Raw genomic sequence first — 266,219 nt, 5'->3', positions numbered from 1 at the left:
ATAGGCCTCTGCTGCTGTAGCCTTGCATGCACAGTAGATTGTAAGCTCTATGGCCTAGCGGTTTCGCCAGTCTTCCTTTGAGCTGCAGATTTAAATTGTCAGTGCTGATTGTTAATTTATTGGAAAGAAACTGTGCAGAACAAAAACATTTTAAACCAGATGTGCAAGAATTTTCCACTGACCAACTATATCCGTACAAATCCACATCATTCCCAAAATTAAAAAGATCTCTGTAGTTAAAATCTTTTTATAAATATCCCAATACCCCCAAAACTCTGTGCTAATTCTATATAATTCTCCTGATTTCAGACTGCCCTTCCCCACCCTATGTATTCTCCCTCTGCTAAACATATATTGTTATGTGTAATTGCTGCCTTCAGAAATCAAATGACATATTTCATATATCACTTCAGTTCCTTCAACGTGGCTTTCTTTAAAGCGAAACAAATGTGAAATTTTGCCAAAAAATACATTTGTGGATAGAGGGGGAGGCATTTCTACTGTCTGTTTTAAAGTTTGATTTATTTATTAGTTTTTACGCTATTTGTTTAAATTAAACTTTTAGTTTATACTTTAGCAACCATAACAATAAAATAAATAATTATTCGATTTATAATATATATTTAGACATCTGTCTTTCTATATATTAGGGGAATCACAAAATCACTTTTATCTGCAATTAAGTATTTTATTATTTATGTAAAAACTTTACAGAGAATAAGGTCCCTAAACATATTTGCACTGGCCATAAATCTTTAATTATTCAATACAAACATCAATTATATCATGCATGTGTACACTTCATCTTTTTTTTCTAATATATATATATAAATATATATATATATATATATATATATATATAACATATATATATATATATATATATATATATATATATATATATATATATAATTAGTAATAATATATATGTAACTTGTATGGTATAAAACATCCATATAAGACAAAATAAAATGAAAACTTATCAAAAGTATTTTTTTAATTATGCATTATTATGAACATATTAACTACTCATCAATGCAGAGAATCCAAAAATCTCTAGTGCTCCTTTTTTTGTTCTGTGGAGTTCAGTTACAATAAAGAATGTCTTTTCTCTGAGGCTTCTAAAGCTGTTCTAAGTGCAAAGTGCTTCTATGCACAGGGAGGGGTTGGCTTTGTTAAAAGTTTTTTTTCTTGTGTTAGGCTGTGTATGACTTTTGGTATTGGTTAAAGGGCTGGACCAGTGTTTTTTTTTCAAGCTAAAAAAAAAGGGGGAGAGAAAGATCAGAGGACCCCACCTCTCTGGAGTAGTGGATGAATATAAAAGGGGATCCCATCCAGCTGAGAAACAGTAGGAAGTTTCTGCTGGGGTCTGCACTGGAACTATACCACTAAAAAACCCAGCCCTGTATGATTGGCATCTGAGAAGACAGAAAGGACCACAGAGAGTCTACATGTCTAATATTTAGACATGTTCAGCTTTGTGGATACACGGACACTGCTCCTTATAGCAGCAACAATCGTATTAGCAAGATGTCAAGGAGAGGAAGATGGTAAGTAGACCACTTTATACATTGCTATTGTCATCGTTGTTTTAATCAGTTTCTAACCACCTGTATTACCCTTTTAAATGGGCTGTAATTAGCAACACTAACTTCACACTTAAGTCTCTAACATAGTATGTATAATCCTAAGTAGTAAAGTCATGTTTAGCCTATTCTGTAGGATAGCACAGTATATGTAGTTGCAATATATCTTGCACACTGTACATTACAATGGTTTTTTTCTTGGTACTAACTGCCATGTAGATATTGCAAATTATTGTTTTTAAAGCAATGGTGTGATAGGATTGCACAAACTATTGGGTATTTGAGCAATATGTAGGTCAGTATTTTTAAGAGGTGATGGGAGCAGGTTGGGGTAAAGGTACTAAATTAAAAGGGGGTGGGAATATTCTACCCCCCCCATCTCCCTTTCCTGTATGATTTCATGTGGGTGTTTTTATTGAAAACATATTATCTCACGATTGTGTTTATTTCATGCGGTTGTAGCCATATGGATTTCATTACAATCTGTTAAAGCCATCAGGTGGGGGATTGGATAATAAAAAATGTTAAGCTGATGATTCATAGGGGAAATGTTTAACAGATTCCAGAATAAAAAAAAAAAGTCTACAAGTCTAGCCATAGCTTCAAGCACTGAAGTCTTGGGATGCTCACTTAGCATACTGGTCCAGACTGGCTACACTGCTGCCTCCCTCTGGTCAAAAGTGTGCTTGCACTTCCAGTGCAAATGGTTTTTTTTAATATGCACATTTCACTTTGTGTGACTGTGCCTGTGTATGTATGCATGTGTGTGCGTGTGTATATATATATATATATATATATATATATATATGTATATATATATATATATATATGTATATATGTATACATACACACACGCACACACACACACACACATGCATACATATACGCGCACACGCACACACACATATATATATATTAGATAATATATATGTGTGTCTCTGTGTATGTATATATATTTTTCTAACAATAAATTGAGCTACCTTATATTGAAAAGTGACATTGCTTAGATCTGAGGTGTGGAACACAAAAACAATAGCTATCTGATTGTATTTTGATGTACGTGTAGGGGAAAAAGAAAAAGCAACAACCCTCCCCTCTGGGTTCCTGTTTCTAATAATTAAGTCTACAAGTTTAGGCTTTGGGTAGGATCAGTGATTTTGCTTGGGGCTATATTCTGTGGCTTGTAGCATTAAAAGTAGTTGTCAGTTATCCTGGAAAAAGCCCTCCTGAGCATTCCATTAGTACCTGAGCGTGTCCCATCCTGCAGACCATAAGCAGCATAGGCAATGAACCCCTCCTTTGCAAGTTTACACCACCAGGCTCTGCTCCCACCCATAACATTCTCACCTTCTCAGATTCCTCCTCCTCCTGCCTAGTCTCTGACCTCAACCCTGCATTATTTCCCCCTTTTGTCCCTCATGTAGCTACAATAATGATGCACTTGGACTTGGAAGAGATTGTAGCCTGGAAAAGTTTGGACACTTCCAAAATATTTAGTTCTTTTTCCCTCCTCCTCCTTCCCTCAGGATTTTGGCAGCTTCAGCCCTTGTCACCGATCCCAGCTGATGGGAACCAGATGATATTTTTTTTTCTTTTGCCTTCATTCTCCCTTAAAAGCAGATGTTGCTGCAAAAGTTTAAAAAAGACCCAGCTGGGGTATGACATCTCTGCTGTGATTTCTTACCCCGTTCCTTTATAGCCTTGCAGATAGCCGATTCATTCACAGTGGGATATTAGCTTTTATGCTATAAAAAGGATTTTTAGAAAATATGTTTTCTTTGGCTGCACATAATATCCTTCAACAATAAACACATTCAGCACTCAAAAAATGTACTTTGATAATATAAATGCATGTGTGTATATGTGAAGCTAAATTCTCTCAAATATGTATTTGCTCATAAATAATTAGAAATCTTTAAGCATATTAATTAAAACAGCTGTGATTGCTATTTTTATTGGGTTTTAAGTGCAAGGCCTCATTAACACTTTTTCCCTTTTTTCCCCCCTTTCTCATACAGTACTTTCTACCCAGTGCGTACAGGGTGGTGTTAAGTATAATGACCGAGATGTTTGGAAACCAGAGCCCTGCCAGATCTGCGTCTGCGACAGCGGAAGCATTCTGTGCGATGATGTGATCTGCGAGGATACAGACTGCCCCAATCCAGAAATCCCATTCAATGAATGCTGCCCAGTGTGCCCAGACTATGGTAAATATAAAAAATAGGCAACCCCTTAAAAGTACTATCAATATTATTAGTGAGTACACTGCTGCCACCATCTGGGGGAAATAATTTCTTTACTTTAATGCAATTATATGCAAACCTAGTAATATATAACATAATGCAATTATATGCAAACCTAGTAATATATAACATAATGCAATCATATGCAAACATAGTAATATATAACATAATGCAATTATATGCAAACCTAGTAATATATAACATAATGCAATTATATGCAAACCTAGTAATATATAACATAATGCAATTATATGCAAACCTAGTAATATATAACATAATGCAATTATATGCAAACCTAGTAATATATAACATAATGCAATTATATGCAAATCTAGTAATATATAACATTATGCAATCATATGCAAACCTAGTAATATATAACAATGCAATCATATGCAAACCTAGTAATATATAACATAATGCAATTATATGCAAAACTAATAATATATAACATAATGCAATCATATGCAAACCTAGTAATATATAAAATAATGCAATCATATGCAAACCTAGTAATATATAACATAATGCAATTATATGCAAACCTAGTAATATATAAAATAATGCAATTATATGCAAAACTAATAATATATAACATAATTCAATTATATGCAAACCTAGTAATATATAACATAATGCAATTATATGCAAAACTAGTAACACATAATATATCATGATATGGTCGCATTTATGTACACGCCAAGTACACATTGATTGTAACCATTGTCTCATTGTCTCCCTGCAGCACCTCAAGAAGTGACTGGAGTTGAGGTAAGCACCATCATAAACATTTCATATGCATAGCAGACATTGTGGCCTGCATTACTACATGTCAATACATGTACTAGGTTCTTAGATTTCATTTTTGTTTACAGGGACCCAAGGGAGATACTGGTCCAAGGGGTGACAGGGTAAGTCTGCCTGATTTGTTCTATCTCACTACAAAAAAGTTGTGTGAAGCAGGAATTGTTCCATCATTTATATCTGACTTGAAGCTTTAGTTAATACCATTTAGTTAAGATGTATGAATTAGGTTTATTGCATATATTAGGTGACATAAGTTAGATTTATCTCTGTAATTTATGAGATATTTATCCAAGTCATCTTGTAGATGGCTTATTTTCCATTTAAAGGGACATGAACTGCAAACATTGTCTTTCATGATTTAGATAGAGAATAGTTTTTAAAAAAGTTTCCAATTTACTTCTATGATCAAATGTGCTTTGTTCTCTTGTTATTCTTTGTTGAAGAGATATCTAGATAGGTAGCGTGCACATGTCTGGAGAACTACATAACAGGAAATAGTGCTGCCATCTAGTGCTCTGGCTAATATATAACATTTTGCATAAATGCTGCCATATAGTGCTTTAGACACATGCACATTCCTAAACTTACTTTCCTGCTTTTCACCAAAGGATAACAAGAAAATGATGACAATTTTATAATAGAAGTAAATATGAAAATTGTTTAAAATTGTAGGTTCTATCTGAATCATGAAATAATTTTTTTTGGTTTTCTGTCACTTTAACTTAGTTATAGAAAACAAATAAAATAGCTACTCATCTGGCAAGTTATACAAACATGGTGCTTTTATAAATCAGAATGTCAGATATGCCATACAATGTATATAGATATGTTCCATACCTTTTGTTTTATGTTACTGTAGTTACTGTATGTGCATTTCCTTTAGAGTTAGTTTGACCTCTAACCTTTTCAACAAACATTTCATGTGTTGTTTACCTTGCTTCAGGGAAGGGTCAGCCTGCCCTTAGACTTGCTTAGATTACATTCTAAAATTTCTAATATATTTATATATACATTCAATTTGGATGTAACCTTAACATTTTTGCTCCTCAGGGACTTACTGGCCCACCTGGCAGAGATGGCATTCCCGGACAGCCTGGTCTTCCTGGCCCCCCTGGCCCCCCTGGCCCACCTGGTCTTGGCGGAGTAAGTGTCCTCTTGTGCCATTTGCTTCTAACGAGGCTTTCTCACTTGTGCGGCATAATGGAAGGCCTAATCCTCACCCAACTAATACTTTCTCTCTTGTGCAGAACTTTGCTCCTCAAATGTCTTATGGTTATGATGAGAAGTCTGCTGGTGTCTCCATGCCCGGCCCTATGGTAAGAACATGAGCTAAAGGTCCTTCATTGTAAACAATAGAACTTGTATTGGTAGTCTATAAACTCAGGGCTGAGTAAAAGTTATATCTAGTTAATTTGCTACATTATCTACTGTTTCTATAAGCTTGTATACTGTGCAATGAATTGTGGATAAGAGAATAGTCTACAAAAATGTGCTCCTATGCTAAAATGTCCATAAAAATACAAATATCTCAACTAATATTAAGAATTGCAGTAAGTGGCATTTAAGAATAATTTTAGGTAGGTTCTGATCACTGATTTTTATTTACTGACTAGCAAATTAAAGAAGAAGAGCATTTCTGGGTAAACTGAATAATCTAAATTTCATCTAATCTGATTCTTCTTTCTTGTTATAGGGCCCAATGGGTCCCCGTGGTCCACCTGGCCCTTCTGGATCATCTGTAAGTTCCTTCTTTCTTATTTCTCAAGATAAGATTAAAAAAAACAATATTGCTTTCCTTTTCTATTCATGTCTCCAACTGTAATGTGATAGGGTATTATGCAGATGTAGTAATGTAGTAAAACATCATGCAGGTGAGGTAAACTGATAACCTACTGATAAAATGTAGAATCCATTTGTTGTATTGTATTAAAGTCACATGAAGTGTGATAATGTATACCAAGTGTGGCAATATTGTAAGTGTGGTGATGTTTTATGTGTATATGGTCATACGACTGGCGTGGCAATTATGCAGATGTGGTTATTTGAGTATGCAGGTTTAGTAATGTGCTAGTGTAACATGCAGGTGTGATAATATGGTAGTTTATTATGCAGGTATGGTAATATGGTAGTGTAATATATAGGTGTTAAAATATGGTTGTGTATTATGCAAGTATAATAACATGGTAAAGTAATATACAAGTGTGATAATATGGTAATGTGTGGTAATATGGTAGTGTATTATGCAGGTGTGGTAATATTGTTGTGTAATATACAGGTGTGGTAATATGGTAGTGTATTATGCAGGTGTGGTAATATTGTAGTGTAATACATAGATGTGATAATATTATAATGTATTATGCAGGTGTGGCAATATTGTAGCGCAGTATGCAGGTGCGGTAATACAGAAGAACTGAACTTCCTTTTCTCTTTGCTACTTTAGGGACCTCAAGGCTTCCAAGGACCCCCTGGTGAACCTGGTGAACCCGGTGCTGCTGTAAGTAGAAATATTGTGTTCAGTTCTACATAGTGCTAAAAGAAAGCCTTGGACCACAGAGCAACATTTGACAAACATGCACACAAGATGAGTCAAACTCATGATGATACAATACACACAATTTGAGTAAAGATCAAGATGACATCAGGCTGTTGCCTCAGCTTCAAATATTAGTCCTATTTGCAATTTCTTTTCTGGCACATCTGTAACCTGGCAACGGTTACTAAGTTATATAAAATCAGGATAACAAATGTGCTGTATTGTCTCACAGACTGACAATATTTAATTTTAATTGGTAGCACCACATTTAAGTTCATAAGCTTCGTCTATGACTTATGCTCCAATCTGTTAGGTCTTGTTTAGAGTGTGTATTTACTTATATCACCCCCATTATTAGTAGTAAAATGGACATGTTATTTAGGCCTTCTGTATTACACCTCAGTATAATATCATGTTTTCTTGTTAATCTATTTAACTGAGTAGGGGTCTACTTAAACTTTTATGAAATTCCTTCTATATAGGAGTATTGAGTTTTGTCCTTTTTTTTCAGGGTGCTATGGGACCCCGTGGCCCTCCAGGACCCTCAGGAAAGAACGGTGATGATGTAAGTAGGAGCCAATCATGTTCAGTGGTTTACCTCCAAATATTAGCTAAGCTAGATATTCATGGTAAACTACTACATATTCCAACTCACTTCCACAATTCAGAATGTATAGCTCAATAAACCATTTAAAAAAAAAAAAAACGATAATGTGATGTTAGCTTGGAATACAATCCTATATTTTTCCATTTTAACATTATTTATCTCTCCATCCTTTTCCAAATTTTATCTAAATCTACTGTATACATTTTTGTAATATTTGTATATAAATGACTTGATTGTCTACTATTTTTTTCAGTTCTCTTAAATTTTCCAAGTAACCTCCATTTCCTTTATTTGCCCTTATATTTAATTTAACAAACATTAACATGCTGAGTCATAGCTCGCTGCATGATGCGTCTTTCTCCATTCCCTGTCTTTTAAAATAATTAAATTAATTTCTTCTATTTAATAAATGTTGGTCCTGGTAACATAGAGGATTCTGGGAGTAGTGAAAGTTGATGATGTTTACTTGCTCTATTAATCAGATCTATATTCTGAATTATTTATTTTTTCTTTCAAAAGGGTGAAGCTGGCAAACCAGGCCGCCCCGGTGAGCGTGGACCCCCTGGACCTCAGGTAAGACTATTAAACTAAGGTATATTGCAAGATATATACATTCTGTATTAAGTTGGCTGTACATAATGGAGTTATGAATAGACTCATTATTATGTGAACTGTGCTACATACTTAGAAAGCAAAATGTTGCTGATAACCACAGCTTTAGCATTACATTTACATTAGCCATTTAGGTCACTGATGCATTAGGCTCTGTACAATAATTAAAGTTTATTTGATTACCCAGCATAGTGATCTTAATTGAATATTTGTTGTTCCTTATTTTATTGAATACCTTTCTTATATTTTTAGGGTGCCCGTGGTCTTCCAGGAACTGCTGGTCTTCCAGGCATGAAGGGACACAGAGTGAGTTCCACAGCAGTAATCTCAGCCTTATTGGTGGTCAGACTTCCAATATAATTGCACAGTGAACTCACCTTCTACTGCTCTTTCCTCCCCCTAGGGTTTCAACGGTTTGGATGGTGCTAAGGGTGACACTGGCCCTGCTGGCCCTAAGGTAAGTCCTAACTATAGAAGAAGTGGAGTTAACCTTGTATTCTTTGGGACCTTAGACATGTTGTTGACCTTCTTTAATTTCTCCCTCTTATAGGGTGAACCTGGTGCTCCTGGTGAGAATGGCGCTCCTGGACAAGTGGTGAGTTTAGTGTATAAATTACTTTAATTGCTTAAAAGGCTAGTGGATACAGATGTGCAGGTGAACAGTGGCAAACTTTGGTGCATATAATGGGTGATACTAACTGCAGTTGTTTATATGCATTGAAATTGTGCGGTTTAATGTAATTACCAGAGTGACAATAGATACAGTAAGCTGTGTGCCTAATAAGGAATCAGTTTAAGTAAGGGTGTGCATGGTTGGAAGTTAAAATATACTATACTAGTATACACTAGTATAAAACAGAGAACCAATAAAACGATAATAGTGTGATCCATATACCATATGTAATCATAGCAAGCAAGGGATAAAAGCTAGTGAGTGATATGTACATATGGAAAACTATCATATATCAAGTGTTCAATTTTTATTTTCATTTTATTTTCTTAGGGTCCACGTGGTCTTTCTGGTGAGAGAGGTCGTCCTGGCCCCCCTGGCCCTGCTGTAAGTAGACCCCTAAAGTTATACTTAGAGACATCTGATCCAGCTCTAAGGACATTTTGTCTTAGCAGATATCCACCATTTGTTAATTAATAATTTTCTTCCCTCTCTTCTTTAGGGTGCTCGTGGTAATGATGGTTCTCCTGGCGCTGCTGGTCCCCCTGTAAGTATACATCATTTTTAATCACATTGGTATATAGGGGGTAATTTAATCAATTGTTAGATTAAATACATATATGTTAGCCTTCTACGAAGTAAAAAAAGTTCTCATTCATAGTTAATACTCCATATTTGTTGACTTTATTTAATATATTCTTGATATTTATGGACTTCTCTTTTTCCCCTCTTTCTATAGGGTTCCACTGGTCCCACTGGCCCCCCTGGCTTCCCTGGTGGTGTTGGCCCCAAGGTGAGACACTTAAACAATTTTAGATACCTCCTTCTAGTGTAGGAAGCCAACAAGATAACAGATGACAATGGACCAGGGTCTGTGGCTCTCTATTAATGATGCAGACACATATGTCAATCTGCTTAATTAACTGGGAAGTAATAATCCAGTGCTACAATAATGCTACACATTGTTTGTTACTAAAAATGTCATCCTCATCTGTGTGACACATCAAGGTGTCCCAGCATTCTGAATAAAAATCACTTTTCTATTTTGAGCAAGTTGGAGCCACTGAAAATCTGGGAGCCACTACCTCTAAGAAAGATTTATTTAAAAATAGTGAACTACAACTTTTGCAAAGCAGTCTAAAGTAGCATACATCAGTTATTACAAATCTGTCTTGCTTATCATTTCACAATATCAGTGATTAAATATTGTATCATTTTATGAAATATAGTATTTTTCATTATTAGATGGTAGAACCAATGAGTCCTCCATTTTCTTTTAACCATGGCACTTCTGTTCTACTATAGGGTGATGCTGGTCCCCAAGGATCTCGCGGTTCTGATGGTCCCCAAGGTGCTCGTGGTGAACCTGGTGCTCCTGGACAAGCTGGCCCTGCTGGTCCTTCTGTAAGTGTCATTGATAACCACATTCTTGTCTCTTGCATATGTATCATCATATGCTAGACATCATTATTGAATTCTTCTTTTGCATTACAGGGAAATCCTGGTACTGATGGTCAACCTGGTGGCAAGGGTGCAACTGTAAGTATCTCTCAGATTAGAATTTATTTTTATAATAAAATGTAAACTAGCACTTTTTTCCTTTTTATTTTCCACACTGTAGTTGTTTCCACCTTTAGCTGGTACTATCATTTTGCTATCCCAACCTCCTCCACTAGATGTCCCATTTAGCTTTTCTGTATTTAAAATGTCCTACCCTACTCTTCAAAGTAAATCCTTCTTGCCTACACAGCTTTCTACTTTATCTCTTGTAGGGTTCTCCTGGTATTGCTGGCGCTCCTGGATTCCCTGGTGCCCGTGGCGCTCCCGGACCTCAAGGTGCTGGTGGTCCTCCTGGTCCCAAGGGTAACAATGTGAGTGTTTTAGTGAAATCATTTACAGTTCAAAATAGTAACCAATACTGTGCATAAGTTTCCACCATTATGATGATTGTAGAAGATAATTCATCTTGTAAAGTTTGAAGTGGATGAATACTTAAACTTGCATGAACACACCTAAATATAGTTGTGTTTAATGTGGTAGTACACAAATGTGTACCATTAGTAGACATATAGCCACTATTGAAGTTGAAGTAGTATGAGTGTCACAAAAGTTGACATTATGTTTTGCCTTCCTGTTTAGGGTGAACCCGGTGCTCAAGGAAACAAGGGTGAGCCTGGTGCCAAGGGAGAACCTGTAAGTATGCAATATATATTCCTGTTTAGTTGTACAAACTCTCTACTTTCTCCTTATTTCTTACAATATTTTTCATCTTTAGGGCCCAGGTGGTGTTCAAGGCCCCCCAGGCCCCCCTGGTGAAGAAGGCAAGAGAGGATCTCGTGGAGAACCTGGCCCATCTGGACCACCTGGACCCGCTGGTGAACGTGTAAGTGACCTAAAAACTTCCTTTAAAAAATTATATATATGGCCTACTGTATTTGGTCATCTTTCATGTTTTTAAAAGAAACTCAAGTCCTGGCCATTTTTAGCACTTATGTCTAATTAGCTAAACATCACATTCTACCATGTTCTGCTATCACAACCTTTTTATCTAGAAACAAATTTTCCACCTGAAGGCCTTAATATTTTAATTATATTATATGGATATTTGCATCTCTATACTTCTATATAAACCACCATAGTTTTCAATTCCCTATTAAAGATTTAGGCCATGCATTAGGCACTGTGAGATAGAAAGTTCTGGTCAGACATACACCCTAGTGGCTTCATCAAACTATTTTTTTGGTCTGTCTTACTCCAGTATGACATGGAATTCCATTGTTTTGTCAAAACCCTCTAGCAACTAGTCATTTTAGATGTTAATATTTCTCTGTTTAACCTTATAGCTAAATTTTGACCAATGTGCTTTTAATGTATGTAGACAAAATAAATAATTATAAAACATTTAAGGATTGATCACAATTGTATCAAATTATCTTCTACAAATATCCCCATAGACTTTAATTGTGATTTGTTGATAATCATTAGATAAGTTTATCTAATAGATTTTAATTGACTCCTTAATAATTTAAAAGGATGCAATTTTAGAAGCATTACAGCCTACATGCACGGATATTCCACCTAAAAGAATAAAAACTAAGCTTTTATCAATATATCAGAAGTACCTTAAATAACTATAAACTCCAAACAGAAAGCAGTGAGTCATATTGTTTGCTGGGTTTCTCTGCCCTAAAATGTTCTCGACATACACTTAACAGCTGATAAAATGCTTGCCCCTTTCTTTCACCATCACCCTTAAAGGACCAATAAATACAGTAGATTTGAATAACTGACAAATACACAATAAAAAAGACAATGCAATAGAACTTTCTTTGGATTTGAAATGAGCCTTAAAATATTTTCTGGCAAATTTCAAAGTTAATCTATTCCCTCTTCTGCATCATGTGACAGCTATCAGCCAATCAAAAATGGATGTATATTTGAAAGTTTGTTTTTTGTTGTTGTTTTTTTAAATTGCATGCTTTATCAGAATCATGAAACTTTAATTTTGAATTTAGTGGCCCTTTAAATATTCTCACACTTTATAACACCTTGCTTGATCTTTTTTTGTATAGGGATCTCCTGGCAGCCGTGGTTTCCCTGGCTCTGATGGTGCATCTGGACCCAAGGTAAGAATTATGCCCTCCAATATAATAGAAGGGCATGACTGACTGAGGTGAACTGATATAAAACTAGATTTGTTTCTGCCCCAAACAAGGGTCCCCCTGGAGAACGCGGTCCCGTTGGCCCTGCTGGTCCCAAAGGATCTGCTGGTGAATCTGGCCGCCCTGGTGAGCCTGGACTTCCTGGTGCTAAGGTAAGAGGTAGCTTTTTATTGGGAAAAAAGTTACAAGGGGTTTGGATCATAACAGAAGTATTGAGTAACAAAAAATGGTAAATGCTAGACAAGTAAATAATTAATGGCAGTAAATATCATTAGAAGTGATTAAAAGATGTAATGGTGGAAATTCCTATATTTCTTTAGATACCCTGATCATCTTCAATTAAATATTAACTTGGCATCTAAGTAAACAAAATAGGATGACTTTTAGTCCATTTCTGTTGCCATAAATTGACAACTATATTGTAATGCTTGGAGATTATCTCATTTATCTTGCTTTTTAATCTATTTTGCTGGGATGCTGACTGACTGCATAGTCCTCTTTGCTGGACTGATGTCTTCTTAGCTTTTACTTCTTGCCAGGTTGCTGACCAGATATCAAGTGTTTTCTGCTTAGATGTTATCTAGTCCTGCATATTATTATGTAATCCACCCTAGTGAGTTGATGAATGGCTTGTTAGTTAACTTTCCAGAAAGGTAACTGATTGTCTAGCTTAACTTACTGATATGGCGACTAGCTCTCTAGTCTGCATTATTGGAATGCTGACTGTTTATCTAGTCCACCTTGCTGGGATGCTAACTGATTATCTAGTCCACCATGCTAGGATGCTAAGTGGTTATCTAGCACACCAGAATGCAGTTATATCTAGTTATATAGTCAACCCTATTAGGATTTGGACTGATTATCTAGTTCACCATTCTGGGATGCTTATTGGTTATATAGTCAATCTTATTAGGATTTGAATTGATTACCTAGCAAACCTTGTTTAGAAGCTGACCGGAAATCTAGCCCACAATAATTATCTAGATTTTCTTGCTGATTGTTTCTCTAGGAGATTAATTATTATGTGTCTTGTTTATTTTTATGGAATGGTGGCAAGTCTGCATAGTAAACTTTGCTTATTCTATTCTCTTTTTTTCTAGGGTCTGACTGGTAGCCCAGGTAGCCCTGGTTCCGATGGCAAGACTGGCCCTGCTGTAAGTTGCCTTCAATATGCTTTACTTACACTTGTCTTTCCATCTATGTGGTTTAATAAATGGTCTGACAATTTTTTTCACCACATAGGGTGCTCCTGGTCAAGATGGTCGCCCTGGACCCCCTGGCCCACCTGGTGCCAGAGGCCAATCTGGTGTCATGGGATTCCCTGGTCCTAAAGGAGCTGCTGTAAGTACCAACAATTTGTAGATTTATTTATAGGAAGTTAATATTAAACCAGCTAATGCTTTGATTAGTTTTCTGCTGTATATAAAGTTATTAATTAATTGTGTTAATACAAGTATATTCCTAAATTAGAATACTGCTACCTCTCTTCTAATTACCATTGGCCACTCTATGGCATGGCTTACCTTTGTATCACATCTCCCTGTTCCTTCCACAGGGTGAACCCGGAAAGCCTGGTGAGAGAGGAGTTGCTGGTCCCCCTGGTGCTACTGTGAGTATTATGAACAATAGGCTATTCTCTATCATCCTAGCAACTAGGGGATGTCAGACAAGTTTATCTGGAGCTTATACATGGTCGAGTGTAATACTGTACTATAGTATAGCACTATACTACCAATATGTATTTACTAATAAATAGGACGAGTTAAAAGAGAAACTGCTATGAGGGTAAGGTGTAATATACATTTTTGGTGGGTAAGTGGTGTTAAAATTTAGGTAACTATTTTTGTGTAATATTACATACAGGCCCATCAAATGTCTGGAGTGAGTCTTACTCATTTCAAGATACAAACTCACTGGAAAATAGTCATATTCATTAGAAGGAAATCTCAATTATTGTAAAAGCTCACTTTTTGCATCTTGATTCACTCAATGAAAAAGAAACTTATTTTTTTTAAAAGGAAATCTCCCCCTTTTTATTATACTGAAATGCAATTGCCACTTATGGGTAGGCAGTTTAAACCATTTAACAAGAAAACCATATTCAGATTTCCCAGAGTTGCCATATCCTGTACATCCCTTTAACGCCTTCTGTCTTTCTTTTACCTATCAGGGACTTCCTGGTAAAGATGGTGAAGCTGGTGCTCAAGGTCCTCCTGGCCCCGCTGTAAGTATTAATATCCTAATTTAGTGACAATTACTTGATTTTTATGTATGGATTAGTTTGGTGACTGATCCCCTTGTTGTCCGTTAGGGTCCTGCTGGTGAGAGAGGTGAACAAGGTCCCGGTGGTCCCCCTGGATTCCAGGTTAGTAGATGCTGACTGATGGATCATATGTTGCCATATAGCAATGCACCTGTATCTGACTACAATGTATAAATCATATAACATCAACTGTTCTTTTACAGGGTCTTCCCGGTCCCCCAGGTCCCGCTGGTGAGAGTGGAAAGCCCGGTGAACAGGTAAGAGGAATAGCAATGACAGCAGAAAGAATAGGGCAAAAATCTTTTATTGGTGGTTGGGATTAAATAGTAATATTAAGCATATATCTTTAGACACATATAAAAGAATAATCATCACAGCATGGTCCTTTCCAGTTTGCACTATTGAAGCCTACTCTGACTGCTTGCTATCAAAGCTAGCACTTGTTCGTTCAGTTGTGTTGATGCTGACAGTGACTTTTCTTGTTACAGGGTGTTCCTGGTGATGTTGGACCCCCTGGCCCATCTGGTGGAAGAGTAAGTAACTGATACCACATATATATATATAGCATAATATATATATATTCTAAACAAACAAGTAGCCATGTGCAATTTGTGCTGTTTAGCTTATAATATGTATGGATAGTATGCGAGGATGCCATGGTATCATCTTTCAGTCTAATGGCCTCATCTAAGTAAAATATTGCCCATACACTATAGATGCTCTTTTTAAAGGACCTCATGTACCTTTAATATAAAATTCTTAAAAGGTATATTTAAAACCTGCATAAACTTTCTAACTTATCCTCTAATATAGGGCATCTGCTTTATACTCACCTCTTTCTAGTCCTTTGACCTAGTTTTCCTTATTATTATGTCTTATCCATTATACCTTTTTTCTCCACTTATAGGGTGAGAGAGGTTTCCCTGGTGAACGCGGTGCCCAAGGTCCTCCTGGCCCACAGGGACCTCGCGGTTCTAATGGTGCTCCTGGTAACGATGGTGCTAAGGTGAGTTCAAGATGAGAATCAGGTACTTCAATAGGTTAAATATAATTGGGGTGTCATAAAACTGTATTATTGTTTGGTGCCCAGTTAAATCTGTTCATTTTACAGACCTTAATCTGTACAGAGGCCTAAATCTAAATCAAACCATTTATACTCTTTAAGATGTAATGGTTACAAAGCTGTTTAAAGCATTTTATAGTTAGCTCCTATGCACAGATTTATAAAAAGATGCTACAAATGATAATCTGTAATTTATCTCATATTCATACGAACAGTTATAAATATGAATTAGGCCTTAGCATCTATGATTTGTATTAACATTTATAGTCACATAATAAACTGTCATATAAGGCTTTGTAGCATACGAAAACTATGATTCATTAAAACAGATTGTCCTAGATTTTATCACCATTTAAAGGACCAATAAATACACCAGAGTTACATAATCAGCCAGTGCACAATAAAAAGACAATGCCATAGCACTTAGTCTAACTTTTAATTGAGTAGCAGATTTTCTTTCCGACAAATTTCACATTTCCAAAATGTATAGGCTGTGAACTCTTGCGCATGCTCAATATTACCTGGTGCTTCAGAAAGTGTGAATATCAAAAGACTGAACATGATTTGATAATAAAAGTACATTGGAAAGTCTCTTAAAACTGCATGATTTGTCTGAATAATGAAAGCTTAATTTTGCCTTTGGTATCACTTTATGCAGAATTTTATATTCATAGCGTCTAGAGAACCAATTGAATCTGAGACCTCCTATTAGTAATGCAACTTTACAATCTACTTTTATAATTAAATTTGCTTTGTTTTCTTGGTATTCTTTGTTGAAAGCTAAACCTAGGTAGGCTCATATGCTTATTCCTAAGCCCTTGAAGGCCGCCTCTTATCTCAGTGCATATGACAGTTTTTCACAGCTAGACAGTGCTAGTTCATGTGTTCCATATAGATAACATTGTGCTTACTCCCGTGGAGTTACTTATGAGACAGCACTGATTGGCTAACATGCAAGTCTGTCAAAGAACTGAAATAAGGGGGCAGTCTGCAGAGGCTTAGATACAAGGTAATCACAGAGTTAAAAAGTATATTAATTTAACAGTGTTGTTTATGCAAAATGGGAATGGGTAATAAAGGGATTATCTATCTTTTTAAACAATAAAAACTCTGGGGTAGACTAGGAAAATTTGCAGTCTGTCTAATTTTACTTTTATTTCCCTATTTTAGGGTGAAGCTGGTGCTCCCGGGTCTCCTGGTGGCCAAGGACCTCCCGGCCTGCAGGGAATGCCAGGTGAACGTGGCGCTGCTGGTCTTCCTGGTGCAAAGGGTGACAGAGTAAGTGCCAATTTGTGCTCCTTGCAGAGTCAGTGCCAAGGTATATTCCATATCTGTACTTTACATGTCATACCTATGACACTATCAGCCATTAGCTTACTCTAGTGTTACGTTTTTCATCATTCATTTTTATTTTATATTGAGGTCATTTCCTTTTTTTCTTTCTTTGTTTTGGGATCACATCTGAGTAACCCATGTCTCAACTTTTCTTTTACCAAGGGTGACCAAGGACCTAAGGGAAGTGATGGTGCTCCTGGCAAAGATGGTGTAAGAGGTCTGACTGGCCCTATTGGTCCTCCTGGCCCATCTGGCTCTCCTGGTGACAAGGTAAGAACTAGGACTAATGCTCTTCCAACTTAGATCTTACGCATTAACAAACAACTTTTTGAGAGAATAGGCCATACAGTACCTGCATTATTCAGTTCAGATCACAAGCTTGCAGTACCTCAGCATCACTAGCTCCAACTTCAAAGACCAGGCTCTAGACTGTTCAGTAATTTTACCTCATAACCATACTTTTAGCCTTTAGCATTATAATCACAAATACTTTTCATAATCAAAAAAGGCACTTCAGTCCAAAAATATTGCAGCATTAGAACATATTCTAAGCAGTAGCAGACCTACTCAACAGAGGTAACCCAGTAGTATGCAATAATATACATGCTACAGTTTATTAAATTACTATAATTCCTTTACATGGGTCTCATATTAATTAAATAATTGTATTCACTTGTGCTTCAGAGGTCAGACTTTGGCCTCATTTGGTGTACAGCCTAACAAATCTGCCATCTCAAAAACAGCTACTGAACTAATTTTCACTTATAGTCCAATCTCACAAACTCTAACCTCCTGACTGGCTTTGTTTCAGCCTTAACTTACATAATGCATATACTATGCTCTCTTTCTTTACAGGGTGAAGCTGGCCCCTCCGGCCCTGCTGGTCCAACTGGCGCTCGTGGTGCTCCCGTAAGTGATCAGAATACATTTACCCTCTTCAAATTTTCTGTCCCTATCAAAAGCTGATAATTTAAAATCATTTTTATTTTTTCTCTCATAGGGCGAGCGTGGTGAACCTGGTCCCCCTGGTCCTGCTGGATTTGCTGGTCCCCCTGTAAGTATTCATATATATGTTGTTATCTCTTAGACCTTAATTGTTATTCACAGAAATTTAGAATAATTTTAAAAGCATAACATAACTATAATCATTATCCCATCTGAAGAGTTTAACTTACTTTGCATCCACCTTAAAGTTCTAGTACTTTGTTAAAATATTTTAGAATTTATGCTTAATAAATAGATATCATGCTGTGTCTTAGCAAGTAAGATACACATTTGTAATGCCCTCTTCTATAGAACAACTTTTAAAGCAGATGGACAAAGCCAAGGCAAATATTAACACCACTAGAGGGATCTGTTGCACTACTAGAGGGATCTGGTGCACTACTAGAGGAATCTGGTGCACTAGAGGGATCTGGTGCACTACTAGAGGGATCTGAACATTATCAAATGAACAGTGTAAATCTGGTTATTCTTGAGCTCACATGCCCTTCAATCTCTCTTCATTTAGGGTACTGATGGTCAACCTGGTGCCAAGGGTGAACCAGGTGATGCTGGTCAAAAAGGTGATGCTGGTCCTCCTGGCCCTTCTGGACCCACTGGTGCTCCTGGCCCTGCTGTAAGTGTTACCGTTACTGTTATGCATTCTTATTTATTTAATATAGGCATATATATAAGTGCATTGGAACCCTTTTACAGTCAAGTAGCTGGATTATTTATGCAATATTCATAATTAATAAAGTGTTTAACTGTGTATGTATTGTAAATATATTTCACATTCCAATGTTTTTCACATAGGGGAATATTTTCTAAGTATTTTAAATAGCAATTCCTATATGTATCTGTGTATATTTATACTGATAAATAGTGCTCCACTCATAATCTAGCCCTTAATGTGTTATTTTGGGGTGCTAATTTTTATAATAACCAATTTTCCATTATTATTATTATCCATTTTTAGGGCTCTCTTGGTGCTCCTGGACCTAAAGGTGCTCGTGGCCCTGCTGGACCCCCTGTAAGTATGAACTTCCTCTGTATTGCTTCATGGTCATTGCACTAGAAACTGTCCATAAGTGATGCAGTCAGATTAACCAATGAGTAGCTAGTTTTAACAAAACATTATGACTGTGGCAAAGCACAAGTTATAAATGATCTTGATCACTTTTTTTGTAGGGTGCAACTGGTTTCCCTGGAGCTGCTGGAAGAGTTGGACCCCCTGGCCCCTCTGTAAGTATATCTTAAACTCACTTATCAAATGCTGACATGTAAAATATCTGTTTAATTCACTCATATACAATTAATATTAGATGTATATAACATATATTTATACAGTTTAAGTCTTTCTAAACAAGAAGTGAGAACTGTTCAACTGGAAATGTACTTAGCTGTAATATCTTGTCCTATATGGTTATGCTTACACAGAATGCATCCTCTTTTATCCCACCTATGCACTTTAACATGGGCAACTTTCCAGTAGCATATCAACCTAATCTCATACAAAACTGGATTTTTAAAAGAAACCCAAAAACATATGTTTTGACCTTTATGGATCTTTCCCAGTGAAGCTTATTTATTTATTTTACTTAGTAGAACTAGCACACATATATGCAATTCCCCATATATAATATCATCTCAAAGCAAATCAACTCTTCTGTATCTAGTTTCTCAAAGCATCCCCTCTTCTTTCTAATTAGGGCAATGCTGGACCCCCTGGCCCCGGTGGACCATCTGGAAAGGAAGGACAAAAGGGACCTCGTGGTGAGACTGGCCCAGCTGGTCGCCCTGGTGAGCCTGGTGCTTCTGGACCTCCAGGACCTTCTGGAGAGAAAGGTTCTCCTGGTGGTGATGGTCCTCCTGTAAGTACTTCTTCAAATTCTAATCCAACATTACTTATAAGAGCCATATAACCAGATGCCTAGAATCTTTATACTGATAATATTGGTCTCAAGCAGGCAAACACATTTGTGCTCAACAAGACAGATAGCAAGACAGTTTGTTTTAGCTTTTTTTAAAAAATTTTTTTATCTTTGATTATAAATATATGTTAATTTGAAATCTGTTTTACCTGGAGTACTAATTCCAAATATTTTAGCTAGATGCTATTCCTTTATACAGATATCCAATTATAATTGTTTTTTCCCCTGGAACAGGGTCCTCCCGGTACTCCCGGACCTCAAGGTATTGCTGGACAGCGTGGTGTGGTTGGTCTTCCAGGACAGAGAGGAGAAAGAGGATTCCCAGGTCTTCCCGGACCAACTGTGAGTAATAATCACTTGAAATATGCCCTAAGCCCCTCAGGACATAAAACAACACAGTTTACAGTTAAAATACAATCACTTACATAAGTAAGATGACACATTAATGAAGGCCTTAATAAAAAAAAATGAATTTATTTTTCAAATATCAGAGCATGGCAATATTAATAATCTCATCTAGTAAAACTAATGCTTTGATCATCTTTTATAAAAATAATATAAAAGTAGCCCATCTAGGGTTGTTACATCACATTTATATTCCACAGCACTAAAATGAATGAACATTCACCTATATTACACAATGCCACATAGATCCTTTACAGGACTCTTCCCCTTTCCTCACTAGTAAAGAGTATATTCCTTTATTTTTTAGGGTGAGCCTGGCAAACAAGGTCCTTCCGGTCCCAGTGGTGAACGTGGTCCCCCTGGTCCTTCTGGCCCACCAGGCTTAGGTGGACCCCCTGGAGAAGCTGGTCGTGAGGTAGGTGACCCAAGTAATAGACCTGAGTAATGTAACCAGGTGCACAAAGGAGAATGTTTAGGTGACACAATGAATAACCTGCAGGAAGGAGAATAGAGAGGTCTCTAACCCAGATTTGTATGGCCATATCCCCAGAAAGTAGAGAGTCATTTGTGAAGATCAAATCCCTATATAAGGACTTCACTTGAAAAGGGGAAAAACCAAAACTGCCTTTCTTTAAGGCCACAATACTTTGCATGCATCTATTTTAGTTAAAATTATTTAAAATGCCATTATTATGTCTGCATGATATAATTGTTTCACCTTAAATTGCTTTTCCAGATGTGATTATGTTCTGTAGGCCATAATTTTGAAGCACCTAGCATAATATACTAGTTCCACAATATTAGTTTCCATTAAATGGGCTTATGACTACCGGTACTGGCGATGACTAATTAAAGTTCACTTAGTCTGCCAAACTAGCATTTCCAAAATCTTGCAAATGTAGTCCTCCCAAAAATCTAAAGTAAAAAAGTTACCCTAATATTCCCTGAATGATGCAAGCTCTTCATATAGATGTAAGATGTATAGGGTAATGGGGCTCTGGGGAAAGAGAGTTCTTGCAAGGAATGGCTAGGCTTAACATATAGGCATCCAGCACTGGTAAAAGCTCTTATTTACAATACAAATACAGGTCAAATTGCAATGTACTTAGTAACTTGTTAAAAAAACAGATACTAGTTAAACTGCACTAAGTTTGTCTGGTGCTAAATCCGTTTTAGGCAAAATACCTAAGATGTATACAGTACTCAATAAAATGAGAATTTAGTTCTTATTTTGCTTTGAATGAAATTTTTTAATGTTTTTTTTATAATATCTTAGGTAGTTAATTACAATTAAATCCCCAACCTATAAAACAAAATACAAGATAATGCATTAATTTCCTAATAATTGCAAACGAGTATTCACACCTTTGAACTCAGAAATGAAGTGAATGTATTTATACAAGAAATTTTACAGACCTGAGAAGTCTCCAAAAAGCAGTTTTAAACCAAACTTTAATACATCTAGTATTAATTATAAAATCCTTTATTATGTTACTAATACTGACCCATCTCTGTTCAGGGTTCTCCTGGCTCTGAAGGTGCTCCCGGTCGTGATGGTGGTGCTGGACCCAAGGTATGTACCAACAGACTTTACTTAAGCTTATAGTGTATCTCGGTATGCTGCATTGCAAGCCATCTCATCCAATCCATTGTTTTCTTTTATAGGGTGATCGTGGTGAGAGTGGACCTGCTGGTCCTCCTGGCGCTCCTGGTGCCCCTGGTGCTCCTGGCCCAGTTGGCCCTGCTGGAAAGAATGGAGATCGTGGTGAAACTGTAAGTATACCATTCTCTTTAGAGATGAACGGATGAATTTTACTTGCCTGGCACATTGTATCTTGACATTTGCAATCCAAGTTGAGGGTTTAGAAAACAATAAATTAAGTTTAATTAATTACTAGCAGGTTTATCATTACTGTTAAGAAATATATAGTGATTAGGTTAACCAGAAACCATAATTGTTGAGATATATAACCATTAGACTTGTTATAAGGCTTGTCATCTTTGGACCTTTCTATTTGAAAAGAATTCCATTAAAACCCAGGTAGCTTTTTGTCTGCATTTTTTTTGTTTGGTTTTTCATTCTGCTTTTTTTTAAGTAGAATGTTATAGTAAACCCTGGTATTAGCCTTTAACATGAAAGAACTTAATCCATAATATAATCCCACAGTACTGTTTACTTTCAGTAGTTTTTGTAAACTCTTTATGAGGATCAGGTGTGAAAAAACCTAATTAGGTATTATTGTCACTATCAAGTCAAATATTGTAATTGTATCTTTGACATATCTTTTTTCTTTCTCTCAGGGTCCCTCTGGTCCTGCTGGTCCCTCTGGTCCTGCTGGTGCTCGCGGTCCTTCTGTAAGTACCTTTTATACATTTTGGGATATCAGTTGCCCTCTCTATTTTATTCTCTTGCTAGACACAATATCTCTTTTAATAGGGACCTCAAGGCCCACGTGGTGACAAGGGTGAAGCTGGAGAACAGGGTGAGAGAGGCATGAAGGGACACAGAGGATTTAACGGACTTCCCGGACCACCTGGTACCCCTGTAAGTACTACAGAACAGTTAAGAAAGAAAGAAATATAGGCCATTGAAACATCTCCCCATTTTTTTTATATTTTATTGAATCTTTAAATCTAAATATATATAAATAAATATATATATATATATATATATATATATATATATATATATATATGTATATATATATAATCATCCCATCCTTTAACAGTTTTCCTATCCCATTATCTTTCAACTGTGAGTACAGTGTATATTTCAGTAGTCACCTGTTTTGAATCTGATGTTATGTTATACAGTCACCTTTACCTAATTGTAAAATCCTTGCTTATTACAGGGTCATTCTGGTGAACAAGGTCCATCTGGTGCTTCTGGCCCTGCTGGTCCAAGAGTAAGTATCACTTTGCACCTTAATGCACATTAGTATATATACATTATTACCCATTGACACCATGATCTTACACTTTAACCAGTTCTCTAGGCACAGATTTCCAATGCATTGCAACCTGTCCATTCATCAAAAGACCAATTTTGATAATGCAGCAAATCTAATTGCTAATAACATTTCGATATTGAAAACTCATTCTGTGATTTCCTCATCATAGGGTCCTCCTGGATCTTCTGGCTCTCCTGGTAAAGATGGTTCCAATGGCCTCCCTGGTCCAGTTGGTCCTCCTGGTCCACGTGGTCGTACTGGTGATGTTGGACCTGCTGTAAGTATCACCAGTCTTTGTCAAAATGCCTAACTTCTATCTCTCATTACTTATTGCAGTGACTCTTTATTATAGACAATTTATTTCTAACTTCTCTGAAGTGTTTTCCTCCTTCCTAATCGCCCACTGTGTTTAAATAGACTCTACACAACAGTTTTTCATTTCATTTAATTCTCTTTGTAGTTGTCAGTCTTGTCTTGATATATATTTAATTACCTTTCTTTGTCAATTTTTTAGGGTCCCCCTGGTCCTCCTGGTCCTCCAGGTCCTCCTGGCCCTCCAAGTGGTGGATTTGACTTCAGCTTCATGCCCCAGCCTCCTCAGGAGAAATCTGATGGCCGTTTCTACCGTGCTGATGATGCCAATGTAATGCGTGACCGTGACATTGAAGTAGATACTACACTCAAGAGCCTGAGCAAACAGATTGAGAACATCCAGAGTCCTGAAGGCACCAGAAAGAACCCAGCCCGCACCTGCCGTGACCTGAAGATGTGCCACTCTGACTGGAAGAGCGGTAAGAATGGTGTTTAAGCTATGGCAGAGAAGAACCATTTTACTCTAGTACCTATATGTTCATTATTTTATCCCTCAAAGTTGTGTTTTTATCCTCCCTACTTTTGTATTGTTTCCCATTTTATTTACATTCTTCTTCAACATTACACTAGGTGAATACTGGATTGATCCCAACCAAGGCTGCAACCTCGATGCCATCAAAGTCTATTGTAACATGGAGACTGGACAGACCTGTGTCAACCCCACTCAGAGCAGCATTCCACAGAAGAACTGGTACAGCAGCAAGAACCCACGCGAGAAGAAACATGTCTGGTTTGGCGAGGCAATGAGCGATGGATTCCAGGTTAGGGCAGGTTATATTTGGACTATTACATATAGTATATATTGATTAAGATGGAAGTACTGTTCGTACCTCTTGATGCCATACAAAAATATAATATTTGTGAACAGATACCACAGAAACATTTTTCAACACTAATGACACAAAACTAAACATTTTACTTAGCTTTTAATGCTTAAAAAAATAATCACATACAATTATACCCTGCTGATCAATTTTGAGAAATTAGCTAGTACTGTGTGAAAGAGGAATCATCAATAGAAGAATTTGATTCATACAAGTGACTATATTCTCTTTTCAACAGTTCGAATATGGAAGTGAGGGATCTGACCCAGCTGATGTTGCTATCCAACTCACCTTCCTCCGTCTCATGGCCACTGAAGCCTCTCAGAGCATCACCTACCACTGCAAGAACAGCGTTGCTTACATGGATCAGGCTACTGGCAACTTGAAGAAGGCCCTGCTCCTGCAAGGATCAAATGAGATTGAAATTAGAGCTGAGGGCAACAGCCGATTCACCTATGGTGTCACTGAAGATGGCTGCACGGTAAGTGTCACATCAAATTGGGTACCTTTCTACTAAATATTGCATTTAGAGGGATTAAGACAAATTTAAAAATAAATTGATTATGTAGTTTAACAGGGGAAACTTTTGAAAGCTGTGTAAAAATTAAAGGCATTTTGTTGTAAATGAACTGCTTTGTCCATAGTTGAGCCACCAGTTTTGACAGCACACAGTTATGGTGTTATGATTTGGTCATTCAATGTCTGTTTTACTTTCACAGCAACATACAGGAGAATGGGGCAAGACTGTCATTGAATACAAGACAACGAAAACATCACGCTTACCCATCACTGACGTGGCACCCATGGATATTGGAGCCGCAGACCAGGAATTCGGAATTGACATCGGCCCAGTCTGCTTCGTATAAAACAAACAAAACACAAATACCAGGACAGGAGACTATCTCATGTGGACTTGAAATTGTTGTTCTTCTCATCTCTAAAACTCTTTTTGTTTCCGCAAGCATTACACGAAAATACAAACCGATAGTCATGCTTTGAAGAACATCTCTCAAAGGACAGACCACGCCTGTGTGTGTGTATTTTGTGTTCACGGGAGGAAGATTCCCTTCTGTCCCACCTACAGTGCCCATGTATATATGAATTGGCCATCCAAGGACCTTATAGAAGAAACATCTGAGAGAAAAAAAAGAACAGGAAAGTCCTTAAATTTCAGCTATCCCTAGATCTGAAATGACAGTGCGGGATGAATAAACTTAAAGTTTCCCGAGTAGAAGAGGAGTAAACCAAATCATTTCATGTAATGCACCTTTTTTAAACATTTTTTGTTTTCATTTGTTCAGGTGGCAAAAAAATAAATATGAAAAAAATTTAAATTGAAGGTGTGTGGAGAGTGTTTTGGAACCATGAAATAGTTGGGTTTGTCCTCTGGGTTTGAGTGTCTTCTGATGTCTTTTCCATTCATTTGTGAAGTCTATCTTTCATGTTGATCCTTTTCATACTGAGAGTCTTCTACTTTATTGAGTCGGAAATTCTTGTAAAAAGGATGACATCATCTATTTTATTAGTGGTGCAGTGTAGAGATTTCTTGTTTTTTTGGAGGCTACCTCACTGTCTTTCCCATTACATTGGTGCTAACGTCTCGCTGCTTCTTCATATTATTTCCTTCAAGATACCTTCAAACAACGGTGCTAAACTCAACATTAGAAGGGATTTCCTAACCTTGTATATTCCTTAAACACTTGAGGATTTTTAGGTGCTATTTTTAGATTTTGCTCTCCTCCCTACTTTCTTTCCCGTGAACACAGGATGATAACATCCTGTCTGTGTTTGTTCCATTCTCAAATTCTTGTTGTGCTTCATTCTTTTCTCTTTGTCTCCATCATGCCTTCATCACTTTTCTCCCCCCCCCCCCCCCCCAATACTTGTTTTCTTTCTTTGTCCAACTGAAAATCTAGACAGCGATGCCATGGGGTTTAAACTGAAAAAGGATCTGTACCTGTTTTGTAATTGTATAATAATTTGAGATGTTTTTAATTATTTTGATTGCTGAAATAAAGCATGTGATATGGTCCAAAAGAGACAATGTGGTTGGTGGTCATTATCTAACCAATGAGACAGCTTGTGTGACCCTAGCCAGCTATGAATATGTGAATATGAATATACAATATAGAGTAACCCCAAACACTATAAGGTTTCAAAGTTTTGAATTCTATATACAACAGTGATGGAAAAATAAGCTTTCATCTTCTTCAACAGACATATTCTACATTACAAATTATTTAAAAATTAGATATGTCTTTTGGTTTTATAGTCTATAGTGAAAAACAGAAAATTATATGGTTTCATTGACATGGTTTTATTTAAAGGACCACTAAATACAGTAGATTTGCATAATAAACAAATGCATGATACAAAGACAATACAATAGCACTTAGTCTGAACTTCAAATGAGAAGTAGATTATTTTTTTCTGACTACTTTCAAAGTTATGTCTATTTCCACTCCTCCTGTATCATTTGACAGCCATCAGCCAATCACAAACGCATATACGTATCATGTGACAGCCATCAGCCAATCACAAATGCATATACGTATATTCTGTGAGTTCTTGCACATGCTCAGTAGGAGCTGGTGACCCAAAAAGTGTAAATATAAAAAGACTGCACATTTGGTTAATGAAAGTAAATTGGGAAGTTGTTTAAAATTGCATGCTCTATCTGAATCATGAAAGTCTAATTTTGACTTGAGTGACCCTTTAACATTTTAAACGTGATCCATCATACTCGATTAAATAATGTTATGAAAGTGTTTTTCCTTATTACATGGGTAGTTTTCCAGTGTGCAGAGATTGCTTAGAATGTAGAGGTTGCTAAACATAGAGAACACTAAACCCATAATGCTGCAAAATGTATGATGGAACTGGCTGAAAATGTGTTACTTTTTAATACTTTTTCCTTCTTTAACCACCATAGAAAGTGTACTTCCATCTTTTATTTCCTCCTTTACCTCAGACTGCCTTTCTTTATTGACAGGATGTCACCACATTTTCCCTGAAAAATATTTGAGCAGATTGGTGGTTTTTGGGGACCACAATGCTTTAAATATAGGTAAATTGTTCTTTGAGTTTATGCAAATAAAGGAACACAGGCTCAGATCCGCCTATGCCCAAGATCAAACAAAACTTCATGCAGTAAACTCAGTTACCTCTTCTAATCAGTTCTGACAGACAGCTCAGTTAATCTAACCTGTTCAGAAAGATCATATCAAACCATTCCCTAATATTATTTTAAGTCCTTTCTATTTGCTTATACTAATTACTGTGTCCACATCGAAGGTTCATATGATGTGCCACACAAAATGTATATCTTCCCACTCAAATGAGACCTACAATATTTTAGCCATACCAAAATTAGATACCCACGTCACTTAACTGTCTTCCCATGCTAGACCCATCTATTTCCCAACATCTGATTCTCTGTCCTCAGATTAGACCCATCTAATTCATTTTCTTTATCATGACCGCGTGTCCTTCCAGGACAGAATTTTTTGCCACTCTCTACATTAGTCTGGTCTCGTCTTTTCCCCAAAATTAGATCCACCCAGCCCCATAAAAGCAGAACAATGTACCTTTACACATAACGGTAAATAAAACATGTTATCTGAAAAACTTACTCATAGTTTCCAAATTACACACATCTATTATCAAATATCAGTTTTGCTTGTCCCACAAAATTAAAAATATAAGCTATCCTTTAGAACCATACTAGCATACTACCTACTTACACGTCTGGCCCTACAAAAACATATTAGAATTATTACCAGTAATCCTGACCCTTAGTCAATATTCTTGTGTTCCCTCTCATATCCATCTGTCTACCCCTGGCCCAACCAATGTGTTCCCCTACATCAAGCTGGCTTAGTCCTTTAGATAAGATCCAAATCATCACTACCACTCAAGAGCCATGTGTACCCCATAACTGACCCGTCTGTTCTCCAGTATCACAATCACTGGTCCCTGGATCATAATTGGCCATCCCCTGTTGAACAGACCTATATATTACACCATGAGAGACCCTCTAGATCCTTAAGAACCAAGCCTCTTTTTCCAACAGATCTGATCTGATTGTTTTAATGGTTAGACCCACCTATCTCCAAAGATGAAGTTTACCTGTCTCCAGGTTACATTTATCTGTCTCCCAGATTACACCTTTCAGTTACCCTATATAAAAGTAGTTTTTAACACCAAGATGACTTTCACATCCAGATGGGACCAGAAGGACTCCACAGCCCTATATCAGACCTATCTGTTCCTCATTATAAGCTTATTACCCCTTTATCAGATGAAACATCTGCTCCCCAAATTGTTTAAGCCAGTAACTCTGTATATTTTTTTCAGCTATTGCCAAATATTTATTTCTTCATTGGCCTGAACCTTAAAAATGTTGCCCATGTATGTAAAATACCAACTAGGTGGCAACACAATGGGGCCTATTTATTAAAGGTCTTGCGGACAGTGTGAATCAGGTCCGCAAGACCTCTCTGAATGCGGAGAGCAATACGCTCTCCATATTCAGCATTCCACCAGCAGCTCTTGTGAGCCACCCCGTGCTGGCTCGCGGCCAATCGGCTGCCAGCAGGGAGGTGTCAATCAACCCGATCGTACTCAATCGGGTTGATTTACGGCGATTCCTATCCGCCTCATCAGAGCAGGCGGACAGGGTTATGGAGCTGCTGCTTCATAACTGGTGTTTCTGGCGAGTCTGAAAACTCGCCAGAAACACGGGCCCACAAGCTCCGTTTGGAGCTTAATAAATGGGCCCCAATATGTGTCCCCAAGAGTTTACATACTATTATCAATATATTTTTTAATTTGTCACCGTACATCTGGCATACCAACATCCCTTTATTATTCTTACCTGTCTCTACCCCCACATATCACATAGATATAGCTCAATATCCCAGATCTGATATATCTTTCTTTTCTGTTGCCCCATTCACACACATTTGACATACCAAAATCCCTGTATTATTCATATCTATTCCCCAGACTTAAAGGGACAGTGTCCTCTAAAATTTTCTTCCCTTTAATTTGTTCCTAATGATCCATTTTACCTGATGGAGTATATTACATTGTTTACAAATATAACTCATTTACCTTTACTTTGTGATATAAAATAGTTGATTTTGCCTGCCGTATCCCCCTATAATAAATATTTAAATAGTTAAGGTATGGCTATTGACAAGCAATGTAAACACAACCAGCAGAATAAATTACACTCCCAGTGCGAAGTAGGAGAGGTAAAGGTCTAAAATGTTCATTTTCAATTAAGTATTGTATACAGAGATAAGAAAGGGAAGCATTTGATTTATAAGATAAGGATGCCTGATCTCTCTAAAAGCTTAGCCTATTTTGATGGGTTGTGGTTTCAAAGAGCAATTCCAGCTATTTAATTTACAAAAATTAACATAAAAGAGCAATTCATACATTTTATAATCTGTAGCTGGTGTAACAAGTCATTGGGAACACATTAAGTGAAAACCAATTTTACAATAAACTATCCATTTAACATTACCCATATCTCTATATTAGCCTTGTCTTACCAGACATACCATTTTGTTTAGCTCTATAATTCTCTTCTGCCATGTCAAGTAAATGTTTATTAAATAATCTAGAGTTCACTTCTCCAACTTCACTTCTTTTATCTTCCCTTTTACTCAAGTCTGCTGGCATCAAATAGATAGAAGCACAGAATGCCACTTAAAAACAATATATATATATATATATATATATATATATGTGTGTGTGTATATATATATATATATAGTGAATAAATGGCTAAAGAAACATGGAAACAGGCAAGACTGATAGACTTAATGGTAACTAGGCAGGACACAAATGTGTGACAGTTACATATAATAAAAAGACAGAATTATAGAAAGAGATACAATTTATATGTAGTCAGATAGAAACATAAACAACACTGAGCAAAAGCACGAGAGAGTCAAACACATAGATAGACTTTAAAGGGACATGAAACCAAAAAAAAAAATTTTTAATTTTTTTTTTTAATGATTCTGTTTGAGAATATAATTTTAAACAACTTTCCAATTTACTTCTATTATTTAATTTGCTTCCTTCTCTTGTTATTCTTTGCTGAAAGGTTTATCTATGAAAGCTCAGGAGCAGCAAAGAACCTAGGTTCTAGCTGCTGATTAGTGGATGCATATATAAATACCAATTGTCATTGGCTCACCCATGTGTTCAGTCAGAAACCAGTAGTGCATTGCTGCTCATTTAACAAAGCATACCAAGAGAACAAAGTAAAATAATTAATAGGAGTAAATTAGAAATTTGTTTATAATTGTATGCTCTATCTGAATCATGAAAGAAAAAAATTGGATTTCATATCCCTTTAATATCCCTTTAAGGTAATTTAAATAGGGAAATAGGGGTTTTACTTGATTTCAGAAGATTATTTAGTTTACAGACGCCACTCCTAAAAATGTATCACCTTTATTTATTTTTTCCATTAAAAGCCTTACTCATGATGTGTGTGTATGTGTGACCTGTGTGATGTGTGTGTATATGTGACGTGTGTGTGTAACGTGTGTGTATATGTGACGTGTGTGTGTGTGTTTGACGTGTGTGATGTGTGTGTACATGTGACGTGTGTGTATGTGTGACGTGTGTGATGTGTGTGTATATGTGACGTGTGTATGTATGTGTGACATGTGTGATGTGTGTGTATATGTGACGTGTGTGTGTAACGTGTGTGTATATGTGACGTGTGTGTGTGTGTTTGACGTGTGTGATGTGTGTGTATATGTGACGTGTGTGTATATGTGACGTTTGTATGTATGTGTGACCTGTGTGATGTGTGTGTATATGTGACGTGTGTATGTATGTGTGACCTGTGTGATGTGTGTGTATATGTGACGTGTGTGTGTAACGTGTGTGTATATGTGACGTGTGTGTGTGTTTGACGTGTGTGATGTGTGTGTATATGTGACGTGTGTATGTATGTGTGACATGTGTGATGTGTGTGTATATGTGACGTGTGTATGTATGTGTGACCTGTGTGATGTGTGTGTATATGTGACGTGTGTGTGTAACGTGTGTGTATATGTGACGTGTGTGTGTTTGACGTGTGTGATGTGTGTGTATATGTGACGTGTGTATGTATGTGTGACCTGTGTGATGTGTGTGTATATGTGACGTGTGTATATGTATGTGTGACCTGTGTGATGTGTGTGTATATGTGACGTGTGTGTGTAACGTGTGTGTATATGTGACGTGTGTGTGTTTGACGTGTGTGATGTGTGTGTATATGTGACGTGTGTATGTATGTGTGACGTGTCTGATGTGTGTGTACATGTGACGTGTGTGTATGTGTGACGTGTGTGATGTGTGTGTATATGTGACGTGAGTGTGTGTATATGTGACGTGTGTATGTATGTGTGACCTGTGTGATGTGTGTGTATATGTGACGTGTGTGTGTGTAACGTGTGTGTATATGTGACGCATGTGTGTGTTTGACGTGTGTGATGTGTGTGTATATGTGACGTGTGTGTATATGTGAAGTGTGTATGTATGTGTGACGTGTGTGATGTGTGTGTACATGTGACGTGTGTGTATGTGTGACGTGTGTGATGTGTGTGTATATGTGACATGTGTGTGCATGTGTGACGTGTGTATGTATGTATGTGTGACGTGTGTGTGTGTATGTGTGACGTGTGTGTATATGTGACGTGTGTATATGTGACGTATGTGATGTGTGTGTATATGTGACGTATGTGTATATGTGACGTATGTGATGTGTGTGTATATATGACGTGTGTATGTATGTGTGCATATGTGACGTGTGTGTGCATGTGTGACGTGTGTGTATGTGTGATGTTTGTGCATATGTGACATGTGTGTGTATATGTGACGTGTCTGATGTGTGTATATGTGATGTGTGTGTGTATATGTGATGTGTGTATGTATGTGTGACGTGTGTATATGTGAGGTGTGTATGTATGTGTGACGTGTGTGTATATGTGTGATGTGTGTGTATTTGTGATGTGTGTGTATATGTGTGCTGTGTGTATGTATGTGTGACGTGTGTGTATATGTGATGTGTGTGTATGTGTGACGTGTGTGTATGTGTGTGTATATGGGACGTGTGTGTGTATATGCATGTGAGATGTGTGTATATGTGTGACGTTTGTGTTTGTTTGATGTGTGTGATATGTGTTATAAATGTACACTCATTATGCATATTTTGGATGAATATACTTCACTTTTAAGACAAAAGACTTACAATTACTGCAGAGCTATACTAAAACTAATGTATTTCACCAACCAGAGTACAGTACTGTGCATTTTATAAGCCTTTTATTTTGTAGAGTATTATACAAATATATTAGCATATATAAGTTTGTGTATATAGACATACCAGTGTGTGCTCATCTATATAAGTTTGTGTATATAGACATACCAGTGTGTGCTCATCTATATAAGTTTGTGTATATAGACATACCAGTGTGTGCTCATCTATATAAGTTTGTGTATATAGACATACCAGTGTGTGCTCATCTATATATGTTTGTGTATATAGACATACCACCAGTGTGTGTTCCTATGTAAATGAACACACATTCCTTCTCCCCTCTGTCTGTCTCTATAAAGGGGGCTTTGTGCATTGTACCCGTGGCTACTCCCCTTCTGATGACCTCACAAGAAGGTGAAAAGGACTGAAGAGAAAACCTGAGAAATCCAAACAAGTGATGCCTTTTACAGGAGGAGAGAGAGACCAGGAAAACAGACTGAATGGTAAGGCACTCGGAAGACGGAGAGATATCCACAGTGATAGCAGGGTACTCAGAAGATAAATAACATGTATGGGGTAGAGAGACACCCAGAGTATGGAGAACTATATTGTGATGAAAGACATCAATAAGGGAATATTAATCGTGAGAGAATGGAGTAATACTCACTGCATGGACACACTCACTGCTTGGTGAGGCATTTAGAAAAAAGGAACATTTATGACATGAAGAGAATGCTATTATAAAGATGTAAACCCAGTTTGTACAGAGCCACACTGCATGCAGACATTCACTGTATGGATACCAAGATCATGAAGAAATGCCCACTTCATGGCATGATACTTACTGCATTGAGGTAAAACCAGAATATCAGGAGACACACTACAGTGCAACACATTAACATCATTACAGATTGGTGAGAGAGCGTGAAAAGACAACCTTGAGGTAATGAAGAGACATTGTGGAGTGAGACACACTGTATAATGAAAATTGTATTTAGGGACCTGAAAGAAGAGTGGCAAATGGGCAGCTGGGCTGATAGACTCTCTCTTCAGGAACTGGTACTTCAAAAAGGGGTAGCAGAGGAGCTACTCTTAAACTGAGGATGTACAATGCTAATCTATCCCATAAAACCTGGAACATGCAACCCTATTTGCTCAGGGGTCCTCATTACGCCCAGGTCTCATGCTTGCCAAACACAGCCAAATACAAGGATACTTTGCCTTGCACTTCATATTTCTGTGACTACTCAGTCATGATGATGGGTATCGCCTGGTAACTGCAGGAATGTTTTGGAATCTTTACTTTCTCAACCATTTCTTAAATAAACACCCAGCATGCTTTGCAAAGAACAGCTATGGTAGCCCATATAGGATCTAACTCTTTACATTGCAGCCATTTTATCCAACAAGCAGATGTTGTTTTAATTGTTTTGTTTTTGTCAGTGTTTGTTTTTTTTTTAGTCATCATTCTGTAGAGAATGCAATCTACTTGTGAATGCACAAGGGCAGAAATAGGATTTGCTTTAGATCAATTGTGGAACAGATGTGACATTATTTTAAATTCAAGTTGGATTTGTAAGACATGAATAGCTTTACATGCAAATCATTTGAGACAAATTTAAATTTTGTTTACGGGGATGTTAATTACAGGTAAGTAGCTGTATGAATCCTTTACTTAATACATTCACATTTGCAAACTTTGGAAAGTGTGAGTGTGTGTACTAGGTTTAATAAAGCTTATTTGTTCTGCAAATTGCTCCTTTGCAAGTTTCTATAAAGAAAAATGTGCACCCCTTTAGCTTTCTTTGGGAATTAATCTTCTAAACTAATTCTGAATCTAAGCACTGTCTGTAGTTTCAACAGTGTCTATTTTATGCTAAACAGCAGATTCACTAAATCTCACTAATTTCTCCATTCTTTAATGAATCAGCTGCCTGAAATAACAGGAAATGGTTACACTGGAGAAGCTGAAAGGTTTCCTGACAACTAGACTAATATAGTATAATATATACTCTTAGAATGGGAGTATTATTTTACAATTGTCCAAATGAAAAAAAATAATTGTTTATTTAAAATTGAAACATAGCATTTGCACGACGGCATTTTAATTTTGAAAAGAAACATTCTAACAAAAAACATGTATTAGCAAAAATGCTTCTAGTTATAAACGTCAGTAGCTTTCACTGTGCACAGAGCACACGGTGGTGAACTGTATTCATTAGCAGATGATGTAAACTGAGCCATTGCTAACACAGTATATGCTCTCAGAGCAGACACATTGTTTAAATGTTGCTCAGGGCTGTCTTTAACACAGGGCAAAAGGGGCAGCTGCCCAGGGCCCAGTCTTTGTTGTGGGGCCCAAGAGTCCTAAAAAAAAAAAAATTTTTTTTTTTTGGTTCATGCCAGTCTGCTGATGTCAGTCCTAATACTGTCACAGTCAAAAGTTCTCTGCTTATATTTATTTGTGAGAAACTGTGCCAGACCGTGCCGGTGTCATGTGACATGCCAAGCTAATGCCATGTGCTGTTTTAGGTGTGCACTGTGCAGCACTGAATGCTAAGCCCTAACTCGGCATCCAACCAATCATACTGTATAAGAAAAGGTTCTGCTGGGGTTATCACTGTTACCAGATAACTGATCTGCTGGTGGGGATTGTTCAGGGTAGGGCATACTGTAGGCGCATGCAGCAGAAAGCTGGAACGGCAGGCACGTGAGGATTTGAACATCTGTGCAGCTGCAGACACTTTTCTCTTCCGTCTTGAGGCACACATACATTGTATTTTTAATATTGCATTATATATTGGAGTGTGTACATAAATTTGTGTGTGCTCTGTAGTGTGTGTTTGTGTGTACATGTGTATGTGTATGCTCTGGAGAGTGTGTGTGTTTGTGTGTACATGTGTATGTGTATGCTCTGGAGAGTGTGTGTGTTTGTGTGTACATGTGTATGTGTATGCTCTGGAGAGTGTGTGTTTGTGTGTACATGTATATGTGTATGCTCTGGAGAGTGTGTACATGTATATGTGTATGCTCTGGAGAGTGTGTGTGTTTGTGTGTACATGTATATGTGTATGCTCTGGAGAGTGTGTGTGTTTGTGTGTACATGTATATGTGTATGCTCTGGAGAGTGTGTACATGTATATGTGTATGCTCTGGAGAGTGTGTGTGTTTGTGTGTACATGTATATGTGTATGCTCTGGAGAGTGTGTACATGTATATGTGTATGCTCTGGAGAGTGTGTGTGTTTGTGTGTACATGTATATGTGTATGCTCTGGAGAGTGTGTGTTTGTGTGTACATGTATATGTGTATGCTCTGGAGAGTGTGTGTTTGTGTGTACATGTATATGTGTATGCTCTGGAGAGTGTGTGTTTGTGTGTACATGTATATGTGTATGCTCTGGAGAGTGTGTGTTTGTGTGTACATGTATATGTGTATGCTCTGGAGAGTGTGTGTGTTTGTGTGTACTTGTGTATGTGTATGCTCTGGAGAGTGTGTGTGTTTGTGTGTACTTGTGTATGTGTATGCTCTGGAGAGTGTGTGTGTTTGTGTGTACATGTATATGTGTATGCTCTGGAGAGTGTGCGTTTGTGTGTACATGTATATGTGTATGCTCTGGAGAGTGTGTGGGTTTGTGTGTACATGTATATGTGTATGCTCTGGAGAGTGTGTGTGTTTGTGTGTACATGTATATGTGTATGCTCTCGAGAGTGTGTGTGTTTGTGTGTACATGTATATGTGTATGCTCTGGAGAGTGTGTGTGTTTGTGTGTACATGTATATGTGTATGCTCTGGAGAGTGTGTGTGTTTGTGTGTACATGTGTATGCTCTGGAGAGTGTGTGTTTGTGTGTACATGTGTATGCTCTGGAGAGTGTGTGTTTGTGTGTACTTGTGTATGTGTATGCTCTGGAGAGTGTGTGTTTGTGTGTACATGTATATGTGTATGCTCTGGAGAGTGTGTGTTTGTGTGTACATGTGTATGTGTATGCTCTGGAGAGTGTGTGTGTTTGTGTGTACATGTATATGTGTATGCTCTTTAGAGTGTGTGTTTGTGTGTACATGTGTATGCTCTGGAGAGTGTGTGTTTGTGTGTACATGTGTATGCTCTGGAGAGTGTGTGTTTGTGTGTACTTGTGTATGTGTATGCTCTGGAGAGTGTGTGTTTGTGTGTACATGTATATGTGTATGCTCTGGAGAGTGTGTGTTTGTGTGTACATGTGTATGTGTATGCTCTGGAGAGTGTGTGTGTTTGTGTGTACATGTATATGTGTATGCTCTGGAGAGTGTGTGTTTGTGTGTACACGTGTATGTGTATGCTCTGGAGAGTGTGTGTTTGTGTTTACTTGTGTATGTGTATGCTCTGGAGAGTGTGTGTGTTTGTGTGTATGTGTATGCTCTGGAGAGTGTGTGTGTTTGTGTGTACATGTATATGTGTATGCTCTGGAGAGTGTGTGTGTTTGTGTGTACATGTATATGTGTATGCTCTTTAGAGTGTGTGTTTGTGTGTACATGTGTATGCTCTGGAGAGTGTGTGTTTGTGTGTACATGTGTATGCTCTGGAGAGTGTGTGTTTGTGTGTACTTGTGTATGTGTATGCTCTGGAGAGTGTGTGTTTGTGTGTACATGTATATGTGTATGCTCTGGAGAGTGTGTGTGTTTTTGTGTACATGTATATGTGTATGCTCTGGAGAGTGTGTGTGTTTGTGTGTACATGTATATGTGTATGCTCTGGAGAGTGTGTGTTTGTGTGTACATGTGTATGCTCTGGAGAGTGTGTGTTTGTGTGTACATGTGTATGCTCTGGAGAGTGTGTGTTTGTGTGTACATGTATATGCTATGGGAGAGTGTGTGTGTACATGTATATGTGTATGCTCTGGAGAGTGTGTGTTTGTGTGTACATGTGTATGTGTATGCTCTGGAGAGTGTGTGTTTGTGTGTACATGTGTATGTGTATGCTCTGGAGAGTGTGTGTTTGTGTGTACATGTATATGTTTATGCTCTGGAGATTGTGTGTTTGTGTGTACATGTGTATGTGTATGCTCTGGAGAGTGTGTGTTTGTGTTTACTTGTGTATGTGTATGCTCTGGAGATTGTGTGTGTTTGTGTGTACATGTATATGTGTATGCTCTGGAGAGTGTGTGTGTTTGTGTGTACATGTATATGTGTATGCTCTGGAGAGTGTGTGTGTTTGTGTGTACATGTATATGTGTATGCTCTGGAGAGTGTGTGTGTTTGTGTGTACATGTATATGTGTATGCTCTGGAGAGTGTGTGTGTTTGTGTGTACATGTATATGTGTATGCTCTGGAGAGTGTGTGTGTTTGTGTGTACATGTGTATGTGTATGCTCTGGAGAGTGTGTTTTTGTGTGTACTTGTGTATGTGTATGCTCTGTAGTGTGTGTTTGTGTGTATATGTATATGTGTATGCTCTGGAGAGTGTGTGTGTTTGTGTGTACATGTATATGTGTATGCTCTTTAGAGTGTGTGTTTGTGTGTACATGTGTATGCTCTGGAGAGTGTGTGTTTGTGTGTACATGTGTATGCTCTGGAGAGTGTGTGTTTGTGTGTACATGTGTATGCTCTGGAGAGTGTGTGTTTGTGTGTACATGTATATGCTATGGGAGAGTGTGTGTGTACATGTATATGTGTATGCTCTGGAGAGTGTGTGTTTGTGTGTACATGTGTATGTGTATGCTCTGGAGAGTGTGTGTTTGTGTGTACATGTATATGTGTATGCTCTGGAGAGTGTGTGTTTGTGTGTACATGTGTATGTGTATGCTCTGGAGAGTGTGTGTTTGTGTTTACTTGTGTATGTGTATGCTCTGGAGAGTGTGTGTGTTTGTGTGTATGTGTATGCTCTGGAGAGTGTGTGTGTTTGTGTGTACATGTATATGTGTATGCTCTGGAGAGTGTGTGTGTTTGTGTGTACATGTATATGTGTATGCTCTTTAGAGTGTGTGTTTGTGTGTACATGTGTATGCTCTGGAGAGTGTGTGTTTGTGTGTACATGTGTATGCTCTGGAGAGTGTGTGTTTGTGTGTACATGTGTATGCTCTGGAGAGTGTGTGTTTGTGTGTACATGTATATGCTATGGGAGAGTGTGTGTGTACATGTATATGTGTATGCTCTGGAGAGTGTGTGTTTGTGTGTACATGTGTATGTGTATGCTCTGGAGAGTGTGTGTTTGTGTGTACATGTATATGTGTATGCTCTGGAGAGTGTGTGTTTGTGTGTACATGTGTATGTGTATGCTCTGGAGAGTGTGTGTTTGTGTTTACTTGTGTATGTGTATGCTCTGGAGAGTGTGTGTGTTTGTGTGTATGTGTATGCTCTGGAGAGTGTGTGTGTTTGTGTGTACATGTATATGTGTATGCTCTGGAGAGTGTGTGTGTTTGTGTGTACATGTATATGTGTATGCTCTTTAGAGTGTGTGTTTGTGTGTACATGTGTATGCTCTGGAGAGTGTGTGTTTGTGTGTACATGTGTATGCTCTGGAGAGTGTGTGTTTGTGTGTACTTGTGTATGTGTATGCTCTGGAGAGTGTGTGTTTGTGTGTACATGTATATGTATATGCTCTGGAGAGTGTGTGTGTTTTTGTGTACATGTATATGTGTATGCTCTGGAGAGTGTGTGTGTTTGTGTGTACATGTATATGTGTATGCTCTGGAGAGTGTGTGTTTGTGTGTACATGTGTATGCTCTGGAGAGTGTGTGTTTGTGTGTACATGTGTATGCTCTGGAGAGTGTGTGTTTGTGTGTACATGTATATGCTATGGGAGAGTGTGTGTGTACATGTATATGTGTATGCTCTGGAGAGTGTGTGTTTGTGTGTACATGTGTATGTGTATGCTCTGGAGAGTGTGTGTTTGTGTGTACATGTGTATGTGTATGCTCTGGAGAGTGTGTGTTTGTGTGTACATGTATATGTTTATGCTCTGGAGATTGTGTGTTTGTGTGTACATGTGTATGTGTATGCTCTGGAGAGTGTGTGTTTGTGTTTACTTGTGTATGTGTATGCTCTGGAGATTGTGTGTGTTTGTGTGTACATATATATGTGTATGCTCTGGAGAGTGTGTGTGTTTGTGTGTACATGTATATGTGTATGCTCTGGAGAGTGTGTGTGTTTGTGTGTACATGTATATGTGTATGCTCTGGAGAGTGTGTGTGTTTGTGTGTACATGTATATGTGTATGCTCTGGAGAGTGTGTGTGTTTGTGTGTACATGTATATGTGTATGCTCTGGAGAGTGTGTGTGTTTGTGTGTACATGTGTATGTGTATGCTCTGGAGAGTGTGTTTTTGTGTGTACTTGTGTATGTGTATGCTCTGTAGTGTGTGTTTGTGTGTATATGTATATGTGTATGCTCTGGAGAGTGTGTGTGTTTGTGTGTACATGTATATGTGTATGCTCTGGAGAGTGTGTGTTTGTGTGTACATGTGTATGTGTATGCTCTGGAGAGTGTGTGTTTGTGTGTACTTGTGTATGTGTATGCTCTGTAGTGTGTGTTTGTGTGTACATGTATATGCTCTGTAGTGTGTGTTTGTGTGTACATATATATGTGTATACTCTGGAGAGTGTGTGTGTATATGGGTTAGGGGAGTTTGTTATGTTAGGCATTCCCTTGGTATTCATGAAAGTGGTAATTTTGCTGTACAGTGGCTGTCTAAACAATAAATATGTAGTGAATATCTCAAAACTGGTGAGATGCTTTTAGGGGGACCCAAAATAAATTCTTGCACCGGGGGCCCTGTAGACATTAGGTCCGACACTGATTTTTACTATGCAATGCCGTGCATTGCATTAAATATTTATGTACTTAAAAAAAATATATAAATAAATTAAAAACCAAAATGTAATTAATTAGTAAATATTTTAAATTAATCCACAGTGGAGGAATTTATATATTTATTTACTTATTAGTACTGCTTAGGTCCAGTTTCACATATTGCAATTTATTTCATATTTTTTTGAAAATGATTAGCCCAACAGTGGATGATCCACTGCTGGGCTAATCATTTTAAAAATAAAAAAATAAATTGATTTAGTTGTTTTTTGGGGTGTTGGGGTAGAGAGCGAAATTGCATGGGTGGGGCAAGGAAATGTTTGCCCAGGGCCCAGTCAGTATTAAAGACAGCCCTGATGTTGCTACACATCTTTTAGTGAAAGGTATGTTGAAAGTATGACAAAAACAAAAAAAGCACTTTAACCCCTGTAGAACTCACTGATCTTTTTAGTAATAATTTATATTGTTTTGTTTCACTATATAGAAAACAAGTATGAGACAAACTGCACTAATATCATTGCAGTTTAGATTCACTTAAGACAGAGAGCTTTGTTAAGTGCCGTATTAAACCTTACAGCCCTCTGCTTCCTGTTCTATTAGTTTCTCTGGGAAGTAGCTTATAGCTAGTAGGAAATGTGAGGCCGTTGACTTTGTGCATGTGGACTGCCTCGGATAGGTCTGAGAGCTAATAGTTCACTGCCACAGTGACAGTAATATCAGGATTGAACTTTCATATTTCAGATAAAGCATGTGATTTAAAACAACTTCCCAATTTATTATATTATCAAATTCACTTTGTTCTGTTGATATCCTTTGTTACAGAGTAATGCTAGGCAGGCTGATAGGAGCTCAGGAGCATGCACGTGTCTTTAGCAGCAGTGTTTGTATCTATGTATAACATTGCTTTAAACAATGTTGCAAAAACTGCTGGGTAGAGACAATTGTACCCTCCTAAGCTCACCTAAGATTTCATTTACCAAAGGATACCAAGAGAACTAAGCAAAATTGATAACAGATGTAAATTGGAAAGTTGTTTAAAATGGCATGCTCTATCCAATCCATTGTAGTTTAAAGGGACATTCCAGTTAACATGTAAATGCACATAGACGAATTACATCTTTGAATAGAAACATATTTACAGTATACACGTACTGGCAAAAATGCTTCTAGCAAAAGCTATCACTGTTTTAGTGTTGACATTTTTCTCTGCACATGCATGTGAAGCATAGCTTGATACTCTCAGTGGGCCAACATTTTAAATACTGCAGTTGCTCAGAAAGCCAGTGGGGTTTGTATCATGTCAGCAATTAACAAACTGATGTCTTTACAAGATGGTACAAGCTCCTTCGGCTCCCTGAGCAAGTGATGTGTTTAAAATGCTGGTGCACGATGCATACTTAAATACACATTTGAAACAGCTATATTTTTTATTAGAAGCATTTTTGCTAATACATGTCTATTACACAAAAGCTGAAATACATCCATGTGGATTGGCTGGAGTGTCCCTTTAATTGTGACTTTGCTATTTCCTGTAATCTAGTACAGTCTGATAAAGTGACTTAGCTAACTCTTCGCCAGCTCCTGCAAATTCAACAGTTCCTTTGTTATTCCTTGCATCTGATCTACGGAAACTCATGTATCACTCCATTCTTTAGTGAATCAGCTGGGCAGACCTTTTCTGAACTCTGGCAGCTGTTCTGTATATTTGTAATGCTGTGTGAATATATTTGTAACTATGCACACATACATGTGTATCAATCATTTCATTTATGTATGTGTGTATAACTAACAGGCAATGCATGTATGTGTGTATAACTAACAGGCAATGCATGTATGTGTGTATAACTAACAGGCAATGCATGTATGTGTGTATAACTAACAGGCAATGCATGTATGTGTGTATAACTAACAGGCAATGCATGTATGTGTGTATAACTAACTGGCAATGCATGTATGTGTGTATAACTAACTGGCAATGCATGTATGTGTGTATAACTAACAGGCAATGCATGTATGTGTGTATAACTAACAGGCAATGCATGTTTGTGTGTATAACTAACAGGCAATGCATGTATGTGTGTATAACTAACTGGCAATGCATGTATGTGTGTATAACTAACTGGCAATGCATGTATGTGTGTATAACTAACAGGCAATGCATGTATGTGTGTATAACTAACAGGCAATGCATGTATGTGTGTATAACTAACAGGCAATGCATGTATGTGTGTATAACTAACAGGCAATGCATGTATGTGTGTATAACTAACTGGCAATGCATGTATGTGTGTATAACTAACTGGCAATGCATGTATGTGTGTATAACTAACTGGCAATGCATGTATGTGTGTATAACTAACTGGCAATGCATGTATGTGTGTATAACTAACAGGCAATGCATGTATGTGTGTATAACTAACAGGCAATGCATGTATGTGTGTATAACTAACAGGCAATGCATGTATGTGTGTATAACTAACAGGCAATGCATGTATGTGTGTATAACTAGCAGGCAATGCATGTATGTGTGTATAACTAACTGGCAATGCATGTTTGTGTGTATAACTAACTGGCAATGCATGTATGTGTGTATAACTAACTGGCAATGCATGTATGTGTGTATAACTAACAGGCAATGCATGTATGTGTGTATAACTAACAGGCAATGCATGTTTGTGTGTATAACTAACAGGCAATGCATGTATGTGTGTATAACTAACAGGCAATGCATGTATGTGTGTATAACTAACAGGCAATGCATGTATGTGTGTATAACTAACAGGCAATGCATGTATGTGTGTATAACTAACAGGCAATGCATGTATGTGTGTATAACTAACAGGCAATGCATGTATGTGTGTATAACTAACAGGCAATGCATGTATGTGTGTATAACTAACTGGCAATGCATGTATGTGTGTATAACTAACAGGCAATGCATGTTTGTGTGTATAACTAACAGGCAATGCATGTATGTGTGTATAACTAACAGGCAATGCATGTATGTGTGTATAACTAACAGGCAATGCATGTTTGTGTGTATAACTAACTGGCAATGCATGTATGTGTGTATAACTAACAGGCAATGCATGTTTGTGTGTATAACTAACAGGCAATGCATGTATGTGTGTATAACTAACAGGCAATGCATGTTTGTGTGTATAACTAACAGGCAATGCATGTATGTGTGTATAACTAACAGGCAATGCATGTATGTGTGTATAACTAACAGGCAATGCATGTATGTGTGTATAACTAACAGGCAATGCATGTATGTGTGTATAACTAACAGGCAATGCATGTTTGTGTGTTCATTAAAAAAAAGAAGAAACCTGAACCTGGAGAAGCCAGTGAGTAATTATTAGCTGATTCTGTTTCCTACAAGTGACAGGGCACAATTAAAAGCTGCTTCTTGCAGGGAGCTGTAAGGTTAACCACAGAGACAACTAACACTGATTAAAGCTCTCCATTTGAAATGAACATAGATCAAACTGAAATGTTTATAGTCATAGAACTGCGAAAACACTTCAGCCATGTCTAAGGTATTCCTCTGTTCAGCCCACTCTCTGACACTGCAACATTTATTTTACACAGAAAGGAGAATTAACTTAAATTTGCATTTCTGACATGTACATAAAATATATGTGAATTAAACCCTTTTACACAATTTAGGCATAGATTACTGTCTAGTGGAGCACAAAAATATATATTGTATGCTAATATAACAAGTTAAATCAATAGCACTTTTATATTTGTGCTTATACTACAAGTTAAAAGTAATATATTACCACTTGAGTAAAAGTCTAGGGCTCGCTAACATCAGCATATTGGATAGTGCGGGAGAATCACTCACATAATAGACTTTTAGGGGGTGTGCTGAAAAACATGTCAGCTGTGGCTTGAGCGCTAAGCTATAGGTGGCGTAAGCCAAAGCTCAAATATTTGAGTAATTTATTAACATTTAAAATATAATTTTCTATTGAGATATAAGATTAACACTACACACATATATATGTACACACCCATATATATATATATATATATATATATATATATATATATATATATACATAAAACACAAAAAACCCAGCACTCACTAGCAGATTCACAGCAATGTTTAAAAGCAAAACTGGGGGAAGTCAGTTACATTTGGCGCCAAAGGATCAAGCCCAGGACCACGACAAGGTCTCCCCCTTCCTGGGACCCTAACCAGTACCCACACAATGCATACTTCCAAACAAACCAACTGGGAACCTCCCAGGGTGACACAGGCTTTTGTAACCTCCCCTATGTAAATACAAAACACAGGAATGGACCGCACTCACAGACTGGACTGGGTACACATCCTAAGCCACTGTTAACTCCACAGCCCTGAACACTTACAGACAGCTGCAAAGTTCCCAGCAACCCAGGCAGTTAACCCCCGAGCAACCTGGGTGTCAGGTCCACAGGGGAGCATTACAATCATTAACACAAAACACAAAAAACCCAGCACTCACTAGCAGATTCACAGCAATGTTTAAAAGCAAAACTGGAGGAAGTCAGTTACATTTGGTTGGGGCCGAAACATTATGAATTTTCTACAATAAAAGGTGATATTTAATATCTTTGGTGCTGGCTTTTTGTGCTGCTGTGGATATTGTGGGATTTACACCGGAATCCTCTTCTACATGCTGCCTATCTTCTGGATTGATTAAAGTGGCCATGCACAGAGTGGTTGTGGTTGCTGGTGAGTGCGGATCTTATTGTAAATTTATATATATATATCCCAAAAAAGACAGCACTCACTGGACTTATGAAAGTAAAAATTAACTTTAAAAATTAACTTTACAAAAAAAAAATAACTTTTAATGATCAAAGGGTTAAAAAAGTTTCGATGTCGCACTGGCATCTTTATCAAATGTCCCAAATTAGTAGAAGTAGTGCTTCAGAGAAGGCACATCAGCTATGTGATGTCCCAAGGAAAGTGTGTTAGAACTGGCTATACTGCCGTAATTTATTGCCCCTCTTGTCAGTGATTGGAATTATTTTCAGCTGTTCAGTATGTCGTATTCGCGCTGCATGAGGCATCCACCATGTACTCTTTGTTGTTGATTGGAGTGTTCAGATATAAAGATTGCAACCTGTTCTGATGTAAAAAACTTGTGGCTAATTAGCATATACGTCATGGCATTCACTACTCTCCGCCCTGTAGGCATGCGTCACACGAATCAGATGTCTGTGTCAGACATCGAGAAAATGGATGCATACGCCCAATGGAGATGAATGAGACGAATCTTAAGCCAATCGAGAGCCATCCTTTGTATGCATAGAACACTGGGGGTATGAAACGGATACTTTTACACGAGCTACTATGTCACTTCAAAGACATTGTTAGAGATTGGGCTCCACATATAGCGGAATGTTCTGTTCTACATATATTATCTTCCCCTTTGTTGTTGTGTTGATGCTGTCTGTGGCTAGTAGTTGACGCTGTGTAAAAACAGAATAAGACATAGAACATGGCTGATACACACTGGAAAAACAATGAGCCAATATTTCAGAAATAGAAAATATGGGTAATCCGTGCCCCACATATAGCGGGTTAAGCCCTTGATCTGGATTAGTTGGTATTTATGATGTTTAAAAAAGAGGGATGCTTTAGACCTAGATGATATATACTCGGGATTCGATGAACACTAATTTAGACATAAGATGTATTGGCAGTCCATGCCCCACATAAAGCGGGTTCAGCCATTAGTTTGAATAAGTCATCCTCATTGATGTATTGAGTGGTGGATGTCCAGCAGCACCTAGCACAATGTCCAATATGAAATGGAGGGCTACAAAAAGTGAATAGCAAAAAGTGAAGAAAAATCTAAAATGCATATACAGGGAGTGCAGAATTATTAGGCAAATGAGTATTTTGACCACATCATCCTCTTTATGCATGTTGTCTTACTCCAAGCTGTATAGGCTCGAAAGCCTACTACCAATTAAGCATATTAGGTGATGTGCATCTCTGTAATGAGAAGGGGTGTGGTCTAATGACATCAACACCCTATATCAGGTGTGCATAATTATTAGGCAACTTCCTTTCCTTTGGCAAAATGGGTCAAAAGAAGGACTTGACAGGCTCAGGAAAGTCAAAAATAGTGAGATATCTTGCAGAGGGATGCAGCACTCTTAAAATTGCAAAGCTTCTGAAGCGTGATCATCGAACAATCAAGCGTTTCATTCAAAATAGTCAACAGTGTCGCAAGAAGCGTGTGGAAAAACCAAGGCGCAAAATAACTGCCCATGAACTGAGAAAAGTCAAGCGTGCAGCTGCCAAGATGCCACTTGCCACCAGTTTGGCCATATTTCAGAGCTGCAACATCACTGGAGTGCCCAAAAGCACAAGGTGTGCAATACTCAGAGACATGGCCAAGGTAAGAAAGGCTGAAAGACGACCACCACTGAGCAAGACACACAAGCTGAAACATCAAGACTGGGCCAAGAAATATCTCAAGACTGATTTTTCTAAGGTTTTATGGACTGATGAAATGAGAGTGAGTCTTGATGGGCCAGATGGATGGGCCCGTGGCTGGATTGGTAAAGGGCAGAGAGCTCCAGTCCGACTCAGACGCCAGCAAGGTGGAGGTGGAGTACTGGTTTGGGCTGGTATCATCAAAGATGAGCTTGTGGGGCCTTTTCGGGTTGAGGATGGAGTCAAGCTCAACTCCCAGTCCTACTGCCAGTTTCTGGAAGACACCTTCTTCAAGCAGTGGTATAGGAAGAAGTCTGCATCCTTCAAGAAAAACATGATTTTCATGCAGGACAATGCTCCATCACACGCGTCCAAGTACTCCACAGCGTGGCTGGCAAGAAAGGGTATAAAAGAAGAAAATCTAATGACATGGCCTCCTTGTTCACCTGATCTGAACCCCATTGAGAACCTGTGGTCCATCATCAAATGTGAGATTTACAAGGAGGGAAAACAGTACACCTCTCTGAACAGTGTCTGGGAGGCTGTGGTTGCTGCTGCACGCAATGTTGATGGTGAACAGATCAAAACACTGACAGAATCCATGGATGGCAGGCTTTTGAGTGTCCTTGCAAAGAAAGGTGGCTATATTGGTCACTGATTTGTTTTTGTTTTGTTTTTGAATGTCAGAAATGTATATTTGTGAATGTTGAGATGTTATATTGGTTTCACTGGTAAAAATAAATAATTGAAATGAGTATATATCTGTTTTTTGTTAAGTTGCCTAATAATTATGCACAGTAATAGTCACCTGCACACACAGATATCCCCCTAAAATAGCTAAAACTAAAAACAAACTAAAAACTACTTCCAAAACTATTCAGCTTTGATATTAATGAGTTTTTTGGGTTCATTGAGAACATGGTTGTTGTTCAATAATAAAATTAATCCTCAAAAATACAACTTGCCTAATAATTCTGCACTCCCTGTATATGCAAATGTGTGAAGGTCCCCCTGCTCCTGGTGCAGAAAGAAAAATAAATACATACGTATGTATTTAGTGTTACTGAAGAGAGCGTACATAGTTTTTTTTTAGCCAATAAAAGGCCCGACAAAGTATCCAACATATAAATCCATCAGGATTCCAATTGTAGTAACATTCTGGTTTGGTCACCCCCCTTCTCTGTGGTGGAATGTGATCAATAATATTATATGTATTTATGTATATATATATATATATATATATATATATACACATACACACATATATATATATATATTTATATATATACACACACATACAGATATATATATATACACTGTGTGCAGAATTATTAGGCAAATGAGTATTTTGACCACATCATCCTCTTTATGCATGTTGTCTTACTCCAAGCTGTATAGGCTCGAAAGCCTACTACCAATTAAGCATATTAGGTGATGTGCATCTCTGTAATGAGAAGGGGTGTGGTCTAATGACATCAACACCCTATATCAGGTATGCATAATTATTAGGCAACTTCCTTTCCTTTAGCAAAATGGGTCAAAAGAAGGACTTGACAGGCTCAGAAAAGTCAAAAATAGTGACATATCTTGCAGAGGGATGCAGCACTCTTAAAATTGCAAAGCTTCTGAAGCGTGATCATCGAACAATCAAGCGTTTCATTCAAAATAGTCAACAGGGTCGCAAGAAGCGTGTGGAAAAACCAAGGCGCAAAATAACTGCCCATGAACTGAGAAAAGTCAAGCGTGCAGCTGCCAAGATGCCACTTGCCACCAGTTTGGCCATATTTCAGAGCTGCAACATCATTGGAGTGCCCAAAAGCACAAGGTGTGCAATACTCAGAGACATGGCCAAGGTAAGAAAGGCTGAAAACGACCACCACTGAACAAAACACACAAGCTGAAACGTCAAGACTGGGCCAAGAAATATCTCAAGACTGATTTTTCTAAGGTTTTATGGACTGATGAAATGAGAGTGAGTCTTGATGGGCCAGATGGATGGGCCCGTGGCTGGATTGGTAAAGGGCAGAGAGCTCCAGTCCGACTCAGACGCCAGCAAGGTGGAGGTGGAGTACTGGTTTGGGCTGGTATCATCAAAGATGAGCTTGTGGGGCCTTTTCGGGTTGAGGATGGAGTCAAGCTCAACTCCCAGTCCTACTGCCAGTTTCTGGAAGACACCTTCTTCAAGCAGTGGTACAGGAAGAAGTCTGCATCCTTCAAGAAAACATGATTTTCATGCAGGACAATGCTCCATCACACGCGTCCAAGTACTCCACAGCGTGGCTGGCAAGAAAGGGTATAAAAGAAGAAAATCTAATGACATGGCCTCCTTGTTCACCTGATCTGAACCCCATTGAGAACCTGTGGTCCATCATCAAATGTGAGATTTACAAGGAGGGAAAACAGTACACCTCTCTGAACAGTGTCTGGGAGGCTGTGGTTGCTGCTGCACGCAATGTTGATGGTGAACAGATCAAAACACTGACAGAATCCATGGATGGCAGGCTTTTGAGTGTCCTTGCAAAGAAAGGTGGCTATATTGGTCACTGATTTGTTTTTGTTTTGTTTTTGAATGTCAGAAATGTATATTTGTGAATGTTGAGATGTTATATTGGTTTCACTGGTAAAAATAAATAATTGAAAAGGGGATATATTTGTTTTTTGTTAAGTTGCCTAATAATTATGCACAGTAATAGTCACCTGCACACACAGATATCCCCCTAAAATAGCTATAACTAAAAACAAACTAAAAACTACTTCCAAAACTATTCAGCTTTGATATTAATGAGTTTTTTGGGTTCATTGAGAACATGGTTGTTGTTCAATAATAAAATTAATCCTCAAAAATACAACTTGCCTAATAATTCTGCACTCCCTGTATATATATATATATATATACATACTGTATATATATATATATATATATATATATATACACACACACATATATATACATATATATATGTATATATATATATACACACACACATATTTACTACATACAGTACATACACTGTACATAGATACATACACCTTTGAGACCTTCCCAGTCCAACACCTTGTCATAAATCATATCCCTTTAAATCACTGTTATTTTTTTTATTTTTTTTAAATGACAGACCTTTATTTTGTATTTAATATGTATAATATACAAAATGTATCAATGAAATGCTTTATTTTAAGATATGCATGTGTTTTTATGCATATGCAAAGGGGCAGCAAACACCTTGTAATTACAAGACATTTCTCTTGCACTGCTAAAGAATAACATATCAGACAAGTCTTACGGCTAGATTTAGAGTTCTGCGGCCAAAGGGGTGCGTTAGCTACGCATGCTTTTTTTCCCCCGCACCTTTTAAATACCGCTAGTATTTAGAGTTCACAGAAGGGCTGCGTTAGGCTCCAAAAAAGGGAGCGTAGAGCATATTTAACGCCACTGCAACTCTCGATACCAGCGGTGCTTACGGACGCGGCCAGCTTCAAAAACGTGCTTGTGCACGATTCCCCCATAGAAAACAATGGGGCTGTTTGAGCTGAAAAAAAACCTAACACCTGCAAAAAAGCAGCGTTCAGCTCCTAACGCAGCCCCATTGTTTCCTATGCGGAAACACTTCCTAAGTCTGCACCTAACACCCTAACATGTACCCCGAGTCTAAACACCCCTAACCTTACACTTATTAACCCCTAATCTGCCGCCCCCGCTATCACTGACCCCTGCATTTTATTATTAACCCCTAATCTGCCGCTCCGTACACCACCGCAAGCTACATTATAGCTATGTACCCCTAATCTGCTGCCCCTAACACCGCCGACCCCTATATTATATTTATTAACCCCTAATCTGCCGCCCCCAACGTCGCCTCCACCTACCTACAATAATTAACCCCTAATCTGCCGATCGGATCTCACCGCTACTATAATAAATGTATTAACCCCTAAAGCTAAGTCTAACCCTAACACCCCCCTAAATTAAATATAATTTAAATCTAACGAAATAAATTAACTCTTATTAAATAAATTATTCCTATTTAAAGCTAAATACTTACCTGTAAAATAAACCCTATTATAGCTACAATATAAATTATAATTATATTGCAGCTATTTTAGGATTTATATTTATTTTACAGGCAACTTTGTAATTATTTTAACCAGGTACAATAGCTATTAAATAGTTAATAACTATTTAATAGTTACCTAGTTAAAATAATTACAAAATTACCTGTAAAATAAATCCTAACCTAAGTTACAATTAAACCTAACACTACACTATCAATAAATAAATTAAATAAAATACCTACAATTACCTACAATTAAACCTAACACTACACTATCAATAAATTAATTAAATACAATACCTACAAATAAATACATTTAAATAAACTAACTAAAGTACAAAAAATAAAAAAGAACTAAGTTACAAAAAATAAAAAAATATTTACAAACATTAGAAAAATATTACAACAATTTTAAACTAATTACACCTACTCTAAGCCCCCAAATACAATAACAAAGCCCCCCAAAATAAAAAAAAAATGCCCTAACCTATTCTAAATTAAAAATGTTCAAAGCTCTTTTACCTTACCAGCCCTTAAAAGGACCTTTTGTGGGGCATGCCCCAAAGAATTCAGCTCTTTTGCCTGTAAAAGAAAAATACAACCCCCCCCCAACATTACAACCCACCACCCACATACCCCTAATCTAACCCAAACCCCCCTTAAATAAACCTAACACTAAGCCCCTGAAGATCATCCTACCTTATCTTCACCACGCCGGGTTCACCGATCGATCCAGAAGAGCTCCTCCGATGTCTTGATCCAAGCCCAAGCGGGGGGCTGAAGATGTCCTTGATCCGACTGAAGTCTTCATCCAAGCGGGAGCTGAAGAGGTCCATGATCCGACTGAAGTCTTCTATCAAGCGGCATCTTCAATCTTCTTTCTTCCGGATCCATGTTCATCCCGCCGACGCGGAACATCCATCTTCACCGACGACTTCCCGACGAATTATGGTTCCTTTAAGGGACGTCATCCAAGATGGCGTCCCTCGAATTCCGATTGGCTGATAGGATTCTATCAGCCAATCGGAATTAAGGTAGGAAAATTCTGATTGGCTGATGGAATCAGCCAATCAGAATCAAGTTCAATCCGATTGGCTGATCCGATCAGCCAATCAGATTGAGCTTGCATTCTTTTGGCTGTTCCGATCAGCCCAACTCTAAATCTAGCCGTTAATGTTTTTAAAGAAAATTATCATGTTTTGTTTACCAAACTCCACCCACTATTTGCCTTCTTTGGAAGAGCCAATCTGGGCTTTAGTCCACAGACAAGAAGACTAGCCATGGTCATAAAGTTAGTATAAACTGTAAATTGCTTTGCAGTTGTCATCTGATAAAGCCAATTTGGGACAGCTATGTAACAGAGTTAGCCTTGACAAGTCAGCATGGTGCATTTCAAGTACTGCTAATTACAAATCGCTCAATTTCAGAGCTTTTACATGAAAAGAGAGCAAAATAAATAATTAAATATATTGCAAAGTTGATTCATTATGCATAACTAAATTATATTTACAAATCTCAAAGCTTGAACACAACACACCACTTGTAATATGAGCTATAATCCGTTCTATGTAATATATGGTGCGCTAAAAATTGTTGTCCGCGTTTTTTTCTGGTAAACCTTTTTACCTTTCACTTGTAATATACGCTTATGCCCTATGCTTAGCACAGGGTAGTAATAAGGATATTGTAGCCTGCACTATCGGTTGTGATCCACTCGTAATCTTGCCATAAATGAGAGCTTTTACCACCTTAGACTTTTTATTTAATTGTTGTATTTAAATATAGCCATTTTAATTAGTATTGCCTGTTCTGTAATAAACTACAAAGCGTACAATGAATAAAACTCTAATTCTGAGAGTACTATAATTTTTCTGCATTATTCTTTATTTGTCAGTGTAAAATGTGTGTATTTTTGAGAGAAATTCAGCAAAAGCTCATGTCTAGTCAAGTCACTTGCCCCAATTAAACACAAAAATAAATACATTTTTGTTTTTTCTTAATACAATTACAGGGACATTGTACACTAGATTTTTCTTTGCGTAAATGTACATGATCCATTTATATAGCCCACCTGGGGTGTTTTTGTAAAATGTATAGTTTTTGCTTATTTTAAATAACATTGTGCTGATTTTCAGACTCCTAACCAAGCCCCAAAGATTTAGATGTATACTGATGTATACAGACTTCAGATTGTTTCTGTTTGTATAATGAAGATTGGTGTATACTGTCCCTTTATAGGGACATTGTACACTAGATTTTTCTTTGAATAAATGTTTAGTAGATGATCCATTTATATAGCCCATACAGGGTTTTTTTTTTTGTTTCTTTTTATGTAAAAATGTATAGTTTTGCTTATTTTTAAATAACATTGTGCTGATTTTAAGACTACTAACCAAGCCCCAAAGTTTTAGAAGTAGACTGTTGTGTACCTACTCCAGCTTGCTTCTGTTTGTTTAAAGGGTCTTTTCATATGCAGGGGGGTTGCTCTCTTTGCTTTCCAGACCCTTTCAGTGGGTATCCCAGCATAACCTCATCAACAGTACTAAACTTGGAGCTTCTTAGTAAGTTTTTAAAAGGTTTTATACTGGATTTATAGTAGTGTCTGTTACATGCAGTTATATGAAAATTGGTGTATACTGTCCCTTTAAAGAGACAGGAAATGCCCAATGTTTCTTTCATGATTCAGATGGCACGTATGATTTTAAACAACATTCCAATTTACTTCTATAATATCAAGTTTGCTTTGTTCTCTTAGTGCTGAAGGACATTGAGTGAGCTAATGACAAGAGACATATATGTACAGCCACCAATCAGAAGCTAGCTCCTAGTAGTGCATTGCTGCACCTGAGACTACCTAGGTATGCTTTTCAAGCAAATTAGACAATTGAAGTAAAATGAAAAATTGTTAGACATTGTATGCTTCATTTGATTTATGAAAAGGAACATTTTGGGTTTCATGGCCCTTTAACTTGTTCCCCATTACTACAGTTCCGCCATTAACAAACACTAGAGCTGAGTTATTTAAGTTCTTTCTGATTTGTTCATCTCAGCATTTGCTGTCAAAAACAAAGTATGTAGGTGTTTTTCTTCTGTCATAAAGGTAAAACAGGACTTCAACTTTCTATATACAATGCAGGGACTTACAGATGAGCAGCCAATCAGATTGCAGAGCTTTGAATAATGCCAGGTATAGACATTCAACAGTGTTCACCTTTACATATGTACATATTTTTCTTTACTTAAAGGGACAGTCAAGTCAAAATTAAAGTTTCATGATTCAGATAGGGTATGCAATGTTAAACTATTTTCCATTTTACTTTTATCATCAAATTTTCTTTGTTGAAAGCTAAACCTAGGTAGGCTAATATGCTAATTTCTAAGCTCTTGAAGACCATGCATTTGGACAGTTTTTCATAGCTAGACAGCGCTAGTTCCCTGTGTGCCATAAAGATAACATTGTGCTTACTCCTGTGGAGTTACCTAGGAGTCAGCACTGATTGGTTAAAATGCAAGTTTGTCAAAAGAATTGAGATAAGGCGGTAGTTTGCAGAGGCTTAGGTACAAGGTAATCACAGAGGTAAAAAATGTATTAATTTAACCGCGTTTGTTATACAAAACTGGGGAATGGGTAATAAAGGAATTATATGTCTTTTTAAATAATAAAAGTAGACTGTCCCTTTAAGTAAGTATTAGATACAAAATCTGCTATTTCAATTGAAAAATAAAGTTAAATGAGTTAGATGTAAACTGTTTAATACACTCCAGCAGGAATGGGAACAAATTAAATTGTATAGTACACCGTACCTTTAATGAATCACTTGCAAAGAATAACATCAAAATTAGTGAAGTTTGTGATTTTTTTTCTCACTGAAGCTTATTAATTTCATCATTTCTTTAGTGAATCAGTTGCATATCATTACATAGGAGCTTTTAAAGGTGGAAAGGCTGAAAACAGTGAACTGTATCCCCCCTAATGTGATCCCAATTACTTGTTATACCACCTGCACAATATTAAATGCACTGGGACTAGCTAATTTAGGTTTATTTTTGCAATTTAAATAGCTAAGCTGGTTTTGTTCGTAATGGAAATTTAATTAGGAAATAATTGGCCTCTGTGTATAGAGAGATACAATACACATGTCTGCTCTTCCCACGGGTTCAATTAATTTGAATAAGCGTGTTTCTAACAATAGGTTGTGGCCTTGATGAGCAAAATCTGTTATTTCAAATGCAAAAATAAACATAAAAAGCTCCCGTATATATAGTTACTTTGCTGCTGGTATAACAAATCATAAGAAGAAACACATTTTACAGCAGTCTCGATTACTGAGGCACCTTAGTAAATGTTTAATGTTGTCCACCATATTGGCTGACGCAGAGAACTCTATACGGCAGATTAAATTACTTTTTATACTATTCCTTTAAAAATATAAACATGCATAATTTCCTTGAGTACAATATTGCACAGTTAGTAACAGCCTCTCCAACCTAGACACCCTCGCCAGTTTCTATGTTATCCTATGTAGCTGTCCACCAATAATTTATTATAGAACTTCAGTGTTATCTTCTTACCGGGGAAGATCTCCTGACAAATATTGGCTTGAGTAGAATATTAAATGTAAGCAAATAGCAATGTTTAGTAATAGAGTGATTGTATTTTATTTTTTATAGTTATACACTGTTAAAATTATTTTCTTCAATGCACAGTACACAACAAGGTTGTAGTGAAAGCAGATTTTATTCCATTTCCTTAGAGTGCCATTATAGTCTAAAAATGACATTGTTTAATCCGTTAGGGCATGTCATTTTAAGACTATCGACCCTGCAGTGCTGTGATAAACACACAGTAGAAATACAGCTTGGGACCCATGGTGCACTGCTGGTCCCTTGCAGAAAGTGCAGCTGATCTAATCAGGGTCATGCGACTCTCAAAACTCTCAGTGGTGAGTTCCACTCAAGATCATCTGTGCTTCACGGGTCCCGAGTGGCACTTCCACTGCCTTTGGAGGGGTTAAGCACGTAGTACTGCAGGGTCGATAGTCTAACAATGACATGCTATCATGGATTAGAGCATGTCATTATTTGATTATAATGGCCCTTTAAATATCAGAGTAGGCAAAACTCACTGAAACTCTCCATTCCAGCCAATTAATTAATTTGCTAAAACTCACTTAACTCTCAATTCCTAAGTGAATTTGCTGCAATGTCTAACATAGAAACTAGTAAAGATGGCAAGACTGGAGATAATGAAAAGACTGGAGCCATTATAAAGGACATTTTGTTAACTTTAACCCATAGTAACATAATTTTAACCTTGTTTTTAAAACAAAATAAATAAAATAGATCTCCCATGTGTTCAAAGAGCCCTCCCCTTAACCCTTTGAGTGCTAAGCTAAATTTAATATTTTTCTGTTATTTACTATATTCAAAAAACATTTTTTTTTACTTTTTTATTTTTTCCCCCCAGATCCCCAAAACTTATACCATTGGAAAGGTTAGGCGATTGCCTTTCCAATGGTGAGTCTTGGGGGTCTGTAGCTGCTTAGATCGCTGAGATACAGGTTTCTGACAATTTTAAATAAAGTTGTGCGGTGACGTCATTGCGCATGACGTCACTGCACGTAACGGGAAGCCCCGGCGATGCCTGTCACTATGCAGGCCCGATTGCCGGGGTAGGAGTGGATGGGGGCCCCCAGATTGCAAAAAAGGTAGTTGAGTGCTAATGACGGCTCTGAGCCGTCATTAGCACTCAAGGTTAATCATGTCCTATAGATTATACATTTCCACAGCAATTGGTAGACTTTGGCTAAGGTGGCAGATTCCTTGGTCTGGCAGACATCACAGGGCAAGGCCAGAACAGTCCAGGATTATGATGTCTCTATCAGCAGCCTGAAGTATCTGAAGATAATCCTGCAGCCAGCCAACTACACAACTGATTTGCTGATACACAATAACCCAGCATTCGGTCTTCCAAAGGTAAATATATTGCCACAATGCTCCTATGAGGCCTAGACAACACAAGAAGATAGACTGGATGCTTCTTCTTGTTCACTCATCAACAGACTGGCCCAACCCCAACATCATACCCCGGAGAAACCCTCCAAGCTCCTAACCCTAAACCACCAAGCAAAACCTCTTCTTCTTTTTTTAACCCCTCAGAACATGGTCAGAACCCCTTACTTACAAGGATTTTGGTCCCTGATTTTTGACCATATATATGTCTGAGTCTGTGCAATATCATAGGTTATACATTTTTTTATTCATGTAATAGTGTTTGTAAAAGATGTTTATTGACTCGCGATCTAAAAAATAAATAAAAAAATGGCCATTTATGTAAAAAAGTTTCTATAGCTTCATATACAATCTCACCTTGTTTTATATATATATACATGCATCCCTGTTATTATAATGTGTACTACACATTTTCTCAATTTAATAAACTACGCATGCTATGACCAGTCTTTGACAATTAATGCATTATTTACAAAAAAAGGTTACACTGCATTCCAAGATACACTGGGGTTGTACGTCAACATGTGATGTTGAGAAATCTGTTTCTTATTAAGTTGAAGAGCCCATAAAACAAAGGTTTTTTTGTGTGTAATAAAACATATTGTGTTTGGTTTACATGACATAAAATAAAGGGAGAGGGGAGACTCAAAGATGAGGGACAACAGAGGGGATATGAGGCAGAAATATGTTGCCTGCTCTGAAAAACAAACAAACAGAGAAAGACAGGTAATGTACTAAATACATTAACAGTATCTCAATTAGAAGTCCATTCATTAAATAACCAAGAGATAAGCCAGATTTTGCCAAACACAACAGGCTGTTAGCAAACCCCACCCAGTGTGCGAGGAATGGATAGAAAGACATGCATAAATGTGTTCCACTGATACAACATTTCTAAATTAACTAACTTTTTTAACCCTCTGTGTCTCTGTCCATAGAATAGCATAGGAACTGGCAAGGCATTTACATAAAAGGGCTTTATAAGTGACTTTAAGTAGGGTATTGGTGCAAGAGCAATCTGTAAAAAAAGTGGCACCAAAAACTCTCCATGTGGGTCTGGAATAGTATACCTGGCTGGAACAATGAGGCAAAAAACAGACAGCTGGGAGCCGAGGTTACAGGTCCTTTATCAAAGAGTACAAGCTGGTGTGTTGCAGCCTATGAAAACATCTGGAGTGTTACTACACTCTGCAGATACATTAAACACTATTTTGCAGGCACGCCTCAACAGAAGGATTCAGAAAAAGTATATACACACACACATATATACTCACATATACACACACACACATATATACTCACATATACACACACACACACACACACACACACATATACTCACATATACACACACTCACATATATATACTCACATATACACACACACACACATATATATACTCACATATACACACACACACATATATGCTCACATATACACACACACACATATATATACTCACATATACACACACACACATATATACTCACATATACACACACACACATATATACTCACATATACACACACACACACATATATACTCACATATACACACACTCACATATATATACTCACATATACACACACACACATATATATACTCACATATATACTCACATATACACACACACACATATATGCTCACATATACACACACACACATATATATACTCACATATACACACACCAATCCATCATTTTTATTATTCTTTATTTATAAAGCGCCAACAGATTCCGCAGCGCTGTCCATGGGTAACAAAGATAAAAGGACAGTACAATATGAGAAACCAGAAAAAATTTAACAAACAAATACAGGGAGAATTGGGGGCCCTTTTCCCGTGGGAACTTACAATCTAGTTGGGTAGGAGGGTGAGAAACAGGAGGTGGGCACTGCAAAGGTGGGAATGATGTTAGTGTGGAGTTAGATGAGGACAACTATTAGGCAAGTGGAATTCATTAATAATATATAGTTTAGCACACATTACAAAAATAGAATTTAGATACATCTGTGCAAATTCTGCAATGAGACCAAATTGTTACACAAAACAGGGATATTGGAACACATTTTACCAGAGAATGTTTTTCTAGTGCACCTTATACTTTCAATGGTTAGTGCAGGGTGCGCTATCATCGCTCATATTACAAATGGTGAGTTACATGTTGGGCACGAGCGCATCACATAATGGTGCTGAAACATTTAGCGTGCCTGGAGTAACGTGTTAGGGCTAGAATAAAAGTAAAACAAAACACATGTATACTATGTATAATATATAAAAATAAAGTATTTTATACATATCATTATTATTAAAATAATAATAAAATAATTGTATTAACAGTGATTTAAAGGGCTATGGTATATGACCAGCTGTTGGACAGGGAGGGGCTCAAAGGTGATTATGTATGTGTGTGTATTTGTATATATACAATTTTTAGATCAGTATTTGTGCATATTCTATATATACAGGCTAATGTATAGCACTGCAGAATCTGTTTGCGCTCTACAAATAACTCATAATAATAATAATAACAATAATACAATGTGATTTAGTACGGCCTCGCTAGCTGACCTCCAGATGTTAGCGCACCCTATACTTTCAATCAAGCAATAACATTTTATTCTGCACTCATGGAAGTAAAAATGAAAGTGCTATGGATTGTGCTCTAGCGATGTTAGCGCACCATAATGCTGCCATTTTTATTCTCCAATAGTAATCTAAACCATCCTATATAATAAAAAGCCAAGTGTGTTTGTCCGAAGCTGTCATGCGCAGTAGACAGCACAGCACGAGGACAAACACACCTGGCCTTTGAGAGTCCCTAAGTCTCTGCTCTGCAGTGCGAGCAGAACCGAGCGTGGCTGTGGGCGTGGCCGAGCGTGAAGGGGGCGTGGCCGAGCGCGAGGGCCGTGAGGGGCGTGGTCAAGCGTGAAGGGCGGGGCCAGGCAGCCCGTGAAAGGCTGTGCAGTGAGAGCTCAAAACAGCTCAAAAGAGGGGAGAGAGGGGGTAGGGAAAAGATAAGAAAGGTGAGAGAGAGAGAGATCAAGAGGGGAGAGAGAGATCAAGAGGGGAGATAAAGGGAGCACAAGAGAGGGAGCAAAAGAGAGGGGGAGAGACAGCAAAAGAGAGCGGGAGGGAGAGCAAAAGAAAGGGGACAGAGAGATCAAAAGAGAGGGGGGGAAGAGAAAGAGAGGGGGAGGGGGAGAGAGAGAGGGGAGGAGAGAGAGGGGAGGAGAGAGAGAGAGGTGGGAGGAGGAGAGAGAGAGAGAGAGAGAGAGAGAGAGAGAGGGGAGAGAGAGGGGGAGAGAGAGGGGGAGGGAGAGAGAGAGGGGGAGGGAGAGAGGGGGAAGGAGAGAGAGAGGGGGAGGGAGAGAGAGAGGGGGAGGGAGAGAGAGAGGGGGAGGGAGAGAGAAGGGGAGGGAGAGAGAGAGAGGGGAAGGGGAGTGAGAGAGAGAGAGGGGAGGGGGAGGGAGAGAGAGAGGGGGAGAGAGAGAGGGGAGGGAGAGAGAGAGGGGAGGGGGAGAGAGAGAGGGGAGGGAGAGAGAGAGGGGAGGGAGAGAGAGAGGGGAGGGGGAGTGAGAGAGAGAGGGGGGGAGAGAAAGGAGAGAGAGGGGGGAGAGAGAGAGGGGAGAAAGAGAGAGAGGGGGAGAGAGAGAGAGGGGGAGAGAGAGAGAGGGGGGGAGAGAGAGAGAGGGGGGGAGAGAGAGAGGGGGAGAGAGAGAGAGAGAGGGGAGAGAGCGCAAAAGAGGGGGGAGAGAGAGAGCGCAAAAGAGGGGGGAGAGAGAGTGCACAAAAGAGGGTGGGATAGAGAGAGCGCAAAAGAGGGGGGATAGAGAGAGCGCAAAAGAGGGGGGGGAGAGAGAGCGCAAAAGAGGGTGGGATAGAGAGAGCGCAAAAGAGGGGGGATAGAGAGAGCGCAAAAGAGAGGGGGAGAGAGAGCGCAAAAGAGAGGGGGGAGAGAGAGTGCAAAAGAGGGGGGGAGAGAGCGCAAAAGAGGGGGAAGAGAGAGCGCAAAAGAGAGGGGGGAGAGAGATCTCAAAAGAGAGGGGGAGAGAGAGCGCAAAAGAGAGGGGGGAGAGAGAGCAAAAGAGAGGGGCAGGGAGAGAGCGCAAGGGTTGGGACTGCTGTACCCTGCAAAAAATGGCCCGTGTGAACGGGCTTTAGGACTAGTTTTAATATAAAAGCATAGGTGATACTGCAGGTCATTTTTGCAGCATCTAAAAATGTTTTTGTTTATATTTGCAAGTGGATGTGTGCCAATATCCCCTGTTTTGTGTGTGTGTGTATATATATATAAACAAAAGTTCAAAGATATATGCACTCTCACCACCGTCCTGCAGCTGCCAGGGTGTTCTTGAGGAATATATAGAAAGAAACAAAGTGAAGCACTCACTGGACTTTGGATATCAAAGTGAAATATTTATTTAGTGTCGTTTCGGGACGTTTGAGGTTAATAATGTTGTATGTCTACACACAGATACTAAGGTTGCTATAATATATAAAAGCTGACTTTCCTTGCCCGTTGTCCACCATGCACATGAGTACCTACATGATTATAGTGAGCACCAAGTACAAAGATGCTTAAAACCTTTACACTGATAAGCATGCGTTATGAGATGGTGCTTAGTATATATACACTGATAATGTGAACTATGTAATGTACATGCTGCAGTGGATATAAATCAAGGTCCATCTGGCCTCTTGCCCAACTTACAGAGGCTAAACTACCCTCCCTTTTGTACTCACAAAACCACAAGTGGATATGTATAGGCTGCAGTTTTGAAGCTGTTCCCTTCTATATCCCAGTATCTGGCCATGAAATACACATCTGCCTACTGAATACATTAGAATTCTTCCACCGCGGCATCAGAAGTGCTGCTAGCTCCTATATAGGACTTAAGCAGAGCGTTTTACCTCTAACAACCAACAGCAACCCACTTGAAATAAGTTATACTATTAGTATTATTAATCTTAAGGTGGTAGCAGTGTTTAGAGTTATAGAGATGCAGATAGTCAGGGCCGCCACTAGAAATTTTGGGGCCCCTGACTTAACCATTGATCAGACCCCCCCCCCCCCTTGACATGTGCAATTTTTGACCAGGTGACTAAAATGTATATGCACTTTATTCTTAAGTGTCTATTTAAACTTGGAAATGTTGTAAAGGTAGTAACATACAAACACACAGACACACTCATACACTGGAACACACACACTCACTCACACATAAGGATTCACATATAGACACTCTAGCAGACACGCAAAGAAACACACAAACACACTCAGACACAGACACCCAAACAGACACTCAGCACTTGAATACATTGACCTGACAAGTAATGAGGTAGACTACAGTTTTGTAAAAAAAAAGGTGATTTAGAAAACAAAATATGGAGTTCTGATTATCTTTTTGTAAAGGAAGATGCCAACTAAATAATGACAACAGCATGCAGTGGCTGCAAGGAAGGGCCCTGGACTGCCTAAACAAAAATTTAAAGGTTAAATGGTGGATTGGTGACTTCCATAAAGGTCTCATTAGTCTCAAAGTCTGTAGAAAGATGTGAATAATTAGTAGTAAGGTCAAAATGTCCTAAAAAGGAACAGACAATAGACACACACACACACAAACTCAAACTTGCACATACACCCAAGGAAACACCGACAGACACAGCCTCAGAAAACACATAAAGACATACACACACAGAGACAACCACATAAAACACAGAAAGACATACACACACTCTCACTGAGACATCCACAGAAAACACACAAACACATACACACACCCTCAAAGAGACACCCACAGAAAACACACACCTTCACAGAGACATCCACAGAAAACACAGACATACATACATACATACATACACACACACACACACCCTCACAGAGACATTCACAGAAAACAGACATACACACCCACCCTCACAGAGGCATCCAGAGAAAATACACAAAGGCAAACATACACACACCCTCGCAGAGACACCCATAGAAAAAGCTCAAAGGCATATGCACACACCCTTACAGACATCCACAGAAAATGCACAAAGACATACACACCCACCCTCATAGAGAGACCCACAGAAAAAAAATACATACACACTCATAGAGACACAAACCAAAGCACAAAGACATAAACACAGACACCCACAGAAAAACTCACAGGAGGAAATATTTATGCACCTTGCATGCCCTAAATTAACAGTGTGTGACATGCATGATAAAAAAAAAATGCAGAAATTAAGAGAACACTTTTTAAAGAATCATATTTGTAAATGTGCAAACAAAAATAATTCTGTGAATTCAAAATTGTACATTAATGATCTGGGTAGATGACTAGATGAATAAAAGTACTTTTAAAAGGTTGACATATGTTTGTTTGTTTTTCCCCCATTTAACCCAACCAAGAGCACCACTTCAAATATAGTGTACAAATGTTCCCATCTGTCAGCTGTACTTATGTATTTTGAAAATGCTGTACTCTATATGGTCTTGGTGGAACCATAAGCTGTGATACTCATACCATTAGATCTGGTTAAATGCAGGATTTAGACTTGTTGGTATGTATTTAAAAAAATAATCAGCTGTAGTGTAAACTGAACAGTGTTAAGTTAACCTGTCTCATTTCAAACACTGAGCAATCTTATTCTGAGAGTAACATTTTATGCAGATGTAAAAATCTTAGATAAAATGCCTCCTTGCATCTGGAAAGTCCTTGCATAAATGGGCAGTAAACTGGAATGTAATGAACATATATATAGTAATAAAAAAAACTAATATCTGCCAAAAGGGCACCTACCATTTGTGTATTGAGGAGGAAACATTTCTACGTGGCTTTAAATATAGAATTTCTACAGCAATCATAAATACACTGCTACATATTGCTAAAAAAAATGTGTTTTATGGACCCCTGGCCCCACCATACAACTACTACCACACTGAAGTTACAATCCAAAATTCCACAAAGAAATAAAAAAAATTGCTAAGTAAGTCCTACCTCCTCTGCAAATGAAAGTGATCTGCCGTCTGACTCAGACACACACTGTACAAAGTGCCAAGTCTGTCTCACACTGTGCATAGTGGTTTAGTGCACACTCAAAAATCCTCTCAAATACTAATACTTTACTCCTTGTAATAACATTTCCCCTGCTCAATTAGCACTCTGCTGTAGTACCCACTGGTGGCTGCCAAAATTAAAAAAAAAAGAAATTTTTTTTTTTTTTTAGTTCTTGACTCATGGGGCCCCCCTGGGTCACCCCTGTCACCCCCTGATGGTGGCCCTGCAGATAGTGGGTGGTGATAACATAGATTTGCACTTTCTGAAGCTAGAATAGTTTAGAAGGTGTTTTATTAACCCTTTCATCCTCGTATCTCGGTCACAGCCTGATCAGGAAAGGTGGTTGTGACTATCACATTGGGTAATAATGCTCCAGCAATCAGAATATGTAGACAATTACTTGAGGACAGGATGGATTGCTGTGTATGAATTTGTCACCTAGTCAAATATGGCAAAGTCACCAGACATCTGTAATTAAAACGCCACTAAGGCATTTGTCAATGCTGCTATACCGGTCAGTAATGGAATATGAATCCAGTGTTTACAGTCTCTCCAAAAAAAAACAAAGAAAAAGTTAAGGCTTCCTCTTTCTAAGGCCTGGGTCCACAGTGTGATCCTGTCATGGATATTAACAGGCTGGTATCCACTTCTTCAGACTGAATATTGTATGTGCTTGAACAAGTGAGGAGCCTTTTTCTTTTTTTTTTTTTGGGGAGGGGTTAAACCACATTTTCTGGTGAAGAACAAAGTGTAAGGACAAACTTAAAAAAAACATTAACAATGTCACAACAACAATGGCGCAACATATATTGTTTTATATAATGACTGGAAGTTGCAAATTAAGAAATGAGATACCATTTTCAACAGAAAACACCATCTTACGTTTCCTCTGTAGCAGGGGATTTTGGGTAAAGCTGAAGTTCTCCTCAAGGCAGCTTTAAATCACATCAGGGATAAAAGTGAACAGCAACAGACAGCCACAGGTAGTAACAATATTTTATTATGTTTCATTGCCGCTCTTTAATTTGGATGGTAGACATTCATATGTCCTTTTACAGTAAGTCCCCTGTCCCCCAGTACCAATGGACAATTGCAGAGTAATTGCAAATCAACAGAGACATAGGCACAAAGCCACAGGAGACATTATTCTTTAGGCCCACCAGTGGCACCACAGACACACATACTTAAATAGATATATTTATCTGACATACAGCTTTCAGTTCAATGCCCTATAATATCACAGTAAGGGTCAGATTACGAGTGGAGCACAAACCTTTGCGGGAGAGCGATAAGAGGTTTATAGCGGGTGTTTGTGCTCTTCGGCTTATCGCTCGTATGAGTTGAAAGTAAATGTGATCACTTCAGCACTATCAAGGTTTATGCTAGAATGATTACCACGTCCTCAGAGCTTTGGTTAACTGTTTAGCAAAACTAAAAAGTGTCACAAAACACATCAAAAATAAATGACAAAGTATAGTTACACTCATAAAAACATTATCTGATAATTATTTAAAAAAAATGCACAAAAAAGTTATAATGGCTCAAATATATAAGGTCTCAGGTGCAAAGGTCTTTAACATAGCGATACATACATATACATGTCTAATGATGGAGATGTATTTATTTATATGTATATATGTCTATATATGTGTACATATGTATTTATGTATTTATATGAATACAGTATATGTCTATATATGTGTACATATGTATTTATGTATTTATATGTGTGTATATATGTATTTATAGACATATATACACATAAACACATAAATACATACAGTATGTATACATATGTAGACTTATATATAATGAGTGCATAGGAGCCATTGGTAGTTAAGTAGATGAATACATGTAAAAACATATTTCTGCAATATTCATATTTAATAAATATTTAATAAAGTGTTATAGTGTGTATTTACTGTAATTATTTGGCATTCCAATGTTCTGCACATAGCAGAATATGTTCTAGGTATTTCTAAATATATATTCCAATATTTATCTGTATATATCTATACCTAAATATAATCATGTATATATATATATATATACACACACACACACATATATATTTATATATATACTGTATATATATATATATATATATATACGGCTAGATTTAGAGTTTGGCGGTAGCCGTCAAAACCAGCGTTAGGGGGTCCTAACGCTGGTTTTTACCGCCACTGGTATTTGGAGTCAGTCATTAAAGGGTCTAATGCTCACTTTCCAGCCGCGTTTTTTCCATACCGCAGATCCCCCTACGCCAATTGCGTATCCTATCTTTTCAATGGGATCTTTCTAACGCCGGTATTTAGAGTCATGGCTGAAGTGAGCGTTAGAAATCTAACGACAAAACTCCAGCCGCAGAAAAAAAACAGGAGTTAAGAGCTTTTTGGGCTAACGCCGGTTCATAAAGCTCTTAACTACTGTACACTAACACCCAGAAACTAGCTATGTACCCCTAAACCGAGGCCCCCCCCACATCGCCGCCACTATAATAAATATTTTTAACCCCTAATCTGCCGACCGCACACCGCCGCCACCTACGTTATACTTATGTACCCCTAATCTGCTGCCCCTAACACCGCCGACCCCTATATTATATTTATTAACCCCCAATCTGCCCCCCTCAACGTCCCCGACACCTACCTACACTTATTAACCCCTAATCTGCCGACCGGACCACACCGCTACTCTAATAAATGTATTAACCCCTAAAGCTAAGTCTAACCCTAACACTAACACCCCCTAAGTTAAATATAATTTAAATCTAACGAAATAAATTAACTCTTATTAAATAAATTATTCCTATTTAAAGCTAAATACTTACCTGTAAAATAAACCCTAATATATCTACAATATAAATTATAATTATATTGTAGCTATTTTAGGATTAATATTTATTTTACAGGCAACTTTGTATTTATTTTAACCAGGTACAATAGCTATTAAATAGTTAAGAACTATTTAATAGCTACCTAGTTAAAATAATTACAAAATTACCTGTAAAATAAATCCTAACCTAAGTTACAATTAAACCTAACACTACACTAGCAATAAATTAATTAAATAAAATACCTACAATTATCTACAATTAAATAAACTAACTAAAGTACAAAAAATAAAAAAGAACTAAGTTACAAAAAATAAAAAAATATTTACAAACATTAGAAAAATATTACAACAATTTTAAACTAATTACACCTACTCTAAGCCCCCTAATAAAATAACAAAGCCCCCCAAAATAAAAAAATGCCCTACCCTATTCTAAAATTAAAATAGAAAAGCTCTTTTACCTTACCAGCCCTTAAAAGTGCCATTTGTGGGGCATGCCTCAAAGAATTCAGCTCTTTTGCCTGGAGAAAAAAAACATACAATACCCCCCCAACATTACAACCCACCACCCACATACCCTTAATCTAACCCAAACCCCCCTTAAATAAACCTAACACTAAGCCCCTGAAGATCTTCCCACCTTATCTTCACCACACCGGGTATCACACCGATCCATCCTGGCTCCGATGTCTTGATCCAAGCCCAAGCGGGGGGCTGAAGACATCCATCCTCCGGCTGAAGGGCAGAAGAGGAGATCCGGACCGGCAAACATCTTCATCTAAGCCGCATCTTCTATGTTCTTCCATCCAATGACGACCGGCTCCATCTTGAAGACCTCCAGCGCGGATCCATCCTTTTCTTCCGACGACTAGACGACGAATGAAGGTTCCGTTAAGGGACGTCATCCAAGATGGCGTCCCTCGAATTCCGATTGGCTGATAGGATTCTATCAGCCAATCGGAATTAAGGTAGGAAAATTCTGATTGGCTGATGGAATCAGCCAATCAGAATCAAGTTCAATCCGATTGGCTGATCTGATAAGCCAATCAGATTGAGCTCGCATTCTATTGGCTGATCGGAACAGCCAATAGAATGCAAGCTCAATCTGATTAGCTGATCGGATCAGCCAATCAGATTGAACTTGAATCTGATTGGCTGATTCAATCAGCCAATCAGAATTTTCCTACCTTAATTCCGATTGGCTGATAGAATCCTATCAGCCATTCGGAATTCGAGGGACGCCATCTTGGATGATGTCCCTTAAAGGAACCTTCATTTGTCGTCTAGTCGTCGGAAGAAAAGGATGGATCCGCGCTGGAGGTCTTCAAGATGGAGCCGGTCGTCATCGGATGGAAGAACATAGAAGATGCGGCTTGGATGAAGATGTTTGCCGGTCCAGATGTCCTCTTCTGCCCGCTTGGATCAAGACTTCAGCCGGAGGATGGATTTCTTCAGCCCCCCGCTTGGGCTTGGATCAAGACATCGGAGCCAGGATGGATCGGTGTGATACCCGGTGTGGTGAAGATAAGGTAGGAAGATCTTCAGGGGCTTAGTGTTAGGTTTATTTAAGGGGGGTTTGGGTTAGATTAGGGGTATGTGGGTAATGGGTTGTAATGTTGGGGGGGTCTTGTATGTTTTTTTTCTCCAGGCAAAAGAGCTGAATTCTTTGGGGCATGCCCCGCAAATGGCCCTTTTAAGGGCTGGTAAGGTAAAAGAGCTTTTCTATTTTAATTTTAGAATAGGGTAGGGCATTTTTTTATTTTGGGGGGCTTTGTTATTTTATTAGGGGGCTTAGAGTAGGTGTAATTAGTTTAAAATTGTTGTAATATTTTTCTAATGTTTGTAAATATTTTTTTATTTTTTGTAACTTAGTTCTTTTTTATTTTTTGTACTTTAGTTAGTTTATTTAATTGTATTTATTTGTAGGTATTTTATTTAAAATATAAAAAATGTAAAAAAAAGCACGCGTAGCTAACGCACCCCTTTGGCCGCAGAACTCTAAATCTAGCCGGTATAGAGGTATAAATATATTTTGTGCCCAAAAAACATCATATTTATGTAGAAATAGGAATTTATGAATAAATAGAACATTTTCTGCTATGTGAAGAATATTAGCGCACATGAGAATATGCGATCGAGTTTGCACAAGAGTAGGTTGTTAGGTTTTTTCCCACTTTTTTGCTCCAATAACTTCTATTTGTCTCTTTGCTGTTTACTTTCAACTCATAATATAAGCGCAACACAAGTGCAAAAAGTTTACTTCTAGCGCAATTAACGCTTGAGTGGAAGCTTTAAATAGCGCGCCACTTGTTATCTGGCCCTAAATGTTCCTGTATTTTAAATGAAAATTGTATTTTGTGTTTGTTTTTATATAAATTTATATAAATTTATACTTTTAAATTTAAAAAAGAAACAAACAAGACATTGTTACGTCTTTTGCACACAAGATATACTTTATACACAAGCCACACCATATATAGAAAGAAACAAGGTGATGTACCATAATTCTGTTCTTGCCTCACTAACTTCTAAATATCTTCTTACCTGGAAAAGAAAAGAATACATTGAGAAAGCTATGAGACATACAGCCTGTCACTGCTCTATGGCGTGACACAGTGACACAGACAGGGGGGGTGGGGACTGTGGGAGATCAATCCTGCCCCCAATAGGGTGACACAGTGAAACAAGCAGAGGGTAATTGTGGCACATAGAGACCCAGACAGGAGATCATTGTGCGGCAGTCTACCTGTCCCTCAACTGTGTGGCATGTTCATACAGACAGGAGAGAAATGTGGGGCAATCCACCTGTCCCTCTCCTGTAGGGTGTCATATTAATACAAACAGGAGAGAAATGTGGGGCAATCCACCTGTCCCTCTCCTGTAGGGTGGCATATTGATACAGACAGGAGAGAAATGTGGGGCAATACACCTGTCCCTCTCTTGTATGGTGGCATATTGATACAGACAGGAGAGAAATGTGGGGCAATACACCTGTCCCTCTCCTCTAGGGTGTTATATTTATACAGTCAGGAGAGAATTGTCGGGCAATACACCTGTCCCTCACCTGTAGGGTGTCATATTGATACAGAAAAGAGAGAAATGTGGGGCAATACACCTGTCCCTCTCCTGTAGGGTGTCGTATTCATACAGAGAGGAGAGAATTGTCGGGCAATACACCTGTCCCTCTCCTGTAGTGTGGCATATTGATACAGACAGGAGAGAAATGTCGGGCAATACACTTGTCCCTCTCCTGTAGGGTGTCATATTTATACAGACAGGAGAGAATTGTCAGGCAATACACCTGTCCCTCTCCTGTAGGGTGGTATATTGATACAGACAGGAGAGAAATGTGGGGCAATACACCTGTCCCTCTCCTGTAGGGTGTCATATTTATACAGACAGGATAGAATTGTCAGGCAATACACCTGTCCCTCCCCTGTAGGGTGTCATATTGAAACAGACAATAGAGAAATGTGGGACAATACACCTGTCCCTCTCCTGTAGGGTGTGATATTCATACAGGCAGGAGAGAATTGTTGTGCAATACACCTGTCCCTCTCCTGTAGGGTGTCATATTGATACAGACAAGAGAGAAATGTGGGGCAATACACCTGTCCCTCTCCTGTAGGGTGTGATATTCATACAGACAGGAGAGAATTGTCGGGCAATACACCTGTCCCTCTCCTGTAGGGAGCTTGTCTTTCCCCTGTAGGGTGGCAGCATATTGGTACAGACGGAAGGGAACTGTGGGACATGCCACATGTCTGTCCTCTGTAGGGTGGCATATTAGAACAGAGAAGAGGGAATTATGGGCCATGAAGCCTGTCCCTCCATAACAAGATAACATTGAGATATATATATATATATATATATATATATATATATATATATATCATATAGGGCTTGCTCTTTTCAGGTAAGACAGGGACATAATGACATAGAATGGAAGAACTGTGGGACACATAGTTTGCCCATTCACTCAAAGAGGGAGACAAAGACACAGAGAAAAGGGAACAGGGCTTATATTTTTGGATATTTCATGGTTACTTACTGCTGTGACAGAATAAGTGGGACACGAGCGCTGTCCTGATGTGGTTGTATGGGAGGAACTCTCTGTCCTGTCCGGACATTAAACATGGGCAGAGTTGACAGAGGGCGCGGAACATCACGAGTGGCAGCCATATGCCTCAGCTCCTCTGTGTTGGTCATGATTGTGTGTTGGTGAATAAGCTGAATGCTGCAGGGCACATGTATAATTACATACATTGTATATAACATACATGCACACATGCAAGCACATTAACTGGGCACTATATGAGAAACATGCACATGAATGGCACACAAATACACTGTAATACACAGGTGCAAGAACATAACAAACAGGGGTTCATGCTAAATATCTACTGTTAAAGGGCAATAATAAAAAAGTTACATGCTCAAATTTGTTAGATCATGTAATTTTACCACTAGCAATGACCCAACTCTATGTGTTTAACCCCCGCAATTGAGTTAAACACCTAGTTAAAGTACCACTCAGGAAATGCAGAGAACCGCTGGTCCAGACAAAACTACCGGTCACCCAATCATCAGTGGAAGTCACACAGCTGAGTAGAGTGACTACTGCTGCTGATTAGGTCAGTGTCACTTTACATTCAGGACTAGCAGTGCTCAGCCGCTACAGACTCATTCCATACTATGGGCCAGATTACAAGTGGCGCGCTAACAGTTACGCACAAGTGATATTGAGTTTATCACGACTATTTGTGCGTGGTGGATGTAGTGCTCATATTACAAATTGAAAGTAAGCGCCATCCCTTGAGCGCAATTGAATTAAACCCGCGTTGGGATAGCATGTCCTCAGAGCTCTAGTTAACTGTTTTGTGAAACAACAAATAGTCATAAAATACACAAAAAGATACATTACAAACTACACTTACACTCATAATAATACCATCTAATACAAATTATTACAAAAAATTGCACAAAAATGTTATAAGGGCTCAAAGATAGAGCTCTCAGATGTTATAAAAAAACATAGAAATTCATACATATACATGTGTGTGTGTGTATATATATATATATATATATATATATATATATATATATATATATATATATATATATATATATATATATATGTGTGTGTGTCAGTGACGTGCAGTGAGGTCAGTGGCTGGTGAGGCACTGGCTAGTATCTGAGCTAGATAAACACACATATAAACCAGAAAGAGGTTATGTTGTTGGATACTTAAAATTCTGCAGAAACACTTAGACACACACACACTCACTCACTCATAGACACACAAAAACAGAAACATTCAAAGGCACACATACACACTCACAGACACACAGAAACATGTACTCACTAACAGACACTCAGAAATACTCACACACACCTTTAAAAAAAAAAAAAAACCACAGACACACAGAAAAGAAGAGAAGGGGTGGTGTAATACACATCAGCACCTTTTTGCTTAAAGGGACACTGAACCCAAAATGTTTCTTTTGTGATTCAGACAGAGCATGAATTTTTAAGCAACTTTCTAATTTACTCCTATTATCAAATTTTCTTTATTCTTTTGGTATCTTTATTTGAAATGCAAGAATCTAAGTTTCGATGCCGGCCCATTTTGGTGAACAACCTGGGTTGTCCTTGCTGATTGGTGGAAAAAATCCATCCACCAATCAAAAAGTGCTGCCCAGAGTTCTTAACCCAAAAAAGCTTAGATGGCTTTTATTTCAAATAAAGATAGCAAGAGAACGAAGAAAATTTGATAATAGGAGTAAATTAGAAAGTTGCTTAAAATTGCATGCTCTATCTGAATCACAAAAGAAAAAAATTGGGTTCAGTGTTCCTTTAAAGCACACTTTTGAGATAATGAAAATATAAGGAACTTGGCTATTTAAATAGAAAAGAATACAAAGGGGGTTCCTTCTGCGGAATTGTATATAGTGTAATCTGTTCAATAAAACATAATTTATGTAAGAACTTACCTGATAAATTCATTTCTTTCATATTAGCAAGAGTCCATGAGCTAGTGACGTATGGGATATACATTCCTACCAGGAGGAGCAAAGTTTCCCAAACCTCAAAATGCCTATAAATACACCCCTCACCACACCCACAAATCAGTTTAACGCATAGCCAAGAAGTGGGGTGATAAGAAAAAAGTGCGAAAGCATAAAAAATAAAGAATTGGAATAATTGTGCTTTATACAAAAAAATCATAACCACCACAAAAAGGGTGGGCCTCATGGACTCTTGCTAATATGAAAGAAATGAATTTATCAGGTAAGTTCTTACATAAATTATGTTTTCTTTCATGTAATTAGCAAGAGTCCATGAGCTAGTGACGTATGGGATAATGACTACCCAAGATGTGGATCTTCCACGCAAGAGTCACTTGAGAGGGAGGGATAAAATAAAGACAGCCAATTCCGCTGAAAATAATCCACACCCAAAACAAAGTTTGAATCTTATAATGAAAAAAACTGAAATTATAAGCAGAAGAATCAAACTGAAACAGCTGCCTGAAGTACTTTTCTACCAAAAACTGCTTCAGAAGAAGAAAACACATCAAAATGGTAGAATTTAGTAAAAGTGTGCAAAGAAGAACAAGTTGCTGCTTTGAAAATCTGATCAACCGAAGCTTCATTCCTAAATGCCCAGGAAGTAGAAACTGACCTAGTAGAATGAGCTGTAATCCTTTGAGGCGGAGTCTTACCCGACTCAACATAAGCATGATGAATTAAAGATTTCAACCAAGATGCCAAAGAAATGGCAGAAGCCTTCTGACCTTTCCTAGAACCGGAAAAGATAACAAATAGACTAGAAGTCTTTCGGAAATTCTTAGTAGCTTCAACATAATATTTTAAAGCTCTAACTACATCCAAAGAATGCAATGATTTCTCCTTAGAATTCTTAGGATTAGGACATAATGAAGGAACCACAATTTCTCTACTAATGTTGTTAGAATTCACAACCTTAGGTAAAAATTTAAAAGAAGTTCGCAACACCGCCTTATCCTGATGAATAATCAGAAAAGGAGACTCACAAGAAAGAGCAGATAATTCAGAAACTCTTCTGGCAGAAGAGATGGCCAAAAGGAACAAAACTTTCCAAGAAAGTAATTTAATGTCCAAAGAATGCATAGGTTCAAACGGAGGAGCTTGAAGAGCCCCCAGAACCAAATTCAAACTCCAAGGAGGAGAAATTGACTTAATGACAGGTTTTATACGAACCAAAGCTTGTACAAAACAATGAATATCAGGAAGATTAGCAATCTTTCTGTGAAAAAGAACAGAAAGAGCAGAGATTTGTCCTTTCAAGGAACTTGCAGACAAACCTTTATCCAAACCATCCTGAAGAAACTGTAAAATTCTCAGAATTCTAAAAGAATGCCAGGAAAAATGATGAGAAAAACACCAAGAAATATAAGTCTTCCAGACTCTATAATATATCTCCCTAGATACGGATTTACGAGCCTGTAACATAGTATTAATCACAGAGTCAGAGAAACCTCTTTGACTAAGAATCAAGTGTTCAATCTCCATACCTTTAAATTTAAGGATTTGAGATCCTGATGGAAAAAAGGACCTTGTGACAGAAGGTCTGGTCTTAACGGAAGAGTCCACGGTTGGCAAGAGGCCATCCGGACAAGATCCACATACCAAAACCTGTGAGGCCATACTGGAGCCACCAGCAGAACAAACGAGCATTCCTTCAGAATCTTGGAGATTACTCTTGGAAGAAGAACTAGAGGCGGAAAGATATAGGCAGGATGATACTTCCAAGGAAGTGACAACGCATCTACTGCTTCCGCTTGAGGATCCCTGGATCTGGACAGATACCTGGGAAGTTTCTTGTTTAGATGAGAAGCCATCAGATCTATTTCTGGAAGACCCCACATTTGAACAATCTGAAGAAATACCTCTGGGTGAAGAGACCATTCGCCCAGATGTAACTTTTGGCGACTGAGATAATCCGCTTCCCAATTGTCTATACCTGGGATATGAACCACAGAAACTAGACAGGAGCTAGATTCTGCCCATACCAGAATTCAAGATACTTCTTTCATGGCCAGAGGACTGTGAGTCCCTCCTTGATGATTGATGTATGCCACAGTTGTGACATTGTCTGTCTGAAAACAAATGAACGATTCTCTCTTTAGAAGAGGCCAAGACTGAAGAGCTCTGAAAATTGCACGGAGTTCCAAAATATTGATTGGTAATCTCACCTCCTGAGATTCCCAAACCCCTTGTGCTGTCAGAGACCCCCAAACAGCTCCCCAACCTGTCAGACTTGCATCTGTTGAAATTACAGTCCAGGTCGGAAGAACAAAAGAAGCCTCCTGAACTAAACGATGGTGATCTGTCCACCACGTCAGAGAGTGTCGTACAATCGGTTTTAAAGATATTAATTGAGATATCTTTGTGTAATCCCTGCACCACTGGTTCAGCATACAGAGCTGAAGAGGTCGCATGTGAAAACGAGCAAAGGGGATCGCATCCGATGCAGCAGTCATAAGACCTAGAATTTCCATGCATAAGGCTACCGAAGGGAATGATTGTGATTGAAGGATTCCACAAGCTGAGATCAATTTTAGACGTCTCTTGTCTGTCAGAGACAGAGTCATGGACACTGAATCTATCTGGAAACCTAAAAAGGTTTTTACCACAGGATATTTATCTTGTTCTTTTTTGAACAGATGTGTTTTTTTAAACATATGTTTGACAATCATATTCCTATAGTTGGAGAGGAGGACTTGATGGCAGGATAGTAAGCAAAGACTGAACTACTGGATCAGTTATTTAGGTTTCTTCATTACTTCCTTCCCCTTAATGGAAATGTATCTATATTATGTTTAAGGTTTGCCCTATTTTTTTTATATATATACAATTTAATTATCATCATTGAGGATGAGCAACAACAAAACAATGAGTACTTTATTTTATATGCTTGTAGTAAGACTTGTACTTGTAGTAAGAATACTATTTTGTGTTCTACTTGTCAATTTTCTGTGCATGATGTGAAGCAATGTTTGCTATGTTTTATAATTTAATACTGTAATATATATATATATATATATATATATATATATATACACACACAAACACTCACACTCACGCTCAAACACCCACACACACCCACACTAACAAACAAACACACACTCACACACAAAATCTATTGTTATTATGGTGAGCATAAGGTATCCTTTTCTGTTGTTTTTATCTTACTTTACTCATTTTTTCAAAAGTTCAAAAAGACAAAAATTAATTTGGCAAAAAATAAAGGAGCATCAACCAACATTAACTCAGTTTTGCATTGACAGTAAAAGGACACAAAAAAGAAAGGGAAAGTTAGGTTTCTCAGCTTGAGTTCCTTGAAATGTTTATAGCAGCAACTTGTCCATATATCAGACTTACACCAAGGAGCTCTTAATAAAACATCAATATAAAACAAGATGGAAGGGTTTGGTTCATTTAAAATAAAACAAAAACTAATATTAACCAAACAGACATATTTATGTCTGTCGGGTCATCTTCCGCTGCTCAGGGCCACACTAGTGAGGACTGGAGTGACACAGTCAGAACTTGAAGTCAGTCAGTGAACAAGTGGCAGTGCACTGCCAGCAACCAAGCTACGGAGCTGCTAATTTTAATAATTATTAACCGGATCGGTCCTCAGCATGTGATCATCAGAATCAGATGATCACATGATGAGGAGTACCGGTCCGGTTAATAATTTTGGTAAGAGCCTGTAACGGGGCTCCGGGTCAGTCAGTCAGAGAGAGTAGTGGTCAGAGTGTCATACCGAGCCGTTAGACAGACTGTGACAGTCAAAGTCTTAGTCAAGAGCCCCTAGCCTAGGCCTCCTCCTCCTACCGGACCAGTAGTGGCCGCCTCCTCTAAAGTTAAACTTTAAGTGTCTGACGACGACTTACCTGTGTGTGTCGGCTCCTCAGTCAGGGCAGGCAGGACCTGTGGGCAGCAGCTGTGATTAGCTCAGCAATCAACTCGCTAACTTGATGGCTGGCTAACTTGATGGCTGTGACTCAGTCTGTCCCAAACAGGCAGGAGTGAGTGTCACTGACTGTTTTGTTCCCGCCAGAGACTGCTCCTTCTTTGCGCAGTACAGCAGGGAGTCATGACCGGTGTTGATTGGCTCCCAGGGAAAATACGAGGCCTCATTAGAGATGCCTCTTTAATAGTTTTATCAGCCGCGCTGCTGCTGCAAATCACCACCGGGTGGTGCAGCAGAGTGGCTAGTCATAAAAATCTATGTAAAAATATTGTGCAATAGAGAAAAACCAGAACCCACTGCCTCTATTGCGCAATATTATAGAGTTGGAAATTTAAAAAAAACAAAAAACATTTAACTTTTTATTTTTTTTATAAAATTATATATATATTTTTTTATTTGCCCCAAATGGCAGGTGCGGCAGTGCCTCACCTGCCTCCTATGAGTGCACGTCACTGGTGTGTGTGTGTGTACATATGTGTTTATGTACTTATATGTATATATATATATATACACAGACATATTTGCACATATAAACACATAAATACAGTACATATGTTATGGGTTTTTTCCACCTTTTTTGCTCTATTGACTTCTATGGGGGAATAAGATAACGCATGCACGCAATATCCTAACTTCAGCTTTTTGTGCACATCTGGTTATCACGCAAGCAATATAATTTTATTATTATAGCCTGTTAGTCTGAATAAATTAGTGGGAACAGTATTAGATACATTATTATTATTATTGGACAGAAGAGAATGAACACAGCAGAGCACAATATATTTGAAAGGCTGATATATTTGATTTACTTTGTATTTATAAAAAATACCTTTTTACCCAGGATAAATGAAAAAAGATGCTACTTGTTATAATGTATCTTCACACTACAATATCAGCTGATAAAGGAGATTATGATTCTTGTGCAGGATTTCTAACTCCAGAGCTCATAAACCGCCTTATACATAGACATACATACATACATTATTATACACACATAATACACACACATATGTATGCACACATACACACATACACATACATACAAACAGATACATACATATACTATATGTACACACATACACACACATACACATACATACAAACAGATACATACATATACTATATGTACACACATACACACACATACACATACATACAAACAGATACATACATATACTATATGTACACACATACACACACATACACATACATACAAACAGATACATACATATACTATATGTACACACATACACACACATACACATACATACAAACAGATACATACATATACTATATGTACACACATACACACACATACACATACATACAAACAGATACATACATATACTATATGTACACACATACACACACATACACATACATACACATACAAACAGATACATACATATACTATATGTACACACATACATATTTCCATCCCTGTATGTATATCACTAAAGCTCAGTAGTGATGGCGGTTTAGAGACCTTAACTCAAGATCCACTGATTTATAATTATACCTCTGTACCCAGGGCACATGTCTAAGTTAAATTACACAGACACAAGCAGCAGGCTTAAAGCCATATGTATGGCATACATATGAAATCAAGATTCAGCCTTGCCAATAGAACTAGGGGGTTCTTCCCATTCCCATATATAAACTACTCCTAGAATTATGTATATAGCCTTTATAGGACTTTTCCAGAGAGAAAAAGGAGAAAGTGGATTATACTCAAGAAATGAGTCAGGGAACAGGATTGGTGTAGCACCAGGGTAAGCTTTTATATGATATCACTTTTAAGTTGATTTATGTATAAAAACTTTCTTTCATAGTCATATCAATCAGTACCTGATGGCAGGGATGGGGACAAATGCGCTTGTCTAAGTGTCTAGGGTTGATGAAGTGATATCTTCAAGGCCTTTCCACTAAATGCTTTTCATGATGAAGCATGAAGTAGAATTGATAAAACGTAATGCGCATGTGCAGGGAGAACCAAGTGACTTGCATAATTATTCAGCGTAGTCGTAACAATGAAGATACAGCTCTAGGTGAATTAGCCCTGTCCTTAAAACCTCAAGATTTCTTCCTCGCCATTAGACAGTGGAGCAAATCCAACTGGTCTAGGAAGCCTGAAAAGCTCTCTGACCCTTTTCAGGAAACAGAATGGAAGATAAAAAGACTTCCTGGTATCCTCAGAAGCTTTCGGATTATACTTAGACTCAGTATCGGCGGCCTGTAAGTTATGGTCGCTAACAAACATGGCTGAAATGCAAAATATAATAGTTTGTGGATGGTAGTGGTTCAGGTTGCAATTTTTTATCATATTTATTTTATTAATTTCCTCTTTTCCTTTTGTTTTCCATAGTTGCAAACATCCACTATCTTTTCCCTAGTGCTTTACGTCTCTAGATTGCTGCTCTTTATGGTCACAAGGTCTGAGGTGCAAAAACAAGAAATACTAAAACGCAATAAAAAGCCGAGAAGATCAATGATAAAGTAGAAAAATAAATCTAACTGCCAAATTCAGTTCAGTTGGCAGCTTTAAGGGTTTGGGTGCTGCTAAAAGGTGCCCTAGAATCTCCACTGGCTCTGACTACATCAAGCTTATTCTTTTACCATTAGGGCAGAATGAGAGAACAACTTAAAAATTATTAATTCAAATTAAAAATGAACAACTTGACCTGCTGACAGATTGGAAAAAGACACATTGTAGAGCCCCAAGCTCTGATAACCTTCTGGTTGTGAGTGGAGTCACAAGTATAATTGTCTTAAAAGCCAGCAAATACAATAGCAGTAATGCTTTAGATAAAAAAGATGACTTGCAAAAAGTAAAGATCAAAATTCTAATCCCTTGGAATAGTCAGATTCTTGAAAGATCTAAACTTTTTAAGAAGTGAATGCTTAATCCCATACCTACGTTATTCTTTTTTTCACACTATATAGCAAAAATGGGTAAGATGTGATTCAGTGAAGAATCACAATTGGTTCACCCTTTCTGCTTGCTCATATAGTGAAAATGCTTTCCCTAATGAGTCTTTATTTGCCTCTGAGCAAGTAGATCCTATTAAGGGCAATTCCATGATCCAATACTCCAGAGGTGTTAAACCCACAAATATTTTTGTGTTAGCAGACAAAACAACTCTGCTGAAGGTTGGATATTGGCTAGGCCCTTGCAAACAGCAATAAATCTACTTAAAGGGTTCACTTCTTTCTTTAAAAACTTCACACTGGTTTAGAACATTCTTTATAATTAGCCACAGGTGTAAATAAAGAAGTAATTAGTCATTAAAATTCCTTCTGCAGGTTGCCTGTGAAAAAAGAAGAATCCACCAACAGTGCAATTCTGCATACAAATCAAATATGGTAATCTTTAATAACGGTTAAGACCCACTCAGTGAAATAAAAAAGGCAATTATAAAAAACAAAACGCTTTTCGGCTAGTATAACCTCTGAAACTCAGAACTTTATCCCATACTACCATACTCAAATATGTAGAAACAGAAATAAAGATGTCAAGAGTATGATGAGCTATATAGGGTAAGGAGAATAATTCTAAATACTTCTGCAAAGTTTATACTTATAACAAGTGGTTAAAAATGACCCCATCAGCCAATACAATAATTATAACATAAAAATGTTACACAAAACAGATATTCCCTGTAAATAATGTTTCTTTTAGTACATTATGATACCTAAAATGTTCATAATTCAATGTTTTGTATTCCATTACCTTGCAAGACTTCACTTGTTTTTCAGATTTATGCGAATAACAACTTTTTCCTTCATGTAAAAACACTGAATACAGATTATTTAAACACAAGAAAGTTCTCACAAAAGCACATATACATGCTTGTCAAACAATATTACATGCATATAGTGTGCTCATCCGGTGTTACACAAAGACACACATAAAGCACACAGGTTAATGTTAAAAGGATACTAAACCCACATTTGTTTCTTTCATAATTCAGATAGAACATGCAATTTTAAGCAACTTTCTAATTTACTCCTATTATCAATTTTAATTTGTTCTCTTTGCATCTTTATTTGAAAAACCAGGAATCCAAGCTTAGGAGTTGGCCCATTTTTGGTTCAGTGCTTGCTGATTGGTGGCTTCATTTACCATGATCTGGTTTTAGCTGCACAGAGAAAAAAATAACACTACAAGCATATTCATCTAGAAACTCACTCTGAAGTCTCTGCATCTCGCTTCTCCCTGCAAATAAAACAAAGTGCTGTGATTTGCAGCTCTATTCCCATATACAGGACGTTTTTCTATTTTATACTTACACCCCCTCTCTGCGGCAGCACATGATGTAGGACAACACTGCACAGAGCAGCAGGGCAATTAGTGTCGGAAGCAGCAGAGTAAGTAGGTAGTCAGCAATGTAATTTCTTTCTTCCAGACTATCTGATGGGGGCATAAACTCACCGCCTCCCTCCAGTTCATAAGCACCCACCTCTGGGGGCTGTGAAGTAGGAGATCCTAAATCCTGAGAAACAGAGATGAACAATGAGAGATGGTTATGGATCAGGAGATGGTAAAGGTTATGGAAAAAAAGGAAGAAAAAATATATTAGAAGAAAAATTTTGCACTATAGAGGGTGCAAAATGAATGCAACAAAAGTTGCATTATTTCACCCTCCATAGCACTGCAATTACAGGTTTTTAAAAAAAATGCTTTGTGCGTGTGATATGGTGGCGTTAAGCTCCATACCGCACAAAATCCAAGGGCTGCTTTGACATCAATGGGGAGAAGGTGTTAGAAAAAACTGACACCTGAAGCACGGAATGGCGATCCCCGTAACGCAACCCCATTGATGTCTATGGGGAAAAAAAGTTATGTTTAAACCTAACGCCCTAACATAAATCCCACGTCTAAACACCCCTAATCTGCCGCCCCCGACATCGCAGACACCTACATAAAGTTATTAACCCCTAATAAAAAATACTAAATTACAAAAAATAACAAACACTAAATTACGAAAAATAACAAACATTATCCAAAATAAAAACAATTACACCTAATCTAAAAGCCATATAAAAATAAAAAAGTCCACCCAAAATAAAAAAAAAACCCTAGCCTACAATAAACTACCAATAGCCCTTAAAAGGGCCTTTTGTAGGGCATTGCCCTAAAGAAATCAGCTATTTTCCCTGTAAAAAAATGCAAAGCCCCCCTAACAGTAAAACCCACCACCCAACAAATCCTCAAAATAAAAAACCTAACTCTAAAAAAAACCTAAGCTACCCATTGCCCTGAAAAGGGCATTTGTATGGGTATTGCCCTTAAAAGGGCATTTAGCTCTTTTGCATTGCCCTGAAAAGGGCATTTAGCGCTTTTAAGAAAGCCCAAACCCTAATCTAAACAAAACCCCACCCAGGCAGTGAGAAGTCTTTATCCAGGCAGCGAGATCTTCAATGCAAACAAGCCTTTTCAAAATGGCGTCCCTTGCATTCCTATTGCTGATTTGATTTTTGAAATTCAAATCAGCCAATAGGATGAGAGCTACTGAAATCCTATTGGCTGTTCAAATCAGCCAATAGGATGAGAGCTACTGAAATTCTATTGGCTATTCAAATCAGCCAATAGAATTGCAGTAGCTCTAATCCTATTGGCTGTTTTGAACAGTCAATAGGATTTCAGTAGCTCTCATCCTATTGGCTGATTTGAATTTCAAAAATCAAATCAGCTAATAGGAATGCAAGGGACGCCTTTTTGAAATGGCTCCCTTGCATTGAAGATTCAGTGTACGGCGGCGACGGTATGAAGAGGACGCTCCGCGCCGGATGTCTTGAAGGATGGACCCGCTCCGCACCGCCAGCAGGGCTGGATTGGCCTACCAGGATACCAGGGGATTTCCCGGTGGGCTGCATCAGCTGGGGCTGGAAAGCTGCAATTTAAAGGGGTGATTAATGGATGCTATTGGGAAGTAGGGTTGCTATATAGCATTAATCTGACATTTTTATTTAATACAAAGTAATATAATTTAATTCTGAAAAAAATATTGGGAAATGCCAGTAATCCCCTTTGAGAAAAATGGGTCATGTGAATTCTACCGACTCAACAGAAAATAGGGCTGGTCTTCATATTTTTCCAGGGCTGATTTTTATTCTCAGTCCGGCACTGACCGCCAGGATGTATGAAGACGCCGCCGGGATGGATGAAGACCTCCCTGCCTGGATAAAGACTTCTAGCCGTCTGGATGTCCGGACTTCAGAAACTGTAAGTGGATCGTCGGGGGTTAGTGTTAGTTTATTTTTTACTTTTATTGGGTGTTTTTTTTTTAGATTAGGGTTTGGGCTTTCTTAAAAGAGCTAAATGCCCTTTTCAGGGCAATGCCCATACAAATGCCCTTTTCAGGGCAATGGGTAGGTTAGGATTTTTTAGTTAGGTTTTTTTATTTTGGAGGGTTGGTTGGGTGGTGGGTTTTACTGTTGGGGGGGTCTTTGTATTTTTTTTACAGGGAAAAGAGCTGATTTCTTTAAGGCAATGCCCTACAAAAGGTCCTTTTAAGGGCTATTGGTAGTTTATTGTAGGCTAGGTTTTTTTTTTATTTTGGGGGGCTTTTTAATTTTTATAGGGCTATTAGATTAGGTGTAATTGTTTTTATTTTAGATAATTTTGTTTGTTATTTTTTTTCGTAATTTAGTGTTAGTTATTTTTTGTAATTTAGTATTTTTAATTTTTTGTAATTTTAGAATTATTTTTTTTAGTAGTGTAATTTAGTTTATTTAATTTGTAGTTATTTTAATTTTAGTATAAAAGTTATGTTAGGTTAATTGTTAGTTTAAACTTAGTTTTTTTTTAATTTCACAGGTAAGTTTTTATTTATTTTAAGATAGAGATATTGTAATTTTAATTTAAAGTTAGGGGGTTGTTAGGTTTAGTGGTAAATAGTTTAATTTAGTTTTTTGCGATGTGGGGGGGCTGGCGGTTTAGGGGTTAATAGGTTTATTTAGTGGCAGTGATGTGGGAGGCCAGAGGTTTAAGGGTTAATAACTGTATTTAGTGGCGGCGATGTCGGGGAGTGGCGGAATAGGGGTTAATAGCTTTATTATAGTGTGGGCGATGTTGGGGTGCAGGGGAATAGGGGTTAATAACTTTATTATAGTGGTGGTGATGTCGGGGAGCGGCGGAATAGGGGTTAATAACTTTTATTAGTGGCGGCGATGTCGGGAGCGGCAGATTGGGGTTAATAACTTTAATTTAGTGTTTGCAATGCGGGAGGACAGCGGAATAGGGGTTAATAGGTAGTTTATGGGTGTTAGGGTACTTTGTAACAGTTTAGTTATGAGTTTTGTATAACAGTTTTGTTGCGCAACACTCATAACTACTGGTCTCAGATAGCAGGGATTGACGTTGCGTTACAGGCTAAAATGCTTGCGGTATAGCTATACCGACAAGACTCGTAATGGCTGTGTTCCAGTTTTTACGCTGAAATGGCCATTTTTTCAGCGTTAAAACCGGAACGCAAAACTAGCAATCTAGGTGTTAGTGATTAAAGGGCAAGAGAGGAAGAAATGAACAGATGATTAACCAATATGTAGAATAGAAGAAATACATTTTACAGTATGTGATATTACTAAAGATTTCAGAATGCAGAGAATAGATGCCAGTGACTGAAGTAACCTAGGAAAAATGTAAGAGGATACACACATGGAAGTAGAAGCCAAGTTTGAGGGGTTAATTAAAGGGCCATTAAATACAGCAGAATTGCATAATATAAACACAATGTAATTGAGCAGTAAATTATTTTTTTCTGTCAATTTTCAGTTTTTTTTTCCTATTCCTTGTATCATGTGACAGCCATCAGCCAATCACAGACTTATATGTATATACTGCAAACTTTTGCACATGCTCATTATGAGTTGGTGTCTCAGAAAGTGCACACACAAAAAAAAGACTGTGCAAAATTAGGTAATGGAAGTAATTTGGAAAGCTGTTTAAAATTGAAGGTTCATGTGAATAATTGAAGTTTAATTGTGATTCTAATGTCTCTTTAAAGGTTTTTTTACCAGCAGATATGAAATAGTTATTTGGAGGGGCCATATCTGTCCCTAATTGGTTCCAGCAAAAGGGATACAATAAACAAGGGGTGTGTCTATGTACAGCAGAACAATGCAATAAAAAAATTGCATTTTAAATGCTTTGAAAACATTTAGGCCTTGTTTACATAGTTGCCAATAAGAGGCAGGTGTTACACAGTACAAATATCACCTCACAAAATCCTGCATCAGGTTTTTATTTTACACACAGTTTACATACTTGTAAGTTGTGCATAATGTTTCACCAGCATATGAAAAACGTGTCAGGTGAAAAGTGCAAAATGGGTCTTTTCAATGTGTAGCGTCTAACCATCACCATTACATAACCTGTTGTTATAGGACAGGACAGAAATTTGCATATGTATTTAATAGCCATGTAGTGATATCTTGTACCACTGAGATCGATAGGAAACACAAGCATAAAAATGGTATTTAAAATCCTCTTCTCAAAACATCTCTTAGTCATTTTCATTGATGTAATTTACGGTACATTTATCTATTTAAGCAGGATTTTTATCAACAATCGCATAATCGTGCTTGTAATTTAAATGTGTTCCGTCTTGATTGTTAGGGACCGAGATCTTTTGTGCAAGTTTCAAACAGAAGTCCCAAAATCGTATTTTACATGATAGTGATTTACAATTTCTAGAACACTGACTGATTAATAGAGGGAGGTTTTTGAGAAACGCAGCTTCATTAATTATAATCAAGCTTAACTCACAGCTTGTGACCGTGATGAGGGGCTGGTACAAATCTTTTGAATTGGTATTTTTTCATGTTGTAATATTGCAGCAATTTGTTTTCCTGTTTGGTTAAATCCCTTTGTAAAACTAATATCAGAGGCGTAACTAGAAACCTCAGGGCTTGGTGCAAGAACCACCGGTACATGTACTGTACAGTTCCCCTGGCAGGGCTGGCATGTGGGGCAGGGGAGGAGCCAAGTACAATGCAATGCCAATCGCATGGCATCGCATAGTAAAAATAAACAAGCAAGCCGGGAAATGGAAACTGTTTGTGGGCAGTACGCGTGGGCTCAAGGCACTGTACACATCATAGGAGCACAGGGCCATTATCAAATGCAAGGCCCGGTCGCAGCCACAACCATCATGTCCGTGGTAGTTCCGCCCCATTTCATTGAAGCTAGGTCAATGTTACAAACACTTTTGCCAGACAGTGCTCAGGTATGCCCTTTAGTAAAGGATGAAGAGGATGAAGTACATTTATGTATGAGTAAAACAAGTTATTTAATGGGATATTAAACACAACATTTTTAATACACAATTCAGATAGAGCATGGTATTTTAAACAGTTTTCAAATTTACTTCTATTATCTAATTTGCTTAAAGTGGTGGTAAATTCTAGCGTTTCAAAAACGTTAGGATTTGCCTGATGAATGACGGGTCAGCCTGATGAAACGACCCGTAGGTCGAGAAACGCGTTGCTGTATGCTTCATGTTTTTAACATAACTCAATAAATACGAGTTTTTACATTATCACTTGCTCTACGCTCTCCTTTATCTGATTGGTCCGTTGACCCGTCATTCTACCAGTGACTTTTGGCTATTAGCTACTCCCGGAACAGCTCCTACCACTGACGCTGACTGCATGTGGCCGCTGATTGGCTGACGGGCTCCGTGATCCTACGTCCAAGCTTTGGAGCGTTTGTCTGTCGGGCGACAGAAAGTCCCGTCCTGCTCTACTAGGCATTCATATATGCCGCCACTCTTGTGAGTACATTCACTTACGTGCTGTCACACTGTTTGATATCTCCACTGGCACGATACTGTCCCATGAGGCGCCTCTCTCTCTGTCCATACAGGTGTCTGATTAAATTCATTTAAAAGTTAATTGTCGTAACTGTAGCATAATAGCCAAAAGCTTCAGACGGCAAGTTTATTGAACTGACATGATTATGTATGAGTAAAACAAGTTATTTAATGGGATATTAAACACAACATTTTTAATACACAATTCAGATAGAGCATGGTATTTTAAACAGTTTTCAAATTTACTTCTATTATCTAATTTGCTTAAAGTGGTGGTAAATTCTAGCGTTTCAAAAACGTTAGGATTTGCCTGATGAATGACGGGTCAGCCTGATGAAACGACCCGTAGGTCGAGAAACGCGTTGCTGTATGCTTCATGTTTTTAACATAACTCAATAAATACGAGTTTTTACATTATCACTTGCTCTACGCTCTCCTTTATCTGATTGGTCCGTTGACCCGTCATTCTACCAGTGACTTTTGGCTATTAGCTACTCCCGGAACAGCTCCTACCACTGACGCTGACTGCATGTGGCCGCTGATTGGCTGACGGGCTCCGTGATCCTACGTCCAAGCTTTGGAGCGTTTGTCTGTCGGGCGACAGAAAGTCCCGTCCTGCTCTACTAGGCATTCATATATGCCGCCACTCTTGTGAGTACATTCACTTACGTGCTGTCACACTGTTTGATATCTCCACTGGCACGATACTGTCCCATGAGGCGCCTCTCTTTCTCTCTGTCCATACAGGTGTCTGATTAAATTCATTTAAAAGTTAATTGTCGTAACTGTAGCATAATAGCCAAAAGCTTCAGACGGCAAGTTTATTGAACTGACATGAGATTCTAACACTGAGTCAAGTGTTTGTTTAATGTTAAGTCTGTCCAAAGATTTCCATTAGAGGCAGAAATACTGGCCATACAGACCCTGCAATGCTAGGGGGCCTGCAGGTAAGAGGAGCCCACCCTCTGTTTAGCTTTTCAGGGTCGGGGGGCCACTGCAGGGCTGCATCACCTGCTAAGGACTAGTGGCAGGGAGCAGAGGGAGGCCACAAAGCAACTTGTGCTCACAGCGCCTGTTGCAAGGCCACTCCACTGCAGACCAGGCAGCAGGGGGGTAGGGGGAAGGTTAGGGGTTGGGGGGCCTAGAACAACAATTGCTGGGGGGACCAGAAAAAATTGTTCCGCCTCTGATTTCAGTCACGGATACCAGGCTGCCAAGGCCACCCCCTCTCCTCTTCAGGATTATTGTGTTCCCCCAGTTTCCCTTTTATTGTAACCATGATTGCACGTTGCCCTGAAAGAGCTGATTGATGCCCAGCTTGCCCTCTTCCTGACTTTCACAGGCCCACCATCCTAGGTCACTCCAGAGACCCTTTGCCCCAGATTTCCGCTCTTTTGGAGACTTGTTATTCCACTGGTAGGCATGGACTGGGGTGATTCCTAGGGGGGAGTTCACTAAGGAACTTGGGTTCTGGAGACCTCGCTACCTCATGCTGGTCCTGGGTAAACCTTTGCATGGCTGCCGCTCCAATGATACCCCGGAATAGCCGCAGCTCCATTGGGATCATGCCGAAACTACGACCTAGCTATTGTGCAATCTCTTCATTCCTATGGCCCCTATGGAGGTGCCAGCCTGTCTGGAGGGGCGGTGATTTCTTGATCAGATAAGGCTCTTATCAGATGGCAAATGTGAATATAAGCTGTGTGTTTGTCCCAATAAAGTCTGTTCATGTTTCACCTTAATACTGGTCTTGTCTGGTTATTAGGGTGGGCTTCTTGCTAAAATCACTTTTTCCTGCTCTACAGCTACAGGTTTCAGGATAAAGAAGGATCGTTTGGCGGAGATACCCAGTTGGAGTATCTAGTGTCTGTCACAATTTCCATGTATGAACACAAGATATATCAATCTATGCCGTGAGTTAACTTTTAAAGTAGGAGGGAGATTTAGGGGTAGTACATAACTATTGTTTATGGAAATGATGAAATCAATATAGAAAAGTCACTCATAACTGCACCCATTTGATAAAACAACAATGAAGGGTTGCAAAGCTGAAGAAAATTCGCTACTCTAATAATAATAATCTTAACCACTAGATGGTGCTAGTAGTCTACAAACATGGACACTAACTTTAGCAACTGCCTCAAACTTCTAGGGATGGATTTATCATTGGCCAAAAAGTTGCAGGCTTGCTCATATGAGCCTGCAACTGATATTTATGGTGCATCAGTTTAAACTGCTGTTTCATAAACCCTCTCCACCATCTTAGAGCTAGGTTACGACTGAATCGGTAATTTGTGTTTGTTTTTGAGTGTTAAAACTGCTACAAGTAATATTTTTGCACTCAGTGATTCGCGCTCTTATTACGAGTTGAAAGTAAAAAGTTTGTGTTCTTGCATTCCTCAATTGACTTCAATGAAGCCAAAAACGTTGTTCACGGTTATTTAGAAGCGCAACATAAGAAGATAATATTGCATATTTCATAATACAATGTTCTGCACATATGAATATCTATTTAAAAGTACTTAGAACATATTCCCCTATGTAAAGAACATTGGAATGTGAAATATTTACAGTAGTAGCTACACATTATAACACTATTAATTATGAATATTGCATAAATATGATTTGTTATGTTTTCATCTGTTTGACTACAAAGGGTTCCAATGCACTTATATATATGCCTATATATGTATACATATGTATTTATATATGTCTGTAAATACATAAATACAAATATAAATACACAAATACATAGGTACACACACACACACATATATATATATATATATATATATATGCCTATATATGTATACATATGTATTTATATATGTCTGTAAATACATAAATACAAATATAAATACACAAATACATAAGTACACACACACACACATATATATATATAGACATGTATATGTATCTCTATGTTAATGCCTTTTGCCTGCCATTTTTTCTAGCGCTCGAGACATCATATCTTTGAGCCTTTATATCTTTTGTATGCAATTTTTTTTTTATATTTTTTAGCAGACTTTGTTATTATGAATGCAACTGTACTGTTAAATGTATTTTTGATGTGTTTTCTGCAACTTTTTTTGTCTCAAGTAACAGTTAACCAGAGCTGAGATTTTGGTAATCATTCTAACATAAATCACAATTTAATTGTGCTTGTTTTAAAATTATAATGAAGGTAACTTGTATAGTGACAAATATATATTTATTATAAGATATGCAGCTTGCAGAGTTATAGAAGAGAATTATTTGAACTGGGAAGAGATTTGTGACCTTTAACAGACAGAAACAAATCACAGTCTTACAGCTTGTTCCAAGCAATGAATTTTGCTGTGGTAAATGATATTCCAATAATCTACCTAATATGTGGTGCTGACAAACTAAATGAACAAACAGCAGGCTCCTTTTTCTGCACAACACCTCTGCTCCTTTTCTAACATACCTGCCATCTGTCCTCATTTTCCCAGTATAACCCAGGTTTCTTCTTATGGGTTAATTGTTCTAGAGAATTGTAAAAATCTGCACTGAGATGTGGGCTTGGCATGGGTGCCTGACAGTGGAAATTAGACATGAGATCTTGGTTGGTCTTATGTATGTATTTGCATATTGTGGCATCTGTCTATCTTACTAAGGGGTCAATCCCAGACACACAGTATAATATATATATATATATATATACACACACATAAACTTCTAAACAAACTTTTTTTATTTTCTAGTGACTAACAAATAGACCACTTTAATATATACACAAAAAAAATCTTGAAAACAGTTAAAGAGAAAGAAGAATAAAAAGCTTGTCAGCTTTGAAATAGCAAGACACACCGGTGAAATTAAATACTTCTCAGGGGCAATAAAGTGTTTATGAATTTCACATGCTGGGCTGAGGACGGAGTAGATAAAAAAAATCCTGAACATATGATCTCTAAAACACCTTGGAATGGCCAGGCCCTGGAGACTCTGGTTCTTAGCACAGATTACTTCACCATAACCAAACAGACACGCATATCTTACAAATATATAAAGCATTTTACAAGTGGGTTTTCTAAGGCCTAGATTTGGAGTTTGGCGTTAGCCGTGAAAACCAGCGTTAGAGGCTCCTAACGCTGGTTTTAGGCTACCGCCGGTATTTGGAGTCACTCAAAATAGGGTCTAACGCTCACTTTCCAGCCGCGACTTTTCCATACCGCAGATCCCCTTACGTAAATTGCGTATCCTATCTTTTCAATGGGATTTTTATAACTCCGGTATTTAGAGTCGTTTCTGAAGTGAGCATTAGACATCTAACGACAAACTCCAGCCGCAGGAAAAAAGTCAGTAGTTAAGAGCTTTCTGGGCTAACGCCGGTTTATAAAGCTCTTAACTACTGTGCTCTAAAGTACACTAACACCCATAAACTACCTATGTACCCCTAAACCGAGGTCCCCCCACATCGCCGACACTCGAAAAAAATTTTTTAACCCCTAATCTGCCGACCGCCACCTACGTTATACTGATCGGAACAGCCAATAGAATGCAAGCTCAATCTGATTGGCTGATCGGATCAGCCAATCGGATTGAACTTGATTCTGATTGGCTGATTCCATCAGCCAATCAGAATATTCCTACCTTAATTCCGATTGGCTGATAGAATCCTATCAGCCAATCGGAATTCGAGGGACGCCATCTTGGATGACGTCATTTAAAGAAACGTCTTTCGTCGTTCAGTCGTCGGCCAGGATGGATGTTCCGCGTTGGAGGTCTTCAGGATGCTGCCGCTTCGCTCCGGATGGATGCCGCTTGGATGAAGACTTCAATCGGATGGAAGACCTCTTCTGCCCCGCTTGGATGAAGACTTCAGCCGGATCATAGACCTCTTCAGCCCTCCGCTTGGGCTTGGATCAGGACATCGGAGGAGCTCTTCTGGACGGATCGGTGTGATACCCGGTGAGGTGAAGACAAGGTAGGATGATCTTCAGGGGCTTAGTGTTAGGTTTATTTAAGGGGGGTTTGGGTTAGATTAGGGGTATGTGGGTGGTGGGTTGTAATGTTGGGGGGCTTGGGTATTGTATGTTTTTTTTTACAGGCAAAAGAGCTGTATTTCTTGGGGCATGCCCCGCAAAGGGCCCTGTTCAGGGCTGGTAAGGTAAAAGAGCTTTGAACTTTAGTAATTTAGAATAGGGTAGGGCATTTTTTTATTTTGGGGGGCTTTGTTATTTTATTAGGGGGCTTAGAGTAGGTGTAATTAGTTTAAAATTGTTGTAATATTTTTCTTATGTTTGTAAATATTTTTTTATTTTTTGTAACTTAGTTCTTTTTTATTTTTTGTACTTTAGATAGTTTATTTAATTGTATTTATTTGTAGCAATTGTATTTAATTAATGTATTGATAGTGTAGTGTTAGGTTAATTGTAGATAATTGTAGGTAGTTTATTTAATTAATTTATTGATAGTCTAGTGTTAGGTTTAATTGTAACTTAGGTTAGGATTTCTTTTACAGGTAAATTTGTAATTATTTTAACTATTTTAGCTATTAAATAGTTCTTAACTATTTAATAGCTATTGTACCTGGTTAAAATAAATACAAAGTTACCTGTAAAATAAATATTAATCCTAAAATAGCTATAATATAATTATAATTTATATTGTAGCTATATTAGGATTTATTTTACAGGTAAGTATTTAGCTTTAAATAGGAATAATTTATTTAATAAGAGTTAATTAATTTCGTTAGATTTAAATTATATTTAATTTAGGGGGGTGTTAGTATTAGGGTTAGACTTAGCTTTAGGGGTTAATACATTTATTAGAATAGCGGCGAGATTCGGTCGGCAGATTAGGGGTTAATAATTTAAGTTAGGTGTCGGCGATGTTAGGGAGGGCAGATTAGGGGTTAATACTATTTATTATAGGGTTAGTGAGGCGGATTAGGGGTTAATAACTTTATTATAGTAGCGCTCAGGTCCGGTCGGCAGATTAGGGGTTAATAAGTGTAGGCAGGTGGAGGCGACGTTGTGGGGGGGGCAGATTAGGGGTTAATAAATATAATATAGGGGTCGGCGGTGTTAGGGCAGCAGATTAGGGGTACATAGGGATAATGTAAGTAGCGGCGGTTTACGGAGCGGCAGATTAGGGGTTAATAATAATATGCAGGGGTCAGCAATAGCGGGGGCGGCAGATTAGGGGTTAATAAGTGTAAGGTTAGGGGTGTTTAGACTCGGGGTACATGTTAGAGTGTTAAGTGCAGACGTAGGAAGGGTTACCGCATAGCAAACAATGGGGCTGCGTTAGGAGCTGAACGCGGCTTTTTTGCAGGTGTTTGGGTTTTTTCCAGCTCAAACAGCCCCATTGTTTCCTATGGGGGAATCGTGCACGAGCACGTTTTTGAGGCTGGCCGTGTCCGTAAGCAACTCTGGTATCGAGAGTTGAAGCTGCGTTAAAAATGCTCTACGCTCCTTTTTTGGAGCCTAACGCAGCCTTTATGTGGACTCTCAATACCAGAGTTATTTTTATGGTGCGGCCAGAAAAAAGCCGGCGTTAGTTTTTCGGGTCGTTACCGACAAAACTCCAAATCTAGCCGTAAGTAATTAGGTTGTAATTATTGTGTTTCTATGTTGCTATCAGCAATCATTTGATGTGCAGGATTTCATGGTACCTCATGCCACTATATATGGCAGGAACGCTCACTTACACAACTGGTGAAGTGATGCTCAGTTGATTTTGTACATGAGCTTGCCTGTTTAGTTAGGCTCCTTGCTATCCTCAAGATATCTATGAATGTAGGCCAATATCTCTCCTAGGTTTATTTAAAATGTTTGTATTTAGATAATGCTCACATTTCTCTTATGTTAAGTTACAGTTGAGGTTACCAGGTGTCCAGTATTCACCAGGACAGTCCAGTATTTTAGCAGGGTGTCCAGTAAAATCTGCACAAAAATACTAGACACGTAAATATTTTGAAAGTCTCTGAGGGCAAGATTTATCATGAGGTGAATGTATAGACCATTTGCAGGCTTGTTGATTTGAGTCTGCAACTGATATTTAAACCACTGTTTCATAAGCAGATGAAAATCACGCTCGTTTCATTCAACCGCAATTGGCTAGGGGCGGCATTGCACAAGTGTTTGAACACTCATCTATAGATGGTCCATTATTTTTGTGGAAGACAGCTAGTAATACTAGTTACACTACGTTCGTTTTTTAAAGAAAAATGTGTATCGGCAATCACATTGACATGAAGGAGATCTTAGTTTTTTTTTGTGGTTTCCTCTTGTTTATTGGCATTCAAGATATTTTGCATGATTTTTTTTTTAAAAAAGTATGAAAATAAACTATTCAAAAGAAACTATTTTCTTTATGAAGGATTCTTGTTGCGATCTGGTGATAGTAATAAAATAATAGGATGTGAAATTCATGGTATCCCTTCCTATATCCTATATTATAAAAGGCCAGGTATGTTTGTCTGATGCAGTCATGCGCAGTAGAGACTGCAGCATGAGACAATCAAACCGTAAGAAGCAGTGTCCGCCGCGAGAAGACTGCAATCAGTAGTAGCGGGTGACGCCTTAAGAATCAGTGTGTGACTGATAAGTTGGTGGCGCTGGAGGGAGGCGGGTAGGCTCAGTGTGCTTCTGACAAGTTAGTGGCATGGGAGGGTTAGGAGGGAAGCAGGTGGGCTCAGTGTGCGACTGACAAGTTAGTGGTGTGGGAGGGTTAGGAGGGAGGCGGGTAGGCTCAGTGGGTGACTGACAAGTTAGTGGCGTGGGAGGGTTAGGAGGGAGGCGGGTGGGCTCAGTGGGTGACTGACAAGTTAGTGGTGTGGGAGGGTTAGGAGGGAGGCGGGTGGGCTCAGTGGGTGACTGACAAGTTAGTGGCGTGGGAGGGTTAGGAGGGAGGCGGGTGGGCTCAGTGGGTGACTGACAAGTTAGTGGCGTGGGAGGGTTAGGAGGGAGGCGGGTGGGCTCAGTGGGTGGCTGACAAGTTAGTGGCGTGGGAGGGTTAGGAGGAAGGCGGGTGGGCTCAGTGGGTGACTGACAAGTTAGTGGCGTGGGAGGGTTAGGAGGGAGGCGGGTGGGCTCAGTGGGTGACTGACAAGTTAGTGGTGTGGGAGGGTTAGGAGGGAGGCGGGTGAGCTCAGTGGGTGACTGACAAGTTAGTGGCGTGGGAGGGTTAGGAGGGAGGCGGGTGGGCTCAGTGGGTGACTGACAAGTTAGTGGTGTGGGAGGGTTAGGAGGGAGGCGGATGAGCTCAGTGGGTGACTGACAAGTTAGTGGCGTGGGAGGGTTAGGAGGGAGGCGGGTGGGCTCAGTGGGTGACTGACAAGCTAGTGGCATGGGAGGGTTAGGAGGGAGGCGGGTGGGCTCTGTGGGTGACTGACAAGTTAGTGGTGTGGCAGGGTTAGGAGGAAGTGGGTGGGCTCAGTGTGAGACTGACAAGTTAGTGGCATGGGAAGGCTAGGAGGGAGGCGGGTGGGCTCAGTGTGCGACTGACAAGTTAGTGACATGGGAGGGTTAGGAGGAAGGCGGGTGGGTGGGTTCAGTGGGTGACTGAAAAGTTAGTGGCATGGGAGGGTTAGGAGGGAAGCAGGGGGGCTCAGTGGGTGACTGACAAGTTAGTGGCATGGGAGGGTTAGGAGGAAGTGGGTGGGCTCAGTGTGCGACTGACAAGTTAGTGGCATGGGAGGGCTAGGAGGGAGGTGGGTGAGCTCAGTGTTCGACTGACAAGTTGGTGACATGGGACGGTTAGGAGGGAGGCGGGTGGGCGGATCATTGCTGGAGAGGGGTGGGAGTGGCGGGTGGAACTGATACGCTGCTAAGTTGGTGGCGTGGGAGGGTTAAGTGGGAGGCGGGTGGGCAGACCATCGCTGGAGGGGGCAGGAGCGGGTGGGACCTCTGTGCTGCAGAAAAAAAAAATTGAGAGCGGGAGGGAGGGGGATGAGGGAGAGGGGATCAGAGGGTAGGGAAAGGTTCTTGGAGGGAGAAGTTATTTTGGCCGTGTAACGGAATTAAAGACTAGTATATATATATATATATATATATATATATTTATTTATTTTGTTAATGCAAGCCCAATAAAAACCCTGATCTGTACAGTCAGAAGGTAACCTTTTAGCAAGATTGCAGGTGCTCCATTGTGTGAATGGAGCAAAACTCACTTTGCACTTTAACTTTTTTTTTTTTTTACTTTTTTTCAATCCCGTTATTGAAGATGGTGTCTTTTCCAGACACTTTCCGCTAATTAATTTCATCACAGTTCTTGATTGTAGTCTGAAATCATGCAAAACTGAAAAATCATTTCTACTTGATTAGTTTGGATTAAAAAAAAGTATAATAGCAATTTTACAGTATTATCAATATAAATATGTCATCCATGCACATGTCCACTATACCCATCATGCCTCTGTTCAAATAGCTTTATTATTCATTAACACATATTGCTCTTGCTTTGGGACACAAGAAGTTAATTTCACACATCACAGTTGTTACTAATATGACACACTGTACAAAGGGCAAGAAAAAAGGATATGTCTGTGCGCTGTAACAAACCCCACTGCCTTACTAAAGTGCTTCACTCCTTCAAATGGAGCTAGAGAAGACAAAAATACACAGTTAAAAGTAGAAATGCGCTATAAGCTGGGGGGAGTATAAGGAAGAGGGGATAAAATATTGTAAATATCAGTAAAACACTTGTTTAATAAATAATAATACTGTAAAGAATAATAGGGACGTCTCCCATAAAATATTTTGCCGACTATAAAATAACAGTGTCCAATATCCACACCTAAAAATAAGTTGAATAAACAATCCACCCAATAGTAAAATCATACGGCTAGATTACGAGTTTTGCGTTATGAGCAAAAAAGCAGCGTTAAGGCTCATAACGCTGCTATTTTACTACCACTGCTATTACGAGTCTTGTAGGTATAGCTGTCCCGCACACTATTTTGGCCGTACCGCAAATCGATTTACCCAATTTTCGTAAAGTCTTTTTTCAATGGGACTTCCATAGCGCCGGTATTACAAGCTTTTGTTTTAGGCCAAAAAGTGAGCGGTACAGCCTATCCCGCAAGATTCGTAACGCATTCTAAAGTCAGTAGTTATGAGTTTTACACTACAGAGCTGTAGCATAAAACTCATAACTAAAGTGTTACAAACTACACTAACACCCATAAACTACCTATTAACCCCTAAACTGAGGCCCTCCCGCATCGCAAACACTAAAATAAAATTATTAACCCCATAATCTGCCGCTCCGGACATCGGCGCCACTAGAATAAACATATTAACCCCTAAACCGCCGCACTCCCGCATCACAAACACTAGTTAAATATTATTAACCCCTAATCTGCCTCCCCTAACATCGCCGCCACCTACCTTAATTTATTAACCCCTAATCTGCCGCCCCCAACGTCGCCTCCACTATACTATATTTATTAACCCCTAAACCTAAGTCTAACCCTAACCTGATTGGATTGGCTGGCTGATTGGAACAGCCAATAGAATGCAAGCTCAATCGTATTGGCTGATTGCATCAGCCAATAGGATTGAAGTTCAATCGTATTGGCTGATTGCATCAGCCAATAGGATTTTTTCAACCTTAATTCCGATTGGCTGATAGAATTCTATCAGCCAATCATAATCTAAGGGACGCCATCTTGGATGATGTCACTTAAAGGAACCTTCATTCATCGGGTAGTCGTCGTCAGAAGAGGATGCTCCGCGCCGGATGTCTTGAAGATGGACCCGCTCCGCGCCGGATGGATGAAGATAGAAGATGCCGTCTGGATGAAGACTTCTGCCCGACTGGAGGACCACTTCTCCCGGCTTGGATGAAGACTTCTCCCGGCTTTGTTGAGGACTTCTTGCCGCTTCGTTGAGGACTTCTCCCGGCTTAGTTGAGGATGGATGTCGGCTCTTCAAAACTGTAAGTTGTTAGGTTTTTTTAAGGGTTTTTTGGGTGGGTTTTATTTTTAGGTTAGGGCTTTGGGCTGCAATAGAGCTAAATGCCCTTTTAAGGGCAATGCCCATCCAAATGCCCTTTTCAGGGCAATGGGGAGCTTAGGTTTTTTTAGTTAGGCTTTTATTTGGGGGGTTGGTTGTGTGGGTGGTGGGTTTTACTGTTGGGGGGTGTTTGTAATTTTTTTTACAGGTAAAAGAGCTGATTTCTTTGGGGCAATGCCCCGCAAAAGGCCCTTTTAAGTGCTATTGGTAGTTTAGTTTAGGCTAGAGGTTTTTTTTTGTATTTTGGGGGGGGCTTTTTTATTTTGATAGGGTTATTAGATTAGGTGTAATTAGTTTAAATATCTTGTAATTTTTTTTAATTTAGTGTAATTTAGTGTTTTTTTATGATTTAGGTAATTGTATTTAATTTAGTTAATTGTATTTAATTTATGTAGTTTATTTAATTGTAGTGTAAGGTTAGGTGTTAGTGTAAGACAGGTTAGGTTTTATTTTACCGGTAAATTTGTATTTAGTAACTATTCTACCTAGTTAAAATAAATACAAACTTGGCTGTAAAATAAAAATAAACCCTAAGCTAGCTACAATGTAACTATTAGTTATATTGTAGCTATCGTAGGGTTTATTTTACAGGTAAGTACAGTATTTAATTTTAAATAGGAATTATTTAGTTATTAATAGTAGATTTTATTTAGATTTATTTTAATTATATTTAAGTTAGGGGGTGTTAGGGACTTAGGTTTAGGGATTAATAAATATAGTATAGTGGCGGCGACGTTGGGAGCGGCAGATTAGGAGTTACTAAATGTAGGTAGATGGCGGCGATGTTAGGAAAAGCAGATTAGGGGTTAATAATATTTAACTAGTGTTTGCGAGGCGGGAGTGCGGCGGTTTAGGGGTTAATATGTTTATTATAGTGGCGGCGATGTCCAGAGCGGCAGATTAGGGGTTAATAAATATAATGTAGGTGTAAGATTAGGGGTGTTTAGACTCGGGGGTTCATGTTAGGGTGTTAGGTGTAAACATAAAATGTGTTTCCCCATAGGAATCAATGGGGCTGCGTTACGGAGCTTTACGCTGCTTTATTGCAGGTGTTAGGCTTTTTTTCAGCCGGCTCTCCCCATTGATGTCTATGGGGAAATCGTGCACAAGCACGTACAACCAGCTCACTGCTGACTTAAGCAGCGCTGGTATTGGAGTGCGGTATGGAGCACAATTTTGCTCTACGCTCACTTCTTGCCTTTTAATGCCGGGTTTATAAAAACATGTAATACCAGCACTGTAGGAAAGTGAGCGGTGACAATAACGTGCATGTTAACACCGCACCCCTCATAACGCAAAACTCGTAATCTGGCCAATTGCTTGTAATGCGGCTACGGTCGAGTAGGTTTTATTGGTATACACAAGCAGTCTTACTTCTACCGTGCTTGATGTAATATGAGAAGCTTTGCTACTGAGTGCATAGCTTCCTTGCAATTGAGGGCCACTTCAAATACCATTGCACAATTGCGTGTGCTGGTATTACGAGTGGAGCGCAAATATCAAGCTTGCAAAGAGCACTCCACTTGTAATCTGGCCCTAAGTAAATTAAAACAGTTTTAAACCATCTTATTTACTAATAACAAATATTTAAATTTTATATGCTGTTTAGTGATCTCATTCTTCAGATGAATATGAATAAAAAAATAATCTTCCCATAAACAGAATATTGAACCAATCAGTATGTTATTGTACAGTATATTTCTTTTTAGTTATGGCACTTTCTCTGACTTCATCAAATTTGCATATTAATACACACTAACAATTGCAACCAGCTAGCATTTCCATCAGGACCAATACTTGTATACTACATACCATGGTCAGATTGCACCAGTCAATGTGGAACTTCTCGGGCAAGCGGGTACTGCATGATATGAGAGGCTCCCTTCCTTCCTGGCAAAGCTGCAGATTCTGGGGTCTCTTGGACTCAAGCAAACAGTCTGGGAAGGGCAGTTCTGAGCCGAGTTTGATATAAACTCTAGGATGAATAACAGGGAAAATCTGCTATGAGTGTGTTTAGTAGAGAGATAAGTGGGAGCTTTGTATTTTATTCGGAGGAACAATGCAAAGTCATTTTAGGATGAGTAGAGGATGTACTAAGAGAAGCAAGGTGTATGAGTAGTGATACAAATGTGAGATTTACATGTCTGAAATTCACAGAGCCGTGTTAGTTTGCTGGATGTGGGAGGATAGAGCAGTGTAAGGTCAATGGAGTGGATGGAGGTTATTGTTAGTGGACAGGGTGTGGGTTCAAGAGAAAACCTTACCTAAAAAGGTATTTTCAAAATGCAATTCCCAAAAATATGATGAGCTTTGTGAAGCTAGGGTGCTCAAGGTTACAACAACAAATGAGCATCAAACATTGATGATCCTGCTTAATATTTTTTTACGTAATAAGTGAAAGTTCCAAAGGATTGGCCAGTTGTTTTTTTTAGTAAAAAGCAGCTTGAGTTCTGGTTAGAGGCTTTTATATGTCATGAAGGATTGCCTCAGCATTTGCCAAGGATGAAAGGTTAACAAAGGATGTTACGTTTGTATACATTAATCGAAGAGATGCGTCTCTGAAGTATCATATTACTTGCAATAAGTGGTCAAGCAAGACCTCTCTCCATCTGAAACAGTCTATAGGGTATATTTATTAAAGTGCGGGCGGACATGATATGAAGTAGCGTATCATGTCCGCCACACATCGATAAATGCCGACAACATACACTGTCGGCATTTATCATTGCACCAGCAGTTCTTGTCAATCGTCCGCTAGCAGAGGGTGTCAATCAACCTGATCGTATTCGATCTGGTTGATTTCTGTCCGCGGCCTCAGAGCAGGTGGACAAATTAGGGAGCAGCGGAAACAGGGACATCAAGCTCCGTACAGAGCTTGATAAATCAGCCCCTCTGTCTGTCATCAAAAACACCCATTTAATAGGTTGTAGTCAATGGCCTTTTGAAATGTATTGAGAGAGTCACAAGCTATGAGAAAAAATTACTACAAACTGAAAATATTCCTTAAGAGAGAAATTCCAATGATGGAGAAAATAACGTTGTAAAGGAAATAAGTGGAAGCCAAATTAAACAGTTTTTATAGCCACACAAAATAAGCCCAATTGTCTTTGTGTTAAGGCAAGCTGAGGTCTCTTGTTGAAGGGAAGGCATTTTGGGAAAACAGCAGGTTTGAGTCTGGAATTATAAGGACCCTAGTAGAGGGGTCTAATGAGTTTTTTAGGTAGAGGCTGATTATCCACTGGTGACTTTGAAAGCACGGCATAAAAATATGTCTGTGCCAGTACTGGCTTATGGAAAAAGGTCATTGAGAATTTCAGTTAGGTAGGGTGAGACTAAGATTCCTGGTAGGCAAAGCATAGCTAGAAATGTAGCTAAGATCTTGTTGAAGACCAGTGGAGGTATAGATAGGTAGGAGGGTTAAAGGGATAGAAAAGTTAAAATTAAACTTGCATGATTCAGATAGAGCATGTCATTTTTAACTACACTTCTATTTTCAAATGTGCTTTGTCCTCTTGGTATCCCTTGTTGAAAAAGAATATGCACATATCCTACACTAGTGGGTGCTAGCTTCTGATTGGTGCCTGCACACATTTGTCTCTTGCTAACTAGAGGTGTTCATCTAGCTGGCGGTAGTGCAATGTTGTTACTTTAGCAAAGGATAACAAGATAGTAAAGCAAATTTGATAATAGAAGTAAATGGGAAAGTTGTTTAAAATTCTATGTTCTATCCAAATTATGAAATCAAATTTTGGGGTTTTCTGTCCCTTTCAGCCATAAACTGAAAATGTTTTGAAAGATATAAACATAGCACTTTGGATGATTTTGGATATACAGATAAGTATTTTGAGGATCAAAAGCAGACGTATATTGGCTAGAATCCATGTGAAAAACTTGTTGAGGACCTTAGAGTCCAGAACTGGGCTTAAATTACAGAGGAATGGGACAAATAATTAATAAAAGTATTTTGCAAATTTGTTTTGCCACACATAAATAAGCATTATGGGCTAGATTACAAGTAGAGCGCTAAATATCGCTTGCATGCGATGTGCGCTGGTATTACAAGTAAATTGCAATGCCAACGCAAGCTTGAGTTCACATTGCTAGGAAGCATTGCGCTCAGGAGAGCGCACTTCCATAGGCTCCTTTGGGAGCCTCGTTCTGATCCCGTCAGAGACGGCCTCAGAACCCTGCGCAGCGAAGCGGTAAGCGATGGGCAGCAGTTTGTAAATATATATGAATATATGTGGTAATATGTGTATATACACATGTTAACACATAAATATAAGCATATACATATATATTTACATTGCAGTCTATAGAAACACATTTCCCATAGACCGCAATGTAAAGGCACTTTTCTGTACCGTTTTTTTTCTAACACCCCCCTCCCACCAACTTTAAAGCCCCAAAACTGCTTAGTGCAGTTAATTTTTTATTAAATCTAATCTCTGGTTAATTTTCAGAGGGCTAATTGCTACCGCAAGCTCACAGTAGCAATAACCAGTCACTTGTAATGGTTGGTTAAAGGGAAATTAAAAGAAGCAGAAAAACAGCAGCACCTTATAAATGCAAAAATTCTTCCTTTATTGGTTTAACATCATGGCAGACAAGAGATACAACGTTTCGGTCATACACTGACCTTAATCATGTTCTAAATAACATCATAACTGCTCACACTTTATACCCTTACTTAGAGGGGAGGGGCTCAATTACCTGGTTCAGGTGTAATCAAGTACATTCCTAACCTACATACTCCCTCTAGTGGTTGTTAGCAGAGAGATCATTCTTCTTTAACCCTCAAAAGACCTGTAAATACATACAACCTAAGTTAAAAACAATATACAACATATTTATATATTTGAATTAAAAATACTTGAAACTAGCAAAAAATGTAAAATTCCCAGAATCACATATATTGTCTAATGTAAGTACATAACCCACATGGTACTTATTTATGGTTCAAGGAGAGACATGTATGTTAAAGGGTTATCCCCCAATCTATTTCTTTATTCATCCCTATAGGGGCCAAAGATTGTAGGGTATATATCCAAAATGTTTCCCTACTTTTCAGCATTTTAACCCTATCACCCCCTCGCCTAGGTCTTTTAATATGTTCAATGATTTGAAACCTAAGTTGCGAGATTGAGTGACCAGCCTGAAGAAAATGACCTGATACTGGGGCATCAAGGTTTTTTGTACGAATATTGGATTTGTGCTCATTTATGCGATCCCTGGCCCTGCGTGTAGACTCCCCTACATAGATTTTAGAGCAGGGGCATTTAATCAGATAGATAATAAAATCTGTATTACATGTGTAGTATCCTGAGATATTATATCTCTTTCCTGTTAGGGGGTGTAGAAACATTTCACCTTTGATCATGCTGTTGCAGTTGCAGCATCCTAAACAAGGATAGCAACCCATCCGGGGACTACTAATATGTGTCTGTCTCAGACCCTTCTCTGGGCCAATGTCAGCTTTGACCAAAGTGTCCCTAATATTTCTACATCTCCTATAGGCTGGCATAGGGGGCTCTTGGAATTCTTTGATATGCTTATTTAAATCCTTTATCATAGGCCAATGTTTCCTGATGATACCATTTATTTTGTTACTAAGTGGGTTAAACTCAGATACAAATACAAGTCTCTCCTTTTTCTGAAATTTCCTATTTACATTATTTCCCTTAGGAATTAGTTCCCTATTTGGAGCCTCAATTTCTTTAATTTGACTATCAATCAGGGATTTTGGAAAACCCCTTTTAAGAAAACATCTGCCCATCTCTTTGAGTCTAGAGGTCATCTTATCCTTATCTGAGACTATTCGCTTCACACGTAGAAGCTGGCTCTTGGGCAAACTTCTAATCAAGGATGGAGAGTGTGCACTATCAAACCTCAATAGGCTGTTCCTATCACTCATTTTTTTGTACAAGTCAGTTTTTAAAGTCCTACCATCCTTGATTATCAGTGTGTCCAAGAAAGGGACCGATTCCTCACTCAGGTTCAATTGAAATTTTATAGATCTTGTTGAAATGTTTAAATCAGCTACAAATGCATATAAGGAGTCAATGTCGCCCCCCCATATGCCAAACACGTCATCTATGTACCGAAACCAGCAAAGTCCATATTTCTGGAACATGCCATTAGTGTATACAAACTTCTCTTCATACATGTTCATATAGATGTTGGCATATGTGGGGGCGACATTTGACCCCATAGCAGTCCCCTGGCGTTGGATATAAAACTGACTCTGAAAAAGGAAATAGTTACAATAAAGAACTAGTTGCAGTAACTCCATAACAAATTCCCTCTCTGTGGTGGTTAGCAAACCACTGGATGTGATAGCCTGCTTAGTAGCATCTAAACCACTATTATGTGTGATAGAAGTATATAGGCTACTCACATCCAGTGTATAGAGAATAAATTTATCACTCTGTAAAACCACCTCCTGTAATTTTTGGAGGAAATCCCCTGTGTCTTTAATATAGGATATGGCTGTAATGACCAATGGTCTTAATATCCTATCCAGATATATAGATACATTAGTCAAGATGGAGTTGGTACTTGCCACTATTGGACGGCCCGGCGGTTTATCAAGATTTTTGTGTATCTTCGGCAATGTGTAAAAGTCTGGTATGGAAAATTTATCTGGAATCAAAAAGCTTTTCTCATTTCCAGTAATTAGACCATTACACATTGCCTTAGACACACATTTCTCAAGTTCTTTTTTCACTTCAAATGAAGGATCCCTATCCAGTGGCAAGTAAACATCCCCATCCTGAAGCTGAGCCTTAATCTCCTGTATATAGTAGTCCCTGTCGAGTATCACAGTGGCCCCGCCCTTATCAGCCGGCTTACATATTATATGTTTGTTACTGCTGAGATATTTCAATGCCTTAAACTCTGCTGATGGGAAATTAGGCTTGGTTTTGCTTTTGTTCACTGTAACTCTGTTCTGTAGTAGGCTTACATCTTTTAGCACCAATTGAATAAAAGTGTCTATGCTCGAATTATGAATAGCAGGTGTAAAGCTACTCTTATTTCTAAGGTTTAATTTGCCCAATGTTAAATTGTTACTCAAATGAGACTTATTGCAATAATCAGTAACAGTATTACCAAAAAATGCTTTCAATTTTAGAGTCCTGAAAAAGGAATGGAGATCTTTATGCAAGTCAAAGAAATTACACTTAGACTGGGGGCAAAATGACAGTCCTTTCTCAATAACACTCTGTTCAGTTTCTGTCAGAGTATGTCCGGATATATTTACCCCCAAATCTACTTGGTCTTGTTGCGGGCCGTCCTCTGGGGCCGTTGCTTCTGCTGCACAGGTGCCTTGCTGGTTCCGACTCCGGCTGTGTTTTCTTCCGCCTCAATGTTTTCGCTTGAGTCCCCCGACGATGAGTCGCCTGTTGATGATGTGGAGTGTCCGCGCCGGTCACGTGCGCGTCGCTGTCTCCTCCAATTGGTTCCTCCTTGGCGTCTATTGTTGTCATCTTGAGCGCCCGCTGCCCACCGGTACACATTCCCACTCCGGTAATCTTCTTCATCACGGAGGAATTTCTGCCTTTTACGGGCCTCAATGATTTTCTGAAGCTCCGCAATGTTAGCATTTGTTGTGGCTAACAGTTTATCCATATCATCAGCGGACAACATGGATTTCAAGACCTCTTCCAAATGTGTAATCTCAGTGCCCTGCTTCTCCAAATCTTGTTGCAGATATTCAACGGTAAGCACTAAAGGAGACAGCGACGCGCACGTGACCGGCGCGGACACTCCACGTCATCAACAGGCGACTCATCGTCGGGGGACTCAAGCGAAAACATCGAGGCGGAAGAAAACACCGCCGGAGTCGGAACCAGCAAGGCACCTGTGCAGCAGAAGCAACGGCCCCAGAGGACGGCCCGCAACAAGACCAAGTAGATTTGGGGGTAAATATATCCGGACATACTCTGACAGAAACTGAACAGAGTGTTATTGAGAAAGGACTGTCATTTTGCCCCCAGTCTAAGTGTAATTTCTTTGATTTGCATAAAGATCTCCATTCCTTTTTCAGGACTCTAAAATTGAAAGCATTTTTTGGTAATACTGTTACTGATTATTGCAATAAGTCTCGTTTGAGTAACAATTTAACATTGGGCAAATTAAACCTTAGAAATAAGAGTAGCTTTACACCTGCTATTCATAATTCGAGCATAGACACTTTTATTCAATTGGTGCTAAAAGATGTAAGCCTACTACAGAACAGAGTTACAGTGAACAAAAGCAAAACCAAGCCTAATTTCCCATCAGCAGAGTTTAAGGCATTGAAAGATCTCAGCAGTAACAAACATATAATATGTAAGCCGGCTGATAAGGGCGGGGCCACTGTGATACTCGGCAGGGACTACTATATACAGGAGATTAAGGCTCAGCTTCAGGATGGGGATGTTTACTTGCCACTGGATAGGGATCCTTCATTTGAAGTGAAAAAAGAACTTGAGAAATGTGTGTCTAAGGCAATGTGTAATGGTCTAATTACTGGAAATGAGAAAAGCTTTTTGATTCCAGATAAATTTTCCATACCAGTCTTTTACACATTGCCGAAGATACACAAAAATCTTGATAAACCGCCGGGCCGTCCAATAGTGGCAAGTACCAACTCCATCTTGACTAATGTATCTATATATCTGGATAGGATATTAAGACCATTGGTCATTACAGCCATATCCTATATTAAAGACACAGGGGATTTCCTCCAAAAATTACAGGAGGTGGTTTTACAGAGTGATAAATTTATTCTCTATACACTGGATGTGAGTAGCCTATATACTTCTATCACACATAATAGTGGTTTAGATGCTACTAAGCAGGCTATCACATCCAGTGGTTTGCTAACCACCACAGAGAGGGAATTTGTTATGGAGTTACTGCAACTAGTTCTTTATTGTAACTATTTCCTTTTTCAGAGTCAGTTTTATATCCAACGCCAGGGGACTGCTATGGGGTCAAATGTCGCCCCCACATATGCCAACATCTATATGAACATGTATGAAGAGAAGTTTGTATACACTAATGGCATGTTCCAGAAATATGGACTTTGCTGGTTTCGGTACATAGATGACGTGTTTAGCATATGGGGGGGCGACATTGACTCCTTATATGCATTTGTAGCTGATTTAAACATTTCAACAAGATCTATAAAATTTCAATTGAACCTGAGTGAGGAATCGGTCCCTTTCTTGGACACACTGATAATCAAGGATGGTAGGACTTTAAAAACTGACTTGTACAAAAAAATGAGTGATAGGAACAGCCTATTGAGGTTTGATAGTGCACACTCTCCATCCTTGATTAGAAGTTTGCCCAAGAGCCAGCTTCTACGTGTGAAGCGAATAGTCTCAGATAAGGATAAGATGACCTCTAGACTCAAAGAGATGGGCAGATGTTTTCTTAAAAGGGGTTTTCCAAAATCCCTGATTGATAGTCAAATTAAAGAAATTGAGGCTCCAAATAGGGAACTAATTCCTAAGGGAAATAATGTAAATAGGAAATTTCAGAAAAAGGAGAGACTTGTATTTGTATCTGAGTTTAACCCACTTAGTAACAAAATAAATGGTATCATCAGGAAACATTGGCCTATGATAAAGGATTTAAATAAGCATATCAAAGAATTCCAAGAGCCCCCTATGCCAGCCTATAGGAGATGTAGAAATATTAGGGACACTTTGGTCAAAGCTGACATTGGCCCAGAGAAGGGTCTGAGACAGACACATATTAGTAGTCCCCGGATGGGTTGCTATCCTTGTTTAGGATGCTGCAACTGCAACAGCAGGATCAAAGGTGAAATGTTTCTACACCCCCTAACAGGAAAGAGATATAATATCTCAGGATACTACACATGTAATACAGATTTTATTATCTATCTGATTAAATGCCCCTGCTCTAAAATCTATGTAGGGGAGTCTACACGCAGGGCCAGGGATTGCATAAATGAGCACAAATCCAATATTCGTACAAAAAACCTTGATGCCCCAGTGTCAGGTCATTTTCTTCAGGCTGGTCACTTAATCTCGAAACTTAGGTTTCAAATCATTGAACATATTAAAAGACCTAGGTGAGGGGGTGATAGGGTTAAAATGCTGAAAAGTAGGGAAACATTTTGGATATATACCCTACAATCTTTGGCCCCTATAGGGATGAATAAAGAAATAGATTGGGGGATAACCCTTTAACATACATGTCTCTCCTTGAACCATAAATAAGTACCATGTGGGTTATGTACTTACATTAGACAATATATGTGATTCTGGGAATTTTACATTTTTTGCTAGTTTCAAGTATTTTTAATTCAAATATATAAATATGTTGTATATTGTTTTTAACTTAGGTTGTATGTATTTACAGGTCTTTTGAGGGTTAAAGAAGAGTGATCTCTCTGCTAACAACCAGTAGAGGGAGTATGTAGGTTAGGAATGTACTTGATTACCCCTGAACCAGGTAATTGAGCCCCTCCCCTCTAAGTAAGGGTATAAAGTGTGAGCAGTTATGATGTCATTTAGAACATGATTAAGGTCAGTGTATGACCGAAACGTTGTATCTCTTGTCTGCCATGATGTTAAACCAATAAAGGAAGAATTTTTGCATTTACAAGGTGCTGCTGTTTTTCTGCTTCTTTGGATTCTACAAGGGACTATTGCAGGGTCCCTACAGCGTGCACCTACTTGCCTGGGTACTAGTGCTGGGCCTTTTATACTATATACTATAAAGGGAAATTAAACCACAATTTTTTCTTTCATGATTCAGATAGAAAATATAATTTTAAACAACATTCCAATTTGCTTTATTCTCTTGATATACTTTTCTGAAAAGCATATCTAGGCTCAGTAGCTGCTGATTGGTGGCTGCACATAGATGCCTTGTGTGATTGGCTCACCTATGTGCATTGCTATTTCTTCAACAAAGGATATCTAAAAAATGAAGAAAATGAGATAATAGAAGTAAATTGGAATGTTGTTTAAAATTGTATTTTCTATCTGGAGCATGAAAGAAAAAATTGTGGTTTAATTTCCCTTTAATTATTACGCACCCGATAATTTAGGGCTACACTTGTAGTCTTGCCCTATATGTTGCAGTGTCAAAGTATCCCTTTAATATGTTATGCCCATGAATTGCTCAATTTTACCTATATTCATTTTGTGTTGCAAAGACCACTTTGTGAACCACAATACATTTACATTAAATTGTATTTTTTTTTTTTTTTATAAACAAAGATTTTTTGAATAACTGCATAACTGTTTTACTGATATAAACCTGAATCAGGTTTATCCAAGAATGCAACTAATAACAAGGCCACCAAGAGTTGTGATATCAGGGCTGGTACAGGCACAGTGGGTGTATAACAAATCATGAGCTCACATTATTGCAGCATTGCTGCTCACCAGCACCGCTGCTTACTGCCTGGCTGTAGATTATTAATAAGAATGCCTTGTGCTCTCACAAGTTCTTGTTTTATTCCTTCCTGAGCATAATGCTGTGAAAAAAAGTATAGTGCACACTGGGTAACGCAGGGTAGTGTCTGTCTGGAAATCATTTTTAAAAAAAGGGAGTACAAGGTATTGCGCCTAACAACTCTTGGCTGACTTGGATGTCTATTTGGTCCCAGATGTTAGAGGTAACTGGATAGTTTGATAGATTGTAGTGCAGTGTGTTTAGCATAGGTCTTTCTATTTAAAGCACTGTCTCATGCTACTGACTAGAGTATATGCATAAGTTATGTATATGTGTATAATACTTATATATATGTAGCTCATACCGGATATGTATGAATAATTATGTTTGTGTGAGTGTATATGTGTATGTATGTGTATGCATGTGCGAGTGTAAATGATAATCTTAAAGGGACATGAAACCCAAATTTTTTCTTTCATGATTTAGAAAGAGCATGCAAGTTTAAACAACTTTCCAATTTATTTCTATTACCTAATTTGTTTCATTCTCTTGATATCCATTGTTGAAAAACATATCTAAATAGACTCAGTAGCTGATCGATGGCTGCACATAGATGTCTCGTGTGATTGGCTCACACATGTACATTGCTATTTCTTCAACAAAAGATACTTAAAGAATTAAGCAAATTAGATAATAGAAGTAAATTGGAATGCTGTTTAAAATTGTATTTTCTATCTGAATCATAAAAGAAAATATTTGGATTTTATGTCCCTTGAACTTCCCAAAGTTCAGTGAAAATTGTGTTTATTGTTAATGATATCCACCAATTTAGCTTGAAGATCACAGAATACCATAATTGATTTATTAAATGTGTGTCTACTCAATGTAGGAAGTAAGATTATTAGAGGTTTGCAGAGGGGATGGATTTCCTGGTGCCCTAAAGATTGTTGCACTGGATGTGTGTTTAATTTATTATGAAAAGTAAAATATTGCTATATGTATCTATTTGTACATTTATGGTTGCTAATAAATTTCATTAAACTTTAAAAAAAACAATGATTTCCTGTGTTTTACTTACCCTGTTTTTAAATATCAAATGTAATATTTTAAAGTGGACAGCCATGCTGCACCGGGCCCACTGGGATGTACTTTCCCCTTGGGACAAAGTTGCCAGTATTCCCATGATTAGAAGGAAGTGTGGAAATAATAATGAGAGCCTATGATAATACGAATTTCACTTGAAACAATCCAAGGAAAATTTGAGTAAAGATGAGCACATTTGTTTGTGAATATTACTCCACTTTAATGACTGACTTAGATGTAATAGAGATTGAAGTAAAAATAAAGCACTATCGGCTAGATTACGAGTTTTGCGTTATGAGTAAAAAAGCAGCGTTAAGGCTCATAACGCTGATTTTTTACTACCGCGGCTATTACGAGTCTTGTAGGTACAGCTGTCCCGCACACTTTTTTGGCCGTACCGCAAATGAACTTACGCAATTTCCGTAAAGTCTTTTTTCAATGGGACTTCCATTGCGCCGGTATTACAAGCTTTTTTTTTTAGGCCAAAAAGTGAGCAGTACAGCCTATCCCACAAGATTCGTAACGCATTCTAAATTCAGTATTTATGAGTTTTACACTACAAAGTTGTAGCATAAAACTCATACTAAATTGCTAAAAAGTACACTAACACCCATAAACTACCTATTAACCCCTAAACCAAGGCTCTCCCGCATCGCAAACACTATAATAAAATTATTAACCCCTAATCTGCCGCTCCCGACATCGCCGCCACTATAATAAACATATTAACCCCTAAACCGCCGCACTCCCGCATCGCAAACACTAGTTAAATATTATTGACCCCTAATCTGACGCTCCTAACCTCGCCGCCACCTACCTACATTTATTAACCCCTAATCTGCCGCCCCCAAAGTCGCCGCCACTATATTAAATTTATTAACCCCTAAACCTAAGTCTAACCCTAACCCTTACACCCCCTAACTTAAATATAATTAAAATAAATCTAAATAAAACCTACTATTAATAACTAAATAATTCCTATTTAAAACTAAATACTTACCTGTAAAATAAACCCTAAACTAACTACAATATAACTAATAGTTACAGTGTATCTAGCTTAGGGTTTATTTTTATTTTTACAGGCAAGTTTGTATTTATTTTAACTAGGTAGAATAGTTACTAAATAGTTATTAACTATTTAATAACTACCTAGCTAAAATAAATACAAATTTACCTGTAAAATAAAACCTAACCTAAGTTACACTAACACCTAACCTTACACTACAATGAAATAAATTACCTAAATTAAATACAATTAACTAAATTAAATACAATTACCTAAATTACAAGAAAACCCCCCACTAAATTACACAAAATAAAAAACAAATTACAAGATATTTAAACTAACTACACCTAATCTAATAGCCCTATCAAAATAAAAAGCCCCCCAAAATAAAAAAAACCCTAGCTTAAACTAAACTACCAATGGCCCTTAAAAGGGCCTTTTGCTGGGCATTGCCCCAAAGAAATCAGCTCTTTTACCTGTAAAAAAATACAAACAACACTTAAACCCCCAACAGTAAAACCCACCACCCACACAACCAACCCTAACTAAAAAAAACCTAAGCTCCCCATTGCCCTGAAAAGGGCATTTGGATGGGCATTGCCCTTAAAAGGGCATTTAGCTCTATTACAGCCCAAAGCCCTAACCTAAAAATAAAACCCACCTAATAAACCCTTAAAAAACCTAACACTAACCCCTTGAAAATCCACTTACAGTTTTGAAGAGCCGACATCTATCCTCAATGAAGCCGGGAGAAGTCCTCAATAAAGCGGCAAGAAGTCCTCAATGAAACCGGGAGAAGTCTTCATCCAAGCCGGGAGAAGTGGTCCTCCAGACAGGCGAAAATCTTCATCCAGATGGCATCTTCTATCTTCATCCACCCGGCGTGGAGCAGGTCCATCTTCAAGACATCCAGCGCGGAGCATCCTCTTCTGCCAATGACTACCCGACGAATGAAGGTTCCTTTAAGTGACGTCATCCAAGATGGCGTCCCTTAGATTCCGATTGGCTGATAGAATTCTAACAGCCAATTGGAATTAAGATTGAAAAAATCCTATTGGCTGATGCAATTAGCCAATAGGATTGAGCTTCAATCCTATTGGCTGATCCAATCAACCAATAGGATTGAGCTCACATTCTATTGGCTGATTGGAACAGCCAATAGAATGCGAGCTCAATCCTATTGGCTGATTGGATCTGCCAATAGGATTGAAGCTCAATCCTTTTGGCTGATTGCATCAGCCAAGAGAATTTTTTCAACCTTAATTCAGATTGGCTGATAAAATTCTATCAGTCAATCGGAATCTAAGGGACGCCAGATCTAAGATGTCGTCCAGATGAAGACTTCTGCCCGTCTGGAGGACCACTTCTCCTGGCTTCGTTGAGGGCTTCTTGCCGCTTCGCTGAGGACTTCTCCCGGCTTCATTGAGGATGGATGTCGGCTCTTCAAAACTGTAAGTGGATCTTCAGGGGTTAGTGTTAGGTTTTTTTAAAGGGTGTATTGGGTGGGTTTTTTCTCAATGCCCATCCAAATGCCCTTTTCAGGGCAATGGGGAGCTTAGGTTTTTTTTAGTTAGGGTTTATTTGGGAGTTGGTTGTGTGGGTGGTGGGTTTTACTGTTGGGGGGTTGTTTGTATTTTTTTTACAGGTAAAAGAGCTGATTTCAGTGGGGCAATGCCCAGCAAAAGGCCCCCTTTTAAGGGCCATTGGTAGTTTAGTTTAGGCTAGGGGTTTTTTTTATTTTGGGGGGGGGGCTTTATTATTTTGATTATTTTGATATAAGATTAGGTGTAATTAGTTTAAATATCTTGAAATTTGTTTTTTTATTTTGTGTAATTTAGTATATTTTTTTTGTAATTTAGGTAATTGTATTTAATTTAGTTAATTGTATTTAATTTAGGTAATTTATTTAATTGTAGTGTAGTGTTAGGTGTTAGGTTAGGTTTTATTTTACAGGTAAATTTGTATTTATTTTAGCTAGGTAGTTATTAAATAGTTAATAACTATTTAGTAACTATTCTACCTAGTTAAAATAAAAACAAACTTGCCTGTAAAATAAAAATAAACCCTAAGCTAGATACAATGTAACTATTAGTTATATTGTAGCTTGAGTTATTTAATTTTAAATAGGAATTATTTAGTTAATAATAGTAGGTTTTATTTAGATTTATTTGAATTATATTTAAGTTAGGGGATGTTAGGCTTAGTTTTAGGGGTTAATAAATTAAAATAAGTATAGTGGTGGCGACGTTGGGAGCGGCAGATTAGGGGTTAATAAATGTAGGTAGGTGGTGGCAATGTTATGGGCAGCAGATTAGGGGTTAATAATATTTACATACAAAGAGAGAAGCGCTCTACCAGGAACGAACAACAGCTCAGTGGCTTGTTCTATGGCGATTTACCACCCGGAAGCAGCCTCTTTTAGACCAGTGTACTTTTCACAGAAGAAAACTTTCCTGAAATATATCAGTCTGATCCCGCCAAGTAAGGTCAGTCCAGCCCCGAAATACCAGGCAATTCTCCTCTGAACAAGGAACATGACAACCCCAGACGATCGTTTCGGCCTCCTATGGGCCTCGTCAGTGAGGTGCAGCCACATTCCTCTAAGCACACTGGGCAAGGAGTCCACGTCTGGTTTCCCCCATCACCCATAGGGAGACTTCCCCAGGGTCATAATAATTTGCATACAAAGAGAGAAGCGCTCTACCAGGAACGAACAACAGCTCAGTGGCTTGTTCTATGGCGATTTACCACCCGGAAGCAGCCTCTTTTAGACCAGTGTACTTTTCACAGAAGAAAACTTTCCTGAAGTATATCAGTCTGATCCCGCCAAGTAAGGTCAGTCCAGCCCCGAAATACCAGGCAATTCTCCTCTGAACAAGGAACATGACAACCCCAGACGATCGTTTCGGCCTCCTATGGGCCTCGTCAGTGAGGTGCAGCCACATTCCTCTAAGCACACTGGGCAAGGAGTCCACGTCTGGTTTCCCCCATCACCCATAGGGAGACTTCCCCAGGGTCATAATAATTTGCATACAAAGAGAGAAGCGCTCTACCAGGAACGAACAACAGCTCAGGGGCTTGTTCTATGGCGATTTACCACCCGGAAGCAGCCTCTTTTAGACCAGTGTACTTTTCACAGAAGAAAACTTTCCTGAAGTATATCAGTCTGATCCTGCCAAGTAAGGTCAGTCCAGCCCCGAAATACCAGGCGATTCTCCTCTGAACAAGGAACATGACAACCCCAGACGATCGTTTTGGCCTCCTATGGGTCTCGTCAGTGAGGTGCAGCCACATTACTCTAAGCACACTGGGCAAGGAGTCCACGTCTGGTTTCCCCCATCACCCATAGGGAGACTTCCCCAGGGTCATAATAATTTGCATACAAAGAGAGAAGCACTCTACCAGGAACGAACAACAGCTCAGTGGCTTGTTCTATGGCGATTTACCACCCGGAAGCAGCCTCTTTTAGACCAGTGTACTTTCACAGAAGAAAACTTTCCTGAAGTATATCAGTCTGATCCCGCCAAGTAAGGTCAGTCCAGCCCCGAAATACCAGGCAATTCTCCTCTGAACAAGGAACATGACAACCCCAAACTAATGTTTGTGATGCGGGAGTGTGGCGGTTTAGGGGTTAATATGTTTATTATAGTGGCGACGATGTCCGGAGCGGCAGATTAGGGGTTAATAAGTATATTGTAGATGTCGGGTGCGGCAGATTAGAGGTTAATAAGTGTAAGATTAGGGGTGTTTAGACTCGGGGTTCATGTTAGGGTGTTAGGTGTAAACATACATTTTCTTTCCCCATAGGAATCAATGGGGCTGCATAACTGAGGTTTACGCTGCTTTATTGCAGGTGTTAGACTTTTTCTCAGTCGGCTCTCCCCATTGATGTCTATGGGGAAATCGTGCACAAGCACGTACAACCAGCTCACCACTGACTTAAGTAGCGCTGGTATTGGAGTGCAGTATGGAGCACAATTTTGCTCTACGCTCACTTCTTGCCTTTTAACGCCAGGTTTCTGAAAACCTGTAATACCAGAGCTGTAGGTAAGTGAGCGGTGAGAATAACGTGCAAGTTAACACCGCACCCCTCATAATGCAAAACTCGTAATCTAGTCGTATATTATTAGAAGTTTATGAAAGAATCTATGACTCTACACAAGTTACATAAATTCTCTATAAACCATACAATAACGAATATCACAATCTACTCAAAAAACATGGCAAGGCCTCATGTAATATTACTTAAGTTTCTATAATATAGAGAATTTCAAAACACTGCATGGCCCATTGTGACACGCAGTTTTATTCAATTACATGCCCCTAACAAACACCCTTACAGAATCTCGAAGAATCGTGACCTTTAGATAATGGGAGCCTGTTAAACATTCCTTGCCAGTTTGAGAAAATTGGTGATTGATTGGCTTCCAGACATGGCATATCTGAAGATCCTTAAGTTGAAGAGCAAGATACTCATCAGTGGGCAGCTGGGTGCCGGATACAACCTGATTTTGTTGCACATAGATAATGAGGTTCTATAGGGCTAGTGTAATTCACATAGAAGGGACAAAATGGAATCAGAGGTATGTGTTCAACTTGAAATGGATCTCCCCAGTAGAAAAAGAAAAGAAGCAGAGCTCTGAGGAAAGCAGTTCAACTTAAAAAAAACTGGATAGGGAACTGAGAAGAAGAAGGTGTTTCTCTGATTAATTTTGCTGAAGTTTATGCCATTTTCTAAGTAGTGAATTAATTATAACACAACAGTAATAAATGATCTTCTGCATCATGTACTGCCACAAAGATTGTGAAAGAAATAACAGAGACTATAGTAACAGTAAAAGTAAGATTAGAATGAGTGGAATATTCTATGGCCTAGATTTGGAGTTCGGCGGTAGCCGTCAAAACCAGCGTTAGAGGCTCCTAACGCTGGTTTTGGCCGCCCGCTGGTATTTGGAGTCAGTGATTAAAGGGTCTAACGCTCACTTTACAGCCGCGACTTTTCCATACCGCAGATCCCCCTACGCCATTTGCGTAGCCTATATTTTCAATGGGATCTTTCTAACGCTGGTATTTAGAGTCGTTTCTGAAGTGAGCGTTAGAGCTCTAACGACAAAATTCCAGCCGCCTGAAAATAGCAGGAGTTAAGAGCTTTCTGGCTAACGCCGGTTTATAAAGCTCTTAACTACTGTACCCTAAAGTACACTAACACCCATAAACTACCTATGTACCCCTAAACCGAGGTCCCCCCACACCGCCGCCACTCGATTAAAATTTTTAACCCCTAATCTGCCGACCGCCACCTACGTTATATTTATGTACCCCTAATCTGCTGCCCCTAACCCCGCCGACCCCTGTATTATATTTATTCACCCCTAACCTGCCCCCCACAACGTCGCCGCCAGCTACTTACAATAATTAACCCCTAATCTTCCGACCGCAAATCGCCGCCACCTACGTTATCCCTATGTACCCCTAATCTGCTGCCCCTAACATCGCCGACCCCTATATTATATTTATTAACCCCTAATCTGCCCCCCTCAACGTCGCCGACACCTGCCTACACTTATTAACCCCTAATCTGCCGAGCGGACCTGAGCGCTACTATAATAAAGTTATTAACCCCTAATCCGCCTCACTAACCCTATCATAAATAGTATTAACCCCTAATCTGCCCTCCCTAACATCGCCGACACCTACCTTCAATTATTAACCCCTAAACTTCCGATCGGAGCTCACCGCTATTCTAATAAATGGATTAACCCCTAAAGCTAAGTCTAACCCTAACACTAACACCCCCCTAAGTTAAATATAATTTTTATCTAACGAAATAAATTAACTCTTATTAAATAACTTATTCCTATTTAAAGCTAAATACTTACCTGTAAAATAAATCCTAATATAGCTACAATATAAATTATAATTATATTATAGCTATTTTAGGATTAATATTTATTTTACAGGCAACTTTGTAATTATTTTAACCAGGTACAATAGCTATTAAATAGTTAAGAACTATTTAATAGTTACCTAGTTAAAATAATAACAAATTTACCTGTAAAATAAATCCTAACCTAAGTTATAATTAAACCTAACACTACCCTATCAATAAAATAATTAAATAAACTACCTACAATTACCTACAATTAACCTAACACTACACTATCAATAAATTAATTAAACACAATTGCTACAAATAAATACAATTAAATAAACTAGCTAAAGTACAAAAAATAAAAAAGAACTAAGTTACAGAAAATAAAAAAATATTTACAAACATAAGAAAAATATTACAACAATTTTAAACTAATTACACCTACTCTAAGCCCCCTAATAAAATAACAAAGCCCCCCAAAATAAAAAATTCCCTACCCTATTCTAAATTAAAAAAGTTACAAGCTCTTTTACCTTACCAGCCCTGAACAGGGCCCTTTGCGGGGCATGCCCCAAGAATTTCAGCTCTTTTGCCTGTAAAAAAAAACATACAATACCCCCCCCCCAACATTACAACCCACCACCCACATACCCCTAATCTAAACCAAACCCCCCTTAAATAAACCTAACACTAATCCCCTGAAGATCTTCCTACCTTGTCTTCACCATCCAGGTATCACCGATCCGTCCTGGCTCCAAGATCTTCATCCAACCCAAGCGGGGGTTGGCGATCCATAATCCGGTGCTCCAAAGTCTTCCTCCTATCCGGCAAGAAGAGGACATCCGGACCGGCAAACATCTTCTCCAAGCGGCATCTTCGATCTTCTTCCATCCGGTGCGGAGCGGGTCCATCTTGAAGCAGGCGACGCGGATCCATCCTCTTCTTCCGATGTCTCCCGACTAATGACGGTTCCTTTAAGGGACGTCATCCAAGATGGCATCCCTCGAATTCCGATTGGCTGATAGGATTCTATCAGCCAATCGGAATTAAGGTAGGAATTTTCTGATTGGCTGATGGAATCAGCCAATCAGAATCAAGTTCAATCCGATTGGCTGATCCAATCAGCCAATCAGATTGAGCTCGCATTCTATTGGCTGTTCCGATCAGCCAATAGAATGCGAGCTCAATCTGATTGGCTGATGGGATCGGCCAATCGGATTGAACTTGATTCTGATTGGCTGATTCCATCAGCCAATCAGAAAATTCCTACCTTAATTCCGATTGGCTGATAGAATCCTATCAGCCAATCGGAATTCGAGGGACGCCATCTTGGATGACGTCCCTTAAAGGAACCGTCATTAGTCGGGAGACATCGGAAGAAGAGGATGGATCCGCGTCGCCTGCTTCAAGATGGACCCGCTCCGCACCGGATGGAAGAAGATCGAAGATGCCGCTTGGAGAAGATGTTTGCCAGTCCGGATGTCCTCTTCTTGCCGGATAGGAGGAAGACTTTGGAGCACCGGATTATGGATCGCCAACCCCCGCTTGGGTTGGATGAAGATCTTGGAGCCAGGACGGATCGGTGATACCTGGATGGTGAAGACAAGGTAGGAAGATCTTCAGGGGATTAGTGTTAGGTTTATTTAAGGGGGGTTTGGGTTAGATTAGGGGTATGTGGGTGGTGGGTTGTAATGTTGGGGGGGGGGTATTGTATGTTTTTTTTTACAGGCAAAAGAGCTGAAATTCTTGGGGCATGCCCCGCAAAGGGCCCTGTTCAGGGCTGGTAAGGTAAAAGAGCTTGTAACTTTTTTAATTTAGAATAGGGTAGGGAATTTTTTATTTTGGGGGGCTTTGTTATTTTATTAGGGGGCTTAGAGTAGGTGTAATTAGTTTAAAATTGTTGTAATATTTTTCTTATGTTTGTAAATATTTTTTTATTTTCTGTAACTTAGTTCTTTTTTATTTTTTGTACTTTAGCTAGTTTATTTAATTGTATTTATTTGTAGCAATTGTGTTTAATTAATTTATTGATAGTGTAGTGTTAGGTTAATTGTAGGTAATTGTAGGTAGTTTATTTAATTATTTTATTGATAGGGTAGTGTTAGGTTTAATTATAACTTAGGTTAGGATTTATTTTACAGGTAAATTTGTTATTATTTTAACTAGGTAACTATTAAATAGTTCTTAACTATTTAATAGCTATTGTACCTGGTTAAAATAATTACAAAGTTGCCTGTAAAATAAATATTAATCCTAAAATAGCTATAATATAATTATAATTTATATTGTAGCAATATTAGGATTTATTTTACAGGTAAGTATTTAGCTTTAAATAGGAATAAGTTATTTAATAAGAGTTAATTTATTTCGTTAGATAAAAATTATATTTAACTTAGGGGGGTGTTAGTGTTAGGGTTAGACTTAGCTTTAGGGGTTAATCCATTTATTAGAATAGCGGTGAGCTCCGCTCGGAAGTTTAGGGGTTAATAATTGAAGGTAGGTGTCGGCGATGTTAGGGAGGGCAGATTAGGGGTTAATACTATTTATGATAGGGTTAGTGAGGCGGATTAGGGGTTAATAACTTTATTATAGTAGCGCTCAGGTCCGCTCGGCAGATTAGGGGTTAATAAGTGTAGGTAGGTGTCGGCGACGTTGTGGGGGGCAGATTAGGGGTTAATAAATATAACATAGGGGTCGGCGATGTTAGGGCAGCAGATTAGGGGTACATAGGGATAACGTAGGTGGCGGCGTTTTACGGAGCGGCAGATTAGGGGTTAAAAGTGTAATGCAGGGGTCAGCAATAGCGGGGGCGGCAGATTAGGGGTTAATAAGTGTAAGGGTAGGGGTGTTTAGACTCGGGGTACATGTTAGGGTGTTAGGTGCAGACGTAGGAAGTGTTTCCCCATAGGAAACAATGGGGCTGCGTTAGGAGCTGAACGCTGCTTTTTTGCAGGTGTTAGGTTTTTTTTCAGCTCAAACAGTCCCATTGTTTCCTATGGGAGAATCGTGCACGAGCACGTTTTTGAGGCCGGCCGCGTCCGTAAGCAACTCTGGTATCGAGAGTTGCATTTGCGGTAAAAATGCTCTACGCTCCTTTTTTGGAGCCTAACGCAGCATTTGTTTTAACTCTCGATACCAGAGTTAAATTTATGGTGCGGCCAGAAAAAAGCCCGCGGAGCGTTAACAGCCCTTTTACCGCCGAACTCCAAATCTAGGCCTTTGTTTGGGGATTATGAGAGGACAACAATGTAAGAACCATTGGTGCTATAGGGCAAACAGTGGCTTACAGTTTGGTGTAAGGGAACGTTTTGTTAGAGCGGGGGATATGAACAGAGTTGTGCAAGAACCATGAATGTCAGTGGGGCATTGTTAAACCATTTTTAGGAATGCAACCAGTGAAACAAAACTGGGTATTTGGTATATGATTTTCTGAACATACCCCTCTTTCATTCCTGGTATTGGGAGTGGAACTCTACCCCCCTTATCAAGGGCTGATGTTATATTAATGACTGTCAGTCGCTGAAGTCCCCATACATCTCGGAGAGGACCCTGAAAATCAAGTTGTGCCTCTGGTGGTAGCATCTCCTCTACATCCCAGTTTAGGATCAAGAATTCTGCTTTGTATGGGATCTGAATATCTGTGGAGTAGCAATGTAAAAAAATATGACAATGGTGAGAAAATAATGAGCAAACAATGGGGGACAGGAGCAGTGTTCGTCTAAGGACAGTTTTGTGTGTGGCTCAGCAGTGAAACAGTTAATTAGGTAACCGCAGCCTGCAATTAGCAAGCACTGCACAATGCAGACTGCAAGGTATGGTTCTCTTATTAACTGTTTCACTGCTGGGCAGCACACAAAACTGACCATTGAGGGAAAACTGGACAGGAGTTAATGGGGTAAGAGTCAATTTAAGATTAAGGTGAAAAACATAATTTATGTAAGAACTTACCTGATAAATTCATTTCTTTCATATTGGCAAGAGTCCATGAGCTAGTGACGTATGGGATATACATTCCTACCAGGAGGGGCAAAGTTTCCCAAACCTCAAAATGCCTATAAATACACCCCCTACCACACCCACAATTCAGTTTAACGAATAGCCAAGAAGTGGGGTGATAAGAAAGGAGCGAAATCATCAAACAAGGAATTGGAATAATTGTGCTTTATACAAAAAAATCATAACCACCACAAAAAAGGGTGGGCCTCATGGACTCTTGCCAATATGAAAGAAATTAATTTATCAGGTAAGTTCTTACATAAATTATGTTTTCTTTCATGTAATTGGCAAGAGTCCATGAGCTAGTGACGTATGGGATAGCAGATACCCAAGATGTGGAACTTCCACGCAAGAGTCACTAGAGAGGGAGGGATAAAAATAAAGACATCCAATTCGGCTGAAAAATAAATCCACAACCCAAATCAAAAGTTTTAATCTTTATATGGAAAAAAAACAGAATTTATGTTTACCTGATAAATTACTTTCTCCAACGGTGTGTCCGGTCCACGGCGTCATCCTTACTTGTGGGATATTCTCTTCCCCAACAGGAAATGGCAAAGAGCCCAGCAAAGCTGGTCACATGATCCCTCCTAGGCTCCGCCTACCCCAGTCATTCGACCGACGTTAAGGAGGAATATTTGCATAGGAGAAACCATATGATACCGTGGTGACTGTAGTTAAAGAAAATAAATTATCAGACCTGATTAAAAAACCAGGGCGGGCCGTGGACCGGACACACCGTTGGAGAAAGTAATTTATCAGGTAAACATAAATTCTGTTTTCTCCAACATAGGTGTGTCCGGTCCATGGCGTCATCCTTACTTGTGGGAACCAATACCAAAGCTTTAGGACACGGATGAAGGGAGGGAGCAAATCAGGTCACCTAAATGGAAGGCACCACGGCTTGCAAAACCTTTCTCCCAAAAACAGCCTCAGAAGAAGCAAAAGTATCAAACTTGTAAAATTTGGTAAAAGTGTGCAGTGAAGACCAAGTCGCTGCCCTACATATCTGATCAACAGAAGCCTCGTTCTTGAAGGCCCATGTGGAAGCCACAGCCCTAGTGGAATGAGCTGTGATTCTTTCAGGAGGCTGCCGTCCAGCAGTCTCGTAAGCCAATCTGATGATGCTTTTAATCCAAAAAGAGAGAGAGGTAGAAGTTGCTTTTTGACCTCTCCTTTTACCAGAATAAACAACAAACAAGGAAGATGTTTGTCTAAAATCCTTTGTAGCATCTAAATAGAATTTTAGAGCGCGAACAACATCCAAATTGTGCAACAAACGTTCCTTCTTCGAAACTGGTTTCGGACACAAAGAAGGCACGACTATCTCCTGGTTAATGTTTTTGTTAGAAACAACTTTTGGAAGAAAACCAGGTTTAGTACGTAAAACCAAAAACAAAACTTTCCAAGATAATAACTTAATATCAACGGAATGTAAGGGTTCAAACGGAACCCCCTGAAGAACTGAAAGAACTAAGTTGAGACTCCAAGGGGGAGTCAAAGGTTTGTAAACAGGCTTAATTCTAACCAGAGCCTGAACAAAGGCTTGAACATCTGGCACAGCTGCCAGCTTTTTGTGGAGTAACACAGACAAGGCAGAAATCTGTCCCTTCAAGGAACTTGCAGATAATCCTTTCTCTAATCCTTCTTGAAGAAAGGATAGAATCTTAGGAATCTTTACCTTGTCCCAAGGGAATCCTTTAGATTCACACCAACAGATATATTTTTTCCATATTTTGTGGTAAATTTTTCTAGTTACAGGCTTTCTGGCCTGAACAAGAGTATCAATAACAGAATCTGAGAACCCTCGTTTTGATAAGATCAAGCGTTCAATCTCCAAGCAGTCAGCTGGAGTGAGACCAGATTCGGATGTTCGAACGGACCTTGAACAAGAAGGTCTCGTCTCAAAGGTAGCTTCCATGGTGGAGCCGATGACATATTCACCAGCTCTGCATACCAAGTCCTGCGTGGCCACGCAGGAGCTATCAAGATCACCGACGCCCTCTCCTGACGGATCCTGGCTACCAGCCTGGGGATGAGAGGAAACGGCGGGAATACATAAGCTAGTTTGAAGGTCCAAGGTGCTACTAGTGCATCTACTAGAGTCGCCTTGGGATCCCTGGATCTGGACCCGTAGCAAGGAACCTTGAAGTTCTGACGAGAGGCCATAAGATCCATGTCTGGAATGCCCCACAGTTGAGTAATTTGGGCAAAGATTTCCGGATGGAGTTCCCACTCCCCCGGATGTAATGTCTGACGACTCAGAAAATCCGCTTCCCAATTTTCCACTCCTGGGATGTGGATTGCAGACAGGTGGCAGGAGTGAGTCTCCGCCCATTGAATGATTTTGGTCACTTCTTCCATCGCCAGGGAACTCCTTGTTCCCCCCTGATGGTTGATGTACGCAACAGTCGTCAAGTTGTCTGATTGAAACCGTATGAACTTGGCCTTTGCTAGCTGAGGCCAAGCCTTGAGAGCATTGAATATCGCTCTTAGTTCCAGAATATTTATCGGTAGAAGAGATTCTTCCCGAGACCAAAGACCCTGAGCTTTCAGGGATCCCCAGACCGCGCCCCAGCCCATCAGACTGGCGTCGGTCGTGACAATGACCCACTCTGGTCTGCGGAAGGTCATCCCTTGTGACAGGTTGTCCAGGGACAGCCACCAACGGAGTGAGTCTCTGGTCCTCTGATTTACTTGTATCTTTGGAGACAAGTCTGTATAGTCCCCATTCCACTGACTGAGCATGCACAGTTGTAATGGTCTTAGATGAATGCGCGCAAAAGGAACTATGTCCATTGCCGCTACCATCAAACCTATTACTTCCATGCACTGCGCTATGGAAGGAAGAGGAACGGAATGAAGTGTCCGACAAGAGTTTAGAAGTTTTGTTTTTCTGGCCTCTGTCAGAAAAATCCTCATTTCTAAGGAGTCTATTATTGTTCCCAAGAAGGGAACCCTTGTCGACGGAGATAGAGAACTCTTTTCCACGTTCACTTTCCATCCGTGAGATCTGAGAAAGGCCAGGACTATGTCCGTGTGAGCCTTTGCTTGAGGAAGGGACGACGCTTGAATCAGAATGTCGTCCAAGTAAGGTACTACTGCAATGCCCCTTGGTCTTAGCACCGCTAGAAGGGACCCTAGTACCTTTGTGAAAATCCTTGGAGCAGTGGCTAATCCGAAAGGAAGCGCCACGAACTGGTAATGCTTGTCCAGGAATGCGAACCTTAGGAACCGATGATGTTCCTTGTGGATAGGAATATGTAGATACGCATCCTTTAAATCCACCGTGGTCATGAATTGACCTTCCTGGATGGAAGGAAGAATTGTTCGAATGGTTTCCATTTTGAACGATGGAACCTTGAGAAACTTGTTTAAGATCTTGAGATCTAAGATTGGTCTGAACGTTCCCTCTTTTTTGGGAACTATGAACAGATTGGAGTAGAACCCCATCCCTTGTTCTCCTAATGGAACAGGATGAATCACTCCCATTTTTAACAGGTCTTCTACACAATGTAAGAATGCCTGTCTTTTTATGTGGTCTGAAGACAATTGAGACCTGTGGAACCTCCCCCTTGGGGGAAGCCCCTTGAATTCCAGAAGATAACCTTGGGAGACTATTTCTAGTGCCCAAGGATCCAGAACATCTCTTGCCCAAGCCTGAGCGAAGAGAGAGAGTCTGCCCCCCACCAGATCCGGTCCCGGATCGGGGGCCAACATTTCATGCTGTCTTGGTAGCAGTGGCAGGTTTCTTGGCCTGCTTTCCCTTGTTCCAGCCTTGCATTGGTCTCCAGGCTGGCTTGGCTTGAGAAGTATTACCCTCTTGCTTAGAGGACGTAGCACTTGGGGCTGGTCCGTTTCTACGAAAGGGACGAAAATTAGGTTTATTTTTGGCCTTGAAAGACCTATCCTGAGGAAGGGCGTGGCCCTTACCCCCAGTGATATCAGAGATAATCTCTTTCAAGTCAGGGCCAAACAGCGTTTTCCCCTTGAAAGGAATGTTAAGGAGTTTGTTCTTGGAAGACGCATCAGCTGACCAAGATTTCAACCAAAGCGCTCTGCGCGCCACAATAGCAAACCCAGAATTCTTTGCCGCTAACCTAGCCAATTGCAAAGTGGCGTCTAGGGTGAAAGAATTAGCCAATTTGAGAGCACGGATTCTGTCCATAATCTCCTCATAAGGAGGAGAATCACTATCGATCGCCTTTACTAGCTCATCGAACCAGAAACACGCGGCTGTAGTGACAGGGACAATGCATGAAATTGGTTGTAGAAGGTAACCCTGCTGAACAAACATCTTTTTAAGCAAACCTTCTAATTTTTTATCCATAGGATCTTTGAAAGCACAACTATCTTCTATGGGTATAGTGGTGCGTTTGTTTAAAGTAGAAACCGCTCCCTCGACCTTGGGGACTGTCTGCCATAAGTCCTTTCTGGGGTCGACCATAGGAAACAATTTTTTAAATATGGGGGGAGGGACGAAAGGTATACCGGGCCTTTCCCATTCTTTATTTACAATGTCCGCCACCCGCTTGGGTATAGGAAAAGCTTCTGGGAGCCCCGGGACCTCTAGGAACTTGTCCATTTTACATAGTTTCTCTGGGATGATCAAATTCTCACAATCATCCAGAGTGGATAATACCTCCTTAAGCAGAGCGCGGAGATGTTCCAACTTAAATTTAAATGTAATCACATCGGGTTCAGCTTGTTGAGAAATTTTCCCTGAATCTGAAATTTCTCCCTCAGACAAAACCTCCCTGGCCCCCTCAGACTGGTGTAGGGGCATTTCAGAACCATTATCATCAGCGTCCTCATGCTCTTCAGTATCTAAAACAGAGCAGTCGCGCTTACGCTGATAAGTGGGCATTTTGGCTAAAATGTTTTTGATAGAATTATCCATTACAGCCGTTAATTGTTGCATAGTAAGGAGTATTGGCGCGCTAGATGTACTAGGGGCCTCCTGAGTGGGCAAGACTCGTGTAGACGAAGGAGGGAATGATGCAGTACCATGCTTACTCCACTCACTTGAGGAATCATCTTGGGCATCATTTTCAGTGTCACATAAATCACATTTATTTAAATGAGAAGGAACCCTGGCTTCCCCACATTCAGAACACAGTCTATCTGGTAGTTCAGACATGTTAAACAGGCATAAACTTGATAACAAAGTACAAAAAACGTTTTAAAATAAAACCGTTACTGTCACTTTAAATTTTAAACTGAACACACTTTATTACTGCAATTGCGAAAAAGTATGAAGGAATTGTTCAAAATTCACCAAAATTTCACCACAGTGTCTTAAAGCCTTAAAAGTATTGCACACCAAATTTGGAAGCTTTAACCCTTAAAATAACGGAACCGGAGCCGTTTTTAACTTTAACCCCTTTACAGTCCCTGGTATCTGCTTTGCTGAGACCCAACCAAGCCCAAAGGGGAATACGATACCAAATGACGCCTTCAGAAAGTCTTTTCTATGTATCAGAGCTCCTCACACATGCGACTGCATGTCATGCCTCTCAAAAACAAGTGCGCAATACCGGCGCGAAAATGAGGCTCTGCCTATGATTAGGGAAAGCCCCTAAAGAATAAGGTGTCTAAAACAGTGCCTGCCGATATTATTTTACCAAAATACCCAGATTAAATGATTCCTCAAGGCTAAATATGTGTAATATATGAATCGATTTAGCCCAGAAAATGTCTACAGTCTTAATAAGCCCTTGTGAAGCCCTTATTTACTGTCTGAATAAAAATGGCTTACCGGATCCCATAGGGAAAATGACAGCTTCCAGCATTACATCGTCTTGTTAGAATGTGTCATACCTCAAGCAGCAAAAGACTGCTCACTGTTCCCCCAACTGAAGTTAATTCCTCTCAACAGTCCTGTGTGGAACAGCCATGGATTTTAGTAACGGTTGCTAAAATCATTTTCCTCTTACAAACAGAAATCTTCATCTCTTTTCTGTTTCAGAGTAAATAGTACATACCAGCACTATTTTAAAATAACAAACTCTTGATTGAATAATAAAAACTACAGTTAAACACTAAAAAACTCTAAGCCATCTCCGTGGAGATGTTGCCTGTACAACGGCAAAGAGAATGACTGGGGTAGGCGGAGCCTAGGAGGGATCATGTGACCAGCTTTGCTGGGCTCTTTGCCATTTCCTGTTGGGGAAGAGAATATCCCACAAGTAAGGATGACGCCGTGGACCGGACACACCTATGTTGGAGAAACTAAAATTATAAGCAGAAGAATCAAACTGAAACAGCTGCCTGAAGTACTTTTCTACCAAAAACTGCTTCTGAAGAAGAAAAAACATCAAAATGGTAGAATTTAGTAAAAGTATGCAAAGAAGACCAAGTTGCTGCTTTGCAAATCTGATCAACAGAAGCTTCATTCTTAAAAACCCAGGAAGTAGAAACTGACCTAGTAGAATGAGCCGTAATCTTTTGAGGCGGGGACTTACCGGACTCCACATAAGCATGATGAATCAAAGACTTTAACCAAGACGCCAAAGAAATGGCAGAAGCCTTCTGACCTTTCCTAGAACCAGAAAAGATAACAAATAGACTAGAAGTCTTTCTGAAATCTTTAGTAGCTTCAACATAATATTTCAAAGCTCTTACTACATCCAAAGAATGTAAAGATCTCTCCAGAGAATTATTGGGATTAGGACACAACGAAGGGACAACAATTTCTCTACTAATGTTGTTAGAATTCACAACTTTAGGTAAAAATTTAAATGAAGTCCGCAACACCGCCTTATCCTGATGAAAAATCAGAAAAGGAGATTAACAAGAAAGAGCAGATAACTCAGAAACTCTTCTAGCAGAAGAGATGGCCAAAAGGAACAAAACTTTCCAAGAAAGTAATTTAATATCCAGAGAATGCATAGGTTCAAACGGAGGAGCCTGTAAGGCCCTCAGAACCAAATTAAGACTCCAAGGAGGAGAGATTGACTTAATGACAGGTTTGATACGAACCAAAGCCTGTACAAAGCAATGAATATCAGGAAGATTAGCGATCTTTCTGTGAAAAAGAACAGAAAGAGCAGAGATTTGTCCTTTCAAAGAACTTGCAGACAAACCCTTATCCAAACCATCCTGAAGAAATTGTAAAATTCTAGGAATTCTAAAAGAATGCCAAGAGAATTTATGTGAAGAACACCAAGAAATGTAAGTCTTCCAAACTCGATAATAAATCTTTCTAGAGACAGATTTACGAGCCTGTAACATAGTATTAATCACTGAGTCAGAGAAACCTCTATGACTAAGAATCAAGCGTTCAATCTCCATACCTTCAAATTTAATGATTTGAGATCCTGATGGAAAAATGGGCCTTGAGATAGAAGGTCTGGTCTTAACGGAAGTGTCCAAGGTTGGAAACTGGCCCTCCGAATGAGATCCACATACCAAAACCTGTGAGGCCATGCTGGAGCCACCAGAATAGTCCTTATAGTCACCATTTTGATGTTGGTATCCTTACATAACGATTCAATATTTTTAGATCCAGAACTGGTCTGAAGGAATTCTCCTTCTTTGGTACAATGAATAGATTTGAGTAAAACCCCAGACCCCGTTCCAAAACTGGAACTGGCATAATTACCCCAGCCAACTCTAGGTCTGAAACACATTTCAGAAATGCCTGAGCCTTCACTGGATTTACTGGAATGCGTGAGAGAAAAAATCTTCTCACAGGCGGCCTTACCTTGAAACCTATTCTGTACCCTTGTGAAACAATGTTCTGAATCCAAAGATTGTGAATCGAATTGATCCAAACATCTTTGAAAAATCGTAACCTGCCCCCTACCAGCTGTGCTGGAATGAGGGCTGCACCTTCATGCGGATTTGGGAGCTGGTTTTGACTTTCTAAAAGGCTTGGATTTATTCCAGACTGGAGAAGGTTTCCAAACGGAAACTGTTCCTTTAGAGGAAGGGTCAGGCTTCTGCTCCTTATTCTGACGAAAGGAACGAAAACGATTAGCAGCCCTATATTTACCTTTAGATTTTTCGTCCTGAGGCAAAAAGGCTCCCTTCCCCCCAGTAACAGTTGAAATGATTGAATCCAACTGAGAACCAAACAATTTATTACCTTGGAAAGAGAGAGAAAGCAAAGTTGACTTAGAAGTCATATCTGCATTCCAAGTTTTAAGCCATAAAGCTCTTCGAGCTAAAATAGCTAAAGACATATACCTGACATCAATTCTAATGATATCAAAAATGGCATCACAAACAAAGTTATTAGCATGTTGAAGAAGTTTAACAATGCTATAAGTATTATGGTCTGATACTTGTTGCGCTAAAGCCTCCAACCAGAAAGTTGAAGCTGCAGCAACATCAGCCAAAGAAATAGCAGGTCTAAGAAGATTACCTGAATATAAATAAGCCTTCCTTAGAAAGGATTCAAGCTTTCTATCTAAAGGATCTTTAAACGAAGTACTATCTGCCGTAGGAATAGTAGTACGTTTAGCAAGAGTAGAGATAGCCCCATCAACTTTGGGGATTTTGTCCCAAAACTCTAATCTATCAGATGGCACAGGGTACAAATTCTTAAACCTTGGAGAAGGAGTAAATGAAGTACCCAGACTATTCCATTCCCTAGAAATTACTTCTGAGATAGTATCAGGGACTGGAAAAACTTCTGGAATAACTACATGAGGTTTATAAACCGAATTTAAACGCTTAGCAGATTTAGTATCAAGAGGACTAGACTCCTCCATATCTAATGCAATCAACACTTCTTTAAGTAAAGAACGAATAAACTCCATTTTAAACAAATATGAAGATTTATCGATATCAATATCTGAGGCAGAATCTTCTGAACCAGATAGATCCTCATCAGAAACAGATAAGTCAGAATGATGGCGGTCACTTAAAAATTCATCTGAAATATGAGAAGTTTTAAAAGACCTTTTACGTTTACTGGAAGGAGGAATAACAGGCAGAGCCTTCCTAATAGAATTAGAAACAAATTCTTTTACATTAACAGGAACATCCTGAACATTAGATGTTGAAGGAACAACAACAGGTAAAGGATTATTACTAATGGAGACACAATCTGCATTGGAAAGTTTATCATGGCAACTAACACAAACTACAGCCGGAGGAACAGTTACCACAAGTTTACAACAAATGCACTTAACTTTGGTAGGACCAGCATCAGGCAGCGTCTTTCCAGTAGTAGATTCTGATCCAGGGTCAGGATGTGACATCTTGCAATATGTAATAGAAAAAACAACATATAAAGCAAAATTATCAAATTCCTTAAATGACAGTTTCAGGAATGGGAAAAAATGCAAAATAACAAGCCTCTAGCAACCAGAAGCAACGAAAAAATGAGACTTAAATAATGTGAGAAAAAAGTGGAACAAAAAAAGACGCCCACATTTTTGGCGCCAAGTATGACGGCCACATTATTGGCGCCAAATACAACGCCCATATTTTTTGGCGCCAAGTATGACGCCACATCCTCTGACGCCGAAACCGACGCCCACATTTTTTGGCGCAAAAAAAGTCTGAATACACATGCGTCAAAAAAAATGACGTAACTAAAAACAACTTCCGGCATCAACTACGGCGCCGGAAATGACAAAAGTTTGCGCCAAAAAAGTTCGCGCCAAGAATGACGCAATAGAATGAAGCATTTTCTGCCCCCGCGAGCCTAACAGCCCGCAGGGAAAAATAGTCAATTTGAAATTTTTCAAGGTAAGAAAAAAATATTTATTCATATGCATTATCCCAAATAATGAAACTGACAGTCTGAATGAAGGAATACTGATTATCCTGAATCATGGCAAATATATGTTTAAAGACATATACAGGGAGTGCAGAATTATTAGGCAAGTTGTATTTTTGAGGATTAATTTTATTATTGAACAACAACCATGTTCTCAATGAACCCAAAAAACTCATTAATATCAAAGCTGAATAGTTTTGGAAGTAGTTTTTAGTTTGTTTTTAGTTATAGCTATTTTAGGGGGATATCTGTGTGTGCAGGTGACTATTACTGTGCATAATTATTAGGCAACTTAACAAAAAACAAATATATACCCATTTCAATTATTTATTTTTACCAGTGAAACCAATATAACATCTCAACATTCACAAATATACATTTCTGACATTCAAAAACAAAACAAAAACAAATCAGTGACCAATATAGCCACCTTTCTTTGCAAGGACACTCAAAAGCCTGCCATCCATGGATTCTGTCAGTGTTTTGATCTGTTCACAATCAACATTGCGTGCAGCAGCAACCACAGCCTCCCAGACACTGTTCAGAGAGGTGTACTGTTTTCCCTCCTTGTAAATCTCACATTTGATGATGGACCACAGGTTCTCAATGGGGTTCAGATCAGGTGAACAAGGAGGCCATGTCATTAGATTTTCTTCTTTTATACCCTTTCTTTCCAGCCACGCTGTGGAGTACTTAGACGGGTGTGATGGAGCATTGTCCTGCATGAAAATCATGTTTTTCTTGAAGGATGCAGACTTCTTCCTGTACCACTGCTTGAAGAAGGTGTCTTCCAGAAACTGGCAGTAGGACTGGGAGTTGAGCTTGACTCCATCCTCAACCCGAAAAGGCCCCACAAGCTCATCTTTGTTGATACCAGCCCAAACCAGTACTCCACCTCCACCTTGCTGGCGTCTGAGTCGGACTGGAGCTTTCTGCCCTTTACCAATCCAGCCACGGGCCCATCCATCTGGCCCATCAAGATTCACTCTCATTTCATCAGTCCATAAAACCTTAGAAAAATCAGTCTTGAGATATTTCTTGGCCCAGTCTTGACGTTTCAGCTTGTGTGTCTTGTTCAGTGGTGGTCGTCTTTCAGCCTTTCTTACCTTGGCCATGTCTCTGATTATTGCACACCTTGTGCTTTTGGGCACTCCAGTGATGTTGCAGCTCTGAAATATGGCCAAACTGGTGGCAAGTGGCATCTTGGCAGCTGCACGCTTGACTTTTCTCAGTTCATGGGCAGTTATTTTGCGCCTTGGTTTTTCCACACGCTTCTTGTGACCCTGTTGACTATTTTGAATGAAACGCTTGATTGTTCGATGATCACGCTTCAGAAGCTTTGCAATTTTAAGAGTGCTGCATCCCTCTGCAAGATATCTCACTATTTTGGACTTTTCTGAGCCTGTCAAGTCCTTCTTTTGACCCATTTTGCCAAAGGAAAGGAAGTTGCCTAATAATTATGCACACCTGATATAGGGTGTTGATGTCATTAGACCACACCCCTTCTCATTACAGAGATGCACATCACCTAATATGCTTAATTGGTAGTAGGCTTTCGAGCCTATACAGCTTGGAGTAAGACAACATGCATAAAGAGGATGATGTGGTCAAAATACTCATTTGCCTAATAATTCTGCACTCCCTGTATTTAGAACTTTACATATAAAGTGCCCAACCATAGCTTAGAGTGTCACAAAAAATAAGACTTACTTACCCCAGGACACTCATCTACATATAGTAGATAGCCAAACCAGTACTGAAACGAGAATCAGTAGAGGTAATGGTATATAAGAGTATATCGTCGATCTGAAAAGGGAGGTAGGAGAAGAAACCTCTACGACTGATAACAGAGAACCTATGAAATAGATCCCCTAGAGGAAGACCATTGTATTCAAATAGGCAATACTCTCCTCACATCCCTCTGACATTCACTGCACTCTGAGAGGAAAACCGGGCTTCAGCCTGCTGCGAAGCGCATATCAACGTAGAATCTAGCACAAACTTACTTCACCACCTCCACGGGAGGCAAAGTTTGTAAAACTGAATTGTGGGTGTGGTGAGGGGAGTATTTATAGGCATTTTGAGGTTTGGGAAACTTTGCCCCTCCTGGTAGGAATGTATATCCCATACGTCACTAGCTCATGGACTCTTGCTAATTACATGAAAGAAACATATATTTAGAACTTTACATATAAAGTGCCAAACCATAGCTTAGAGTGTCACAAATAAAATAAGACTTACTTACCCTTAGACACTCATCTACATATAGTAGACAGCCAAACCAGAACTGAAACGAGAATCAGTAGAGGTAATGGTATATAAGAGTATATCGTCGATCTGAAAAGGGAGGTAGGAGAAGAAAACAGACAACCTATGAAATAGATCCCCTAGAGGAAGACCATGGTATTCAAATAGGCAATACTCTCTTCACATCCCTCTGACATTCACTGCCCTCTGAGAGGAAAACTGGGCTTCGGCCTGCTGCGAAGCGCATATCAACGTAGAAATCTAGCACAAACTTACTTCACCACCTCCATGGGAGGCAAAGTTTGTAAAACTGAATTGTGGGTGTGGTGAGGGGAGTATTTATAGGCATTTTGAGGTTTGGGAAACTTTGCCCCTCCTGGTAGGAATGTATATCCCATACGTCAATAGCTCATGGACTCTTGCTAATTACATGAAAGAAACATATATTTAGAACTTTACATATAAATTGGAGTTCATTGGGAGACCAGTTACCTGTTGAAGATTGGATATTGAAAATAATTCTCTCCCTTACAGTCTCAAATGTTTGTCTGTTATAAGCTGTTACCTGAGAAAAAGTAATAAGGAGGTATATTTAGACCAGAGACATCTGAGAACTAGAAAAGTTCATTATATAATAAATTGTTTGTCCCCTACTGTACCTCAATCACTTGCTTCCCAGGCTCAGTAGGAGATCCATAGAGGTAGGCATGGTGTTTTGGAGAACGTTGAGTGTAACGCAGCCATCGCGGCAAGTCTGGGAATCCCTCCAAGTTTGCACGAAAGGTTATTGGATCAGTGCGGGCATCATCTGAGCGAGTTAAAAGAACCTCATAGGTAAAAATGAACTTTAAAAAATAAAAATAAGGACAGCATGCAAATAGAAGATGCAATGCTAGGATTATTAGGAAATCAAATCAGTATTGGAAGGGAGATAGGGCTTCTCAGAGAAAATTTAAAAAATGATACCATAAAAAGACACGTTACAGAATATAAACAAACATGACTCAAATGTATTAATTATTAATAAAAAAAAATACTGAGAAAAATGTGAGGCAAGGAACTTCCTTACTTTGCTGTTATTAAAAAAAATAACCTTTTTATCATGATTCAGGTAGAGCACCAGGGGTCAAGTCCTACAGAAAAAAGTGTGGGAACTCACCAAAACTTCCACCCCCCAAATTAATATTGTGTTATATATATATATATATATATATATATATATATATATATATATATATATATATATATATATATATATATATATATATGATCTGAGGAAAGGGGCAACCCCGACAACGTTAACTTTTGAATAAAGAATCCTTGTTATTACGGTGCCTTCCCATTGCCTTCCCATTTTTTATATGATTTATTTGAAGTGCACCCCGGATGATGAACATTCAGTAAAGTGTGTGCTGGTACCTCTTTTGCATTGTATAAAAGTATATATATATATATATATATATATATATATATATATATATATATATATATATATATATATATATATGGTGGTAAAGCACTCCAGGTATTATGCTGTAGCACTAAGTCCGTGGTGCCCAGGGTGCACTTCAGCACACAACATATCATTATATTAATACATCAATATATTAAATAAACTTTAATAATGAGGTTATTTATCTATTTTTATTAACCACACAGTTAGCTTAACAATACTGGAATTGTTTTTGATGATTTGGCCTTTGTATTACTAGCCATGTAAATGTACACTTTCTCTTGTGCCTTATAATAGCAGTGTATTGTTAGGTATGCAAACTGTTTTGTATATTATGATAAGTTGCCCTTACTGGTTACGGACTTATGCAAGCGGTTATTCTGTATTGTAATCTTTTCAACCTCAATAAAAAAAAAACTTTAATAAGTGACGTTTCGAGGTTACCCCCGTTTGTGGTATGTTTGTTTGAAAATGGGGGTAACCCCGAAACGTCACTTATTAAAGTTTATTTCTTCATGGACAAGACCCAGTGAGTTCCTTCTCTTTCTGATGATATATATACAGGGAGTGCAGAATTATTAGGCAAGTTGTATTTTTGAGGATTAATTTTATTATTGAACAACAACCATGTTCTCAATGAACCCAAAAAACTCATTAATATCAAAGCTGAATAGTTTTGGAAGTAGTTTTTAGTTTGTTTTTAGTTATAGCTATTTTAGGGGGATAACTGTGTGTGCAGGTGACTATTACTGTGCATAATTATTAGGCAACTTAACAAAAAACAAATATATACCCATTTCAATTATTTATTTTTACCAGTGAAACCAATATAACATCTCAACATTCACAAATATACATTTCTGACATTCAAAAACAAAACAAAAACAAATCAGTGACCAATATAGCCACCTTTCTTTGCAAGGACACTCAAAAGCCTGCCATCCATGGATTCTGTCAGTGTTTTGATCTGTTCACCATCAACATTGCGTGCAGCAGCAACCACAGCCTCCCAGACACTGTTCAGAGAGGTGTACTGTTTTCCCTCCTTGTAAATCTCACATTTGATGATGGACTACAGGTTCTCAATGGGGTTCAGATCAGGTGAACAAGGAGGCCATGTCATTAGATTTTCTTCTTTTATACCCTTTCTTGCCAGCCACGCTGTGGAGTACTTGGACGCGTGTGATGGAGCATTGTCCTGCATGAAAATCATGTTTTTCTTGAAGGATGCAGACTTCTTCCTGTACCACTGCTTGAAGAAGGTGTCTTCCAGAAACTGGCAGTAGGACTGGGAGTTGAGCTTGACTCCATCCTCAACCCGAAAAGGCCCCACAAGCTCATCTTTGATGATACCAGCCCAAACCAGTACTCCACCTCCACCTTGCTGGCATCTGAGTCGGACTGGAGCTCTCTGCCCTTTACCAATCCAGCCACGGGCCCATCAAGACTCACTCTCATTTCATCAGTCCATAAAACCTTAGAAAAATCAGTCTTGAGATATTTCTTGGCCCAGTCTTGACATTTCAGCTTGTGTGTCTTGTTCAGTGGTGGTCGTCTTTCAGCCTTTCTTACCTTGGCCATGTCTCTGAGTATTGCACACCTTGTGCTTTTGGGCACTCCAGTGATGTTGCAGCTCTGAAATATGGCCAAACTGGTGGCAAGTGGCACCTTGGCAGCTGCACGCTTGACTTTTCTCAGTTCATGGGCAGTTATTTTGCGCCTTGGTTTTTCCACACGCTTCTTGCGACCCTGTTGACTATTTTGAATGAAACGCTTGATTGTTCGATGATCACGCTTCAGAAGCTTTGCAATTTTAAGAGTGCTGCATCCCTCTGCAAGATATCTCACTATTTTTAACTTTTCTGAGCCTGTCAAGTCCTTCTTTTGACCCATTTTGCCAAAGGAAAGGAAGTTGCCTAATAATTATGCACACCTGATATAGGGTGTTGATGTCATTAGACCACACCCCTTCTCATTACAGAGATGCACATCACCTAATATGCTTAATTGGTAGTAGGCTTTCGAGCCTATACAGCTTGGAGTAAGACAACATGCATAAAGAGGATGATGTGGTCAAAATACTCATTTGCCTAATAATTCTGCACACAGTGTATATATATATATATATACACATACTGTGAAAAAAATTAACAGACAGGTGCGCTAGATCTCCTTTATATATCTCTCACAAAATTCCCAAATAATATGATGTGTGGGATAGCACAGTTACAAATGTGCACAGTATGGTACCTTCAAACAGTGTATAGTAAAAGGTCCCAGATACAAAATATATATTGTCCTTTATCGTTTTGTCGGATAATTTCTGAGTTACAATTCAAAAAGATTGCTGTGTTGTGTGCTGCTCCTCTATAACGGTCCCATCACAGACTCACTATAGTACATATAGTACACAGTCGCAGAGCCGGAGACCCGATTGGCTAAGAGCGGTCAAGAGGAGGCAGGCCCTATACACGTCAGACGCCAGAACTGAACAAGCGACATAGTTGTGTACAACTTACGTGAACAACATCCACGATACTTCTGTAAGTAGTACTCTTCATTAGTGGCTATTGGAAGCTATCTTACTTATCCTCTGCACTTAGATGCGTGTCCTGCGCTCCTCTCTTTTCTCTTTTTGTATACACATACTGAATTTATATGTATATAATCTACAGTATATACTATGGTTAATGAAAGCAAATTAAATCCAATGAAGGGTTAAATAGTTGCCTGAGAATCCTTCTCTGTCACAGAGTCTCACCCACTTAAGGTGTAATAGTCCTATTTCCGCTGAGAGGAGCTAAATAACCCCAGAGTAAGCCACACAGAAATGTAAGCACTATGTGTTGCACACATTGCAGGGTGATCACACAGCAGGACCGCTGACAGGCTTGGATTTAGTGTGTTGTAGGAAGTGTTACTGCCCATTACTAGAGGATCTCACTATCCCTGTCACGCTCAGCTGCTGGGAAGCTCTGCAGTCCTCTCTGTGTGCTTGATTGACAGGTGTCTGAGCCACCCCTTCCTGATGATGTCACAACCAGGCTTTTTATTCTAGCTTCCTGTTTCTCCAGTGTCCGTTTGTTTGTTAACTTTGAGGCTTCTGTTAGGATTTCGCTGAGGAATCTCTCTAACTGCTGCTTTTCTGTTGCCAATCTCTTCAAGGACTTACTATGCTGGATTAACCTTCAACCTCCTGAATACCTGTCTCCAAACAATTCAAGTACTGTTTGTTTTGTGAAACTTTCAAACTTCCTGTTTACCTGCTGCAAACCCTGCATATTCAGACTACTCTGTGTAGTGCAAACTATTCAAATACTGTTATTTCTGTGAATCCTTCAATCTGCATGTTTACCTGTTTCCAAACTCTGCAAATACTATTATTCAGTGTAAACCTTCAAACTGCTGGATATCTTGTTGCCAATCTCCACAAGTACTGATTATCTGTGTTAACCTTCAAACTACCAGCTTACCTGTTGCTATCACTGCAAGTTCTGACAACACAGTGTTAACCTTCAAACTACCTGATTACATGTTATTAATTCTGCAAGTTCTGACTACACAGTGTTTACCCTCAAACTGCCTGATTACCTGTTGCATACTCTGCAAAGACTGTCTACACAGTGTTAACTCTCAAACTGCCTGATTACCTGTTGCATACTCTGCAAAGACTGTCTACACAGTGTTAACTCTCAAACTGCCTGATTACCTGTTGCATACTCTGCAAAGACTGTCTACTCAGTGTTAACCCTCAAACTGCCTGATTACCTGTTGCATATTCTGCAAAGACTGTCTACACAGTGTTAACCTTCAGACTGCCTGATAACAAATGACCTACTCCTGCATTATTAAAGGGACAGTAAAGTAAAAACTAAACTTTCATGATTAAGATAGGGCATGCAATTTTAAACAACTTTCCAATTTACTATCAAATTTGCTTTGTTCCCTTGGTGGTATTTTTGAAAAACTAAACCTAGCTAGGCTCAAACTGATTTCTAAACAGTTGAAAACCGCCTCCTAGCTCAGAGCATTTTGAAAGTTTTTCACAGTTAGACTGTGCTAGTTCACATGTGTCATATAGATAACATTGTGCTCACTCCCGTGAAGTTATTTGGGAGTCTTCACTGATTGACTACACTGCATGTCTGTCAAAGGCACTTAGATAAGGAGGCTGTCTGCAAAGGCTTAGATACAAGGTAATCTCAGAGGTAAAAAGCATATTAATATAACTGTGTTGGTTATGCAAAAACGGGGAATGGGTAATAAAGGGATTATCTATCTTTTTAAATAAGAAAATTTTTGGTGTAGACTGTCCCTTTAACTGTTTCCTGTTTTACCCTTCTTCTGTCTGAGTATAAGTGACTATCCCTGCTCTCCTGATTCTGTGGAAGGCATTTCCTGAAACCAGTTCCTTATTCAGAAGTCTATCTGGCTGATATCATGAATTACTTTGGCACAGGCTAACCCTGCTCCATATCGTGAGTACTTTGTTTTTTGGTGGTTGTCGTGGGGCCACGTCCTGGATTAAACTCAGAGTGCAAGGGTGTTGTTTAAGTTCGCCCTTGCATTTGGGTCTACTTCTGGATATTTCCTAACCTGACAATCCCTCTAACCATACTGTGCTCCAGCTCCTCCCACCAGCAGCAGCAGTGTTTACTGAAGTGTTTCTGTTTTCTGTTCAGAGGGAACTTAGTTCCTCCTGCAAAAACAGTGCAGGAACTCCGTTGCCATGCGTTCCTGCTCGGCTTGACCCCTGTAGAGCACACAATTTTAAAAAAACTTTCCAATTCACATCCTTTGAAGGGATAGGAAAGTCAAAATTAAACTTTGCATGATTCAGATAGAGAAGGTAATTTTAAGACACATTTAATTTCACTTTTATTTTCAAATGTGCTTAGTTCTCTTGGTATCTCTTGTTGAAAATGAATACGCACATATCCTACACTAGTGGGAGCTAGTTGCTGATTAGTGCCTGCACAAATTTGTCTCATGTGATTGGCTAACTAGATATGTTCTGCTAGCTGCCAGTAGTGCAATGCTGTTCCTTCAGCAAATGATAACAAGATAATGAAGCAAATTTGATAATAGAAGTAAATTGAAAAGTTGTTTAAAAATGTATGTTCTATCCAAATAATGGAAGAATTATTTCTCCAACATTGGTGTGTCCGGTCCACGGCGTCATCTTTACTTGTGGGATATTCTCTTCCCCAACAGGAAATGGCAAAGAGTCCCAGCAAAGCTGGCCACATAGTCCCTCCTAGGCTCCGCCCACCCCAGTCATTCTCTTTGCCGTTGCACAGGCAACATCTCCACGGAGATGGTTAAGAGTTTTTTGGTGTTTTAATGTAGTTTTTATTCTTCTATCAAGTGTTTGTTATTTTAAAATAGTGCTGGTATGTACTATTTACTCTGAAACAGAAAAGGATGAAGATTTCTGTTTGTAAGAGGAAGATGATTTTAGCAGACAGTAACTAAAATCGATTGCTGTTTCCACATAGGACTGTTGAGATGAAGTAACTTCAGTTGGGGGAAACAGTTAGCAGACTTTTCTGCTTAAGGTATGACTAGCCATATTTCTAACAAGACTGTGTAATGCTGGAAGGCTGTCATTTCCCCTCATGGGGACCGGTAAGCCATTTTCTTTGTCAAACATACAGAATAAAGGGCTTAATAAGGGCTAAAAAACTGGCAGACATTTTTATGGGCTAAATCGATTGCTTTATTTGGGCATATTATTCAGATTTAGGCTATCAATTGGCATTTATAATCTTGGGGAACGTTTATAAAACGGCAGGCACTGTGTTGGACACCTTTTTCAGTCAGGGGGCCTTTCTAGTTATAGACTGAGCCTCATTTTCGCGCCATTACTGCGCAGTTGTTTTTGGAGAGCAGGGCATGCAGATGCATGTGTGAGGATCTAAGAATCACTAAAAAAGCTTCTAGAAGGCTTCATTTGGTATCGTATTCCCCTCTGGGCTTGGTTGGGTCTCAGCAAAGACTATAGCTGGGACTGTATAGGGGTTAAATTTTAAAACGGCTCCGGTTCCGTTATTTTAAGGGTTAAAGCTCTGAAATTTGGTGTGCAATACTTTTAATGCTTTAAGACACTGTGGTGAAATTTGGTAATTTTTGAACAATTCCTTCATACTTTTTCACATATTCAGTAATAAAGTGTTTTCTGTTTGAAATTTAAAGAGACAGTAACGGTTTTATTTTAAAACGTTTTTTGTGCTTTGTTGACAAGTTAAAGCCTGTTTAACATGTCTGTACCTTCAGATAAGCTATGTTCTATATGTATGAAAGCCAATGTGTCTCCCCATTTAAATTTATGTGATAATTGTGCCATAGCGTCCAAACAAAGTAAGGACAGTACTGCCACAGATAATGATATTGCCCAAGATGATTCCTCAGATGAGGGGAGTAAACATAATACTACATCATCTCCTACTGTGTCTACACCAGTTTTGCCCACGCAGGAGGCCCCTAGTACATCTAGTGCGCCAATACTTATTACCATGCAACAATTAACGGCTGTAATGGATAACTCCATAGCAAATCTTTTATCCAAAATGCCTACTTATCAGAGAAAGTGCGATTGCTCTGTTTTAAACACTGAAGAGCAAGAGGGCGCTGATGATAATTGTTCTGTCATACCCTCACACCAATCTGAAGGGGCAATGAGGGAGGTTTTGTCTGATGGAGAAATCTCAGATTCAGGAAAAATTTCTCATCAAGCTGAACCTGATGTTGTGACATTTAAATTTAAATTAGAACATCTCCGCGCACTGCTTAAGGAGGTGTTATCTACTCTGGATGATTGTGACAACTTGGTCATTCCAGAAAAATTATGCAAGATGGACAAGTTCCTAGAGGTTCCGGTGCCCCCCGACGCTTTTCCTATACCCAAGCGGGTGGCGGACATAGTAACTAAGGAGTGGGAAAAGCCCGGCATACCTTTTGTTCCCCCCCCTATATTTAAGAAATTATTTCCTATGGTCCACCCCAGAAAGGACTTATGGCAGACAGTCCCCAAGGTCGAGGGGGCAGTTTCTACTCTAAACAAACGCACTACTATTCCTATTGAAGATAGTTGTGCTTTCAAAGATCCTATGGATAAAAAATTAGAAGGTTTGCTTAAAAAGATTTTTGTACAGCAAGGCTACCTTCTACAACCAATTTCATGCATTGTTCCTGTCACTACGGCAGCGTGGTTCTGGTTCGAGGAACTAGAAAAGTCGCTCAGTAGAGAAACTCCATATGAGGAGGTTATGGACAGAGTTAACGCACTTAAATTGGCTAACTCTTTTATTTTAGATGCCGCTTTGCAATTAGCTAGACTAGCGGCGAAAAACTCAGGGTTTGCTATCGTGGCGCGCAGAGCGCTTTGGCTAAAGTCTTGGTCAGCGGATGTGTCATCCAAGACAAAATTGCTTTGGGCCAGAATTGAAAGAGATTATTTCAGACATCACTGGGGGAAAGGGCCACACCCTTCCACAGGATAGGTCTTTTAAGGCTAAAAATAAGCCTAATTTTCGTCCTTTTCGCAGAAACGGACCAGCCTCTAATTCTGCATCCTCTAAGCAAGAGGGTAATACCTCACAACCCAAACCAGCCTGGAAACCAATGCAAGGCTGGAACAAGGGTAAGCAGGCCAAGAAACCTGCCACTGCTAACAAAACAGCATGAAGGAGTAGCCCCCGATCCGGGACCGGATCTAGTGGGGGGCAGACTCTCTCTCTTTGCTCAGGCTTGGGCAAGAGATGTTCAGGATCCTTGGGCGCTAGAAATAGTTTCTCAAGGTTATCTCCTGGAATTCAAGGAACTACCCCCAAGGGGAAGGTTCCACAGGTCTCACTTATCATCAAACCAAATAAAGAGACAGGCATTCTTACATTGTGTAGAAGACCTGTTAAAAATGGGAGTGATACACCCAGTTCCAATAAAGGAACAGGGAATGGGATTTTATTCCAATCTGTTCGTAGTTCCCAAAAAGGAGGGAACGTTCAGACCAATTTTGGATTTGAAGATCCTAAACAAATTTCTCAGGGTACCATCGTTCAAAATGGAAACTATTCAAACGATTCTACCCACCATCCAGGAAAGTCAATTTATGACTACCGTGGATCTAAAGGATGCGTACCTACACATTCCTATCCACAAGGAACATCATCAGTTCCTAAGGTTCGCTTTTCTGGACAAGCATTACCAGTTTGTGGCCCTCCCATTCGGGTTGGCCACTGCTCCAAGGATTTTCACAAAGGTGCTAGGGTCCCTTCTAGCGGTTCTAAGACCAAGGGGCATTGCAGTAGTACCTTACTTGGACGACATTCTAATACAAGCGTCGTCTCTGTCAAAAGCAAAGGCTCATACGGAGATCGTTCTAGCCTTTCTCAGATCTCACGGATGGAAGGTGAACAAAGAAAAAAGTTCTCTGTCCCCGTCAACAAGAGTTCCCTTCTTGGGAACAATAATAGATTCCTTAGAAATGAGGATTTTTCTGACAGAGGTCAGAAAATCAAAACTTCTAAGCTCTTGTCAAATGCTTCATTCTGTTCCTCGTCCTTCCATAGCGCAGTGCATGGAAGTAGTAGGATTGATGGTTGCAACAATGGACATAGTTCCTTTTGCACGAATTCATCTAAGACCATTACAACTGTGCATGCTCAAACAGTGGAATGGGGATTATACAGACTTGTCTCCAATGATTCAAGTAGATCAAAAGACCAGAGATTCACTCAGTTGGTGGCTGACCCTGGACAATCTATCCCAGGGAATGAGCTTCCGCAGACCAGAGTGGGTCATTGTCACGACCGACGCCAGTCTGGTGGGCTGGGGCGCAGTCTGGGAATCCCTGAAAGCTCAGGGACTATGGTCTCGGGAAGAGTCTCTTCTCCCGATAAACATTCTGGAACTGAGAGCGATATTCAATGCTCTCAGAGCTTGGCCTCAACTAGCAAAGGCCAAATTCATAAGGTTTCAATCAGACAACATGACGACTGTTGCATATATCAATCATCAGGGGGGAACAAAGAGTTCCCTGGCGATGAAAGAAGTGACCAAAATAATTCAATGGGCGGAGGATCACTCCTGCCACTTGTCAGCGATCCACATCCCAGGAGTGGAAAATTGGGAAGCGGATTTTCTGAGTCGTCAGACATTCCATCCGGGGGAGTGGGAACTCCATCCGGAAATCTTTGCCCAAATAATTCAATTATGGGGCATTCCAGACATGGATCTGATGGCGTCTCGTCAGAACTTCAAGGTCCCTTGCTACGGGTCCAGATCCAGGGATCCCAAGGCGACTCTAGTAGATGCACTAGTAGCACCTTGGACCTTCAACCTAGCTTATGTATTTCCACCGTTTCCTCTCATTCCCAGGCTAGTAGCCAGGATCAATCAGGAGAGGGCCTCGGTGATCTTGATAGCTCCTGCGTGGCCACGCAGGACTTGGTATGCAGACCTGGTGAATATGTCATCGGCTCCACCATGGAAGCTACCTTTGAGACAGGACCTTCTTGTTCAGGGTCCATTCGAACATCCAAATCTGGTCTCCCTCCAACTGACGGCTTGGAGATTGAACGCTTGATCTTATCAAAGCGTGGGTTTTCAGATTCTGTTATAGATACTCTGGTTCAGGCCAGAAAACCTGTAACTAGAAAAATTTACCATAAGTTATGGAAAAAATATATCTGTTGGTGTGAATCCAAAGGATTTCCATGGAATAAGATAAAAATTCCTAAGATTCTCTCCTTTCTGTAAGAAGGTTTGGAGAAAGGATTATCTGCAAGTTCTCTAAAGGGACAGATCTCTGCTTTATCTGTCTTACTACACAAAAGACTGGCAGCTGTGCCAGATGTTCAAGCATTTGTTCAGGCTTTGGTTCGGATTAAGCCTGTTTACAGACCTTTGACTCCTCCATGGAGTCTAAATCTAGTTCTTTCAGTTCTTCAAGGGGTTCCGTTTGAACCTTTACATTCCATAGATATTAAGTTACTATCTTGGAAAGTTTTGTTTTTGGTTGCAATTTCTTCTGCTAGAAGAGTTTCAGAGTTATCTGCTCTGCAGTGTTCTCCGCCCTATCTGGTGTTCCATGCAGATAAGGTGGTTTTGCGTACTAAGCCTGGTTTTCTTCCTAAAGTTGTTTCTAACAAAAATATTAACCAGGAGATAGTTGTACCTTCTTTGTCTCCGAATCCAGTTTCAAAGAAGGAACGTTTGTTACACAATTTGGACGTTGTCCGTGCTCTAAAGTTCTATTTAGAGGCTACTAAAGATTTCAGACAAACATCCTCCTTGTTCGTCGTTTATTCTGGTAAAAGGAGAGGTCAAAAAGCGACTTCTACCTCTCTTTCCTTTTGGCTTAAAAGCATTATCCGATTGGCTTACGAGACTGCCGGACGGCAGCCTCCTGAAAGAATTACAGCTCACTCCACTAGAGCTGTGGCTTCCACATGGGCCTTCTTGAACGAGGCTTCCGTTGACCAGATATGTAAGGCAGCGACTTGGTCTTCACTGCACACTTTTGCTAAATTTTACAAATTTGATACTTTTGCTTCTTCGGAGGCTATTTTTGGGAGAAAGGTTTTGCAAGCTGTGGTGCCTTCCGTTTAGGTAACCTGATTTGCTCCCTCCCTTCATCCGTGTCCTAAAGCTTTGGTATTGGTTCCCACAAGTAAGGATGACGCCATGGACCGGACACACCAATGTTGGAGAAAACAGAATTTATGCTTACCTGATAAATTACTTTCTCCAACGGTGTGTCCGGTCCACGGCCCGCCCTGGTTTTTTAATCAGGTCTGATGAATTATTTTCTCTAACTACAGTCACCACGGTACCATATGGTTTCTCCTATATATATTTCCTCCTGTCCGTCGGTCGAATGACTGGGGTGGGCGGAGCCTAGGAGGGACTATGTGGCCAGCTTTGCTGGGACTCTTTGCCATTTCCTGTTGGGGAAGAGAATATCCCACAAGTAAGGATGACGCCGTGGACCGGACACACCGTTGGAGAATGTAATTTATCAGGTAAGCATAAATTCTGTTTTTTGGTTTTCTGCCCCTTTAACTAAATATGCACAATCTTTCTATATGCACAATTCCAGCTCCCATTTAGCATGTGCAAGATTCTTAGAATATACCTATATGTATTGTACGATTGGCTAATGGGTGTCACATGATGCAGTGGGAAGGTAAATAGTTTTTAGTGGCCCTTTAAATTAGCTAGTACATAATAAATGAATGGAGAGATAGGTGACACCTATAATTACCCTGCTTGGTTATTATTTTGATTCATGCTATTGTAGGCCTCTTAAATTTTTATTTAAGTTATTTTGATATTATTAAAGGGAATGTCAATTTTGATGCTAAAGTGCCCGGTTTTTAAAAATTTGATTAAAAACAGGGGCACTTTAATTAATAAAAATTTACTTTTCACTCCTGTTGAGAAAAAAAAACTTACCTTTTAATCTTCACAGCATCTCCAGCTTCCTCCGGTCGTTGCAAGCTATTTCTGACATCAGAAATGATGGATAGGTCATCCTCCAATCACGGCTTCCCCCCGGGGAATCAGTGTCTGATTCAATGCCGTGATTGGAGGAAGCCGGATTCCTCATTTTAGACCCAAGAAGAGGCTTTGCGATGGGTGGAGGAAGCTGGAACGTCTGTGAAGATTAAAAGGTAAGTTTTTTTTCACAACAGGAGTGAAATGTAAATGTTGATGAATTAAAGTGCCCCTGTTTTTAATCAAATTTTTAAAAACCGGTCACTTTAGAATCTAAATTGACATTCACTTTAAGTTGAGAGGTAATTAATAAAAGTTATGTTTTAGCTCAGCACTTGTGTGTAGATTAAATATTTGTTTTTAAGTTTCTCTAGAAGAATACTACTTCCTTTTTATTTTTGAAGCCTTGCATGGCCAGGATTAATAGGGGAAGTATTTGTAGACAGAATGGTAAATTAATGTAGAGTGCCCATAGTTAAGTGTTCCTCATTTAACACAGAGACAAATATTATTGTGCTAAAATGCCCTTTTTAATGTAGTGGTGAATAAGTTACTTGCACAAACATTTTTAGATTTCTCTTAACAAAAGCACATACTGCTGGCTGACATGGAAATGAGAAATGACCGAATAATGTAGTGATTTACTGGTCAGCACTGATCTAATTTTCTGGGCCTACCTGAACTATAAAAAGGGAAACAAATACTTAGTTTATTTCATATTTATTGGAAGCTTATTGATTATAAATACATTTTTTTTTAACTGTTGAATTTGTTGTCTGTTCCAGCCCTCTCTTACTGGATTCTTGTCCACTGCAACTAATACAATCAAAGATCAATGGTATATTCCCAGGTTGGCCAGTCGTCATGGCAATACTCCCATAATTGTCCTTCTCTCTCCCATTTAATGATTATAAATACATTTTTTTTAACTGTTGAATTTGTTGTCTGTTCCAGCCCTCTCTAACTGGATTCTTGTCCATTGTACATAATACAATCAAAGATCAATGGTATATTCCCAGGTTGGCCAGTCGTCATGGCAATACTCCCATAATTGTCTTTCTTTCGCCCATTTAAACTGTATTATTTATTTTCCCCTTCCTTTTACCCCTTTCAAAAACAAATACATCATGAAAAAGGTGTTCATTTGATCATTTAAATTACTGTTGAATATATTTAATGGCTATTTATATATTATTATTGATCCTTATGTGGCTGAAGTTTTCAAGTCTGTTTTTCATTAATTATATTGAATATGCTAACCTTATTAATAAGTGACAAGCTGCAGATTTTTTGGTATACATTGTAAATAATTAAACACATTATTGCTCATTTTGAGAGATCAGTGGGATGCATGTCCTCTGAGTAGCCTTTACTTTGTTTTATGGTACATTTTAATTTAACTAGGATATGTATAATTATATATTATTATAATAATGATTTATTTCTAAAGAAATTATGATATTAATAGGCAAAATCATGCTCAGGAGACACAGGCATTGCAGCTTTTAAGAAAGATATTGGCAGTAATTGGCAGCTAGGTGATTTACCCTTGGACAGTGCTGCGGAATCTGTTGACACTTTATAAATCAAGAATAATAATAAAAATAATAGGTGATACTCCAAATGTTTAAAAGAGCACAGCAAACACCAATACCAACAACAAGAGCCACTGCTACAGCTCTTTATAAGTATATAAAAAATAGAAAGTATTGCTGCACATTCTCAAACAATGATTAAAAAGACCTTTAATTCATTCTTCTGGGTACATGCAGATACAGACATTTCATGCTAAACACTCTCAATCATGTCTAACAAACAATGCTTTCATTTGTGGTTTTAAAAAACAAACAAAAAAACTCACATTACAATGTATTATGGCCTAGGGGTGTCCATTCAAATACAATAAACAACATTAAAGGGCCATTGTAGTAAAAAAAATGATATGCTCTAATCTGTTAAAGCATGTCATTTTCTGACTATCGACCCTGCTCTACTGTGCATTTAACCCTCGCAAAGGGGTAAACACACAGTAGAAGTTCAGCACAACTCAGATGTGTAACTAGCGCAGTGGGTTTTAGGTAACCCACCAGCAGTGCACTGCAGGTCCTGAGTGGAACTATTATTGTGTGGTTAACCTCTTTGTGGGGGTTAAAAACACAGTAGAACAGTGTCGATAGTCAGAAAAGTACATGCTCTAAAGAATTATAATTGCTTTACTATAATGGCCTTTAACCCCTTAAGGGCAGTACATCGCTGGTCTTTCTATGGGGTTTGCGTTACTAATAACACGGTCTCACCTTTCTGGTGACCAGATAGTATGTTGTGGTCGTTAAGAGTTTAAACATCCAAAAACTATACATTAGCTCCACCTAGTGGATACAATCAAAGATGTATTAAGAATTAACATTATGACCAATACAGATAAATGACAATCACTAAATAGAGCATAGACCAGTGGAATTCTTTATTCATACCATAGGTGGTTAGGGATTGTAACTCATAAATCTGTGATTCTTCCCTCTGCTTTCATATTGCCTCCTCAACCAGGGTCTGACGTTCTACAGCTCTCCGCTCAGATGAGATGAAAGTTTCACTCCAGCACTGTGAGATCCCATTTACAAGGTTCTAAAAAGGAAGATTTGGCTATCCCTCTCCAAGGGACATTCCCTGCATTTCTGGATGTGAATCTCTAATTTACTTCTATTATCTAATTAGCTTCATTCTTATGGTAGCCTTTGTTTGAAAGCATACCTTTGTAGGCTATGGAGCAGCAATACCCTTGTTATTAATATTATTCTTACCTATTTACGTAGTGTACCCACAAAGGGCCAGATTCCGAGTGCAGCATAAACGTTTGTGTGCAAGCGATATAGTTTTTTCGCGATTGTTTACGCACAGGTTAAATTGCACTGTTATTAAAAGTTGAAAGTAAACATGATCGCTTGAGCGCAATTGCAATTTACGATAGAATGATTACCGCGTCCTCAGAGCTGTGGTTAACTGTTTCGCAAAACAAAAAAGTGTTACAAAACACATCAAAAATACATTACAAAGTATAGTTACACTCATAATAACACCATCTAATAAAAATTATTTAAAAAAAAAATTGCACACAAAAAGTTATAAGGGCTCAAAGATATGAGGTCTCAGGTGTTAGAAAAAAAAAGGCTGGCAAAGGGCTTTACCATAGACATACATATAAATGTCTAAATGTATATGTATGTGTATGTGTGTGTGTACATATGTATTCATATGTGTATATATGTATTTACAGACATATATAAATTATACACATATCTATACTATAATCGCGTTTGTAACGCGTCTGTTGCCATCGTCAGTTGCACGCGCAGTCAAAAGAATGTAGGCTGCGCGCACAGCCAAACTAAGCATTTAACCATAAAACCTAACCGCCCACATGAAATATTAACAAAAAACCTAACCTCCGAAAACAAAGTATTAACAAAAAAAACTAACCACCCGCACGAAGTATTAACAAAAATAACCTAACCGCCCACACGAAGTAGTAACAAAAAAAACCTAACCACCCAGATGAAGTATTAAAAAAAAAAAACTTAACCACCCACACAAAGTATTAACAAAAAACCTAACCGCCCGCACAAAGTATTAACAAAAAAACCTAACCACCCGCACAAAGTATTAACCAACAAGAACCTAACCCTTAAACCACCAAACCCCCAAAACACAAACTACCTAACCCTTAAACCGCCGAACCCCACAACACAAACTACCTAATTACACTATTAACCCCTAAACCGCAAAATCCTCCACAACGCCAACTACCTAATTACAATATTAACCCCTAAACCACCAAACTCCACAATGCCAACTACCTAATTACAATATTAACCACTAAACTGCCAACCCCCCACAACGCAAAAAAATTAATCTAATCACTAAGCCCCCTAACCTAAAACCCCATAAATTAACCCCAATTATATAAAAAAAAGCTTACAAGATTTAAGATTAAATTAAAAAAAATAATATTAAAACATTTTTTAAAAAATCTAACATTACTAAAAAACCTACTAAAATTACAAAAAATAAAAAATTCTAAAATTACAGAAAAAAATAAACGTAATTATCCAAAATAATTTTTTTTAAACCTAAGCTAATACCCAAAATAAAAAAAGCCCTAATCTAAAACTACCAATATCCCTTAAAATGGCTTTTTGTAGGGCATTGCCCTAAGTTAAACAGCTCTTTTACCTAAAAAAAATTACCAAGTACCCCCTAACAATTAAACCCCCCAAAATAAAAAACTAAGTCTAAAAAACCTAAACCACCCATTGCCCATAAAGGGGCATTTGTATGATCATTACCCTTAAAAGGGCAATCAGCTCTTTTGCTGACAATTAAAATAAAAAAGCCCTAATCTAAACTACCCCCACTAACACTAAACTGCCAATAGCCCTTAAAAGGGCCTTTTTTAGGGCATTGCCCTAAAGCGATCAGCTCCTTTAACCTAAATAAAGTACTAATTACCCCCTAAAAGTAAACCCCCCAACCAACACAACCCTCCAAAATAAAAAAAACCTAAGTCTAAAAAAACCTAAGCTACCCATTGCCCCTAAAGGGGCATTGCCCTTAAAAGGGCAATCAGCTCTTTTGCTGCCCATTAAAAAAAAAATCCCTAATCTAAAAAAAAAAAAATCCCCCCAAAAAATAAAAGAAAACCATCATTCAGCGTGGGGACATCTTCTATCTTCATGCGGAGCGAAGGTGGCGTGGAACGTAGTTGACCGCGGAGCTGGACCAGTGATCGTGGAGCAGGACTGGCGGCTGCAGAGCAGGACCGGCTTGGAGGTTCCTCTTCATTCGGTCGCCGCCGCCCACTGAAGATTGAATGCAAGATACCCCATTTATATTGGGGTACCTTGCATTCCTATTGGCTGAAATTTTGAAATCAGCCAATAGGATGAGAGCTACTGAAATCCTATTGGCTGATTTGAACAGCCAATAGGATTTAAGTAGCTCTCATCCTATTGGCTGATTTAAAAATTTCAACCAATAGGAATGCAAGGTACTTAAATGGGGTACCTTGCATTCAATATTCAGTATGCGGCGGTGACCACATGAAGAAGATCCTCCACGCCGGTCCTGCTCCGCGACCGCCGGTCCTGCTCCGCGATGACCAATCCAGCTCCATGGTTAACTCTGCGCCACCTTCGCTTCAGATGAAGATAGAAGATGTCTCACCGGACTTCAGGAACTGTGAGTACCTATTTCGGGGTTAAACTTAGGTTTTTTTTTATTTTTTGGGGTGTTTTTTTTTTTTAGAATAGGGATTGTTTTATTTTTTTAATGGGCAGCAATGTCCATACAAATGCCCCTAAGTCAACCAGAATTTAATAGTTCACCTGGTTAAATAAAAAGAATGATGAATTTAAATAAATACAAATTGCTAAATATTTACAACGAAAAAGAGAAGAAAACCACTCCATAAGTTATCTGGATGTATCAATGATATATTTGTTTGCTCTTTTTTGGTCTTGGCACTGATGTATTGGCTAGTCATCAGTATAGGCAAGCCCGGACCTTTTTCACAATAATTGTAAGCTGATGTCTACTGAGAGATAGTTGGTTTAGCCGATTGTATTTCCCACACTTGTGGGTGTCATCTAAACATAGTCAGTAGTTTATTACTCAGTGGACACGTTACAATGGGCCTCTGATATTGTGTGAATCTGTATTAATTTTGGAAGCCTCGATCTTGCGTTTTCGCTATATGATTACCAACTGATACATTGTTACGTATTTTTAACCAGATACTCCAACAGTGATACTTTGTTTTTAAATGATTTTATACCCATCACTCACAGGATGTCTATTTTTATGAATTAATGATGTTAAAAGTTGTTTTCTTTATTTTTGGTCCCACTTAACGGATTTTCTAATGTGCTTAAGTGTGTGCCCACAAAGTGGTTTTCTTCTCTTTTGTCTTGGTAATACTAACTACTGATCACTAGGGCTCCCCTGCACTCTCCTGAGAGTGGATGGGTTATTTTTGGATAATGATATAAATGCAATAGTTCTATACCTTCTTTATTGATTTAAAAATGATAAATATATCAGCATTAGTATTTTAAGGAAGCTAATTTCTTACTTCACCAAAATGAAACTAGTTCTCCCAGTGTAAGTAGAAGTCAGACTGTCAGGTCGTAAGTCTGTCCGAATAGGCTAAGCAAGCCTCAGCAAATATAATCCAAAAATTATAATCCAAATAGTATCAGACCTCTGTGATAATTAGGAAATCACCAACACCACAGGGGAGGAACTGTTAGCGGTGCAGCCGGAGCCACTGCACCAGGGCCCAAGGCTGGGGCCCACTTAGGCAGAGTCATTAAAAAAAAAAAGTGGGGTTTTTTTTAGTTGTTTTTTTTTTTAACACTTAGCCGGAGTGACTAAAACAGAATTTATGCTTACCTGATAAATTACTTTCTCCAACGGTGTGTCCGGTCCACGGCGTCATCCTTACTTGTGGGAAATATCTCTTCCCCAACAGGAAATGGCAGAGAGTCCCAGCAAAGCTGGCCATATAGTCCCTCCTAGGCTCCGCCCACCCCAGTCATTTGACCGACAGACAGGAGGAAAAATATAGGAGAAACCATATGGTACCGTGGTGACTGTAGTTAGAGAAAATAATTCATCAGCCCTGATTAAAAAACCAGGGCGGGCCGTGGACCGGACACACCGTTGGAGAAAGTAATTTATCAGGTAAGCATAAATTCTGTTTTCTCCAACATTGGTGTGTCTGGTCCACGGCGTCATCCTTACTTGTGGGAACCAATACCAAAGCTTTAGGACACGGATGAAGGGAGGGAGCAAATCAGGTTACCTAAACGGAAGGCACCACGACTTGCAAAACCTTTCTCCCAAAAATAGCCTCCGAAGAAGCAAAAGTATCAAATTTGTAAAATTTGGCAAAAATGTGCAGTGAAGACCAAGTCGCTGCCTTACATATCTGATCAACAGAAGCCTCGTTCTTGAAGGCCCATGTGGAAGCCACAGCCCTAGTGGAGTGAGCTGTGATCCTTTCAGGAGGCTGCCGTCCGGCAGTCTCGTAAGCCAATCGGATGATGCTTTTAAGCCAAAAGGAAAGAGAGGTAGAAGTCGCTTTTTGACCTCTCCTTTTACCAGAATAGACGACAAACAGAGAAGATGTTTATCTGAAATATTTTGTAGCTTCTAAATAGAATTTTAGAGCACGGACTACGTCCAAATTGTGTAACAAACGTTCCTTCTTTGAAACTGGATTCGGACACAAAGAAGGTACAACTATCTCCTGGTTAATATTTTTGTTAGAAACAACTTTTGGAAGAAAACCAGACTTAGTACGCAAAACCACCTTATCTGCATGGAACACCAGATAGGGCGGAGAACACTGCAGAGCAGATAACTCTGAAACTCTTCTAGCAGAAGAAATAGCAACCAAAAACAAAACTTTCCAAGATAACAACTTAATATCTATGGAATGTAGAAGTTCAAACGGAACCCATTGAAGAACTGAAAGAACTAAATTTAAACTCCAGGGAGGAGTCAAAGGTCTGTAAACAGGCTTGATCTTAACCAGAGCCTGAACAAATGCTTGAACATCTGGCATAGTTGCCAGTCGTTTGTGTAGTAAGACAGATAAAGCAGAAATCTGTCCCTTTAGAGAACTCGCAGATAATCCTTTATCCAAACCTTCTTGCAGAAAGGAAAGAATCTTAGGAATTTTTATCTTATTCCAAAGTAATCCCTTGGATTCACACCAGCAGATATATCTTTTCCATATTTTATGATAAATCTTTCTAGTTACCGGTTTTCTGGCCTGAACCAGAGTATCAATCACAGAATCTGAAAACCCACGCTTTGATAGAATCAAGCGTTCAATCTCCAAGCCGTCAGCTGGAGGGAGACCAGATTTGGATGTTCGAATGGACCCTGAACAAGAAGGTCCTGTCTCAAAGGTAGCTTCCATGGTGGAACCGATGACATATTCACCAGGTCTGCATACCAAGTCCTGCGTGGCCACGCAGGGGCTATCAAGATCACAGAGGCCCTCTCCTGTTTGATCCTGGCTACCAGCCTGGGAATGAGAGGAAACGGTGGAAACACATAAGCTAGGTTGAAGGTCCAAGGCGCTACTAGTGCATCCACTAGAGTCGCCTTGGGATCCCTGGATCTGGACCCGTAGCAAGGAACCTTGAAGTTCTGACGAGACGCCATCAGATCCATGTCTGGAATGCCCCATAATTGAGTCAATAGGGCAAAAATCTCAGGGTGGAGTTCCCACTCCCCCGGATGGAATGTCTGACGACTCAGATAATCCGCTTCCCAGTTTTCCACACCTGGGATGTGGATCGCAGATAGATGGCAGGAGTGATTCTCCGCCCATTGTATTATTTTGGTTACTTCTTTCATCGCCAGGGAACTCCTTGCTCCCCCTTGATGATTGATATACGCAACAGTCGTAATGTTGTCTGATTGGAATTTTATGAATCTGGCCTTTGCAAGCTGAGGCCAAGCCCTGAGAGCATTGAATATCGCTCTTAGTTCCAGAATGTTTATCGGGAGAAGAGACTCTTCCCGAGACCATAGTCCCTGAGCTTTCAGGGATTCCCAGACCGCACCCCAGCCCACTAGACTGGCATCGGTCGTGACAATGACCCACTCTGGTCTGCGGAAGCTCATTCCCTGGGATAGGTGGTCCAGGGATATCCACCAACGGAGTGAATCTCTGGTCTTCTGATCTACTTGAATCACTGGAGACAAGTTTGTATAGTCCCCATTCCACTGTTTCAGCATGCACAGTTGTAATGGTCTTAGATGAATTCGCGCAAAAGGAACTATGTCCATTGCTGCAACCATCAACCCTACTACTTCCATGCACTGAGCTATGGAAGGACGTGGAACAGAATGAAGAACTTGACAAGCGCTTAGAAGTTTTGACTTTCTGACATCTGTCAGAAAGATCCTCATTTCTAAGGAATCTATTATTGTTCCCAAGAAGGGAACTCTTGTTGACGGAGACAGAGAACTTTTTTCTATGTTCACCTTCCATCCGTGAGATCTGAGAAAGGCCAGAACGATGTCTGTATGAGCCTTTGATTTTGAAAGGGACGACGCTTGTATTAGAATGTCGTCCAAGTATGGTACTACTGCAATGCCCCTCGGTCTTAGAACCGCTAGAAGGGACCCGAGTACCTTTGTGAAAATCCTTGGAGCAGTGGCTAATCCGAATGGGAGGGCCCCAAACTGGTAATGTTTGTCCAGAAAGGCGAACCTCAGGAACTGATGATGTTCTTTGTGGATAGGAATATGTAGGTACGCATCCTTTAGATCCACGGTAGTCATAAATTGACCTTCCTGGATGGTGGGCAGAATCGTTCGAATGGTATCCATTTTGAACGATGGTACCCTGAGAAATTTGTTTAGGATCTTTAAATCCAGAATTGGTCTGAAGGTTCCCTCTTTTTTTGGGAACTACGAACAGATTTGAGTAAAAACCCATTCCTTTTTCCGTCATTGGAACTGGGTGTATCACTCCCATCTTTAACAGGTCTTCTACACAATGTAAGAACGCCTGTCTCTTTATTTGGTTTGAGGATAAGTGAGACATGTGGAACCTTCCCCTTGGGGGTAGTTCCTTGAATTCCAGAAGATAACCCTGAGAAACTATTTCTAGCGCCCAGGGATCCTGAATATCTCTTGCCCAAGCCTGAGCAAAGAGAGAGAGTCTGCCCCCCACTAGATCCGGTCCCGGATCGGGGGCTACTCCTTCATGCTGTTTTGTTAGTGGTAGCAGGCTTCTTGGTCTGCTTACCCTTGTTCCAGCCTTGCATCGGTTTCCAGGCTGTTTTGGACTGTGAGGCATTACCCTCTTGCTTAGAGGATGCAGAATTAGAGGCCGGTCCGTTCCTGAAATTACGAAAGGAACGAAAATTAGACTTATTCTTGGCCTTGAAGGGCCTATCTTGTGGGAGGGCGTGACCCTTTCCCCCAGTGATGTCTGAGATAATCTCTTTCAATTCTGGTCCAAAGAGAGTTTTACCCTTGAAGGGAATGTTAAGCAATTTTGTCTTGGATGATACATCCGCTGACCAAGACTTTAGCCAAAGCGCTCTGCGTGCCACAATTGCAAACCCTGAATTTTTCGCCGCTAATCTAGCTAATTGCAAAGCAGCATCTAAAATAAAAGAGTTAGCCAACTTAAGTGCGTGAACTCTGTCCATAACCTCCTCATATGGAGTCTCTCTACTGAGCGACTTTTCTAGTTCCTCGAACCAGAACCACGCTGCTGTAGTGACAGGAACAATGCACGAAATGGGTTGTAGAAGGTAACCTTGCTGTACAAAAATCTTTTTAAGCAAACCTTCCAATTTTTTATCCATAGGATCTGTGAAAGCACAACTATCCTCGATAGGAATAATAGTGCGCTTGTTTAGAGTAGAAACTGCCCCCTCGACCTTAGGGACTGTCTGCCATAAGTCCTTTCTGGGGTCGACCATAGGAAATAATTTCTTAAATATAGGAGGGGGAACAAAAGGTATGCCGGGCTTCTCCCACTCCTTATTCACTATGTCCGCCACCCGCTTGGGTATAGGAAAAGCGTCGGGGTGCACCAGAACCTCTAGGAACTTGTCCATCTTGCATAATTTTTCTGGAATGACCAAGTTGTCACAATCATCCAGAGTAGATAACACCTCCTTAAGCAGTGCGCAGAGATGTTCTAATTTAAATTTAAATGTCACAACATCAGGTTCAGCCTGTTGAGAAATTTTTCCTGAATCTGAAATTTCCCCATCTGACAAAACCTCCCTCATGGCCCCTTCAGATTGGTGTGAGGGTATGACAGAACAATTATCATCAGTGCCCTCCTGCTCTTCAGTGTTTAAAACAGAGCAATCGCGCTTTCTCTGATATGCAGGCATTTTGGATAAAATATTTGCTATGGAGTTATCCATTACAGCCGTCAATTGTTGCATGGTAATAAGCATTGGCGCGCTAGAAGTACTAGGGGCCTCCTGCGTGGGCAAAACTGGCATAGACACAGAAGGAGATGATGTAGAACCATGTCTACTCCCTTTATCTGAGGAATCATCTTGGGCAATTTCATTATCTGTGGCAGTACTGTCCTTACTTTGTTTGGACGCTATGGCACAATTATCACACAATTTTGAAGGGGGAGACACATTGGCTTTCATACATATAGAACATAGCTTATCTGAAGGCACAGACATGTTAAACAGGCTTAAACTTGTCAATAAAGCACAAAAACCATTTTAAAACAAAACCGTTACTGTCTCTTTTAAACAGAGCACACTTTATTACTGAATATGTGAAAAAATATGAAGGAATTGTTCAAAATTTACCAAAATTTCACCACAGTGTCTTAAAGCATTAAAAGTATTGCACACCAATTTTCAGAGCTTTAACCCTTAAAATAACGAAACCGGAGCCAGTTACAGATGTAACCCCTATACAGTCCCATCTACAGCCTTTGCTGTGACTTTACCAAGCCCAGAGGGGAATACGATACCAAATGACGCCTTTTAGGAACTTTTCCAACTACTTTCAGGTCCTCACACATGCATCTGCATGTCTTGCTCTCAAAAACAACTGCGCAGTAATGGCGCGAAAATGAGGCTCAGCCTACAACTGGGAAGGCCCTTCCTGACTGGAAAAGGTGTCTAACATAGTGCCTGACGTTAAAAAACGTTCCCCAAGTTTATAAGTGTGAATTATCAGCATAAACATGTATAAAATGTCCAAATAAAGCAATCGATTTAGCCCATAAAAGTGTCTACCAGTTTTATAGCCCATATTAAGCCCTTTATTCTGTTTGAGACTAAGAAAATGGCTTACCGGTCCCGATGAGGGGAAATGACAGCCTTCCAGCATTACACAGTCTTGTTAGAAATATGGCTAGTCATACCTTAAGCAGAAAAGTCTGCTAACTGTTTCCCCCAACTGAAGTTACTTCATCTCAACAGTGGTATGTGGAAACAGCAATCGATTTTAGTTACTGTCTGATAAAATCATCTTCCTCTCACAAACAGAAATCTTCATCCTTTTCTGTTTCAGAGTAAATAATACATACCAGCACTATTTTAAAATAACAAACTCTTGATAGTAGAATAAAAAAACTACAACTAAACACCACATACTCTTAACCATCTCCGTGGAGATGTTGCCTGTGCAACGGCAAAGAGAATGACTGGGGTGGGCGGAGCCTAGGAGGGACTATATGGCCAGCTTTGCTGGGACTCTTTGCCATTTCCTGTTGGGGAAGAGATATTTCCCACAAGTAAGGATGACGCTGTGGACCGGACACACCAATGTTGGAGAAAAGTTTGTAAATTTGAAATGTTGCCGCATCCACCGTTCCCTCTTCTGAAGCTGGCGCACTGGTCATTTGTAGGAACGCAGCTTTTTTGTTTGTTTGTTTTTTTAAACTTAATTTCTAATGTCCCTGCATTATTAGTACTACTGGTAGACTAGTAGTCCAGCAGTAGTATTAATAGTGCAGCCACATTAGCACAGTCTGACAGAGCAATTCATTTTTGTGGGATGCCGGTTGTGCTGGATATAAAACATTTATTTTAAATGTCATTACAAGTGACTGCTGACTTTTATTTTTTGTCCCCCAGATAGTGGCTTTTGGGGTTATAGTGGTCCCAGCTACGGCTTCCTCCTAGCACTACTGGGCTGATTCAGAGTAATAGTGGGCCCGGTAAGTGGGGAACATAGTGGGAGGGGCCCGTTGACCGGATGGGAGGAGAAGGCCCCGGTCGGTGGGTGGAGATTCAGAAGGAAGTGGTTGGCGGCATAGGGCGCGGCGAGGCCAGTATCCATACTTACGTGGTCGCAGAAGGAGCTCCCAAAGATTTCTCTGGTGAAGAAGACCCGGCGATCGTGGAAGATGGAGATTGAAGAGCTGTTGGCGAGGATTCATTCTGCAGCGGAGGAAAAAGGCTCTTCTTGGATACAAGACCGGATCGCCAGGCTGCTTGGTACCGAGGAGGAAGAGGGGGCGGCGGCTCTGAAATCTAGACCGGTGCGGCGGACATGGCCTCCAAGTCGACTCAGCCCAGAGCAGAGGCCTCAAAGTACACAGCGCAGACGGAGTCCAAGCAGGGAGGCGGCGAGACCAGGTAAGAAAGCCGGAGCGGTGGCGGTAGCGCAGGAGACTGGGACAGTGGGCGGCGCACGGCGGTTGATTGTGGTGGAAGCGGAGGTAGAGGCACAAGGCCGCAGGCCTGCTGGAGGTATGTTGGAGGGGCACCTACACGGCCCGGCAGGGCCTTTGTTATCAGGGGAGTATAATTCTTTGTCGGGGGGGAAGGGCACGGGGCGGGCCAGCCTAGGGATGAGGCAGAGGATTGTGAGATTGGCATCCAGGGGGAAGAGAACGTGGTGGAGGTGGTTGTGCAAGGCCACAGGCATATGCGAAGTATGGGTAATACTGGGCAATTAAACGGCCCGGCGGGCCTTTGTTTCAATTAGAGAATAGTGCTTTGTCGGGGAAGAAGGGCACAAGGGCGGACCAGCCTTGGAAAAATATAGAGGATAGTGGGAATGGTAGCCAGCGTCAGGAGAACGGGGCGGGCAGTCCAGGGAGATAACGGCTGCTAGTGAGTCTGTTGTGGGGGGAAGAGGGCTAAGGAATGCAAGGGGTGGCATGGAGGGCGGAGCCACAATAAATGAGGATGGCTCTGAGGAGAGGGAGTGGAGGGGGGTAAGCCCAATATTATTCCCCGACAACGTGGGTGGGGAAGATAATTATAATAAGGGGGATGGGCAGTTTAGAGGGGATAAGGCCAGAAGGGGAGGTAGGGGGAAGGGCGTGGCAACAGGTCAGCAGTTGCATAGGTCATCCTGGCCCCTTAGGAGTTATGCGGGGGGAGGGGCAGCAGTAAAAAAGGTCCCCCTAGTGTGTATCTCGACCCAGTACTCATAGAAGAATTCCCTAGCTCATCAGAAGGGGAAGACACGGCCCCACCTTCTCCGGACCATAGGGGGGATAGACGCAGAGCAAGTAAGCAGGGTCACGAGGAGGGACATGTTTTTCAAGAGGGAACTGGGGATATGATTAATGTGGGGCATGCTACTGGGGGAACGTTGGCTAGGGGTATTAATCAATATATGTCTGTAACAGGTGCGATGGTGTCCAGGTTACAAGGTATAGAGAATCGGGACAGCAGCGAGGAGGAGCCTTTCCGCCTAGCAGAATCATGGATGGACACTATCCGACTGGATGCGGGGGAAGACGCCTCTAACGAACAGCCCTCTGGGACAAGAGTGGTAGGTGGAGACACACAAAGGGGCAGGGGGGCGGTGGGCGGGTGGGGCATGCTAGACACCAGGTTGAGGCATTGTTCAGGGGTAGAGGTTTGGGTAAAAGGTCTCTGGGTCAAAGGGGATGTACGGCCAACAAGGCCTGTTTTAGGGAAGGGGAGGCGAGAGCGGTGCTAAGGAAAGGCGATTATCTAGTGGGAAGTCAGGGGAAGAAAGGGGGCAATTTGGTGAGAAACGGTGTTGTGGGTAGGGGGTTTGTCAGGGAGCGGGGTAGGAGCACGGGAAGGAGGCTAAGTGCTATGGTACCAAAGAGCAATACGGTACTGTTGTCCAGGGATCATGCAGTTGATATATTACAGGTTACTCAAGACAGCAGAGGTTCAACGGAACGGAACCCAGTTGTGGGGCAATCACAAAGTGGGGGACTACCTCAGTCGGAGGCGCCGGCGAGGTGAGAATTTTTCTTCTTTACAATTGAGGGGTGCGGGTGTCAGCAGCGATAAGGTGTCTATGCAGTTGGTTGAAGGGCTGAAGGCGCTGTTGCAGTCAGTTGAGGCTTTGGCTGTTCCCGCAATTCCACAGCCGACGCCCGAGAAGGCTTGGGTCCCTCCTGGGGTAGAAGGGCCTATGGTGGCCATGGATAGGACCAATGTGGGGCCTCAGATGACTGTCATGGTCGGCAGTGATGTGTCAGTAATGGCGACTGTTCCTTCAGTTGTGCAGCAGGCGGGTGCTGAACCCTCGGAGCTCCGAGTGGCAGATACGGCCATGGCTCGGTCATGCCTGTGCTCTATTGGTCCTTTAGGCTTGCATCTGACAAAGGAGGTTAGGGTGAGGATCTGCTCCAGGGAATATATAGAATTGTTCTCCTTGCTCCCTTTGGAGCAGTCTTTTGAAGTGTCTGATGATTCCAAGAAGGATAGCGTTAAAAAGGAGGAGGATGAGAGGAAGAAGCGGTATAGAAAATTGCCTAAAACTTTTTCCAATTGGTTTCAGGCTTTTGTAATTTACGCTAGTGTTATGGCAGAGAGGTTTCCGGAACAAGGGGCTCCTATGTTCTGTTATCTGGATGAAATCGCTGCAGCCCAACGCACGTACGGGGATATGGCGTGGTGGACGTACGACGAACATTTTCGTCAGCAGCTGGTGGTAAAACCTACAATGAGGTGGGATGACCGAGACATGGGGCTTTGGCTCAAAATCATGACTCCACTAAGAGCAGTGCAGTCCTTTCGGTCGGGGGCTGGCAGTCCCGCCGCAGCTACTTTGCAATCCACGTGCAGAAAAACATAATTTATGTAAGAACTTACTTGATAAATTAATTTCTTTCATATTGGCAAGAGTCCATGAGCTAGTGACGTATGGGATATACATTCCTACCAGGAGGGGCAAAGTTTCCCAAACCTCAAAATGCCTATAAATACACCCCTCACCACACCCACAATTCAGTTTAACGAATAGCCAAGAAGTGGGGTGATAATAAAGGAGCAAAAGCATCAAACAAGGAATTGGAATAATTGAGCTTTATACAAAAAAATCATAACCACCACAAAAAGGGTGGGCCTCATGGACTCTTGCCAATATGAAAGAAATTAATTTATCAGGTAAGTTCTTCTTTCATGTAATTGGCAAGAGTCCATGAGCTAGTGACGTATGGGATAGCAGATACCCAAGATGTGGAACTTCCACGCAAGAGTCACTAGAGAGGGAGGGATAAAATAAAGACAGCCAATTCCGCTGAAAAAATAATCCACAACCCAAATCAAAAATTTTTAATCTTATAATGAAAAAAACTGAAATTATAAGCAGAAGAATCAAACTGAAACAGCTGCCTGAAGTACTTTTCTACCAAAAACTGCTTCTGAAGAAGAAAAAACATCAAAATGGCAGAATTTAGTAAAAGTATGCAAAGAAGACCAAGTTGCTGCTTTGCAAATCTGATCAACAGAAGCTTCATTCTTAAAAGCCCAGGAAGTAGAAACTGACCTAGTAGAATGAGCCGTAATCCTTTGAGGCGGGGATTTACCCGACTCCACATAAGCATGATGAATCAAAGACTTTAACCAAGATGCCAAAGAAATGGCAGAAGTCTTCTGACCTTTCCTAGAACCAGAAAAGATAACAAATAGACTAGAAGTCTTCCTGAAATCTTTAGTAGCTTCAACATAATATTTCAAAGCTCTTACTACATCCAAAGAATGTAAAGATCTCTCCAGAGAATTCTTAGAATTAGGACACAAAGAAGGGACAAAAATTTCTCTACTAATGTTGTTAGAATTCACAACTTTAGGTAAAAAATTAAATCAAGTCCGCAACACCGCCTTATCCTGATGAAAAATCAGAAAAGGAGATTCACAAGTAAGAGCAGATAACTCAGAAACTCTTCTAGCAGAAGAGATGGCCAAAAGGAATAAAACTTTCCAAGAAAGTAATTTAATATCCAGAGAATGCGTAGGTTCAAACGGAGGAGCCTGTAAAGCCCTCAGAACCAAATTAAGACTCCAAGGAGGAGAAATTGACTTAATGACAGGCTTAATACGAACCAAAGCCTGTACAAAACAATGAATATCAGGATGATTAGCAATCTTTCTGTGAAAAAGTACAGAAAGAGCAGAGATTTGTCCTTTCAAGGAACTTGCAGACAAACCTTTTTCCAAACCATCTTGAAGAAACTGTAAAATTCTAGGAATTCTAAAAGAATGCCAAGAGAATTTATGTGAAGAACACCAAGAAATGTAAGTCTTCCAAACTCGGTAATAGATCTTTCTAGACACAGATTTACAAGCCTGTATCATAGTATTAATCACTGAATCAGAGAAACCTCTATGACTAAGTATTAAGCGTTCAATCTCCATACCTTCAAATTTAATGATTTGAGATCCTGATGGAAAAATGGGCCTTGAGATAGAAGGTCTGGCCTTAATGGAAGTGTCCAAGGTTGGCAACTGGCCATCCGAACGAGATCCGCATACCAAAACCTGTGTGGCCATGCTGGAGCCACCAGCAGTATAAATGAACACTCCATTAGGATTTTGGAAATCACTTTTGGAAGAAGAACTAGAGGCGGAAAGATATAAGCAGGTTGATAATTCCAAGGAAGTGACAACGCGTCCACCGCTTCCGCCTGAGGATCCCTGGATCTGGACAGATACCTGGGAAGTTTCTTGTTTAGATGAGAGGCCATAAGATCTATTTCTGGAAGTCCCCAGATTTGAACAATCTGAAGAAATACCTCTGGGTGAACAGACCATTCACCCGGATGTAACGTCTGGCGACTGAGATAATCCGCTTCCCAATTGTCTATACCTGGTATGTGAATCGCAGAAATTAGACAGGAGCTGGATTCCGCCCATGCAAGTATCCAAGATACTTCTTTCATAGCCTGAGGACTGTGTGTGTCCCCCTTGATGATTGACATATGCCACGGTTGTGACATTGTCTGTCTGAAAACAAATAAACGATTCTCTCTTTAGAAGAGGCCAGAACTGAAGAGATCTGAAAATCGCACGGAGTTCCAAAATGTTGATTGGTAATCTCGCCTCCTGAGATTCCCAACCCCCCTGCGCTGTCAGAAATCCCCATACAGCTCCTCAACCTGAAAGACTTGCATCTGTTGAGATCACAGTCCAGGTTGGATGAACAAAAGAGGCCCCTTGAATTAAACGATGGTAATCCAACCACCAAGTCAGAGAAGATCGAACATTGGGATTTAAGGTTATTAATTGTGATATATTTGTATAATTCCTGCACCATTGGTTCAGCATACAAAGCTGGAGAGGTCTCATGTGAAAATGAGCAAAAGGGATTTCGTCTGATGCAGCAGTCATGAGACCTAGAATTTCCATGCACAAAGCTACCGAAGGGAATGATTGAGACTGAAGGTTTCGACAAGCTGAAACTAATTTCAGACGTCTTTTTTCTGTTAGAGACAAAGTCATGGACACTGAATCTATTTGGAAACCCAAAAAGGTTACCCTTGTCTGAGGAATCAAGGAACTCTTTGGTAAATTGATCCTCCAACCATGTCTTTGAAGAAACAACACAAGTTGATTCATATGAGATTCTGCAGAATGTAAAGACTGAGCAAGTACCAAGATATCGTCCAAATAAGGAAATACCGCAATACCCTGTTCTCTGATTACAGAGAGAAGGGCACCGAGAACCTTTGAAAAGATCCTTGGAGCTGTTGCTAGGCCAAACAGAAGAGCAACAAACTGGTAATGCTTGAAAAGAGAATCTCAGAAACTGATAGTGATCTGGATGGATAGGAATATGAAGATATGCATCCTGTAAGTCTATTGTGGACATATAATGCCCTTGCTGAACAAAAGGCAGAATTGTCCTTATAGTTACCATTTTGAATGTTGGTATCCTTACATAACGATTCAATATTTTTAGATCCAGAACTGGTCTGAAGGAATTCTCCTTCTTTGGTACAATGAACAGATTTGAGTAAAACCCCAGACCCCATTCCAGAACTGGAACTGGTACAATTACCCCAGCCGACTCTAGGTCTGAAACACATTTCAGAAAAGCCTGAGCTTTTACTGGGTTTACTGGAATGCGTGAGAGAAAAAATCTTCTCATAGGCGGTCTTACCTTGAAACCTATTCTGTACCCTTGTGAAACAATGTTCTGAATCCAAAGACTTTGAATCGAATTGATCCAAACATCTTTGAAAAATCGTAACCTGCCCCCTACCAGCTGTGCTGGAATGAGGGCCGCACCTTCCTGTGGATTTTGGAGCTGGTTTTGACTTTCTAAAAGGCTTAGATTTATTCCAGACTGGAGAAGGTTTCCAAACGGAAACTGTTCCTTTAGGGGAAGGGTCAGGCTTTTGTTCCTTATTCTGACGAAAGGAACGAAAACGATTAGCAGCCCTATATTTACCTTTAGATTTTTTGTCCTGAGGCAAAAAGGCTCCCTTCCCCCCAGTAACAGTTGAAATTATTGAATCTAACTGAGAACCAAATAATTTATTACCTTGGAAAGAAAGAGAAAGCAACGTTGACTTAGAAGTCATATCTGCATTCCAAGACTTAAGCCATAAAGCTCTTCTAGCTAAAATAGCTAAAGACATATACCTGACATCAATTCTAATGATATCGAAAATGGCATCACAAACAAAGTTATTAGCATGTTGAAGAAGTTTAACAATGCTATAAGCATTATGGTCTGACACTTGTTGCGCTAAAGCCTCCAACCAGAAGGTGGAAGCTGCAGCAACATCAGCCAAAGAAATAGCAGGTCTAAGAAGATTACCTGAACATAAATAAGCCTTCCTTAGAAAGGATTCAAGCTTCCTATCTAAAGGATCCTTAAAATAAGTACTATCTGCCATAGGAATAGTAGTACGTTTAGCAAGAGTAGAGATAGCCCCATCAATTTTGGGGATTTTTTCCCAAAACTCTAATCTATCAGATGGCAAAGGGTACAATTTCTTAAACCTTGGAGAAGGAGTAAATTAAGTACCCAGACTATTCCATTCCCTAGAAATTACTTCTGAAATAGCATCAGGAACTGGAAAAACTTCAGCAATAACTACATGAGGTTTAAAAACTGAATTTAAATGCTTATTAGTTTTAATATCAAGAGGACTAGACTCCTCCATATCTAATGCAATCAACACTTCTTTAAGTAATGAACGAATAAACTCCATCTTAAACAAATATGATGATTTATCAGTGTCAATATCTGAGGCAGAATCTTCTGAACCAGATAGATCCTCATCAGAAATAGATAAGTCAGAATGATGGTGGTCATTTAAAAATTCATCTGAAATATGAGAAGTTTTAAAAGATCTCTTACGTTTACTAGAAGGAGGAATAACAGACAGAGCCTTCCGAATAGAATTAGAAACAAATTCTTTTACATTAACAGGAACATCCTGAACATTAGATGTTTAAGGAACAACAACAGGTAATGGATTATTACTAATGGAAATATTATCAGCGTTTGATAGTTTATCATGACAACTAACACAAACTACAGCCGGAGGAACAGTTACCAAAAGTTTACAACAAATGCACTTAGCTTTGGTAGAACCGACATCAGGCAGCGTCTTTCCAGAAGTAGATTCTGATCCAGGGTCAGGTAGTGACATCTTGCAATATGTAATAGAAAAAACAACATATAAAGCAAAATTATCAAATTCCTTAAATGGCAGTTTCAGGAATGGTAAAGAATGCAAAACAAAACAAGCCTCTAGAAACCAGAAGCAACTAAAAAGTGAGACTGAAATAATGTAAAAAAAACTGGCGCCAAGTATGACGCCCACATTTTTGGCGCCAAGTATAACGCCCACATTTTTTGGCGCCAAGAATGACGCCCATATTTTTTGGCGCCAAAAACGTCCGCAACACACATACGTCAAAAATGACGCAATCACGTGAGAATTTCCGGCGTCAACTATGACGCCAGAAATGACGAAATTTTTGCGCCAAAAAAGTCTCGCGCCAAGAATGACGCAATAAATTGAAGCATTTTCTGCACCCGCGAGCCTAACAGCCGGCAATTTAGAAAAAAAGTCAATTGAAAATTGAAAATTTTAAGGTAAGAAAAAATATAATTCATATGCATTTTCCTAAAAAAATGAAACTGACAGTCTGAAAGAAGGAATACTGATTATCCTGAATAATGGCAAATATAAGTTTAACACATATATTTAGAACTTTACATATACAGTGCCCAACCATAGCTTTGAGTGTCATGAATAGAAATAAGACTTACTTACCCTAAGACACTCATCTACATATAGCAGATAGCCAAACCAGTACTGAAACAAGAATCAGTAGAGGTAATGGTATATAAGAGTATATCGTCGCTCTGAAAAGGGAGGTAGGAGAAGAAATCTCTACGACTGATAACAGAGAACCTATGAAATAGATCCCCTAGAGGAAGACCATGGTATTCAAATAGGTAATACTCTCTTCGCATCCCTCTGACATTCACTGCACTCTGAGAGGAAAACCGGGCTTCAGCCTGCTGCGAAGCGCATTTCAACGTAGAAATCTAGCACAAACTTACTTCACCCCCTCCATGGGAGGCAAAGTTTGTAAAAACTGAATTGTGGGTGTGTTGAGGGGTGTATTTATAGGCATTTTGAGGTTTGGGAAACTTTGCCCCTCCTGGTAGGAATGTATATCCCATACGTCACTAGCTCATGGACTCTTGCCAATACATGAAAGAAAGGTTTTTGCTTTGCGTACAATGAAGGGCAGTGTAAGTGGGGAACTTCTTGTAAGTTCTGGCACGAGTGCTCGGGGTGTGGGGGAGCCCATGCCTACACGAAGTGTTTCAGAAAAGGAAAAGTTGGGGAGAGAACTGAGCCCCCTAAAGAAGGGGGTGTCCCCAATCAAGGTGGAAAAGATGGAGCCCTGGTTAGGTCGTTACTCCAGTAACTGGGGCTGTCTTGAAAAAGCGGCGAAGTTATTGCATGGCTTTAGGTTTGGTTTCATTATCCCCTCTGTTGGGGGTTCTGATCATTTTGCTGGGAATTTGAAATCGGCTAGGGAGTGGCCTCAAGTGGTTAAGGACAAACTGTTTAAGGAGGTTGGGCAGGATGGCGGGGCCTTTTGATTCCTTGCCTTTTCCAGGATTACGGCTATCTCTGTTGGGGGTGGTTCCAAAAAAGGATCCTGAAAAATTTAGGCTGATCCATCACTTGTCCTTCCCGAAGGGTAGTTCGGTGAATGATGGAATCCCACCTGAACTGGCATCAGTGAAATATGCCTCTTTTGATGCCGCGGTTGCACTGGTCAAGGCGGCAGGAGGTGGGGCATTGATGGCAAAAGTCGACATTGAGTCGGCTTTTCGTTTACTTCCGGTGCACCCGGTTTCACACAAGTTGCTTGGTTGTTGTTTTGAGGGAAAGGTGTTTGTTGACCTGTGCTTACCCATGGGGTGCTCCATCTCGTGTGCACTCTTTGAGAGTTTTAGCACCTTTGTGGAGTGGGTGGTCAAGGTACGGGCTGGCTTCTCGTCTGTGGTACACTACCTAGACGATTTCCTATTCGTGGGTCCCTCAAGTTCTGCGGTTTGTGAAGTGTTGCAAGATACTTTTTACCGGGTGGCTGAGGAATTTGGGGTGCCCATTGCACTGGAAAAATCTGAGGGACCAGTGACAGTTCTGAGTTTTCTAGGCATTACGATCGACTCGGAGTCGATGGAATGCAGGCTTCCTGTTGATAAGGTGCAGGATCTGGTGGAAGTTATCTTGCGTTTCTTATCAGCTTCCAAAGTTCAGCTAGTGGATATGCAGCCCTATCATCCCAGTTGGTAGGGTTTTTTGTCGCAGGTTATCATTAGCAACAGCGGGCGTTAAACAGCCTCATCATTTCATACGGCTAACTGCACCCATTAAGAAGGATCTTAAGGTTTGGAAAGTTTTTCTTAGAAATTTCAATGGGTCCGCCATGATTCAGCTATCCAGAGTCTCGTGTGAGGAGCTTGGGCTGATGACAGATGCCGCAGGGAGTAAAGGTTTGGGTGCTATTTTTGGCAAGGAATGGTGCATGGCAGCGTGGCCTGCGGACTGGTTTGAGAGTGAGGTTATAACGAATTTGGTATTTCTTTCCTATTTTAGTGTCCTTGTTTGTTTGGAGTGAGGAACTACGGGACAAGTCGCTCCTGTTGTTCACCGACAACATGGGTGTGGTGGCTGTAATTAATGGATTGTCCTCATTTTCTCCTCCAGTGATCCAGCTGTTGAGGGTGTTTGTGCTACAGTGTATGAGGTTGAATATCTTGGTCAAGGCAAAACACATACCTGGGGTCCAGAACTCCGTCGCTTATGCACTCTCTCATTTTCAGTGGCAGCGTTTTAGGGAGCTGGCTCCATTGGCAGACGAAGTGGGGAAGGAAGTTCCAGAACACTTATGGAGCCTTGGCTCGGGGGATTGGCCGATTTGGTGAGATCTTCATTGGCTCCGAGTTCTTGGAGAGACTATGCAAAATTTTTGAAAGAGTGGGAGTCTTTACTGGTTCAGCATGATATGGCTGAGGGTGATCACAGGTGTCAGGATCTTTTGTTGATATGGATATGGCAGTGGAAAGATTGCGGGTTGTCTCCCTCAGCTATCGATAAACGGCTGACGGCTCTGGCCTTTCGATTTAAGTTATTGGGGGCTGTGGACATCACCAAAATGTTTTGTGTTCGGCAGATCATGAAAGGTTTCAGGAGGCAGGGGAGCGAGACAGATAGTCGCCGTCTGATTTCTTTACCCCTTTTGTCGCACCTTTGGAGAGTGCTGAGGGGGGTGTGCACCTCTGATTATGAAATAAGGCTTTTTTCAAACGTCTTTTTCTCCAACATTGGTGTGTCCGGTCCACGGCGTCATCCTTACTTGTGGGATATCTCTTCCCCAACAGGAAATGGCAAAGAGTCCCAGCAAAGCTAGCCATATAGTCCCTCCTAGGCTCCGCCCACCCCAGTCATTCTCTTTGCCGTTGCACAGGCAACATCTCCACGGAGATGGTTAAGAGTTTTTTGGTGTTTAAATGTAGTTTTTATTCTTCTATCAAGTGTTTGTTATTTTAAAATAGTGCTGGTATGTACTATTTACTCTGAAACAGAAAAGGATGAAGATTTCTGTTTGTGAGAGGAAGATGATTTTAGCAGACAGTAACTAAAATCGATTGCTGTTTCCACATAGGACTGTTGAGATGAAGTAACTTCAGTTGGGGGAAACAGTTAGCAGACTTTTCTGCTTAAGGTATGACTAGCCATATTTCTAACAAGACCATGTAATGCTGGAAGGCTGTCATTTCCCCTCATGGGGACCGGTAAGCCATTTTCTTAGTCAAACAAACAGAATAAAGGGCTTAATATGGGCTAAAAAACTGGTAGACATTTTTATGGGCTAAATCGATTGCTTTATTTGGGCATTTTATTCATATTTATGCTGACAATTCACATTTATAAACTTGGGGAACGTTTATTAAACGGCAGGCACTATGTTAGACACCTTTTCCAGTCAGGGGGCCTTCCTAGTTGTAGACTGAGCCTCATTTTCGCGCCATTACTGCGCAGTTGTTTTTTGAGAGCAGGGCATGCAGATGCATGTGTGAGGATCTGAAATTTGCTGGAAAAGCTTCTAGAAGGCGTCAATTGGTATCGTATTCCCCTCTGGGCTTGGTTGGGTCTCAGCAAAGGCTATAGCTGGGACTGTATAGGGGTTAAATTTGTAAACGGCTCCGGTTCCGTTATTTTAAGGGTTAAAGCTCTGAAATTTGGTGTGCAATACTCTTAATTCTTTAAGACACTGTGGTGAAATTTTGGTAATTTTTGAACAATTCCTTCATACTTTTTCACATATTCAGTAATAAAGGGTTTTCTGTTTAAAATTTAAAGAGACAGTAACGGTTTTGTTTTAAAACGTTTTTTGTGCTTTGTTGACAAGTTTAAGCCTGTTTAACATGTCTGTGCCTTCGGATAAGCTATGTTCTATATGTATGAAAGCCAATGTGTCTCCCCATTTAAATTTATGTGATAATTGTGCCATAGCGTCCAAACAAAGTAAGGACAGTACTGCCACAGATAATGAAATTGCCCAAGATGATTCCTCAGATGAGGGGAGTAAACATGATACTACATCATCTCCTACTGTGTCTACATCAGTTTTGCCCACACAGGAGGCCCCTAGTACATCTAGTGCGCCAATGCTTATTACCATGCAACAATTAACGGCTGTAATGGATAACTCCATAACAAATATTTTATCCAAAATGCCTACTTATCAGAGAAAGCGCGATTGCTCTGTTTTAAACACTGAAGAGCAGGAGGGCGCTGATGATAATTGTTCTGTCATATCCTCACACCAATCTGAAGGGGCCATGAGGGAGGTTTTGTCAGATGGGGAAATTTCAGATTCAGGAAAAATTTCTCAACAAGCTGAACTTGATGTTGTGACATTTAAATTTAAATTAGAACATCTCCGCGCACTGCTTAAGGAGGTGTTATCTACTCTGGATGATTGTGACAACTTGGTCATTCCAGAGAAATTATGCAAGATGGACAAGTTCCTAGAGGTTCCGGTGCACCCCGACGCTTTTCCTATACCCAAGCGGGTGGCGGACATAGTAAATAAGGAGTGGGAAAAGCCCGGCATACCTTTTGTTCCCCCCCTATATTTAAGAAATTATTTCCTATGGTCGACCCCAGAAAGGACTTATGGCAGACAGTCCCTAAGGTCGAGGGGGCAGTTTCTACTCTAAACAAACGCACTACTATTCCTATCGAAGATAGTTGTGCTTTCAAAGATCCTATGGATAAAAAATTGGAGGGTTTGCTTAAAAAGATTTTTGTACAGCAAGGTTACCTTCTACAACCCATTTCGTGCATTGTTCCTGTCACTACAGCAGCGTGGTTCTGGTTCGAGGAACTAGAAAACTCGCTTAGTAGAGAGACTCCATATGAGGAGGTTATGGACAGAGTTCACGCACTTAAGTTGGCTAACTCTTTTATTTTAGATGCCGCTTTGCAATTATCTAGATTAGCGGCGAAAAATTCAGGGTTTGCTATCGTGGCGCGCAGAGAGCTTTGGCTAAAGTCTTGGTCAGCGAATGTGTCATCCAAGACAAAATTGCTTAACATCCCTTTCAAAGGTAAAACTCTATTTGGACCAGAATTGAAAGAGATTATTTCAGACATCACTGGGGGAAAGGGCCACGCCCTTCCACAAGATAGGCCTTTCAAGGCCAAAAATAAGTCTAATTTTCGTTCCTTTCGCAATTTCAGGAACGGACCGGCCTCTAATTCTGCATCCTCTAAGCAAGAGGGTAATGCCTCACAACCCAAACCAACCTGGAAACCGATGCAAGGCTGGAACAAGGGTAAGCAGGCCAAGAAGCCTGCCGCTGCTAACAAAACAGCATGAAGGAGTAGCCCCCGATCCGGGACCGGATCTAGTGGGGGGCAGACTCTCTCTCTTTGCTCAGGCTTGGGCAAGAGATGTTCAGGATCCCTGGGCGCTAGAAATAGTTTCTCAGGGTTATCTCCTGGAATTCAGGGAACTACCCCCAAGGGGAAGGTTCCCCATGTCTCACTTATCCTCAAATCAAATAAAGAGACAGGCGTTCTTACATTGTGTAGAAGACCTGTTAAAGATGGGAGTGATACACCCAGTTCCAATAAAGGAACAAGGAATGGGATTTTATTCCAATCTGTTCGTAGTTCCCAAAAAAGAGGGAACTTTCAGACCAATTTTGGATTTGAAGATCCTAAACAAATTTCTCAGGGTACCATCGTTCAAGATGGAAACCATTCGAACGATTCTACCCACTATCCAGGAAAGTCAATTTATGACTACCGTGGATCTAAAGGATGCATACCTACATATTCCTATCCACAAAGATCATCATCAGTTCCTAAGGTTCGCTTTTCTGGACAAGCATTACCAGTTTGTGGCCCTCCCATTCGGGTTAGCCACTGCTCCAAGGATTTTCACAAAGGTACTAGGGTCCCTTCTAGCGGTTCTAAGACCGAGGGGCATTGCAGTAGTACCTTACTTGGACGACATTCTAATACAAGCGTCGTCCCTGTCAAAAGCAAAGGCTCATACAGACATCGTTCTGGCCTTTCTCAGATCACACGGATGGAAGGTGAACATAGAAAAAAGTTCTCTGTCTCCGTCGACAAGAGTTCCCTTCTTGGGAACAATAATAGATTCCTTAGAAATGAGGATTTTTCTGACAGAGGTCAGAAAGTCAAAACTTCTAAGCACTTGTCAAGTTCTTCATTCTGTTCCTCGTCCTTCCATAGCACAGTGCATGGAAGTAGTAGGATTGATGGTTGCAGCAATGGACATAGTTCCTTTTGCACAAATTCATCTAAGATCATTACAACTGTGCATGCTCAAACAGTGGAATGGGGACTATACAGACTTGTCTCCAATGATTCAAGTAGATCAGAAGACCAGAGATTCACTCTGTTGGTGGCTGACCCTGGACCATCTGTCCCAGGGAATGAGCTTCCGCAGACCAGAGTGGGTCATTGTCACGACCGACGCCAGTCTAGTGGGCTGGGGCGCGGTCTGGGAATCCCTGAAAGCTCAGGGTCTATGGTCTCAGGAAGAGTCTCTTCTCCCGATAAACATTCTGGAACTGAGAGCGATATTCAATGCTCTCAGGGCTTGGCCTCAACAAGCAAAGGCCAGATTCATAAGGTTCCAATCAGACAACATGACGACCGTTGCGTATATCAATCATCAGGGGGGAACAAGGAGTTCCCTGGCGATGAAAGAAGTGACCAAAATAATTCAATGGGCGGAGGATCACTCCTGCTACCTGTCTGCGATCCACATCCCAGGTGTGGAAAACTGGGAGGCGGATTTTCTGAGTCGTCAGACATTCCATCCGGGGGAGTGGGAACTCCATCCGGAGATCTTTGCCCAAATAACTCAATTATGGGGCATTCCAGACATGGATCTGATGGCGTCTCGTCAGAACTTCAAGCTTCCTTGCTACGGGTCCAGATCCAGGGATCCCAAGGCGACTCTAGTAGATGCACTAGTAGCACCTTGGACCTTCAACCTAGCTTATGTATTTCCACCGTTTCCTCTCATTCCCAGGCTGGTAGCCAGGATCAATCAGGAGGGGGCCTCGGTGATCTTGATAGCTCCTGCGTGGCCACGCAGGACTTCGTATGCAGACCTGGTGAATATGTCATCGGTTCCACCATGGAAGCTACCTTTGAGACAGGACCTTCTTGTTCAGGGTCCATTCGAACATCCAAATCTGGTCTCCCTCCAGCTGACGGCTTGGAGATTGAACGCTTGATTCTATTGAAGCGTGGGTTTTCAGATTCTGTGATAGATACTCTGGTTCAGGCCAGAAAACCGGTAACTAGAAAGATTTACCATAAAATATGGAAAAGATATATCTGTTGGTGTGAATCCAAAGCATTCCCATGGAATAAGATAAAAATTCCTAAGATTCTCTCCTTTCTACAAGAAGGTTTGGAGAAAGGATTATCTGCAAGTTCTCTAAAGGGACAGATCTCTGCTTTATCTGTCTTACTACACAAAAGACTGGCAGCTGTGCCAGATGTTCAAGCATTTGTTCAGGCTTTGGTTCGGATTAAGCCTGTTTACAGACCTTTGACTCCTCCCTGGAGTCTAAATCTAGTTCTTTCAGTTCTTCAAAGGGTTCCGTTTGAACCTTTACATTCCATAGATATTAAGTTACTATCTTGGAAAGTTTTGTTTTTGGTTGCAATTTCTTCTGCTAGAAGAGTTTCAGAGTTATCTGCTCTGCAGTGTTCTCCGCCCTATCTGGTGTTCCATGCAGATAAGGTGGTTTTTGCGTACTAAGCCTGGTTTTCTTCCTAAGGTTGTTTCTAACAAAAATATTAACCAGGAGATAGTTGTACCTTCTTTATGTCCGAATCCAGTTTCAAAGAAGGAACGTTTGTTACACAATTTGGACGTAGTCCGTGCTCTAAAATTCTATTTAGAGGCTACAAAAGATTTCAGACAAACATCTTCCTTGTTTGTTGTTTATTCTGGTAAAAGGAGAGGTCAAAAAGCGACTTCTACCTCTCTTTCCTTTTGGCTTAAAAGCATCATCCGATTGCCTTATGAGACTGCCGGACGGCAGCCTCCTGAAAGAATCACAGCTCACTCCACTAGGGCTGTGGCTTCCACATGGGCCTTCAAGAACGAGGCTTCTGTTGACCAGATATGTAAGGCAGCGACTTGGTCTTCACTGCACACTTTTGCCAAATTTTACAAATTTGATACTTTTGCTTCTTCGGAAGCTATTTTTGGGAGAAAGGTTTTGCAAGCTGTGGTGCCTTCCGTTTAGGTAACCTGATTTGCTCCCTCCCTTCATCCGTGTCCTAAAGCTTTGGTATTGGTTCCCAAAAGTAAGGATGACGCTGTGGACCGGACACACCAATGTTGGAGAAAACAGAATTTATGCTTACCTGATAAATTACTTTCTCCAACGGTGTGTCCGGTCCACGGCCCGCCCTGGTTTTTTAATCAGGTCTGATGAATTATTTTCTCTAACTACAGTCACCACGGTACCATATGGTTTCTCCTATACATATTTCCTCCTGTCCGTCAGTCGAATGACTGGGGTGGGAGGAGCCTAGGAGGGACTATATGGCCAGCTTTGCTGGGACTCTTTGCCATTTCCTGTTGGGGAAGAGATATCCCACAAGTAAGGATGACGCCGTGGACCAGACACACCGTTGGAGAAAGTAATTTATCAGGTAAGCATAAATTCTGTTTTCTCTGGCCTTTTTCGGAGTATTCCGGATTTCTGAGCTAATAAGTCGCTCTAAGAGGGCGCAGGGGGGCTTGGGTATCTATGATGTTGGGGTGACGGACTCTCATGTGTCCATATTGTTAAGGCGATCAAAGACCGATCAGGAAGGGAAAGGCAAAACCGTGATTCTGTACCCCACGGGGGTGGAGGTGTGCCCGTGCGGGGCATTGCGGGAGTTTTTGGCAGTAAGACCAAATGTGGAAGGGTCATTACTGATCCATGAGGATGGCGGGGCACTGTCGCAATATCAATTTCGGGCAGTATTGGCTAGGGCGTTGTGTATGTTGGGGCGCAATCCAAAACAATTCAGCTCACATTCTTTCAGAATAGGCGCAGCAACGGAGGCTGCTGCTTTGGGTTTGGGGGAGGAGATTGTAAAAGGGGTGGGGAGATGGTCATCCACTTGTTATCGTGCGTATGTCCGTCCTCATTTGTTACCTTAACCGCATTCAGCATGTTTTTAACTTCTTTCAGATCCGCTGCAGGTTTGGGTGGTGGGCCACTCTTTTATTTACTGGGCACAAAGGGCAGCAGGGTCCAAGGAAGACGGCCTGCAGCTAGGATTTAAAAGGGAAAAAGCTGTTGTCCGGGGGTTTGGTATTCGGGGCATGCGGTGGGACCAGGTCATGTTTTCCGTGGTGGGTTATGCAAGGCAATTTCCCCGTCCCAACGTTCTGGTGATTCATGCCTGGGGGCAATGATCTTGGTTTCTCTGCCACAAAAATAACTGGTCAGGAGGATTAAGAGGGATTTGTCACGGTTACGGGAGTTATTCCCTGGATTGCTGATCGTTTGGTCCACAATGGTGCCAAGATTATATTGGCGAGCGGCATGGGATCAAAGTAGGTTAGATAATAGCAGGCATAAGGTAAACAAATTGATTACAGCATTCATGAAGAGGATTAACGGGCAGTGGTCCACCATGAGGACCTGGAGGATGTGGGAAAAGGCAAATTTTATTTACAGGACGGAGTCCACTTAAACGAATTTGGAGTACGGCTTTTTATTCTGGCCATTCGGGAAAAACTTCAATTGCTGATGTGAGGGGTGGCGGAACTGGGAAAGTGGGGACTTCCCAATTTTTTGGCGGTGTGCTAGCATCATCAATTGTTAGACCAAGGAAGGAAATGGCTGGTGGTTAGCCTCCCAAGGGGTGGGGAGAGCTAAGTAATTTGCTTCTTGGGCACGGGGTCCCTTGGAGCTGGTATTAGGTGGATGGAACGGACTTAGCGCCTTGCGAAGTCCAGTTGAGCGAAAAGATGGCCTGGTCTGGTGGTGATGAAGGAATAACCCTGGGGTGGGTTAAAAGGCATGTAAAGTGATGCTAGCGCATTAATAGTTGGGGGTTTGTTGTGTATTTTTGCACTTTTTATTTATTGATGTTATTTAAGTTTATGTTAAGTAAATAAACAGGCTGTGGCCAGAATTTTATACCACGAATTACGTGTCTGTCCTTATTTTTGTAATGTTAAGGTAAAAAATTATGGGCTTATTTGGGGGGCCGGTAATGGATGACTCAGTAAGTCATAGTGGGCCCCGTAAGTGGGGAACATAGTGGGAGGGGCCCGTTGACCGGATGGGAGGAGAAGGCCCCGGTCGGTGGGTGGAGATTCAGAAGGAAGTGGTTGGTGGCATAGGGCGCGGCTAGCCCAGTATCCATACTTACGTGGTCGCAGAAGGAGCTCCCGAAGATTTCCCCTCCCTCCCTCCCTCCCTATTTAATTTAATTTCATTTTATTTTCCTTAGGGTTGGTCAAATGTCACTGCTTGTGGGGGGCGGTGTGCTATCATCATCAATTGTCAGACCAAGGCAGGAAATGGCTGGTGGTTAGCCTCCCAAGGGGTGGGGAGAGCTAAGTAATTTGCTTCTTTGGCACGGGTCCCTTGGAGCTGGTATTAGGTGGATGGAACGGACTTAGCACCTTGCGAAATCCAGTTGAGCGAAAAGACGGCCTGGTCTGGTGGTGATGAAGGATTAACCCTGGGGTGGGTTAAAAGGCATGTAAAGTGATGCTAGCGCATTAATAGTTGGGGGTTTGTTGTGTATTATTGCACTTTTTATTTATTGATGTTATTTAAGTTTATGTTAAGTTAATAAACAGGCTGTGGCCAGAATTTTAGGGAGCTGGCTCCATTGGCAGACGAAGTGGGGAAGGAAGTTCCAGAACACTTATGGAGCCTTGGCTCGGGGGATTGGCCGATTTGGTGAGATCTTCATTGGCTCCGAGTTCTTGGAGAGACTATGCAAAATTTTTGAAAGAGTGGGAGTCTTTACTGGTTCAGCATGATATGGCTGAGGGTGATCACAGGTGTCAGGATCTTTTGTTGATATGGATATGGCAGTGGAAAGATTGCGGGTTGTCTCCCTCAGCTATCGATAAACGGCTGACGGCTCTGGCCTTTCGATTTAAGTTATTGGGGGCTGTGGACATCACCAAAATGTTTTGTGTTCGGCAGATCATGAAAGGTTTCAGGAGGCAGGGGAGCGAGACAGATAGTCGCCGTCCGATTTCTTTACCCCTTTTGTCGCACCTTTGGAGAGTGCTGAGGGGGGTGTGCACCTCTGATTATGAAATAAGGCTTTTTTCAAACGTCTTTTTCTCCAACATTGGTGTGTCCGGTCCACGGCGTCATCCTTACTTGTGGGATATCTCTTCCCCAACAGGAAATGACAAAGAGTCCCAGCAAAGCTGGCCATATAGTCCCTCCTAGGCTCCGCCCACCCCAGTCATTCTCTTTGCCGTTGCACAGGCAACATCTCCACGGAGATGGTTAAGAGTTTTTTGGTGTTTAAATGTAGTTTTTATTCTTCTATCAAGTGTTTGTTATTTTAAAATAGTGCTGGTATGTACTATTTACTCTGAAACAGAAAAGGATGAAGATTTCTGTTTGTGAGAGGAAGATGATTTTAGCAGACAGTAACTAAAATTGATTGCTGTTTCCACATAGGACTGTTGAGATGAAGTAACTTCAGTTGGGGGAAACAGTTAGCAGACTTTTCTGCTTAAGGTATGACTAGCCATATTTCTAACAAGACCATGTAATGCTGGAAGGCTGTCATTTCCCCTCATGGGGACCGGTAAGCCATTTTCTTAGTCAAACAAACAGAATAAAGGGCTTAATATGGGCTAAAAAACTGGTAGACATTTTTATGGGCTAAATCGATTGCTTTATTTGGGCATTTTATTCATATTTATGCTGACAATTCACATTTATAAACTTGGGGAACGTTTATTAAACGGCAGGCACTATGTTAGACACCTTTTCCAGTCAGGGGGCCTTCCTAGTTGTAGACTGAGCCTCATTTTCGCGCCATTACTGCGCAGTTGTTTTTTGAGAGCAGGGCATGCAGATGCATGTGTGAGGATCTGAAATTTGCTGGAACAGCTTCTAGAAGGTGTCAATTGGTATCGTATTCCCCTCTGGGCTTGGTTGGGTCTCAGCAAAGGCTATAGCTGGGACTGTATAGGGGTTAAATTTGTAAACGGCTCCGGTTCCGTTATTTTAAGGGTTAAAGCTCTGAAATTTGGTGTGCAATACTCTTAATGCTTTAAGACACTGTGGTGAAATTTTGGTAATTTTTGAACAATTCCTTCATACTTTTTCACATATTCAGTAATAAAGGGTTTTCTGTTTAAAATTTAAAGAGACAGTAACGGTTTTGTTTTAAAACGTTTTTTGTGCTTTGTTGACAAGTTTAAGCCTGTTTAACATTTCTGTGCCTTCGGATAAGCTATGTTCTATATGTATGAAAGCCAATGTGTCTCCCCATTTAAATTTATGTGATAATTGTGCCATAGCGTCCAAACAAAGTAAGGACAGTACTGCCACAGATAATGAAATTGCCCAAGATGATTCCTCAGATGAGGGGAGTAAACATGATACTACATCATCTCCTACTGTGTCTACACCAGTTTTGCCCACACAGGAGGCCCCTAGTACATCTAGTGCGCCAATGCTTATTACCATGCAACAATTAACGGCTGTAATGGATAACTCCATAGCAAATATTTTATCCAAAATGCCTACTTATCAGAGAAAGCGCGATTGCTCTGTTTTAAACACTGAAGAGCAGGAGGGCGCTGATGATAATTGTTCTGTCATACCCTCACACCAATCTGAAGGGGCCATGAGGGAGGTTTTGTCAGATGGGGAAATTTCAGATTCAGGAAAAATTTCACAACAAGCTGAACCTGATGTTGTGACATTTAAATTTAAATTAGAACATCTCCGCGCACTGCTTAAGGAGGTGTTATCTACTCTGGATGATTGTCACAACTTGGTCATTCCAGAGAAATTATGCAAGATGGACAAGTTCCTAGAGGTTCCGGTGCACCCCGACGCTTTTCCTATACCCAAGCGGGTGGCGGACATAGTAAATAAGGAGTGGGAAAAGCCCGGCATACATTTTGTTCCCCCCCCTATTTTTAAGAAATTATTTCCTATGGTCGACCCAGAAAGGACTTATGGCAGACAGTCCCTAAGGTCGAGGGGGCAGTTTCTACTCTAAACAAACGCACTACTATTCCTATCGAAGATAGTTGTGCTTTCAAAGATCCTATGGATAAAAAATTGGAGGGTTTGCTTAAAAAGATTTTTGTACAGCAAGGTTACCTTCTACAACCCATTTTGTGCATTGTTCCTGTCACTACAGCAGCGTGGTTCTGGTTCGAGGAACTAGAAAACTCGCTTAGTAGAGAGACTCCATATGAGGAGGTTATGGACAGAGTTCACGCACTTAAGTTGGCTAACTCTTTTATTTTAGATGCCGCTTTGCAATTAGCTAGATTAGCGGCGAAAAATTCAGGGTTTGCTATCGTGGCGCGCAGAGCGCTTTGGCTAAAGTCTTGGTCAGCGGATGTGTCATCCAAGACAAAATTGCTTAACATCCCTTTCAAAGGTAAAACTCTATTTGTACCAGAATTGAAAGAGATTATTTCAGACATCACTGGGGGAAAGGGCCACGCCCTTCCACAAGATAGGCCTTTCAAGGCCAAAAATAAGTCTAATTTTCGTTCCTTTCGCAATTTCAGGAACGGACCGGCCTCTAATTCTGCATCCTCTAAGCAAGAGGGTAATGCCTCACAACCCAAACCAGCCTGGAAACCGATGCAAGGCTGGAACAAGGGTAAGCAGGCCAAGAAGCCTGCCGCTGCTAACAAAACAGCATGAAGGAGTAGCCCCCGATCCGGGACCGGATCTAGTGGGGGGCAGACTCTCTCTCTTTGCTCAGGCTTGGGCAAGAGATGTTCAGGATCCCTGGGCGCTAGAAATAGTTTCTCAGGGTTATCTCCTGGAATTCAGGGAACTACCCCCAAGGGGAAGGTTCCACATGTCTCACTTATCCTCAAACCAAATAAAGAGACAGGCGTTCTTACATTGTGTAGAAGACCTGTTAAAGATGGGAGTGATACACCCAGTTCCAATAAAGGAACAAGGAATGGGATTTTATTCCAATCTGTTCGTAGTTCCCAAAAAAGAGGGAACTTTCAGACCAATTTTGGATTTGAAGATCCTAAACAAATTTCTCAGGGTACCATCGTTCAAGATGGAAACCATTCGAACGATTCTACCCACTATCCAGGAAAGTCAATTTATGACTACCGTGGATCTAAAGGATGCATACCTACATATTCCTATCCACAAAGATCATCATCAGTTCCTAAGGTTCGCTTTTCTGGACAAGCATTACCAGTTTGTGGCCCTCCCATTCAGGTTAGCCACTGCTCCAAGGATTTTCACAAAGGTACTAGGGTCCCTTCTAGCGGTTCTAAGACCGAGGGGCATTGCAGTAGTACCTTACTTGGACGACATTCTAATACAAGCGTCGTCCCTGTCAAAAGCAAAGGCTCATACAGACATCGTTCTGGCCTTTCTCAGATCACACGGATGGAAGGTGAACATAGAAAAAAGTTCTCTGTCTCCGTCGACAAGAGTTCCCTTCTTGGGAACAATAATAGATTCCTTAGAAATTAGGATTTTTCTGACAGAAGTCAGAAAGTCAAAACTTCTAAGAACTTGTCAAGGTCTTCATTCTGTTCCTCGTCCTTCCATAGCACAGTGCATGGAAGTAGTAGGGTTGGTGGTTGCAGCAATGGACATAGTTCCTTTTGCACTAATTCATCTAAGATCATTACAACTGTGCATGCTCAAACAGTGGAATGGGGACTATACAGACTTGTCTCCAATGATTCAAGTAGATCAGAAGACCAGAGATTCACTCCGTTGGTGGCTGACCCTGGACCATCTGTCCCAGGGAATGAGCTTCCACAGACCAGAGTGGGTCATTGTCACGACCGACGCCAGTCTAGTGGGCTGGGGCGCGGTCTGGGAATCCCTGAAAGCTCAGGGTCTATGGTCTCAGGAAGAGTCTCTTCTCCCGATAAACATTCTGGAACTGAGAGCTATATTCAATGCTCTCAGGGCTTGGCCTCAACTAGCAAAGGCCAGATTCATAAGGTTCCAATCAGACAACATGACGACCGTTGCGTATATCAATTATCAGGGGGGAACAAGGAGTTCCCTGGCGATGAAAGAAGTGACCAAAATAATTCAATGGGCGGAGGATCACTCCTGCCACCTGTCTGCGATCCACATCCCAGGTGTGGAAAACTGGGAGGTGGATTTTCTGAGTCGTCAGACATTCCATCCGGGGGAGTGGGAACTCCATCCGGAGATCTTTGCCCAAATAACTCAATTATGGGGCATTTCAGACATGGATCTGATGGCGTCTCTTCAGAACTTCAAGGTTCCTTGCTACGGGTCCAGATCCAGGGATCCCAAAGCGACTCTAGTAGATGCACTAGTAGCACCTTGGACCTTCAACCTAGCTTATGTATTTCCACTGTTTCCTCTCATTCCCAGGCTGGTAGCCAGGATCAATCAGGAGAGGGCCTCGGTGATCTTGATAGCTCCTGCGTGGCCACGCAGGACTTGGTATGCAGACCTGGTGAATATGTCATCGGTTCCACCATGGAAGCTACCTTTGAGACAGGACCTTCTTGTTCAGGGTCCATTCGAACATCCAAATCTGGTCTCCCTCCAGCTGACGGCTTGGAGATTGAACGCTTGATTCTATCGAAGCGTGGGTTTTCAGATTCTGTGATAGATACTCTGGTTCAGGCCAGAAAACCGGTAACTAGAAAGATTTACCATAAAATATGGAAAAGATATATCTGTTGGTGTGAATCCAAAGGATTCCCATGGAATAAGATAAAAATTCCTAAGATTCTCTCCTTTCTACAAGAAGGTTTGGAGAAAGGATTATCTGCAAGTTCTCTAAAGGGACAGATCTCTGCTTTATCTGTCTTACTACACAAAAGACTGGCAGCTGTGCCAGATGTTCAAGCATTTGTTCAGGCTCTGGTTAGGATCAAGCCTGTTTACAGACCTTTGACTCCTCCCTGGAGTCTAAATCTAGTTCTTTCAGTTCTTCAAGGGGTTCCGTTTGAACCTTTACATTCCATAGATATTAAGTTACTATCTTGGAAAGTTTTGTTTTTGGTTACAATTTCTTCTGCTAGAAGAGTTTCAGAGTTATCTGCTCTGCAGTGTTCTCCGCCCTATCTGGTGTTCCATGCAGATAAGGTGGTTTTGCGTACTAAGCCTGGTTTTCTTCCTAAGGTTGTTTCTAACAAAAATATTAACCAGGAGATAGTTGTACCTTCTTTATGTCCGAATCCAGTTTCAAAGAAGGAACGTTTGTTACACAATTTGGACGTAGTCCGTGCTCTAAAATTCTATTTAGAGGCTACAAAAGATTTCAGACAAACATCTTCCTTGTTTGTTGTTTATTCTGGTAAAAGGAGAGGTCAAAAAGCGACTTCTACCTCTCTTTCCTTTTGGCTTAAAAGCATCATCCGATTGCCTTATGAGACTGCCGGACGGCAGCCTCCTGAAAGAATCACAGCTCACTCCACTAGGGCTGTGGCTTCCACATGGGCCTTCAAGAACGAGGCTTCTGTTGACCAGATATGTAAGGCAGCGACTTGGTCTTCACTGCACACTTTTGCCAAATTTTACAAATTTGATACTTTTGCTTCTTCGGAGGCTATTTTTGGGAGAAAGGTTTTGCAAGCTGTGGTGCCTTCCATTTAGGTAACCTGATTTGCTCCCTCCCTTCATCCGTGTCCTAAAGCTTTGGTATTGGTTCCCACAAGTAAGGATGACGCCATGGACCGGACACACCAATGTTGGAGAAAACAGAATTTATGCTTACCTGATAAATTACTTTCTCCAACGGTGTGTCCGGTCCACGGCCCGCCCTGGTTTTTTAATCAGGTCTGATGAATTATTTTCTCTAACTACAGTCACCACGGTACCATATGGTTTCTCCTATATAAATTTCCTCCTGTCCGTCGGTCGAATGACTGGGGTGGGCGGAGCCTAGGAGGGACTATTTGCTGGGACTCTTTGCCATTTCCTGTTGGGGAAGAGATATCCCACAAGTAAGGATGACGCCGTGGACCGGACACACCGTTGGAGAAAGTAATTTATCAGGTAAGCATAAATTCTGTTTTCTCTGGCCTTTTTCGGAGTATTCCGGATTTCGGAGCTAATAAGTCGCTCTAAGAGGGCGCAGGAGGGCTTGGGTATCTATGATGTTGGGGTGACGGACTCTCATGTGTCCATATTGTTAAGGCGATCAAAGACCGATCAGGAAGGGAAAGGCAAAACCGTGATTCTGTACCCCACGGGGGTGGAGGTGTGCCCGTGCGGGGCATTGCGGGAGTTTTTGGCAGTAAGACCAAATGTGGAAGGGTCATTACTGATCCATGAGGATGGCGGGGCACTGTCGCAATATCAATTTCGGGCAGTGTTGGCTAGGGCGTTGTGTATGTTGGGGCGCAATCCAAAACAATTCAGCTCGCATTCTTTCAGAATAGGCGCAGCAACGGAGGCTGCTGCTTTGGGTTTGGGGGAGGAGATTGTAAAAGGGGTGGGGAGATGGTCATCCACTTGTTATCGTGCGTATGTCCGTCCTCATTTGTTACCTTAATCGCATTCAGCATGTTTTTAACTTCTTTCAGATCCGCTGCAGGTTTGGGTGGTGGGCCACTCTTTTATTTACTGGGCACAAAGGGCAGCAGGGTCCAAGGAAGACGGCCTGCAGCTAGGATTTAAAAGGGAAAAAGCTGTTGTCCGGGGGTTTGGTATTCGGGGCATGCGGTGGGACCAGGTCGTGTTTTCCGTGGTGGGTTATGCAAGGCAATTTCCCCGTCCCAACGTTCTGGTGATTCATGCCTGGGGGCAATGATCTTGGTTTCTCTGCCACAAAAAGAACTGGTCAGGTGGATTAAGAGGGATTTGTCACGGTTACGGGAGTTATTCCCTGGATTGCTGATCGTTTGGTCCACAATGGTGCCAAGATTATATTGGCGAGCGGCATGGGATCAAAGTAGGTTAGATAATAGCAGGCGTAAGGTAAACAAATTGATTACAGCATTCATGAAGAGGATTAAAGGGGCAGTGGTCCACCATGAGGACCTGGAGGATGTGGGAAAAGGCAAATTTTATTTACAGGACGGAGTCCACTTAAACGAATTTGGAGTACGGCTTTTTATTCTCGCCATCCGGGAAAAACTTCAATTGCTGATGTGAGGGGTGGCGGAACTGAGGAAGTGGGGACTTCCCAATTTTTTGGCGGTGTGCTAGCATCATCAATTGTTAGACCAAGGAAGGAAATGGCTGGTGGTTAGCCTCCCAAGGGGTGGGGAGAGCTAAGTAATTTGCTTCTTGGGCATGGGGTCCCTTGGAGCTGGTATTAGGTGGATGGAACGGACTTAGCGCCTTGCGAAGTCCAGTTGAGCAAAAAGATGGCCTGGTCTGGTGGTGATGAAGGAATAACCCTGGGGTGGGTTAAAAGGCATGTAAAGTGATGCTAGCGCATTAATAGTTGGGGGTTTGTTGTGTATTTTTGCACTTTTTATTTATTGATGTTATTTAAGTTTATGTTAAGTTAATAAACAGGCTGTGGCCAGAATTTTATACCACAAATTACGTGTCTGTCCTTATTTTTGTAATGTTAAGGTAATTATGGGCTTATTTGGGGGGCCGGTAATGGACGACTCAGTAGGTCATCTGCAGATTCTATCACTAAAGGCAGTCACCTCTCCTCCCTCCCTGAGCATGGTGCAGTCAGCCTCTTACTTGAGGCAGAATACGGCCAGCAGCTTAATTTATAGTATAAACCAGTGAACCAAGGTAAGAGGGCAATGAGGGTGCTGTACAAAGTAAGGTCTGTTTATTATTAAGAGTGCTGTTTCTTTCATGTGCACCGCTGTGTGAGGGCTGAGCACCATTGTAACTGGGCTCTCTCACTACAATTCCCAGCAGATTTGTGTTAACCCTATTGTGAGTGTGTGTGTGTGTGTGCCCTGCTTATTAAACTGTGTTTTAATTTGTGACATAAAATTAAAAAAAAATGTTCTTTATTCCTCTCTATCTCCATTCTTTTTCCATTCATAATCAATAATTGCACTAATTACTTCATAAAAATATTAGTGCCTTGTAACATACATTTATATCTTAAAACAGACTTACAGAATAGCCAGAGACCTGTAAATGTTAATACATTTATTTCTGTACATAACACCAAACCATCAAAATGCACCCTAAAAAAATAGCACTGCTTTGTTTTTTTGTAAGAAGGTGCCAGCCTTGACAAAATGACTGTACTATATACACTGGAGAGCACTTTCTACGTTTAAAAAGTGTAAAAAAGTGGGAACTCTCTCCAGTTTTGTATATATAGCCAGCTGAATTAGCAACTGTATTTCTGTTATGATCATTGTTCAGTACTTCAGTAACACATGATGAGCTTGGATTTTTTATTTTAAATAATTGCTTGCAGTCATATGGATCCGGTGTGTGAGACTGAGTAAGTGTGTGTGTGTCAGACTGTGTGTGTGTGAGACTGTGTGTGTGTGGGGGGGGGCTGTGTGTGTGTGTGAGTGACTGTGTGAGTGTGAGTGACTGTGTGTGTGAGACTGTGTGAGCCTGTGTGTGTGTGTGTCTGTGTGTGTGTGGGACTGTGTGTGTGAGACTGTGTGAGACTGTGTGTGTGTGAGACTGTGTGTGTGTGTGTGTGGGACTGTGTGTGTGAGACTGTGCGTGTTTGTGAGACTGTGTGTGTGTGAGACTGCGTGTGTGTGAGACTGTGTGTGTGTGTGAGACTGTGTGTGTGAGACAGTGTGTGTGTGTATGTGAGAGTGTGTGTGTGAGACTGTGTGTTAGATGGTGTGTGTGTGGGTGTGTGTATGTGTGAGACTGTGAGTGTATGGATCATGAACCTTAAACTTTTTAGGTACCAGATTACTTTTTTGTTGAATAAATAAATATTATTCGGTTTAGTTATATGTTTATTAGTTTTATTACTATGCGTTCCATTTTTTTTTTGGGGGGGGGGAATTAATCTTGCACCAGGGCCCTCTGTTCATTAGTTTCGGCACTGCAACTCCATATAGAATTTGACCAAAAATTTGACAGGAAAAATGACCCCTTCCAAGTAGGCTAGCCCCTATATAAAAATTCTGTATTCAAGGAAGAGTAATTAATTATAGTTTATTAATCACTATAATAAACATAGAATGAATTAGATTAAGTATTAGTGTTCTAACAGTAGATGGCTCTTGCATATAAGGTAAAAATATGGGAAAAATACCAATTTTATTTATGTCTACCGCCATCATTCCTAGGCTACAATCAATGTTATAAGTTACACTTGTTTACAGGAATAAGCGACAAGCTAGAACCTTAGTGATCAAATTAAGCAAAAAACCCCATTACCTAATGCAAAATAAACTAATATAAAAGTATCTCTGTCAGCAAGACTAAGGAAAAACACATCTCAATGTCATAGTTTCTATGGGCCCAATGATCAAAGATGCTCCAGTTTGAAGAGAATTTATAGCACAGACTTTAAAGGGGGCTGTGCTCACTGAAAAAAGGGCAGAACCTGGAAGTCTGAGAGAGGTGAGCAAAACCTTCCATAGAAAGTAATGAAGCTCTCAAGGATACAGAATCTCACAAGGAAGTGAAGTTAACAGGTGAGCACCTGACACTGGTATAATTTCTCAGTTTGCAGCAAATAAAAATTAAACTGAAATGTTTTCACTACAATTTAACTTGCATTTGCCTCTAGTTTAGTATAATTTAGTATACTTTTCTGTCAGTTAAATAAATGTAGTGTACAATGCTTAAAACGTATCATGAGAATTGTAGGAGATATTCAGACATTCCATGGGAACTCCCCTGTTCAGCCCAAGGAACCCCTCTGTCCATCCCACTTTCTAAAACTGCCAGTTTTTTATTTTTTTAAATTTGTAAAAGATACAATTTGTAAAAGATACACATACATACAAAGTATGACCCTAATTTCTTAAAGTAAGACATAAACTCTCAAAGCAGAATTAGTAAAATGATTGCTGTATCTAAATCTAAATGCATTAAAATACTAAATAGAAAGTCCAAATCTTAAATGTAATAAAACTTAAAGGACCCAATTAGAAGATTGAAGTAATATAAAATACAAAGCACAAAGTGTAAATGTAACACAACTCTCCTGTCATGCAGTGCTATGTTGTACAGGGATTGTGTCTCCACATACAGAAATGAATGGAGAGCCCCTTAGAGAAGTATAGCAAAATCTGCCTTACTAGAATCTTGTGAAAGATCTTGCAGTGCTGGAGGATCATTTTAAATCAACTCATCTGAGTGGAGAGCTTTATGGGAGGCATCTATCATCTCTCTGGGACTTCCATTTTCTCCATTTATCTCATAACATTCTGTGAGTTCAGCCCCTGTGAAGTCTGCATTATAATTTCTCTCCAAGATGGAGCCTGTTTAATCAGGCCCTTAAACAACTGTACATGTCCTATTATTGTAAATTTTAACATCAGACCTACATGGAAACTTTATGTTAGGATTATCACTTTTGTAAAATTGGCCAATATTGGTTCAAAATGTGAGTAACGTGATAACAATGTTGGTATTATGTAATATGCCCTTGAATGCTGCAACACTTTGCATAGCAATGTGTTGCAGTCCTCTCTGATTTCTAAAGGGTTAAGATGTATTTGAACACATAAACTTTGAGATTTGAAGAGAAACTACTATTAAATCAGAGGGAAGACATTGGCTTTATTAGTTAGAATCCATAGCCCTCTTTGGTATGAATAAAGAATTATAATGGTTTGTGCTCTATTTAAGAGATTGTAATAAACTATAGGTCATAACTAACAATGCTTTAATGTTTAATACATTTTTAATGATTTTGTCCACTAGGTGGAGTATGTTAAATATAAAGATTTTGGATGTTTGATATGGTTTATTTATTTTAAAGGGATATGAAACCCAAAAATGTACTTTTGTGATTCAGACAGAGCAAACCATTTCAAAAAAGTTTCCTATTTACTTCTATTATCAAATTTGTTTCGTTCCCATGATATTCTGTTTTGAAGAGATACCTAGGTAGGCATCTGAAGCACTACATGACAGGAAATAGTGCTGACATTTAGTGCTCTTGCAAAAGGATAACATTCTTCCAAAACTGCTGCCATATAGTGCTCCAGAAATGGGCCGTCTCCTAAGCATACGTCTCTGCTTTTCAACAAAAGATACAAAGAAAACAAAGATCAATTGATAATAGAAATCAATTAGAAAGTTGTTTAAAATCATATGCTTTACTTGAATATTGAAATAATTTTTTGGGTATAATATCCCTTTAATGGAGACCTCTAGTGGGCAGCAACACATTGTAATGTGAGCTTTTTATGTTTTTGTATTTTGTACTCCCTGCATGGGGTATGTAAACCACCACAAACGCATTGTTTATTAGACATACTTAAAGGGACAGTCTAGGCCAAAATAAACTTTCATGATTCAGATAGGGCATGTAATTTTAAACAATTTTCCAATTTACTTTTATCACCAATTTTGCTTTGTTTTCTTGGTATTCTTAGTTGAAAGCTTAACCTAGGAGGTTCATATGCTAATTTCTTAGACCTTGAAGGCCACCTCTTTTCAGAATGCATTTTAACAGTTTTTTACCACTAGAGGGTGTAAGTTCACGTATTTCATATAGATAACACTGTGCTCGTACACGTGAAGTTATCTGGGAGCAGGCACTGATTGGCTAGACTGCAAGTCTGTCAAAAGAACTGAAATAAAGGGGCAGTTTGCAGAAGCTTAGATACAAGATAATCACAGAGGTTAAAAGTATATTATTATAACTGTGTTGGTTATGCAAAACTGAGAAATGAGTAATAAAGGGATTATCTATCTTTTAAAACAATAAAAATTCTGTTGTAGACTGTCCCTTTAAGAGCATGTAGCTCAAAACATTGTCTGTAGCTGCAGGAATCCAGAAGAGTGAAATGAAGGCCTTTTTAATCTTTTTATGAGAATGTGTGACAAAACGATGTATTTTTAATACGGCATTGGAACTCTTTCCAGTTTGCCATATACCATATCCATTTTAAAACCTCTTTATTAAAGGGCCACTAAACCCAAAATCTTTCTTTCATGATTCAAATAGAACATACAAATTTAAACAACATTACAATTTACTTCTATTATTTATTTTGCTTCATTTTTTAGATATCCTTTTATATATATATATATATATATATATATATATATGTGTGTGTGTGTGTGTGTGTGTGTTAGTGTGTGTATTTTGCTTCATTTTTTAGATATCCTTATATATATATATATATATATATATATATATATATATATATATATATATATATGTGTGTGTGTGTGTGTGTGTGTGTGTTAGTGTGTGTAAAAACTTATTTGAATGTGTTTTTGATGTGTTTTGTGCAACTTTTTTTTTTTTTTTAACCTTCACATTACATCATCAAGTTAAATATTCTAGTGCAGATTCGGCTTGTGCTGGAGCGCAAGCTATAACTTTCAACTTGTAATTCCATCACTATTTAGCGTGACATTTGTTGAAAGTATAGGATGCGTTAGAGCGATATCGGCCATGCTAACCCATCTCTGTGAAACCATCTCTGTGAAATGTAATTTACCATGTACTTGTAATATCAAGTTGTGCACTATTGCTTATAGCAACCCGTGCTATCATTAGCGTGCCACTTGTAATCTAGCCTAAAGTAAGTTAAAGTCAGTAATGCAAAAAAATAAGTTTGAATCGGCTTTAAGTATATTATGGTTTAACTTGATACAAAGTCACTCACAAAGTGCTGAAAATGGTGAATATCTTAATTCTGATGGCATGCATTTTGCAAATAGTTTATTAGGCCACGTTAAACAAAATACAAAGACAAACTGACAGAACTGGAACAGACTCCATAGTGTTCAGACAGAAGACGAGATTAAACATAACAAAAGAAAAACAAAATAATGGCCAGATTGCAAGTGGCACGCTATTTAGCGCATTCAATCGAGTGTAAACTTCGCTAGAAGTAATCTTTTTGTGCATGTTAAAGGGACAGTCTAGGCCAAAATAAACTTTCATGATTCAGATAGAGCATGTAATTTTAAACAATTTTCCAATTTACTTTTATCACCAATTTTGCTTTGTTCTCTTGGTATTCTTAGTTGAAAGCTTAACCTAGGAGGTTCATATGCTAATTTCTTAGACCTTGTAGCCCACCTCTTTCAGATTGCATTTTAACAGTTTTTCACCACTAGAGGGTGTTAGTTCACATATTTCATATAGATAACACTGTGCTCGTGCACAAGAAGTTATCTGGGAGCAGGCACTGATTGGCTAGACTGCAAGTCTGTCAAAAGAACTGAAAAAAGGGGCAGTTTGCAGAGGCTTAAATACAAGATAATCACAGAGGTTAAAAGTATATTATTATAACTGTGTTAGTTATGCAAAACTGGGAAATGGGTACTAAAGGGATTATCTATCTTTTAAAACAATAAAAATTCTGGTGTAGACTGTCCCTTTAAGTAGCTCTTGTATTACAAGTTGAAAGTAAAAAGTTTGCATGTGAGCAAAACCAGACGCGTGCTAGCCAATAGAATATCGCAACCACGCTAACATATGTTGGGTTAGTGCACATGAAAAATTACTATATACCATATGTCTTCTAACTTTTTTTTATATGAATATATATAAAAAAATATATATAAATAACCTGAGTTACACTAACACCTAACATTACACTACAATTAAAATAATTACATTAATTAAATACAATTACCTAAATTAAAAAAACAAACAAACACTAAATTACACAAAATAAAAAAACAAATTATCAGATATTTAAACTAATTACACCTAATCTAATAGCCCTATTAAAATAAAAAAAGCTCCCCCAAAATAAAAAAACCCTAGCCTAAACTAAACTACCAATAGCCCTTAAAAGGGCCTTTTGCGCGGCATTGCCCCAAAGAAATCAGCTCTTTTACCTGTAAAAAAAAATACAAACAACCCCCCAACAGTAAAACCCACCACCCACACAACCAACCCCCCAAATAAAATCTTAAATAAAAAAATCTAAGCTCCCCATTGCCCTGAAAAGGTAATTTGGATGGGCATTGCCCTTAAAAGAGCATTTAGCTCTTTTGCTGCCCAAACCCTAACCTAAAAATAAAACCCACCCAATAAACCCTTAAAATAACCTAACACTAACTACCAAAGATCCACTTACAGTTTTGAAGACCGGACATCCATCCTCAACGAAGCCGGGAGAAGTCTTCAGCGAATCGGCAGAAGTCTTCATCCAACTGGGCAGAAGTCTTCATCCAAGCCAGCAGAAGTGGTCCTCCAGACGGGCAGAAGTCTTCATCCAGACGGCATCTTCTATCTTCATCCATCCGGTGTGGAGCGGCTCCATCTTCAAGACATCCGGCGCGGAGCATCATCTTCAATCGACGTCTTCTTTACAATGAGGGTTGCCTTTAAATGACATCATCCAAGATGGCATCCCTTGAATTCCGATTGGCTGATAGAATTCTATCAGCCAATCGGAATTAAAGGTGAAAAATTCAATCAGCCAATAGGATTGGAACAGCCAATAGAATACAAGCTCAATCCTATTGGCTGATTGCATCAGCCAATAGGATTTTTTTTACCTTTAATTCCGATTGGTTGATATAATTCTATCAGCCAATCGGAATTAAAGGGACCCCATCTTGGATGACATCATTTAAAGGAACCTTCATTTGTCTTTAGTCGTCGGAAGAAGAGGATGCTCCACGCCAGATGTCTTGAAGATGGACCCGCTCCACGCTGGATGGATGAGGATAGAAGATGCCGTCTGGAGGACCACTTCTGCCGGCTTGGATGAAGACTTCTCCCGGCTTCGTTGAGGACTTCTTGCCGCTTCGCTGAGGACTTCTCCCAGCTTCGTTTAGGATGGATGTCCGGTCTTCAAAACTGTAAGTGGATCTTCGGGGGTTAGTGTTAGCTTTTTTTAAGGGTTTATTGGGTGGGTTTTAGTTTTAGATTAGGGTTTGGGCAATAGAAAAAGAGCTAAATGCCATTTTAAGGGCAATGCCCATCCAAATGCCCTTTTCAGGGCAATGGGAAGCTTAGGTTTTTTTGGTTAGGATTTTATTTGGGGGGTTGGTTGTGTGGGTGGTGGGTTTTACTGTTGGGGGGTTGTTTGTATTTTTTTTTACAGGTAAAAGAGCTGATCTATTTGGGGCGATGCCCCGCAAAAGGCCCTTTTAAGGGCCATTGGCAGTTTAGTTTAGGCTAGGGTTTTTTTTTATTTTGGGGGGGCTTTTTTATTTTGATAGGGTTATTAGATTAGGTGTAATTAGTTTAAATATCTGATAATTTCTTTTTTTATTTTGTGTAATTTAGTGGGGATTTTTTTTTGTAATTTAGGTAATTGTATTTAATTTAGGTAATTGATTTAATTGTAGTGTAAGTTTAGGTGTTAGTGTAAGACAGGTTAGGTTTTATTTTACAGGTAAATTTGTATTTATTTTAATTAGGTAGTTAGTAAATAGTTAATAACTATTTACTAACTAGTCTACCTAGTTAAAATAAATACAAACTTGCCTGTAAAATAAAAATAAACCCTAAGCTGGATACAATGTAACTATTAGTTATATTGTAGCTAGCTTAGGGTTTATTTTACAGGTAAGTATTTAGTTTTAAATAGGAATTATTTAGGTAATATTAGGAATTTGTATTTATATTTCTTTTAATTATATTTAAGTTAGGGGGTGTTAGGGTTTGAGTTAGACTTAGGTTTAGGGGTTTAAAACTTTAGTATAGGGGCGGCGATGTTGGGGGCAGCAGATTAGGGGTTAATAAATGTAGGTAGGTGGCGGCAATGTTAGAGGTGGCAGATTAGGGGTTAATAATTTTTAACTAGTGTTTGTGATGCGGGAGTGCAGCGTCTTAGGGGTTAATATGTTTATTATAGTGGCGGCGATGTCCGGAGCGGCAGATTAGGGGTTTATAAGTGTAGGTAGGTTGCGGCGACATTGGAGGCGGGAGAATAGGGGTTAATAAGTATAATGTAGGTGTCGGCGATGTTGGGGGCAGCAGATTAGGGAGTAATAAGTATAATGTAGGTGGCGGCGATGTCGGGGGCGGCAGATTAGTGGTTAATAAGTGTAAGATTAGGGGTGTTTAGACTTGGGGTTCATGTTAGGGTGTTAGGTGTAAACATAAATTTAGTTTCCCCATAGGAATCAATGGGGCTGGGTTACGGAGCTTTACGCTGCTTTATTGCAGGTGTTAGGCTTATTTTCAGCCGGCAATCCCCATTGATGTCTATGGGGAAATCGTGCACGAGCACGTAAAACCAGCTCACCGCTGCCTTAAGCAGCGCTGGTATTGGAGTGCGGTATGGAGCTCAATTTTGCTCTACGCTCACTTCTTGCCTAATATCGCCGGGTTTATGAAAACCTGTAATACCAGCGCTGTAGGGAAGTGAGCAGTGACAATAACTTGCAAGTTAGCACTGCGCCGCTCATAACGCAAAACTCGTAATCTAGCCAAATGATTATTGTTTCTTTTTTTCAAATGAGTGCCTTTTTCATCTTAAGTCTATAAACATTGTAAAAAGTGATGTATTGTTAGTTTCTATAGTGTAATTCTGGTTGTTTAAATTGTTAGTGTTTTTAATTTTCATCCACTAGATGGAGATGTTCAAACAAGTTATATTGGTCCCATTAAGGGTTCATAGAGGTATACTGCTATAAAGGTTACGAAAATTGATGACCATTGCATTACATGATTAAGGGGTGTTACCTCGAATCTTTGTGTTTGTTTGGATCTTACCCCATGTAACTGAATAAAAGGACTTTTTGCATGAATTGGAGACCACTTTCTTCCTTTTTCAACTATTTTTGGTGAGTTTGGCAGTTTCTCACTGTGGGACTCCTAACAGTGTTGTACTGGTATCTTCTTTTTCAATATACTAAGAATTCTCACCCCTTTGTAAATGACTTTAAAAGGATATTAAACCCAATTTTTTTCTTTCATGATTCAGATAGAGCATGCAATTTTAAGCAACTTTCTAATTTACTTCTACTATCATTTTTTTCTTTGTTCTCTTGGTATCTTTAAAGCAATAATGTATGTTTAGTAGCCGGACGACTTTTAGTTCAGCACCTAGTTAGGGCTTGCTGATTGGTGGCTACATTGGCTATACCAATCAGCAAGCACTACTACCTAGGTGCTGAAAGAAAAATGGGCCATCTCTTAAGCTTAAATTCCTGCTTTTCAAATAAAGATAGCAAGAAAATGAACAAAAATTTATAATAGGAGTAATTTAGAAACTTCTTTCCCTATTCAGTTTAAGGAAGTTTACTATGAAATTGCATGAGATCACAGTAAAAGAGTTCATGACCTCAGCACTGCTGATGCTGATTGGCTGCTGTTCATTTCTTCCTTTTTTTTGTTTACCTGCAGCTGGGCAGTAACTGAAAGATAACTTTTTACAGAGCACTTACTCTGGTGAGCTGAGGAAATTGTGAGGTAAAAAATCCCTTTTTAAATGAAAATGTTCAGGTGATATTTTCCTGTCAGCTTTTTATAGTTATGCTGCATCACTCTTGTCCCTTTAACTGCAAAGGGCTCCTATGCACTTTTATTTATATATATATATATATATATATATATATATATATATATATATATATATATATTCCAAGTAAACCCCTACTTGGCCAATGTATACGGGGAGTACAAAAAGCAGGCACACAACAGGAATTCAAACAGTCTTTATATGCAGAAAAAATCCAAACAGAGGGCCTTAAAGGGACACTCAGGTCAAATTAAATGTTCATGATTCAGAGGCAGCATGTAATTTTAAACAACTTTCTAATTTACTTTCATTAAAAAAATGTGCACATTCTTTTATATTTATACTTTTTGAGTCGCCAGCTTCTACTGAGCATGTGCAAGAATTCACAGAATATACATATATGCATTTGTGATTGGCTGATGGCTGTCACATGGTACAGGGGGAGTGGAAATATACATAACTGAAATGTGATAGAAAAAAAAATCTACTACTCATTTTAAGTTTGGAGTAAGAGGCCTACTTATCAAGCCGTCAACTGTGCTGCATTCAACGGCACCAATACGCTCGCCTGACATTGCCTAATATCGCAGCCGTGGACCTGAATACATTCTCCATATTTAACAAAAAAGCTGTCAAAAAGCCGCGCACCAAGTACGGGTTGATGAGCAGCGGACTGTTGCTAACAGTCATCGAACTCGCTGCTATTTGGCATTTTCACATCTTTATTTGTATACTGTCACTAAACACCGCCACTATACTAAACTGTTTAACCCCTATCCCGCCACTCCCGGACCACGCCGCAACTAAATAAAGTTAAATAAAGTTATTAACCCCTATCTCGCTGCTCCCGGAGCCCACCGCAACTCTAATAAACGTATTAACCCCTATCCCGCTGCTCCCGGAGCCCACCTCAACTCTTATAAACTTATTGACCCCTATCCCGCCGCTCACGGAGCCCACCTTATTAACCTACCCTAACTATTATACTAAAATTACATTAAACTACATTAAACTATTCATTAATCTACCCTGTTATACTAAAATTACATTAAACTATATTAAACTAATAATTAATCTACCGTAACTATTAGACTAAAATTACATTAAACTATATTAAACTAATAATAAATCTACCCTAACTATTAGACTAAAATTACATTAAACTATATTAAACTAATAATTAATCTATCCTAACTATTAGACTAAAATTACATTAAACTACAAATTAAATTAACTTTATTATATATTAAAAAACACCTAACCCTACTCAAATAATTTAAATCTACACTAAAAAATTACTAAATTACAAAAAACTAACAACTAGGTTACAAAAAATAACAAACACTAATTTACAAAACAAAATAAACACTAAGTTACACAAAAAAAATGTATCAAAGATTTAAACTAATTATACCTAATCTAAGGGCCCTATGAAAATAAAAAATCCCCCCCAAAATAAAAAAAACCCTAACCTACAATAAACTACAAACAGCCCTTAAAAGGGCCTTTTACCTGTAAATAAAAAATACAAATACCCCCCAACAGTAAAACCCACCACCCATACAACCAACCCCCTGAAATAAAAACCTAACTAAAAAAACCTAAGCTCCCCATTGCCCTGAAAAGGACAATTGTATGGGCATTGCCCTTAAAAGCTTTATTGCAGCCCAAACCCCAATCTAAAAATAAAACCCACCCAATACGCCCTTAAAAAATCCTAACACTTACCCCTGAAGATTCACTTACAGTTTTAAAGATCCGACATCCATCCTCCAAGAAGCCGGCAGAAGTCTTCATCCAAGCGGCCGAAGTCTTCATCCAAGCCCGCAGAAATCTTCACCCAGACGGCATCTTCTATCTTCATCCATCCAGCGCGGACCAGCTCCATCTTCAAGACATCCGACGTGGAGCATCCTCTTCGTTCGACGTCTTCTTCCCGAATGAAGGTTCCTTTAAATTACGTCATCCAAGATGGAGTCCCCTAGATTCCGATTGACTGATAGAATTCTATCAGCCAATCGGAATTAAGGTTGAAAAAATCCTATTGGCTGTTGCAATCAGCCAATAGGATTGAGCTTTCATCCTATTGGCTGATCCAATCAGCCAATAGAATGCAAGCTCAATCCTATTGGCTGATTGGATCAGCCAATAGGATGAAAGCTCAATCCTATTGGCTGATTGCAACAGCCAATAGGATTTTTTCAACCTTAATTCCGATTGGCTGATAGAATTCTATCAGCCAATCGGAATCTAAGGGACGCCATCTTGGATGATGTCATTTAAAGGAACCTTCATTCGGGAAGAACACATCGAACGAAGAGGATGCTCCACGTCGGATGTCTTGAAGATGGAGCCGCTCCGCGCCGGATGGATGAGGATAGAAGATGCCGTCTGGGTGAAGACTTCTGCGGGCTTGGATGAAGACTTCGGCCGCTTGGATGAAGACTTCTGCAGGCTTCTTGGAGGATGGATGTCGGATCTTCAAAACTGTAAGTGAATCTTCAGGGGTTAGTGTTAGGATTTTCTAAGGGCGTATTGGGTGGGTTTTATTTTTAGATTAGGGTTTGGGCTGCAATAGAGCTAAATGCTCTTTTAAGGGCAATGCCCATACAAATGCCCTTTTCAGGGCAATGGGGAGCTTAGGTTTTTTTAGTTAGGTTTTTATTTGGGGGGATTGGTTGTGTGGGCTGTGGTTGTTACTGTTGGGGGGGTATTTGTATTTTTTATTTACAGGTAAAAGAGCTGATTTCTTTGGGGCAATGCACCGCAAAAGGCCCTTTTAAGGTTTATTTGTAGTTTATTGTAGGCTAGTGGGTTTTTTATTTTGTGGGGTTTTTTATTTTCATAGGGCCCTTAGATTAGGTGTAATTAGTTTAAATCTTTGATAAATTTTTTTTGTTTTGTTTAACTTAGTGTTTATTTATTTTTGTAACAGTATTTGTTATCGTTTGTAACTTAGTTGTTAGTTTTTTGTAACTTAGTAATTTTTTAGTGTAGATTTAAATTATTTGAGTAGGGTTAGGTTTTTAAATATATAATATAGTTAATTTAATTTGTAGTTTAATGTAATTTAGTCTAATAGTTAGGGTAGATTAATTATTAGTTTAATATAGTTTAATGTAGTTTTAGTCTAATAGTTAGGGTAGATTAATTATTAGTTTAATATAGTTTAATGTAATTTTAGTATAACAGTTAGGGTAGATTAATGAATAGTTTAATGTAGTTTAATGTAATTTTAGTATAATAGTTAGGGTAGATTAATTAATAATTTAATATAGTTTAATTAAATTTTAAAGGTAAGTTTAAATTTATTATAAGATAGGGATGAGGTAATATTTCATATAAAGTTAGCGGGTTGTTAGGTTTAGGGGTTAATAGGTTAATTTAGTTTATGGCGATGTGGGGGGCTGGCGGTTTAGGGGTTAATAGGTTTAGTAATTGGTAGTGATGTGGGAGGCCAGGGGTTTAGGGGTTAATACATTTATTTAGTTACGGTGGGCTCCGGGAGCGGCGAGATAGGGGTTAATAACTTTATGTAGGTGGCGGCGGTGTTGGGACGACAGAATAGGGGTCAATAAGTATAATGTAGGTGGCGGCGGTGTAGGGGGCGGCAGATTAGCGGTTAATAACTTTTATTTAGGTGTTGCGGTGTCAGGACGGCAGAATAGGGGTTAATAAGTATAATGTAGGTGGCGGCGGTGTAGGGGGCAGCAGATTAGGGGTGTTTAGACTTGGGGTACATGTTAGGGTGTTAGGTGTAAACATAACTTTTATTCTCCCATAGAAATCAATGGGATATCGGGCAGCAGCGAACATAAGCTTTTGCTGCTTTCAGACTCCCATTGATTCCTATGGCATCGAGGCGGCAGATTGAAAACCAGGTACGCTGGGCCGGAATAGTGGCGAGCGTACCTGTTAGATATTTGTTAACTAGCAAAAATTTGCATTCGGAACATCTGTAGTGACGTAAGAATCATTCTGTGTCGGACTGAGAACGGCGGATCGTATTTTACGTCACAAATTTCTACTTTTGCCGGTCTGTAGGCTTTGATAACTAAGGGGAATCAGGCTCGCCACAATTACGCTGCGGAATTCCAGCGTATTTGCGGTTGATGGCTTGATAAATAGGCCTCTAAGTGATATTGTATTGTCTTGTTATCATGCATTTGTTGATTATGCAAATCTATATATATATATATATATATGTGTGTGTACATATGTAATTATGTGTTCATATGTGTATTTATGCCTGTAAATACATATATACACATATAAATACATATGTATGCATATATAGATATATATATATATATATATATATATATATATATATATATATATACATATTTAGACATGTATATGTATGTATCTCTATGTTAAAAACAATTTGACTGAGATTTCATTTCTTTGAGCCCTTATAACTTTTTTGTGCAATATTTTTTTTTTATATTTTTTATTAGATGGTGTTATTATGAGTGTAACTGTACTTTGTAAAAACATTTTTATTTGTTTTGTGCAACTTTTTTGTTTTGCGAAACAGTTAACCAGAGCTCTGAAGTTGCAGTAATCATTCTAGCGCAAATCGCGATTGCGCTCAAGCGATAGTGTTTGCTTTCAACTCGTAATACCAACGGTAACCTGGCCCCATATCGCTCAGGCACAACTGTTTTTGCACCACTTGCAATCTAAATGTTTATATATAAGGATGAAATAATTGTATCTTTATCACAAAAAACGACTGGAGGTAAGGTTACTTGGAAAAGAATATAAACTTTATCAAAAATTCACTTGAACAAGAAGAATACGCTTGAAACTTTGGAGCACCGCCATTTACTCACCATAATTATTTTGAATAGATGGAAATTGTTGCTGGAAATAATCTGTATCCAACTTGTGTACAAAGAGAGAACCAAGAGAGAGATAGACATTCTTTTCAAGGAGACATCCTGGGAGAGATACCAAGAGCAAAGCTACGGAGAAAACAAATAAGAGTGTAAGCAAGAAAACAATACACAAAACCAACATGTCTCAAAAAGTAGCTTAGAGTCCATAAATGGCTATTAAATAAACATTAAAGTGATATTATCCATTGGAAGCCTTGCAGCTCACTAAATTCCAGAAGCAGAAGGCAAATCAACTGTGGTATAGAGGCCGATTTACCAAATGTTTGTCGGACCTGATCCGACAGTGCGGATCAGGTCTGACAGACATCGCTGAATGCGGAGAGCAATGCGCTCTCCGTATTCAGCATTGCACCAGCAGCTCACAAGAGCTGCTTGGTGCAAGCCGCCCCCTGCAGACTCGCGGCCAATCGGCCGCCAGCAGGGAGGTGTTAATCAACCCGATCGTACTCGATCGGGTTGAATTGTGGCGAATCCTGTCCGCCTCATTAGAGCAGGCAGACAGGGTTATGGAGCAGCGGTCAGAAACGGTCATGTCTGCCCCACATCGATAAATGCTGACATTTATCATTGCACAAGCATTTCTGGTGAAATCATTGTGCAATGCCGCCCTCTGCACATTTGAGGCTAATCGGCCGCTAGCAGGGGGCGTCAATCATCCAGATCGTCTTACGACCGATGCTTCTTAACTTTTGTTTCCGGCGAGCCTGAAGGCTCGCGCAGAAACAGCTGCATTGACAGCTTGATAAATTGTATGGCATAAAATGCATATATAATGTTTTCATAATTGATATTATTTACGTATTCTGCAGCCCCAACATTAGGCTCAGTTCAGAGGCTCTATCACCTAATCTCATAAACCTGAACAACAGGAGACACAGGAGCAGTGGTGCTAAGGGCTTTATATTTTATATTCATCACCTTTTTTGCCCTCAGTTAGCTCCCCAAATATTAAGTTCTAGAACCGCCACTGCTCAGGAGTACGCCAACATTAAGCAATATGGCTAAAGAGATAGAACCTGTAATTGGCTGGATTGCCCCACACCTTAAACAATGTCTTGTATGGCTAAGTGGGGTCAGAAAAGAAGAATTACACTAAAGATACAAATAAACTTTCATGATTTTGATAGAACATGTTGTTTTAAGAGACTTTCCAAATGAATTCCATTATCACATTTTGCACAAGCTTTTTATATGCACACTTTCTAAGGCACCAGCTCCTACTGGGCATGTGCACAAGTTCACAGTGTGTACGTATATATGTGTCTGCGATACATATTGAAAATATAATGCAGTTATTTTACACAAAAGTCAAAATTTTACTTTACAATTTTACTAATGCCCCTTTAAGCAAGAGGTTATTTGGTGTCTATCTCTCTGCTCTAACACACTGACCAATATAATCTATATTCATTAATTAATAAGACCTAATTAAGGGCCAGCTTACGAGTGGAGCGCAAAATTACGCTTTCACAAGTGCGATATTTGCACTCCACTCGTAATACCAGTGCACACAAATATGCGCTGATATTTGAAGTGGACCAAAAGAGCGCGCTTCCATAGGCTCCAATGGGAGCCTCATTCTCATGCCGTGAGACATGGCATGAGAACCTAGGGTAGTGAAGGGGTTAATTTGTGCAGCAATAGGAAGCAGATTTAAATATATATGTATATTAATATGACGAAAGTTAGCATTTCTTATTTCAATGAAACAGCAATGGACACATTTCTGCCCCAAAAAATGTATTCCAAGGAAAGGCTTAATAAAATGTATTGAAAATGTACTGAATAGGGATAAACAAAATAACTACCATTTGGAGGCTATGAATATTATTAATTATAAATTAACAATGAAAGCATTGGAACAAGCTCAACAGCTGCAAGCATTGTATTTGTGCGCGCATATATTTATCTAAGTATATATATAGAAACACACAGGCTGACACTTATTTATATCTTAGAGATATATATAGCATAAAGCTGCTGTCACAAGCTGACTGAGGAAACACAGAATGATAATAGACAAACGCAGAGAGAAAAGAAGCAAAGGCATAGTAAAAAAACAGAATGATAGAAAGACCTTTGACTTTTTCCATTACAAAATGTATCAAACGCGTTTCACATCTTTCACATTTCATTAATATTTTTTCTATTTGTCACTACACATATATTTAAATATGGGCTTCTTGCAATCAGCATCACTAAGTTTGGCATTACAAATAATTGCTTAAAAAATGTAACCAAAGTCTTGTGTTTTGCTTACAACTAAGGTCTAGATTTTGAGTGGAGCTCAATTTAGTGTTCCTGCTCGAGCTTAAACTTCGTTAGATGGAGGCTTTTTGAATGCGTCAGATCTCAGATAGCACGCGTATTACAAGTTGAAAGTAAAAAGTTTGTGCGCAAGCGAAACCCAATGGGTGGTAACTAATTATTGTGACCTTGTTAACTTCTCCCCATAGAAGTCAATGGAAAGCGTGAAGTTAAGAAAAAACAACTAACACCTATACTCGCACATGCTAATCCAACAGGAGTTATGAAAATGTCACATTCCAATGTTCTTGGCTTACAGAATAATGTACTTTTTATTGTAAATACAGAAAAAAATTACAGAAACCGGAAGAAGCCCTAGTGTTTGAGGGTGAAACGCGCATAGCTGAATGGAGGTAATATAGGATCAGGTGGCCCCCTTGCTATCAGTGAGCCAAGGAAGTCGGAGACTGTAAATCTCACTGAGGAGTCAGAGCCCTATCCTACACCTGACATAGAGGATGTGACGTTTGGCGGTTTACAGATCGGAATATGTGCAGACAGAGTTGACTACCTACCCAAACTGCATAGCCTGACGCTGACAGGGAGCAAATTGCAGGATTGAGCAATCAGCACACAGACGGTCGGTCACTTTGGCAGGAAACCCAGAGGAGCAGGTATGGCTGTACATCTGTTGTTGTTATACTAAGGACACTGCACAACAGTGTTCCACCAAACCGCTAACTATCTTGCTGGTAATAGTTGTGAGAATGGACCACAACAGGCACGGGCTGCCATTAAGTGGTGTACTTGAACATAGTTCCACCACATAGCTGGAGATATTATTCTCAAGTGTTTTACTATAGGGTAGTCTGCTCTCTTTGAGTAAAGTTTGTTCCATATTTATAAAGCAGTACTTTTCTGTTCCTGTTGGAATCTACTTTAAGAATGTTTAATTGTGGGAAAAAGAATGAACTTTGCAGATGCTGAACCACAGAATTCACTCACTGTCTTCTGCTGACAAGAGACTTTATAAGCTTTTTTATTTGTATGTTGGCAATACCAAGAAATATATTGTGGATAATTTGTAACCCTGATTATTCTTTGTATAGGGGGATAATAAGTGTGCAATCTTGTTGCAATTTACCACTTTTGTTGCTGTATCTTTGTAAGATATGCTCTAATGGAGAGTGCTGGACAAAAAACATAATTTATGCTTACCAGATAAATTCCTTTCCTTCCTGACAGGGAGAGTCCACAACTTAATTCCTTACTGTTGGGAAATACAACACCTGGCCATCAGAAGGAAGCAAAGACACCCCAGCCAAAGGCTTAAATATCTCTCCCACTTCCCCTATCCCCCAGTCATTCTGACTAGGTAACAAGAAAAAATAGGAGAAACATCAGGGTATAAAGGTGCCAAAAGAAATAATATAAAAAGTGAGCAGCCCATCAAAAAATAAATTACAGGTGGGGTTGTGGACTCCCTTCCAGGAAGGAAAGGAATTTATCTGGTAAGCATAAATTATGTTTTCCTTCCATAAGGCAGGGAGAGTCCACAACTTCATTCCTTACTTTTGGGAAAACTATACCCAAGCTCCAGAGGACACTGAATGAATAACGGGAGGGAACAATAAAAGAGGTGGACTCTATTCTGAGGGCACCACAGCCTTCAATTTTTTTTTCCAAAAAGCTGCTTCAGCCGAAGCAAACACATCAAACTTGTAAAATTTAGAAAAAATGTGTAAGGAGGACCAGGTAGTCACCTTACAAACCTGATCCATAGAGGTTTCGTTCTTAAAAGCCCAGGAGGAAGCCACTGCTCTAGTGTAATGAGCCATTATCCTCTCAGGAGGCTGTCGCCCCGCTGTCTCATAAGCTAAGCGGATGACACTCCTCAACCAGAAAGATAGGGAAGTCATAGTAGCCTTCTGCCCCTTACGCTTCCCCGTAGAGATGACAAACAAAGAGGAAGATTGTCTGAATTCCTTAGTAGCCTGAAGATAGAACTTCAAGGCACGAACAACATCCAGATTGTGAAGCAAGCGTTCCTTTGATGAAGAAGGATTAGGACACAAGGAAGAAACAACAATTTCTTGATTAATGTTAAGGTCCGACACCACCTTAGGGAGGAACCCTAATTTATTATGTAAAACCACCTTTTCAGCATGGAAAAAAAGATAGGGGGAGTGACATTGTAAAGCAGAAACCTCAGAAACTCTGCACGCAGAGGCAATAGCCAGCGAAAAAAGAACCTTCCAATATAACAATTTAATGTCAACAGTATGCATAGGCTCAAACAGAGCCTGCTGCAAAACACTAAGAACAAGATTTAGGCTCCAAGGCGGAGCCCCAGATCAAAACACAGGTCTGATCCTAGTCAGAGCCTTAACAAAGGACTACACATCCGGAAGCTCAGCCAATCTTTTGTGCAGTAACACCGACAGGGACGATATCTGTCCCTTCAGGGAACTATCAGATAGACCCTTCTCCAGTGCATCCTGGAGAAAAGATAAAATTCTGGCAACCTTAACCTTATGCCAGGAAAAGCCACGCTCTCCACACTTTATGGTAGATACGACGAGTAACTGACTTATGAGCTTGAACCAGAGTGTTGATAACACTCTTAGAGTCAGCAGTCAGCCTCAGAAAATCTAGATTTTGATGAACGAAGGGACCCTGTATCAGCAGATCTCTGCAACAAGGTAACCTCCACTGAGGAGATGAGGACATCCCCACCAAATCCGCAAACCACATCCTTCGTGGCCACGATGGAGCAATCAGAATCACTGATGCTTGCTCCTGCTTGATTCGAGCCACCACATGAGGGAGAAGCGGTAATGGAGGAAAAAGATATATGAGACTGAACCTCCATGGTACCGATAGGGCATCTATCAAATCCCGCTTGAGGATCCCTCAACCTTGACCCATACCTGGGTAGCTTGGTATTGAGGTGGGATGTCCCCCACTTGCTGTATATATCTGCAAACACCTTGGGGTGGAGAGACCATTCCCCTGGGTGAAAGGATGGCCTACTGAGGAAGTTCACTTCCCAGTTGCCCACAACCGGAATGTGGATTGCTGACAACATACATTTGTGAGTCTCCGCCCACTCTAGTATCTGAGATACTTTTCTCATCATCAAGGAACTTCTCGTTCCCCCCTGATGGTTGATTTAGGCAACCGAGGTTATATTGTCTGATAAACTAGGACTCTTAGAGTCAGCAGTCAGCCTCAGAAAATCTAGATTTTGATGAACGAAGGGACCCTGTATCAGCAGATCTCTGCAACAAGATAACCTCCACTGAGGAGATAAGGACATCCCCACCAAATCCGCAAACCACATCCTTCGTGGCCACGATGGAGCAATCAGAATCACTGATGCTTGCTTCTGCTTGATTCGAGCCACCACATGAGGGAGAAGCGGTAATGGAGGAAAAAGATATATGAGACTGAACCTCCATGGTACTGATAGGGCATCTATCAAATCCTGCTTGAGGATCCCTCAACCTTGACCCATACCTGGGTAGCTTGGTATTGAGGTGGGATGTCCCCCACTTGCTGTATATATCTGCAAACACCTTGGGGTGGAGATACCATTCCCCTGGGTGAAAGGATGGCCTACTGAGGAAGTTCACTTCCCAGTTGCCCACAACTGGAATGTGGATTGCTGACAACATACATTTGTGAGTCTCCGCCCACTCTAGTATCTGAGATACTTTTCTCATCATCAAGGAACTTCTCGTTCCCCCCTGATGGTTGATGTAGGCAACCAAGGTTATATAGTCTGTTAAACTAGGACAAATCCGGAAGGGGCCAAGCCTTCAAGGCTTGAAGATTGCCCGGAGTTCCAATATATTGATTGTAAGGGAAGACTCCTCCTGAGTCCACATTCCTTGTGCCTTCTTGGCACCCCAAACGGCTCCCCAGCCGTAAAGGCTTGTGTCCGTAGTCACAGTCTCCCAGGATGGTCTCAAGAAGCACGTGCGTTGGGACAGATGATCTGGACAGAGCCACCAAGAGAGGGAGTCTCTCGACAGGTTGTCTGTTGAGACAGATCTGAATGTTTGCCATTCCATTGTCTCAGCATGTATAGTTGTAAGGGTCTGAGATGGAATTTAGCAAAAGGAATGATGTCCATGCAGGACACCATGAGTCCGATCACCTCCATACACTGAGCCACTGAGGGTCTCGAGGAAGACTGGAGGGCAAGACATGCAGTAGTTAGCTTGCAACGTCTCTGATCTATGAGGAAAATTCTCATGGATATGGAGTCTATTATTGTCCCCAGGAAATTCACCCTTGCACTTGGAGTAAGAGAACTCTTTTCCAAGTTTATCTTCCATCCATGTGATCGAAGAAGATTGAGACTCTGAATGTTCTTCCGCTAGACAAAAAGATGGTGCCTGCACCAAGATATTGTCCATGTAAGGCACTACTGCAATACCTTGTGTTCTGGCAACAGCTAGAAGAGCCCCCAGAACCTTCATAAATATCCTTGGAGCAGTAGCTAGGCCAAACGAAAGAGCTAAGAACTGGAAATGCTGGTCCCTGTGTTCCCTGTGTATTGGAACGTGAAGATATGTATTCTTCAGGTCTATGGTGGTCATAAACTGTCCTTTCTAAACCAGAGGAAGGATTGACTATATTGTCTCCCTCTTGAAAGAGGGAACACTCAGAAACTTGTTTAGGCACTTTAGGTCCAGAATTGGACGAAAAGTTCCCTCCTTCTTTGGAACCATGAAAATGTTTGAATAAAACCCCAAACCTGTAGGTACCGGGACAATTACTCCTAGAAAAGAGAGTTCCTGTATGCAACCTAAGAAGGCAGCCCTCTTTTCTGGTCTTGTAGACAGACTGGAGAGTAGGAATCTGCCACTGGGCAGATGAGACTTGAATCCTGTCCTGTATCCTTGAGATACAACCTCCAGGACCCAGGGATCCTGTACATCCTGGAACCAAGCGTCTGAAAAAAGAGACAGTCTGATCCTTACTCGATCCGATCCCAGATCAGGGGCCGCCCCTTCATGCCGATTTGTTCTTGGTGGCTTCTTAGTCTGTTCCAGGACTGAGCAGGTTTCCAAATACTCTTGGGCTGCTCGGACTTGGATGAGAATTGCTGTCGTTATAATTTGTCAGAATGAAAGGAACAAAAATTAAACAACTGCCGTCCCTTAGGCCTATTTTTCTTATCCTGCGGTAGGAAGGCACCTTTCCCTCCTGTAACCGTAGAAATAATGGAGCCCAGCCCTGGACCAAATAAAATCTTCCCCTTGAAAGGAAGAGATAGGAGTCTGGATTTAGAAGCCATATCCACAGACCAAGACTTCAACCAGAGAGTGTGATGGGCTATGACCGCAAAACCAGAAGCCTTTGCATTTAGGCAAATAATCTGCATATTCGCGTCACAGATGAAGGAGTTAGCAATTCTCAGAACTTTAATTATCTCCTGAATATCCTCTAGCGGAGTCTCCACCTCACTGAACTCCGACAGAGCTGCTCCAGCAACCCCTGCTCCAGCTGCCACCGGTTGAAATAAAAACCCTGTATGTTGAAACATCTTCCTCACAAAGGTTTCCATATTCTTATCCATAGGTTCTCTAAAAGAAGAACTAGCCTCCAGAGGGATAGTACTATGCTTAGCCAGCATAGAAATAGCACCATCCACCGTATGGATGGAGCCCCACAAATCTAAGTAAGAGTCATGGACCAGGAATAATTTTTTAAAAGTAGACGTGGGGGGTAGAAAGAAGTTCCTATTCTTTCCCATTCGATACTAATAATGTTCGCCATCTTAACTGGCACAGGAAAAGTCAGAGGGACCTTCCTGTCTTCATAAACCCTGTCTACTTTAGGGACCTTAGGTTCCTCAGGGAGTGTAGCCTCTGGAACCTCTAGCGTAGACAGAACCTCCTTTAATAAAAAAACACAGATGCTCAATTTTAAAACTAAAGGAGGGTTCCTCCGCTGATGGAGGTTTAGAAACTGAAGTCTCTGACTCAGAAAGTTCATCCTCTGAAGCTACAGAGGTTAATTCATAATCAGATATCTGGGACATAGTAGCTAAATCCGACAAATATTTAGATGACTCTAGGTCAGGAGAACTATATTTAACCTTTCTCTTACGTTTGCTAGAGCACCGTCGATTGTAACTGCGCGGTAAAGTCCGTCGGAAAATAAAACCTCCAGATGGACGATTAGTTGAGCTGCGGGGAACTGCATGTGGAGTAGGTAGTGTAGAAAGGGTAGTAATCTCTCGGGACCCAGATTCCTGACACGTAGACAGCTCAGAGGGGCTAATAGCAATATGAGTATTAGCAGCCTTGTCTTCCTTCTTAGACTTTAGAACAGTGCTTAGGCAAATGGAACAAAATTGAGCAGGCGGGCTAACCACGGCCTCCTCACAATATAAACAGGAATTATTAATCAGTACAGGATGAGGGGAACCTTCTAATGTAGTATCAGAGTCCTCCATAGCTAAGATATATTGACAGAAGGATAGACAAAAAGAAACAATTTTATTAAAAAAACGGCACCTTTATAATCCCAATGGCTGGGGCACTCACCACCTCCTAGACCCAGACAGCTAACAGTGAAAACGCTCTCCTTAGGAGTGATGCCCGCAGCAGGATTGTAGGAAATGAAAGACCGCACCTGGTCACGTGTGTAGGACAGAACTAGGACGAGTGTAGGACAGAACTTCCCCTGCTATGAAAAAGGTGCTAAGCTATTATGAGCTGTGCAACACTCAAAAACGAAAGTGAAACCAGTTTGTTCCAAGCCAAAAGCACACAGTCTATGAGCCCAAAAAACTCACACATTAAAGCAGTTATAAATAACCCCTAGCTGTTCAAATAATCTCCGTGAAGGAGATATTAACCCTTGATCCTATCAAGGCATAAAGGAGCCACACTGTGACCCTGTATAGAAAAAATGTAAATATAAAACAGTCTTACCCTCCAGGATCCATGTTGTGTAACAGGCACAGCCTCTCAAGTGAGACAGTCTTGCAGCGAAGCTGCTGACATGGACTTGAGTGTGTAGCAGCAAGCAGTGAAACTCGTCAACACTGATTGCTGAGGACCTGTTAAGCGACAGTCTGGATAGGTTTGCAGAAAAACTTTCCCTGCATCTCCAGACTCTAACTTTTATCAATACTCTCACTGAGAGGTTGACATGATTACTTAAAACTCCAGTCCTTTCTTGAAAGGAACATACCCATTAGAGGACTATCCAAACCTTCTGGCACTTCTCTGCCACCTCCTATAGTGACGAAAGGCAAAGAATGACTGAGGGATAGAGGGAATGGGAGGGATATTAAGCCTTTGGCAGAGGTGTCTTTGCCTCCTTCTGGTGGCCAGGTGTTGTATTTCCCAACAGTAAGGAATGAAGTTGTGGACTCTCCCTGCCTTATGGAAGGATATACCTGATTTTTCTTTCTCATTTTTAGAAATTGTCTTTTGTATTTTCCGTGCACCGGAATTGATGTAATAGCATAATTTATGTTAGAACTTACCTGATAAATTAATTTATTTCATAGTGGCAAGAGTCCATGAGCTAGTGACGTATAGGTTATACATTCCTACTAGGAGGGGGCAAAGTTTTCCAAACCTCAAAATGCCTATAAATACACCTCCTACCTTACACATGCCTTAGTTTAAATTGTAGCCAAGAAGCGAGGTGTAAAAGAAGGAGTAAAAAGCATACAAAAAGAGGAACTGGAAAAAATAAACACCTAGATAACAAATTTTGCGTTACGGCTTGTAACGCTGAAAATATGGCATTTTCAGCTATAAAACAGCACCGCAGTTATTACAAGTGTTGTCGGATATAGGTGTACTGCACAACTTTTAGCCTGTACCGCAACGCCAGTCCTTCACACCTAAAAATTAATTTTTTTTCATGGGATTCCCATAGCACCGGTATTAAGAGTTTTGCGGTACGGCTAAAAAGTGAGCGTTACAGCCTAAAACTAAAAGATCTGTACCGCCATCTAAAGTCAGTAGTTTTACGCTACAAAGCTGTAACATAAAACTTATAACTAAACTGTTACAAAGTACACTAACACCCATAAACTACCTATTAACCCCTAAACCGAGGCCCTCCCGCATCACAAACACTATAATAAATGTATTAACCCCTAATATGCTTCTCCCGACATCACCGCCACTAAAAAAATGTATTAACCCCTATTCCGCCGCTCCCAGACATTGTCACCACTATAATAAACTTATTAACCCCTAAACCACCGCCCTCCCGCATCACAAACACTATTTAAATATCATTAACCCCTAATATGCCGTCCCCCCACACCACCACTATAATAAGCCTATTAACCCCTAAACCGCAAGCCCCCCACAACGAAATATATGAAAATAAACTATTAACCCCTAAACCAAAAGCCCCCCACAACGAAATAAACTAATTTAAACTAGTAACCCCTAAACCTAACGACCCCCTAACTTTATATTAAAATTACAATTTCCTAAATTAAATTAACACTAACAATTAAACTATTATAATTATTAAACTAAAATTAAACTAACTAGCAATTAAATAAAACTAAACTACCAATAAAAAAAAATCCTAACACTACTACAAATTACATAAAGTATCTAATTACAAAAAATAAAAAGTAACTAAATTAAAAAACAAACAAACACTAAATTACACCTAATCTAATAGCCCTATCGAAATAAAAAAGCCCACCCAAAATAAAAAAACCTAGCCTACAATAAACTACCAATGACCCTTAAAAGAGCCTTTTGTGGGGCATTGCCCCAAAGATATCAGCTCTTTTACCTGTAAAAAAAAAATACAACCCCCAACAGTAAAACCCACCACCCAACAAACCCCCCCAAATAAAAAACTACCATCTAAAATAACCTAAGCTACCCATTGCCCTGAAAAGGGCATTTGTATGGGCATTGCGCTTAAAAGGGCATTTAGCTCTTTTACTGCCCATAAACGGAAAAAAAACCCACCCAAAAAAACCTTTAAAAAACCTAACACTAACCCCCGAGGATCCACTTACAGCTGTTGAAGACCCGCTTGAAAAATCCATCCAGCCGGCGAAGTCATCATCCATGCGGCAAGAAGTCATTATCCATGCGGCAAGAAGACTTTATCCAGGCGGCCTCTTCTATCTTCATCCAGCCGGCGAAGTCCTCATCCATGCAGCAAGAAATCTTCATCCAGACGGCCTCTTCGGTCTTCATCCAGCCGGCTTGTTCGGTCTTCATCCAGCCTGCGCGGAGCGGGTCCATCCTGAAGACATCAGACGCGGAGCATCCTCTTTATACGGTCTCCGCCGTACACTGAATCTTCAATGCAAGGGACGCAATTCAAGATGGCGTCCCTTTCATTCCTATTGGCTGAAAATTTTAAATCAACCAATAGGAATTAGGGCTGCTTGAATCCTATTGGCTATTCAAATCAGCCAATAGGATTTAAGCAGCTCTCATTCTTTTGGCGTCAGTGATGTTGGGGGCAGCAGATTAGAGGTGTAGGGTTTATGTTAGGGTGTTAGGTTTAAACAATATTTTTATTTCCCCATAGACATCAATGGGGCTCAGTTATGGAACTTTTATTTCCGCGATTGCAGGTGTTAGTTTTTTTTTGCCAGCACTGCCCATTGATGTCTATGGGGAAATCCTGCATGAGCATGTCTCAGTAGCGCTCTGATTGTGTGTGGTATGGAGCTCAATGCAACCATATTGCATGCAAAAGGCGTATGTTTAAAAACTTGTAATGGCAGCGCTATAGGAAATTAAATAACGTAACTTTTGTTGCATTCATTAATTTCTCTATAGCGTTCCAAACTTGTAATCTAGGTGTGCTTTTATACAAAAAATCATAACCACAAAAAATAGGATGGGTCTCATGGACTCTTGCCACTATGATAGAAATGAATTTATCAGGTAAGTTTTTACATAAATTATGTTTTGTTTCATGTAAGTGGCAAGAGTCCATGAGCTGACATATTGGATATAATACCCAAGATGTGGAAAATCACAAGTCACTATAGAGGGAGGGATAAAATGACAATAGCTTAATCCACTGAGAAATTAAATCCAAAATAATTGTTTTCTTAAAAAAAAAAAAATCCCAAAAAATTCAAATCAAAAGGCATTAAATAAACTGAGACAACTGCCTGAAGAACCGAGGAAGCAAACACATCAAAATAGTAAAATTTAGTAAAAGTATGCAAAGAAGACCAAGTTGCTGCTTTTCAAATTTGATCAACTGAAGCTCCATTCTTAAAAGCCCAAGAATGTGGCAACTGATCTAGTAGAATGATCTGTAATTCTCTGAGGCGGAGACTGCCCGCCTCCAAATAAGCTTTTTGAATCAAAAGTTTCAACCAAGATGCCAAAGAAATGGCAGAGGCTTTCTGACCTTTCCTGTAACCAGAAAAATTACAAATAGACTAGAAGTCTTTCTGAAGTCTTTAGTAGCCTCGACATAATATTTCAAAGCTCTTACCACATCTAAAGAATGTAAAGACCTTTCAAGAGTATTCTTAGGATTAGGACACAGGGAAGGAACAACAATTTCCCTATTGATGTTGTTAGAATTCACAACTTTAGGCAAAAATTTAAATGAAGTCCCCAAAAAACAGCTTTAACTTGATGGAAAAACAGATAAGGAGACTCACAAGAGAAAGCAGACAATTTGGAAACTCTTCTAGCCGCCAAAAGAAATAACACTTCCCAAGAAAGTAGTTTAATATCCAAAGAATGCATAGGCTCAAAAGAAGGAGTATGTAAAATCTTCAAAACCAAATTGAGACTCCAAGGAGGAGAAATAGATTTAATAACAGGTTTGATATGAATCGAAGCCTGAACAAAACAGTGAATATCAGGAAGTTTAGCAATCTTTCTATGAAATAAGAAAAGGAAGAGCAGAAATTTGTCCTTTCAAAGTATTTGCAGACAAACTATTTTCCAAACCATCCTGAAGAAACTGTAAAATACTAGGAATTCTGAAAGAATACCAAGAATAATTATTAGTGGAACACAATGAAATATAGGTTTTCCAAACCCGATATTAAATTTTCCTTGAAACAGACTTACGAGCCTGAATCATAGTGCTAATCACTGAGTCAGAGAAACCTCTATGACTAAGATAAGTACTAAGCATTCAATTTCCATGCCATCAAATCTAGATATTTGAGCTCCTGATGGAAAAACGACCCAAGGCTGGCAACTGGACATCTGGACAAGATCCACATACCAAAACCTGTGAGGCCATGCTGGTGCTATTAGAAACACATGAGATTGTTCCATTATAATCTTGGAGATCACCCTTGAAAGAAGAACCATTGGCGGAGAAATATAAGCAGGTTGGTAAAACCAAGGAACGGCCAAGGCATCCATCATCTCTGCATGAGGATCCCTGGACCTGGAAAGGTATCTGGGAAGCTTCTTGTTTAGACGAGAGGCCATCAGATCTATTTCTTGAAGACCCCACATCTGTACAAGATGAAAAAACACATCTGGATGGAGAGTCCACTCCCCTGGATGTAAAGTCTGATAGCTGAGATAATCCGCTTCCCAATTGTCTACACCTGGGATATGAATCGCAGATATTTGACAAGAGCTGGATCCCGCCCAAGAAAGTATCCAAGATACTTCTTCCATTGCTGAAGAACTATGAGTCCCTCCTTGATGATTGACATATGCCTCTGTTGTGATTTTGTCTGTTTGAAAACGAATGTAATGATCTCTCTTCAATAAAGGCCATGCCTGAAGAGCTCTGAAAATAGCATGGAGTTCTAAAATATTGATTGGTAAACTCGACTCTTGAGGTTTCAAAACTCCTTGTGCTGTCAAAGACCCCCAGACAGCTACCCAACCTGTAAGACTTGCATCTGTTGTGATCCTAGTCCACGTAGGACAGACAAATGAGGCCCCTTGAACAATAAGGTGATGGTCTAACCACCAATCAAGAGAGAGTTGAGTGTTGGGATTTAACTGTGATATCCGAGTATAATCCCAGCACTATTGATTCAGCATGCAAAGCTGTCGGAGGAATCAAGAAACTCTTTGGTAAATTGATCCTCCAACTATGTTTTTGAAGAAACAACACAAGTTGATTCATGTGAGATTCTGCTGAATAAAGATTGAGCCAGTACCAAGATATTGTCCAAATAAGGAAACACCGCAATACCCTGCTCTCTGATTACAGATAGAAGGGCACAGAGAACCTTCAAACAGATTCTTGGAGCTGTTGCTAGGCCAAATGGAAGAGAAACAAATTGGTAATGCTTGTCTAGAAAAGAGAATCTCAGAAACCGATAGTGGTCTGGATGAATCGAAATGTGAAGATACACATCCTGTAAGTCTATTGAGGACATATAATGACCTTGCTGAACAAAAAGGCAGAATAGTCCTTATAGTCACCATCTTGAAAGTTGGGACCCTTACAAAATTATTCAAAAACTTCAGATCCAGAACTGGTCTGAAAGAATTTTCCTTCTTCGGGACAATGAATAGATTTAAATAAAAACCCAAACCCTGTTCCAGAAGTGGAACTGATACAGTTACCCCTGAAAGCTCTAGATCTGAAACACACTTCAGAAAGGCCTGAGCTTTCACAGGATTTGTTGGAACGTGAGAGAGAAAAAATCTTCTCACATGAGGTCTTATTCTGAAACCTATTCGATACCCCTGAGAGACAATATTCTGAATCCAATTATTCTGAACGGAACCTGTCCAAATGTCTTGAAATAATTTCAATCTGCCCCCCACCAGCAGAACTGGATTGAGGGCCGGACCTTCATGCAGACTTGGGGGTGGCTTTGGTTTCTTATAAGGCTTGGTTTTATTTCAACTCGAAGATGGCTTCCAATTGGAGCCAGAGTCCTTAAGGGAAGGAGGGATTTTCTGTTCTCTTTTCTGATGACAGGAACAAAACCGATTAGAAGCTTTAGATTTTCCGTAAAAGACTTTTTATCTTGGGGCAAAAAAACTCATTTCCCCCCAGTAATAGTGGAAATAATAGAATCCAACTGAGAACCAAACAAATTATTACCCTGGAATGATAGAGATAGTAACCTAGATTTAGATACCATGTCAGCATTCCATGATTTGAGCCATAAAGCTCTTCTAGCTAAAATAGCCAAAGACATAGATTTAACATCAATCTTGATGATATCATAAATACCATCACAGATGAAATGACTAGCATGTTGAAGCAAAAAAACAGAGCCTGCATTGTGTGGCTGTTTAGGGACCCAGGTTTTTGGAAGAGACCTTGACGAGGTACCTGGGCTTTTCCCATTTGGCCAGATGCAGTAACTAACTCTTTCATTGCTGCTTTTCATCTTAGTTGAGAGCTTGTGAGTTAGTGCTGGACTTTCTCTGTGTGCTATATTAATGTATTATTTTTTTGTAATTTTCCCTGTTTGGGCCTTCACCCAGGCCTATCTGGGGTTAACTGCCTGTAACTCTGGTGACAGTGCAGCTTCCTGAGAGTGCTGTTTTGCTCCCAGGGCTGTGCATGTTACAGGGTCATAGGATGTGTACCCGGTCCGGCCTGAGAGTGCTGACCCCACCCGTGTTTTTTATATGTTTGTGGAGATTACATAAGCCTGTGCACCCTTCATTTTTACACAGTTATTTGATTGTGAGCCTGCATTGTGTGGCTGTTTAGGGACCCAGGTTGTTGGAGGAGACCTTGACGAGGTACCTGAGCTTTTCCCATTTGGCCAGATGCGGTAACTAACTCTTCCATTGCTGCTTTTTATCTTAGTTGAGAGCTTGTGAGTGGAGTGCTGGACTTTCTCTGTGTGCTATATTAATGTATTATTTTTTGTAATTTTCCCTGTTTGGGCCTTGCACCCAGGCCTGTCTGGGGTTAACTGCCTGTGACTCTGAGAGTGCTGTTTTGCACCCAGGGCTGTGCATGTTACATAGGATGTGTACCCGGTCCGGCCTGAGAGTGCTGACCCCACCCGTGTTTTTATATATATATATATATATATATATATATATATATATATATATATATATATATATATACATAAAAATACATACATAGCTATATATCTATTCTATAAGAGCATAGGAATGTAAAATATGCATAATGGGCATTGGGGATTGCAACTATGAACTAACGCAGTCGGGTTAGCGCACATGAAAAATTGCTATCTTCAATGTGTGTTAATGAAATATTAAAAATATTAAATATAGAGGGCCAGATTACAAGTGGAGCGGTATTTAAAGGGACAGTTTACTCAAAAAAATTCTCCCCTTTAATTTGTTCCCAATGATCCACTTTACCTGCTGGAGTGTTTTAAATTGTTTACAAGTAGCTCCTTTACCCTTATATTGGCATTTGAAATTGTTGATTTAGCATGTGGTATCCCCACCTATTCTGAAAGTTTGTGGCCGCGCGTACCAGCTATAGATAAGCTTTGTAAACACAGCCAGCAGAAGAAATTACACTCCCAGTGTGATAAAGCAGAGATAAGGTAATAAAATGTTGATTTTTCATTGTTCTCTCAAAGTACTGGTGATTGTTTTAAGGACAGATATAAGATAAAGAAGCAGGTATATGTGCACAATGTGATACAGTAATGAGATCGGATTATACCTACAAGCTCAACCCATTTTATTAGGTTGTGGCTTCAAAACACAAACTAAGAGCTTTAATATACACAAATAAACCTTCAAAAGCTAATTTTCATACATTTTTACTCTGCAGTTGGTAAAAAAAGCAATTGTAAACACATTAAGGGAAAAACTATTTTACAGTATACTGACTCTTTAACGTTCCCGTTCAAGTGATAACTCTGCTAGAAGTAAACTTTTTAAGCACGTCGGGTAATGCTCATACTGCAAGTTGAAAGTAAACAGTTTTCACTTGCGTGCTAATCCAATGTGCATAAAAACACAAACTTAGAATATTGCATGTGCAATAACGTATTCCCCCATAGATTTTAATGTAGCAAAAAAAAATGGGGGGAAAACACCCTACTCACGCACAAGCACGATTGCATATTCTCAAGAGCGTCAGCCAGACATGAAAATATGAATATTACGCATTCCAATGTCTTTCACATAACAGAATATATTCTATTTATTCATAAATACATATATCTGATGGCATTTTAGTACAATATATATCTACACCTATATATAGAGATGATTATATATTCCTATATGTGTATATATATATATATCTTAAAATCTAAAAGAACATATTCTTTATTAAATATGAATTTGGCATAAATATGCTTTTTGATGTTTTCATCTACTTGACTGTAAATCACATGTACACACAAATAAATGTGTGTATGTATATATAATCCATTATAGAAGAGGACTGCACTCACTGGATTTGGTATATAAAATATATTTTTTTTTTATTAAGGTGACGTTTCGGGGTACGCAGACCCCTTCCGCAGACCCCTTCCTTGTCTGAGGAAGGGGTCTGCGTACCCTGAAACGTCACCTTAATAAAAAAAAATTATTTTATATACCAAATCCAGTGAGTGCAGTCCTCTTCTATAATGGATTATTGATATACCTGACTTGGCACCCTAGTTGATGTCCCTATTGCATTGTGAGTGCAGATACACATGGAAGATATAAGATATATATATATATATAATGGGTTTTAAAGAGAGAAAAAATCCTGGATCATTAACCTGGATAAAAGACAGGGAATTCAGCACTCTTTTATAAAAGATTTTTATTAGCTCTTACAATAGGTAGGTCTACCTATTGTAAGCGCTAATAAAAATCTTTTATAAAAGAGTGCTGAATTCCCTGTCTTTTATCCAGGTTAATGATCCAGGATTTTTTTCTCTCTTTAAAACCCATTATATAATATTAAAGGGTCTGCACCACATTTATTGATATATAATATTAACCACCAGTGCTCAGAAAAAACTGGTTGGCTTTATTATATTAGCTCTAAGCAGCTGCGTCCCCTCCGTATAATTCTTGAATATATATATATAAAATTGATAAGAGAGCAAAATATTACACACCGAGTCGGCTCAACTTATCATCGCTATATAGACGATCTGATTCTGTTGTGGATGGGTGAAGTGTGTTTCTATGGAACTTTTTGTACAGTACTTAAATGACAACGAATGGGGTTTGAGGTTTACATATGAGACCCACAAAATTACTATAAATTTTCTTGATCTATTGCTAATAGCTAATATTTCACAACAGAAAGTAGAATCTACAATATACAGAAAACCCATATCGGGTAATACTCAACGAGGATGATTACTCTTACCGTGAAGTAAAGTCCCATATTTAATTGTGAAAGGGCAATACATAAGGGCTAAAAGAAATTGTTCTAACATAGCTGACTATGAAATGTAAAGTAAAGATTTGACTGAAAGACTTTATCAGAGGGGTTACAGTAAAAAAAGTCATAGATAAAGCAAAGAGGGAAGTAGACCAACTTGACAGACAAACTTTGCTTCTAGACAAATCCAAACCACATCGAACAAACTCTGGGCAACTTGAAGTAGAACCTGTTACATTTGTAACAAAGTACTCATTAGATTATGATGACATATGTAAAATTATTTGCAAGAATGTGCCCATGCTTTTGGCAGATTATGGCTTGGTGAAAACAATTGAACGATGGTGCAGATTCTCCTATAGGAAAGGGGTAACCATTGGAAATCAAATCTCACCCAGCGCTCTCCCAGCACGCAACACCACAAGTTCTTGGTTGGAATCCAAAGGTATGTATAGGTGTGGGTATTGTGCCTGTATACCCTCCACCTATATACACAGAAGTAACTCATTTAAGTCTCACTCTACAGAGAAAGGTTATACAGTGACATCATGTGTCAACTGTAGGACTAAGAATGCAGTATATCTTATGTGGTGCACCTGTGATGGCAGACAGTACGTAGGTTGTACCTCCAGGGAGGTCAGGGAAAGGATAAGGCAACACTTACCAGACATCAAAAGGTCTGATCCCTGTTCAGAGATGGCTAAGCATTTTATTAATAAATATGAAAGTTCCAGTACTACCCTTAGATGGATGGTTATTGAAAAAGTTATAGTACCCAAAAGAGGGGGTGTCACCACAAAAACCCTGTTTAAGAGGTAAGCATACTGGATTTTCACTCTCGAGTCAAGGATCCCAAAGGGATATAACTCAGTTTATGATGTAATTAACTTTTGGAAATAGAATTGATATTATTATTAGAACTATCACCTATTGGTGCTTTAACTATTTCCAAAGTGGTTGTTGTTAAAATAATGTGTCTTCTAATAAATATTATAATTATCAATTGTATTGTTTACCAAAGTTAATTTCTGTATCTTTAAAGAATCTATGTCACTTTGTACTTGGCATTATTAACATATATATGAACGTTATATCATCTCAAAATACAGTATGTGTAATGTGACCCAAATTTGATATTAGAGGGTTGACTGTATCTACTCAGATCTTTGTTTGTTATTATTAACACTTATTCAGGCTACTACCAGGTTTTGCAAATTCTTATCAAGATTGTCATCATAACTATAATTGACATACATTCTGGCTACTACAAGTTTTTACAGTATCATATTATGAGCAAAATTCCAAATTATTATTTTATATTGCTATTGATGTATAATAATATATGTATTTAAGATGTAAGATAGCCTCTTGACTCCTACCATTTTTTTCTGAGAGAGGTTTAAATTCAGTGCATGTACTGTATATGCATACTTTGCCTATGTGTTTAACCTTTTTTATTATTATTATTCATTGGCTTATGTTAACTCTTAGATTAAAGGGACAGTCAACGCCGTTGTTGTTTTAAAAGATAGATAATCCCTTAATTACCAATTCCCCAGTTTTGCATAACCAACACAGTTATAATTATACACGTTTTACCTCTGTAATTACCTTGTATCCAAGCCTCAGCAGACTGCCCCCTTATTTCAATTCTTTTGACAGACTTGCATTTTAACCAATCAGAGCTGTCTCCATGGTAAATTCACGTGCATGAGCTCAATGTTATCTATATGAAACACGTGAACTAATGCCCTCTAGTAGTGAAAAACTATCAAAATGCATTTAGATTAGAGGCGGCCTTCAATGTCTAATAAATTAGCATATAAACCTCCTAGGTTTAACTTTCAACTAAGAATACCAAGAGAACAAGGCAAAATTGGTGATAAAAGTAAATTGGAAAGTTGTTTAAAATTACATGCCCTATTTGATACATGAAAGTTTTTTTTAGACTTGGCTGTCCCTTTAAGTGTTGTTCCTATTTCTAGCATATGGTTTTGATTATATCTATGCAAATATATGGTTATTTGATGCATATTGTATTTTTTCAGATTGGTGCATTATGATCTATATAATTTCATACATATGTATGCATGGGCTTTAATCATAATCTTTATTTTGTGGCAGTGTCTTCATTAAAAAGCATTAAAAGCCATAAGCTAGGTACTTGTGATACCTATTGTAGCTGCTGATTGGCAGTCTCTAGACAATTAACATAGTAATACACCTGTTCAGGTAAACAGCCAATAAGATGTCAGATTGTGCTTTTAAATATTAAGGCCTAAGGCCGAAACATGTCAGACTTCTGTATCTGATGTTGCTGTTCTTTTAATTTGTTTTTGGAATAAAGCATTGGAAATTTTAAGAAGCTGTACCTGCTTTTTCACTATATATATATATATATATATATATAATGTAAATACATAGAAAAATAAGGAATATTCATGCAACACCTGAGACTTCATATGTTTGAGCCCTTTTTATGAGTGTAACTGTACTTTTACACGTGCTTTTTTGCAACTTTTTTGTCTTGTGTAACAGATAAGCAAAGCTCTGCAGTCATCCTAACCTGACATGTGTTAAATACGATTGTGCTCAAGTGAGCGCATTTACTTTCAACTCATAATACTTGTGGTATTTCCATTGCGCGTAAACTGCTACCAACACTTTGGTCTACCTAACCCCACTGTAACAAGCACCTAAACCACCAGACCCTCTGCAATACATTTAATCCCTAAATAGCCACAACCCCATCACAGCAACCCACTGCTAAAACCCCTAATGACTTTTATCCCCTAAACCACCACAGGCCCCCTTTAGCGAGAACCTCCACCTCTAAAATCCCTAATCGCTGTAAACCCCTAAAGCACCACAATCAAAAAGATACCTAAATCCCCACCCAGCAAAAATATACATTAACCACTATTAACCTCCTAACTGCTGTAACTCTCAATGCAAAAAGATGATGAACTATTAACTATAACTGATATCCCTCTTAACCAGACAATAGGGTGCAAGCTATTTAAATTGGCTGATTTTAATTATTAAATCAACCAATAGGTTCCGTGACCATTGTTAATGGATGATTTGAGATAAGTCACACAATAGGAATAAAAAATAGCCAGAACAACTGTATAAAGGCTGAACAATCCTATAGAGTAGGCAGTACGCAGCAAGAAACAGAAGACAAGGAAACTGTGATACAATGTATCAAGATTTCGGAGTCCAGACAGAAGACATCAAACAGTAAGTAGAATTCTTATTTTTTTTCCCTAGGTTTTTTCCCCAGTAACTTTGTTGGTTTAATAGTATCTTTTGTAATAATATTTTTTTCCTAAAATGTTTTTCAAAATGTATGAAATTTGGGGTGTCTTATAGTTGGCAGTTTAGATAGGGGTTGTAGGGGTGAGTTTAGGTGGGAGATGTCTTGAATTACGTGGTCTGCAAGCGGAGGGATCTTTGGCTGAGGGTCAGTTATGGTGGAGGGATCTTAGGTAGAGTCAGTTCAGGTGGAGGTCTTAGGGTAGGGGTCAATTTAGGGGGTCTTCTGGTGCTGCCAGAACAGAGAAGGATAAACTGGGTGGATATCCACTGGCACAAGGAACTTATCTCAGAGCAAACTAGGTGCAGAATCCACTAACAATTAACAACAAACATAAAATTACTGGGCATGTCCTGAGCAGTGTTTTCAGAGAAAATTTAGTTTGAATTTTCTATGGAGACTACATTTAGAGCACCCTCACATGAAGGAAGTTAGAACCTTGGTGCTTTGGAGTACATAGGCTTATTATCACTTGGCCAGAAGCTGTTTTTTTTTTATCTTTTAAGGCAGTGTTTCTCAACTCCAGTCCTCAGAACCCTTAACAGGCCAGATATTAATTATATCTTAACTAGAGCACAGGTGAAATAATCAGCTGATCAGTAACTATGGTTACTAACCTGCTCTCACCTATCAGCTGATTATTTCACCTGTGCTCTAGTTAAGATATAATGAATATCTGGCCTGTTAATTGTCCTGAGGACTGGAGTTGAAAAACACTGTTTTAAAGGACCAGTCAACACAGTTCATTTGCATTATCAACAAATGCAAGATAATGAGACAATGCAATAGCACTTTGTCTGAACTTTAAATGAGTAGTAGATTATTTTTCTGACAATTTTAAAAGTTGTCTTTTTCCACTCCCCTTGTACCATGTGACAGCCATCAGCCAATCACAAATGCATACACATACCATGTGACAGCCATCAGCCATTCACAAATGCATACACACTTTTTCTTGCACATGCTCAGTAGGAGCTGGTGACTCAAAAAGTTTAAATATAAAAAGACTGTGCACATTTAGTTAATGGATGTAAATTGGAAAGTTGTTTAAAATGGCATGCTCTATCTGAATAATGAAAGTTTAATTTTGATTGAGTGTCCCTTTAAGGTACTTTTCCATATTAACATAAAGGGGAAAGATTAATTTGAGGCAGCAGAAAAAAAGAAGAGAAAATAGGCATGCTCAGGTGTGTTTTCCCATAGCTTCCCTCAACCAAGATGGCTGCAACTTGGATCTGTAAAGGATGTAGGGATGGAAATAGTTCCTGCTTCCTGTGCCCAGGATGTAGTTACAACTTATGGACTACTTTGTGGACTAAAGTGTGAATTTTACAGGAAAACCACATATAAATAACAGCTGGATAACACCTCTGGACTTCTAACACACAGTAAATGTATTTTCTTCAATAACCATGAATACACACTGTAATTCACAAGTAACTCTTCAACACCAATCTCAAAATGAGACTGCTGATGGCATCTTTTTCTTTTGTATGACACCAACTACCCCCCCTCTCATAGTATTTTTGTGGAGGAAAACTGGCAACCCTACTCATGATCAAAATACTGGCGCTGTTTATGCTACCAGCAGCACATTACTATCCTATGAGCTGCATAATACAATTTACAAGAGCATCTCAGTCCTGTTCCTATAAATTAAAAACTGTTGTTAAGCTGTCAGAGAATAAGGGGAAAACATAATTTATGTAAGAATTTACCTGATAAATTCATTTCTTTCATATTGGCAAGAGTCCATGAGCTAGTGACGTATGGGATATACAATCCTACCAGGAGGGGCAAAGTTTCCCAAACATCAAAATGCCTATAAATACACCCCTCACCACACCCACAATTCAGTTTAATGAATAGTCAAGAAGTGGGGTGATAAAGAAAGGAGCAAAAGCATAAACAAAGGAATTGGAATAATTGTGCTATATACAAATAAATCATAACCACCATAAAAAGGGTGGGCATCATGGACTCTTGCCAATATGAAAGAAATGAATTTATCAGGTAAATTTTTACATAAATTATGTTTTTTTTTCATGTAATTGGCAAGAGTCCATGAGCTAGTGTCATGTTCTGTCTCAGGATATCATGTGAGAGCCTCATTGTCTGGAACAGTTGCTTTAAAGGAAGATTAGTAGAAGCCATACTGATTGAAAATGAAAACAAATTTATTTAAACAACAGAATACTTTGTTTAAGCAAATACTTGCAGAATATTTAAATATGCTACTCAGGTATGTTAAGACCACATACAGCAGGAGTGAAAATAAACAAACAAAGTAAGCAGAGATGCAGATTCAAAAAGGAAAGTCTTTCTCCTACTAATTGCTGAGTGCAGGATTTGCACAAGGCAGGATACAAACTTGCAAACTGGTAACAGGTTTAAAGGTAAAGTCTCTCTCCTTGTAATTGCTGAGTGCAGGAATTGCACAATACAGGAAACAACTTGCAAACTGGTAACAGGTTTAAAGGTAAAGTCTCTCTCCTTGTAATTGCTGAAGGCAGGAAACAAACTTGCAAACTGGTAACAGGTTTAAAGGTAAAGGCTTTGTCCTGGTAATACCTTGTAAACAGGTGCAAAGGTGAAGTCTTTCTCCTGGCAATAGCTAAGTGCAGGAATTTGCATAAAGCAGGAAACAAACTTGAAGATTGGTAACAGGTTTAAAGGTAAAGGCTTTCTCCTGGTAATACCTTGTAAACAGGTGCAAAGGTGAAGTCTTTCTCCTGGCAATGGCCAAGTGCAGGAATTGCATAAAGCAGGAAACAAACTTGTAGATTGGTAACAGGTTTAAAGGTAAAGGCTTTCTCCTGGTAATACCTTGTAAACAGGTGCAAAGGTGAAGTCTTTCTCCTGGCAATAGCTGAGTGCAGGAATTTGCATAAAGCAGGAAACAAACTTGAAGATTGGTAACAGGTTTAAAGGTAAAGGCTTTCTCCTCGTAATACCTTGTAAACAGGTGCAAAGGAAATCTTTCTCCAAAGAAGTACAGGAAACAGGTTCTGACTTGACAAAACAGATCCAATGTGAAGACAAAAATGCAGACTAAAAGCTATCCTTAAATAGGGAGGTTTTGCACAGGGTTGGTTCTGATTAATTCCAGAATTGAGAACACCTGTGTGTTGCACAGGTGTAATAACAAGTAAGGCAAATAGTTATTTATCAGATCTTTTAAGATCCTGCTATTGCTAGAACTGGCTGTGGCTCAACATGTAAGCAAACAGAAATAGCAACCACAGAGTCACAGGTTCAAATCCCCACACAGACCTTCTTAGCAGAATGCCTCCCAGACCTTTTCTTTTTCTTTTTCGTCTGGAGGCTTGGTTCATGACAGATGCCCCCTCCAAAGAGCGCACTCTGGGCGCTCAAAGCCTGTTCAAACATCTGAAGGTGGGATTTACGAACAAGTGTTCCATTTGAAGCCCTAATACAATCAGATGGAATGGATTCTTTGCTTGGAACAGCTGCCTGAGATTGGGGACCCTTAGAAGATATCCCTGTAGGCATAACAAGAGCTGAAAAACCAAGACAGTTTTGATTTAGAGGTTCCTGATTATACCCAGCAGCTTGTAATGGACTGGCTGATGGGCAGGGTACCTCCGGGTAGGAAAAGACCTCTCCTTCAGAGTCAAGGAATTCGTTATCTGGGTCATATCTGCCTGATGGGTAGAGTACCTCCGGGTAAGGTATGACCTCTCCTTCAGAGTCCAGGAATTAATTTTCTGTGTCATTTATATCCAATTCAACCATCTCATTCAATTCTTTCTCAGTCAATGAGTAGCTGGGTGAAGGTGATGCAGGGAGGTGTGGAACTTTAGATTTGTCAGGGTCTGATTCAGCTGGAAGATTTGTCACTTTTATGTCTGATGAGTGACTTTTGTTAGATGGATCTCCAACCAAGGCAGAAACAAGGTAATGTGTAGGATTTCCAGGAGGTGTTTTTGCAGAGTTCCCCAATGTGGTAGATGCAGAAACAGAGGCAGTGGCATGGGTAGTGGATGTTGTTGAAGTTGTACTGCCAACAACCATCTGTTTCAAATCAGGTACCATTTCTTGAAGCGTGTTAGAAACGGTTGCTTGTAGAATAGATGTATTCTCAGTAGCTGGATCCTCTCCAGGGGTATCTTTAAGTTTGCTAGTGGAAGAATAATTTGTTCCCTTAACATCAGAGTCCATTTTAAACTTGGCTGTATCTCGACTTGATCCTCTAGGGGGTCTTACTTCCTGGTAATACCTTGTAAACAGGTGCAAAGGTGAAGTCTTTCTCCTGGCAATAGCTGAGTGCAGGAATTTGCATAAAGCAGGAAACAAACTTGAAGATTGGTAACAGGTTTAAAGGTAAAGGCTTTCTCCTGGTAATACCTTGTAAACAGGTGCAAAGGAAATCTTTCTCCAAAGAAGTACAGGAAACAGGTTCTGACTTGACAAAACAGATCCAATGTGAAGACAAAAATGCAGACTAAAAGCCATCCTTAAATAGGGAGGTTTTGCACAGGGTTGGTTCTGATTAATTCCAGAATTGAGAACACCTGTGTGTTGCACAGGTGTAATAACAAGTAAGGCAAATAGTTATTTATCAGATCTTTTAAGATCCATGCTATTGCTAGAACTGGCTGTGGCTCAACATGTAAGCAAACAGAAATAGCAACCATAGAGTCACAGGTTCAAATCCCCACACAGCCCTTCTTAGCAGAATGCCTCCCAGACCTTTTCTTTTTCTTTTTCGTCTGGAGGCTTGGTTCATGACAGCTAGTGACGTATGGGATAGAAATACCCAAGATGTGGAACTACACGCAAGAGTCACTAGAGAGGAAGGGATAAAAAATAAAGACAGACAATTCCGCTGAAAAAATTAATCCACAACCCAAATTATAAGTTTTAATCTTATAAAGGAAAAGAAAAAAACTGAAATTATAAGCAGAAGAATCAAACTGAAACAACTGCCTGAAGAACTTTTCTACCAAAAACTGCTTCTGAAGAAGAAAACACATCAAAATGGTAGAACTTAGTAAATGTATGCAAAGAAGACCAAGTTGCTGCTTTGTAAATCTGATCAACTGAAGCTTCATTCTTAAAAGCCCACGAAGTGGAGACTGACCTAGTAGAATGAGCTGTAATCCTCTGAGGCGGAGATTTACCCAACTCCAAATAAGCGTGATGAATCAAAAGCTTTAACCAAGATGCCAAAGAAATGGCAGAAGCCTTCTGATCTTTCCTAGAACCAGAAAAGATAACTAATAGACTAGAAGTCTTCCTGAAATCTTTAGTAGCTTTAACAAAATATTTCAAAGCTCTCACCACATCCAAAGAATGTAAAGATCTTTCCAAAGAATTCTTAGGATGTGGACACAAAGAAGGGACAACAATTTCCCTACTAATGTTGTTGGAATTCACAACTTTAGGTAAGAATTTAAATGAAGTCCGTAAAACTGCCTTATCCTGATGAAAAATCAGAAAAGGAGACTCACAAGAAAGAGCAGATAATTCAGAAACTCTTCTAGCAGAAGAGATGGCCAAAAGAAACAACACATTCCAAGAAAGCAATTTAATGTCCAAAGAATGCATAGGCTCAAACGGAGGAGTCTGTAAAGCCTTCAAAACCAAATTAAGACTCCAAGGAGGAGAGATTGATTTAATGACAGGCTTGATACGAACCAAAGCCTGTACAAAACAATGAATATCAGGGAGTTTAGCAATTTTTCTGTAGAATAAAACAGAAAGAGCAGAGATTTGTCCTTTCAAGGAACTTGCAGACAAACCCTTATCCAAACCATCCTGAAGAAACTGTAAAATTCTAGGAATTCTAAAAGAATGCCAAGAGAATTTATGAGAAGAACACCATGAAATGTAAGTCTTCCAAACTTGATAATAAATCTTTCTAGAAACAGATTTACGAGCCTGCAACATAGTATTAATCACTGAGTCAGAGAAATCTCTATGACTAAGCACTAAGCGTTCAATTTCCATACCTTCAAATTGAATGATTTGAGATCCTGATGGAAAAACGGACCTTGAGATAGAAGATCTGGCCTTAGTGGAAGTGGCCAGTGTAGGCAACTGGACATCCGAACAAGATCCGCATACCAAAACCTGTGAGCCCATGCTTGAGCTACCAGCAGTACAAATGATTGCTCCATGATGATCTTGGAAATCACTCTTGGAAGAAGAACTAGAGGCGGAAAAATATAAGCAGGTTGATAACTCCAAGGAAGTGTCAATGAATCCACTGCTTCCGCCTGAGGATCCCTGAACCTGGACAGATACCTGGGAAGTTTCTTGTTTAGATGAGATGCCATCAGATCTATTTCTGGAAGCCCCCACATCTGAACAATTTGAAAAAACACATCTGGGTGAAGAGACCACTCTCCCGGATGTAAAGCTTGACAACTGAGATAATCCGCTTCCCAATTGTCTATACCTGGGATATGGACTGCATAAATTAGACAGGAGCTGGATTCTGCACACACAAGTATCCGGGATACTTCTTTCATAGCTTGAGGACTGTGAGTCCCACCCTGATGATTGACATACACCACAGTTGGGACATTGTCTGTCTGAAAACAAATAAACGTCTCTCTCTTCAATAGAGGCCAAAACTGAAGAGCTCTGAGAATCGCACGGAGTTCCAAAATATTGATTGGTAACCTCGCCTCTTGAGATTTCCAAACCCCCTGTGCTGTCAGAGATCCCCAGACAGCTCCCCAACCTGAAAGACTTGCATCTGTTGTGATCACAGTCCAGGTTGGACGAACAAAAGAGGCCCCTTGAACTATACGATGCTGATCTAACCACCAAGTCAGAGATAGTCGAACATTGGGATTTAAGGATGTTAATTGTGATATCCTTGTATAATCCCTACACCACTGGTTCGGCATACAAAGCTAAAGAGGTCTCATGTGAAGACGAGCAAAGGGGATTGCGTCCGATGTTGCAGTCATGAGACCTAAAACCTCCATGCACATAGCTACTGAAGGGAATGATTGAGACTGAAGGTTCCGACAGGCTGCAACCAATTTCAGACGCCTCTTGTCTGTTAGAGACAAAGTCATGGATACTGAATCTATTTGGAAACCTAAAAAGGTTACCCTTGTCTGAGGAATCAAAGAACTTTTTGGAAAATTGATCCTCCAACCATGTCTTTGAAGAAACAACACTAGTTGATTTGTGTGAGATTCTGCAGAACGTAAAGACTGAGCAAGTACCAAGATATCATCCAAATAAGGAAACACTGCAATCCCCCGCTCTCTGATTACAGAGAGTAGGGCACCGAGAACCTTTGAAAAGTTCCTTGGAGCTGTCGCTAGGCCAAAAGGAAGAGCAACAAATTGGTAATGCTTGTCTAGAAAAGAGAATCTCAGGAACTGATAGTGATCTGGATGAATCGGAATATGAAGATATGCATCCTGTAAGTCTATTGTGGACATATAATGCCCTTGCTGAACAAAAGGCAGAATAGTCCTTCAAGTCACCATTTTGAATGTTGGTACTCTTACATAACGATTCAAGACTTTTAGATCCAGAACTGGTCTGAATGAATTTTCTTTCTTTAGGACAATGAACAGATTTGAATAAAATCCCAGATCCTGTTCCTGAAAAGGAACTGGTACAATTACCCCAGATAACTCTACGTCTGAAACACACTTTAGGAAAGCCTGCGCTTTCTCTGGGTTCACTGGAATGTGTGAGAGAAAGAAACTTCTCACAGGCGGTCTTACTCTGAAACCTATTCTGTACCCCTGAGAGACAATGATTTGAATCCAATTATTTTGGACTGAATTTATCCAAACATCCTGGAGCTGGAATGAGGGCCACACCTTCATGCAGACTTGGGGGCTGGTTTAGATCTCTTAAATGGCTTGGATTTATTCCAGAAGGCTTCCAATTGGAGACAGATTCCTTAGTGGAAGGACTAGGTTTCTGTTCCTTATTCTGTCGAAAGGAACGAAAACGGTTAGAAGCTTTAAATTTGCCCTTATATTTTTTATCCTGAGGCAAAAAAGCTCCCTTCCCCCCAGTGACAGTTGAAATTATAGAATCCAACTGAGAACCAAATAATTTATTACCTTGGAAAGAAAGAGATAACAATGTTGATTTAGAAGTCATAAAGCTCCTCTAGCTAAAATAGCTAAAGACATATATCTAACATCAATTCTGATGATATAAAAAATGGCATCACAAAGGAAATTATTAGCATGTTGAATTAATTTAACAATGCTATACACATTATAATCTGATACTTGTTGCGCTAAAGTTTCCAACCAAAAAGTGGAAGCAGCTGCAACATCAGCCAAAGAAATAGCAGGCCTAAGAAGATGGCCTGAACATAAATAAGCTTTCCTTAGACAAGCTTTCTATCTAAAGGATCCTTAAAAGAAGTACTATCTTCTGTAGGAATAGTTGTACGTTTAACAAGAGTAAAGATGGCCCCATCAACTTTGGGGATCTTTTCCCAAAACTCCAATCTATCAGTAGGCAAAGGATACCATTTTTTAAACCTTGAAGAAGGAGTAAAAGAAGTACCCAGTCTATTCCATTCCTTATAAATCCTATCTGAAATAGCATCAGGAACTGGAAAAACCTCTGGAATAACTACATGAGGTTTATAAACCAAATTTAAACATTTACTAATTTTAGTATCAAGAGGACTAGTCTCCTCCATATCTAATGCAATCAACACTTCTTTTAATAAAGAATGAATATACTCTATTTTAAATAAATAAGAGGATTTGTGAGTGCCAATATCTGAGGCAGGATCCTCTGAATCAGACAGGTCCTCATCAGAGATAGATAAATCAGTATGTTGTCGGTCATTAAAAAATTCATCAACTCTATGAGAAGTTTTAAAAGACCTTTTACATTTATTAGAAGGCAGAATGGCAGACAAAGCCTTCTGAATGGAATCAGAAATAAATTCTCTTAAATTTACAGGAATATCCTGAGCATTAGATGTTGATGGACCAGCAACATGTAATGAACTACTACTGATAGAAACATTCTCTGCATGTAAAAGTTTATCATGACAACTATTACAAACCACAGCTGGAGGAACAGTTACCACAAGTTTACAACAAATGCACTTAGCTTTGGTAGAACCGATATCAGGCAGCAGGATTCCAGTAGTAGATTCTGAGACAGGATCAGATTGAGACATATTGCAGTATGTAAAAGAAAAAACAACATATAAAGCAAAATTATCAATTTCCTTATATGAAAGTTTCAGGAATGGGAAAAAATGCAAACAGAAAAAACCTCTGACATAGAAAAAAAGACCAGAGGCAGAAGGAATGAGGTCTTAAATAATGAAAAAATGTTTAGCTCCAAGCATGATGCACCACAAACTGACATTTTTTGGCGGCAAAAACGTCCGGAACGAAACTCGAGCGTCATAGATGACGCAACCTCGTGAAAAGACTCGGTGCCAACTAAGACGCCGGAAATTACGAATTTGCGTCAACAAACAATTTTTTGCGCCAAAAAAGTCTTGTGCCAAGAATGATGCAATAAATAATAGCATTTTGCGCTTTCGCGAGCTTAATACAGCCCGCAATTTAGAAAGAGTCAATTTGAAAACCTCAGGTAAGAAAAAAAATGTTTTTTTAAAAAACATTTCCCAGATATGAAACTGACAGTCTGCAAAAAGGAAATATACTGATAAACCTGAATCATGGCAAATATAAGTACAAACATATATTTAGAACTTTATATATAAAGTGCCAGACCATAGCTGAGAGTGTCTTAAGTAAATGAAACATACTTACCAAAAGACACCCATCCACATATAGCAGATAGCCAAACCAGTACTGAAACGAGAATCAGTAGAGGTAATGGTATATAAGAGTATAGCGTCGATCTGAAAAGGGAGGTAGGAGATGAATCTCTACGACCGATAACAGAGAACCTATGAAATAGATCCCCGTTAGGATGACCATTGTATTCAATAGGTAATACTCCCTTCACATCCCTCTGTCATTCACTGCACTCTGAGAGGAACCGGGCTTCAGCATGCTGAGAAGCGAATAACAACGTAGAAATCTAGCACAAACTTACTTCACCACCTCCATAGGAGGCAAAGTTTGTAAAACTGAATTGTGGGTGTGGTGAGGGGTGTATTTATAGGCATTTTGAGGTTTGGGAAACTTTGCCCCTCCTGGTAGGATTGTATATCCCATACGTCACTAGCTCATGGAGTCTTGCCAATTACATCAAAGAAATACATTTATATGCCCTATTTATAAAAATGTAAAGCAGTTTAAATATTATTTTTATTAATTGAAAATGAAATTTTAAAATGATTTAAAAATTACATTGTTTTACCCCTGTCAGTTATGCATGCCTGATATGCAGCTGCCTGGATAGTTATATAGTTACATTTTTTTTTTAGTTGTTTGTTTTGTTTTTTTGTAAAAAAGTATTCATTCATTAAATTATCTTTTTATATTTTCCAATATATTTCATTAGGCCTTATAATAATTTAGTAACACTGCCAACACATCTACCAAGATGTTTATATAAACCTCTATTTTATGTGTGATATTGATATCGCTGTCACAGTTTTTGTTTTTTTAATGCTGACTCCATTCTTGTGAAAGGATTGCTCTGACGTGTAAAAAGAAAAATAGAAAGGGCCGATATTACAATGATTCTCAGAATTAAAGAACAGCTTTTGGAACCATGAGGAAAGCCTAGTTTTACAACCAGTAAATATTCTGTACTTAATGGAGTACGGTCATGATAGCATGATAGGGAACTTGCCAGACATGATCTGGTGTTTCCAGGTTACATAGTGGCTAAGTTTCTGATTTCTGAAGGTCTAGGGTTTGATTTTCAATGCAATCTTGCTTAATCTATGAAATTGAAGAGGTAGGAACAAAAACAAAGAATTTAGTTATTTTTCTTTTATTAGGGACTAGTTTTCTTCTTAGTAACCTTGTTGAAATTCTTACAGAATAAATGGGTAATCTACAGGAGCAGTGCTTAAGCATAAAATACAAATTATCACTGAAATGACATAGGTCACAGGTTTGTGACCTGTGTCAGAAAAAGGGGTATACTTCTTCACACTGTCATACAATTATCTCAGGTAATCAAAAATTAGAGTAAGTTATAAAATTTAACTTTTATTGGTGTTGGTTAAAAAAGACAGCTAGTGTATACTTTATTGTTTTGCTGTCCTCACTTTAATTAAAAACACATCTCCTTTAAGTAAATATACTTATTCTGTATTTAAGTTGGTTGCACTTGAGCGAACTATTAAGTTTTAGTCAATACTGAATTGTATTTTTAAAAGGAGTAAATAGCTATATATGTTGCTTGTCTAAAAAATACAATGTATTGGCTGAATGATTTGTTTAAACAGGTTATATATTCCTGTATGTTACTTGTAGTTCTAGTATGTTGCCTCTAAGTTTGAAAGTGACATTCAATAGTAAAATGGTTAATGTGGTTACAAAAAGGTAGCTGATGATTTCAATATATTCAGGTTAGAATATGTGTGTAGTTTGATATTTGTACACTGATATGGAATGTGATGTTATAATAGTTCTTGCTTATATAATGTTGCTTATGAGTTCCTACTAGATCTCAAGCTGTTATATAATTAAGCTCATATATTTCCACTATATCTCAAATTTATGTTGCTCTTTGGTTTAGAAAAATATAGAGGTTATACTATAGTTATGAACTTTCAATGTACTTTGAGTACAATTTGACAATACTTCTTATGTATATTATAAAGCTGTATTTAGATCTAATGTGAGCTTATTAAATTAAAGCCTTATATATTCAATCATTAGATAAAAATTATTTTATCAAAGATGATACTATAGAATAGCTGATTTTACTTGTATGAGCGTCGGTTTCTAAATACTGCTACAATGTAGCTACAGTAAATGAGAGAGAGATGTGTTGTGCTTGTAACTTTTACAATACCACTTGTATATACTTTGAAGCTGTGTTTAGATCCAATGTAGGCTTGTTAAATTAAAGCCTTATATAGTCAAACATTGGATAAAAATAATTTTTCAGCAAAAAAGATACTATGAGGTAGTTGTATTATTTGTAGAAGCGTCAGTTTCTAAATACTGCAACTATGTAGCTACAATGAGTAAGAAAAAGAGGTGTTGCACTTGTAACTTTTGTTAAGTACATTATTAATTTTAGCTTTAAACCTGTATAGGTTTTCTATTTGTGAATTTGTAAGCTGGTATGTTTCTAGGGGAGTTAAATACAAATGCTCAGTTGTTTTTTTATATAATACAGCAACTGATATTGTTCTCAGTGCTTGTTCTCATATGAGCGGTTTTTAGTTAATTGCAGGTGCTCCGCTAATTTGTTAATACTCCAACTGCTGTTATTCACAGACTTACTTTGTACTTGTTCTAATATAATCACTTTTGAGCTTATTGTCTCTGTTGTTAGTTACAGAGTTATATCGCTAGATTTTTTTGATATAAGCAATTTTAAAACAAGATAAATATCAAACGTCACTGATCCATTTAACTTGGATGTTATTATGCTTTTATAACTTACTCTAATTTTTGATTACCTGAGATAATTGTATGACAGTGTGAGGAAGTATACCCCTTTTTCTGACACAGGTCACAAACCTGTGACCTATGTAATTTCAGTGATAATTTGCTTAATCTATGGTTGCCATTTATACCGGTTTCCGAGGACAGCCTTAATCAGGTTTTTGTTCTCTTCCTTTCCTTAATATTTCATTAGCAGGAATCTTCTATGGCATCTATACTAATTCATATAGCTCAGAAAAAGGAGGGGCTATAGCATTATGGTTTCTCCCCCTCTCAGTATTGTTATCAGGTTTACCCAAACAAGGACTCATTTACCCAAACAAGGACTCGTTTATCCAAACAAGGGCTCGTTTACCCAAACAAGGGCTCGTTTACCCAAACAATGGCTCGTTTACCCAAACAAGGGCTCGTTTACCCAAACAAGGACTCATTTTCCCAAACAAGGACTCATTTACCCAAACAAGGACTCGTTTACCCAAACAAGGACTCGTTTACCCAAACAATGGCTCGTTTACCAAAACAAGGGCTTGTTTACCCAAACAAGGGCTCGTTTACCCAAACAAGGGCTCGTTTAACCAAACAATGGCTTGTTTACCCAAACAAGGGCTTGTTTACCCAAACAAGGGCTCGTTTACCCAAGCAAGGGCTTGTTTACCCAAACAAGGGCTTGTTTACCCATCTCTGATGAAGCACATGTACGCATGCGCGAAACGCGTCAGATAAAGAGCTTACCTTGCTGACCAAGCCTGTATCCCAATAAATTGGTGGATATACTCTGATGACCCAGCGTGCTTTCTTTTCCTCATTTCATTACCCAAACAAGGGCTAGTTTCTATCGAGTTGTTAAAAATGGAGCCATAATCTACCAAATTTGCCGACATCTTAAAGTAGTTTACTGCTCCATTTTAGTACCAGGTTTCCAAATATTTTGCGCAGTGCATGCAGTCAGTCTTTTCATGTATGTGTAAGTTAACCTGTTAACGATTCGATCCAACGTTGGATTTCTTTAAAATCACACAATAAAAAGTTTGTTGCTATGATAACCCAACCTTAGATTATAAAAGTTACATTTAGCGCTAGCACTCCTTACTTATGATCAGCTAGAGAAAGGGAAGAGCACTGTAGTTAGTTGTAGGTTAGGAGTTTGGTGTTTTTTGAGCCAGGTAAAGTGATTTAGTCACCTAATAAATAATCAAAGAATTTAAAGATTTTATTTTAAATTAAGATCAGCCATTTGTTTTTGTTTTTAATTTATTTTTATATATAATATTTAATGCTGCCCTAGGCATGGGTCTAGTTGGAGTTATGTGCGTGATTATATTTTTATATGAAGTAAATATTAAAATATCATTAAGAACATAACTCCAACCTGCCTTAGGCAGCACTAAATAGTACAAAGAAAAAAAAACATTTTAAAAAAGAAAAACTTGCATTATTTGCAAACAATAATCTCAATGGAAAAGAGGCCTTAAAAGGTTTATTTTTCCTCTTTTACGCTTAGTTCAATATGCTGTAATGTTTGAGAATTTATCGACAGCTTTCGGCAGTGTTTTACCTGTTTGCGTGTTAAATGGAAACCTGGGGGGGGGGGCGATTTACCAAGTGGTCAATCGGCCCCAATGCATCTGTTTCCGCACAAGCCTTCAGGCTCGCCAGAAACAGGAGTTAAGAAGCAGTGGTCTTAAGACCGCGGCTCCTTAACTGATCCACCGCCTCTGAGGCGGCGAACAGCAATCAGCCCGATCGAAATAGTATTGGGTTGATTGACACCCCCTGCTAGTGGCCGATTGACCGCAAATCTGCAGGGGGCGGCATTGCACAAGCAGTTCACAAGAATGGCTTGTGCAATGCTAAATGCTGACAGCGTATGCTGTCGACATTCAGCGATGTCTGCCCGACATATGATTAATCGGCCCCCTGGTGTAAATTTGTGCTTTTCTGCTTCTACTATTTTCTACGGGATGCATACTTTTTTTTGCTGGCAGAGAGTTATGTCTTCCTACAGCATTTTATCGTTTTGCAACCTCACACTAAATAATTTACGGCTCAATGGAAATGAACTCCAAGTAAATAAACAATTGTTATGAGAAATAGAAGTTTATGAAAGAAGAAATAACATTTTATATTATCCTAAATAGAATTCATTTAGTGTATATGAATGACAAAACCTTTGTATAGTATTTAATATTTTGTTTGTGTTTTTAATAGTAATTTTCTCTCTTTTTTTAAAAAAAAATGTCTGATCAGAATGTGAGACACAGAGGGGGTGGTTTTTATACCTATTTTACAATAAATTTTGGACTTTTAATTATGACTTTTTATTGAGTCTGCACAATTTAGTTTTTTTGTGCATTAATATATGTAACATGTCCCAGACCATCCCTTCAAAGCCCGCTTTTTCCCTAAAGCCTCCATTACACAAGTTATCAAATCTTGTAGTGTCCTTCCAAAGATAGCTGCTTTCAGACAATGCTGAGCAGCTGCAGTATTTTTATACTTGTGAAATAAGACAGCTCACGAGTCACTGGTGGTAGCGATCTTAGAAAGATGGTTAGCAAACTTTAAAGGCAAGAACCAAATAGAAAGAGAACAGAGCAAAGATCAAACACTGCAATGGGATCAGGTGAGTTGCAACACTACCAAGAGAAAACCAAGAAAGTTACTAAGGGGTTAAAGTGATGGTACACTTTACATGTTTTAAAATCAGGTCCAGAATCTAAGCAATATTTTAGAGGGACTTGAATTGATCACTTCTAAAAGATGCGCTGTAATTTACTTTTTAATCTAGCCGTGCCATTCTAATACCCTGCGCTCCAGCTGCCCACTTCAAAACTCTTTTGTTGGTGAGCTAAAGGTTTGAACAATTCTCCAATCGGTGATTTAGTTACAAAAAAGTGCTGTATGGCTAGAGCACCGATTGGAGAACAGTTCAAGCTGTTAGCTCACATAAAATATAAATTTCGAAGTGGGGTATTAGAATGGCACGGCTAGATTAAAAAGTAAGCAATAGCGCATTTTCATTAAAAGTGATCAATAAACACCCTCTGAAATATTACTTAGATTGCGGGCCTGATTTTAAAACATGCAAAGTGTACCATCACTTTAAGTCATTGGCAGAGATTACATTACACAAATATCTCAAACAAAAAACTTGTCACAACATTACAACTCAAACATTTCAAAATTCCTAAATATTTGAACCCTCCCCCATCACAGCCTTGAGTTGTGAGTCACTTCTCAGTTATAATCAAATAAACAGTAAAGTCAAAATTAAACGTTCATGAATCAGATAGAGCATGCAATGTTAAACAACTTTCCAATTTACTTTTATTATCTAATTTGCTCTGTTCTGTTGGTATCCTTTGTTGAAGAGTAAAGCTAGGTAGACGTTCCCATGTGTTTAGCCGTCTATGACAGCACTGTTTTCAACTGTGTATAACATTGATATAAACAATGTTGCAAACAGTGCTGCCAGATGGCTAAAACCACATGCCCACTCCTGAGCTCATATAGGGATACAAAGAGAACTAATCAAAATTGATAATGCAAGTAATATGGAAAGTTGTTTAAAATCTCTTGCTCCATCCAATCCAGCAGCAGCTAAGTATCCATTCACCTCTCTGCGCTTAGAATCAGTTTCACTGTTAAATATACTGGAAGTACAAAAATGCACTCAGAACATGGCAGAACAAATATATTAAAAAATGAAACTCCCACTTTTAAAGAGTCCACTCTGAAATTCCCACTAGTAATTGAATGACGTTGTGGACTCTCCATATCTTAGGAAAGAAATATACAAAAAATAAAACTTAAAGAGCAATTCAATAAAAATAAAAACAAGACAACCTCGACAGCTTTGAAATAGCTCGAAATGACTGTGAAATGAGAGGCCTCACAAGGGTAATATAGCTTTATGATAAATCATGATCTCACTTCTACAGTGCCCTGCAACGCCTACAGCCTATGGCCCCTGAGACACCTTTCATAATATCCAGTGACACTACTCTACCATAACAAAACAGATGTGAATATTTTGCATTACAGACATAGGCCCCTATTTAACAAGGTCTGGCGGACCTGATCTGACAGTGCGGATCAGGTCCGCCAGACCTCGCTGAATACGGCGAGCAATACGCTCTCTGTATTCAGCATTGCACCAGCAGCTCACAAGAGCTGTTGGCGCAACGCCGCCCCCTGCAGAATCGCGGCCAATGGGCCGCCAGCAGGGGGGTGTCAATCAACACGATCGTACTCGATCAGGTTGATTTCCGGCAGTGTCTGTCCGGCCTGCTCAGAGCAGGCGGACAGGTTATGGAGCAGCGGTCCCTGTGACCGCTGCTTCATAACTGCTGTTTCTGGTGAGCCTGCAGGCTCGCCAGTAACACGGGGCATCAAGCTCCGTTTGGAACTTGATAGATAGGCCCCATAGTCATAAATCCTTTTGCAGACATGTTCCCAAAGTGTTGCAGCTGTAATTATAGTTTTTGTACTTTGCAGGCCGTTCTTGTTTGGTGTCTAAGATATTATTCATTGGGAACCTCAAGCAGCTATAGATGTAAATGGCAGGCGCACACAGTAACCGAAACGCCGGAAAACATACAGTACATGAACTGATGCTCAATGAATTTTGAACATGATCTCGTATTAACAATGTTGCCCTCCTCAGCCTCATGAGCATCTATGAATCTTGCCTATAGATTTGTATGTGTAATTGGCATGTAATTGGGTAAAATCACTGATCTTTGTGATAATGGGAGCTAGGATATATATATACGTTAATTTAATAATCTAACAAGGATATTCACCATCAGTGTATTTATTTGTTACCAATGATGTTAAATTATTTGTTAATCAACATAAATATACTGATATTATTAAGGAAATATCCTATAATATAAAAGGCCAAGTGCGTTTGACCGAAGCTGTCATGCGCAGTAAAGACTGCACAAGGACAGATACACCTGGCCTTTAGGATCCTGACAGCAGAGGTGGTGTGGCATGGCCGGTGGGAGAGAGAGAGCAAAAGAGATGGGGAGAGAGAGAGAGAGAGAGAGCAAAAGAGATGGGGAGGGAGAGAGAGCAAAAGAGATGGGGAGGGAGAGAGAAAGCGCAAAAGAGAGGGGGGAGAGAGAGCAAAAGAGAGAAGGGAGAGAGAGATCAAAAGAGAGGGGGGAGAGAGAGAGACCAAAAGAGAGGGGGGGGGAGACCAAAAGAGAAGGGGAGAGAGAGCAAAAGAGAGTGGGTAGAGAGAGAGCAAAAGAGAGGGGGAGAGAGAGAGCAAGGGGTGGGACCGCTGTACTGCAAGATATGGCCCGTGTGCACAGGCTTTAGGACTAGTTAAATATATTTAACTTGAAGAGTGTAAACAAATTATCTTCTAGGCTGTCTACAGCAATTGGCTGGTATGGGATTAACTGTCATTAACATGTAAATACCACGGCCGAGATTACATATGCGGCGCAAGGCTTCAGCGTAACTGCTGAAACCCGCGCCTCCCGTTATTTCACCTCGCACATCGGGGTATCACATAAACCCCGCCGGCAGTTCATAAAGTTTAAAAACTGCCTGCGGAAAATTAAAAAAAAGTCAAATCTCCTGTAAAAGACTAACACGCCTCCCAAAAATAAACCTGACACGTAAAACCCTACATCCGCCATCAAACCCACATCGGAAATAATAATAAAAGTATTAACCCCTAAATCCGCCAACCCCAACATCGCAAACTACCTAATAAATGTATTAACCCCTAATCCGCCATTCACCCACATCGAAAAGTCCCTATTAAAACTATTAACCCCTAATCCACCATTAACCCACATTGCAACAAACCTTATAAATCTATTAACCCCTAATCTGCCAAACCCACACAACACAATAATCCAAATAAAACGATTAACCCCTAAACCACCAAACCCACACAATGCAATAATCCTAATAAAACTATTAAACCCTAAACCGCCAAACCCCAACAACGCAAATAACTAAACTACTAAACCCCATAACCTAGAAACCGCCAAAAGTAACCACAATTACCTAAATTAAAAAATACTAAGTTACAAACAATTAAAATAAAAAAGCTATCCTTACTTAAAAATAAAAAAAAAACCTTAGATTAATTTAATCTAAGATTACAAAAAATTCTAACATTACATAAAATAATAAATTATCAAAAATAAAAAAATTAAACCTAATCCCTATGAAAATAAAAACACCCCTGAAGCGTGGAGATTCTCTTCGTACAATCACCGCCACACACTGAGGATTGAATTCAAGGTACGCGTTTAAATATGGGGTACCTTGCATTCCTATTGGCTGATTTGAGTCTTCAAATTCATATCAGTCAATAGGATGAGAGCTACTGACCGCCGGTCTTTAGTTCCGCGGTCACAGGTCTTCAGTTTTGCGCCGGCTGGTTCCTGGAACAAGATAGAAGATATCGCCCGCTTGGAAGAAGACTTCAGCGCTGAACTTCAGGAACCGTGGGGGTTAGACTTAGGCTTTTTTTTTTTAGATTAGGGATTTAATGGCCCTTTGAAAAAGAGCTGAATGCCCTTTTAAGGGCAGTAAAAGAGCTGAATGCCCTTTTAAGGGCAATGCCCATACAAATGCTCCTTAGTGTTAGTTTTTTTATTTTTGTGGGTTTGGTGGGTGGGGGTTTTACTGTTAGAGGGGGGACTTAGTATTTTTTAACCCCTTAACGACCAGCGTTGTACCCTGTACGTCAATGCAGTCCTGGGCATCTCTCTGCCGTGATCTCGCTATGTGGCCCTCTCTGCATCGGACAGCGGTGGTGCCAATCTTTGGTGGGTGGGAGCCATTGCTGGGAGGCGGGTGGGCGGCCCATCGCCGGTGCACGTTCCTGATCGGTCACGTATCAGACGTGAGTGTGCAAGGAGGCGGGGCACGCACGCGAACTGTAATCAATTACCGATGGAGGGGGAGAGGATACATGTTTGGAGGAAAAGGGGAAAAATGTTTGGAAAGGGATCAGGGAGGGGGATAGGGTATTAGGGGGAAGCTACACTACAGAAAATGAACTTTTTATATATATTTTTTTTATAAAAAACATAATTTATGTAAGAATTTACCTGATAAATTCATTTCTTCTATATTGGCAAGAGTCCATGAGCTAGTGACGTATGGGATATACAATCCTACCAGGAGGGGCAAAGTTTCCCAAACCTCAAAATGCCTATAAATACACACCTCACCACACCCACAATCCAGTTTAACAAATAGCCAAGAAGTGGGGTGATAAAGAAAGGAGTAAAAAGCATCAACAAAGAAATTTGGAAATAGCTGTGCTTTATACAAAAAAATCATAACCACCATAAAAAGGGTGGGCCTCATGGACTCTTGCCAATATGAAAGAAATTAATTTATCAGGTAAACTCTTACATAAATTATGTTTTATTTCATGTAATTGGCAAGAGTCCATGAGCTAGTGACGTAAGGGATATCAATACCCAAGATGTGGAACTCCACTCAAGAGTCACTAGAGAGGGAGGGATAAAAATAAACAACAGCCATTTCTTGCTGAAAAAATAATCCACAACCCAAAATATAAGTTATTCTCATAATAAAAAGAAAAACTTAAAACATCTGCAGAAGAATCAAACTGAAACAGCTGCCTAAATAACTTTTCTACCAAAAACTGCTTCTGAAGAAGCAAATACATAAAAATGGTAGAATTTAGTAAATGTATGCAAAGAGGACCAAGTTGCTGCTTTGCAAATCTGATAAACTGAAGCTTCATTCTTAAAAGCCCACGAAGTGGAGACTGATCTAGTAGAATGAGCTGTAATTCTCTGAGGCGGAGCCTGACCCGACTCCAAATAAGCTTGATGAATCAAAAGCTTTAACCAAGAAGCCAAGGAAATAGCAGAGGCCTTCTGACCTTTCCTAAGACAAGAAAATATAACAAATAGACTACAAGTCTTCCTGAAATCTTTAGTAGCTTCAACATAATATTTCAAAGCTCTCACCACAGCCAAAGAATGTAAGGATCTTTCCAAAGAATTCTTAGGATTAGGACACAAAAGAAGGGACAACAATTTCTCTACTAATGTTGTTAGAATTCACAATTTTAGGCAAAAATATAAATGAAGTCCGCAAAACCGCCTTATCCTGATGAAAAATCAGAAAAGGAGATTCACAAGAAAGAGCAGATAGCTCAGAAACTCTTCTAGCAGAAGAGATGGCCAAAAGGAACAACACTTTCCAAGAAAGTAGTTTAATGTCCAAAGAATGCATAGGCTCATAGGGGCCTGTAACGCCTTCAAAACCAAATTAAGACTCCAAGGAGGAGTAATTGAATTAATGACGTGCTTAATACGAACTAAAGCCTGTACAAAACAGTGAATATCAGGAAGTTTAGCAATCTTTTTGTTAAATAAAACAGAAAGAGCAGAGATTTGTCCCTTCAAGGAACTTGCAGACAAAACCTTATCCAAACCATCCTGAAGAAACTGTAGAATTCTAGGAATTCTAAAAGAATGCCAAGAGAATTTATGAGAAGAACACCAGGAAATGTAGGTCTTCCAAACTCGATAATAAATCTTTCTAGAGACAGATTTACAAGCTTGTAACATAGTATTAATCACTGAGTCAGAAAAACCTCTATGACTTAGTACTAAGCGTTCAATTTTCATACCTTCAAATTTAATGATTTGAGATCCTGATGGAAAAAAACGGACCTTGAGACAGTAGGTCTGGCCTTAATGGAAGTGGCCAAGGTTGGCAACTGGACATCCGAACAAGATCCGCATACCAAAACCTGTGTGGCCATGCTGGAGCCACCAGCAACACAAACGATTGTTCCATGATGATTTGGATATCACTCTTGGAAGAAGAACTAGAGGCGGGAAAATATAAGCAGGATGATAACACCAAGGAAGTGTCAGCGCATCCACTGCTTCCGCCTGAACATCCCTGGACCTGGACAGGTATCTGGGAAGTTTCTTGTTTAGATGAGAGGCCATGAGATCTATCTCTGGAAGACCCCACATCTGAACAATCTGAGAAAACACATCTGGATGGAGATACCACTCCCCTGGATGTAAAGTCTGACGGCTGAGATAATCCGCCTCCCAATTGTCTACACCTGGGATATGCACCGCAGAGATTAGACAGGAGCTGGATTCCACCCAAGCAAGTATCCGAGATACTTCTTTCACAGCTTGTGGACTGTGAGTCCCACCCTGATGATTGACATATGCCACAGTTGAGATATTGTCTGTCTGAAAGCAAATGAACGGTTCTCTCTTCAACAGGCCAAAACTGAATAGCTCTGAGAATTGCACGAAGTTCTAAAATATTGATTGGTAATCTCGCCTCTTGAGATTTCCAAACCCCTTGTGCTGTCAGAGATCCCCAAACAGCTCCCCAACCTGAAAGACTTGCTTCTGTAGTGATCACAGTCCCGGTTGGCCGAACAAAGGAAGCCCCTTGAACTAAACGCTGGTGATTTAACCACCAAGTCAGAGAGGGTCGAACATTGGGATTTAAGGATATTAACTGTGATATCTTTGTATAATCCCTGCACCATTGATTCAGCATACAAAGCTGGAGAGGTCTCATGTGAAAATGAGCAAAAGGAATCGTGTCCGATGCTGCAGTCATGAGGACTAAAACTTCCATGCACATAGCCACTGAAGGGAATGACTGAGACTGAAGGTGCCGACAGGCTGCAACCAATTTCAAACGTCTCTTGTCTGTTAGAGACAGAATCATGGACACTAAATCTATCTGGAAACCTAAAAAGGTGACCCTTGTCTGAGGAATCAAGAAACTTTTTGGTAAATTGATCCTCCAACCATGTTTTTGAAGAAACACTAGTTGATTCATGTGAGATTCTGCAGAACGTAAAGACTGAGCTAGTATCAAGATATCATCCAAATAAGGAAACACCGCAATACCCTGCTCTCTGATTACAACAATATCCGGAAATGACACACTTGCGTCACTAACGACGAAAACGTGTGTAAGGCTTCCGCGTCAACTACAATGCCAGAAATGACAAATTTGCGTCAACGGACGTACTTTTCGCGCCAAAAAAATTCTCGCGCCAAGAATGACGCAATAAAGTCTAGCATTTGGCGCACACCCACGGGCCTAATGCTGCCCACAATTTTTAAGAAAAAGTAGTCAATTTGAAAAAAGACTAAATCCCAGGTAAGAAAAAAATATTTCTTAATATGTTTATTTCCCAAATATGAATCTGCACAAGGAAATACATGAACCTGACTCATGGCAAATATAAGTACAATACATATATTTAGAACTTTATATAAATGCATAAAGTGCCAGACCATAGCTGGGGTGTCTTAAGTAATAAAAAACACACATACCAACCAAGACACCCATCCACATATAGCAGATAGCCAAACCAGTACTGAAACAGTTATCAGTAGAGGTAATGGTATATGAGAGTATATCGTCGATCTGAAAAGGGAGGTAGGAGATGAATCTCTACGACCGATAACAAAGAACCTATGAAATAGACCCCGTTAGGAAAATCATTGCATTCAATAGGTGATACTCTCTTCACGTTCCTCTGACATTCGCTGTACTCTGAGGGGAATCAGGGTTCAAAAAAAGCTGAGAAGCGCATGTCAACGTAGAAATCTTAGCACAAACTTACTTTACCACCTCCATAGGAACCAAAGTTTGTAAAACTGAATTGTGGGTGTGGTGAGGGGTGTATTTATAGGCATTTTGAGGTTTGGGAAACTTTGCCCCTCCTGGTAGGGTTGTATATCCCATACGTCACTAGCTCATGGACTCTTGCCAATTACATGAAAGAAAGGCAAACTTGCTAGTAAACTGGGTACTGGCAGACAGCTGCCAGTACCTAAGATGGCAGCCAATAGGTCAAGGGGTGAGGGATAAGGGCAGTTGGGGGTAGTGGGGGATCCTACACTTTATCTAAAATATATTTTTAAAAAAATCTTTTAAAAAACAAAACAAACTATTTTTATGCTGGCAGACTGTCTGCCAGTACTTAAGATGGCGGTGACAATTGTGAGGTGCGGGAGGGAAGAGAAATGTTTGAGGGGGGTCATGGAGGGATCAGAGGGTGGGATGTGTCAGGTGGGAGGCTGATCTCTACACTAAAGCTAAAATAATCCCTAAAAGCTACCTAATTAACCCCTTAACTGCTGGGCATAATACAAGTGTGGTGCGCAGTGGCATTTAGCGGCCTTCTAATTACCAAAAAGTAATGCCAAAGCCATAAATGTCTGCTATTTCTGAACAAAGGGGATCCGAGAGAAGCATTTACAACTATTTTTGCCATAATAGCATAAGCTGTTTGTAAAAATTTTCAGTGAGAAACCTAAAGTTTGTGAAAAAGTTAACAATTTTTTTATTTGATCGCATTTGGCGGTAATATGGTGGCATAAAATATACCAAAATGGACCTAGATCAATACTTTGGGTTGTCTACTACACTACACTAAAGCTAAAATTAACCCTACAAGCTCCCTGCAAGCTACCTAATTAACCCCTTAACTGCTGGGCATAATACAAGTGTGGTGCGCAGTGGCATTTAGCGGCCTTCTAGTTACCAAAAAGTAATGCCAAAGCCATAAATGGCTGCTATTTCTGAACAAAGTGGATCCCAGAGAAGCATTTAAAATCATTTGTGCCATAATAGCACAGTCTGTTTGTAAATAATTTCAGTGAGAAACCGAAAGTTTGTGAAAAAGTTAACGTTTTTGATTTGATCGCATTTGGCGGTAAAATGGTGGCATAATATATACCAAAATGGGCCTAGATCAATACTTTGGGTTGTCTACTAAAAAAAAATATATATTCATGTCAAGGGATATTCAGGGATTCCTGACAGATATCAGTGTCCCAATGTAACTTTTGCTAATTTTGAAAAAAAAATGGTTTTGAAATAGCAAAGTGCTACTTGTATTTATTGCCCTATAACTTGCAAAAAAAGCAAAGAACATGTAAACATTGGGTTTTTCTAAACTCAGGACAAAATTTAGAAACTATTTAGCATGGGTGTTTTTTAGTGGTTGAAGATGTGTAGCAGATTTTGAGGGTCAAAGTTAGAAAAAGTGTGTTTTTTTCCATTTATTCCTAATATTTTATATTTTTTTATAGTAAATTATAAGATATGATAATGCTATCTTTAGAAAGTCCATTTAATGGCAAGAAAAACGGTATATAGTATGTGTGGGTACAGTAAATGAGTAAGAGGAAAATTACAGCTAAACACAAACACCGCAGAAATGTAAAAATAGCCCTGGTTCTTAAAGGGACACTGAACCCATTTTTTTTTCTTTTGTGCTTCAGATAGAGTATGCAATTTTAAGCAACTTTCTAATTTACTCCTATTAGTAAATATTCTTCATTCTCTTGGTATCTTTATTTGAAAAGCAAGAATGTAAGTTTAGATGCCGGCCCATTTTGGTGAACAACCTAGTTTGTTCTTGCTGATTGGTGGATAAATGAATCCACCAATAAACAAGTGCAGTCCAAGGTACTGAACTTTCTTTTTCAAATAAAGTTAGCAAGAGAACGAAGAAAAAACAGAATTTATGCTTACCTGATAAATTACTTTCTCCAATGGTGTGTCCGGTCCACGGCGTCATCCTTACTTGTGGGATATCTCTTCCCCAACAGGAAATGGCAAAGAGTCCCAGCAAAGCTGGCCATATAGTCCCTCCTAGGCTCCGCCCACCCCAGTCATTCGACCGACGGACAGGAGGAAATATATATAGGAGAAACCATATGGTACCGTGGTGACTGTAGTTAGAGAAAATAATTCATCAGACCTGATTAAAAAACCAGGGCGGGCCGTGGACCGGACACACCGTTGGAGAAAGTAATTTATCAGGTAAGCATAAATTCTGTTTTCTCCAACATTGGTGTGTCCGGTCCACGGCGTCATCCTTACTTGTGGGAACCAATACCAAAGCTTTAGGACACGGATGAAGGGAGGGAGCAAATCAGGTTACCTAAACGGAAGGCACCACAACTTGCAAAACCTTTCTCCCAAAAATAGCCTCCGAAGAAGCAAAAGTATCAAATTTGTAAAATTTGGCAAAAGTGTGCAGTGAAGACCAAGTCGCTGCCTTACATATCTGGTCAACAGAAGCCTCGTTCTTGAAGGCCCATGTGGAAGCCACAGCCCTAGTGGAGTGAGCTGTGATTCTTTCAGGAGGCTGCCGTCCGGCAGACTCATAAGCCAATCGGATGATGCTTTTAAGCCAAAAGGAAAGAGAGGTAGAAGTCGCTTTTTGACCTCTCCTTTTACCAGAATAAACAACAAACAAGGAAGATGTTTGTCTGAAATCTTTTGTAGCCTCTAAATAGAATTTTAGAGCACGGACTACGTCCAAATTGTGTAACAAACGTTCCTTCTTTGAAACTGGATTCGGACATAAAGAAGGTACAATTATCTCCTGGTTAATATTTTTGTTAGAAACAACCTTAGGAAGAAAACCAGGCTTAGTACGCAAAACCACCTTATCTGCATGGAACACCAGATAGGGCGGAGAACACTGCAGAGCAGATAACTCTGAAACTCTTCTAGCAGAAGAAATTGCAACCAAAAACAAAACTTTCCAAGATAGTAACTTAATATCTATGGAATGTAAAGGTTCAAACGGAACCCCTTGAAGAACTGAAAGAACTAGATTTAGACTCCAGGGAGGAGTCAAAGGTCTGTAAACAGGCTTGATCCTAGCCAGAGCCTGAACAAATGCTTGAACATCTGGCACAGCTGCCAGTCTTTTGTGTAGTAAGACAGATAAAGCAGAGATCTGTCCCTTTAGAGAACTTGCAGATAATCCTTTCTCCAAACCTTCTTGTAGAAAGGAGAGAATCTTAGGAATTTTTATCTTATTCCATGGGAATCCTTTGGATTCACACCAACAGATATATCTTTTCCATATTTTATGGTAAATCTTTCTAGTTACTGGTTTTCTGGCCTGAACCAGAGTATCTATCACAGAATCTGAAAACCCACGCTTCGATAGAATCAAGCGTTCAATCTCCAAGCCGTCAGCTGGAGGGAAACCAGATTTGGATGTTCGAATGGACCCTGAACAAGAAGGTCCTGTCTCAAAGGTAGCTTCCATGGTGGAACCGATGACATATTCACCAGGTCTGCATACCAAGTCCTGCGTGGCCATGCAGGAGCTATCAAGATCACTGAGGCCCTCTCCTGATTGATCCTGGCTACCAGCCTGGGAATGAGAGGAAACGGTGGAAATACATAAGCTAGGTTGAAGGTCCAAGGTGCTACTAGTGCATCTACTAGAGTCGCCTTGGGATCCCTGGATCTGGACCCGTAGCAAGGAACCTTGAAGTTCTGACGAGACGCCATCAGATCCATGTCTGGAATGCCCCATAATTGAGTTATTTGGGCAAAGATCTCCGGCTGGAGTTCCCACTCCCCCGGATGGAATGTCTGACGACTCAGAAAATCCGCCTCCCAGTTTTCCACACCTGGGATGTGGATCGCAGACAGGTGGCAGGAGTGATCCTCCGCCCATTTAATTATTTTGGTCACTTCTTTCATCGCCAGGGAACTCCTTGTTCCCCCCTGATGATTGATATACGCAACGGTCGTCATGTTGTCTGATTGGAACCTTATGAATCTGGCCTTTGCTAGTTGAGGCCAAGCCCTGAGAGCATTGAATATCGCTCTCAGTTCCAGAATGTTTATCGGGAGAAGAGACTCTTCCCGAGACCATAGACCCTGAGCTTTCAGGGATTCCCAGACCGCGCCCCAGCCCACTAGACTGGCGTCGGTCGTGACGATGACCCACTCTGGTCTGCGGAAGCTCATTCCCTGGGACAGATGGTCCAGGGTCAGCCACCAACGGAGTGAATCTCTGGTCTTCTGATCTACTTGAATCATTGGAGACAAGTCTGTATAGTCCCCATTCCACTGTTTGAGCATGCACAGTTGTAATGGTCTTAGATGAATTCGTGCAAAAGGAACTATGTCCATTGCTGCAACCATCAACCCTACTACTTCCATGCACTGTGCTATGGAAGGACGAGGAACAGAATGAAGAACTTGACAAGTGCTTAGAAGTTTTGACTTTCTGACCTCTGTCAGAAAAATCCTCATTTCTAAGGAATCTATTATTGTTCCCAAGAAGGGAACTCTTGTCGACGGAGACAGAGAACTTTTTTCTATGTTCACCTTCCATCCGTGTGATCTGAGAAAGGCCAGAACGATGTCTGTATGAGCCTTTGCTTTTGACAGGGACGACGCTTGTATTAGAATGTCGTCCAAGTAAGGTACTACTGCAATGCCCCTCGGTCTTAGAACCGCTAGAAGGGACCCTAGTACCTTTGTGAAAATCCTTGGAGCAGTGGCTAACCCGAATGGGAGGGCCACAAACTGGTAATGCTTGTCCAGAAAAGCGAACCTTAGGAACTGATGATGTTCTTTGTGGATAGGAATATGTAGGTACGCATCCTTTAGATCCACGGTAGTCATAAATTGACTTTCCTGGATAGTGGGTAGAATCGTTCGAATGGTTTCCATCTTGAACGATGGTACCCTGAGAAATTTGTTTAGGATCTTCAAATCCAAAATTGGTCTGAAAGTTCCCTCTTTTTTGGGAACTACGAACAGATTGGAATAAAATCCCATTCCTTGTTCCTTTATTGGAACTGGGTGTATCACTCCCATCTTTAACAGGTCTTCTACACAATGTAAGAACGCCTGTCTCTTTATTTGGTTTGAGGATAAGTGAGACATGTGGAACCTTCCCCTTGGGGGTAGTTCCCTGAATTCCAGGAGATAACCCTGAGAAACTATTTCTAGCGCCCAGGGATCCTGAACATCTCTTGCCCAAGCCTGAGCAAAGAGAGAGAGTCTGCCCCCCACTAGATCCGGTCCCGGATCGGAGGCTACTCCTTCATGCTGTTTTGTTAGCAGCGGCAGGCTTCTTGGCCTGCTTACCCTTGTTCCAGCCTTGCATCGGTTTCCAGGCTGGTTTGGGTTGTGAGGTATTACCCTCTTGCTTAGAGGAGGCAGAATTAGAGGCCGGTCCGTTCCTGAAATTGCGAAAGGAACGAAAATTAGACTTATTTTTGGCCTTGAAAGGCCTATCTTGTGGAAGGGCGTGGCCCTTTCCCCCAGTGATGTCTGAAATAATCTCTTTCAATTCTGGTCCAAATAGAGTTTTACCTTTGAAAGGGATGTTAAGCAATTTTGTCTTGGATGAGACATCCGCTGACCAAGACTTTAGCCAAAGCGCTCTGCGCGCCACGATAGCAAACCCTGAATTTTTCGCCACTAATCTAGCTAATTGCAAAGCGGCATCTAAAATAAAAGAGTTAGCCAACTTAAGTGCGTGAACTCTGTCCATAACCTCCTCATATGGAGTCTCTCTACTAAGCGAGTTTTCTAGTTCCTCGAACCAGAAACACGCTGCTGTAGTGACAGGAACAATGCACGAAATGGGTTGTAGAAGGTAACCTTGCTGTACAAAAATATTTTTAAGCAAACCCTCCAATTTTTTATCCATAGGATCTTTGAAAGCACAACTATCTTTGATAGGAATAGTAGTGCGTTTGTTTAGAGTAGAAACTGCCCCCTCGACCTTAGGGACTGTCTGCCATAAGTCCTTTCTGGGGTCGACCATAGGAAATAATTTCTTAAATATAGGGGGGGAACAAAAGGTATGCCGGGCTTTTCCCACTCCTTATTTACTATGTCCGCCACCCGCTTGGGTATAGGAAAAGCGTCGGGGTGCACCGGAACCTCTAGGAACTTGTCCATCTTGCATAATTTCTCTGGAATGACCAAGTTGTCACAATCATCCAGAGTAGATAACACCTCCTTAAGCAGTGCGCAGAGATGTTCTAATTTAAATTTAAATGTCACAACATCAGGTTCAGCTTGTTGAGAAATTTTTCCTGAATCTGAAATTTCCCCATCTGACAAAACCTCCCTCATGGCCCTTTCAGATTGGTGTGAGGGTATGACAGAACAATTATCATCAGCGCCCTCCTGCTCTTCAGTGTTTAAAATAGAGCAATCGCGCTTTCTCTGATAAGTAGGCATTTTGGATAAAATATTTGCTATGGAGTTATCCATTACAGCCGTTAATTGTTGCATGGTAATAAGCATTGGCGCACTAGATGTACTAGGTTCCTCCTGTGTGGGCAAAACTGGTGTAGACACAGTAGGAGATGATGTAGTATCATGTTTACTCCCCTCATCTGAGGAATCATCTTGGGCAATTTCATTATCTGTGGCAGTACTGTCCTTACTTTGTTTGGACGCTATGGCACAATTATCACATAAATTTAAATGGGGAGACACATTAGCTTTCATACATATAGAACATAGCTTATCCGAAGGCACAGACATGTTAAACAGGCTTAAACTTGTCAACAAAGCACAAAAAACGTTTTAAAACAAAACCGTTACTGTCTCTTTAAATTTTAAACAGAAAACACTTTATTACTGAATATGTGAAAAAGTATGAAGGAATTGTTCAAAATTTCACCACAGTGTCTTAAAGCATTAAGAGTATTGCACACCAAATTTTAGAGCTTTAACCCTTAAAATAACGGAACCGGAGCCGTTTACAAATTTAACCCCTATACAGTCCCAGTTATAGCCTTTGCTGAGACCCAACCAAGTCCAGAGGGGAATACGATACCAATTGACGCCTTCTAGAAGCTTTTCCAGCAAATTTCAGATCCTCACACATGCATCTGCATGCCCTGCTCTCAAAAAACAACTGCGCAGTAATGGCGCGAAAATGAGGCTCAGTCTACAACTAGGAAGGCCCCCTGACTGGAAAAGGTGTCTAACATAGTGCCTGCCGTTTAATAAACGTTCCCCAAGTTTATAAATGCGAATTGTCAGCATAAATATGAATAAAATGCCCAAATAAAGCAATTGATTTAGCCCATAAAAATGTCTACCAGTTTTTTAGCCCATAATAAGCCCTTTATTCTGTTTGTTTGACTAAGAAAATGGCTTACCGGTCCCCATGAGGGGAAATGACAGCCTTCCAGCATTACATGGTCTTGTTAGAAATATGGCTAGTCATACCTTAAGCAGAAAAGTCTGCTAACTGTTTCCCCCAACTGAAGTTACTTCATCTCAACAGTCCTATGTGGAAACAGCAATCGATTTTAGTTACTGTCTGCTAAAATCATCTTCCTCTCACAAACAGAAATCTTCATCCTTTTCTGTTTCAGAGTAAATAGTACATACCAGCACTATTTTAAAATAACAAACACTTGATAGAAGAATAAAAACTACATTTAAACACCAAAAAACTCTTAACCATCTCCGTGGAGATGTTGCCTGTGCAACGGCAAAGAGAATGACTGGGGTGGGCGGAGCCTAGGAGGGACTATATGGCCAGCTTTGCTGGGACTCTTTGCCATTTCCTGTTGGGGAAGAGATATCCCACAAGTAAGGATGACGCCGTGGACCGGACACACCAATGTTGGAGAAATTGATAATAGGAGTATATTAGAAAGTTGCTTAAAATTGCATGTTCTATCTGAATCACGAAAGAAAAAAATTGGGTTCAGTGTCCCTTTAAGGGAAAGAAATTTAAAAATGGCCTTGTCCTTAAGGGGTTAAGGTAAAAGAGCTGTTTAACTTAGGGCAATGCCCTACAAAAGGCCCTTTTAAGGGCTATTGGTAGTTTAGCATTAGATTAAGGGGCTTTTTTATTTTGGGGGGCGATTTTATTTTCATAGGGATTAGGTTTAATTTGTTTATTTTTGATAATTTGGTTTATTATTTTATGTAATGTTAGAATTTTTTAGTTTTTGTAATCTTAGATTAATTTAATCTTGTTTTTTTTTATTTTTAAGTAATGTTAGCTTTTTTATTTTAATTGTTTGTAGCTTAGTATTTTTTAATTTAGGTAACTGGGGTTAATTTAGGGGTGTTAGGTTAGGGGGTGTTAAGTTAGGGGGCTTAGTAATTTAATTAGTTATTTTTGTTGTGGGGGATTGGCAGATAAGGGGTTAATAGATTTATTAGGTTTGTTGCGATGTGGGTTAATGGTGGAGTAGGGGTTAATAGGTTAATTAAGTTTATTGCGTTGGTGGGGGATCGCGGTTTAGGGGTTAATAGTTTTAATAGGTACTTTGCGATATGGGTGAATGGCGGATTAGGGTTAATAGTTTATTAAGGTATATTGCATTGTGGGGTGATGGCGGTTCAGGGGTTAATCACTTTATTAGGTATATAGCGTTGTGGGGGGTTGGTGGATTAGGGGTTAATCGGTTAATTAGATATTTTGCGATGTGAGTGTTGGTGGATTAGAGGTTAATATAGTTTATTAGTTATTGTGGTGGGGGTTGGCGGCTGACAGGTAGATAGATATTGTGCATGCGTTAGGTGTTAGTTACTATTTTAAGGGGGTTACGGTACTCACATACTCAGTGCAAGTTTTGCTGCGCCTGCCTATGTGTTGCGAGGAGAAAATGGAGTAAAATTTCTCCATTTTTGCCGCCTAAGTCCTTGCGCTGAATATGTGATACCGATTTGCGATGCGGTTCTATGTTAGCTTATGGGAGTAAAAATTGCGGGCGACGGGTGAAATATACGCACTGCATTTATATGCGGCGCCGTATATGTAATACCAAAAAAACACGTAAAAAATGGCGTAGCCGGCTTTTGCGGGTGACGCCACATATGTAATCTTGCCCCTCATTATTGCATTAGTACAGTACTCCTCCCCACAGCACAGCTCAGATTTAACCACTAGAGTTTTGTCCTCTGACTTCTGTCAGGCATCTGACTGGTCCAACAAAGGCCCCCAACTGCTGTTTTGTTAGGTGGTCTGTTTATTGTAATTACCAGTGTCATGTGGACCATAAAACACTATACACACACAAAAAGAAAGAAAACACAACTGTTACTGTAAAAGACAATGAGGTTGGACATAAATAAACACAGTGAGGATCCTATAGACCCTATGACCCTTCCATTACTCCTCTCTCAACAGGCAGCCTTTTCAGAATGTACAAAACCAACTAAACAGCTGCATCTGATAGCTATAATCAATTTGTGAATATTGTATTTACTGAAAAACTGTGATAAACTGAATCTACCCACTATATCTCATCTATCTTTATCATGGTCAGAGAAATTATTATTTTGTCTTGTTCATTACTCTTAGTCCAGTAAAAAAGTGAGTTGACCCACAATTACTTAAGCAATTCTAATTGTTTCAACACTTGCCCTGCACAACTTAGCAGACAACCTTTCAGCATGGTTATGGCTTCTCCAGAGCATGCGTGTTAGGAAAAAATCAGCCAGCCTAGCGGAGGCACAGGCACTTTGTAGAAAACATGCAGAGTGCTATGTAGATTAAGGTAGGTGCCTTATCTACCACCTTACCACATAGTTTTTATTTATTACAAGGAAAACAATGTTTACAGCGAATCTGCACTTATGTTAGCTCCTGTTATACCTCCCCCTTGCACACCTCTCCCAACAACGAAGAAAATGGTTAAAGGGAAAGAAAGGTCAAAAATAAAATCTGCATAGACGAATTTTAATTTGAAATAGAAGCATTTTTGCATCAGTTATAACTGGTTTTCTGCAGCATACGCACATATTTTTTGAGGGCCTGTGCACCAGTATTCAAACACCTCACCTTATCAGTGAGTCAGCAGTGGCTTGTATGACACAAATTATGTCTTCAGAAGCAATACACACTACTGACAGCTGTCTGAGCAAGTATGGTGTTTAAAGGACCAGACAACACAGTAGATTTGCTTAATCAACAAATGCAAGATAACAAGACAATGCAATAGCATTTAGTCTGAACTTCAAATGAGTAGTAGATTTTTTTTCTGACAATTTTAAAACTTGTCTTTTTCCACTCCCCCTGTACCATGTGACAGCCATCGGCCAATCACAAATGCATACACACTTATTCTTGCACATGCTCAGTAGGAGCTGGTGAATCAAAATGTTTAAATATAAAAAGACATTTTGTTAATAAAAGTAAATTGGAAAGTTGTTTAAAATGGCATGCTCTATCTGAATAATGAAAGTTTAATTTTGATTGTGTGTCCCTTTAATTACTGGTGCATTGGCTCCCACAGGATGTGTGTGTATGCCTCAGAAAAACAGTCATCATTTTTATTAGAAGCATTTTTGCTAATGGAAGTATATAGCAAAAATGCTTCTATTTCAAATTGAAATGCAACCATACACATTTCAATTTTGACCTTTCTATCTCTTTAGGGAACATACTTAAACGGATATAAAACCCAAAAATGGGCCGGCTCCTAAGCTTACATTCCTGCTTTTTCAAATAAAGGTTCAAAGAGAATGAAGAAAGTTTGATAATAGGAGCAAATTAGAAAGTTGCTTAAAAGTACATGATCTATCTGAATCACGGAAAAAAAACATTGAGTTTTATACCTAGGAATGCTCAGAAGCAGCAATGCACTAATGAGAGCTAGCTGGTTATTGGTGACTGCTCATATATGCCTCTTGTCATTGGCTTGCCCAATGTGCTCAGCCTGCTCCCAGTAGTGCATTGCTGCTCTTTTAACAAAGAATACCAATAGAACAAAGCCAATTTGATATTTGAAGTAAATTGTATGCTCTCTCAAGAAAGAAAAAGAAAGATTGGGATTCATGTCCCTTTAATATATATAAATATATATATGCATAATCTGGTTGTTTAATTCAGTTATGATCATTGCATGCCAACTTGTTGCCACATCGGATAAATTATAACGTCATATATTTTCTGTGTAGCATACACTATATGGCAAAATGTATGTGGACACCCCTAATAATTATTGAGTTCAGGTTTCAGCCACACCCAGGTGCATAAAATCCAGCTCATAGGCATGAAATCTCCATAGACAAAGATTGGAAGTACAATGGGTTTAATTGAAGAACTCAGTGACTTTAAATGTGGCACTGTCATAGGATGCCCCCTTTGCCACAAGTCAGTTTGTGAAATTTCTGCACAACTAGATCTGCCCTGGTCAACTCTAAGTGCTATTGTTATGAAGTGGAAGTGTCTAGGAGCAACAACAGCCACAAAGAGGTAGACCATACAAACTCACAAAGCAGGGCTGCTAAGTGCTGAATCACATAGCAAGTAAAAATGGTCTATCTGTTACATCACTCACTGCAGAGTTCCAAACTGTCTCTGGAAAAAACATCAGCACAAGAACTGTCCGTCAGGTATTTCATGAAATCAGTTTCCACGGCCAAGCGGCAGGATAGAAGAGTGTTATTTACACCATTTCAGCCAATGCTTGGCATCGTCTGGAATGGTGTAAAGAACAACCTCACTTGAATCAGGAGCAGTGGAAGCGTGTTCTCCCGAGCGATGAATCAAGCATCACTATCTGACAGTGTGATGGAAGAATCTAGGTGTGATGGATGACAGAAGAACGCTACCTACCAGAATGCATAATAGTGCCTACTGTAAAGTTTGGTGGAGGATGGATAATGGTATATGGCTGGTTTTCAGGGTTTGGCTTTAAGATGACCCTTTACTGGAACTAAGACATTTTAGACAATTGGGTGCTTTCAACTTTGTGGCAACAGTTTAGGGAAGGCATTTTCCTGTTCTAGCATGACAGTACCCCTGTCACCCCCATAAAGACTTGGTTTGACGAGTTTGATGTGGAGGAACTCCAGTGACCTGCACAGAGTCCTGGTGTCAATCCCAATTGAACACCTTTGAGATTAATTGCAATATCAATTGTGAGCCAGACCTTCTCACCCAACATCAGTGCCTAAACTCACAAATGGTGGCAAAAAGGTAGTGTGGGGGACAATTCCATATTATGCCTATAGTTTTGGAATGGGATGTCCAACAAGTTCATATAGGTGTGATGGTCAGGTGTCTACATACTTTTGGCAATTTAGTGTATGAAGGTAAACCCTCAGCATACAACAAAACAACAGAAGGTGAGAACTTAAATAAGGAATTTCAACATTAAGTCTATGGAAAGTGTTAGAGAGGCTAGATCAGAGAGTTAGACAGTTATAAAGTACAGAGGTCAGAAATCTATAGAGGAAGGGGACAGAGAGATCAGGTAAATACAGCAATAAGGAAAAGAGAATTTATAGAAACCAGAGAGTGGAAGTGATAACATACAAAATATGTTTGGCCAAATGTTAGATTAATAGTTGCTAACCAGCAGACTTTGAGACACTATAGTTTACCATATATCGAGTTATCTTTCTCTGTAGCTTTTCCACTTTCTCTCTCCTCGTCTTATCCCATAATTTTTATTTCCTATTTTTCTTGTTCCATCCTTTTCCCTTATTTTCTTACATCCCTATTTGGGAGTTCTAACAGAGGTTGCCACAAAGCTGAACCTGTGGATCAATGCTGAAGGTTGTTACAGATGGGGCATTATCTTTTTCTGACACTTATTCTGGTTTTCTTATTTAAATTCCAATTTTGCCCCATTTACCTCTCCCATTGTCCGGCTAGAGCACCTGAAATATAAAAAGGGACTACAATGCCTACTTCTGCCAGATGACACCTTTGAGAATTGATACTCCAACCTATCACAACCCCTGCATATGCAATTATAAACATAAGAGGCTGCTGCATTATTACTTGAAGCCACACTAATATGTAAATATAAATAAAAGTACAACCACGCATGCCACAAATATATATTCTAAACCACAACAGTGGCATCAAGAAAAAATAAATTAGTTTTACATGAGTGTATTTTCATTTGGCAAATACACACCATTGCTTTAAATACGATTCATGCTTTCTTTAATTAAATACACACATAAATAGCTCCCAGTAACCAAAAATACATCACAATTACCAGCCGGGGGACCCTGTGACACAGAGCATTTAGTTAAAGCACATGAGAGTAGACAGAGAAGTCATTCTTAGACTTATATGAAATCCCTAAGTTATTTTCTTTACTAATGAAGGTTTAGGGAGATATGGAAAGGAAATTCAATAACATTTTATGAAAGGAAAAATGAAATGACCTGGGATTTAAGATGATGGCACAGCTTTTGGATTCTATCATTCTAATCGTTATGGAATAAGCAGTTTAAGGGACAAAATAGAAGGGGATTGATTGTGAAGTGAGATACAAAGTATATAGAGCAGGAGAGAGTGAAACTATAAGGGGGTTAGAGTGAGAAGAGATATGATATATACAGTACATTCCGATCTAATAGAAAGGAAGATAAAGTAGTTAAACTCCTACAAGATATTAAAAATGGAGAGTGAACTAAGTGGGGGAAAATAGAGAAAGCAGTCACAGGGGAGGTGCAGGAAGCCACAGAGAAAGGGTAGCACAGGGTTTCAGTGAAAAGAAAGCTTCTGGTATATGGTAAACAGAGATTGGCCACAAGCAATGACTATTAACAGACAATGTAGGGATTATACAGGAAACACACACATACACATGCATTATAGCTGGGACCTGCCTGTCAGGAGAACCACTCTCTGAGATGCCATGTCTGCTGTGACTGGGATAGGGACAGAGTGATAGGGACAGCTGGGGGGGGGGGTGCATGAGAGGGGGAGAGCAAAGTGTCAGATATGGAGAGGCACTCCAAAAAAGTATAAGCACAAACAGAAGGCAGGGAAACACTGAGCAAAACATGTGTGAAACCTCTTCTCTTTACTAACTAACCCCCAATGTTTTCTGATCTTGCGTACACCCTCCAACCCTGTCACTTCTGCCTATCTTCCCATCCTTCTGCCATCAAAACCCCTACGCTGCTCTTCTACCAACACCCCCCCCCCCCCAACTACTTTCTGATTGGATTCACCACCCACATGGAGATTACATGAAAATCACTTGACAGTGACTGTGTCCTCAGGCAATGTGACATTAACCTGCATGTGACCTAAAACAGGATCTATGGGGCGGGAGACAATGTCAGGGGCAATGGAGAGAAAGCATGGGAGAAATGGTGAAGAAGGGGGTTAGAGGGTGAGTTGTGATGTAATATTATGAGAGATTGGTGGGGGAAAGAAGAGAAAATGAAGGAGGGGAGAGGATAAGGGATAAGAGAGCTGGAAATGTGATGTGTGGAGACAATGAAAACAGGATGAGGGTGGGGGGGAGCACAGGTATAGGTAACAATAGATGGACAGAGAAAGAGTGAAGGAGATAAAATAGAATTAGGACAAGAGAGGAGATTGGATCATCAGGTTTATTTGAAAACGTACAAACAGGCAGAGTATGACTGGGGAAAAGGATGTGTGAAAAGGAGGAAAGAATCAGACAGTAGAAGGATCATATGATTAGCAATAAAACACAGAGCAGGGGTTATAGGAATACAAGGGATATAGGGATACAATGGATATAGGAATGAATACAGGGGATATAAGGATGAATACAAGGGATATAGGAATACAGGGGATATAAGGATGAATACAAGGGATATAGGGATACAATGGATATAGGAATGAATACAGGGGATATAAGGATGAATACAAGGGATATAGGAATACAGGGGATATAGAGATACAAGGGATATAGGAATGAATACAGGGGATATAGGGATACAATGGATATAGGAATGAATACAGGGGATATAAGGATGAATACAAGGGATATAGGAATACAGGGGATATAGAGATACAAGGGATATAGGAATGAATACAAAGGATATAGGGTTGGATACAAAGGATACAGGAACACAGGGGATATAGGAATACCAGGGATATAGGGATGAATAAAAGGCATATAGGGATGAATACAAGGGATATAGGAATACAAGGGATATAGGAATGAATACAAGGAATATAGGAATACAAAGGATATAGGGATGAATACAAGGGATATAGGAATACAAAGGATATAGGGATGAATACAAGGGATATAGGAATGAATACAAGGAATATAGGAATACAAAGGATATAGGGATGAATCCAAGGGATATAGGAATACAAGTGATATAGGGATTAATACAAGGGATATAGGAATACAAGGGATATAGGGATGAATAAAAGGGATATAGGGATACAAGCGATATAGGGATGAATACAGGGGATATAGGAATACAAGGCATATAGGAATACCAGGGATGTAGGGATAAATACAAGGGATATAGGGATAAATACAAGGGATATAGGATGGAATACAAGGGATATAGGATGGAATACAAGGGATATAGGGATGAATACAAGGGATATAGGGATGAATTCAATGGATATAGGAATACAAGGGCTATAGGGATGAGTACAAGGGATATAGGTATGAATACAAGGGATATAGGAATACAAGGGATACAGGGATGAGTACAAGGGATATAGGTATGAATACAAGGGATATAGGAATACAAGGGATATAAGAATACAAGGGATATATGAATGAATACAATAGATATAGGGATGAATACAAGGGATATAGGGATACAATGGATATAGGAATGAATACAGGTGATATAAGGATGAATACAAGGGATATAGGGATGAAAACAAGGGATATAGGAATACAGGGGATATAGCTTGTAGGTATTAAATATTGCTGTCACAATTATTTCATTGTACTGATGTTGTCTGCATTAAAATACTGTATTAAAATAATTACTCCATTTTAGGAAATCTAATAAAATATGTTCTTTAACCTATTGACCACCAGAAAGTAGTAAAGCACATTATTTTAAAATATATTGCAGCCCAATCTGGCAGCCTATAGGTTAAACTTAACATGAGCCCTAAGTCTACCTACAGCCATAAGCCAAACTTCATCTCTAACCTTGTATTTAATCTAATGCTTAAACCTATCCTTACACCTAACAGATAAACATCAAAATGGCCCTGTATATAACAGCTGTTGATATTTTAAAGCAATAATGTAATGAGCCATACTATTTTAATATACACCATGCGGTTGCCACAGGCTGTGATTTGTTTTGTAGGATGTTACCAATGGAAAGATGAGTGTGTAAAGTAGTCTGTAAACCAATAATTGTTGTTTCACACATAATCAATGTACCTCTCATTGTATGATCTGTCCAGCGACTTATACAATAGTTCAAAGAGAACAGAGAGCAAAAACCGGAGCCAAAAATCTTGAATGCAGGAAATTTATTCAGCAAAGTTGCTTAGGTATCAGGTAGGAAGTCAACAAACGCCTGACGCGTTTCACGCATGCGCTTCATCAGAGGAGACTTAAAAACATGTATACACATTCATCACAAGCGACTTATTAACACGTGTGCACCAATTCATACGCTTATACACTGATGGCTATACAGATACACTAATGGGTTTCAATAAAATAAAAAAATCTATAAATAAGAAAAGTGTACTAACCAATAAGAAAGACAATATGATTTTCCCAAAAAAATATAATGAAATGATAATTAAAAACATACAATTTTAATTGTAAAACATAGGTGTTGGAATTATAGGTATAATAACTCCAGTAGGGTCTAAGTCTTCTATACTTCATCTGTGAAAGGCTGTTTAAATTAAATGCAAAAGCCAAAAATATAGAAAAATATTGGCAACACAAACCATTATATTATAAAACATGCTGAGTGCCAAGATATTTCACTAATCAAAGGCTTTCTGAAATGTCATAATTCATGTCTTCACTTTTAATGAGAGCACAAAAATGGTTCAAAATAAATGATCACCATCAAATTAATTGGTAACACTATAGGCAAAAAAAATAACCAGAGGAAATAATATGATGTGACTTTTCAGTGGTTCGGCCATGTCTTAATACATGCTGGAGGCAAGTTACATTCCAGGAGATATCAGAAGGTGGTGTTTTGCATTTATATTGCACTTTTTTCTATCATTTTACTTTTTTGCAACCTTTATAAACCTTCTTCCATACCTACCCCCTATGGCTCGGTCTCCTGTCTCCATAAAGGTATAAAGTAATGTAATTTAACTGGTACTTGCTGCATATAATGCGTATGGAGAGTTCAGTTGGTAAATGACTCAATGCCCATGGGGTGGGGTGGAACCTGGGAAACTCTGAGACTTTGGAGGTTACTAAAAGGTAAAATGTTAACTTAAAGCAGGGGCGTATTTAGGTTTTGTGCTGCCCTAGGCACTCAAAATTCTGCTGCCCCACCCCACCCCAGGTTTAAGGCCTTTTTTTAGACATAATATTTTTGGGGCAGAGTGTAAAAAAAATAAAAAATAATGTCTTTTTAAGTAGATGTTCACTAGGGCTTGCATTCACTCTGGTCACACACACACTCACTGTATGTTAGTTTGTCAGTAGGTAGTTGTTTAACCTTAAACATCTTCTTTGATGATTGACAGTTATTTAAGCAAAATATCTGCTTGGATAAATATGAATATAATGAATATACAAACTGGCCTTTAAAAGTACTTAAAAATACAACAGTAGTTATGATAGGTTTAGGAATTGTATCCTAGGGGATAAAGTCACATGATACAATCATAATAAAGTATATACTTGTATTGTTTCTGAATGTATTAAATGCATACAACATATTTTCAGTTGTGTTTTAAGTCACATAGTTGTATAGATTCAGCAATAAATACTTATTCTTTGCATGTATGACAGATAGACAAACAGTAAATGTACAAGTATTTAGTGACTAATCCGTTTAAGTATTTTAATGCCTAATGAAGATGTATTGAAGGGAGAAAGGCATATGCTGTTTCACAGTGGTCACGTTGTAGTGCACACTGCACTGTGTAGTCTGTGTGAGTCTCAATCACGCGGTGGAGCCAGGAAGAATACCGCATTCCCTCTCAGTCCAGGCCAGGCTGTGCAAGTGAACTCCGCCTCCACTGTCACCACGTCATGCGCACCCACATACAATCCCATAGGATAGCAATAGCCGGGTCAGCCATTTAAGTCATTAGTAATTGGTTGATTTAGCCACCCGGCCCTGAGTTCAGTAGAGTGGCCCTAGGGACTCAAAATTCTGCTGCCCCTTAAAAATCTGCTGCCCTAGGCACCGGCCTTGTTGGCCTATGCCTTAATACGCCCCTGACTTAAAGGGACATTAAACAAATAACTAAATAAATGTTAGATAGAATGTTGCATTCAAAGAAAATATTAGTCTAAGGATAACATGTAGATCTATGTTTCATTAGTTTCAGTTGTTTAAATAGTTACAAAATAAGTGTCAAGTTTTAGTGTCTATAAAACAATGGAAGATGCCATGTTGTAACATAGGTTATTTTCTCTGCTGTGGCCAATTAAGGACAGTTAAAAATAGGTCACTAGAGTGTGCAGCCAATGGCTTTGTAGAATATAACAGTGTTCTGCACTTCCTTTTCTAACAGGAACTGAAAAGCTCACAATCTCAGAAGGGGGGACAAAATAAATAATGTAAAGTTTTATTTATATATATATATATATATATATATATATATATACACACACACAATTTATCATTTTATGTTACCAGATCAAAGTGTTTAATGTCCCTTTAAAAACAAGCATATTGCATACACAAGTGTTGCTTCATGATATATCTACTACTCGTATACCCATGCAGGGAGTGTGTACAGTTTGAATTAATTTGTTGCTACTCGTGCTTTTGAATAGCCAATTGGAAATATATTATTTAATACATTAAAATAGCCTAGTTGTAATCCACAGTTGTCATTAACTGAAATTATTGATAAAAGGGTGAGATTGTAGAGCCTTAGCATGCTCTTTTGCAGCAGATGCCACAAAGCAGTGCTTTAGCCTTTTAGCCTGAGAGCAGCACCATACTCGCACATCTTTGCACAAACATGGTCATATGCACTTTGCACATATACGGTACACAGATACTTTTGACGTCTATGTCCTTTTTAGTCAAAAAAGCTGCATTACCATACATTAATAAATTAGCTGCCATACTTTACTTTAGCATTGACTATAAGAAATGTGAATTTATTATAGCTTTTGTGTGTTTTTACCAAATCCAAGTCCAACAAAAGCAGATCTTCCTGTTATATGTCATTTGGATGGCCTAACGTGAAATAGTTGATCTTCTAATGGATTGGAATGATATATTAAAATAAACCAAATACACCTAAGTTGAATATGAAGTTTTTGCATTGGAATGGGGGACAATATTAGTAGCAGGACACAAGATAATACGCTTCTTATGATACAATTAAATGAAGAACACATAACTAAACCTAAGCTGTGGTGAGCAATTCAGAGGCAAACTTAATATATTAGTTTAACTAATGTGTTGACCTAATTAAATGTGTCACAATTTATTGGGAACTATAAGGCGTGGTTATGAAAAAGATATAGGCGAGAGAGTGCTTCCATAGGCTCCAATGGGAGCCTCGTCCTCATTCCGTGAGACACGGTAGAGAACCTAGCGCAGCAAAGGGGTTAAGTTTAAATATACATGTATATGAATATACTGTATACATATACATATTTATGTGTTTATATTATTATTATTATCAGGTATTTGTAGAGCGCAGTGCTTATATGTGTATATACACATATTAACACATAGATATATATGTATATAAGCATAAATATCTATATTTACAGACACACAGTCCCCATAGACCGCAATGTAAAGGCACTTTTCAGTGCCCTTTTTTTCTTTCTAACACCCCACATCCCCTCACTTTAACCCCTTAAAACTGCTTTGCACAGTTTTTATTAAAACAAAATAAAGATGCTAAAAAAAAATTTGTACAAAAGGAACCTCACACTTTTGGGGGCAATTGGGGACATTTTTAAAATTAACCAGCGATCTGATCTCTGTTTAATTTTCGGAGCGCTAATTGCTACCGGCAACTTGTTTGCCAATTTACAGGAACACGATAAATTAGCGCTCCACTTGTAATCTAGCCCATAGTAAAACATTTTAGAGCGTGAGGAAATGAGACAGGAGTGCAGTCAAGGAGAGCGAGCAGTGAATAAGAAAGAGATAATTAGGAGGAAGAATGAAAATCAAGCAGATAGAACATAAAATAAAATGTTCTGTATTATTGTAATACTGAATATGTTTCTTCCTATGAAGACAGGAGAATTTAGGGAATGCAGG

The 266,219-nt window shown here is 39.5% G+C and overlaps 2 protein-coding genes across 3 annotated transcripts; one reads left to right on the top strand and one right to left on the bottom strand.

Annotated features, from left to right (window-relative positions):
- Window positions 1-1,352: 1,352 nt before the first annotated feature.
- Window positions 1,353-26,187, top strand: COL1A1 (collagen type I alpha 1 chain). The gene is made up of 51 exons (XM_053700102.1): window positions 1,353-1,550; window positions 3,605-3,793; window positions 4,575-4,600; window positions 4,705-4,740; window positions 5,687-5,779; window positions 5,884-5,952; window positions 6,330-6,374; window positions 7,077-7,130; window positions 7,681-7,734; window positions 8,296-8,349; window positions 8,641-8,694; window positions 8,792-8,845; window positions 8,939-8,983; window positions 9,392-9,445; window positions 9,561-9,605; window positions 9,798-9,851; window positions 10,364-10,462; window positions 10,553-10,597; window positions 10,831-10,929; window positions 11,198-11,251; window positions 11,334-11,441; window positions 12,631-12,684; window positions 12,774-12,872; window positions 13,821-13,874; window positions 13,963-14,061; window positions 14,276-14,329; window positions 14,891-14,944; window positions 15,032-15,085; window positions 15,187-15,240; window positions 15,472-15,516; window positions 15,891-15,989; window positions 17,217-17,324; window positions 17,544-17,651; window positions 18,237-18,290; window positions 18,382-18,435; window positions 18,892-18,999; window positions 19,342-19,395; window positions 19,554-19,607; window positions 20,075-20,236; window positions 20,531-20,638; window positions 21,009-21,116; window positions 22,221-22,274; window positions 22,367-22,474; window positions 23,003-23,056; window positions 23,139-23,246; window positions 23,554-23,607; window positions 23,822-23,929; window positions 24,167-24,443; window positions 24,595-24,785; window positions 25,087-25,329; window positions 25,568-26,187. Exons 1-51 carry the CDS (start codon window positions 1,469-1,471, stop codon window positions 25,712-25,714), a joined length of 4,341 nt encoding a protein of 1,446 aa, XP_053556077.1. The 5' UTR covers window positions 1,353-1,468; the 3' UTR covers window positions 25,715-26,187.
- A 43,548-nt stretch (window positions 26,188-69,735) lies between these two features.
- Window positions 69,736-259,749, bottom strand: SGCA (sarcoglycan alpha). 2 transcript variants are annotated; one of them, XM_053700092.1, is made up of 10 exons: window positions 259,683-259,749; window positions 200,826-200,957; window positions 134,145-134,293; window positions 133,978-134,050; window positions 120,949-121,147; window positions 99,940-100,102; window positions 81,618-81,820; window positions 81,517-81,543; window positions 71,355-71,540; window positions 69,736-69,847 (listed from the first exon to the last, which is right to left on the bottom strand). In XM_053700092.1, the coding sequence occupies exons 1-10, from the start codon at window positions 259,711-259,713 to the stop codon at window positions 69,844-69,846; spliced, it is 1,167 nt and encodes a 388-aa protein (XP_053556067.1). In that variant the 5' UTR covers window positions 259,714-259,749; the 3' UTR covers window positions 69,736-69,843. The 2 variants fall into 2 exon arrangements, with proteins under 2 accessions (XP_053556067.1, XP_053556069.1); XM_053700094.1 differs by having other exon boundaries at window positions 259,659-259,711.
- Between the last annotated feature and the right edge of the window lie 6,470 nt (window positions 259,750-266,219).

Source organism: Bombina bombina, chromosome 1 (genome assembly GCF_027579735.1).
Source record: "Bombina bombina isolate aBomBom1 chromosome 1, aBomBom1.pri, whole genome shotgun sequence".
Classification (NCBI taxonomy): Eukaryota; Metazoa; Chordata; class Amphibia; order Anura; family Bombinatoridae; genus Bombina; species Bombina bombina.
This window is presented reverse-complemented; position numbering and strand designations above follow the sequence as displayed.

Bases quoted from the DNA above. Each gene is read 5' to 3' on its own strand.
- COL1A1 (XM_053700102.1), top strand. From the start codon at position 1,469: ATGTTCAGCTTTGTGGATACACGGACACTGCTCCTTATAGCAGCAACA. The intron at 1,551-3,604 runs GTAAGTAGACCA...TTTCTCATACAG, and splicing joins ATGTCAAGGAGAGGAAGATG to TACTTTCTACCCAGTGCGTA. The intron at 15,990-17,216 runs GTGAGTTCAAGA...TCCCTATTTTAG, and splicing joins CTGGTAACGATGGTGCTAAG to GGTGAAGCTGGTGCTCCCGG.
- SGCA (XM_053700092.1), bottom strand. From the start codon at position 259,713: ATGGCATCTCAGAGAGTGGTTCTCCTGACAG. The intron at 200,958-259,682 runs GCAGGTCCCAGC...TTTTCTCCGTAG, and splicing joins GAGAGTGGTTCTCCTGACAG to CTTTGCTCTTGGTATCTCTC. The intron at 100,103-120,948 runs GTATGTTCAGAA...TATTCATCCTAG, and splicing joins ATACCAGGAATGAAAGAGGG to AGTTTATATCAAACTCGGCT.